Source organism: Oryza brachyantha, chromosome 1, assembly GCF_000231095.2.
Source record: "Oryza brachyantha chromosome 1, ObraRS2, whole genome shotgun sequence".
Lineage (NCBI taxonomy): Eukaryota > Viridiplantae > Streptophyta > Magnoliopsida > Poales > Poaceae > Oryza > Oryza brachyantha.
In genome coordinates, this window is record NC_023163.2 from 26,513,818 (window position 1) to 26,774,989 (window position 261,172).

Genomic DNA, 261,172 nt, shown 5'->3' on the forward strand with positions numbered 1-261,172 from the left:
CAGATAATGTCGGGTTTAGAGAAAAAAAATCGTATGTATTCTTTGAAAACAGAAATGTCATGAATCACCACTTTTGCACCCACGAGGCCGCAACCATTCCATCCCGGCCTTCCTCTTTTCCAGCGGACGGTTTGTCGGCAGTTTGTTCTACGACTACACTAGCATGCTTATCTCGCTCATCATCCATGGCCGCACCTAGCAAGCGGAGAAAGAGAAGGCAGAGGGATCCCATGCCATAGAATTTCCGCTTGATACTTTCTTTTGATAAAGGAACTGTTATATCTTCTCATTGATTTTTGAAGCACGTCTTAAGGGTCTTTTGTAGTTTCATGTTTCATGTACCAATTGAATGTTTAGTCGTGGCATTACTCATTAGAGTTCGTATTCCCTCTAAAAAGGAATTATCATTTTTATTTTTTTTATCCAAGGCATCGTTACGGTACTGGTACTTCTACTGCTAAGTACAGTAGTGTAATTTTAAATCTAGATATGTTTCTTATAAGTAAAATAAATATTTTATATATAAGTTTAATAAGATATATTTACTAATCCATCTATTTTGATATGATATGTGGCACATAAATTTTATAATGTTATAAATTTTAGTTCTAATTTTATTTTTATAAAATTTCTACCACATATACTATTAATATAGTATAAAAAATCAAATCCATTAGATCCAAAGTAAATGACAATGCACAATTGTTGGAGGGTACTTTTAAAAAAATCCAAGTAATTCAAAAATTTATGAAAAATGAACGTGGCAGAGTTAGTTTCCATCTGTTGCTCAATCATCTATACTGACTATTGTCGGCTGCAACCAAGGGATGGACATCAGTAGAATTAAGTAATTTTGATTCCCAGTAATTACACGTTCAGACGGGTAACATCACAGTGGTCAGCGAGATCAGCGAAGGGGTCAGAGAGGCATATCCGCATATCCATGGAAGATATCCACAACGCCGATCATCAGATGACGGAAGGGCCGACGCAACGAGCGACGATATCACGATAATCTCTTCGTCTTTCCTTGAGCGCGGATATGCATGCATTTGACTGGACGAAATGTACGCCGGCCGTGACAAGACAGACAGGTCCGACCTACCGGCCACTGCAGGGTGGGCGGTGGCTTAGGGTGTTTTAGCTCGAGAAATAAAAATTTTTGGACGTAATATCATACGTCTCATCGTATAGTTGGAAGAGGTTTCTAAGCACGAATGAAAAAAAGAATTTCATGACTCATCTTGCGATTTCTCATATAATTATGTAATTAGTTTTTCATTTCATCTATGTTTAATGCTCTATTTAGATGTAAAGATTTGATGTGATGTTTTTGTAAAAAAATTTTACCAACAAGGCCCTACAGTTAACCGTGCGTGCGCTTGCCGAGTCATTGCGTCGCGTGCGCCTTCCAGTCTCCCATGCACGCGAATCGCGGCTATTTGTGACCACTATGCTGTTGGGTACGTAACCCGGCCCGGCCGGCGGGCGTCGTCGGCATTGCTAGCTGGAGTAGCTAGTTCCTGAAAGGAGAAAAAACGAGCGTGCGTGCGACGGCGTCCTGGTCGCTGCATCGGGCCGTATGCGTGCGTACGCACGCCCGGTGGAAATCGGCATCACCTCGCGCCGCGCATCGCTGGAGCGCTGATTGCAAACGCGCCGCCTTCAAGCGGGACGGCTGACCGGTTGGCCAATCCCCTTGATGACGAGCCAACGACGGCGCGCGGGCGGTGTATTTCATTTTCACGGCTAGCGCGTGGTGCGCGCCGCGGCCGATTCAACCCGGTAGGTGTGACCTGAATCCCCGTTACGCAGCCGGGTTTCTGCGGGCAGTTATTCCCTCGCGCGCGCTAGCTGGCTGGCCACCGTTCGTTTCTGGACGGATAGGTGTTTTTTCTTCATTTTATTAGCACGTTTTCAAAATTGTTAACGGATATGCTTCTTGAAAAAGATTTGGTACATTTTTAAAAAGAATTAAATAACTCTATTTTTTAAGGAAAAAAAGGCTCAAGGCCCGGTTTTTAGTAAAGTAAAGAAAAGCATTCATTACCCGGGGGACACTCAATCAGCCAAAACATCACCAAAACTCACACCAACGGATGGGAGCTCTAGCTAAGAGGCAGAGACTGAAACAAGCAGAATCAGAGCCCAACAATAAAATGCTCCAAACTGCTGACTGGGAAAAAAAAAACATATAAACACATCTCTCGCACTTGAGGGTAACAATGCATCTAAAAACAGAGTAAAAAACTACAACCTTGAGGACTTATTGGTTTGGCAGAATTTAATCCGTAGGAATATGAAAAATAGAGGAATATGAATATATGACAACATCAATCTATATGTTTTTTTCTAAGAGATTTGAGTGGATGAAAATTTTTCTATATTTTCTCTCTATAACTTGTATAACTTGTAGAATAGAAAAAAGTTCCTTTGATTTTCCTTTACTTATTCCTATAAACCGAATGTCTCTCAAAAAGTAACCTAATCCTTATAAATACAATCCTTTTGTTTTTCCTTTTGAATAGACCCTCAACAGTGAACCAACACCAGCTCTTGGTTTCATCATCTTGATGTAGTCCAGTAACCTGGTATTCACCATCTCCAGCTGTCCTTCACTTGCTTTTGCACCGCGAAAGAAAAGATATCATCCTAAGATCAGTACTAGAGGAGAAGAGATCAGCTTTTCTCTATTAATTAACCATATCATTCCTCACCAATCAGAGATTCCAACAAATTGCCCCTGTTACCATGAATTCACTCTCAACTGGTTAATGTTTCCTCTCGCTCGTACTAAATTAAACGCCAACTCTAAAATGGAGGGGGCAAAAGACAACCCAGAGCATCTATGTAAAAACACCAAACAAACACCACGAAAGGGCACTGAAGTAGGATATTTCAAGTTGACCACAAAGCTTGCAACACTCTAAACCATCCTAGTTCTAGCCTCGAGGTAGGCAGAAGCTTGAATATTATCTTTGTAGATAAGCCATGAATAGTTAACTTTTTAGGGGTAGTGGCGCTGCCCAGATTAGAATTTTGTACGTAGATTTAGCAGTAAACAGGTTTAAAGTGAGACATATTTTTTAAGTTTATAATAGCTAATATTTAATGAATTAATCTTGTCCTGATGATTTACTTTTCATGTGTTATGAAAAATATGTCCAAACCATTAATTAATTAAAAAGGGTGTATTTGATATACCCCTTCATTCTGTATTTAACAGCGTTGAACTTAAGTATATGTTTAGTTATTTGTCTTATTAAAAATATATATAATTATTAATTTTCATAATAATTTAATTTATTGATAAATACATTTTACGTAATTAGTTTATTATATATTTATAAAAATTTAAATAAGACAAACTATCAAGAATGGAGCAGCTAGGTAGCTGATGCCGTCGACGAGCCAGCCGCTAGCCGATGCCGTCGAGCAGGCGGCGGCCGGACGACGTGTGGTGCGCGTGACACGTCGCGGAGGTGGGTGACCCGGCGAAAACCGACCGGCGCCTGACGCCTCGTACGTAGCCCTACAACGACGCAGCGGCTGCAGCCTACAGGGGGGAAGCACGTGGCCGAGCGACGTTCCCCTGCGATCGATCGCGCCGTGCGTGCGTTTAGGCGTTTAGCACGTTGAGCATTTGGGCTGCTAGCTACTACGGTGTTCGCTTCAACGTCACCGTCCGGTCTACTATATGCATGCATTGCCCGTGCAGCCTGCTGAATAGTCGTACCAGTTTTCATCATGTCCGGCTTCTCAGGAAGATTCAAATTTTCTGACCGACATATAGGTCTTGTTTAGTTTCTAAAATTTTTTTATAAAAATATCACATCAAATCTTTGAATAGCTAAATGAAGCATTAAATATACATGAATACTAAAACTAATTACATAGTTACGGGGAAAATTATAAGATGAATCTTTTGAGTCTAATTAAGACATGATTAGCCATAAGTACTATAGTAACCAACATGTGCTAATGACGGATTAATTAGACTCAAAAGATTCGTCTCGTGGTTTTCAGTCAGAATCTGAAATTTGTTTTTCCATTCGTGTCCGAAAACCCCTTTCGATATCCGATCAAACGTTTGATGTGACTTTTTAACAAAATTTTTTGTCAACTAAACAAGGCCATAATAGTATTGTGATCAAAATGGCAGAGTATTTAGGCCCTGTTTAGTTCCCAAATTTTTTTTCCAAAAACATCACATCGAATCTTTGGACACCTAAATGAAGCATTAAATATACATGAACATTAAAACTAATTACACAGTTATGCGAGAAATTACGAGATAAATCTTTTAAGCCTAATTAAGATGTGATTAGCCATAAGTGCTACGGTAACCAACATGTACTAATGACGGATTAAATAGACTCAAAAGATTCGTCTCACGGTTTTCAGGCGGAATCTGAAATTTATTTGGTAATTAGAGTACGTTTAATACTTCAAATAAATATCCAAAAATTTGATTTGATGTTTTTTAAAAAACTTTTTCCAAACTAAACAAACACTTAGATTATTCAGCACTATCTGAAACATTGAAACTGCACTTACCCACGATGGTTTAGAATCGATTGTCAGCTTTTTCGACTCGTAGGAGGGGTGGCAAATCAAAGGACTCCGCTGTCTGAGATTTGGGCCGTCCGCCGGCGAGTGCCCAGTATCTCTATCTGTCTCGTCATGTACGATGATGGCGCCCAGTGCAACGAACTACTAGCCGCAATCGAAATATGCATATGACGTTCACGTGAAAATGCATGCCCCCCATAGTTGCCGCGCAGTTAATGACTCCTGTGCAGTTACTGTGTAAATCATAGATCTGTCAGATCAGAAAGTAGCTTGTGGTCACCTCCAGGATTTTAATTGGAGAGTCGGAACAATGCAACATCCATCAGCGTGTAACTGGAGTGGATAGAGAAAGCTCAACAAAAAGCAGGAACCACGCAATTAGAATTATATAACTTTGACAAAAATAAACGTGAGTTTGGTTTTCTTATGGTCGCAAATGAGTTCTACTTGCAAACAACTACGTTAGTCTAGCAAGTGAGATTACAAAGTGTATTGCCTATATTTCCCTATCAATGTGTAACTGATCGATGCATACAACTTAACATGGTATCAAAGCCGAAGGTCTCAAGTTCGAATCATGGCTAGCACAAAATCATATGTTGGACAATAGAGGAGAAAAAAGAATACTATGAATTAATCTAAAAACTAAGCTAGATCGATCTGATGACTCAGGCCACTTCTAACAATAGAAATATCATACTATCTTAAGTATTCTAAAAGACAACTTCACAGGCCATCTCTAACAATAGAAATATCATACTATCTTAAGTATTCTAAAAGACAACTTCTATGGTCTAGCTCTTAGCAAATACTCATAATACAAATAACCCTACAATTCATTTGCATTCTCACTTGATATTAAAATACGTGCAAAAGATAGCTTTTATCTTCCTTCTATTAAAAAATATAGTATATTTTATAGATACCTTATAGATATCCATTGGAGATGGCCTCAATAAAGAGAGGACAAACGGTTCCCACCCCGGGGAGATTAGATTGCTCCTACTATAAAAGACCATATAAATCAATACTGACTCTAACTCCCCTGTATTTGTACAGGTGAGCTAGCATGGCCAAAAAATTTCACAATTGGTACCGACGAATCGATGCCGGGGCTCGCATTACGGCCCAGCCCAACACAGCCGCACATGTGGTCGCGAACTCGCGATCTACGTGCGAACACGCGCGACGCCGTGCATGCCGTGGGGCGTTTTAAGTAGCCTGCTAATGCTACTCGAGGTAAGCTGGTAAGGTGAGTAAATAGTTCTTGGCAGACATATACTCGAGGTTAGCTGGACTGCGTAACAATGGCGACGGCCTGAGTTCTCTACTGAGCTCTAAAGAATTTGGTGTTGCCGTGATAAGTAGTACCTCACTGATGAAATTCAGTTGAACGTATGCATTAAGGATGGTGTTCTCTACTGAGAAGTTTTCTTGTAAGCCAAATTTAAATTTTCAGTCTTAAATATGAAGTTGATTTTGAGTTTTTTCACCAAAGTTTATTTTTTTAATCTTGGCTTCTAGATCGCTAAGAATAAGATATAAAAGTTTTATTTACAAATTATTTTTTATTCGTAAATATGTCATTTTGATTTTTTCACGAAAAAAGCAAACAATCACCCATTTTTCTCCGAAAGCTCAAACTTGGTTCAAATGGACGGCGTGATGGATACTCTACAAAGTTTTCACCCATTTTTCTCCGAAAGCTCAAACTTGGTACAAATGGACGGCGTGATGGATACTCCACAAAGTTTTGACAACACGAAACTGGTTAGATGGCTTGTAGCTTGTTGCTACAGATGACAATGGGCCCTGAACCTCAATCACCGACAGGTAAAAACACTGTTAGGGTATAAATGTGAGGTGAAATCAGCACTTATGAGGCTAATATCGAGTAGAAGTTCCCCACGACGGGTGAGGCGGGGGCAGGACGTTCCCCAGCCCTCGTCCCCGTATCCTCGTGTATACCCGTGTACATTGTATAATATATACAAATCCCTTAGCCCAGTAACCTAAATAGAAATATCAACCCACTAGGCCCAATTAGCTCCTTACTGTAGTGAAGTAGCCTTCTCGACCGATATCCACCGACCGATCGACGCCTCTTTCAATCTTTCTGTCTCATATTTCTCATTCTTCTTCTTTCTATCGATTCTCGTGAGCTCGGAGGATGCGAGGCTAGCAGGGCGCTAGGCGCCGCCGGCATGCAAGCCTTGTCGCACCGCCACATCGCATCACGCTAGGGCCACCGCCACATCGCACGAGCTCGTCGCCTTCGCCAGCTGCACCTAGCCACGTCGTCGCCAGCTGCACGCTAGCGTGGCCGTATCGCGCCTGCGCCGCTGCGCCAGTTCTCGAGTGTGGGCACCCGACAGAAAACCCGTACCTGCATGGGGACGGGGGTAGGGAGAAATCCTCCCCTATGTGTGGGAATGGGAATTTTCATTGTTGTGAAGAAAATTCGGGCGAGTACTGGGTGCTCAAACTCGGCAGGTGCAGCCCCATTACCATCCCTACTTGCTGCCTAGTCATCTGGGGTGAGAGATTTGAGAAAAAAAACAAACAAAAAAACATGTTAACACGACTAATTTGTAAAAAAATAAACACCGTGATTACCACGCGGGCAAAATGTTTGTTCAGCACGAAAAAACAAACACTGTATTTCAAGTGGTTCCATCGATCAACTCTTTAGCCTCTTCATTCGTGCTTGCAACCCAGATAAAGCTCTCTCGTCCATGGGTGGAATCAGGGTTCCACTTCCCGTTTCTACCGTCTCTACCACGATAACCGTTAGCGCGGTTACCACACGGTAACCATGGATGCTGTAAAAACCACGATAAATTTGAAAATCAAAAATTTGAATTCAAAACCGTGCGATATTCCCGGAGACTGCACGGTTTTACGCGGTTGCCGTGCGGTTTCACACAGTAACCGCGGCTAGTACTTGCCAAAACAGTGCATGAGAACGGTAGAAACCGTGCATAACCGCGTGATTTCGGCTGCGAAAATCACAGTTACCGCGAGGAAACCGTGGGGAGAAGAAGATTTGGAGACAAGAAAATTTGTGAGATGTCAAATACAAAAAAATATTATAAATTAAAATCTAAAAAAATACAAAAAATAAGAAATATATTTTGTGAGTATATTTGTGACATTTAGAACATATTATAGGGAAAACAAGAAAAAATTGACATGACATTTTCTAAATTCTTGACATTACAACATAAACCGTTATATCACCCTTCACCAAATAATTCACATCAATAACGAGTAACAACAACTTTATTTTAATTATTGTGTCAAATATACCTACTAACTATTATTACGAACAAAACTTACTATTATGTATGTGCTAACATGCACAAATAATTTTCTCCATACATATTTTCCTATATCTATCGTTGTATATTTGTATTTCAACATTATGTACAACATGTATCGAGTACAAATTAAAAATGACTCAACAATAAAATATTATTAATAGTCTTCTTACGAAATATTATTTGCAACAGGCTATTTTTTAATTTTTTTCCCCAAAATTTTCGGTTATGATTTTTAATTACGCCAAAAATATATATTTTTTCATAAATTTCTTTGACAAAACTATACTATATATCAACCTATACAACTGTTGACGTCAAAATGTAAACGTTGACGTGTCACACACGAAGGTCTGGGAGTTAATCTTAGACAGCATCACCAGTGCAGGACTTAAATTTTTAGAATGATGCGCGGGCGTGCCAATCAGTTTGATCCTGCAACTGACAAGATAAACAGTAAAACAAGCTGATCGGCTATCAAGCCGATAGGTAACAAAATATCCAGCCGATTAGATATTGATGCTGCAACGGTTAGCCGATAGGCAGAGCAATCGGCTGTGAAAATCTTAGATAGGCTAGAAATTTGATTGAAATAGACTTGAAATAAACATTAGACCAACGTAATCTGCCAAGTTACTTATTAATCTTAATCGATCGAACAAGTCCCTGTAACCAGGTCGAACTAGACATACAAAGATTGGACTTAACCAAGACAGTATGCAGTCGAGCATGATATGATTATAGGAAACATGAAGATCAATAAGGCTAACAAATAAACCGACGAATTACTTGGAATAAACAATAAATCATGTGTTGCAATCGGCTAAAACCAATTTGCATGTAATTTTCATAAGTCGATGCAACATAAGTAATTGCCGATCTAACTAAATCAAGCCGATTGGTATAGAAATAATGCAGTAAGGCAATCGGCTACTCTATTGGTGTAAATATGATAAGCATGTAGATCGGTAAAAATCATCGATGACAAACAACCAAGATCTATAAAATACCTAGCCTAGATTGCTAAGAATAATGATAAAAAATCGGACCCAGCCGAGACAGTTCAAGATTAAACCTAGCAATGTTAGGATAGATACTAAACAGATCTAGATTGCTATCAAACCAATGAGCCAATGACTGGTAACTTATCAACTGGTACTTCGATAAAACAATTAATAAAATACATCGATCTGATATAAACCATCTGACAAACACAATCTACTAGATCGAACCTAACCGGGACAGTACTAGATTGAATATATCAAATAGCGAATATCAAACCAACATAGATCGCCCAAAGTGATCGACCAGTTTAACTCAAAACACAAAAGTGATCTAAGTTAAAACTGATACGATAACTAGCAATCGCGCAGCTAGATTAGAAGATCAAACCGAACTGAGACAGTTCTAATCTAGCCGAACGATTACCGTGGCCCAACGAAACGATGGACTTACCCCTGTGCTAGAGATCGAGACGATGCAGCCCCACGTCAGGTGTCAAATTCCGCTGAAGTTGAAAACCTCGGACAAGAGAATGGCGATGCACTGAAATTTGTTGATCTAATTGATGTTTAGATGAAAAACAATGACCCCGGGCATATATATTTATACCCTCGGGTTGAGTCTAGGCCGTGTTGGACACAACATTCAACTCCTAATAGATAAAAGGAAATAGCAAACTCCTAGATAGATTTTATCTCTAACACACATGTCTCTATCGGACTCTAACAACCTTAGAGATAAAATAAGAATACTAACTAACTCTAAGTAATAGATAAATTTACGCCGCCAAACCTTGGTCTTCACGATTTCTTCTTGAATTCGGTCTCTTCCGGATAAAATATCCATCGGCAATTGCACATTTCTTTTATCTGAATCCAATACGAAAATTTACCAAATTTTGGTGTTAACAACAACATATATTTTTCCATTAAATTTTTTCAAAAATTTTAAATTCTCTTTAAATTTAAACTCAAAACCATGCATACCACGCCTCCGCGGTAAGGCCAGTTAACTACCGCGGTAACGGAAAACAGAAAGCATGGGTGGAATAATATTTTGTGTTTGTTAGTCAGCATCCAACCGTGTCCTCCCGTGGAGCGCGTTACCATTCATACTCAGTAATGGCCGAGTCTGAACTGCATCGAAATTGGCACCAACAGCTGCAGTATGCTTTCCATCCGTTCCCTAAGGGCATCCAACGTCCCTGCTGGCATAACAATAATGATTCAAACAATCAGACTACAAAACAACAAAGTCCATAGCATTTTAAAATGTGAAATGCCGCTGACCATCAAGTATCACAGAAGGCAGACCTGAAGATTGGTGGTATCTGTCTGTCTGCAGATCAGCAGTTTGTAACCTAGTATCAGTCTCTCCTTGACCTCTGAAAGGGTGTGTCACCACCAGCATAATCTTCATTTGAATCTGTTTTGCTATTTATCGATTTTGTATGAACTGGTGAAGGTGCAAATTTTGGAGAAGGTATTGGTGCAATTGGAGGAGGTGTGAACAATGGAAGGTTAGAGGGAGTATGTCCAGCTGCAGCATTCTTCTCCACCTGCACGAGCAAAAATCGAAAATCGCCAATCAATTAAAAATACCAAAACTAGCTTAAACCCACTCTCCAGGATTAAAATAACAAACCTGAGCTAATCCATCTCTGATATAGGTTCTATAAGCTTCACTTGCATTCTGAAGCTGAGCAAATATATCGACCTGAAAAATATATATATAATGTTCCTCATTCAGGAATTAAAATAGAAAAGGTAGCTCAACTATGAGAAATTTTCCATGCAATCAAACATGAGAATAATTGACTGAATGAAATAACTCAAAACCTCTTAGTTTTAAATTACTTTGCTGGATAATTCAAATGCATGGTATTAGGTCTAAAACTAAACATCAATCACAACTCTTATCACAAGGACACAGAGACAACTCAACACAACTTATAAATCAACGAGTAGGGTTCATGGACAATTTATAAGGAAGCACAATTTGTCAAACCCACAAGTACAGGTCAAAGATTAAGATCAATATAAGCCAAAATGATTGGCTGAGGTTCAGCATCTATAGGAACTATTGAAAGGTGGCCTTTAATTGCTGTACCACGAAGTTTTACAAGTTCATGCAGCACAGTTTTGACCATTCTAAGTGGCTTGTTATCAGCTCCAGCCCTACAAGACATGCAAAGCATCTACATATATCTGAAATCCAAAAAGAAATACATTTAACAGCCAGGTAAAAGCTCCATGAGAACAGCACAAACCTTCTTCGTATCTCTTCCATCCCTAGTTCTTGCAAATATATATGAATGCTTTGAAGAATGCGATCAAGGTCAACTTCATATATTGTACTTTGCAAGACCTGAAAGATACATGTGCTATCAGGGGTAGTATCATGTATATGTGGACATCAATAGCTAGCAATAACTGCATACCTTTGTCAACTTAATTAAACATTTAACAACTAAATCTGAAAACTTCTGATTTTTTACAACAAGGGACTCTGATGGTGTAGGGGATGGCCATCTTGAAGGTTCTAAAGGCCTCAACAAATTAATAAGCACAACAAATGAGGATGTTCTCTCAGCATTATCCTGCTCAAAGTATGACAATTAGAAAAGAACAGGCAGCAAACCACACTGAGGATGAAAATGGAGATACAAACCAAGATTTTAAGCATTAAGACGTTTAGAGCCTTGAGTAGCTGGCTTCCATCATCCATAAGAGGAACTCTTTCATCTAAGAGCCAAAGTAGTAGCTTTGTGATAAGGTTATCTAGGGTACCCTCCTTCACAATAGACTTTGATCTCAAAAGTCTGCAATATATATATAATATTAACAATATTAACAAAACAAAAAGAATTAAGAGAACAGTATGCTATTTAAAACATATTTGCAGGATCTTGACGAAGCCCCAGATAGGCTAAAATTAAAGGTTTTTGGAACCTGCAAAGTTTGCCATCATTAGAGTAATAGTGACAAAAGGTAACCCAAAGAGAAAAAAAACAAAGGCCTACCATTACAGCCAAAGCATGAAACTAGTCTGTCAGCTTCCTTGATGAGATCATCAAGAACAGAGCTTTCAGGATCAACTGCCTGAGTTAGCTCATGGCAGATAACTTTCATTCCTTCGACAGACTGCAGAAGCTCAAATAGATCAGACCTATGGTTGTGTCAAAATAGTGAATCAAGCAGGTTGTCACGGCTAGATACTACAATGTAGCATAGAAAATCAAATATGTCATTAAAAAGAGGAGATGTTGGCGATGTTGGTGTGCTCTACACAACTTCTGTGGTCATATAAGTAGACAAGTGTATTTGGTCAAATATTACATCCCAGAATTGATATCTTCGTTGATTAGACAATAGATGAATTTTGGTCGAAGCCATGGAGAAATACGTACGGAAACTATGATCTATAAAATGGGAAGACGGGCAGTCAGGAAATGTTTTCAAGTCAGTAACAGTGGCAGAAACTGCCCTGATAATCTACACAGGAGACATATTTCTATGCATTAATCAGTAATAACGGCTGATGTGGTAGTACTATGATAAATTCCTTACAAAAATTAACAGTTAGGGCTGAGCATCAATATTCTCACTGATGCAATGAAACCTTTTGCTTGATGTGGACCCATAGGAGCACGTGTTTGTTGGGCTAAGCTAGGTCAACAACACTGCATCCAGGCGATTTCCTCACGTCAGCATCAGCCATCCATTCCCTGACGTTCACAGCATCACCCCATCTATGAGCACTCGCATATGTGTTGCTTAGCAGTGTGTAGTTTCCGCTGTTACTGGGTTCCAACTCATTGAGCTTCTTGGTGACGACCTCTGCAATGGCTACATTACCATGCGTATTGCACGCTCCCAGAAGTATCCTCCAAACAACAGGGTCAGGAGCTATGGGCATCTCAGTGATGAATCTCAGTGCCTTCTCCAACTGACCAGCACGGCCGAGGAGATCAACAATACAACCATAATGCTTCATTTGTGGTTCTAAGTTGTAAACCGGTCTCATGCTTTCGAAGAGGTCGAGCCCTTCCTCAACAAGCTTAGCATTAGCACAAGCAATCAGTACACCAAGGAAAGTAACTTCATTTAGTCTGAAGCCTTCAGCAACCATAGCATGAAACAAATTCAGAGAGTCCACCTCAAAGCCATTGTTTGCTAGCCCTATTATCATTGAGTTCCATGACAAGGTGTCCTTCTCTTTCATTTCTTTGAACACTTGGAATGCTTCCTTGGTACTTCCACATTTCATATACATGTAAATCAGAGAATTCTCCATAACAATGTCAGCTTTGATGATGTTTCTCCTCACATAGTCATGAACCCACTTGCCAAGATCAAGTGCGCCCAAATGTGCGCAAGAAGAAAGTACACTGGCAATCACAATGGCATCTGGTTTCACCTTGGCTCTCTGCATCTGCCTGAAAATCTCCAGAGCATCAGAGAAATGGTCAGCTTGTGAATATCCAGATATCATAGAACTCCATGAAATCAAATCTTTCTTAGGAATTTGATCGAATATTTTTCTTGCTGAAAGTAGATCTCGTCCTTTTGCATATGCTGTGATCATTGCATTCATTGTTACAATGTTTCTATCTTTCATGTCAAAGAATACCTTCTCAGCTGATTGCAGCTGACCACGTCTTCCATAGTAGTCTATCAAAGTATTACCCAAGTAAATATCCACCTCAATGCAGTAATCCTCTATGTACCTAACCATGCAATCTGCCCTGCTATATTTTCCTAAACGAGTGCATGCAGAAACAACCTTTACCATCGTAACCTTATCAGCTTTCACTCCTTCATTATGCATTAACTCAAACAACGCCAAAACATCTTTAAATCTATTGCACTGGCTATATCCACAGATCAATGAATTCCAGGATACTACATCCTTAACTGACATCTCATCAAAAACAGATCTTGCATAGCAAATATTACCACAGGCAGCATACAGATGAATTAACGAATTGGAAACAAAGATATCTTGAAGAAGCCCAAGTTTCATTATATGGTCGTGTATCTGCTCCCCTTCCTTGAGAGCACTAATTCCAGCACAAGCCTTTAGTATGAATGGAAATGTCAGGTTGTCTGGCACCATTCCTCCTCTCTGAGCTTTTTTGTAGAATGCAATGGCATCTGCTGGTGCATTACTTTGAGCAAGCCCCCTAATTATGATATTCCAATAAAAAGTTGTTGGTCCTTCAATCTGATCAAATACTTTGTGAGCAATAACCAAATCTGGCTGTAGAATGGCATAGAATCTGAGAACCTTGGACATTGCATAATGGCAGTTGTACAGCCCAGAAACAATGCAATGGGCATGGAGTTTTTTTATGGCTTCCATCCTTACAATGTTGAAAAACAACTTAATTCTCCCATGAACATTGGGCCCATTAAGGATGAGCAAGGCCTGGACATCATTCAGCACATCTTCCTGCAAGGGATTAGCGAGATGGGTAAAGAAGTTTTTCCTTCGACAAGGATAGTAAAAGAACCATCAATTAATCATCCTTTGAACTAGTCCTTCAATGTGGAACAAATGAACAATTTGAGGGTTATTAACAGTGAATGAACGAGTGAATAAAGAGATAATGGGAACTTATAATATAGGCTAATATCATTAATTGAAACAATTTAGCACTGACAGACAGATAAAGTGTCATTCCAATTTTATTAATTCTCAAGGAAAATAGAAAGGCCAAATAATGCAATGAAGCCAACCTCAAAATGACAGATCTTTTATTGCAGTTGGTATAACACAGGGAGTAATACTAAGGTTGGAATGGGAAAATCTCAATTATATTAATTGAGAGAGCTTCTCTCCTAGATTAAATCCTTATCCAGAATTCTACTGGCTCCCATCAACCAAAGCAAGCCCAGGAACCTTAACTGAATTCCTCTGATCGACTTGTTTCCGTACTGTTTCAGCATCACTAAACCTGCCAAGCTCAGTGAGCATATTGGATAGAACTACAAAATCACCACCAAATTCTCTTTCTAAGGCTAATATCTTCTTCATTGTCCTCTCTCCCATATCCACTTCTCCATACTTACTGCAACAACCCAACAGTGTTCTCCAAACAGTTACATTGATTTCCATAGGCAAATCACCTATTATATGCTCGGCCTCACACAAACATCCAGCTCTACCTAGCATGTCTATGATACACCCAAAATGCTTGATCTCTGGATTTATATTGTATTCATAAACCATACTATTGAAAAATGCTACTCCTTGCTCCACCAGCCCTCCATGGCTACAAGCATTGAGGACACTCAAGAAGGTTATTCTGTTAGGCCTGATTCCAACTCTTCTCATATCTGCAAACAATTCGACTGCCTTAGATGACAACCCGTGCATTGCAAAACCTGAAATTATTGATGTCCACGACACCAAGTTTCTTCTGTCCAGCATTTCATCAAATACCCTTAATGAATTCTGGATAGACCCAATCTTGGCATACAGGTCTATGAGTGAATTGCCAACCCGGACATCCCATACAAGACCCTCCTTCTCACAGTAGCCATGCAGTGCCTCCCCCATAAGAATCTTTCCAATATTAGATAGTGCAGGAACAACTGCTAACACAGTTATCTCACTTGGGTGAATGCCTTCTGCCATCATGTGGCGAAATAGAGCAACGGCCTCGACAAAGCAACAAGCACGTGTATATCCATCTATCATCCCACTCCAAGAAATAACATTCCGACAAGGCATCTGCTCAAAGAGCAGCCTCGCATACTCAACCTCACCCCATGCAGCAAAGCCAGTGATCACCACATTCCAAGAAACCGCGTTCTTCACTGGCATTTCCTCAAACACGATCTGTGCGTCCACCAGGCACCCACACACGACATACACATTAACAACGGCAGTATGCACGTAGGTGTGGAACTCGAAACCCTTCCGAATGACAAGCCCATGGAGTTGTGCGCCAGCCCGTGGCCATCCCAGGCCAGCGCAGGCCTTGAGGGCAAACGTGAAGGCATACGTATCATCAGCCGCATGCCACTGTGCATACCTGAACAATTGCAGGGCCTCCTGCAGGAAAGGGCCATGGGAGTAGGCCTTGAGGAGGGCGTGCCATGGCGTGGGACGCCGGTCAAACACCTGGTGGGCAATGAGCTGTGAATGGATCTGCAGAAGCAGGCGCCTCCTGTCCTGGTGCTCCACGAGGAGCGCTACTAAGAGGCGGGCGTGAGGGACGGCGATCGCATGGACGGCCAGGCTTGTTGTGCGCCTCATGAAGCGAAGAGAGAACCCTGCCATGGAGGCGTAGGCGTGGTACCTACTACTCCTACAGTAGTCCTACCTAGTACCAATGGCGTAACCAGGAAATTTTCGCTGGATAGTCCTGCGACATAATTTGGCAGCACTTACAAATAAATTTTTAATACCGCAATTCCCATATATAGGTATAAATTTAGTTAAAAAACAATACAATTATACAAAATTAGTCGATAATAGAATGGTAAGATAAATATTCAAGTAATTTAGCTTATTAAAATTAAGCAACGATAGGATCCAAAGAGTAGGCTGCAATATTTTTCTGTGCTTTAGGTTTATAGTTTCAGAAGAGCGATGCAATATCCCATCTCTTCTTCATGAATAAACCAGTCCTACAATAGCGATTTATTCACTTTCATTCATTCACGAATCATAAATTGGCAAATATCAATTGCACTAAACTCTACACAAGTACATGTACTTACTGTCTCACGGAAGGGGGCAATGGCCAGGCGCGGACATGGGGAGACGGGCGGGCGCCGCGCTGGGAGACTGACGGGGCGGCGGCCAGGTGCCGGGAGGCGCAGGTAGGCAGCGCCGGGCGGGTAGTGGGCAGGCAGGCGCGGAAGCCGGGAGATGGTCGCCGGTCGGGGCAGAGACGCCGACGATGGATGGAGGGCAGGCGGCGGCGACGGGCTGACGACCGGACGAGGGGACAAACTTCCTTTACTTAACGGGGTTTCCCCCTAGGCGAGTACAGTAGCAGTTTCGGCCATTCGGCCTATTGGACCATTTTCGCTTTTTGGGCCGGCACAGGAGGGGGTGCTTCTCTCGGCCGAATTCGGGGTCTACCCGGACTACCCCTGGCTACGCCAAAGCTAGTACCTAGCCTTCGTCCCAAACACTAACCCCTAGCACAGCACCCCTCCATAACCTACTATCTTCGTTTCAAAAATACTTTATTTCTTTAGTTTACGTGTTTAGCGTTCGACCATTCATCTTATTTGTAAAATCTATTAAAAAACTCAAAAAAATTAGTCACGTGTAAAATATTATTCATGTTTTCTCATCAATAATATTAATTGTAAAAAATTCAAATAAAATAAAAAGTCAAGCATTATCCAAAAACTAAAACATAAACTTATTTATAAACTTATTTAAGACAGGGGAGTAGTATATTGTCCACGCTGCATGTTGAGCTAGCATGACCAAAAAGTTTCACCAGTTGGCACCGACTTATGGCAGCGGCAGCGAGGCGGCCTAGTTATGTGGTCGCAGACTCGCAGCACGGCCCAGCCCAACACAGCAGCAGACGATGCTTGTGTCTAGTACTCCTATCCTAGGAATGATAATTGGACCCACGGATATGGCCCTGATGGGTTTTGTAACTAGTAGGTACAGTTATAGTTAGAGATTTACACCTATGGGTTTATTGGTATGGGTCACGTCAGTTACGTGTTTTTAGATTTAAGTTTAACCTATGAGTGTCTATTGGAGCCCCAAAAAATGAAGTAACACCTTAAAATACTCGGCATAGAGAATGCTTTGTCCAGTATTATAAGACGGGAGAATGAGACAACTGTTGACGCATGATTGGCTATTTGCATCAATATGATTGGATGACTGAACTTTAGAATTCGACGAGCTTAGTTTTACTTGCTTGCTATTATATGTGTTTTTATTTTCTTGTTGCTATATTAATCAGTCAATTGTGTTTATTTGTTTATTACCTACAATTAAATATTGAAAAACATCAATATACTCATAGAGATGTCTTGATAAAGATATTTTTGTTTGATATGGTTTCACCCAGTGGTTACCCATTGGGCTTCGGATACCCAGCGGATATGGGTATGGATTTAGTTTTGCACCTATAGAGGTTTATAGGTATGGGTTTAGCTTATAGTTATGGGTTTTGTGACGGGTGGGTTTTGTATCGGCGACATGCATGCCCCGCAGCGTTTTAACAGCCATGCTACATGCATTGTTCGGTTGTTTAAAAGTAAACAACATATTTGCAAACAAAAAATAATTTATAAATAAAAATTGTGTATATGTATCATTAATGATCTAAAAGTTAAGACCAAAAAATAAATTTTGGTAAAAAAAACCCAAAATCAACTCTAAATTTAAGGTTAAAGGGACTTTTAATTTTTTGCCACTCTTTACCACAACCGCTTAATCTCTCCCACAACTACAGTAAAAGTAGAGTGGCAAATCTATATATAAAAGTGACAAATAGTTAAATTTTCTATATGGGGGCCTGACGAGGTTATACCCTCGTGGCCCCATATTTTCATTTATATTTATTTTTATAAGCTAAAATTTAAATTATCTAACTTAAATATAGAGTGATTTGGAGTTAAAAATTTATCCATAAACTATTTTTAAATCATTAATAAAAACTTTGCTTATGCTTACAATGAGCGAAAAGATGGAGCAGTATATGTAGAGCAGCTTTGATTAATAATCCTGACTCATGACTCTGGAGTAGCCTTTCGTTGAACAAATAAACAGTTGAGATTACTTACAATGCCTAACTTGTAGTTGTTGTTGGATCTCAATCCCAGCTCTAATACCTTTACAAGCACACGCTATCATAATTTCCCGCATGCTATGCTTATAACCAAATTTTAAATTTTCAATATTAAATTTAAAGTTAATTTAGAGTTTTTTATCATAGTTTATTTTTCAACCTTGGTTTTAGATAGCTAAGAGCAACTATATAAAAGTTTATTCATAAATTATTTTTCGTTTACAAATTACGTCGTTTGTTGTTTTACCAACCACCCCTGAGTCATGGTGCTGTATGTCTGGCATTACATACAAGCTCTTTTCATCTTACCGAATTTGGAGTAGCGGCGAACTGGTGTTTTTTTTTACACTAATAACCATGCACGTGCAAAGCAAGTTTTTTGAATTATGTTTTGCGCCATATATGTTAATTCCTGATAAAAAGCAGAAGTAAATTCTAAGCTTTCATATTGGTGAGATAATATATCCATTCTAAAAAAAACGATTGCCTGAATAGATGATTCTTAAGCGTGCACTGAGCTCACAACTTGAATGGCTAAGAATGTTCATGTCCACGTGCTAATTACATGAAGCATATAATTGGCACAACACACTCTATGTTAATTATTCATCTAATAGGCTAAATCTTGAGATAATCCGACTAAATTTTTATCGTGTCTTGCGTCGGGCTAGTTCTCAACCATAAAAGCAAGTTTAAAATAAATAGAAAACTCAATCAATGATATTTCCTTTCCTACAACTCATTTTCGGTGAATAGCTCTTAATATGTCCAGTCTACACTGCAAGTGGCCACGAATAGCTGTAGAAGGGAGAGGGGTCGATTGTTGGGAGCATGGAAAACAAAACCACTAACGTTAAGACATATTTTAGATTATTCTTCAAATTAATGAATTCCTTAAAATACAAACTCTTTAGCTACACTAAAACAATTACAAACTCTTATAAACCAATAGTAAGAACATGACTAACAGTGAAGTATATAAAATATGTACATGACTGACAATAAAGAGAACTAAATTTTTATTTGTCTACTCAAGTTGCCATTTTCCTAATTTATACAGAGAAGTAAAATCAGTGGGTGGAGGCCTGCCAAGCTGGCATCACTGAGTATAATTACGCATCAACAACTATGAATATTTTACTCACTAGATGAAAATATATAGATTGTCAGGGAGCGATCGAAACAGTTATAAATATTGTTGCTACCTTATACAGTCATCATCAGGTTGAGTGATAGATCATAAGAAACCTCATTGCTGCACTTCTCTTCAAAAATATCTATAGAGTTTCCTGCAGATTTATAACATGAATTGTAAGTACCAAACACAAGAAAGGATCTGCAATTAATCAAAAAAGATCTGGACAAATATATAGCTGAATAAAACATATTTATTAGCAAAACAAAAATCTATGCACTTATAGTTTCTCAAACATCATGTATTTTAGTTTAATGCCAGAATCTTAGGATTGTACCAACTGGCCAGTTTTTAACGGGAATAAAAACGTGTAGCTCTTGTGAAATGACCGACAAGGTTCAAATTTAGACGTAGTTCACTATAGCAAGGTAGTAAAGAAAAGCTGATTATCAATATTTGGTTAAGGAAAATTATGCAAGCCATATAAAAAACATAAAGCAGGTATGTTGCAAATCCAGTATACCAAATTTATTATAGCAAGGTAGTAAAGATAAAACTTTAGAAAGATTTTGCTTCCAAACATGAATTAAACCTCTACTTCAGTTTCCCAAGGATAGCTAGGGAAGTTTTCTGAGAAAAACAAACAGGTTAATAGGTTATGATAATTTCCCAAAATGCTAGCCCCCTGCCTTTTTTTTTATTTGTACTGATTTTTATAGCACTCCCATTGGTTTCTACATTGCAAAAGTCATTCTTACTTGCATCTCTTTCAGAAATATGCTATAGCTATTTTTTAAGAGCAGCCAATATTTACATGATGTTCATACCATAATAGTGAGAAGCATCCATAAATCCATCACCAAAATTTACCATTAAGAATTTCACTGGGCAGTCAGTGTGCCTAACAGAGATTAAGAGACCAATCCATTTTTGTATGGTCTTAGCGTAAGGAGAGGGATGTTATCTGAGTTTAATTAGATTGATAAACACGGATATCGTGTCGACAAGTAAAACAAATAGAATATAATTAACACACTGACCTGTATATTAGTCTGATGCTGATTTGAGAGGATTGCCTTGCATCTGCCAAGGATGGTGCCCAGATGAATATGGAGCATGAACATAAGCAAACGGTAGCCATGTCATTGGGGTCCAATAACCAAAAGAACTCAAGCACACATAAAGTACAGGAAATCATAATGCGGTCTCAAGAACTATGTGCATAAAACATGTCCTTTATTTCCTAACATGCAGTTAGACAGTATGCTAATTGCACCCGTGAACTATGGACTAAAATATGTACTTCCGCATTTGTTATAAAATATGTGAACATATAGATAAATTGCCAACAACTAAAGTTCATAGTGTTTATTAAATATAAAAAATAGAAATTCTCAACAGTTTTAAGTCCAACAATACAACAGGGATAAACTGGAGTTGAGATCAAATGTGTGGTTAAGAATTCGTAGAGAGGGCACTGGCACAACTATGAAATAAGGCTACATCATAGAGGAAAAGATAGCTGTAAATTGCAAACATGAGAAGATGCTAGTGCTACTGAAGCATTTCATCAAACACCTCAGCAACATATAGAACATCATACTCACCTGTTGTTGCTGTCATTATCTGGCAGTATTAATGTTGTCCAGCTTCCATGGGAGGGTCAGCATGATTTATTCGGTGCATTCTTTTGCCAGATCGTCTTATACTGTCGTGCACAATTGCTGCATTTTCTAGTAAAATGAATGGAGTAAGAGAGGAGTAGAGGACAGGATCAGTAGTCAAAAGGATTTGAGCTTCCTGAGTAAGCTGTTGTGGTCCAGTTATTTGGGGAACCGAGTCGATGGAAGAGGAGGTAGGATTTGAATGGAGGACGACGATGGATGGACCCATGCTTGCGACGGGAGACGGCAGCAGCCTTGCGCCCTTGCCCTGTGCCCGCACCGCCTCCGACTTGTTGCCCTCCTCGGCTGCTGCAGTCTCCAACTCGCATCGTCGTCCCCGCCGCAGCACCATGGGAGCTCACTGCTCGCCAGGGGAAGGGGGTTAGCACAGGTATCAAGGTATGGCGAACGCCATACCTAGCCATACCGGGTCCTCCGCCGCTGGGAGAAATCAGAGTATTTACATACCGGGTCCTTCGCCGCTGGGAGAAATCGGAGTATTTACAGTGGAGAAGGAGGAGGAGCTATTTGTAGCAAGCAGACCGACTAAATTCCACGGAGCACTCGGAGCATTTAGAGGGGAGGAGCTGCTTGTGGCAATTAAACCGATTAATTCTAGGGAGGCTAACAACGGATACGGTGTGTCCTGTGAAGCATTGCTAGACAGAGACATTGGTGAGCAATTTGAACCGATGGATACAGATCCAATGGCCGTTGGTTGAAGATGAAAATTTTGTGTACATCATGTTGTGTGCCCGTAGGAAAGAACCAACTCATGCTTTTTATATTAATATAGATATATGACAATGACTTATATCAGATACAAACGCTTTTCGTATCCGAATTTGGAGTAGCGGCGATCCGGTGTACCTCACTGATGAAATTCAATTAAACATATGCATTTAGGATGGTATTCTCTACTGAGATTTTTTTTCCCTCCAAATGCTCAATCTTGGTTCAAATGGACGACGCGATGGATACTACGCAAAGTTTTGACAACAATAAACTGGTTAGATGGCTGTTAGCTTGCTGCCCAGTCATCTGGCTTGAGATTTGAGTAAAAAAAATAACCATGTTAACACGACTAATCTGCAAAAAAAAACACCATTATGCAAAACGCATAAACAAACAAGGGGACAGCTGTCATACTTGAGTGTAAACTAGCAGAGACCGAGATTATTCGAGGGCATACAGTATACGCATCGCACATCTTTAATAACATCATGCTAGAGCACAAACGGGGCCACCCCTGAACTCACAATCGCATATAAATGATTAAGATTCCACAAATGATAATTTCAGTTAGTTTAAAATTCTTCTATGGCTGTACAACACATGAAAACTCAACACTCAATGAAAACTTGTCAAAACGCTAATCTGGCCCTTAAGCGGCAAACTACAGGCAAAGCATCTGGCTAGCTTATCTAAAACTGAACCGAAAAACTCTGCAAGAATGGGTTGTCAAACGGGGCTTACAAAGAGTCAGCCCCGCATCATGTTGTACGTCTGACTTGCCTATCTACAAACAGCATGACTATGCTGCAAATTTACAGTAAATTATAATGGTTGGTATACTTCAGAATACAATTACTGTATTTAAAGTGGTTCCATCGATCCACTCTTTAGTCTCTCCATTCGTGCTTGCAGGCCAGATAATGCTCTCTCGTCCATGGGTGGAATAATATTTTGTGTTTGTGGGTCAGCATCCAACCGTGTTCCCCCATGGAGTGTGTTACCATTCATACTCGGCAATGGCCGAGTCTGAACTACATCGAAATTGGCACCAACAGCTGCAGCTTGAATGCTTTTCATCCGTTCCCTAAGGGCATCCAACGTCCCCGCTGGCATAACAATAATGTTTCAAACAATCAGACTACAAAACAAGTCCATACCATTTTAAAATGTGAAATGCACAGACCACCAAGTACCATAGAAGGCAAACCTGAAGATTGGTGGTATCTGTCTGTCTGTAGATCAGCAGTTTGTAACCTACTATCAGTCTCTCCTTGACCTCTGAAAGGGTGTGTGTCACCACCAGCATCATCTTCATTTGAATCTGTTTTGCTATTTATCGATTTTGTATGAACTGGTGAAGGTGCAAATTTTGGAGAAGGTATTGGTGCAATTGGAGGTGGTGTGGACAATGGAAGGCTAGAGGGAGTTCGTCCAGCTGCAGCATTTTTCTCCACCTGAATGAGCAAAAATTGCCAATCAATTAAAAATACCAAAACAGCTAACCCACTCTCCAGGATTAAAATAACAAACCTGAGCTAGCCCATCTCTGATATAGGTTCTAAAAGCTTCACTTGCATTCTGAAGCTGAGCAAATATATCAACCTGAAAAAAAAAATAATGTTCCTGATTCAGGAATTAAAATAGAAAAGGTAGTTCAAACTATGAGAAATTTTCAAGGCAAACAAACATGATAGTAACTGACTGAAATAAACAAACTCAAAACCTCTTAGTTTTAAATTACTTTGCTGGATAATTCAAATGTATGTAACAGGTGTTAGGTCTAAAACTAAACATTGATCACAACTCTTATCACAAGGACACAGAGACAGCCCAACACAACTTAAAATCAACGAGTAGGGTTCAAGATCAATTTATAAGGCATCACAATTTCTCAAACCCACCAGAACCAGGTCAAAGATGAACAATAAGTATGATCATGTAGGCACCTGGCAATTACTCGTATAACATTGGATAGCACTTTGACAAGGAGTAATATACCTTAGGGTACAGTTGGGTTATCCGGTAGAGTTCATAAAGACCAATTGTACATGTTTGTTTGTCACCAATTTTCTTGAATACTGCAGCAAGCTCTTGCTATTCATAGACAAAAGAAAGACAAAAGAGCACATCAACTGATGTAAATATTTACACATAGAAATTAACAAGTGTTGTGCGAAAATAGCAAATTGTTCTACCTTCAACTGTGCATCAGCAGAATGAGTTGATGGATTTGGATTATTGGACGCTGCATCACCCCAATGAGTTTGGCCCATAGTTCCAGATGGTGTCAGCATTCTAGCCGCTGCAAGGGTCTACAACATAATAGTACCAATTAAAGAAGAATGAACATGAATCCAGCTTTGTGGAAAATCAAAATGATGTAAATTTTTACCTGAAGATTAAGATCAATATAAGCCAAAATGATTGGCTGAGGTTCAGCATCTATAGGAACCATTGAAAGGTGGCCTTTAATTGCTGTACCACGAAGTTTTACAAGTTCATGCAGCACAGTTTTGACCATTCTAAGTGGCTTGTCATCAGCTCCAGCCCTACACGACATGCAAAGCATCTACATATATCTCAAATCCAAAAAGAAATAAATTTAACAGCCAGGTAAAAGCTCCATGAGAACAGCACAAACCTTCTTCGTATCTCTTCCATCCCTAGTTCTTGCAAATATATATGAATGCTTTGAAGAATGCGATCAAGGTCAACTTCATATATTGTACTTTGCAAGACCTGAAAGATACATGTGCTATCAGGGGGAGTATCATGTATATGTGGACATCAATAGCTAGCAATAACTGCATACCTTTGTCAACTTAATTAAACATTTAACAACTAAATCTGAAAACTTCTGATTTTTTACAACAAGGGACTCTGATGGTGTAGGGGATGGCCATCTTGAAGGTTCTAAAGGCCTCAACAAATTAATAAGCACAACAAATGAGGATGTTCTCTCAGCATTATCCTGCTCAAAGTATGACAATTAGAAAAGAACAGGCAGCAAACCACACTGAGGATGAAAATGGAGATACAAACCAAGATTTTAAGCATTAAGACGTTTAGAGCCTTGAGTAGCTGGCTTCCATCATCCATAAGAGGAACTCTTTCATCTAAGAGCCAAAGTAGTAGCTCTGTGATAAGGTTATCTAGGGTACCCTCCTTCACAGCATGAGCGAGACGTTTGATCTGGAAAGTCTGCCAAAAAAAATAATAAAAAATAAACAATATTGAACAAACAAAAGGAATTAAGAGAATAGAATACTAACAAACCTGCATGAGAGTATTTAAAACATATTTGCAAGATCTTGACGAAGCCCCAGATAGGCTAAAATTAAAGGTTTTTGGAACCTGCAAAGTTTGCCATCATTAGAGTAGTAGCGATATAAGGTACCTAAAGAGAAATTAAACAAAGGCTTACCATTACGGCCAAACATGAAACTAATCTGTCAGCTTCCTTGATTAGATCATCAAGAACGGAGCTTTCAGGATCAACTGCCTGAGTTAGCTCATGGCAGATAACTTTCATTCCTTCGACAGACTGCAAAAGCTCAAATAGATCAGACCTATGATTGTGCCAAAATAGTGAATCAAGCAGGTTGTCACAGCAAGATACTATAATGTAACATAGAAAAAAATGTCATTAAATAGAGATGTTGGTGATGTTGGTGTGCTCTGCACACAATTTCTGTGGTCATATAGGTAGAGACAAGTGTATGTAATTTGTAGGATTTTTAAAAACTTAATTGGACAAATACATCCATCTATCTATATGGCTTCTTGATATGATTCTATATTTCTAGATTTTAAGAAAATTATTTTGGCATTTTGATGTCAGAATATATGACATAGTTATATGTAGAACAGTGCATGGCAAGAGCATTATATTAGTAACAAAATGCATCAATGCAAAGGGCAAAGAAGAGAACCATGACAAATTGGTAAAAGCATGACCTGCTCAGGCAAACCAAGCGCAACGATATCAAGAGCCTCCCGCCAATCTGCAGGACCAGGTGTTGCTGTTGCCATCTGTCTGGGTACCATGTGAGCATCAGAATACCCAAAGTTTTCCCTGTTAATATACAAGCACACACAAGTAGAGTTAAGCCACAAAACAATGCTGAAAGAAGATGAACTGTTCAAAAGGATAGATTGAGAACCTTGACATTATTGACCCTGCCATTGAACGGGAAACCACTTCCCCACTTTGCTCTGCTAAATCAGACCCATTTTCTCTTACTGAACGCCTCAAAGCTGCTCGAGCATCACCTGGCCTTCCTTCTCTTCGCTTATCCATTTCTCGAGCCTAACACCATACCATCAAACAACACGATCATGCATAATTCAACTATACCAAGTATTTTTGTAATTTTAAACAAAAAAAAGGGAGATACTACAGAGGTCCAGTGGAGTTATAGACAATAACCTTCCATTTAAATCTATCATCAAGCATACTTCGTTGAGCATCTGAAAGTTTACCAACATATCTCCATACATCATCTCCTGCAATACCAAATGAGAGTAATCTAAGGACCTCTTTCAAACAAATACCATAAAAAATTCCCTGTGATGTAAATGATGCTAATATGTGCATTTGTGCAAATATGTATGAATCCATCAAGCATGCTTTCACTATCATCCTACTGAAGCTCACCAAAGTGAAATTAAACCTTCAATATTTCAGTACAAATGGGTACAACACATGCATGGATTTGGAATATCAATTGCATAGTTATCAAAAGGGTACTAAAAATATAATACAAGTGGAAAAAACATACCAAGGTTCTTATAGGCTGTAGCAAGTGTATTAAGAGCAGCTTTCCGGATTTCACCATCCCGTTCTGCTGTTAATGCCGCAACAGATGGCAAATTTTTCAACAAACCACTAACCTGCAACAAGAAAAAGGTGTGATGCACAAGGACAATCTACCAATTATGAAGAGGAAAAAGGGTGATAGAACAATCCACACCTCAGTCCCATGATGGTCCATGAAATATCCAATAATATCAACACACTCTATCCTGGTACGATTATTCTTGGAACGCAGTCCCTCCAAAATGTAGGGAAGGAGCTTTGGAAGAGAGTAGATGTTGACCATTTGTTTTATCAGCTCTCCCATTTTTTCTCTGACTTTTTCAATGTTGTGGCCAGACTGCAATATAACAGTCGTTTAGGCATGAATGGAAAAGTTGAATTATAGCCAACTATTGTGATGAAATATACTACCCCCATCCTTTTATATAAGGGATTATAGGTTGTTTTAGAGAAATTATAGACAGAGAAAAATAGACTAATATCCCTCATAAGGGAGTGGGGGTGGCTAGGGATAAAATAGAGAGGAATTTGTATGTGAGATGATTGATGGGACAAGTAGTAGTGTAGAATTCCTTACATTAAGGGACAAATCTCAAAAGCTTCAACCCTTATATAAAAGGACAGAGGGAGCAACAATTAAATAAGTATGTTCAATCAATCTGGAGAATATACTTCTTCAGCCTATGTATCTGATGTGAAAATTCAAGATTACAATCAATATTTATGCACTGCATGTACCTTCTCCATAAGACATGGAAGGAAAATTGCAGCTTCAGCTTCCGTTAACATGTATGACTGCTCTTTCAAAACATCAAATAGCTCAGGAAGGAAGTCGAGCACCTAAAGGTTGAAATGGCAGAGTATATGAATAAGTAATAGTGCTCAGATAAAAGAAAAATAAGGGAAGAATAACTAGCATAATGATTTACCTTCAACAAACACGTTGTGTTAGACTCACAAAATCGCAAGACAAACCACCTTAATAGTATATCAAGAAGCTCAATCACTTCTTTCACACTGGAAGGCAGTGCCTGCATAGTCAGAGTATCATAAAAGAAAGATTAAAAATGGTAAGAGAATAGGTTTAATAGCAAGCTGCATGGAGACGAAGTTTCAAGATATCATTTATTCATTTTCCAACCTTCTGTAGCAACTCAATACCATCTATCTGCCTCTTAAAATCTGAGTTCCATAGTCGCAAGCTTACATCTTCTCGGAAATGCTTAAATAATTCAATCTGTAGATGAAATTATATTTTAATAAATCAAAAGATCCGTCAAAAAAGTCTCCATAGTAGTAAGGAAGCAAATGCATGACACAACAGATGGTAATGTCAACGGAACACATAAGACATACATTTCTGCACATGCACAACAGATATTATACGAGCTTACAAGAACAGCACATCTGCAATCCTAAGACTTTCCTTCATATTAACCAATTATATATCTAGCCATCAATTCTAGATCTGACAGGTGACAGGAAACTATATAGACAGACAGTTGAATGCAACTGTTACATGTACACATTTTTCACGGCACAAAATAGTGCCAATCAAATAGTATAGAAAAGGCATTTATTAGCACATAAGATTTGAATTACCAGTTGATAGCCATCATAAAAACTGTAGTAATCATGGTAATCCCGGTCAAAATAATAATCATGGGAATACGAAACACCCAAAATAAATATATCTGGGAGAACAATGCAAGAAGCTTAAAACATCTTTCCATGGTACGAACCTTCAATTCATCAATCTGCTCACGGCGTGGCTCTTCAAACTTGAACTTCCTTACTAGAACACGTCTCTCTCGCTCTTCCTAAATAATTAAGGATAATGATAATATTAAACATTAACAATAATTCAAAAATAACCCTTGCCAGGCGAAGAGTTTGATGTCTGCTCACCTTATTTGAGTCCTTAATGTTAAACAACGCCTGTGACTGTATAGAGTCCTGAGTAGAAATCATAGTAACAGAGGACCTAGCTGGAATTCCTCTCTGATAACAAAAAAACTACTGTTGGAAAAAGGCAATCATTTTCAACAATCACACGAGCACAAAAGACACATACTTGAGATGCCGCTTTGCTAACATTAGGCCCACGATCATTTGGACCATGTTTGCTGTTCTTTGAGCCTGCTTTTGATGGCAAGCTCATGTTTGTTGTTACCATCTTGACAGAATCAGAAAACCCTATTATGACACAGTGACATCAAATCAGTACACAAATGTTGATAACATTTGAGAAAAATAAAAACATCTGTGAAGCATGATTATCCAGGCCACCTTCATGTACACTGGACAGTTTCAACCGCTCTGCTACAATGGCCAAAGTAGGTGATGGCAAATCTTTCAAGTTTTTTGCAACCTACCATCAATAATATATCGGTCATAGGAGTGAAGTTTCTTAAAAATTAACAGGTGAATAAAAATAAAGGATAAGATTATAGCATACCACATCTTGGCCACAAATCTTGAGAACTTCATTCATAAAGGATTCGGCAGCTTTACGAACTTCAGAAGATTTGTCCTTTTGGACATAAGGAATGGTCAATGTTAGAATGCATAACAAGTACAGCATGGCTATGATAAGTAAATAACAGATGCTCCTTAAATTATAATTATTTGACTAATACCATCAAAGAAGATGCAGATGGCTTCAACAAAGGCAAAGCTTCAGATGGATCACTCATATTAGAAACATGTTTAGATAACCAATCAAAAAGATCTTTTCGCCCTTCGGAACCAGTTTTCTGATCACCCAAAGTTACTGTGATGTATGGAACCATCTTATCAAGTTGAGCTGCAGCAACCCATGAATCTAGGGCGGTCAATGTGCATTCCCTCATGTGCTTCTTATTGTCACCAAGACATTTTAGGACATCTGCCAAAATACCCTTCATAAAAAAAAAGATAATGGCAATCATTATAGCTGCCAAAGAACAATACAAAGAAGTATAATACCAATCTAGACATTCCAAACCTTGCTTGATTTTTCAACAGCGGGACCCATAGCAGATGCAAGACCACCAATTGTCGATAAGGTCGCCATAACTAAATTTTTGTTGCTATCATAAAGACGGGCTCTTAGGGCTGTGAACAGGTCCACTGCATTTGCACGATGACAAAGTAATATATTAAAGCACAGATAAATATAACACCACAAACACATTTAACAGATAGACCAAAGCATTGAACCTGTTCCTGTTGGCTGAATGCGTTTATGGGCCTCCTCAACAATTTTGTTGACCGCATCTATGGACTCCAGACGTAGCTAACAGTTCACATAAGCACAATATCAAAATAAAATGCTGAGGAACTTACAAAATCAATCCAACAGGTCAAGGCAAAACAAACAACCCTCCTATACCTTCCAGTCTGGACTCCCCAAATTTTTCAACAAAGTTGGCGTTATCTTAGCACTTATGTCTTCCCTCGGCAGACCATCTGATGTGCCAGAAGATGCAGAAGAAACGGCGTCTGCAGCTCTTATTGTTCTCTTTGGAGCAGAAGCAGCTCCCTATTAATTGGACAAAATTGATGTCAAATGGAAACAAATAGAACTCATAAATAGACATATCCAAACAATGCCAGCCAAACAGAACAAACCTCAAATGGATTTTTCTCGTATTCAGCATCCAGAGCACTGAGAAGTGCCGGTTTGACATCACTTAAGAAGCCTTTGATATCTGCAGGAAGGTTTATTTCAGTAACATATAATTAATGCATTTATCAAGCAATATTTTAATTGAGAAATGAGCAAAAAACCTGGTCCAACAAACTTATGCAGCATCCCTATTAGCTTGATGGTTGCATTTCTTGTTGCAGCAGCACTAGATTGCAGACCAATGTCTTTGCAGAAATCAATTGTATCCTGGAACAGGAAGGCTACTAAGAACAATAGTGCAGTAACATTGTATGTATATCCCAACCAGACAAAGCTAAGAGCACCTTTAGCTTTAAATTGGAGATTCCAAAGTCCTCAACAGCTGAAACCATCCAAAGAATACCCTCGCTAAGAACCTTTGGATTCTTGTGCTCTTTCATTATTTTGTACAGCTAAAAAAGTCAAAGTAAACTATAAATTACAACAGCACCTTAATATCACATGATTAAGTGCAATTAAACATTGTTTATTGTAATAAATCAAGATCTTCACAGCTATTGAACTGCTTGGATTTCTCTTACCCTATCAAACACAAAACCCGGACCTACAGCCTCACAAAAGGCAGTCAGACATTTCATTGCATGGCCCCGAGTTTTTATATCAGCAACCCTTTCACTTATGCCTGAGAGAACACAAAAAGCTTGGTTGTCAGGTACACTAAGAAGTCTATAATATGAGCAATAACTGGATGCTCCATTTTAGATAATGCTCCATGTTACAGGCTACCACAGAAACAGCCAAAATAATATGCAGGGACTAATACTTGGTGGCATAAGTTTCACATTATTTTGTATCCTAGTCACTGTTTAGGGAGCCTTCTCATGTTTAAAGAAGAAGCTTAAGCCCTACTCCTAGACTTACTCAGAAGCCTTTCTCGCTTCAAATAGTCTCAAACCAGGAAAAAGGACCTATTGGCTTATATGACTAATACCCAAAACTATAGATGAAAGAATTTTGTTTGCAACTAACAAGGATAGTTGCAAACATATAATATAGTGTATACAACACATAGTGTTGTCGATACAGGGGGGAGCTTACCAAGGAGGCATAGAACCACACATCGCTTTGGAAATCTGTTTACAGTTGAAGCAATATATGTGATGACCTCAATAACTTGCTGTTGGACCTGTTTCAATCATAATATATAAATCACATTATAGTATTATACTGAGGAATGAATTTTTCGCTTGACTTGAAATTATTAATAATTACCTGCACATTCTTTTCACTCCATCCAGGCACAGCACATAATAAACGAACCAGGAGTTCAGCAGATTTGTCAAGTTCTGTAAGACTTTCCACATCCTGCTTTAGCATAGTAATAGCTGCCAAATAATATATAATATTACTGACTGACATACAACCATATACACCTTAATGTTTAAAATAGAACGTCAGAAACTCCTTAATCAACAGACAAGATATTATATATAAAGCAAGGGATAAAATAGTTATAAGATAGCATTAGAACAAGGTTTTCTTGGTTAAGCATACATCCACGGTTTAGATAAAAAAAAATGAGCAAATCGAAATTTTATTCCAGCCCGAGAAAAATAAAGAACGAAACAGGAGGCACAGAATCATTGGTAACCTTCAAGACGTTCCTTCCAGACAGTGCTCTTTAATTGAGAAATTGTCTCTGATTTGACAATAGAATTTAACTTCTCTTCTATTTCCTCCAAACTCATCTCAGCTGGCTGCAAGACATCAAAGAAACAAACAGGTGAGTTTGCACCTATCTTCCTCAGCTAATGAGCAAATAGGAAGAAAATACCCCATAACAACAATTAAACATCAGTAGGACATACTGGAAATATCTTCAGTAAAAATGCCATAGTTTTAGTACAATTATGGTAAAACACAAAAGAATGGACAAATATGCTACAAGTACTGCAGCCTGGGCATTACAGTATTACAAGATCTGTACAAAATTGTTTTGTCACAAACTCACAATGGCAAAGATATACAGAATTCAAGCATGGCCATGCATATCAAGAATGGCTTTGCTTTAAAGAAAGGATTGAACTCTGTTGAGCAAAGTACCTCAACATCTTCAACTACAGGAGCAGCAGAGGCCTTTGACTGTGGACCACCATCTGTCTTCTTTGCCGTGGCAGGTTTTGCTGTTCCAGACTTCTTAGTAACCGCCTTAATAAGAAAAGGAAAAAAAAAATCCTCAAATATCAGCATAGTGATGAAATTCAAGCACTAAATATTCAAACACGGTATAAACATCCAAGAGCAGGAAGAGAAATGCTAACCGCGGCCTGGACAGGCTTTTTCCCACTAAGCATGCTTGCAGCAGATCTTCTCATTGATGAGCTATCCACAACCTGTACAAAACACGGAAAATTATGGTTGGCTTGTCTATTCTTTTATCAAGGTATAGCACCACAAGGTAGCCTGTGGTGTTTGAGTTTTATAAGGTACTAAAGTAGCTCCTCAAAGCATTGTTTTTTTCTGGATTGGGATATAATGTCAACCTGGAAGCATTTTTCTTATCTAAAATGTAAACGAGGCTGGTAATAGCCAGTGGTCATTAAGCTTTATACCATACTGAAGGTGGATTTTGGGTTAAATGACAACCTAGAAGCATCTCCATTTTCTAGCTATAACAATTGAAACCTTGCTATAATGGGTAAATAACATTGTAATTGAGGATATTCCATCAAGCAGCACCTAACCCCAGAATGCGCCAAGCAGACTACATACTATACACTTTAGTTTGATGCAACAGTAAAATAAAAAATAGATAGACAATGTACCTCACGAGCAGATGTGCCAACTCCAGAATTTGAGGCTGGCACTGAAATGGAATAGTTGGTATAGGAATCAGTACAAAACAGAGGCAAATGGATCTCATTTTGAAACATGGGAAAAGAAGAAATTAACAGTCAAACAGCAGTTCAAACCTGTCCCTGAATTTAAAGCAGTATCACTGGCAGAGCCAATCATGTCTGACAGTTTCTTTTTCCTCACGTCATCTAATTTCTCTAAGGATCTTTCCAAGGGTTTCATGCCAACCATCTAAGAAAGCAAAATTTCAATATATATACGATATAAAGATGTCAAGAAAAATATGTTCACGAGAAACAAACCTTAGCTATAGCAGTCAAGGCAGAAAATGAAGCGTCGCGCACTTCCGGCGTGCCATCATTCAAGCACTAAAAAAAGAAAATAAAGAATAGTGAGCATAAACAACAGTAAATACAAAACAAACTCAGGCAGTAAATTACAAAATGACTATTCACCTCCATGAGAATAGGAACATAATCCTTGTGTAATTTCAGCACAGTTGCTTTATTGCTTGTTTCAATGCAAAACGTAACCCAGTTTAACGTTAAGGATCGAACAAGAGGGACCTTGTTTTTTACAGCCACCCGAACATCTGTAATGACACAACAAACACTTTTATTCAGATTTTGGAGCGACTAGAAGATGAGTACAGCATTTTCAAGCTCAAAGGGGACAACAAGTAGGAGCACCCATTCCTTGCATGTGACCATAGAAAATACTTCTACCAAAATAGTAAATACTAACCTTCAATCACGTCAAGAAGTGTGACGCAACCTGACTTATGCATTGCCTGAAGCGTTTGACTAAGAGCTTCCGTCATAGTTGGTTTTTTCTCTTTTAACTTCTCCTGTAAAAAAGAATTAAGAGCATTTGGAAAGGAAAATGTATAAGTTCACTGATTTGCAGAAGCTAATATACTTCTAAATTGATACTCCCTCCAATTTTTTTGTTTGACATTGGTCAACATCGAATATTTGCAACTAAAGGTAGTACAAGGCAGTGAATATTGCACGATTCACTGAATTTCAGAAACTAAAGTCAAATAGAAGAGGATGATATGCAAAATAGGACTAATTTAACAGAGTCAAATAACTATATACAGTCAATAAAAAAATGGTATAAATATTATAAAGATCACTTATCACTCTATTATCCTATACATTTGTTTCCTTGACACTATCTGGGCCGTTATTTTTATGATAAAGCACTGTGTCAACACGAACTGTTTTACTCAGTGTCATCACAGTTTCTCAGTAAAGATACCAGAGTGATGTGGCTAAAAACCTCAACAAAACAGAGATAACTACATATATAGTGTAAAGATATCACAAGCAACCAAGCACTTCGATAGTAGTTTATGGTTACTCAAAAGACTAACAATACTTACAAGTAAAACAGGGAGCAGAATCCGAGAATTTCCAGAAAAATGTGTTCTTAAACCTTTTGCCAGATTTCCTATTGCTTGGGTAGCTTCCACCGAAACAGCCAAATTGACATCAGTGACAAGCTGAAATAGCAGAAACAACAAAAAAAGATAGAAGTGAAACATAATTCACACAAACAAATATATATAAGAGCCTGTCAGCTTTGAACACTTGAGAAAAATTAAAACCAAACTCAACATGACTGCAAATTTGAATGTACAAAATGCATAGACTTGGAGCAAATATTAACCTTCTTGAGTGTTCTACAGATTTCATGAAAATCACCGGGAGCAATTTTTTTTGTTGAAGCAAGTTTGGTCAGCTCCGCAACAGCATCCCTTCTTTCAGACCACTTAGTTGCTTTCTGGTATCAGAGAACAAAATGGCATCTCATTCAAAAGAGTACAGTATTTCAGTGTGATGATTTGATGAACAGTGTGCCAATGCCACATGCAAGTCAGCGCACATACCACACCATCCCAAAATCCTGACTTCTCAAGTGGCGTTAAGATATCTACAGGATCAACAAGATCGTATTCATCGATCTCCATGGGCGCTGGAAATACAATTGTGTCAGTATTCATGTAGGTAATAGAAATGAAAATAACACTGAAAATGTTCACCCAAGCAACAAACCTTCTGTCACTGCCTCTTCAGAACTGTTAGCACCAGTGGTCTCTGGCACAGCTTCCTCCTCAAGTTCCTTTTCTTGTTCAGATCTTATAGATAAATGTTTAAAGCATATCAGTCAAACCAAACATTATATGCTGATACATGCACATAGCATAGCAAAACATCACAATGTTTAATAGCATACACAGGACACAAAATAAACCAGCTACATATTAGGTTGGTGTGTGCAGCAGGTACAGGAAAGATTGTAAATCTATCAAACAAATTCATATGATCAATCCATTGTAAATGTATTTTATTTTAGCAAGACAGGTAGATCGAATTTTTAAGCTTTGGTCACTGAGATTGACAGAAGCATCATGATTGTCCGCACATAATGGCATCATCTCACTGATTTACACTAGTAACTTTGCATTGTATTATGTTAGCATTACCCCTTAATGTAGGGACAATTTCGTTCTTGCCCTTACAAATACATAAGTAGCTATCAGACTTATGCCTAGGAATGGAGTAGCTTTGTAAGCTTCCAATACCCTGTCTAAATTAGGTGACGGCATAGCAGAATATGATACACGCTCCTTGTCCAATGATATGGTTGCAAGGTAAATAAGCATTTGGTACGAGTGTCTAGTTTAAATAAAAAGACAGCGGTCCTATCTGACAAGTAAGATCTTACATTAGATGCTTACATAATATGCCATCATGTAGAAGGCAAATATAGAATTAAAAAATAACAGAAAGATTGGAATATAACCCCCCCCCCACCACCACCACCACCACTGTAAAGAAAATAAAAATGTAAACACAGTACTATACAAGCATTTCCTACAACACTTTATCAATGACTCAATACCCATGTACAATCATAAGTTCATAACATTGTGTGAACCTATAATTCAGAAATTTATTTGGCAAGATTAGGTCACAAATTTAACAAACACATAATTTCAAAATGAAAAGGAGCATCACCTTATCTTGCGAGTTGGCTTAGCAACTCCTGAGACATTTGCTACCTCTGCTTCCAATTCTTTTTTCTACAAACAGAAGTGTGATTATACTATTCATGCATATTATGATCAACGTATGCATGTTGCACTATTGGTATTGTATGAAATAACCTACCATTGTATCTCTCATCTTCTCAAATAAAATGGCCTTTACAGGCTCTTTGCCAATCCACCGACAAAGTTCAAGTGTCAAACCCTTGGATGAAGCCCGAACATTCTGATCTGGATGATCGAACAGCTCAGGAAGCATCTTCAAGATTTTTTTGGGTGGTACTACCTTGGCTCCAAATTCACTAGAAGAAGAAACGTTTTAATGAAGTGCAAAATATATATATATAACAGGATGGCTAAAATAAAAATTAGGGACTTACCTTAGTGCCTGAAACATCACATCAATAGCTGGTACAACTGCTTTAGCCACTTTGTTCTTTACAGCCTTTTCCATTGATTCCTGATAGCACAAAATATGAAACCCATTTCAGCACAATAGCTTTAAATGATAATTAAAAGAGTCAAGAAATGGCAATAGAAAGAGATTAGAAATCTTAAGGTCATCTGGGTAAGAAATTTTAAAAGATAGATTTAAGCAGAGGGTAGTTAGCCTTGTATCAGAATATGATCATGAAAAACAGAATTAATCCTTCTCTTACAAACAATATGATTAGATAAAAAATATAATTAATAAAAAGCATAGAAGATTAAGCAGGATTTGGCAAATAAATGAAGGAGATACTAAATGAAACCTATAGCTTTCAAATGTGCATACTAACAGCAACGGCTCCCATATAAAAGGTAGATTGTCAAGTAAAATGACTACATATTGGTGCTGTTGGGATTGTGAGATTGCATAAATGTACATAACCATTTCCACCCACAATGATTCCGCAATTTGATCAGTAATCAGTATAATTCCAAACTACCACAATGGTCACTACAATGTATGTGGAATCAGTTGAGTGATAAACAGTGTTTTCATAATACTTATATTCAAAGAGTTATGAACTCCCAATTGAATGTTAAGAATGATGAGCAACAGGATATAATTGTTTTCATGGTTCCATGTATTGAATAACTACAGGACAAGCACCAACTTCTGCCACACCACTGAATAAGCAGTAACCATAATCCCCTATTGGCACTAATGTTGATTGTTTTAGTCTTTCAACATTTAATCCTATGTTTGTGTCTTAATATTTAACTGTTCATGCATTGCATTCAGCAAGCCTGCAATTAAATAGAATAATACACCTAGAAAGTGTATATAGTCCAAATTGCGGGAGCCCGGGTGGCACCAAACCATCATTGTTATGTGCTAAATGTCGGTGATTTATCGTGTTTCATAACCAAAGTAATCACTAATTGCAGGTGAACTTACAAGGAAAACTTCTGCTGCCTCCAGCTCCACCCAGAGGAGGAATGCAGCTTGAGCCTTCTCAACAGTCTTAGGCCGGCCAGTGAGGCACTTGGCAACAATTGCGTCACAGACCTCCTTCGCGTACCTGAACAAACCAATTCCACATATCATTGGAAAATACAATCAGAAGTGCAACGGTGAATGACGTAAAGTCATGACCACACGCACCTGGATGCATCAGCATCAGCTGCCCGCTGAAAAGCGAGCAGGGCGTCCAACGCCTTCTCCTGCACCGGCGCGTTCGAATCCGCCACAGTCTTCTTAAACAACGGCCCTAACCACCGCCGAAAAAGACAAAAGGCCCTTCAGATCTAACGCTAGAACATCCCTCTAAAAAAACCGAGACGAAACAGCACGAATCAAGCGCGGCGCGGATCCGAGCGCGCAATGGGGCGGATCGGGAGCCGCTGGGAGCCTATCTCACCGAACTCGCGGAGGCGGGCGTCCTTGGGGTCGGTGATGGAGTCGCAGAGGGCGGCGAGATCGATGTTGGCGTCGTTCCGCACCTTCCAATTCTTATGCTGCAGCCGCTCGTCCCACGGCAGCTTCTTCGCCTCCTTGAGGAGCTTCTCGTCCTCCGTCGACATGGCCGGCCGCCGCAGCCGCCGCCGCCACCACCACCCCCTCCTCCTCCGCCGGGGCCGTCCCCTCCTCCGCCCGACGGAGCGCTACCCACCACCCACCACACGCTAAACCCCACCACTCCCTCCGGATCGACGCGGCGTGCCTAGGGTTTCGAATTGGGGCGGGGGGCGGGGCGTTCCCCTCCTGCGTTTGGATCGGAGAAGAGGAAGAGGAGCAAGAGAGAGAGGGAGAGGGAGAGAGCGGTGAATAAAAGGAGAAAAAATGAATTTCCGGAGGTGGGAAATGGAAGCGAAAATAGAGGGAGCTTGGAGTTGCGTCGGGTCAGGAGCGGGCCGCCATCTTTGCGGGCTCGCTCGCACGCACGCGACAAATTTGAGGTTTTGCTGCTACTTACTAGTTAATAGTTAATGTTGGTTTTAATGTTATGTTATGCTACGATAAAGAGCCACGTTTAACTGGGTGTGCTTCGATATTTGTCATTTTAGTTTATTTATGCAATTTAAATATATTCTTGGTGAAATTAATTGATTTTGTGACCGTTTTGCCCCTGTCTTCTTTTTGATAACATGCGGGCTGCTGGTAATGTTTCAATCTGTAAACTAATTCCACTGGCCACAAAGACAAATTATTACGTTGCTAAGGAGTACTAGGTACTAATTTATACTCCAGCACATTTAAAGAGATAGACAATAAGATTATCTGAAGGCTTCATTAAAATTATGTACCACAATACGTGCAGTTAAGCTGTCTGTGACTGTCATGCTAAAACCTTTTGCTATCTGGTCTAAGTACTTATCTAATGCAGGCATGCATCCACGCTCTCTAAATTCTAATTTTTTTTCATGCTAGCCCACCCAAAATATCAAAGACAGAGGCAAAACGGTCACAAAATCAATTAATTTTACGAGAGTACATCTGAATTGCATAAATAGGCTAAAATGACAAAATATCAAAACACATTCAATTAAACGTGCCTCTTTATCAAAACTCATTTATGAGATGGTTTAGCATCGAAACCATCGTTAAACAGTGGTAAAATATTAAATTTCTCCACGCACAGTCGCTCGCACGGGGGAGGAGCCGGTAGGTTCCCGGTCGGGGTCGGGGGCTACGCGTACGAGATGGTACACCCATACAGTTACCTTTCCGGTGGGGCCATGATGTGGGGCCCGCGCGCCGGTGAGAGGGGTCGTTCGGTGGTTTGGTGTCGCGGGGAGTGGAGTGGGACGGTGTCGGGCCGGTCGGGGGCGTTTCGAAAGATTTTGAATTTCCGGGGAAGACGGGGGGCGGATGTGGAGGCCACGTGTACGGCTGCGATTCTTTGTGTAGTTTTGATGGAGTGTGAGCTGTAAATTGGATTTTCAGGGGTGGTTTTCCGGCACGACCCACTAGAAAGAATTTCGACGTTTAAAAGCCTCCGGAAATTTGTAACGTTTCTCTCTGAAAGAAACGGGCAAGAGTTTGTTTGGAACGCAATTTCACATGATTTTATTGATAAATTATCAAAATTTATCCAAATTGCAACCGAGTGAAACTAGAAAAAAGAATGCTAATAGGCACGTATTTATTAGTCACGAACTCTTTTGTCCCATTTTAAGTCTATAATTCTCTTTTCAATGAGCAAATCGTGCCCGATATGAAATGGGATGAAATGATGTATTCTCATTTTTTATCATTATATACCGACTTGTGTATCTGGAACTGTCTAGGACTTTCTACATGTGGTTTTGAACTTTCAACTCAAATAGTAATATTTTTAATTCAACATTCAACTAAAAATTAAAATACTTTGTATCCAAATCCTTGAACTCCCAACTCGGTTTTTTCCAAAAAAAAAAAAATCAACTCACATATTTAGAATTTTCTGACTTCAAGATAGAACTTTCTACTCAAATATATGAAGGTTTCCTTGATAACCTAAATCTTTTAAATAAAATCATAGAGCTTTCCACTCCAAAATCTCAAACTTTTAATTGAAGGTTGTGATTCGTATACATAATAGATGCACATGAAGCTTGGTGGTGTCAGATTTGAGGAAAGATGAAGGAGTTGGGGGGTCATCACTACTGCTTATGATGAGACGCAAGGCTTACTGTTGAGGAGGAATAAGAAGATAATTGTGCCTATCCAAGAGGATGGAGAAGAAGACCATAACTTGCCCACATCTCGCTGGTGCAAGGGAAATAGGGTCAACAAAGTAGCATGCCAACAAGAAGAAGTCTGAGACTTAGACTCACCATTTCCTCATAGGGTGGAGGAAGAAAAGGCGAGAGTAATAAGAGTGATAATTGGGTGCCGCTTGGTTCTCTACTTTACTTACTTATGAATGTTCACCTATTAGCAATCCTACTATAGAAAAACAATTATATTTATCTTTTTCATCATTTGACTTTAGTCCCTAGTAGCTTTAGGCGTTCTAAAGACCTAAGAGGGAGATTGAATGGGATGGTTTTGCATATGGTTTATGAATGGTCCTATAGATGATGGAGGTTGATGACTATGGATTGGACAACAAAATTTGAATGATTTTAGCTAACAACATAATGAATATGAAAGCCAAGTTTGTGTTAAAAGTAGAGTCATAGGGCGAAATGGTATTATTTAACGTCTTACGTATCATAAAGATAAATAATGATGGAGGACATATTTGATCTGTAATGTTGTAATTCCAGAAGGTTCTGTCCATAAATCTACACCAAAAATCAATAAGGTGTCAAATCAAACAACATGCACATTACTGATATTACCAGATTCTGATATAGGTTGATTTGCCCAATAAACCATACAACTCTCCTCTCTCTTTTTGGGATTGAAAGAAACAACTAGGGTTAGTTCGTTATACTAGATTGGTTGTGTTATTTGCCCTGGATTTTTCTTGGGTTTTTCCCCTGCTTTTACATGCATGTGTCCAGAACTATTATACGGTGTATTTTTTTCAAAAGTTTTCATGTAGAAGTTCATCATCTTACTTTTCTAAATTAGATTTTTAACTCTGTAGTATGTTATTCCATGGTTCATTGTTAAATAGGTATAACAAAAAATAGAAAATCTTTCATCTTCAACTTAAAAGAACATAACCATTATCTCCAAATTCCCTCATCTTTTGCATGCACGCTTCCCCAACGATTAAACGAAGCGTGTTTTCAAACAATTTCTATACAACAGTTCATTACCTTTACAATTGTAAAGTGGATTTTTCAGGATTATAGTAGTTAATTTCATCATTTATACTATTATATAGCTATCAAAAAATTAGATAATCTCTTATCCGCAAAATAATGTAGCCAATGTGTGTCTTATGTGTTCATTGAGATTTTTTTTGTATCAACAATACATCTGTCTAAGGAGCATTGTGTCACGCCCAGAAATTCCTCACACGAATTTCTGAACTTAATTGTGTATTAAATCCCTGTCCAGGACCAGCCAGGGTACACAAAAAGACAATGTGATTACATAACCATCGTTCTTAGAAACAACTGAAAATTACACTTATTCTAGCGGAAATGCAGCGGAAAGAAAAACAAAGGGTAGACTAGCTCCAGCGGGTACGGCTCCAGTCCACAGGCAACACTTCGACGGTGGAACAGCTCACTCCTGAGAGGCACCTCCATCGGACTCTGCTTCTAGCTCTGGGTTGGGAAAGTTAAGCAAGGCTGAGTACAAACCACCGTACTCAACAAGCAACACGGACAAGGGGAGAATAAATGATGCAACGGGATTTACAAGGACAGGCTAGGGATAGTTGCGATAAAGCAGCAGTTTAAATAAATAACAGAGCTTAAAGAATAAAGGTAATTAAGTACAGTAAAGCATAAATAAAATAAGCAGTTGTAAAGTACCACAACACTGTTCAACGTTACACCACGTTGCAACAGGCCCAACCACTACTCAACGTTACACCACGTTGCAGTAGTCCCAAGTGATAACAAGTTTACTTAAGTTATTAAGGTTCACTAATCACAGTGAAGCTGGGAGTTCGCCCGTAACCGTGGGCACGGCTATTCGAATAGTTTATACTCTGATCAGAGGTGTACTACTGTACCCACAAGACACGACTCAATTACACTTGAACGTGCGCCGACATACCACCACGGCATACCGGAAAGGAGACCGTGATCGGACCCGTTACACAACCCTCCCTATTTAATCGCACCACACTTCAGGTTTCACCCCCTCCTTTACACCAAGTCGGGCAGTCCCCTCTTGTGCCTTGGTAGATCCGGAAGCAGGAGAAGCTTTCGTTACACCACGATTGCCCGTCCATACTCCATCAAGCCTACCCTTGCCTGGGTACGTCAAATAGTTCGAAGTCATGCTCCAAATCCCACCTTACCCATTTCGGCATGTGGTTAGCACTTAATTACTTCCAGGGTTTCCCGTGAACCGGTTCTTAATTACCATGGGTGCGACTCTCAAAACCATGCACCCACAGCCCACCATTATCAATATTTTAGTTGACATTAACCCGAACCGGGTAGTGAATCAATATCTGAGCTATTCAGAACTAAGCATGATTAAATGTGATCCCATGAGCTATTTGTTCTAAGCATGGCTAAGCATTAACCTAGGCCTAACTCTAGTCAATTTACCCCTGGTCCAGCAATGAATAAAGTTGGATAAACAACGGCATAACAATAAGGTTTACCCGAAAATAGCATAAAGTAAGTACTTTAATTAAAACAATGCATATTTGAAATAAATAAGCGGGGAATTTGCAATAATGGGTTCAATATGTTCAAGGATGAGTGTCACTTGCCTTGCTCTGGCCCTTGGGGAACTTCGGCGACGATCTCGAAGTAAACCAGCTCTTTCAGCGGGGTCCGAATCTAGGCGACAGAGCACAAAAATAAATAAAACAGGCACAAACTCTACTGAAACAACAAAAGAAACTATTTTTAATGGATTCTTGATAATTTTATGAATTTAATGAAATTTGAATGGACCTAAACGGAGACTAGATGAATTACTTATGAATTTTAGAAGTTTTCTGGGTTTTTTAACTAAACAAAAAAGTCCTAAATCAATTATTGCGCAATTAATGGGGCTGCTGACGTTAGCGAGAAGAGAGGAAGCGGACGGCTGACAGGTGGGGACCACCTGTCGGTGAGAGAGAGGGAGAGGGAGAGACTGACACGCGGGACCCACGGGAGGAGAGAGGAAGGAGGGCGCGGGGGAGAGACTGACGGGTGGGGCCCACTCGTCAGCGAGAGGGGAACAGAGCAGAGCGCGGCTCGGGCGGACGGCGGCGACCGGCGGGAGCGGCGGGCGACGCGGCGGCGGCGCACGGCGACGGCGACGGCGCGACGGCGATGACCGGCGAGCGGCGACGGCGCGACGGCGACGACGGCCGGGGCGGCGACGCACGGGCGCAACCCGGCAGACCAGCGGCGGACGGCGGCTGGCGAGCAGTGACGGCGCGGCACGCGCGGGTGCAAGCGACGGCGGCCAGACGTCGGCGACGCGGAGGCGACGACGACCACGGCGGCCGGCGGGAGGGGCGAGCTTCGGTCTCGTCCGGCGACGGCGCGCGACTCGGCGTCGGTCGGCCGGAAAGGGGGAGAAAGAGGGGAGGAGGGTGCAGGTGCTCACCGGCGGCGGCGAGGGCGCGGGCGGGTCGGCGAGACCGAGGCGGAGGTGGCGACGCGGGCGGGTGCGGGAGATCGGCGGTGGCGGCGGAGATCGATCGGCGGCGGCGAGGCGACCGGGCGCGACAGCGACGGCGCGACGGAGGAATGCGCGGCGCGGGGACGCTCACCGGCGACGACGAGGATGGCGATCGGTCGGCGACAGCGGCGCGGAGGTGATGACGCGGCTGGACAGCGGCGAAGGCGTCCGACGGCGAAGTGGCGCGGCGGCGGCGAGAGGCAGCAGCGCGGCGGCGACACGAGCGACGGCGGAAAGTGAGCGACGGCGCACGGCGGCTCGGGATTTATAGGGTGGCGGCACCGGCTAGGGCGGGCGGAGGTTGGAGACCGAGTCGGCGACGGCGCGGTCTCGGCGGCGGCGGGTGCGGCGGCGGCGGTTGCGGCGACGGCGCGGAGTCCGGCTCGGACGCGGCGTGGCGTGGGCGCGGCGGGCGAAGCAGTCACTGACAGGTGGGCCCCACCTGTCAGTGGCGCGAGAGAGAGGAGGGAGGCGGCGCGGACTCGCGGCGCGGGCGTCGCGGCGAGCTGGGCCGAAGCCGCGGCCCAGGCGGGGGCGCGCGCTGGCGGGCGGAGGGAGGCCGGCTCGGCTGGGCCGACCGAGGAGGAGTGGGCCGGCTCGGCTGGGCCGAGCCGGGAAGGAAAAGAAAAGAAAAAGAAAAGGAAAAAGAGAGAGGGAGGAAAATTGGACTTCGGTCCAATTTGAGAAGGAAGGGAAAAAGGAAAACCCCACTTTTGCCGAGTTTTAAATTAATTTGTTTGGCCAAATTTTATATTTCTGCAATTTAAATTTAAATCCTGTTAGTCGATTTGCGAGCCTCGATTTAATTGAATTAATTCTTTTTAGAGAGATTTTTCCTGAGTTAATTAAGCCAATTGTTATTTACGGATTTCATTTTACGATTTAGGCTTAGGACGAAACTCCGGGTGTGACACATTGCAACCCAACACTTATGTGTGTGTGGTTCTTTGAACGCTCCCAACATGAGCCGTATCACTAAGTCAGGACAAGCTAATTCTGGTTTGGATATACATTCTTCATATGTTTGATATGGTGTACTAGTTCAGCTTAGCTACAAGGAGAAGTTGTTTGGTTTCATGTATTTAGCTTAGTCTAGCACTTTGAAACCAATTGGACGCAACTGCATGAGCCTTTTTCTGCTGCCACCACCCACATCAGAGGGAAACGAAGCCATGACTCGTTTCTACTAAGCCAGATGTTGGACGACCTTTTGCATCACATGGGACACACTCTTGTGACTATCTAGGCAACCAAACACATATACCCTGCATGCATGGAGCATGGGCAATACCTGTGCAACGTACCAAACACACTCTATACTACTCCATCCGTTCCAAAAACACTATTCCCAAACACTATAATATTTAAACTTTGATTGCTTGCAAGTAAATACATTATATTATCAAAGTGTTTTACGTCATAGACATAAGCAATAAACTTCTGTAGTTTAACCATTTAAAAGTTATTATTAACAAAAGTCAAAATAGTCTTTGTCAATAGCGAGATGTGTTTGGAAAGGTTGCATTGCATCTGTTTGTAACAAACACATGAGATGATCTAAAATAGCTAATGGGTGTGTTCGCAACCTCCAATCTAGGCTATTTATCTATTTATCTCTATTTTTTCATGCACATACTTCCCGAGTTGCTAAATGATATATTTTTGAAAAAAATAAAAGTTGTTTAAAAAATCAGACTAATCTATTTTTCAAATTTATAAGAGCTAATACTCAACTAATTATGCAACAATAGCTTTCCTCATTCTACATTCACCAATGAGCCAAACTTCAATTGCAATTGCGAACGCCCACGACATAGTTTGTGCTAATGCATCACACACACTGGCTGTCTGGCTCTCTTCTGAGCTAAAGTTGCACACTCGGTTGCTGCTTGGGTCAGGCCGTGACATAGAAAAGCAAAGTGAATCATATAAAATTTCCAATGCATTTATCCAAGAACCAGCGGCCTGCAGAGATCACGTCATTCAGATTCCTATGTCCCCCAACTAAAATTCAGATTACCGGTGCTTCCTCTCTTTTATCCCAGTGGTCCTGTCAGTTTGCAATGGACAGCAAAAGGTTGTCTTGATTCTAGCTTAGGCCGGCACGCCCGGTTAACTTAAAGGAAAAGACACCATATTGCTGGGTTGAGTACGGTAACAAAGTCCTCGAGCTCCCCCTCGTGGTTACCAACCAGCACCATACGCGAAAAGCCTCTCTACCTCGCTTTGCTCCTCCGGTTGATCTGCCAGGCCGGCGCTCACTGCCTTTTTGTTCTTTAAGACGCACGGTAAAGAAAGCTAACCTTAATGTCAGATCATTTCGGCGTTCACTAAGCACATCTAAGACATGTTTAGAGGCATTTGGAATAGTAAAGGACTAATGACAAAAATTTTAGCATTATATTTTTGCAAGCGGGTGTTCAGAGACATGTAAAAGTTATCATTTTTTTTAAAGTGAGAGGTGGTCCGCGTCCCTATGCACTTTTGGGTGAAATTTGCTAATCCAGACTGTCAAATGCCAAATACAAAGCTGTTATTTTTTTACCCTAGCGTTTAGATCCATTTTGCTAAAAAAATACTTCAAAATAGTAAAATTTTTGCTATTTTGAAGGATCTAAAGAGGGCATGAATGTGAGTTTCTGATGGGTAGCCACTGCGCCATTCTGAATTGTTCCAAGCGATTGTTTGACTTATTTAGGAAAAAAACAGATGATATATTATAAATGAAAACAATTTTTATGAATAAAATTTTTATATATGTATTTTTAACTATTCTACAGCTAAGACTAAAAAATAAACCACGATAAAAAACCTCTAATTTTAAGATTCAAAACTTAAATTTGGCTTATAATCCTAACTAAAGTGAAAGATGAGTCCAGTCGTCTCGTCTTATGCTTGTGGTGCACTGGGCTTTTCAGGATGGCAACTGTTCTTCTGAATTTTCGGTTGCTCTGCGTAGGTGCTTCAGTGTATGTCAGTCGAGATCGACCAACAGTTATCAGGCGTCCCTTTCCTGCTATCTACGTTCGTTAGTATATCGTTGTTGGCATGTTGGTTCTCCGGTTCCGCTGAAAACTATACGGTACCGGACATGGCATCGCCCATTCACAGCCATTCTCACGCTGTCTCGCACGCATTTTGATCGATAGATAAAGAGCATCCTAACGATTTATCTAAATTTAATCATCTATATCTTTGTTTAGATGATCATTCAAAATAGTTTTATCATTCATATCTCTTCGTACTCTACCATATCATCCATATATGACATCCTCCATAATGGAGAGATAATATCTAAATATAAAGTTTTTCTCTCCTGATAGAGATGATATTTAAAAATAAAGATATGATAGATATTCTATTGGAGCTTTATTTTTACCATTTATTCTCTATTTTTAAAATAGAGGATGAGATAAGAATAGCTGTTGGGATGCTGTGATAAGGAGATTAAGTTTGAAAGAAAAAAGCGTCGTTTCTCACGGCCTCGCCGTGGTCACGTTCCGGATCGGACGTACGTACGCTATCTTTTTAATACTGGACGCAATGCTGCCCCCCTTAAAGCTGGCCATTCATGGGCGCTCGTGGCAGGATAGGAAGAGGATTCATGAGGCTAACCTAGACTAGTCTAGAGGCTGTAAAATGTACTATTATGAAAAGTAGTTTAAGTATTAATTATAAATTTTTATATTTACACTAATTTTTTGAATAAGACGAATAATTAAAAATTAGTGAATAGTCCTAATCCCATATTGTTTGGGGCTGAGGGAGTAAAACCTTATATTTGTAAACCGAAAATGATTCGTGAACAAACTTTTATATACATGTTTTAATGATCTAAAAACAAGACTAAAGAATAAACTATAATAAAAAAACTCTAAAGTTAACTTTAAATTTAAGATTGAAATTTTAGATACTACCTTATAAAACATAATAAAACAAAAATATGACATAATAAAACAAAAATATGTTAGTGTTATATTCGCCATGACTGTCACGTGAGACTCAAGCTGTAACAACACGTACTACAAGGAGCACGACTCATGAGTCATGACAGGTTCACAAGGAGCACGAAGAGCAGCAGCAAGCTGCAAGAATTGGCTGTTTTTTCCCCCAGGACGCAGCGCAGAGCAGACGGGGTGATCTGTCGACAGGTGGTTGGTTTGTGGTGCAGCTGCAGTGGTTGGACGCGCGCCACCATGATTTGCCGCTCCTCTCCCCCGTGGCTCCCGTTAAAGCCTCTTGACTTTGCTTCAAGCAGTAGCCAGGAATCAATCACGCACAAAAAAAAAAAAAAGAAAGAAGAGAAAACAAAACTTAAAAAACGGCCATTTGCACCGCTGCTTTTTCTCAGTGCAACGCCGGAGAAGACTCGTGCTGGTCCAGAGTCCAGACGAGGAGTTTGCTCAGCTGCTGTGCTGTGTGATTGTACACCAGATATTAATTGATCACGGCCAATTCTATATATAAATTTGGTTGCAGGCTAGCTTGCAGCTCGGTAGCTGCGTTCTGGTATGCTGTCACGAGCATGCCAGCACGTGTGGGTATGAATAGAATAACGACCGAGAAATATATTCTCCCGGGCCAATGCATATATACGGATGACAACAAGTCCCAGGTCGTCAAAACGCATTCTCGCCATAATGATTGGCAGGTGAGGTGCGACTAATTAGCACGTAAAGAAACAGGTACGCAGGACAGGGAGTGGTTAGTTCATTCAGGTTGTTGGATCATCAAATGGAAGCCTTCTGCTGCTACGAGATTACCTGCAATTTTTCTCTTAGCAAATTCCTCAGTGGTAATTAGTAACCGGGGCCGATTTTCTCTTCTTTGAAAGTGATCATAAGAATAGAGAAAATGGTCATAACAAAAATTGCTTTTAGGAGCCAAAGTTACTCAACGAAGCTGGAGTTAATCGGGTGTTTGGTTTACAAAACATGGCAGTACTGCAAACCGATTTATGGACAACTCTCTGCTGCCGGCAGGCATACGTTGGCTAGCTTGCCCTCTTCAGTCTGAAACAGTACTACTAGTGTACTACGAACGAACGAACGAAGCATAATTGAACTCGCAAACACATGGTTCCAGTATCATCACATTTAATCCGGTACGTATAACTTTGCCGCACATGACAACGGGGTGTGCTGTACCACAGTACCAGAGCACTAGAAGATTGCATTTATAAGTCTCTTTATCATTTACACCCACTGTCTCTACCTTTTTCCACTGTAGATTGCCGTTCGATGGGTGTGGTGCAGTAACAATAGTAAGCAGGTAAACTAGGAAAATGTATTGATCAAGCCATTCTCAATCCAAAATTTACATGGTTTAATTTTATTATATAACATGCTACATAGACAATAACAATGATCTAACATATAATTTGTGATAAAAGAGTAAAGTTGGATTTTATGTGGATGAAACTTAGTGCTAGACCATGTCATGGGTTAAAACATCCATCGAGAGCGATTCATTTCATCTCTACTCATCTAATCAACTTATATTGATCATTTGGATGTGCATTTAATTGATATGTTACCTTATAAACCTATGAAGTAACATTTTGTATTTAGAGAATCTGTTTTGTTCATCCACTCAAATATATATTGATAATTTAATACTATTAAAACCACGCAATGAAACATTACTGGGACGTCCCGGGGCCCGTGCGAGGTGGGCGACCGCACAGGGCCCCAAAAATCATGGCCCTAAGATTTATACAGTATACTAGTATATATAATAATTTTGGTTTTTTAATTAGAAATCAGTCTAAGTTGTCTTGTATAATAAGTATATAATAGTTTAGTTTTTCAAGATTTTATTCCACAAGAAAATAAAGATTCGGTCTAAATTCTAAATTTCTTGAAGCGACCTGAGTGTTTTCCTAATACAACCATGGTATAAACGTCATTAGTTTTTTTTTTGGTATTCGATATTAGGCCTCTATTTAGTACTTAGTGCTCTGAACTGGGCCTCATATCTTTACCTTTACGGGACGCCGCTGCATTACACTAGCAATGACCTTAGAAATCTGACACGCAGGAAAAACAACATGTGTGATTATAGCTGTACTGTTCAGAGCCTTTTTTTTTTACCAGAAGATTAAGTTAACCTTGCACGTGTATGCAGTACTACTCCTAAATACTAATGGCATGTTTGATTTGAAGAAATTTTAACTATGAATAGTTAAATTGGAGAATAAGAACGCTGCTCACATCTCGGGTTTCTTCTAGAGGTGTGAGTGGATATAAATTTTCGTATGCGCTCGTTACAACTTATATGAAAGAAAAGTTTCGCTTGGGTTTACTGTACTTCATTCTTACAGACTAGATGACTTTCATATAAATTGATTCTTAGAAATCCAAACCCTTTATTTTTCTCCCAAATATATTAGGTCGTAAGGATTCGTTCGGCACTTCAACTTTCCAACATATACTTGCTTGTTTTTCTCATCCACACCTTTTGAACCGTTAAACGATACAATTTTTTTAAAAATATATAAGAAGGTTGCTTTAAAAAATTATATCAATACACTTACAAAAATTTAATATCTAATACTTAATTAATTAATTATGTGCTAATCGATGACTCCATTTTATGTGCCGGGAAAGGCTTTCCAACCCCTACCATGGACACACTTTTGATAGCTAAACAGTTTGATTATGACAACACATGGGACTTTTGGTAAGGGGTGGGTAAGTTTACATGACATCGAAAACGTAGTAATAGATTAGTACATAATTAATTATTAAAAAATATAAAATAGATTAATATGATTTATTAAAACAGCTTTTCTATAGAAAATTTTGTAAAAAATACACACATGGGCACGAAAAACGAGAGAATTAAGTCGGCCTTATTACAGTGCACTACTGTGAGTCCGTGAACTAGCGGAGTAATTCGCTATCACGGCAGAGGTTACAGTAGACGTTTGATGGGCCTTCTTCCGACATGGGCTCCTCTGTTTTGTGGGCCTCCAAGGTTCGTTCTTCCTGGGCCAGGTATTGTTCTTGGAACGAATCTTGGGAGCGTTTTGTGGCAAACCGGCAATCCATGCGGCCAGTTCCTAGCCACGAGCCCACGATGACGCCGAATCGAATCAACAATTGGTTCGATAAATTTCTGGGTTTCGTTTTTCAGTTTCTTTTTCTCCCACTCCGTGATTGTTTACAATGAACACTCGAGCTCTTTCCGCGGTAACGACTAACGAGTAGGGGTGTTATTTTCGCTTTTTAAGACAAAAATTAAAAAAATAATTTATGAATAAAACCTTTATATATGTATTCTCAGTGATCTAAAAATCAAGACCGAAAAATACACTATAATAAAAAAACCTAAAATCAAATCTTAAATATTTAAGGTTGAAAATTTAAATTTGGTTTATAAATATAAGAAAAAATCGATTCGATCTTCCGTAGCATTCGAGGAGGCTGATCTTCTTCTACATTTGAGACATTCAATAGCTTGCATGACGCTAATTCGAAACGGTCCTTTTTGTTTTGGGTGCAATATTCTGAATATTCTGAACTAGTCATCCGCCGTCTCTGATTGTCAAATTAGACCGAGAATCGAGTTGGAGGCAGCCAACAAACACGTGCAAGTAGCGTGCTGTACTGCTGTTGCCTACTTTGAAGCCTTATCCAACATGATCTAATTAAGGGAATATTATATACTCTATTCCTTTTTTTAATCTTATGCCGCTAACTTTTTTTTTTTTACGTTTGGTTGTTCATCTTGTTTAAAATTTAGTATAAATATATAAAATTATAGGTCACGTTTAAAATTACTTTAGTAATAAATTAAATCCTAACAAAAATAATTAATAGTTATAATTTTTTCTAAATAAACAGAGGGAGTAATATGCTACTAGTAGCATTTTCCATAAAACTGCAAGTGTAGTATGATTACAAGAAGAGCCTGAAGCTGTGAACCGTTTGTTCACAATCACTTTCTAGGATCAGACGCTCACGACAGCTCATTCGCCTCCATTAGGGCACACCTCCATTAGGGCAAGTATAAAAACGATTATTAATTGACTCTTTCTCTCGCCGGAGACTGTGGTGGGGTTATTTTCGAAAGATATTTGAATTTCCCGGGAACACCGGAGTGGACGTAGGGACACGTGTACGTCTGTAATCCTGTGTGTAACGAGATGAACGGTGATGGGATGATACGAGCCATTCCGTAAACCCATAACAGCTCAAAGAGAATGGAAAAACACAGCTGATCGATTCAAGTCCTCAAGACTTCGAGCCATTGGGCCTTGGCCACTTCGAATCGGCGTCGTTCCTTTTTCCTTTCCAGAGTTATTGTTTGTTTTTATAGGAAAAAACCAACTGTATATTTACAAACGAAAAATATTTTTGTGAATAAATATTCTATATATGTGTTTTTGTCAATCTAGCAGCAAAGAGTTAAAAAATAAATTACGATAGAAAGAACCAATAATAAACTATAAATTTATGGTAAGAAATTTAAATTTTAGCTTATAAAAAAACAGTAGCGAAAAGACGATATTCTTCGTTTATCATTTTCCGTCTCGTCTTGTGAGCTTATTATGATCTTTTGCCTTCTTCCTCTAATCCTCTTTGTTTTCCCTTGCTGCCATGTGATGGGAAGTGAACACTAGCGCTATTTCCACAGTAACGACCTACTTTTCAGTCATGGTACGTTAAGCTGGAGATTTTCAGTCTTAATTTGCAATCACGTAGATTGATCGATCTCTGCTGCATGGCCCAGGACCGAAGGAGGTAACATTCTTTTCAGAGCAATTTTAGCATACCTGAGGTGTGTACAAGTAGATACCATGCTTCGTAAACCTCGATACCCATAGGTGTTAGGTTATTTAAGATATTAAAATTTTAGTATGCAATTTTAATCAAGGCTAAGTAGTAGTAATGTCTCCGTCAGTTTTGGATGAAGATTCTGAATCGGTCTTCCGGCAGCTCCAGTTGTCAAATTAGACCGAGCACGTGCAGCTAGCGTGCTGTTAGCTTATGTTGAATACTTGAAGTCACATCCAACGTGATCGCACATTACAGTATATATTTTTCCAAACAAATTGCGAGCGCAGGATCCTCACCAGAAGAGCCTGAACTGTTTAATTCGTTCGCAATCACTTTGATAACCCCTTTGTCAAAAGCTTTCGAGGCCAGTGATTGGCAAAGAAAGTAATTAAACAAGCAACGCTCTGGGGCCTATGGTTAAAAATTACTTTAGAAAAGTAGGACGATGATTTTTTTTATAAAAACATTTTGGAAAAAGCTCACGGTTTCAGAAGTTTGTGTGCAAAAGACAGAGAAAATCTAGGCAAAGAACACAGCCTCGATAATACTTTCCGCTAAGTATATTAACCAGCTTATCACTCGCCTGCGCTCTGAAGAACATTTCAGGAGTGAAGTTGTCAACTAAACGGCACGTGTGACTTCTTGTTCGCTTTGACCGCTTACTCCCACAGAAAAAGACTACTTTTGTTTTCACACCAGTACATTTCATACATCCACGAGTGGAAGCAGTTTTTTAGTTTACAGATGTATATACACCCGTTACTTGTATGTCATCTAAATAGTCATAAAAAATGAAAAAAATTGACATAGTTTAATATGAGTTATATCACTCCACCACCATACAAGTTTAAATTTAACTTCTACAGGTTGTAGCAAAAATAACAAAAGCAATTATAAATATGCATATACTTTGTTTTAATTTTGTTATTTTTTTTGCTACAACCTGTAGAAGTTGAATTTAAATTTACATGTTTGTGGAGTAATATAACTCATATTAATCTATTTTGTCAAATTTTTTCATATTTTTTATGACTATTTAGATGACATGCAAGTGCTAAAAACTGTTTCCCGACTATGAGTTCGCGACGCATGGGTGCCGTATTGGCACCAAGCCATACAGCGTCAGGTTTAAGTTTTCTATGATTTCTATTAGAACAACGGGCGAAATATACGAATGCTTTTATATCAGCTGGCCAGTGCAAGGAACCAACTTGGCGTCGTTCAATTTTTGGCCTCATGCAGAAGGATCTTGTGTGATGCCACCTCCGTCATTTGCTGCATTCTGCACCAAATGTTAGCCGATGAAGCTCTTAACAATACCAACAAAAGGAAGAAGACGGCCGGCCAGGTACTAACAGAAACTGGCCTTCCTGGCCCCACTTTGCAGCCAATGGAAGAATAAAAGAGCCTTGCCCAATTTGACCATCAGTTGCATAATACTATATAGTATGATGCAAGTCACACCGAACCATCTTGGTGTTTATTTTGGAAGATCCAACTGTAACATAATCCTCTACAAGTTCTTGGCTTCTTGCTGACATAGTCTAAAGCTTTCACTGTCCTTGGAAGCCAAGACAAGATTTTATATTCACATTCTATTGTCTACAATCAAATTTGTAGAGGTTTTTCTGAATCAAATTTCTGGATGATGAAATTGAAACAAGACCAACAGAGGACGCTTTCACAGACAACTTCCTAGGATAGTACGTTGATCCAACTACTGATGCCATATCCCATTAGCGAGGTTGGCAATGGCACTTTGACTTGGCCTGAAAACTGTTGTTCGCAGGCTCAGAGTCACAGCTCGTACGGTCCCACCTACACAAGAGAAAACAGAGATGATAAGAACAGCCTGAACAACAAACCCAATACTCCAGAACAAATATCCAATCCATGCCGCATCACATAAATAAAATAAGTAAAATCACATAATTTATTGGCCAAAAACATATAAACATAATAGCATGCAAAACAAGAGTTGACCGGATCAAAGCTCAGAAGATGTTCCCAGATAAAGCCCCAAAGAACTAGCAAGAAGCAACTGCTTCCACCACCAAAGAGTAACAAGTAAACGGTTTCTTAAATCATTTCATATTTTGATCAGCAACTGAGCTCTTCAGAGGTTTCTTTAAGTCTTAAGGCCTCCCACTACCATGCATACATGCATTTTCTATGTGCATGTTGCTTGGACCTGGTAAGCATTCTCTGGCGATGCCCGATAAGAAATCCCTTGAATCAAGTTATATAAGGTTGTCTTGTTTGATTAGCTATTTTCTTTGCCTGGTTGCCAACCTCAAGGAGGGAGACGCCATTGGCATCTACTCGCTCCTGAAGGAGAACCTTCTTTGTTCATTGCACAGTGCTCTCCCACAAGAACATATCATCAGATTTGGTTGTCTTCTGGTGTAAATTTGATTTGCGTGGAGGCTGACAACCACGTGATATGTTGGTGGAGATGCAGTGGTTGCTCCTTCTGTTCATGCTCTTGGTAGGCCTCCAGCCAAGCTTCAGTCAGACGAACCCTCAAGATGGTAAGCCTTCGATTTTTCTGCTTTTCAATACGTTATAGGAAGAAAGATAACTTTTTCAGGATTTTTCACTCAAGACTGGGTGTTGACCTGAAAACAAGGTATGTTTGATTAGGTCAGACAGAAGTACTGCAAGAGAAGAATCCATTTATAGATCATGAATAACTAGATGCTACAGAACAACGAACTCCTTAAAGACATATATCCTTCTATGCCATAAATATTATGTTCTCCTTGGCAGTTACCACAAATTGTGAATTGTGATCATTTGGTCATTCCATCTAATAATCCAGGAAGATTTTTTGATATCAAATTTATAGTGTAATGTAAAAAGAATACTTTCACACGATGGAAAGGGAAATCGCAAAAGTTTTGTTTCATGCTTGTACTATCGAGAATTTTAAACAGATGACTCCTTTGTTTCCTGGACTGTAATTTTCTTTGAAGTTTTCTATGATGATGGTAAACTAGTGAGTGATATTGACCTAATAGGCCAAGATGACTTAGATCAACCACTGGAGTCATTGATACCTTTTGCTTGACTAACATTGGTTCCATTTATTCTACAGTTTCTGCACTCCAGGCATTGATGAAGAATTGGCAGAATGAACCGCAAAGCTGGATGGGATCGACTGATCCCTGCACCTCCTGGGATGGAATTTCCTGTTCTAATGGGAGGGTGACAGAAATGTGAGTGCCCAACTTTGATTCATCATTTTGTACTTATTTTTGAAACAGGAACTACACTGAATTTTGGTATTTGCAGGAGATTATCAGGCATTAATCTGCAAGGCACATTAAGCGACACAATAGACCAACTTTCTTCTTTGACATATCTGTAAGTCCCTGTTCACTGAGATTTGAACAGACTACCTTAGCCAAAAAGTAAAAAAATGTTTTATGTTCTCAAAAGGACCAGACTGCAACATGCTTATTGCTGCTGATGTAAAATAAACTACATTCAGGGATCTGTCTAACAATCCAAACCTCGGAGGTCCACTTCCTCCAAGCATTGGGAATCTGAAGCAGCTTGCAACTCTGTAAGAATAGCATGTCACTACATGAAAATATTAATTCCATTTTTGTCTGTGGAGAGGACTAAAACAAGAGGGAAAAACACTGATTTATACCTCGGTTTTATCAGGATTTTACTTGGATGTAGTTTCAATGGTAATATTCCACAGCAGATTGGAACATTAAGACAGCTCACATTCCTGTAAGAAATAACTGAACTGTGCACATATATTGAATGGACACCAATCTCTTCATGATGTGATTTACTTTAGTTTTTAAAAATGCTATCATGTAGGGCCCTAAACTCAAATAAGTTCACTGGTGGAATCCCCCCAACACTTGGTCTTCTCTCTAATCTTTTCTGGTTGGACTTGTCGGACAATCAACTGTCAGGGAATATTCCAGTTTCATCAGGTTCAAACCCGGGACTGGATCAACTTGTTAATGCGGAACATTTGTAAGTTCTCAAATGGTGTACCAGCTATAGAGCAAAAGAATCAAGATAGACTGCTGCTTAAATGTGTGATACTCATTGATTCAATCGACAGTCATTTCAGTGAGAACCAGTTGACAGGCCCAATGGACGAAAAACTTTTCAGTGAGAAAATGCGACTTAAACACGTGTAAGCTGCATACTGTTTGTTTGTACTTGGCAGTATCATCTTGCCATTAGTATCATCTCACTGCCTTCAGTAATTATTGTCAGGATATTTGACAACAACAACTTAACTGGACCAATCCCAGGATCTCTCGGGAGAGTCTCATCAATTCAAATTATGTAAGTAACGCAAAAAGTAATAATACAATTTCCCATATATTTTGATCCCCTTTGACAGTTTCATGTTGTTTTCCTGCCTATTGCAACAGCCGACTAGATCATAACCGATTTATTGGTCCAGTTCCAGGAAGTATCGCAAACTTGTCTCTTCTGATGGAACTGTAAGTGATTACCATCAAGGAACACCAACAAAATATTTCTTATTTCTGTAGAAAACATTGCAAATATTTGCTTTTGGTTCCTGTAGGAGCTTAGCAAGCAACCAACTGAACGGGGCAGTGCCAGATCTCACTAGTGCAAATGCTCTCAATTATGTGTAAGGAAGAAAACATATGAACGTTTAAGGTTAATGATTCTTTGAGTATGGAAATATTTTCTTCCTTTTTACAGGGACCTAAGCAACAACAACTTTGCGAGCTCACCAGCACCACGATGGTTTTCAACATTAACATCCCTGACCACCTTGTGAGTTGTCTGATGACCAAAACAAAGTGAACATCAAAAGGACTTTGTAAGCTATACATCACAATTAATGTTTCTACTCCCGTTGACAACTTACAGATTTATGAACAACGATCATCTTACTGGAGCAATCCCAAGCACCCTGTTCAGTTTGCCACAAATGGAGCAAATGTAATTTCATCGTGGATTGTGCTACAACTCTTAATAGCATATCTAGCTACAAGTTTCACCTCAGCAAACTTATGTCTTCTGATTTTATAAATTGGAATGCAGATCATTAGCTAAAAATGCATTCAATGGGATACTTAATATGAGCAGTAATGTCAGCTTGCCACTGAGGGTTGTTAATTTGACAAATAATCAAATCATCGACGCTAAAGTTGACCCAAGCTACACTGGCAGTCTCATGTAAGCATGGTCCCGTACTGTATAAGGGTGTACAAATGAAAGTTTCTAACCAAAATTTTCTTTCATTGTGCAGACTAGCAGGCAATCCTGTATGCTTCGACAATATTAATCTTTGCACACTCAAGCAAAAGCAGCAAGTGCCATACTCAACTAACCTAGGTTCCTGTGTTGCCATTTCATGCTCCACTGACCAGTCAGCAAATCCGGTGACTTCACAGAAATGTGCCTGTGCCAGCCCCTTCCAGGGTTTGATGATCTTCCGAGCACCAGCCTTCTCTGATGTGACAAATCCCAAGTCATTCCAACTTTTGGAATTGACTCTTGCGCAGAACCTTAGCCTAGCTCCAGGATCAGTTGCCATCTCCAATGTTGAGTTCAGTCAAGGGGAACCTCTAACATTCACAGTGAAGGTTTTCCCAGACAGTGGAACAAGTTTCAATCACACACAGGTAATCAGAATCAGTTCTGCTTTGGTCAACCAAACCTACAAAGCTCCAGCTTCTTTTGGACCATATAGCTTCATAGCAAGCACATATTTTGCAAGTACGTGGTTTTCAAGTCTTTAATTTCTTTTGTTTGCTTAATGTTCAAAAATTACATGACTCATTCATTTTAGGCCCCAGTAGTAAAAAGACGTCAATGGGCAAAGGTGCAATAATTGGAATAGCTATTGCTGGTTTTCTCCTTGTTGTGGGCCTTATCCTAGTAGGAATATATGCTCTAAGGCAGAAAAAAATAGCTAAGGAGGCAGCGGAACGAACTACTAATCCTTTTGGTAATGTGTTAATTTATCATTCAGTATCCATCCACTAGCAGCGTTAGGTACAATTGCTAATTTGTGCTAGTGAGTGATTTGGTACCACAGCATCATGGGGACAAGGTGGTAAAGATAATGGAGACGTTCCACAGCTGAAGGGAGCAAGATACTTTGCATTTGAGGAACTGAAGAAGTGCACAAACAATTTCTCAGAAACCCATGAAATAGGGTCAGGAGGATATGGGAAGGTATATTGGTGAATGAATTGCCATGTTAGCATAGTCACATATACACAAAAGGATTTCCAAAAGCATGTAATCTCTTAACTTTTCTGTGAAAAGGTGTACAAAGGAATGCTGGCAAATGGCCAAATGGCTGCAATAAAGCGCGCTCAGCAAGGATCTATGCAAGGTGCAGCTGAATTTAAGAATGAGATAGAACTACTTTCCAGGGTTCATCACAAGAACCTGGTGAGCTTAGTAGGTTTCTGCTATGAACAAGGGGAGCAGATGTTGGTTTATGAGTACATTCCTAATGGGACCCTAAGGGAGAATCTGAAGGGTATAATCCTCAAACTTCATCACCGCTACTAGACCAATTTTAATATATTTACAAAACTAATACATGCTATTACACGATGAAATGAAAGTTCATGCACATGTCTGCTGCAGGTAAAGGAGGAGCACACTTGGATTGGAAGAAACGCCTCAGAATTGCACTTGGCTCTGCTAAAGGTCTAGCATATCTTCATGAACTTGCTGATCCACCAATTATCCATAGAGATATCAAATCAACCAATATCCTTCTCGATGAAAGCCTAAATGCAAAGGTTGCTGATTTTGGTCTTTCAAAGCTAGTATCTGACACACAAAAAGGCCATGTTTCTACCCAAGTGAAGGGAACACTGGTATGTACTTCTGGAACTCTAAATGCATAACTTTTGTCAACAAAAACCATTTCTAGCTGATTACTCTTCTGTGTTGAAATGCTAGGGTTATTTGGATCCTGAATACTATATGACTCAGCAGCTATCCGAGAAGAGTGATGTATATAGCTTTGGAGTTGTCATGCTAGAATTGATAACGTCCAGGCAGCCCATAGAGAAAGGCACATATATTGTCCGTGAGATCAGAACAGCAATGGATCAGTATGACCAAGAGTATTATGGATTGGAGAGCCTAATTGATCCAACAATCCGGGATTCAGCAAAAATGGTTGGTTTTAGGAGATTTGTGCAATTGGCTATGGAATGTGTAGAAGAGTCTGCTGCTGACCGCCCGTCAATGAATGATGTGGTGAAGGAACTTGAGGTTATCATACAAAATGAAGGGGCACAGTTGCTAAACTCAGCGTCTCAATCGGCTGAGAAATTTGGATATGAAAAGGGTAGAGATCTTTATGGAGATCATTTGCCTATGAATGATGACAGCAGCAGTGGTGCTTTAGATTACAACAGTGTACATTCATACTCGGTTGTTGAACCCAAATAGATATGATGTATTGGTTTTGCTTGTCTGTACTCACTGTTTTTGCTGCATGCTCGAAAGGACAACATGTATTCTACAATATCATTTTGTCTGTGTTGATAAAACCCACGTATGAATACTTTGTAAGCATACACTGGCCAATCTCTCTTAAGATGAAGCAGTAGAGAACGATCTCTCTATAGTATCATTCATGCCCTTCTCTTCAATGATAACTCAAAAGAAATATATTTTTCTACCTATTCTCATGCATGCCACTGGTGCCTAAGTTAAGTAGTTACCAGGTGCACCTCATTAATTTTTCTCTAAACAATTCTACATCAACATTGATGCCCTTTTGTCGCATAAAAGTAAAGGTTAATGACAACAATTGGGACAATAAAGGCCTCTGATTGGCCAATGGGAGGTTAATGAATAGCTGTGGAAACCTAAGCTCCTATTGGGGAAACAATACATAATTCTTAGCATTGGCAGGTAACGTGTGGATACAAGATAGGATTAGTGAGGGAAACTTTTATTTGGAAATTTCTTTTAATTGGTGGTGTCATGGTTCATAACATGCTGCCTTGTACATGGAAATACCTTTTTTTAGATTGAAGTACCAGTTGAAAAGATGACTCAGAACCATTACTACTATCCATCACAATGTATGCTAACTCTAGTCCCAACTGAAAATGTATATTGCACTAGATTAAGGAGATGTGATAATTCAAAGCTGCATCCTCAAAAGATAACACTACAGGAACTTTACCTCTAAACAGTTAAAACAAGAATGGGGCAAACCGGCAAAACAAAGAAGCATCTTGCATTGACATTGATATTTCAGTCCACACCAACATATACTGTGACAAAAGGAATATGATTCTATCAACTATACTTAACAAGAAAGATGCATGAAAAGACAACAAGCAACATTGTCCTCACTATAAGCATGCACAGATGAAAATATCTCAAAACGCACGCACAAAAAAAAAAAGAAAGAAAAGAAAGAACCAGTGTTCAAGTACACTGGAAATTTTATTTATTTCATATCAGGTCACCATAGATCCAAGAAAAGGTAGAATCGAGAAGGTTCTCATATAACTACGTTTCCAGACCAAGCTTTAAAGAAAAACTACATTTCCTGAACAGACTGTTTGAAAGGATTAAGAAATAACATTTCTGTGAGAGTCAGTCATCCCTATACAACTTGGTTGTCTCTACTTGCCTTGGCATTTTCCAGCTTTCCAACCGAAGGTGCAGCTTGTTCTGACTAAGTATATGCAAACAAGTGTGGATCGGGTTGACCCATTCCTACTTTCTGAATATACCACAATGTACTTTTATGCATATGCCTTTTTTAACTATCCGTGTTCTGTATTATGCAGCAAGGCTGAAAGTGTAATTTATCTGTAATGGAAAAAAAGGCTCAGGATAGCTCTTGGCAAAGCCAGAGGATTAGAGGACTAGCATACCTTCACGAATTCACTGATCTGCCCATCATCCATAGAGATGTCAAGTGAATACATATCCTTTTTGATGACAACCTTAAAGCAAATGTTGCTGATTTTGGTTGATTTTATGAAGCTAGTCGCAGACACCAAAAAGGAGCATGTTTCTATTCAACTGAGATGAACACTTGTAAGTGCTTCGCTTAATCTTAATTTATCAGCTAATAGTAACCCCTTGACAAGTTCCACTGGCTACTGTTCTGCTAATGATGGCTGAATTTTGTTTCATGATGCAGGATCCTGAGTACTACATGACACAACAGCCCTCAGAGAGGAGTGATGTGTACAGCTCTGGTGTCATCATGCTTGAGATACTAAGCAGCAGGCTTCCCCATAGAGAAGGGCAGATATATTGTCCGGGAATTCAGGATGGCAATAGATCTGAGCAACTATGATTACTATGGCCTCACGATCCAGCTATCGACCACGCAGGTAAATCATCTGCCACAGAGTTTGAGCATGCAGGGGCCACTATTGTGCGCCTTATGAGTCGGCAGTTGCAGCCAGCACAAGAAGCAAGCAGCTGTTCTACCAACATAGTGGAAGACTCTTCCAACCCTTAAATTAAGTAGCCAAAAGTACTTAAAACTTTAGAAGGAATCGCTCAGTCTCTCTCTAAGGCAACCACTTTTCCATACATTTTCTATACTCCCTCCATCCCAAAATAAACCAATCTTTTACCTTTTACCTATAATGTTTGACTCTTCGTCTTATTTAATTTTTTTAGATTAACATTTTTGTTTTCATTAGATGATAAATTATGAATAGTATTTTACGTGTAACTAACATTTTTCCAATTTCTTGAAATTTTTTCAAATAAGACGGATGATCAAACGCCGGAGACGGATGATCAAAAGTTTGCCTTATTTAGGGACGAAGGGAGTATGTATTATGCACTAGTTTCCTTGATCCTTACTCCCGTCATACACGTTGTTCCTCAAGGATTACAATTCCCAAAATCTCCTCAACCATAGGTCCATAGCTGATAGCTCGATTACCTTCTGAATAATCAACAGTGGAACCGGAATTCATCCCCATCCCCATGTTGCAAAAAAAAAAAAATCATTCATGAAAACATAGGGACTGCTCTAAACTCCAAAAAAAAAACACATCACAGAAACCTACAACCATCATATTACTGGAGCGTTTGAGCCCGAAGCTTTTCGAGAACTAGGGCATTGGGTTATACCAGCGAGACGAAGGAGAAAATGCAGCGCACCTGTGAGCGCCGCTCTGGGATGTCGGCGAGGGCGAGGCCCGGCGGAGGCGCAGAGGACCGTGTGCTTCCGCCTCCCACCGGCCGGCGGCCGCCGCTCTCCACTCCCATCTCCGGTCGCATGCGACGGCTCGTGGGCCGTGGGTACGAGACGTCGTCCACGCGAGAGTTCGTAGTGGTGAACTGGTGATTGAGTAAACGGGCCGAACAAAAGGCCCAACTCCAGAGAAAATTTGCACTTCGGCCGGCCCGGGCCAGAACCATTAATGTCTCAAGCCTACACATCCACGCGGGAATTTATTTATTTTTAATTTTATTTATTAAATAATTTACAAATTTAATTTTGTATTTCATAACTTCACATAGCTATCCTCCTGCCGCCCTCTAGGAGGGCCGAATGCTAACGTGTTAAACGGTGTTAAACGGTCACCTGACTAGGAGGGACGGTTGGCAATGGTGGTGTAACATTCTGATATTAGCAAATTAATCCAATCCAAGTTTCCCTAATCCATTGTCTCCAAATTCATAATGTCAGCGTCCAATTACAAACTTCCAAAATTCAGATTCAAATACCAATTCCCAAATCACAAATTCCAGAGTCCAAATTTCAGGTTCGAAATCAAAATTTCAAACTCAAACTCAAACCCATTTCCTTTTTCCTCTCCTTTCTTTTTCTTTTTCTCTTTTCTTTTCTCTCTTTCTTCTCCTTTCCTCTCTATCGGCAGCTCTCTCTGGTTCTTCTCTCTCTCCACACCGAGGCACAGACGCCGGCGCTGCATGGACGCCACCATGTCACAGCTGCTACCGCACGTCGCTGCCGCCGCACAACGCCTTAACTCCCCCACGCCAGCCGCTGCCGTCGCTGCCGCCGCACGTCGCGCCGGCTGCGCCGCGCACGTCGCAATAACTCCACCACCGCGCCACCCCACCGCCACGCGCCGAGCCACCGCCGCGCCACCACCGCGCCACGTCGTCGCCGTGCCGCCACGCGTTGCGCCGCGCGCGCACGCCACCACACGTCGCCACCATGCCGTCGCGCCACTGCAGCACCGTCGACGTGCATGTCGTGTCGCCGTCGCGTCGCCGCTACACCGCCCTCTCCACGCCGCAGCTCGCCCACGTCGCCGTGGACCCGGCCTGCACCTCTCGCCGCCAGGCGCACCTATAAAAGGGGAGAGCGGCAACCTCCCGTCGTTGCGCCCTCACCTCGCCTTGCCTCTCCCTCCGCTCCACTCTGCTGCGCCCCGTCGACCGCCGGGAGCTGGCCGTCACCGAGCCAGCTGCGCCGCCGCTGGTCAGTCTTTTTTTCCCCTCCTCAATTCTCCCGAACACCTCCTCCCCTCTGTATCTCCTTCTCTGTCCTCCTGCCCGTGGGCTGGTAGGCCAGCCGTGGTGGGCTAGCTGGGCTGTTGCTCGCCTCACTGTTCCCTCTATGTGCAACCATAAAGATTAGCAAGTCTGCTTTGCCTCCCTACAAACCGAACTGCAGTAGTACGTTAGCCACTGCTCTGAGTATAGAAAAATCAAGCTAATTACTTTCTTTCTTCTAAAAATATTATTCCTGGAAATTAGCTACTCCTTGAATTAAATTAGGAATTTCCTTCCTTTTAACCCTTGATTTAATTCCAATTAATCTAGCAATTTTACCGTGAAGCTTAGAGCTAAACTAGTTTAAATCTTTCGCCTTCCGGACCAAAACCGTATCCATAATTTCTCGGCCACATTAATTCTGGACTTGCGAGATACTCCGGCTAGCTGACAAATTCCCATTATTCACTTTTGACCACCCCGAGACCTATATTTATGTTATGACTATCGACCCTTCGTTTTATCAGATTTCGTAGCCGCGAACGAATCGGGTGAGGGGCCAGATTCACAGGACTTCGAGCAAGGCAAGTCATCACCCCCATTGAACATGTTGTACCTATATTGCGAAAATGTTTCCTTTACTTAAAATTGCATGCAGAACAAGTAGAGACTCACTTTAGTTAGATATAACTTGTCATATGTTTGATTACTATGAAACCTTTGTCGCTTCATGTTGCAATTATAATCTAGTCAATTGATGACATTGCTTAATCATGCTATTAGCTGCATTTTATTCAATATTACACTTTTGAAATAATTATGATGATGTTGAGACATTACTCAATGGGAGTAATTGCATGATGGCGGGTGGAGACATGAGCACCACCCGACCATGTTGTGAATGAATTGTTGAGATAAAAACTGTTTTCGATCGGGGCGGAATGGTGAGAATATGGGTGGTTCTAGGGAATGGTTAGCCCGCCCTGATCAGTTAAGGATTGAGCCATGCAACTATACATGAAACGAACACCATACAACCATGTTTCTCGAATGGGTATAGACCTAGCCTAGTAAATAGCCGAGCGAAGACGGTGCCCAAGCTGTGGTGGTTCTTATGAGTGTGCAAGTAGGTAGGAAGCCTATTGCATAGAGGATGATCGGGTTGGTCAGTCCCAGTGAGGTGTGATGTGTTGTGTATGTGTTTATTGGTTTACTCCTCCCTTGGGAACGCCAGAACTCCCCTCACTGCTAGTAAAGTATGTCTAAGAGTGCAATGGGGACTAAAGTTCATGGAGCGGGCACTGTCAAAGTAAGGTTATCGAAAGGCTTTGCCACGACCGTCTCATGTGTTGGGACGAAGCTCATGTGTTGGGTAGTCGTGGAGCACGGGGAAAGTGCACAAGCACTGCAGTGTGTTTAAATCTATTCGAATAGCCGCGCTCTCGGATATGAGCACCGGGACATGGCATACACTTGGCTAGACTCATAAAACTCAATAGATGAGTATGGGATGAGAATGAAAATGTTATATGTGTGTCTAGTTGATTCACTCCTTGAGATGCAAGGGGTTGAATTAACTAGAAGATGGCAGGGATGCCATGAGGGAAAACCATCAGTGGATGGCTGACAGAACCTTCATGGCTATTTAATTTTACTCATGGTATAGAAATTGCTGCTAGAAAATAGGTATTGTGAAAACTATTTGTGAAAGTTGCTTTTATGCAAAAAAAACCCTATAAGCCTCCTTGTTATAACCATGCATGTGCATATTTTCGTGGTGACTTGTTAAGTACTCCGTACTTACCCCTGCTTTGCTCACCATCAGTGTTTGAGGAATACTCAGTTGCAGACTCTTACGAGTGTTTCGAGGACCTCCCTGAAGGAGAAGATGCGTAGTGGTGGCTTGCCTTCCAGTTGTCGCCTGTGGTGTATCGTCGCTAAGATGCCACTACTTTTATTGCACTACTTTTATTGCTTCTGTTTAATTTTTGTTCTTTAGCTTCAGACTCTTTATCTGGCCAAGTGCCTGGTTGTAATAAGCCCTGTGAGGCACTGTTGTATGAACTACTGATGCTACAACTCAATATCGTGTGTACCATCTACTCGATCCAGAGAATGGTATAATTAAGTACGAGGTAATCCCGATACCTGAGATCGGGGTTCCACAGGCGGGTCGGCCATTTTGCATCTAGCCTCTTTCCGCCTCTGTAAGGACGGCAAGGGGGTAAATACAAAATGTCTACGGTGCCCAGGGATCTTTCGCATTGAACTGTTTTAAATTTGAAAACCGGGGTTAAAACTGCAAAGTGAAAAAAGAGGATCAAATCTACAGTTGGTTTCTAAAATAGGATGTCTCAGTACTATACTACTTCAAATACAAAATATTAACATTGCTAGTTTGTTAAGCCATAACTAAGACTAAGACAAAATAGTTATTTTGATCCTCAACAAACGAGGAATGACTACAGCGGAAAGAGTAGTGAGTAAAATATAAATTTTTTAAATGAGAGGTGACCGATGCGATAAATATTACTATGGGTGTCAGAAATGCTTACATTTTAATAAAAGATTGAAACACTAGAAATGTTTATATTTTGAAACATATAGAGTAAGCAGAGAGTATAACAAGCAAAGCACGAGAATAAGTGGTCTTTAGTTAAATTTTGTAAAAAAAAAATTATCAACTATACTACATGGTTGAGTCCTGTACTCTGAAAATCATGCCTCTTCCCCTAAAAATTAGTATATTAAAAAAATTAGACTACATGGTTGAGCTCTGTTCTTGAGAAAATCCTACCTCCGACCCTGTTAATAGGTTCTGGTTCAGACAACCGATGCATCATCAGGTATCAGGTATCCAGTAGAACTGTAGAAGAGTAGAGGACAGCAATGCATGCAAGTATAACCAGCTACAGACAAAATGGTCCAGCATGAAGATATCAGGTATCTAATAGAAGATAGTTCGCCTCAGCCTATCGAGTACTTCCTTCATATTTTTATGTATGACACCGTTAACTCTTAGAATCACGTTTGATCATTCGTTTTATTCAAAATTTATATCCAAATATGCATAATTATAATGCATAATTAAAGTTTCTATAATAATAAATCATATTATAACAAAATAATTAATAATTATATAATTTTTTAATAAGACGAATGGTTAAACGTGGAACTAAAAGTCAATAACGTCATATAAAAAAATACGAAGGGAGTATCTAAGAAGGATAAGAACAGCATTGGTTAGCAAAGGAACTTATAAAGAAGGATATAGTGCTTAATTTCTGCATATTTGAGAAGGCTGAGAACATTCAATCCAGCCATCAATCCAGATGAATCAGTAACGTTATACTGTTGGGATGCTAGCCAGGCAAGTTCTTATTTAGCTGAAGAAAACAGAGGTGCACAGAATTGCTTACACACAAATCACTTACTGGCTACTGCATGGTACTGGAAATGCATATATATATAAATATTAAAATATGATCGAATTCAAAAGGTACTCTGAATTGCATATATGCCATTTTCTCATATACTATACTGTGGTATCATTTTCATCTATGGAACACCAGCTTACAAAAGGTTAAGTTCCGAACAGATCGAGGATAGTATTGACAACCAAAAAAATTACATAAAAAAAAGTTGAGGATATACTCATGTACATATATATATTGACACAGAACAATCAATTGGGTTTGAAGGACTTATTAATCGGGGATAAATTAATTAACGATCAGGTAGAATCAACACTCCTACTACAACGACGATCCGAGAGGGCGTCTCGAGCTTTGTATGCATTCTCCATGCATCTCGCCGACCGATCTTTTCCCCTTGCCGTGTTCTCATCCTCGTTCCGGTGATAGAAATCATCAGGTAGCTTTTTTAGTTATTCCTCGAAAGAGAGAGTAAACCGGGGGCAAGAAGAACAAACCGGTGGGGGACGTACGAAAAAAAAGAGGAAACGAAAGAAAAATTCTCGTGCTCTCCCTGTCGCGTGCGTTGTGTGTACAGCAGCGGCTAATAAGCAGCACCATGGATGGATGGATTCTGAGCTGGTTTGGTTGGGTTGGGTTGGGTTGGTTGCTTATTATGCGGGGAGGTAGGACGGCGGCATTGGCATTCCGACGACCTTGCCGCAGCGGAGGCCGTTCTCCGGCATGTTGTACTCGTCCCGGAGCGACCTCGCCGGCGAGATGACGCTCACGTAGAGCTGCTCGCCGAGGTAGAACCTCTCCCACATGTTGGACCTGATGTTCCACATGCCCGCGTTGTCGAACGTGAGCATCACCGCCGTCCACGACCTCGGGTACACCTGGATCGTGTGCCGGCTCACCGTGTCGAGCAGGTTGTACGTCTTCCTGCAGTCCGGCGTCCATGTCCCCGGCCCCATGCTGCTCGCACACAAGCACGTACGTACCCGGTCAGTCGAGTCCTCAGCTTTGGTGTGTGGTTATGGCGACCCCATGCATGCGAGAACGGAGAGCGGAAGTTTACCCGGCGGCGAAGAAGGCGTAGCCGTTGATGTGGAAGGAGTCGATGCTCTTCTCGGGGTTCTCGAAGACGACCTCGATGAAGGTGCGGAACTCGGTCTGGATGACGTTGGGGGCGAGCTTGACGGCGGCGCCGGCGGCCGGCGGCACGTCGCCGATGAGGTTGTACTCGAACACCCCCGCGGTGGCGTTGAAGTACTCGGCGAGCTTGAGCGGCGTCTCGGCGTCGACGTGCGACACGCCGTTGATGGCGAACCGCTCCTTGCCGCCCACCTTGGCCCTGCCGGCGGAGAGCCTGATGGTCCGGGTGATGTTGATCTGGCCGTAGTGGTAGGACCCCTGCGGGTTGGGCCGGGCGGCGCTCGCCGTCAGGTTCCAGCGGAACGACCTCCACTGGTTGATGGACCACGCCCAGCCGCTGGGGCCTTCCGGCAGCTTGGGCGACGCCGGAGTGTTGGAGCCGTTGTAGCGGATGATGGCGGTGATGGAGCTCGTCTCCTTCATGAAGCGGGTGGAGGCGACGAGGAGGTAGTCGCCGGGCTTCTGGTCGGCGGCGACGAGGAAGGAGACGCACTGGGCGACGTGCACGTCGAGCGAGTCGTAGGTGTTCTGCACGGTGTGCGAGCCCTCCATCTCGACGAGCTTGATGATGTGGCTCTGGATGCGCACGTTGAGCGACGTCTTGATCCCGACGTTGCAGACGCGGTAGCGGTACACCTTGCCGGCCTCCATGGTGTACATGGGCGGGTTGGACGCGTCCTTCTCGTTCTTGCCGTTGATGACGAGCCCGGCGGGGCGGCCGATGCTCTTGCCGGCTTCGAGGTTCTTGGCCAGCACGGTGTGGTCCTTGGTGTACCAGTCGCCGACGAGGACGGGGTAGTCGCCGGCCGGCTCGTCGAAGGGCACCGGGATGAGCAGCCGGCTGTGCACGGTGATGATCCCGTAGCCGCCGGCCGCGCGCTGCATGCCGATGCTGGGGAAGTAGAAGAAGCTCCCGATCTGGTCCTTGGGCTGCCAGTGGTACGTGAAGTTGGTGCCCGGCTGAATCGGGCACATCGTGCCCGGCATGCCGTCCTGCCACGAGTTCTTCCTCTGCTGGATCCCATGCCTGCATTGCCACCAAATGAGCTGATCGATGCATGCATCATGCATGTAAAACGAACGAATTAACCGATCAAGATGCATGCATGCAATGCAAGATTGCGTGCGTGCACGTACCAGGTGAAGAGGAGGGGCTGGTCGAGCTGGTTGAAGACGTTGACCACGATGTTGTTGTTGGAGCTGCAGTTGATGGTGGGGCCGGGGAACATGTCGTTGATGAGGATCACCTTCTGGGCCTCGCCCAAGATCGTCTTGGTCCCGTACGTCACCTTCCACTCGAAGAAGTGGTACGGGTCCTCGGCGTGCACGGCGGTGAGGAGCGCCGCCGCCGCCGCCACCAGCAGCACCGCCGCGGCGGAGGCGCGCATGGTTGTCATCGGTCGGAGATCGATCGAGCACGTAACGTACGTACGCCTCGTCCTCTCCCGTACGATGTGACCCCCCCTCTCGCCGGAGCGGGCAGACGTACGGCCGACGCAGCTGTGGCAACGGCGGCCGGCGGTGCGGAGAGGCCGGGTGGGTGTGCCGTGTGTGGTGGGGAGGGGAGGCGGGAGGAGGCGTGGCTTATATGCGTGGAGCGGCCGCGGGAAGGAGCGGTGCGCGCGAGGGCGCGGGACGTGTCCGTGGCGGGTGGACGGGCTACTCCCCAACGGCCGCAACGCCCGCGCGTCCGCTCGCCTCGGCACCGCGCGCCACCGCCGGTCGATCGGCTCGTCCCCCCCTTTCACCTTGACTCGTTCCTCCTCTGCCGCTGCATGGTGCATGCGCCATTCCACCGCGCCGCGCACCGCACCGCACGGTGGCAATGTGCCGATATGCCATCGGCCGCGCTGGGCAGGTCGGTTTACGTGTACTATACTATACGTATACACATACGACATATAAATATATAGAGAAAAAATCTTACAAATGTTTAATTCTAACAAATATTTAATTCTAAGAAATAATTAATTCTAACAAATATTTAATTCTAAGAAATAATTAATTCTAACAAATATTTAATTCTAAAAAATATCATCGACAAGTGTGACTTCTATAAAATACCATCGTACAAACGTATTTAATGGAGAAAGGTCGACATAACCCTAACGGCGATGACATTTATAAGACAAAATCCTTTGGACGATGATATTTCGTAAAACTCGCACGCGTCAATAGTTTTATAGACGCTATTGTATAACTGACCCTATTTTGAAAGTTAACTGCAGATTCAATACTTTTTTTCACTTTGTAGTTTTGACCCTAATTTTTAAATTTGAAGCAACCGGCTGACCCTAGTCCGTTAAGGCGTTAAGTGAGCATAACGGTATTAAATGAGACATACATGAACGTTTTTACCATTGCATATTTGACCCTACTTTGTAAATTTTTATTGCATATTTGGCCTAATTTTATACATATGTCCTTTGTAATAAATAATTTAATTATAATATTTGATTTATGTTTAATATTTGAGATAAATTTATTTGATATTTGACTGAAGTTTGATTAAATTGATAAATTATAGTAAAATTTGAACTAAAATCAGTTCAAATTTGAATTAATTTAAACAAAATTTTGACATGGTTTTGCCTAATTTTTAACAAAAGACCGGTGAGATAATGTGTCCTCGTCATTAGACGTACAAATATATACCGTCATAGATAAGAAATTCTATAGATAACGATAGAATTATAGGGAGATATATAAGTCGTAAAATATTTTTATCATTAATTTTTAGTTTGATCGCACGGATTATAAAACAACCTCTATTAAAAAATAAAGGTGTATACAGTGCATAATTTAAAAATGCATCACACGCTTTTATGATATATAGTGACTTGCCCTTAGCGAGCAAATCTATAGTACGTTGCAATGATTTAGCTAGGTCGATCGAGCCATTAATTCGACGGATGATAGTGTTGAATTAAGCAGCTGCAACGTCGACGTCTTGCTGCTGATCCTGCTGCTTAACACCTTGCGTTGGACGTGCTGCTTGAAGGTGCATGCGTGGCGCGAAGAGCGGCTTGTCGGCGCCGTCCGCGAGCAGCAGCTCCGGCAGGCCGAGGCTGAGGGAGAGGATGGCGAGCAGCTTGGAAGCGAGTTCCCGGACGCGGGCGCCGAAGTCGCTTGTCACGGGAACGTACTCCGGCGGTTTCGACGGCCAGACGGAGTGGTCGGCGAGGTGGTCGGGAAAGTACCCCTGCCGCCGCTTCCCGCCGCAGCCGCACGCCCACTGCCGCTGCACACCGCCGCCGCAGCCTCCCCGCCGCGCCGTGTGCGCTGCCCGCCCGCGGCGGCCGCCGCCGCTCATCACTCTCTTTGCTGTCTGTACTGGGAGAGGGGGAGTCAGAGGGTATTTTTGTCTTTTCGCGTGTTTTCTTTTTCTTTTTATCCTTTGTTGGTTATAGGGCCGACTCAATTTCGAAAACTGGTCAACACAGCCAGTGAAAAAAGAGGATTAAATCTACGGTTAGCTTTTAAAATAAAGTCAGTTATGCAATAGCCATATATATATATATATATATATATATATATATATATATATATATATATATATATATATATATATATATATTATAGCTAAAGGCACCTAGCAGATTGTTAGAAGGTGAATAACCGTTTTACCATTTTTATGTGCAACTTTTATAAGTTATTTATGTGCATTTAGCTCGATAAGTAACCAACTAATCTTAGTCTGACCTAAAATGCACGTTGTAACATAACCTATAAATATGTATCTGTCTGCAAGTCAACTTGCTTCCAGTATCTGATCTACACAGAGGCAGTTAGTCAGAAACAATTGTATTTTACACGTTACACAAGGCACAGTTAAGTAGTTTCCAAACAACATAACTCGTATTAACGTGTCAAGTGGTGTAGCCATTAACATCTTGTTTACATGCCTGTGTGTTAACAATATATAAATTTTTATATGTGCCGTCACATAAATTCGGTGAAAACACATGGGACATAGCCTGAGCAGTCGTCCGACCCCGCCCGCCACTGAACGCGTCAGCTTGCGGGCAGAAAGGGCCAAAGTTTTTTCTTCTGCGTCTCAAACATAATCCAATATTGTGACTGTGCGAAGGTCGCCATCAGACAAATCTCCAAGCAGAAAAGGCACAGTGATCTGGATTCATGAATCTTGTCATCTTGATTCCAAGAAAGCGACGTCCCATTTAGCAGCTGCACCTGCAGCTGGATCATGCCAGTATCTTCATTAGCTAGGGGCGCAAACAAACTACTGCAACTATCTTGAGTTCATGACTAGCCAAACTGATGTCAACTTCCACACTTGGGTCACTTGGCGAGGTGGCCCAGCCGGCCAGTAGAAGTAGAGCCGTGGAGGCGCGGGATGTGCTGGTGCTGGCCCTCGCCTCGCCGGCGGCGGCGCCGGCGCGATTTCAATGTGGCATTCAAGAATTGTGAGTGGCGGAGCGGATCATCCGCCGTGCTCGGGCATCAGGTATTCGACGGCTCTGACTACTTTTAAACCGTTCCTTTTCATCCACATGGAACAAAAAAATTCAGTTCAAAACCCTTTTCATCCAAGTGGACCACATGGAACAAAATCAGTTGAAAACTGCAAGGTTCTTCGTAAGAAACGGTGAGATGGGTACGACGGGATATATTTTCTTGATTTCTTCAGCTTATGCATCTGGACTGGTTTGGCCATCCATTTGTGTTCCATATGGATATGCCGTATGCCTGTGAAACACATGGGTTTTTCCTTCAGGACGGGAGTATCATAGGAGCCAAACAACATTTTTACAGATAAAAATAATTTATAAATAAAACTTTTATATACGTGTTTTTAGCAATCTAAAAGCTAAGATTAAAAAGTAGTTACGATGAAAACCTCTAAAAAATAAGGTTAAAACTTTCAAATTTTGGTTTATAAGTATAAACAGAATAAAAAAGATGGGGCTGACGTACTCCTGTCTTAAAATTTTGGTGTATTGAGTCATGTTCTGGTAGCTGGTGCTCATGGGAGGATCAAATACACCATTTTACAATGCTCTGGTTGCTGAACAATCAACACCATCCTCTAGAAGATAAAACACGACACATAATGAAGCTAATGAATTACTAGCACAGGCACAGTAGATTAGCAGAGGCTAGGCTGCAAAATTACACAGCTCTTGGCAAAGCTTCTGGTCATATGGTCATACATGTAAAGTTTCCTTCCAACTAACGTGTGCTTTGTGCTTCAACATTGTTACAAAAAAAGATTATAGTAGTTACTGAGTCTGACCTACACATTTGCATATGGGAAGACCATAAAAAGGGTCGCAAAAAAAATAGGTCCACCTCACCAATGTAAAAACATCGGATTTGCTAGTACTTTCTTGATCATCACCCCAAAAAAATGGAATAAGAAAAGAAGCAATGGTAGATTAGTGCTTGTGAGATTGCTGTCATTTGTTAACGGACAACTCGTGGAGATGAGCGATGTCAGGATTGGAAGATTGGTTTGTGCCACATATCTTCTCCAGAGGATCTTTACAGCGCCTCTGGAGTTCCAGGTACCTATCCAAGTTGAAGTTTTGCCTCTGGATCAGCTTCCTCTGCCGAGATTCGAACAGCCTCTCCATGAAGTCTCTGTAAGTTGGATCCCTTGATGTGATGAGGAAGTAGGCATACCCTACAACCAGGCCTGTTGTGGTGGTGAAGAACGTGATGGGCTCCATGACATCCCACGAGAACTCCCAGAATGTGAGCCTGAAAAAGAGCCCAACCTGTGTGATCAAGAACCCTAGCCCAGACCAGAGGATTCTCCTGACTTGCTTGTGTGCGAGCTTGTTGATATCTTCCAACTGTGTCTGCAGCTTCTTGAGTTCTTCCTTTCTTGGATCATCCTCAGGTGTCAGTGCAAGTGGCATAGCTTTTCTTACAAGATCCACAATCTATATGAAACAAGAAAAATAATAAGTTTATGCTAAGTTTTTTCCATACATTTTGATAGCAAGTTTAGGCAAAGTTAAATATCATCTAAAGTTTCTTTTTTTTTGAAAGAAGGCCACCGGTTTACCCCGGTGTGGTATATATTAGAAGGGTAGAAATATATACAAGAATATCATCAAAAGTTGCTTGTTGGTTAGAGTAAAATCACGTAAAGACCTTCTGCAAGCATAGGCCGCTAGGCCTGCATTGATGGGTTTGATGCAAAATTGTAAAATGAGCCATACTGTACCACAACATAATGCACGGAATGCCCCACAAAAGAACATTCTTAATTTAAGTAAACCACTTTGTCCACAACAAACAAATGGGGCTTGCTATCAAATGACATATTTTATGCATGATAATTAAAAAGAAAACTGTTAGATAATGGTTAAAACATAGTCAACGCACACCCAGCACTCGGCAGCCGCTCAAACAACAGTAGTCAGTAACAGTGATCCAAAAGATTAGAAAACACTGTAAAGATGCACCAGCCTCTCCACGGCAATGAGCCAGTGACCCATCCTGTGTGACACCGAAAGGGCAAAAGGAAAGAAAGCTATAGAAGAGGATAGGCATTCAATAGATGCTTTATCAGCACACTTAATCGGAAGAATCCCTCTCCACCGAAGAAACGAGGACGGCTTTTTCACTGGTGCGGTCCGCGTGCACGTACCTGCGAGGTGCATCCTGCACGCGGTGAGCCACCAGACGCCACCACTTGGGACCGCGTCCGGAAGCAAGCAACTCGCCTTTTCTTACAAACTTTCACCTGCAACAGCAAGTGTGGATCGCCTAGGTATAAACAGTAAAACCAGAACCCCCACAATAGTAGGTCAGGTTTCCGTCAGCCTGCTGCCTGCCATTGAACGGTACAAAACAAAGTGGATGATGAACTGAACTTTTTTTTTTCTCAAAAAAAAAACCCTGAAATGAACTATCGAAGTGCTTACTTATATTTCCCCTATCAATTGGTTTTTGTTATCGGATCGCACGGTTCAATTTGGATGGATGAATCAACGGGAGAAATCGCACAAATTAGGGTGCCAAAACTTGGGCAGAGATTGCAGGAGATGCAGCATTGGACCACCCACTGGTTAAGTGCATTTGTACTCCCCCCGGGAAATCTACCAAATGTTGCAGATCAACATCAGGAACAGAGAGGGGACAAAGATCTGTACTTTAGCCGTTAACCGCGCAGTGACCTAATCTGTATGGACCACATGCTTCTCCGGCCGAGTTGGGAATGCGCCAAACAAATCTCTAGCTTGCATCGATTTTATTTTTAATCTGATCGGTCAGGAAGGAGCGTGTGCTTTCGGCCGAACACACCAAACTTCGAACCCGGAAGTCGCACGAATCGCCGAGACGAACGGAGCGGCAAACGCAAGCAATCAATCGAAAAGGGCGAAAAGTTTCTAACAATCAGCGAGGTGGACGGGGTGAGCTGACCTTTTCGGGCTGGAGGTAGACCTTGTCGCGGAAGAGCAGCACGACGCCGGCCTCGTCGAGCGCGCCCGCGAGAGCCACGGCCTCGGCGCGCGTCCGGGCGGCGCCGGCCTCCTGGCACGCGCGCAGCAGCTCCGCGTACAGTATCACCTCCCCGTCCCCGAGCTTCCGCTTCAGCGCCTCCACGTTCGCCAGCCGCATCAGCCGCCTCGCCTCCTCCGCCGTCACCTCCGCCTCCCCATCCTTCCCCGCCGCCGCCTCCGCCGCCGCCGGGAGCGACGCGTACCGGCACCGCTGGAGCTCACGCGGCGTCGCCCACCTCCGCGAGGCGGCATGCTTCCCCGCCGCCGCCGCCGCCGGTGACGAGGCGGACGCGGACGACGCCGCGGTGGCGGCGGCGCGGAGGAGGGAGCGGGAGAAGCGCCACATTGACATCGCCCGTTCCGGCCGCTGCCTCCCTCTCTTTCTGTGCCTGAATCGCGCGGGTGGAAGCGGGAGGGGGAGGCCCCGGGGAGATGAGAAGGGAGGACGGGGAGGCGGTCAAAGCGGAGCCGCGGGGGGAGCGGGAAGTATGGCGATTAGCGAGCGAGAAGGAAGGGAAGGGAAGGAGGGGGAGGGGGAGGGGGAGGAGGAAGAAGAGGCGGAGAAGGGCTCGCGTTCGCGTGCGGCTTCCTTGGTTTATTTTTGGAGGCGAGGGGTTTTCTGTACCTCGCTGTCCATTTTTATGGTGGGTAGCTTGCAGGCAACAGGATGATCGGTACTGTACGTACTTCTGGGCAGCTTCCTATACTGTACAGGGGTCCAGTTCTCTACAGTAACGTAACGTAGAAGAGCACTGTTCATATGAGTGGAGAGCATTGTTTATGTGAGCGGAACCATGTTTTAATGCCATAAACAGTGTCTAAATACTGTAGTAATAGTAATTTTAAAACACTGTTTGTTATTATAGCAAATATTGTAGCGCTAAATCTTATCCATCTGTTTCAATCCACCGGTCACAAGATACGACAAATTCATGTTACTGTTGCTCTCTGCAGTAGGATGTTGCTATTGGAGAGGATCTCATTCCACTACACAGCCACACGTGGAAAGAGGCAGGGTTACACCTGCTCTTCTGCTGAGATAATGGTTTGGGGGCTTAAAATTTCGCTAAATCCATTCAAAAGGACGTCATGTTTATCCGTTCTCGTTTGTCTCACCTAGATTTCATTAAAGTTTGATAAAATAGAGGAAAAAATACCAAAATTTGAAATAAGTATGAGATAACTGCATTAGGGTTTGAAAAATGAAGAGTATGTGTGAGGTAGACTAAAAATATAATTTTTTAAACGAAACGAGTAATAAACATATGGTTTTTTACTTAGCCGTTGACACCCTATTTTTTATATTTATGCTTATAAGCCAAATTTAAATTTTTAATCTTAAATTTAAAGTTTTTCATTATAGTTTATTTTTCAACCTTAATTTTAGATCGCTATGAATATATATATAAATGTTTTATTCGCAAATTATTTTCAATTTATAAATATGTCAACAATCAAACCCTAGGAATCTGAAAAGGTTTAGTTTCTTAACCTATGACATTTAGTACTTCATCAGTCCTGAAAATGGTTTATTTTCCAGATTTGTGGCTATATATTCTCAAAATCTGGATGCTAATCTATGTGCTTAGCGGAACTTAACACGACTAATATTCAGAATAGGTGGTAGCTGCTAGCGTCATGGTAAAGTAGTTACTAGTAGTAAATTATTTCCATATGCAAACAGTAATATTAGCAAAATAGTCAAAATGGTGACAGAGTAGGATATTGTTTATATTCATAAAAAAATCAACTCAAAACGTGGCATCCACTATTGAAAAAAAAAATTAGGCAAACGATGTAGTGGTGGGCGTGAATATACTTTTTTTCTGCAAATTTCGTTTCCGCCCGTATTTGTTTATTTCTACGTGTGGGAGCCCGTATTTGTTTCTTAGTTTGCCAACATTACTGTTTGCAAATTGCTAGGATTTGGAGTTTTAGTTTTATACGCCCATATATGCAAGCACACAGGCTCTACGACAGTTTTCAAAAACTTTTTCTCAAAAACATCAAACAGAATCTTTAGGTATGAGCATTAAACATAAATGAAACACAAAACTAATTGCACGGAAATGGTGAGAAGAATCTTTTGAGCCTAATTAGTACATGATTAGTCATGATGCTACAGTAACCTATAGTGCTAATAACGGATTAATTAGGCTTAAAAAATTCGTCTCGCGGTTTCTAGATGAGTTATGAAATTTGTCTTTTAATACATGTTCGAAAACATCTTCTAACATCCGATCAAACGTCTGATATGACACCTAAAAATTTTCTTTTCTCGAATTAAACACCCATCATGTTTCGGAACGGCAGTTGCTCGCGCCATTACAAATTACACAAGCCATAAATGCAAACAGCGGATAATGCAGAATACATATGCAATAATACAAATAGTCAGAACTGTACCGTATTATTTTATTCTCGTGCCGAAACTCAACTCAACGTGACACCCTCTCAGGAAAAGAAAGAAGGATAAATGCCATCATGGTGGCCGTTAATACTTGTCTTCACTCTTCACTTTTATTTCCTTTTTTTCGGCATTATATGTTTCTGTATTTTTGTTTCCAAACTTTTAGCCGTAAGATTTAAAGTTTTTTTAAAAAATAGTTAGATTTCTTCCAGGATTTTTCATGCAGCACTGCTTCCTCTATCCTAAATATGTATATTTTCATATATTATTTTAATCCTAAAATATACTTATGTATTTGTAGCTCCTCTCATCGCCTCGTAAAGTAACTCTCCTAGCTAAAATTTGGTAAACTTATATAAACGTTGCCCTCTAACAACCTCTCTATCTAGAGCAATATGTTTGACCAAACCGACATTCTCATTGGTCAAATTTGGACATACCACTCCGGTTACCAAAAGGTAGGCCCACTGTGGCCCCACCTCTTTCTCTCCTCACCCATATCTCACCACTATCACAGATTATTTGGTCGATGCCTCTACTGGTTAGCTCTACATGACGCATCTGCTCATCAAGGAAGAGCACCACCGCCATTGTCTCCACTGGAATCGAATGCGGACACCACCTCCTGCAAACTTTCACTACCAATATCTCTCCTCCTTATCCACCACCATTGTTGTCATCGTCGCTACCCTCTAGTACCACCTTCTCCAACTGCTACCCCTCAACTACCTCTCGTCTAGCTGGAGCTCCCCTCTAGCGCTACCTCACTAGCCACGATGACATGGACCATCGCCACTGCCACGAGGACCACTGCTACTCCTGTCCGCCCGACGAGAACAACCACCGCTGGACCAACTCTCGGATTACAGTGTAGTAAAGAGGTCACTGAAGTGAAAGATAAATTTGAATCTGCAATTTTTAGCAAGCTAACCAAACAAGTACATTTTGCTCTCTCTGCTGCTAACTTTGTCTTATTTTTACGCGCATGTTTTCTAAACGACTTTGCGGTGTGTGTTTTAAAAAACCTTAAAAATATGATATAGAAAATTATATTAATCATTTTTTTGGTAATATTTGAATAATCATTTCTGTTTTGCAAGAGAGTACGCTATTGCCATCTGGACTTTTCAGGAAAGAGAAGAGCAGTCATTGAGGAATGAGATCCGGAGGCCCAAGGAAAGCTACTCCATTAACAGCAAGAGGAAACCGGAAAAGCGACCTCGAACGCTCCTTCCCGCGGAGTCCACGACCGGTCGACACGTCTTTGACGCTGCGCCCCGCCCCGCCCCGCTCCGCTCGCACGTTCCGCGGCTACGGCGAACGCTCACGCCCAAACACTTGGTCAGTTCTTCTTCCACCGTCCACCACACAGTCCACAGTCCACACCACCGTCAAGCAGGTTTCAGAATTCAGATCCACCACCAACCCCGCAAAAAGGCCCATGGACCCAACCCACACAAATTGCACGTGCAAGTCCATGAAAATTGCTGCAAGTTGCCAACACTTCGATAAAAAAATATATATATATGTATATCTAGGTAAGCAGCTCTAACTCCAAGTGAGGAGTGACAAATGCTGTTTGTTAGGCTTTTTCCAATGGGTATCTAAGTTATCTATAAGGTGTATTATATAATTTTTTAATAGAAGAGAAATGAAAATTATCTCTTGTCTCTCGTATATATTTTAATATCAAGTGAGAATGAATTGTAGAGTCATTTGTACTATAAGCTATTTGCTAAGAGCTAGACCATTAAGTAAGTTCGCCTTTTAGAATGCTTAAAGAAAAAATACTATCTTTATTGTTGGAGGTAGCCTAAGATATTGTACGGTTGGCTGGATGATTAAAAGGAAAAAAAAAGGGAAAGGTTAGAATTATTGTAGTCTTGTAGATACTGCAGGGTACAAGAAAGCAGAAAGCTCTCACAGTCAAGGCAATTAGAACTGAAATGTGTAACGAATAAACAATTCTTTTAATCTACAACGAGGAACAACTTTTAATCTGTTCAAAGCTAGAGGAAAGAAATCCTCATTTCCACCTTACTTCTAACTATTAGTCTGCCTTTCCGTTTTCAATGGGCTTCTTCCTTTTAGACAGGGTCTTCAGCATTCCCTTGAATATCTTCCAGAACCAAAAGAGGTTCATCACTGCCAGCGCCGGTGGCACCGTCAGTATACTGTAGAAACCCAGGGTGAAGATGGTCTTCACCTGGAAATGGGTATGACACAATATACGGGGAGCATTAGAAAATAAAAGGAGAAAAGATCAATATATACCGGTAAAATGTAAAGGGAGATGTAGTAAATAACTGTTTGATTTGATTCTCTGGATAAACTGGTAAAGTCATGCATACCTGATCAAAATGGAAGTACATATGAGTGAAGAAATATATGAACAAGATTACCCGTGCAGCCTGCAAGCCAAAATATGTTTGTAAATCAAATATTCACAATAGCAAAAAGGGCATTGGCAGCTTCATGCCCCTCCAGCACAACTTGACATCTCAATGTGGCTTGTGACAAAGAAAATTCTAGCAAGGATCATTTTCCCATCAAACAAGCACATAAATAAATAAAAAAAATTCAAAAGGAATTTCTCTTCGAGCATCTCAATCTGAGGGAAGGACCCAATCAAAAAGTAATCACACATGACATGAACATAACTAGATTTGTTTTTAATTCACCATATGGACATCTACCAATAATCCATTGCACTCAAGGCTCTAACATTTAGAGGAGGGGTGGTGAACTATATATGAGCAGCGGTTATACCAGCCATCCAAAAAACAAAGCCAATCCATTGTACACGTAAAGATTATGCGTCTTCTGACCAGCAACCTCCAAATACCTGCATGAGACAATTATGAATTCAGAAAGAATGGGTGATATCTTGAGTTCTTGATAAACAGGTTGACATTACCAATTTACCATCTAAGGTTCACAAAGGGAGTGGTGGCTTCAGTAAACAGAACCATAAGTATGTACATGTGTGCTTTGCCACTCAACAAAGCAAGACATATTGCATACATCGAAAGTCCATGATGCAGGAGCTGAAAGAAAATAACTCCTGGTCAGGTAGAAACTGAGACGTACAAGTTTTATAGAGACTGGGACGTACGAGTTTTATAGAGCCAGTGTACGCACGTGCACTCACTCTAACAGTGTAACACTTACATATTCCTTTCCACCTAAAGAGGGGAAATACCACAGAATCATCACCAAATCTGTCAGAAAGTAACCAATCGAGACCTGCACAATACATGAACTTAATATGATAAGTGGTTATTATTTGCATGTCATGCCAGTTGATGCAAAGAAGAACAGTATGGTAACAGATGGAGAACATTTTTTTGATTTTATTTTTTAAATTTTGTTCTCAAATACATGCATAATTAATTCATATGAGAAAAAATAACGTTTCCAAACAGAGCAGGAAATGAACAGCTTACCCCAAACATGGCATCAGATAACCATGACTTTCTATCAATTATTATGTCGCTCTGGAAGACGTCAGATATCACAACCAAGTAAAAAGAAACAACTGCAGCAACCAATGCATGGAATGTAGAGAAACCCCTATCAACAGGCGGCATCATATAGTTAGGCTTAAAAAGGAAGCAGGCAACAACTATGATAATAGATAAAGAACAAAAAATTTAGCGGATAATATCTTACCTATTATTCCATTCTACCTTTTTCATTGCACTTAAGTTATCATAGGCCTTGAAGCAATGAGAGCTAACCTTTTGAGTTATTTCATATACCTATAAGGACAAAATGAGAAGTGTTAGTAGCAAGATACAATGAGTTGTAAAGAATTATCTGGTCCAAAACATTTTCAATTCAGATTCGGTAGTTAGCAGAAATAAGAGGCAAATAGCTAACATTGAGTATATGATATGTAATCTAGTATTACTCTCTAGTTCGCGTAAGACATAGATCATAACAGGTCATACTTTTCTGATTTTCTCACACCTTTCATGTGAAGGAAGGATGGCGTATGCTCTGAAGAGAATAGCACGTCTTATTTCAGCATCCGTACTTTTAAAAATAAATCAGCGCCACCACGTGATCTAGGGAACACGCTCAGAAATTTCTGTAAACGGAATTACGGATAGATATTCCCTTTTTTCCTGATGACATGTAGTTTATATGCTCCGTAGAACAATAAGATATAAGACGTGTTTATTGTAGCATTTGTTCCTCAGTCTTAATACCATTTGGTTGCCGGCAAACAGAATTACGGATACTTATTCCAACTTACATTAAGATCTAAGACGTGTTTATTGTGACATTTTTTACTCAATCTTAATACCATTTGAATGACCTCCTTCAGCCATCCCGGCAAAAAGGTAAAAGGAAAGAAAATCTAAGACTTAGTACATTTCTCAACTTGGTTAAATAAAATCAATATATGCATATATCTAATATCTTGAGCAGATTTTCCTTTTTGTTGATTTATATTTCTCCAACTAACCTCACATTAAGGAAACAATACTCCTTACACAAATCGAGCAGCATAAGTTTCCATAATGTTGATATTAGGCCTATTGAAAAAGAAATTTATTCCTACCAGAACTGAATGTGCCCGCCCCTATGTCCCTCTTTCCTTTTAAGAAAACACTTGTTAGGAAAATTGGCCAGATAACCGAGAAAGCAGATTTAACGTGGAAACCCTTACGGGAAAAAACCACGGGCGCCAACCGACAATAATCACTATGAGGTGATGATTACAATAGCAGGGGAATACACCGGGCCGTCGCACCCTTTCCGTACGGCTTACAAGGGATATATATAAGTAAAAATCAAGGAGTCATAATAGAAAAAGGTTGACAGAATCCTATTAGGAAACTAATCATACTCCTACTCCAAGTAGGAAACGGTTACAAGAAACCTAGTAGGAAACTAGTAATATAATCCAAATACATTACAGATAATAATTCGGATCATATCTCTAACAATCTCCACCTTGAGACGAATTCCCTTGTAGCATAAAAATTGAAAACACCAGAAACCTCATGTAGATAAAATCACCTTACGACAAATAGTCTTTTAGACTATAATAAGCACAAACCAAACTTGAGGACAACGAGAACCTCACTTGTTCAAGCAGTGAGCTATATTTCAAAGTTGCAATGGGAATAAAACTCTAAACCTGTTGGAATAAATTGGTAAAACCCAACAGAGATACGAACCAAAACGAAGTACTTGAATCTCCTGATAAACCTCATGAAAAATTGGTCATGTGCTCATAGCAGTTCCTCTGAATTCACGTGATTAAAACAAGAGCATTGAGTAATACTTCAAAACTCGCCATAGGATCAAATCCTAAAGTTGTTGGTATAAATTGGGGGAACCCAACAGAATAGCGAAACGAAGTATTGAAATCTCTTGATAAATTTGATCAAAGTGATAAATGGGAACAACCAAAATCTCCTCGGTGAATTGTTTTTCTCTTCCAAACACCAGCTTGCACAAGAAAACTCTCATAAGAATCTGCCATATGCTGAAACTGATCTTGTCATGAAACTTCTCAATGTCCAATTTGGTGAAAGACTTTGAGAAAAATTGTAGATCAAAAAATATATGGTAGATCTCAAGAATGAGAGAAAAATTCCTTGATAGACTTGGTGTGTGCGGGTAGAAAAGAAATCAAGGGAATATTGATCTTCACCAGTTGATCCTGATCTTGACCTTGACGTGACACAAGCACATGCAGCCACACCTTGCCACAACCAGGAAAAAATCCAACGATGTTGCTACAGCACGCCTTGCTATGGAGTGCATGTATGCAATGGCCAAGGACAGGAAGTGGCTGGACGAGCCTGAGAACGCCGTCGACGGAAGTCACAGAACAAATGCAATGTTGTTGTGCGTGCGCCGGTTGCAGGGATGGGGAGGACAAACACCGCCGCCGGCCAAAGACACGCAACGACGAACGCCACCGCAAGATAGATCGAATCTCCGGCTCTGATAGCACTTGTTAGGGGAATTGGCCAGATAACCGAGAAAGCAGATTTAACGTGGAAACCCTTGCGCGAAAAAACCATAGGTGGAAACCTTTGCGCGAAAAAACTATGAGGTGATGATTACAATAGTAGAGGAATACACCGGGCCGTCGCACCCTTCCCGTGCGGTTTATAAGAGATATATATAAAGGGAAATCAAGAAATCCTAATAGAAAAAGGTTGACAGAATCCTATTAGGAAACTAATCATACTCCTACTCTAAGTAGGAAACGGTTACAAGAAACCTAGTAGAAAACTAGTAATATAATCGAAATATATTACAGATAATAATTCAGATCATATCTCTAACCACACTTATATGGGTCATTACAAAACCTGACAAATGACGAGAAACAGTGCAGACTACATGATACGTCCAACACGAGAGAACTGGCATGAAACTTAGATGTTTCACTTAAGTTTCTCTAAGGAAAACTATTCGGCAATCAACACTATCTGCTCAGCTCAGCACAGTTGAATGTCACACTTTTGTATTATGGAACAGTTATCACCAAATTGACAAGTATAAGCACCATCAGCCTGAGCTGTGGCCACCACATTAATTTCACCAGCTACTAACCTCTTCCTTTCCTAACGAGATTGACAGTACGATTTGGACATCCCCATACTGACACGGAATACAACACGCACAACTAAATTTCAGAAACAACACAGAGCGAAGGGTGCAGGTGCATGCATGAACAGAGCATCAGACTGCTAGCAAACTAAACTCGAGAGCTTGAAGTGCTGAACCAGGCGAAAATTAAAAAGAGAGAGAGAGAGAGAATGGTCAAGTGGACTTCTTACGACGGTGCACATGACGATGCCGGCAAGAACCGAAGCCGGCCACAGAACCCGCTCCTCGGCCGCCGGATTCCAATCCATCCCTCTTCTGCCCTCCCAGAATCCAACCCAACAGACGGGAAGAAACCGAACTCCAGCAGAGCAACCTGCACTGCGCTCCCCAATAATCCCTGCGACCTGCGTAGGGAAGCAAACCGAGCTCTTACTCTCATCTAATCTCTTTTGAAGCGGGCAGCACACCAAGAATCGGCCGCGTACCTGGATGAGATTGGTGGGATCGGATCGGGGTGACTCGCGCGCGTCGTCGTCGCTTGCTTCTTCGATGCTCAGCTCGTGCTTGGCGCCGGGTCCTCTTCTTCGTCGTCCCGCTTCGTTGCGGGGGGTGGAGGTTTTAAAAGGGGACACGCCTCTCACGAGGGGCGACGATTGATGTGAGTGGCGCGGACCATCGGTCGAGTCAGTTGTTGACGTTGTTGTCCAACGCTTGCGCTGCTTGGAGATTTAGGTGGTGTCTGGAGAGAAATTTATTTTTAGTATTTTGTTCTATACTTGTTATAAATATAAACGTAGATTATTAATAATATATATATATATATATAATCTTTGGACTAATTCACGAGACGAGTATATTGAGTCTAACTAATCCATAATTAGCATATGTGATGTTATAGTAAACATGCTCTAATTATAGATTAATTAGGTTTAAAAAATTTGTCTCGCGGATTACCACTCATTTATGAAATTAGTTGTTTTATTAGTATATGTTTAATACTTTAAACTAGTGTCCAAACATTCGATATGACATAGGGCTAAAAAGTTTAGCTTCATTTAAACAACCCTTATAAACAACCCCTTTAGCCTTCTCTCCGCTCAAAATTAAAATTTTTAATCTTAAATTAAAGTTAATTTAAAATTTTTATTATAAATTAGTTTTTAATCTTGATTTTTAAATTACTAATACTATATATATATATTATTTATAAATTATTTTTTATTTATAGATACGCTTTACTAACCATTTCTCCTCGTCGTGCTGCAGTCGTGCAGGAGCAGGACCTGGATTATGGAAGTCCCTCGTTAGACGGAAATAGGATGTGACGGCGGGTTCTTTTTTTTTTCCTTTTTTTCGCTTTCTTTCGACCGGGAGTGATGGTATGGGCTTAATTCATTTTCCAATCTTGTTGCACGTAATCTGGCCCGAACTAGTGGGCTTGATATGGTGTAGTTTGAGTGTTTTTTCCTTTAAACGTGGTGCTTTCAATGCCCATGTGTGATGCGATCTCGTCTTCTCTTCTCATTCGCTGTCCTAAGTATAAAAAGCACGTGCAACCTCCGTTCCAAAATAAACGAATTTGTTTCTTTTAGAATTTTTGACTTTTCGTCTTATTTGAAATATTTTTATAATTAATATTTTTATTGTTACTACATGATAAAACATGAATAGTATTTTAAGTGTGACTTTATTTTTTAAATTTTTTAATAAATTTTTTAAATAAAACGGATGGTTAAACACTCGATTAAAAAATCTACGAAATCTTTTTTTACGACGGAGTAATAGTGGTGAGTACCATATTGGAAATTGAACATGACAGTGTGATAATCTCAACGGCAATAGCCGATCGCGCCATGCCGTGCTCTCGCAAAACCAGGAAGTCAAACTAGTGAGTAACTGTCACCGCCGGAACTCTCTTGGCCTTGTGCCCATTTTGGCGACGATCCTACCGAGACGTGTTAGAGGCATCAAATAAAACTTTTCTACGCTGTGATAAAAAAAACTTTAAAATAACTCTAAATTAAGATTACAAAGTTAAATATTAATTTATAAGTATGAGCAGAAGTGAAAAGATAAAATTCTCGTAGGAATGCATGATAATGTGAAAAGAAAAATAAACATCATTAGTCAACCTTTTCACATAACTCTAGAAAGAACCTTGCATAATTCAACAGGTTATAACTACCGTTGTGGTGCAGCCGTACAGATCTACAAGATTCACAGAAACTATTCCAAGGAAAATGCGTTTTGACACAGTGCGTTGTAGTACATATAGATCATAGGAATTAATTCACCCATGATTCCTTACTTAAGAAGGGTCCGTATTTGTTCCACAATAATATTCTGTACTACTTAGAACTGGTTTGTTTTATTTAGGGTTATTTTAATCTAAATTATTGAGATATATTTTTATAAGTTACATTATTATAAGCTAAAGTGGATAATAGATGGCGAGACACCAAATCGTTTCTCACCATTGGACCTAGCTGAGTATAATGTGCACTGTTAGATCCAACGATCAGAAACGATTTAGTAGCTTGAGCTACCGGTATCATAAAATACTTTTTATTAGACTGAAACCATTTAAACTACCCAAGAGCAGTGACTTTTTAGCCACCAATACTAAAAAACACCCTTAGAGAAGCTTACCAGAATACTATAATAATTTATCATAATAATCTATTTGTTTGTTTAGATTACATATAATAATGTACATTACAATAATAATCTTAAGTACAGATAAACAAGGCTTGATTTGCTTTGCAATAAAAAAACAGTAGAAGCGAAGAACCCTTCCAACGGCAAAAGAAAAACAAATTACACATACGCGAGCTGAAATAACCAATAAACTATAACATTTTACACTAATTTAGTGCGGATCGGTTTCGACTTTGGCGATATAACCAGATGGATACTCCATTCGGTTTTTAATGTTCAGCCACATTGAGTTTTGAATCTACAATTGATCACTCGTATTATTAAAAGAACACATAATCATTATTATATCGTTATGATTTATTTTATCATATATTAAACTCTAATCATGACAAAAATTTTTGTATATTTAAAAAAAAGTTAAATAAGATGAATAGTCAACATACACCTAAAAATTAACACGGTTAAATACAAGAATCTCTTTATCAGGAATCTACTGATATTTCAATGGTATGGATTTCATTTCGTTCCTTGGGCCGGATACGATATGGGTTTCGGCCTCAATTTCAAGCCCTTTACGAGCGGTCCACGCGGGTCAAACAAACAAACAAACGGCTTGAAAGAAAAAAAGAAAGAAATAAAAAGACTCCAAAGTCCGCGGGCAGCCAACAAATCAACAGCGACGTCGAACCCTTTGACCGTTTCCACCCTCCATTCGGAGTCTTCGGACCATCGAACGAGGGCTCTCTGCCTCGTCGCCGCTGCCATCTCCATTCTCGCCCGCCTGAAACCAACACGAGCAAACGTGAAGCGAGAGAGAGAGAGAGAGAGGGAGCGGGTGAGGGCGCCGGCGCGTGCGTGCGCGCGTGTACTACGTGCCACGCGCCAAGATGGCCTCCACGGTGCCGGCCCTGATCGCCGACGAGCTGCCGACGAACGTGACGGCGCAGATCAGCAACGCGACGCGGCCCAAGGCCACCAGCACGGTGGTGTGCTACTCCCCGATGATGATCACCACCAACGGCATCTGGCAGGGCGTCAACCCGCTCGAGTTCTCCCTCCCGCTCTTCATCCTCCAGGTCGTCGTCATCGTCGTCACCACCCGCGTCCTCGTCCTCCTCCTCAAGCCCTTCCGCCAGCCCCGCGTCATCGCTGAGATCCTCGTGAGTAGCTAGCGTGCCTGCCTCTCTCTCTTTGTCCATCGCGCGCGACGATGGGGGCGCTCATTGACGTGACGTGACGTGTGTTGTGTTGTGTCGTGTCGTTCCCGTGGAAGCGTAGGCTGGCGTGGTGCTCGGGCCGTCGGTGATGGGGCAGGTGCCCGTGTGGGCGACAATGGTGTTCCCGCAGCGCAGCCTGCTGACGCTGGAGACGGTGGCGCACCTCGGCCTTCTCTACTTCCTGTTCCTGGTTGGCCTGGAGATGGACCTGGACGTGATCCGACGGTCGGGGAAGAAGGCTCTGTCCGTCGCCCTGGCCGGCATGGCGCTGCCGTTCTGCATCGGCATCGCCACGTCGTTCATCTTCCGGCACCAGGTGTCCCGGAACGTGCACCAGACCTCCTTCCTGCTCTTCCTCGGCGTCGCGCTCTCCGTCACGGCGTTCCCGGTGCTCGCCCGCATCCTCGCCGAGATCAAGCTGCTCAACACGGAGCTCGGGCGGATCGCCATGTCGGCCGCCATCGTCAACGACATGTGCGCGTGGATCCTGCTCGCGCTCGCCATCGCCATCACCGAGGTGAACAGCACGGCGCTGTCATCCCTGTGGGTGCTCATCTCCGGCGTGCTCTTCGTGCTCTTCTGCTTCTACGTCGTGCGCCCGGGCATGTGGTGGCTCATCCGCCGCATCCCCGAGGGCGAGGGCGTCAGCGACATGCAGGTCTCCCTCATCCTCACCGGCGTCATGCTCGCCGGCGTGTGCACCGACGCCATCGGCATCCACTCGGTCTTCGGCGCCTTCGTCTACGGGCTCGTCATCCCGGGCGGGCCGCTCGGCGTGGCGCTCATCGAGAAGCTCGAGGACTTCGTCACCGGGCTCCTCCTCCCGCTCTTCTTCGCCATCAGTGGCCTTCGCACCAACATCTCCAGGATACGCGACCCCATCACCGTCGGCCTGCTCATCCTCGTGTTCGTCATGGCCAGCTTTGCCAAGATCATGGGCACCATCATCATCGCCGCGCTCTACACCATGCCCTTCCGCGAGGGCATCGCGCTCGGCTTCCTCATGAACACCAGGGGACTCGTCGAGATGATCGTGCTCAACATCGGACGTGACAAGGAGGTAGCACAAGCACACACTGACGCGTTAGCTTTTCACCTCCCCGTAATGGCCGGTGCTAACGCGCTGCGGTGTGGGGTAGTAGGTGCTGGACGACGAGTCGTTCGCGGTGATGGTGCTGGTGTCGGTGGCGATGACGACGCTGGTGACGCCGGTGGTGACCGGGGTGCACCGGCCGTCGCGGCGGCTGGTCGGGTACAAGCGGCGGAACCTGCAGCGCATCAGGCACGACAGCGAGCTCCGCATGCTGATCTGCGTGCACACCACCCGCAACGTGCCGTCCGTGCTCTCGCTGCTGGAGCTCTCGAACCCGACCAAGCGCTCCCCGATCTTCATCTACGCGCTCCACCTCGTCGAGCTCACCGGCCGCGCCTCCAACATGCTCGCCGCCGCCGCCGCGTCCGCCTCGAAGCAGAGCCGCAGCAGCTCATCCTCCACCCTGCCGCCCGTCACGGAGCACATCTTCAACGCCTTCGAGAACTACGAGAGACACACCGGTGAGCATCGCACATTGAAGGAACGGCATTGGCAATGGCATTTGCGTAAGCTGACAGAGAGCACTTTGCTTGTGTGACGCAGGGGGCGTGTCCATCCAGACGCTCGCGGCGGTGTCGCCGTACCAGTCCATGCACGACGACGTGTCCGTGCTGGCTGAGGACAAGCACGTCTCGCTCATCGTCGTCCCCTTCCACAAGCAGCAGACGGTGGACGGCGGCATGGAGCCGATCAACCCGTCCATCCGCGGCTTCAACGAGAGCCTCCTTTCCACCTCGCCGTGCTCCGTCTCCATCCTCGTCGACCGCGGCCTCAGCGCCGCCACGGCGCGCATGGCGGCCGAGCACCACGTGGCGCTCTTCTTCTTCGGCGGGCCCGACGACCGCGAGGCGCTCGCCTACGCGTGGAGGATGGTCGAGCACCCTGGCGTCACCCTCACCGTCGTACGGTTCGTCCCGCCGGAGTACCGGGTGAGGTCCTTCTCCCACTCCAGCTACCGGTCGACCGCCTCCGACGCCGACAGCCGCTCGACCGGCACCTACATGGAAGGCAAGACAGAGCTGCAGATGGACGAGGACTACCTCGGCGAGTTCCGGTCGCGCAACCTCGGCAACGAGGCCATCACGTACTCCGACCAGGTGGTGGCCAACAGCGAGGAGACGGTGGCCACCATCCGGAGCATGGACAACAGCCTCCACGAGCTGTACATCGTCGGGAGGCGCCCCGGCGAGGCCGGGTCACCGATGACGGCGGCGCTGGAGGACTGGATGGAGTGTCCGGAGCTGGGCCCGATCGGCGACATGCTCGTGTCGTCGGACTTCTCGATGGCGGTGTCCGTGCTGGTGATACAACAGTACGTGGTGGCGCCGGCGCCCGCGGCTGCCGTCACCGCGCCCGCCGGGAACACCGATCCGGTGCGCCAGTACGTGAGCAACGCCAACCAGCGGCCGTCTGCGGCGTACCGGACGGCGGCGGGGTCGTCGACGGCCAACAGCAGATTGTCCGGTGGCACCGTAGGCTTCTGAAGTTCTGATGATCCTAGTTAAAGCTGTGTTAATTTGCAGGTGTTATCACTCCACCATGGATACAGATGGCGGGAGTTCAATTTGTTGTCTTACTAATTAGCTTATCAGTTTCAGATTGAACAAATTTCAGAACACACAAAAACAGTCAGATTGTTCAAGGCTGTTTGCCTGTAGATTTATCCGATGGTTGTCGCCTTGTCGAGACTAATGTTTCCTGAAGACACACGACATGTTCGTCAGTTCGTGTGTTTGCATCATAATTTACACGGAAAACACAAGTTCCTGTGGCCCATGTGGGTGGATTTGTACTACGAACTAAAATCCAGGCCCACCCACGTAGATGGCCCAACATTGAGACCCACGTAAATGGGCCAACATTGAGGACCGTCCAAATAAGGTCAAATATTGGCATTGTGGGCAAAACTGTACTGTGTCAGTGTCACTGGATAATTTCCTTCAGCTCGACTATTTAGGGTGTTGAAGTAGTTCCGGTTCTCTCGAAAACCCACCTTATAATGTTTCACTGCTGACTCAAATCACAGCATTTTCCAGTTATGTTTGTAATTGATTCAGATCTATTAGCTGTGACTTCATACTACACTACAGTAGTGTCATTCCGGCATTGGGCCTCCCTCTGTGCAGATGACTTAGTCATATTTCTTTCCCCCGTTCGTCAGGACTTTGAGTTCGTTCAAGGCATTCTCTCCGTCTTCGGTTTTGCTTCGGGCCTCTGCACCAACTTCTCCAAGTACTCGATCACTCCGATCCGTTGCTCGGCCAGTGAGCTTGAGCTGACCCGCTCCTCCTTTCCCTGCAGGATCTTCGAGTTCCCCTGCACCTACCTTGGCATTCCTCTCTCAGTCCGCAAGTTACCGAGGTCAGCCCTGCAGCCGCTGGTCGACAAGGTTACTCGTCGCCTTCCACCCTGGAAAGGTCGGCTTCTCTCCCTTGCCGGACGGACCGTTCTTGTCCAGTCAGTGCTCTCTTCTATCCCGGTCCATGTGGCCATGACAGTCGGCTTGCCCAACTGGGTGGTGAAAGCCATCGACAGAAAGCGGCGCGCCTTTCTTTGGACGGGTTCGGACTCAGTCCATGGTGGCCAATGCAGAGTGTCGTGGTCGAACGTCTATCGTCCTAAGGTGTTTGGGGGATTGGGCATTCCTAACCTGCGTACGGCCGGCTTTGCTCTACGCCTGCGCTGGCTCTGGTTGCAGCACTTAGGGCACCCCTATTGGGCGGGCCTCAAAGCCCCCCCTAAACGTTGTATCTCTGACATGTTCGCCACTTCCACTTGTTTCTCGCTTGGCGATGGGGAGACTGCTCTTTTCTGGTTAGACCGGTGGATTGGTGGCCGTTCGGTCGCCGCTTTGGCCTCGCTTCTGCTTTCCCTAGTCCCCCGTCGAATCCGGACCCAACGTTCAGTCACCGCAGGCCTCGCGAACAACGCTTGGATCTTTGACCTCCGCGGGGCACTTATTGTTCCGGTCATCGGCCAATTTCTCCTTCTCTGGGATACGGTACATCAGATTCGACTTTTGCCGAGGTCTTAGGACCGCCTCTGCTGGCGGTGCACCAGCGACCAACACTATTTGGCGCGCTCGGCCTACCAGACCTTCTTCTTCGGCCAGCAGCTCCTCCCTTACGCTGATCTGCTCTGGCATCCTAAAGGCCCAGCAAAGTGCAAGTTCTTCCTTTGGTTCGCCTTTCAGCGCCGTTGTTGGACAGCAGACCTGCTCCTTAGGCGCGGCTTTGATTCCCACTCCGCCTACCCCTTCTGTGCCCAGGATTCTGAGACAACGAACCACATCCTTATCGACTGTGTGTTCGCGAGACAGATCTGGCTCTTGGTTCTAACAATCGCGGGATGGGCTTCCATCTCTCCATCTAGGGGTGCCTATCTTCAGGACTGGTGGCCTTCGTCGAGAGCCCTCCTTCCGAAGCATCTGAAGGCCAGTTTTGACTCCCTTGTCCTTCTCATCTCCTGGCAGCTCTGATTGGAACGCAATCGCCGGGTTTTCGATCACGAGCTTTCTCCCCTCCAAGATGTGCTCCAAGCCATCCGTTCGGCGGGCTTGCTGTGGTCCTCCGCTGAGGTAGCACCCCTTGGCGCATTGTTAGGAGATTAGCGTCCCGTAACAAGTGTGTTTCACTCTCTTGGGCGTTCTTCTGCGAGATTAGCTTGTAGCGTCTGGGCTCTCTCTCTCCTGCATTGTTTTCCTTGGGGGTCCCTGCTGGAGGCCAATCTGGCCGTATGCGTCGTGTATCAACACTCTTTATCTTCTAATTTATTAACGTGTAATTCTTTTGCGCGTTTGAGAAAAAAATACACTAGAGTAGTGTATCCTCTGTTGTTATTGGGTAGTGATACTAGAGCCACGGTCACTGAAAGATAGATCTCACTTTTATAGGTCTCACATACCAATGTCTATAATTACGCAGTTATAATGATAAAAATTGTGAACCTTATAAATAAATGTTATATCACAACAAGAAGCACGTTTGACTCAGGTTTGATCAGTGACGGATCTAGCAAATGATGCTAGAGGGGCTGAACAAACTGTATAGAGTTTCAGCCTCTTTCTCTTCATCTTTGACATAAAAGTTTAAAAGAAGCTTCCTGGGGGCTCCCATAAACTTAACATTGGTAGTAGGGGTTCAAGCACTCCCATTGAATTCGCCCCCTGGGTTCAATGTTACATTAACCAATGCCCTCTTTTAGTAACAAGGCGAATGATTAACCCTGCATTAAGTTGAACTTAGTAAAATCTAAAAAGAAAAAATAATACTCCCTTCGTTCCTTTATATAAGGCGTAACTGGTTTTATAAACTGTACCAGAATACAGGGCGCATGCACATACAAGCCAACGGTATTGAATTAGTTATGCATCGACTCAAGCCAGCGGTATTAAATTAGTTACACATCGACTCCTAAGCTAATGCATGCAAATATTTTCACGGGTAGGATGCCAGCAAGAGCCGTATGCATGCATGCGTGCGCAGCGGCATGCAAAGTCTTGCGCGGGCGGAGCGAAGCGTCGCTTGCGCTAGTCCGAGAAAACAACTGCGCTTCCTTGGTATCGGCGTCTAAGAGAGTTACGCCCTATATAAAGGAATGGAGGGAGTAAGGAGTAGTAACATTTTAGAAATAAAAAAATAAGTATGGAGGGTACACCATGTATGCATCCAAAAAATTATATGTATGCAACTATGCAAAATTGCAGGTGACATGTACTGATCCCACAATGTGTTGCATGCAAGTCCAGTACCCCAGCCTGACGCTAGCTTGGCTGCTTGACCCTATTTTGTCTTCTCGCCGATCCGATATGAAGTACAATATACTGCCGCCATCATGCTTGCATGATAATTGGCCAAATATGTGCATGCCAAACACGCCTAAGATCTGAGAAAGGAAGCAAAACAGGTCGAGCCAAGCCAACAAAATTATATTGCAACTTTTGCAAGCACTACTGGCCGCCTGTCGTCAGCAGCTCGCTACCACAGACTGGAGGGCCACACGCACACAGTACAGGAGATCCCGTGATCCCATCCGTCTATCCGGCGGCACTAATAACACAAAAACTTTCCCTTTTCTTTATCCTTCTTTTAACGAACGCAAAAGCTTTGCGGATCACCAGCTCCAACGCAGGAGTACTAACGCCTTTTTTGTGTGCTTTACTAAAAAATTTTAAACCTAAAATATATAGTTGATTTAAATTTTGTTTCATCGTGTTTTATTTTTTAGGTTTTACTAGTAGATGGCTATATATATATAATTTTTATTAATAAATTATTTTATTTATAAATATGTCGTTGCATAAAAAAGCCAAAAGGATCACCCTATCATCTCCCACACGGCCACACATGGCCTGTCCCGCGCCCGCGCGCGTGGATCCCACGAAGCGCCATGCGCTTTTCCAACTCCTCGAGCCCATCGATCGGGTGACACACATATCGGTCGATCGATCGATCAACCGGCCGGCCGGCCGCCCGCCGCGCCCTGGGGCCGGGGCCTCCCGCGAACTCGTGGACGCGCACCGCGCCACGCGGCCAATCAACCAGCCCCGGTCAAGTGCCCTCGCATCACGGCAGCCCCAGTACGGCACACCACCGCGTCGTACTACCGCATGCCCTGGCAGATAGATACACGCGCGCAGCCGAAGAGCCGGTCGATCCCCGTTCGTCGCGGTAGGCGGCGCGGCTGGATGCATTTGCAACGCGCGCGATACGGCGCGATGCGATGCTGATCGATCGGTGTGGGTCGGGTACTCGGGTGGGTCTGTGCAGCGGGAGAGCGACGGTGTCGGCCGTGGCCTGTGGGGGTTGGGGGACAGCCTGCCTGGTTCTCAGGGGGTAGTTCACTGGTAATTCGAAAGCGAAATAGAAAGCGCACCGCACTGATCGATCGATCCGACCCACGCACACCTTGATTAATCGGCCGGACCGATCGAGCGCCATTGGGGAACGAGGGAGAGGAGACGACAGGAAGACACCATGATGGGATTTTTGCTTAGTTGTGGGGGTCCCTGCGGTTAGGTTGCGCGCATTAACCCGCCTGTCCCCTGCCGGCCTCCGGCGCGTCCCATGTTTTTCACCGTAGATCGATCGGGGCGCCATCGGAGTGTGATCGATCGGTCTGTCCATGTCCATCCATCCATCTCGCCGTACGGCCGTGTTGTGCTTGGACCATGCATCATTTTGTCTTAACCATGCATGCACGCATGGACCCCTGCCGTGCTGGCCGGGAGGCAGTAACCATCGGTGTCTCCAGGTTTCACAACTGTTGGGGTTACTCTACCGCGGAATACCATCACTATCTAGACTTTGTTCTTTTGCGACACTGCAGTGTAGATTATCTATTGGTTTTTACGCGCACGTTTCTTAAATGATTGAACGACGGACTAGTTTAGATGATCCATCGGTTTCCAAGCACACGATTTCTGAACAGCTAAACGGTGTGTATCTTTAATATACAAAATTATCATCTCATATTTATAAAGTAGATTTTTAATAGTTAATTTCATCAATTACATCGTTAAACATCTAACAAATATCATATATCTTTTCATCCATAGAAAAACACAGTCCTATATTATGCTTAGTCAAAGTATGTTCAACGTGAGAAATTGAGAATATACACGGGTGCTACTAATTGAATACTATTTATATTTTTTTCCTTGTAGATGTTAATAATATCGAAATAAATTAAGGTCTCTTTGATCGAGTAGCTTTCATGATAAAGTATTTCTTTTCTCTTTTTCTTTTTCCCCGATTATGAGCAGGTGATCGAAAGAAGTATGCACGCATTACTAGCAGTTGCCAGCAGAAGCTAGTGGGGTGATGTGTGCACTGAGTCATGCACCTAAAAAGTGTCAGTTTGAAAACTAAAAACACCATTCTAAAATCCAAAGATGAAAAAAGGGTGTGCCGCCACTCATAGAACCTCTCGAGCGAAGGGTCCGCTGGTATCGATAACGGCGAGCGAGGGGCTAATTTCTTACCCGTTTCTTGATTATGTCTGTCTTTTAGCCATCGTCTTTCTCCATGAAAAAAGAGACTAATTATTCATTTATTAGTGGGTAAGTGTGCATGCATTCCTAGGTTACCTAATTTATTCAGGGCAACAACAAAAAATAACGGCATGAATATTGCGTCTCCGAAGCAAAACATTTGTTTCGAAATATGTAGTGCAAGCTTTGATGAGGTTCAGAGGTACCTTTCTTGAGCAATGCAATGCTGGAGTCCACTCATTATTGCAAATGGAATAATAACGTAATTAGTACCCTAACAGATATAATTTTGTTCTACTGCATGCTAGTCGTAGCTTGTTTTTCAAGCTTAATTTGCTTGGCAAAAAAATAAAGCTGCCACCTTAGTTCAAAACCATGATATTTTGCTTAATAAGATTCTTCCAAATACATGGCATCATACTATTATACGGCACTTTAGAAGTTGATTGATTAGGCCGGGAATTATGGACAAAATCATTGTGCCATAGGCACCGGTCTCCACCAGTACTGTTCCCAATCCTAATCGAGCATCTCTCTTATTTTGATTCATCTCATAGCTACCAACGGCCGAGGGCCAGAGGTCTGATTGCTCACCGGTTTTGATGGATGCCTCATCAGCATGTATGTACATGCACTGCTGCGGACTCTGATGCCCCACCTAAAACGGTGTACTTCTGTATGCTTTAGTACTGTACTGGTATGTAATTAGGTGATTAGGACACATGGATATTATTGCATTTCAGTAATTAAGAGCGTAGTAGTTTAAGTTGAAGGATGTAAATACTGTACTTCGTAGTAGATCATATCCAAACGGGTGCAACATAATCTTTTTCATTGGAGATTTGTTCTAGTTCAATAAAAAGTATCTCGAGGTATCGGTACCTTGCGGTACTAAATCGTTTCTGATCGTTGGATTTAACAGTGTATATCCTACTCAGCTAGATCCAATAATAGAAAATAATTTGGTATCTCGAGTTACCGATACCTTAAAATATTTTTTGTTAGACCAGAACAAATCTCCTTTTATTGTTAGGCGTATGTTAACAATGAGACACCCATGAGTATATAAAACTTAATTAATCGTATGTTGGCCCTGTCATTGAAGACATCGGTGATGATTTTGTCTGTATCAACATATGTTGGTCAAGTTTTTTAAATGTATTTATAAAAATACGGTGTGTGCGTGTGTTTATAGGCTGGGTGAGTATGTATATGTGTGCAGTGGTGGATCTAGCAAATTATACCAGATGACTTCAATTAGCTAGATAAAGCTCCGGCTCAATTTCGTTGATCTTTGACATAAAACTGAAGTGGTCTTAGTGAAAAGCTCATATGGTCACAAGAGGATTGCAGAGGCTTAGAGCTCTTACCGTCTCCATGGCAGATCGGTTCGTATGTGTGTATATAAATGATCATTGTAGACCCGTAGTGTGTCGATTAAAAAAAGTGTCCAGTGCACCTTCTGTGGATCAGAGAATTAAAGATTAAAATTTCGGTTATCTTGTTTAAGTTCGACATGACATGTATGTTGACTCAACATATTAACATAATCATCAGATTTGTTGAATGAAATTATTTATCGAGCTAGCTTCCAGTCGAGCCAATCCCTCAACTCCATTTGTTCCGCTGAACATGTCCGTGCTCACGTAAGCTCACCCATGTAATTTATCTGCAGCTATTTTAGCGCTAAATATGCCAAGAATATATAATGATTGGCTACTAAAAATCAAGTACTTCTAAATTTCCCTTATTTTAGTTTTAAGAGACCAAGACAGCCAATCAAGGACGTACAGATGGCTCTGAATTACTAAATTACAGAGTGATACGCAGGAGTGTATACTACTCAGTCTTAAACCAACAGCAGACTTAAGAGCAAATAATGTCGAAAGAAAAACCAACATCAACTCCGAGCCCGTTCTACAGTCCAACAGCTGAAATGATCAACGTCGTCTACAAATATAATCTCGAATGCAAACAAAAAAAATGTAGATGACTGGCTCATCTTCAACCAATCGATTTGTCTTAGCCACCCATCTATTCACCAGTTAATTAATCTCCACAGATAATTAACATGACCATGCATGACTTTTTTTAATCGATCAATCGCACGCGTTCCATATGCTAGTTAACTCCATCGATCACCACCGTGCTCTTATGTCTCATCTTTTCGCTTCCGGTTACACTTATAAATTAAAATTAAAATTTTCAATTTTAAAAATTTAAAAATTTAAAGTTAATTTTAAAGTTTTTCACCGAAGTTTATTTTTTACATTGTTTTCTGGATCGCTATGGATACATGTATATAAACGTTTTATTTATAAGTTGTTTTGGTTTGCAAATACGTACGTCCGAAAAATCCAAAACAATCACTTCTTAGTTTTGCACCAATCGAGCTCCTCCGATCTGCAATAAACTTTAGCCGACCTTAACCGAAGCTCGCCGCTTGGCGTTTCGGCGCGTGGCAAACCCGGGGCCCCAACCGTTCACATATTTCTACGGCGGCAGTACACTACTTGGTTACGTGCGCATGGATGGATAATAATGAGAATGAGAATGATTAGGGTCATAATCGGACCGGTAATGCGTCTACGTTTGATGCGCGCGTCGTCGCATTATCTCCCAAGGAGATAAACCCCAAGAACTAACGCTAATTAAACAGCACGCACTGATCAGTCTAGTTCGTCGATCGGCCGCATATGTAGCACGCACAAAACGTTTTGGCTCGCTATCTGGATATGTATACATGATCGATGGATCAACGGCATATATGCATGTGGCGCTAAATTTAAACCTAACCTCCTTTTTGTGTGCATAGCTGTGGGTACATGGGGCTTAGTTTTTCTCTGCACGGTTCTGTCTTTTTTTTAAAAAAATGTTATTTAAAAATAGATTGATCTATTTTACAGGTTTGAAATAGCTAATACCTAATGAATCATACTCTAATAATTTTTCTCGTTCAATGTGTGTAATTAGCCAAATAGAATTGGCGTCTGCGACTCATTTTTTCTCTTTTGCTTATATTTATAAGTTAATATTTAAATTTTTAATCATAAATTTAGAGTTAATTTTAAGTTTTTTCATCGTAATTTATTTTCCACTCTTGGCTTTTAGATCGCTAAGAGTATATATATATAAATTTTATTCATAAATTAATTTTCATATAAAAATATACCATTTTATTTTTTCCATAAAAAGCTAAACAATCACGTCCTTAGATTAATTAACGTGCATGCACCGTTATTTGCTTAGTCCGTAGTAACGTTGGTTTCTTTGAGTTGAAGCGTGTGTACGTGATGGAATTGATTGGAAGCCAGGCAGAATTATTAAGGGAGGGGATGGTCGTTAAGCAGCATCCCATGTAACCCCCTGCCCCCACGCATGTCAGAGCAACATGCATTTGTTTGCTTGGTTTGATTAATTAAATTAATTAGTTACTCGCCCTCTTGCTTCCCAGGTGTACAGGTGTACATACAGCCTCACTCCTTTTTTTTTTTTTTTTTGCTCATCAGAATTCAGAAGTGTGTGCTGTATATATATCGCCTACCTCCAGCTACCTCGCTTGTCAAATCCTAAACCAAACACCTCCATAGCCTCCTGAGCTTAGCTTAGCAGCTTGGCCTAGCTTGGAGTAGCTAGCTAGCAAGCCTGACTGACTGGTTGATTGATTGGTCTACTCGCGCGCGCATGGCGAAGGTACATCCCAACGTGGCGCCGGCGACGGGCGTGGTCGGCGGCGAGCGGGGGGAGGAGGCGGCGGCGACGACGCTGACGGTGTGGCGGAAGTCGCTGCTGTTCAACTGCAAGGGGTTCACGGTGTTCGACGCCAAGGGCAACCTGGCGTACCGCGTGGACAGCTACGACTCGGAGAGCGGTGACGAGGTGGTCCTCATGGACGCCGCCGGCACCCCGGCGTTCACCGTGCGGCGGAAGAGGCAGCTCAGCCTGCAGGGGGAGCAGTGGCTCGTGTTCGCCGGCGAGGCGGCGGACCGGGCGGCGCGGCGGAGCCCCGTGTACGCCATCAGGCGAAGCGGCCGCGGCAGCAACAAATCGCTGGCGCGCGTCACGCCCTGCGCTGGCGCGGGCGCGGGCGCGTCGGCGGTGGCGTACGAGGTGGAGGGGTCTTACGCGCGGCGGTGCTGCGTGGTGTACGACGGCGAGAGGCAGGCGGTGGCGGAGGTCCGGCCCAAGGAGGCGGTCGGCAGCGACGTGTTCCGGCTGGTGGTGCAGCCCGGCGTTGGCGTGCCGCTCGCCATGGCCGTCGTGGTGGCGCTCGACCAGATGTTCGGGAGGCCGTCTCTCTTGAGGAGCTGGTCCTCGTAGACCTTCCCTCACTTTTAGTTCAATCTAGCTAGTTTCTCTCTGTCTGAAATTTTTTTTGCCCCAATTTTATTGGGGTTATGAATATACAGAGTGTTCTTGATTCCTACAATTGCGTATATAATATGGTCAATTGATCGTTATTCTTTTTTACGTGATATGACATCAAGTCCCAAATCATGCCATCCACTGCCTTCGAGTTTTGGGCTCTTGGCCAAGACTTATGTAAATGAGTTTTACTGGTGTGCATATCTAATTATCTATATTTACACTAGTTTAAATGTCCCTATATTTCTACACCATGCTTTTTTTCCAATATTATAATATGAGCAATTTTACAGTCCAACCAAAAAATAACTCGAGGTAACGGTATCTCACGGTACCAAATCATTTCTCGTCATTAGAAATGATTTAGTACCACGAGGTATCGGTACCTTAAGGTACTTTTTGTTGGACCGGAGTAAATCTCTAATATGAGCAATTTTTCTTATTTGATTTAAATAAGTAATATTAACCTAGTTGATAAAAATCAATAATATTTTATAATATATTTTATAGAAAATTATGGTTATTTTGCTAGTACTTAGGAGGAAAGAAATATCAAGAACAATGGACAGTTTCGTTTTTCCATACGATTTTTGGCTTCTTTGAAATGACACCTTGCCCTGTAATTAGAATGCTACAGTAGCATGTTCGCGATCTATTGAGAGAGAGTTTGCGTCGTCTAGCTAGCACCCTGCTCTGAATGGGAAGATCGAGATGGAATCGCACACTTGCTGAGACAGTTTTGTTGGCATTTGCATGTGGACTGTCAAGATCGTGACTGCTTGTCTGGCTAGCTCGGGACCATGCATTTGCCGTATCGCCATACCGGAGAAACGAACTCGCTTTCGCTCACCTGTCCGTCTAAGAGATTCAGTTATCAGAAACGGGAGAAAAAATGGCAGCTGCTTTGGTGCAATTCCAGGCATCTGGCGAGTCAGCCCACTGGCTTAGCCCAGGTGGCAATGAGCCGGATCCACGCCGAAAGATGGATTAGACAGGTACGAGATATCTGCAGCCTTCCAATCTTGCTCTCTTCGGGTCTTTGCATGTTGGGAAGTCAGTTCGTTGGTGTCATCGGTATTAAAATATCAGGTTTGATATTTGTGAATCGATTGAAAAATTATAATGTATACTCAATCTTTTTTTACTAGATTTGCTCGAAGATCTATGCTTATTATCCACGTGCTAATTTGTTTGGTTTCCTTTGTTGTAATTTGATTTCAATCCAATGTCTCACAAAATTGATCGATGTATTTAGTTTTTTTTCCAAGCGACCGAGTAATAGGTGGCTTATTAAAAGGGTCCCGCGTACTGATCAAATGCTTGAAAATTTTAATTTCATCAATTAAATCCGATCACTGTCGTTGGATAATAATCTAAATACATGCAAGCAAGTCAAAAATCTCATACACGTCCTCCTCTCACAGCCCCCTATGCATTACGAGCGTGTTTGACAAAAGAAAAAAAAATCAAACGTTTAAATGAATAGCAAAAGTGTAATTAAAATATACCGATCTCATTTAATTTTTAAATCGTAACTAAAATATTTAAAAGTAGATTCCGTTGGAGGTCGTCGACGAGGTACCGTAGCTCTGCCCCTTCTCCCTTCGGTGTCTCGACTCATGGTGATCATGTACCTCACCGATGATGTCAAGGTTTTTCCGAGGACTCGCCGTCTGGATGAAGTATAGTTCTTCGTCTTCTTTTGTTGTCGGTCTCACTGTGTAGTAGTAGAAGAATGGAACTAGATGAACTTCGTACAGCGTTTATTTCGAAGGGATCACCAGAAAAATCTTACGAAGGCAGAACGGGCGACTATATGTTTTTCAGGACCTGAAAAGGAGTGGCCCGATGTCGCTATATTTCCTGAAACAAATCCCAGCCATCTAGACAATGAAAAAGTTTACTTGCCCTCCCTCGACCACTAAACCGGATATAATAAGCGAACTAAATCAATCTCAGTGCATAGTTGAAGGAGGTTTAGTGGACTTTTGCACCACTAGACAAAGATCAGCTGCTGGGCTGGCCTAGGACGCACCATTCGGCCCAGGTAGCGATCGAACCGCTGCCGCCCTCGAAAAGTGGGCCGAATCGGCAATCCTGACCTGCTGGCCTGCCGGTCCATGGCGAACACCACCGTTCTCTTCTGGAGCGCGAGAAGCGCACACACGTCGTCGAGATGCCGCCGAGATCTGCGTGAGCGACAGCGTGAGAGCAGCTACCAACCAGAGCCTTTGGGCGTATCGAACGCTGCGACGGGCCCCAGCCCGCAGGACGCCGGCCCCGGAGGAGAGGAGCATTCGCAAGGCAACCTTTTCCATTCAGAAATGCTAAAAAACACTATACCCTTACACAGAAATAGACTTAGACCACATTATATATGACACGGAAAACGTAGTAATATATTAGTATGATTAATTAATTATTAATTATTAAAAAATATAAAATAAATTAATATGATTTTTTAAAATAAATTTTCTATAGAAAATTTTTACAAAAAATACACCGATTAGCAGTTTGGAAAGCATGTTCGCAGAAACGAGAGAGGATAAGTTAAATAAGCGGGGCGGTGAATGTGGCCTTACTTAGATACTCCTTTACTTTTAGATTTACGTTTAATCATCTGTTTTATTAAAAATTTAGTGCAAATATATAAAATTATAAATCATAGTTAAAGTTATCTTAGTAATAAATAAAATCACAACAAATAATCAATAATTATATATTTTTAATAAATAAATAATTAAACGTAGATATATAAGTCAAAAACATCAATTAAAAAAGAAAGAAGTATTAGATACAATATTAGACCTGGTACAGAGATATCATCACTATTCTATTTTAAAACGGTACAGAGTATTTCTCTTTTCCATTGGAAAATCTGGAGAGACCAGGCGAAAAATCCATCGCTCGCCGCCGGGAATATCTCGAGAGAATATCCAAAACCAGCGACGGAATTAGACTGGATGACTGGACGGTCAGGATGGAGCCTCGTCGCTCCCACGTGACGGCTGCCGCCGCCATCTCGACCGTCCAATACCAGCAGCGGCCGTAGTAATATAAAAAAACGGGCGGATCCCGTCACTCGTTTGGATCTCAGCAAATCAGGCGGAGCCACCCGTACTCTTCTTAATTCAATAATTAATTATTAGCGAGGCGGAAGAAAGAAAAAAGCGCCTTTTCAACCCCATCGACGCATCCGGGCCGTCGGATCGACCCACCGTCACCACGTGTCGCCGATCTACCATCCGTCCGCTGGCAGCGCGACCATTTAGGTATTCGTGTGGGCCCCACACGTCGCCGTCGCGCTGCTTATTAATATCGCGCCGCCCGCATCGTCGTCGGCGTCGTGCTCCGCCTCCTCCTCCTCGCGCACTCCGCTCTCGGAAAAGCTTCGTCGTCTCGGTCGGTGGGCAGAAGCGCGAGGGCAAGCGAAGGTAAATGAACCCCCCCCACATCCACGCTCTGATCTGCCTGATCGATGGGCGGTGCGCCGTCGTTTGCGCGCGCGGTTTCCCTGCGCTGGGATCTGTTTTTGTTCGTGTGTCGCCGATCGATCGCTGGATCCGCTCCCGCAGATCTGTGATGCGTGGAATCCGATCAAATTTGCGAGGTTTATAGTGTTGCTTTGCTTAATGCTTGATCGGGCCAGGGCTGCTAATGATTAGTTTGAGTTTAATTATGAACTGCTGGAATTCCGTACTAGGTCTGACTCTGGTTCCGCGAATTTGCTGCACCTAACCTGTGGCTGGGCGTGCGTTGCTGTTGGTGGGATTTGGTAGGTTCACTAGTTGGCGATGGCGAGCTCTGGTTTCTCGTGGACGCTGCCGGACCACCCTAAGCTCCCCAAGGGGAAGACGGTGGCCGTCGTCGTGCTGGACGGATGGGGTGAGGCCAACGCCGACAAGTACAACTGCATCCATGTCGCCCAGACGCCCGTCATGGACTCGCTCAAGAATGTATGGTTTCGAGCCACCTTTATGCTTTGTCTTGAATAGCATAGGTGCAATTTATTTCTGTCTTTATGTTGTTACTGATTGTAAATTACCTCCCTTTTTTCCTGTGGATTAGGCGTCATGGCTGTAATTGTTTGATCATCACATCGTCAATGGGGGCATTTGTGATTAAGTTGTAGATTTAGCCTGTGCATCCATGTTGTGTTGGTTAGCTCTGTGCTATGAGTTTGAAACATTGCATCACTCTAGTTTCTGCATGATGGAATATGTTGCTATTGTTGCCTACTCTTAGCTCTGGAAATGTCAATATTGTACGGTCATCCTACTGCAACCAGTGAGAATTCATGTAATGCTTGTGACCCATTCTTAATTTTGATTGTTGACATGTGTGCACTCATTTTTTACATTTGTAATCCGTATGTGGCAGTTAACCTTCTTTTGTTTGCTAATGTGATGATAACATTCAGATGCTATATTGTATTTGTTTTTTTTATGTGTAATGTTTGTTCTTAACTTTATATCTTGTACATTAAAGGGTGCTCCTGAGAGGTGGAGACTAGTTAAGGCTCATGGAACAGCTGTTGGTCTCCCTAGTGATGATGACATGGGCAACAGTGAAGTGGGTCACAATGCTCTTGGTGCTGGTCGCATATATGCTCAGGGGTATGCTGAGTTTTGATTCATTTGGGAATTATAGCTTGAATCACTCTTGCATGTTTAATTGCAGAATGATCGCCATTGTTTGACCACCATACTAATTGAATTATTTGTTCTTTCAATCTCTAGTGCTAAGCTTGTGGATCTTGCTCTTGCCTCTGGGAAAATTTATGATGGAGAGGGGTTCAATTACATCAAAGAATGTTTTGATAAAGGTACTCTGCACCTTATTGGTTTGTTGAGTGATGGAGGTGTTCACTCCCGTCTTGATCAAGTGCAGGTTTGTTAAACTCTTGCCACTACGTCAGGAATGCATTCTTATATTGCTATATTGTTTATTTAATGCCAAAGTCTAAATTATTGTCTGTTATTGACTCTATTTTCAGTTGCTTCTGAAAGGTGCCAGCGAGAGGGGAGCAAAAAGAATTCGTGTTCACATTCTTACTGATGGACGTGATGTTTTGGATGGCAGCAGTGTTGGTTTTGTAGAGACACTAGAGAATGATCTTTCTCAGCTTCGTGAGAAGGGTATTGATGCACAGATTGCATCTGGTGGTGGAAGGATGTATGTTACCATGGACCGCTATGAGGTAAAATTTTCATTTTGTCAAGAGTTAACTATCAACTTTTGACATGTAATACTAATGACTATGTGACTTGATGTTTTTAAGTTGTTTGATTTTGCTATTCTGAATTTAATAATGTTCCATACCCTGCTTAAGTTGAAGTATTAATAATAAGCAGAATGACTGGGATGTGGTCAAACGTGGGTGGGATGCCCAGGTGCTTGGGGAAGCACCCTACAAATTCAAAAACGCAATTGAAGCCGTGAAAACGCTGAGAGCAGAGACCAAGACCAATGATCAGTATTTGCCCCCATTTGTGATAGTGGATGAGAGTGGCAAATCTGTTGGGCCTGTTGTAGATGGTGATGCAGTTGTGACTTTCAATTTCCGAGCGGATCGCATGGTTATGCTTGCCAAAGCACTAGAGTATGCAGACTTCGACAAATTTGATCGTGTTCGTGTACCAAAAATCCGGTATGCTGGAATGCTTCAGTATGATGGTGAGTTGAAGCTTCCGAGCCGTTACCTTGTTTCCCCACCAGAGATAGAGAGAACATCTGGTGAATACTTGGTAAAGAATGGTGTCCGCACCTTCGCTTGCAGGCAAGTATCTGCTTTTCCATTCTCGTTCTTTTGATATTCAGGGTTCATTCATCACTACTGAAAATATTGACGGGTGATCTTAGTGATGGGTAGTCCATTGGATATTGCCCATATTTTTGTACTGTGTTTTCCATCTTTATTGGTCTCCTAAACAGGGATAGGTCTTTTTTTTTTCCTTGAAAGAGCATGTGATGCACACTCTGGAGGGGAGTGTTATTTGATTTCATATACTTGAATCGAATGTTACGGAGTGTTTACCTGATATTTTGGTACTAACTTCATCAATGATATATTTTCTTTAATTAATATAGGCTTGGGGACAGGAGAGCTCAAATAATTACCTCCAATTGTTATCACCTCATCTATTAGGCCTATTTCGGTCCATAGTTGTTGAGTTTATTGTTGTATTATGTACTTCTAAAACAACACTGCGTCGATGCCTTTGTATATATGCTGTAACTTGTTTTTTTTTCTTTACAGTGAGACAGTGAAGTTTGGCCATGTCACATTTTTCTGGAATGGAAACCGCTCTGGTTACTTTGATGAAACTAAGGAAGAGTATGTTGAAATTCCTAGTGACAGTGGAATCACATTTAACGTTAAACCCAACATGAAGGCACTTGAAATTGCAGAGAAAGCCAGGGATGCCATTCTTAGTGGAAAGTTTGACCAGGTAAATAATTGTTTCCTCAGATGACTGTTTGCCTATATAACATGTTGCTTAAAACATTATTCTTGTAGGTACGTGTCAACCTACCGAATGGTGACATGGTAGGTCACACTGGTGATATCGAAGCAACTGTAGTTGCTTGCAAGGCAGCTGACGAGGCCGTTAAGGTGAGAACAAACAAGAAAAAACTAAGTTATGTAAATGCCGCCGTTTCCTCGCATTCTCATTTAGTGTATCACTCGCCTTCTGGAACAGATTATTTTGGATGCAATTGAACAAGTAGGTGGTATTTATCTTGTCACTGCTGATCATGGAAATGCTGAGGATATGGTGAAAAGAAACAAATCTGGCCAGCCACTTCTCGACAAGAACGGGGCAATCCAGATTCTTACCTCACACACACTTCAGCCGGTATGTGCAAATGTTGTGTGTTTTATGTTATGTGTATTTTAACTGCGATGCATCCCTGTGATGTTGTGTCTCACATATTCTCCCTATAAAACCAAGTTCCTATAAAACCAAGTTGAGTGTGTTTTGTTTATTTTTTGGTTCGCAATCTTCTATGTAAAATTTGTAGGTCCCGGTTGCTATTGGAGGTCCCGGTCTTCACCCTGGTGTGAGATTCCGGTCTGATATTCAGGCCCCTGGGCTAGCCAATGTCGCTGCAACCGTAATGAACTTCCATGGATACGAGGCTCCTGCTGACTACGAAACCACCCTCATTGAAGTTGTGGACAACTAAAATAGTAAAATCGTGGTGGTGAAATTTTGTTCCTATAGTTTTGAGATGATCGAGAGTGATCATATCATTGAATAAATATATGTTGGCCAGTGCGCTGCTCACAAACTCATTTTATTGGGGAAAGTGTACTAGATACTCTGTAACTTGACATTGTTACGCAGGCTGGCCTGACGTTTTTTCTTCAGCTATATGCGAGACGTCAAACATCCATCTCAAAGAGAATCCTAATATTTTGTTATCAAAAACTTGTATTGAATATAAAAGTTACATACTCATCTAACATAAATCTAAAAATGAGTAACCTGTATTAGAAACCATACTTTTACTCCAAATTTAAAATACAATTAAGGTAATTTTAGGTATGAGTAAATATTAGAAAAATATTTGGTAACCTGTTCAAAATATATCTTCTAATCTAATTCTCAAAATTTGGTTTTAGATATAGATATTAATTTTAGATATCTTTTAGAGATGCTCTTACCCAGTATTGAAAGTTTGGACCGTGTGAAATCACGTCATAGTGCGTGCAAATTTGTTTTCGTTCGCCCTTTGCTCCAGATAAGCAGTGTCAACTTTGTTGCATAAGCCGGAGATGAATCATGTGGTGACCTTTCGTTGGCTGTACCATGCATCATTATTTTACCACAGCAGTGTAAGAATGAATAGATGATGCACGCTTAACCGCTTGATCGTCGGACGACAAAAGGACATCTCCGATGTACACTATTTTCCAGACAACAGAGATGATATATATATATATATATATATATATATATATATATATATATATATATATATATATATATAAAAGATGATACACGCTTAACCGCTTAATCATCAGACCACAAAAGGACATCTGCAATGAGAATGAGATATCTATAACTCGGGGGTAAAGATGGCACGCTGATAGTGACAAACCTTCCAAAATGATACACATGGTAAGAAAACATTGCAGCTAACATCCAATCAGCTCAGGTTAACAGATGATGAACTTATCGGTTGTAGCAGCATCTCCCCGAGTATGGCACGGTGGTCAGAATTGTGTTGCCCATAGGAAGCTGGAGTTACTAATTTGACCATACATGGACAAGGCCTTGTCGGTTGCCGGTGTAAATCTCCTCACGCTCTTCATCGTAGTACAGAGCTGTAATATCCCCCAGTGCCTCTGATGGTGTACTCTGGAATCTTGAAACCCTTTGCTTGCTAAGGTTCCCTGCCTTTATTTTGGCCAAGCATTTTCCAGTTAATATCTCACTGATATTTATGGAACAAGCTGCAAACGAAGTGAAAAAATAACGTTATGTAGGGATCAATAGATGCATCAGCCTCGGTTATCTATCACAACACGTTTAAAAGGACATTTTGCATAAAACTAATCAAAACAAATATATAATAAGTGGATCAGTATGTCAACCTGCATTTTGAGGCATCTTATTGACCTTCAAAATTGATTTATATCAGACAAAGGGGATGCAATAACAAATGGCAACAATCAAAACCCAGCCAAATGCAAGAGGCAGTAAATTTATTACTTTGCTACTAAATAAATACATGAGACGTACAGGCCGAAGCATCAGAAAGTTTGATTCTTACCATTTTCTTCTGAAGAAGGATCATTTGGGTCAGCCTTGCAGTAAGAAATAATGAGATCTTGGTTGCTCGTGATGTAAATACTGTTGGTATTGCAATCAGGGTGCCACAACATATGATCCTCAAATGATGTGACCAATTCACCACGGAAATTCCAAACTGATACTGATCTACTACGGAAGGTTAGGAACAGCTGCATCTCATACAGAAAGATAAAAGCAGACGGAGTCACAAATTCACTTCTGCTTACTTCAATTGATTGGAAGTTTCTTACCTGCAGCATTTCACAAAAATTAACTACATAAAAGAAGATGATTTTTTTCCTTTGTTCATTGTCATCCATAATCTATGCAAAAATACTTACATCAAGAATTTGAAGGTTCTCTCCTTCCTGCTTGATGAGAAGTTTTTCATTGAATTGCTCAATGAAATCAACCTTTTTATTGCGATGAAGAAGGTGTTTGAATGACTTCAAGCGTTTACCATCTTCAATAGAAAGAATGTCAAGGGGGATGCAGCCCTTTTTTCTTGAGTATATCAATAGCATTATGCCAGGGCTGTTCGAAGGTATAAACAAAAGGAATATAGTTGGAAGATAGAAAATGAAATTCACTACCACAAATGGCCCATAAGAAAATTTCAATCAATATAAGCATACTTCTCTTGATAAAAAGCAATAAATTTATCATATGTAGGAAGTCACCAAGAATAAACCCATTATAACTTAATCGGTAACAGTGTTTTTATGCCCCCCCCCAAAAAAAAAACTAAACTACATAAATGGTAAATCAATGGTCAAATGATCGAATCAGGCCAAAAGGTTTGTTTTGAAAGCGCTATTTAGCCTTTGCTCTCCTGAGTGCTGACCATTGACCAAATTTATAAGAAGTCAGGGGCATAGCATTTTTTTTAAAAAAAAAACTCTTCCAAAAGAATATACAAAACATAACACCGCAAGTTAGCATGGCTACATGGTGTTTAGATCACATTCTGCTAGTACTGCTACAGAACCCCATAAAGGCAAGAAAACTTTAGCCTGTGGTACAAATGTGAAAATCAATCATGATTAGCAAGAAAGAAAGATTCACTTACCTGATCTTGATTTCTTGAACATTCTTATCGGATATAGTATACAGCAAAGTGTAGTTTTTCAAGTCAAACACCTTATAGGTACTATTTGGAATGAGAAAGCAATCTGTCATAATTCGAATGAGGACAAATTTCTTGCCTTTAAAGAAATTAGAGTTAAGAGTACCTGTCTTGTGCAGAGTAAGTCAGCACCTTCCCATTTACATCATCAAATTCCACAAAACCTGGCCATTTCAATGACTCTGACTCAAAAAGAGGGAAACCAGCATCCGGTTTCCCCCGTCGTATATACCTTAAAAGACAAAGAACAAAAAAACCATATAAACAATTTGACATAGCTGAGTACTACAGTAGCAGCAACACAGAAAGCCAAGCTCACTCTATTCGAGTTGTCCTGCATCTTAAGGCACTGAAGTTTTCAGAACCATAGACTGATACAGTAATTAGTGAGTCGTTGTTCTTGTTATAAAACAAACTGCGAATCACTTCATCTGGTCGTCCATTCAGAAAGCAAATCCGCTGGTTTGACACTACAATGAAAAGCATATCAGAACGGTAATTTGCAATATCAGGATCAGTATGTGACCAATCATTATCAACAGTTGTACCTCTGCTGAATGCAGCACAGACTCCTGACTGTGATAAAGCAAAGATAATGTCACTTGCTCCAACTATCTCAATAATCTCAGACCTTTTCGTCAAGTAAGGTAGCAGCGCACCCATCTCCTTGGGATCGTGAGTATCATATTCTTCCTGATTGCAAATGAAACGAATTTAAAAGTGTGTTATTGATAATATTAAGAGGAACAGGTTGTGCTACTAAGAAGTTAGACACAAAAATTTGGTATGAGGGGCTATTCCATAATATGAGGTGAACTGAGGTTTCAATATTTTCCAGCTGAGTTATGCTATAAAGAGTTATCAGACGTATCTCCCAGTGCATATTAATAAAAGTAAATAAAGATTGAAGAAAGTAACTACATTTCGAAAATACAGAACCGAACACACTTTTCCCCTGGTCCTATCCTCGTCATACTGACAATACATACAACTGTACTAAACGTGGAGTGACAAATGTCACATGTTTGGAGTGTCATGTTTGCAAATCTCCCACTAAACCACACACTCCAGCATCCCTAGTAATTCAACCAAAGTAAAGCCAATGGAGAAACTCTCCACAAACAGCCAAATCCATCACCATCATTAGGAAATAATGATGCCTCCTGAAATTGTTTTTTTTACCAAAGGCTCTCAGGCTCCCAACTCTTCGCTCGATCCCCACAATTCGCATCCAAATATAATATTTTAACAATTCTCTTCTCGCTAAACCCTAACCTACCGACCCATTCCAAGCGGGAGCACCGCGGGCGGTCTCGTCTCTACCCCTCAACCAAACGACCGACGCCATCGATCCACAGCCGCAATGCTGGAGAGCGGAGACAGGGGGAGCCGGGTGGCGGGGTGCTCGAGGCTGACCTGGAGCTGGATGTTGCGGAACCGCTCCCGCGTGGTGCTCGCGGAGAACGCGCGGCAGGGAAGCGCCGAGATCTCCCGCCGCTGCAGCTTCCGCGCGCTGTTCGCCGTCGCCTCGGTCCTCGGCCGCTTCCGCGCGAGCACCCTCCGCACGCAGGACGGGCGAGGGTTCGCGGAGACCCGCCTCCCCTCCATCCCCCCCCCCCCACCCTCGTCCGCCGACGAGCTGCCCCCGCGTCACCACGGTTCAGACGCCGACGGGCATCTCGCCGGAGCTGGCTCCTGGAAATCGATGGGGGTTAGGGTTCGAGGTCGAGGCCTCGAGCTTGGCCTGGCCTCCGCTACTGGCTGCGATCGTACTTCGTGGGTGGGCCACGTCTTAATACCGAAAAAATACAAGGGCCTAAATGAATAAACTGCCTTGGCCGATGGCGCCGGCTCGCCGCTTCCTCTTCGTAATCAGGGCCGCGCGATGTCCATCCGACGGTGGAGGAAGCTCTTTCACGCGGCGCGATAAATTGAACGTAGTGCAAGGTCTTATTCGCAAAATTTATGGCGTGCCTCGATCTGAACCGCACAGCACTGATCCAACGGACATCATTACAACTGCGCATCGGAGCTCCTTACAACTCTCCGGTTTACATACTTACCTCCGTCCAAATTCCGATGGACACATCCAACTCGTAAATTTGAAATAGAATATTACATTTATAATAGATTAAGCTGGCTATAAGACTTCTAATAGGTTTTTATAGCACACTCATAAAGTAGTTAGTTTTTTATCATTAATACATGATTCATTTGTCTCTCTAATGAAATTTCTTAGTTTGCTCGAGCTGGTTATAAGATGACAGCCTGTTTATGCTCTCTCTCCTTCAATCTCTTTTCTATCTTAGTATTTAGCCGGTTTATATCCTACATTATGCTCTTATAGGACAGAAGGAGTAAGCTGATTAGCCTTGTTCGAGGACTTCCAAGGTTGTGTTGGGGTTAGGATTGGGATTCTTCCTTTTGTTGTTGTTCTTCTGAAAGAGGGCCGTGGGGACTTATCTTTGCTATATGCTGAAATTGCTGATCCACTAGGTTTAGACCCTTTTTTGAATCACTCTAATTTTTTTAGTCCACGTCACATCGAATGTTTGATATTAATTAGAAGTATTAAATTAAATGTAGACTATTAATAAAACTCACCCATACTCTAGACTATTTCGCGAGACGAATCTATTGAGCCTCACATTTGCTAATCATGGATTAATTAGGCTTAAAAATTTATCTAATAAAATAGTTTTTATTTATACAATTAGTTTTGTTATCAGTCTATATTTAATACTCCTAATTAACGTCCAAATATCCAATGTGATAAGGGATTAAAAAAATCTCTAGATCCAAACAGCCACTTATAGATTATAAAAACTTTTGAGATCCATAGTCTGTTTACTCCATGTAACATCCACATTTTTACCCAACCTTTTCTTATTTTTTTGGATATTTTTATAGCCTTGTAAGTCGAAACATCACAAGTAACTATGCTTCCTCGGTAGCCATTGAAGTCCTAATGCTTCCTCGGTAGCCATTGAAGTCCTAATTGCGTTTAGAAAACATAAATGGACTTATTGCCATTTGGATATAAATGGGCCAACACGATCCAAACTACTCACATGGATGCCTAACTGATTGCTGGGCTGGAGGACCGTAACTGGGCTTGGAGCCGCTTGCCGGTTTGCACAAGGGATCGTTGTAGAATTTTTTGAATTTTGAATTTTATTTATTAAATATTTTACAAATTTAATTTTGCATTTTAAAAAATCACAAAACTAATCTCTTGCCGCCCTCTAGGAGGATGGAAAGGTGACATGGCAAACGGCCGCTCGGTCGCGAGGGACGGCCGGCAATGGTGACACGGTGAACTTTTCATTTAGGTCCTTTCCGCCCTTACAGAGGGCGGCAAGGGACAAACTGCAAAAGTGTCGCACACGTTCGGAATTTTTCAAATGAATCGGGAATTTTTGGATTGAACCGTGGTTTGATGCATATATGTATAACATATGTAATTAATTAGTCACAAATGCTTTAGTTGCTCAGTGGTTGCTATCCTGCTCTTCTACCTAGGAGACTGGTAGTTGTGATTAAATAAGTACATATATTATCAAACCGCGGTTCAATTGGAAAGAAAATTTCCCGGGCGCACGCGACATTTTTGCAGTTTGCCCCTTCCCACCCTCTGTAAGGGCGGAAAGGACCAAAATGAAAAAGTCGTCGTGCCGCCGTTACCAGCCGTCCCTCGCGGCCGAGCGGCCGTTTGCCACGTCACCTTTCCGCCCTCCTAGAGGACGGGAGGAGGTTAGTTTTGTAATTTTTTAAAATGCAAAATTAAATTTGTAAAATATTTAATAAATAAAATTAAAAATTCAAAAAAAGTCGATCGTGGTATTCTGCAAAAGTTCAGTTAGCTTCATCATTGCTACTATTACAGTTCCCGTGACTTAACCACCCGATTTACGTACGATCCAATTGATCAACGGTTGCAGTGTCACTCATTTAATCCTATTTGCCTAATCAATGGTTAGAATGTTTCAGTCGTATATAGGTAGTACAGTTGGGTCGTACGTATAGTGGGACTGAGAGGGAGAGACAATTCTTAAGTTGTTTGCATCAACAATTGACCATCAGAAGTTCAGAAAACAAAACTATTGCCCATCCGAAGAAAATCTTACTAGTAACTAGTTAACCAACCAAGATGGCAGCAGAATGCATGTTTGCCACTGTTGGCCATCTGGACTAGTCAGCAGTATATATCTTTTTTTTCGGAACAAATTAACACAGCCTAAGTTTACAGCTTTACCTAGCCCGGTTCAGTGTTGACAGTCTTCATCTGGCCCGGTTTTAACTTGTAAAGAGCTTTGGGTACATGTACTGTTTCTGGGGGGATTCGAACATTCGGTAAAAGTTCCACGGCATGCTGTGACCTGTGACTTTGTGAGACAGCGATGGCATTTTAGCACGGACAAACAATGCAGCCACGCAGAGCTTAGTTGTAAGTTATATTATTATGGCATAATGCAGATTTTGTAGTGCAATGAACTATTCTAACGCTCAGAACACTGTGTTGGCGAAGGTGAAATGTTGCGATCAAATCTGTACTTATATTCTCTAAAAGAACGTAACGATGGTAGCGGTTTCTGTTTATACCTACATGCCAAAATTAAAATTTTTAACCTTAATTTTGAAATTGATTTTAGGGTTTTTATATTGTAGTTTATTTTCTAGCATTTGTTTTTATATCAAACATATATAAATTTTTTATTTATAAATTATTTTCGTTTATAAATATGTCGTTTGATTTTTTCGCCGATTCTATTATATCGATTTTTTTTATCGATTGTTCTTATGTGCTTTTCACCGACTACCCCTCCAGTCCTCCACGCGCTTTAATATACAAGATAGTATGCAGATGCAGGTATATGATTCTATCTTATTTGGCTTCTAAAATATAAATTTATTATGCAAAGACATCTACATAGATAAAATTAGGATAAAAACCTCACAATTAATCCGTTTCAAACAATATTAAGACATGTACAATTTATTTTGACTGATAACAAGATATTTAGCTAGTTTCCTACATGATTCTTTAAAATTTCTACTCCTATTTCATCTGATAAGTCGTTTTGACTATGTCAAAATCAAACACTTTTAGTTTGATCAAATCTAATGACAAACAACCAAGTGCATATCATCAAATTAGTTTCATTAAATACATACTTTGAATACATTTTTGTATTTGTCTTGCGTTAAAAATGTTAGCACCTCTCTCTCAAAAAAATCTGTTTGATTTTGATCAAAGCAAAAAAAAAGGTGGAGTATAAAATTACTACTACATTTGTTCTGATATAAGACTTTGTCCAGATTCATATGAATGTCAATAAATTTAAACATATATACAAATGATATATCTTAATTAATAGATGAATTTAGTCATAGCAAAAATGTTTTACATTTGCATTTTGAAACGGGGGAAACAGAGGAACTATGTTAGGAAAAAGCCAAACTTAGAGAATCCCAGCAATCAGCTATCACATCATTCATTCTGAAAATAAAGGATGGAGAATAAAAACTGAGCTCCAACAGAGTATTAATCTAATCTTTTATTTTTGGATGTCATCCATATTAGAAGATAGAAAATCCATATTTAGATGTTTAGCAGCTCATCTAAATTTACTAATTCATATCTTTATTTGGATGATCATCTAAAACAGTTTTATCTTTCATATCTCTTTGTACTCCAGCATATTATCTATATATGACATCCTCCATATCTCTTTAGAGAATGGAGAGAGAACATTTAAATATGACTTTTCTCTCCTAATATAAATGATATCTAAAAATAGAAGATTAGATTAATGTTCAGCTGCAGCTTAACTTTTACTTTGTATTCTCTATTTTCAGAATGAATGAAGGGTTAGTTGGTGTGCTGGGATGCTCTTAATCACCGGGCAACTGGCAATCCTCCATCTCGCCGTAATCAAGACTGAGACAGCGTGAAAGTTCCCAAGCAAGCATTTTCTTAGAAAGGCCATAGAGACTAAATGCCCCTTGGACGTCTCAAGTGGCAGAATAGAAGCTGCCATACCGATGATGTCCCAATTTATGTGTAGTATGTATATATATTTGTCAGAAGAGTGATATATATATATATAGAGAGAAGTTGAGTAATTATAAATTTATCAGTCTAGAATAAAAAGGATATGTTTAATTATGATTGAAATTAAAAACTTGGGCATTAAGTTGGACGCAAAGTGCAGTTTAATTAATCAAAGTTTTTTTTTCACTTTCTGGTGAGCAGGTGAGGTGTGAAAAGTTAGCTGCAGGATTAGGACGCTACCAGGCACGGCATGCGCGTGCATCGGACAGACAGGAGCCGGCGCGGGTTAGCTGCGGGCCTGCGCGTGATTGTTAGTTAGTCAAGGCGAGGAAACTAGACGCAGAACTCGATCGGTAGAGTTAGCTTTGAGCAGGTACAAATAGTAGGCTATAAGCCAGCTACAAGCATATTTTAAAGAGATAAAAGATAAGAGAGAATAGAGATGGACTACTTGTAGCTAATTATACACGGACTTCAAGACAAAATGTGTATATGACATGTGGGACAATGCATTGATGTTTTGTAAGTAACTATTGTATGAATTGACTATTAGATTGACTATAGATGAATTAGAGCCAGTAGTTGGCTATACTATTGAACTTGCTCTAAGAGCAAGTATAATAGCATGCTATAAGCTGGCTATATGCTTATGTGGAGGAGAGAGAGTGTAAGCAGGCTGTTAGCTTATAGCCAGCTTGGGCACAGGAACCAAGAAACTCTGTGAGAGTGACATGTGTGTCCTGCATTAATGATGAAGAGCTAACTAGTATATGTGTAGGGTAAAAGAAAACTATAAGAAACCTTATAGCCAGCTTGTTGGCTATATTATTAGCCTTGCTCTGAGCAAGTATAATAGTAGACTATAAGTTGGCTATAAGTTGATGTGGAGGAAAGAGTTAATGAAAAAAGAGTGGGATTGGCTCTTATGCAAGAGCCAGCCATACACCAACTCTAAAAAAATGCATTAAATGCAAAGAAAGAGAAAGAGATAAGAGAAAAAAAATATAGCAAACCTTATAGCCAATCTATTATATGTGTTGACTATTATATAAGCTTATATATAGTAAGTTGACTTTACTATTAAACTCGCTCTAAGAGCAAGTTCAATACTAGAGCCAACTATTACTCCAATTTATTTGTAGTTAATCTAATAGTCAATTTATATAATAGTTACCTATAAAACATCAATACATGGTCCTACATGTCATACATATATTTTGTCTTGGAGTCCATGTGCAGCTGGCTATAAATTAGTAGTTCATCTCCATTTTTTCATCTAAAATTTTTTTCTATTATCTTTTTAAAATATGCTTATAGCTGGCTTATAGCTTATAGGCCTGCTCTAACCAAACCGGCCCTGACGCCCACCTGTGACTTTGATCTCCCTTTTGATAATCAACATAAGGAGAAGATAACCTTTTTTAATTAGGTCGAGTCGAGGTGCTGCTGATTTGGGTGACTAGCTGTCCGTCTTCGCGAAGCCTGTGAGTACTGTGCCGGACTTTTTGTCGTTCATGTTATGAACTTGGCATGCATTCATGCATGCTGATGGTTTGATGAATGTGCAAGTGTATACGTAGATGAGACTGGTAACAACAGTGCTAAGTAAGACATGGTTTTCATGATCATGCAACAAAAGAAAACGATATTGGTTTTCATTGGTGTAGCATGAATCATGCATGGTGGCAAGGCATAATAAATTTACCTAGTAAAATAAAACAATATCACCCTCGTATTTTTCTTTATGCTTACGATTATAAGCCAAAATTTAAATATTCAGCATTAATTTGGAGTTAATTTTAGGTTTTTTCTTCATACTTTATTATTATCTTTAGTTTTTAGATCGCTAAGAACATGTATATAAAAAGTTTTATTCATAATTTTCTTAGTTACCAAATATGTCATTTCACTTGTTTGTGAAATAAAGATAATTAAGTGTGTGTATCTATATAAATATATATATATATATATATATAAGTATATATCTATATGCGCACATATAGTGACCGGCCCTCGAAGCAGCCGAAGGTGAACCATTCCTTTCCGGGGGGCGTCGTAGCGGCGACGGCGACGGCGACGTCTTGGACGTTTTTGCGTTTGTCCAGCCACCGACCGACCTGTGTCGAGCAGCGGCTGGGGAGCTGATGACTGTTCGCGCTTCCCGTCCAGCAGGGATACTATGCAGCGTTACACGTGTGCTACCTGCTGAATTGATTAACCGGTACCACTTATTATGCCATGACAAGTGTTTCTTCCACAGCGGAGACGAGCAGAGGAGGGACTACAGCACTAACGGTTGGACGAAACGTAGCTTTGGTTAGGGTCCGATCGTTTCACTTAAGTGAAAGAATAAGCTGCCTTATTAGTAAAAGAAATTTGCATGTAAAATTTTTATATATGTATTTATATCAATTTAAAAGTAAATATATTAAAACAAACTATAAAAACAGAAAAATCAACTTTAATATTGAAAACTAAATTTTAAATGTTGGTGTATAAGCATAAGCAGACGGCGGCGTATCCATGATTTTTATTTTTGTTGGTCTAACTTACATATTTTTTAATTGTCATAAATATAAAATAATATATATATATTACAAATATAACATTGGTTTATTTTGTATATGTTAATAAATATTATTTTCTCTTATTTTTATTATTTTATATACATGCACTTAAGCTCAGATTTTTTGGTGGTTCCAACACCACCCTCTATATCCACGTATGCAAACATAAGCAAAAATGATGAGAGTCCAAGTTTCTTACGGTGAAACCAACACATCCGGGTTTAAGATTTATGCAATATAACCATCGGTAATGAAAACGCTGTGGTGACTTTGATAATCTTAAAATATACTGATTCAATTTTCCTAGGTGCCTACATAAGCAGAAAAAAACTGCTTACATGCACATATATAGAAGACAATATCATGGCTTAAGCATGATCAACATAGCTAGCTAGGCGTACGGCGTGTCCATGTTTTGACGTCACGGGATGAAAATTAGGCTATCTGCTTTTCTCGTTATTTGATGATCGATTATCGCGGTATGTAGTCTTATAGCGTGTTTAGCGCCAGAAGAATTCTATGTAAATATAAAAATTTCCTCGACTAATATTCCTAACTCAAAATTTTAACTTAATTTCATTAACTAATTCAATTATTTATATCTCTAAATAATTATCTTCAAGTATAATCCCAGAAAAAAAGAAAAATCTTACGAGAAAAGGACAAGGCCTTAATAATTTTTGCTGTCATTTAATCTCCATCAACCGTCTCGATCGTACTGGGGAATCTGGTTTAATTCCCCCATCGGTTCCCATTTAGGATGGCTCAGTCACATAGAAAGGAAATGTGTGGTGACTGCAGCTGGATTATTGAGACAGAGACGCCTAATGCATCTCATTCAGTGAATTAATTCGGCAGGAAGAGAACTCGATGGGCGTTTCCTGGATGCATGAAAGCGACCGAGGCAAGCTCACAATCCAGAAGGGATTTGGATCCTATGCAACCTACAGTGTGACAGCAAATTTATGTAGTCACACTACAGTTGTTTGATCCCAATCCAATTGTCCAAAAACTTCACGGCACTGTTTATACGAAAAAACAATACATTCAATATTCAATGTAGCAGAGGTGATGTTAGCATCATATTGTAGCCTTTCGTTGAAAAAATAAATGGTTAAGATTACGTGCAGTCCCCTAACATGCGGTCGTCGTTACGACTACACCGGATCTCAGTTCAACCAGAAGCCTCTCCTCAATTCCTCGTTTCCGTCCAGGGGCGCTTCCGAAGCCACGAAGAGAAAGAATGGCAGTACGGTGGCGCGGGAGCATCCAACGAAGCTTCCGTTTCGGTTCTGTGATTTGGATCGAATAACTAAAAGTCTAAAAGGAGAGTCTCGTCTGAAAATGTATTACGATTTAGCTGGAGTGTTTTCCCTTTGCATTTCTTGGGTTTCATGGTAATCCTTTTGCCCCTTTGATCGGGTAAATGCATGTTGTCTACTGGTGTTTTTGATTTATTTTTTTTATTTAACGACGTTGATTTTTGGTTCTATGTTCAATTATAAGTCTTGCATAAAAAATTATATAACTATTTAAAATTATAAGTTATGCTTAAAGTTCACGTTCCATATTATAAGATGTCCTGCTCATCCCTAAATTTATATAAATACTAATAAGTATACAGATATATAAAACATATTAATTGATCCATTAATAAATTTAGATAGAGAAAAAACATTTTATAATATGAAATAGTTATAATATGAAATAGAGAGAGCATTTGACATTATTGACAAATATGAAATTTAAACCCTAGTAGATGTGTATATATTTTTGTCCCTCATGATCAATGGCAGAGCATCTGTAACAGGGACAGAACTATGGTTTGATCACTAACACATGTGGAACTGCAATGGAGTAATGTAAGTATTAGTATTAGCCCTGGATAATTTTAGGGGCTGAGCCCTAGCTTAGGTCTAGCTTCACAATTCCATTAAATTTTATGAAAAATACTAGTCTATGAAAATATTTAAGGTCGTGTTGGATCAGTCCCAGGCTTGAGGATTTTCTATATCCGCTCTTTATAGTTTTTTTTAAGGAAGGAGGAAGTAGCGTTGCCAATTATATTAACCAGAGAAGAAAGAAAGTTTAAACAACATATCCCCGACAGGAGCCAAAGAGGGTTAGGAAATAGTTATGGCTGAATATTCCGTTATTTCTCTCTAGCCAGATAGACCACGTTGTGCAGACAATTAAGCCATCAAGACCTTTTCGTTGTTCCTTTATCCCCAAGATGTGGCAATCCTTCCACCATTGCAGGTAATCTCCCTCTAATTGGGATGACATAGAAGGTTTTGTTGCAGGCGGGAAAAGATTTGGGTGCCAAATCTGCCTAGCGAAGGTGTAGTCTAAGATGAGGTAGGATGAGGTGGTAGGTGGTTTTGTTGTGAACTCCATGGAGGGAACATATAGAGTTATTGGGCCAGTTTCTAAGTTGTAGTTTGTCAAATGTTAAAATATTTACGTTAGCCATTAGCCAATTGAAAATTTTACATTTTCCTTCGGCTTTGCCCTTTTATAGAATAACCATATGTAATACTTAGTTACATATGGCCAGATGTAACTATGCTTTACTGTGGTTGGTGCCTTCATTTGCTTATAAAAGATAATAAATATAGGAATGTAGCAATATATCTAGAAAAGTACAAACATTTAATTGTGCATGGTGGCGAAGCTAGTTGCATGATTTTACTTAACCAACGTGGTGTTTTCAATCGACTATTTTGCAAGTACATTAGCTATAATATTGTATTGATTGTATTACGAGTAATTAGAATAGTGTAATAGATTGAGTAAAATAAAAGTCGTTGATATGTTCTGATTTTCCGTGTACGTGATGTGCTGTGTGAGGTGGAGTGGTAGTTTTTTTGGTTTTCTCAAAGTGAGAGCGCTAAGCGTGAGTGAGATTGAGGAACGAGAGCGTAGGGAGAGAGAACGAACTGGACAATTGTCTAACCTTTTTTATGGAATAAGAAAGAGACATACTTTTATAAATAAAAAATAATTTATAAATAAAATTTTTATATACGTATTCTTAGCGATGTAAAAGTCAATGCTATAAAATAAACTTTGATAAAAAAAACCCATAAATTCTACTCTAAATTAAAGATTAAAAATTTAAATTTTAACTTGTAAATATAAACAGAAGAAAAAAACCGAGACGTATGCTTCTTAGCCTTTCAAGTAGAGAATTTTAGAAAAGTCAAGAACTCGCTGACCTCTCCATATTTTGAAGGGTGTGTTCTATAGCAAGCTCATGGATTTGTATTGCTTGTCAAATTTTTCACCTCCTTTCTACTTCCCTGTCCGGAAATAACCAACTGCTTTGGCCAATTTCAGATAAATTAGTTCTTAAGTAAACTAGCATCCATGTCTCTAATTATTAGTCCTCTCGGTGATAGAAAGATGTGCTAATATTAATCACCAATAAGTATAATAATTGTGCATGCCCTTATTTACTATTTTTTTTATTCTAAGGACTTATTCTATTTAGAGGAGAAACAAATGATTTGGATTCCTTATGATTGATTCATACGAGTATTGTTTAATTTGTAGGGATGAAGTATAAGAAAAAACAAAGGATTTTTTCTTTCTTGCAAGCTGTAGGGAGAAATCAAAGGATCCACTCTAAACTCTTTACAAAATTTCCCTATGAATTAGGGTGTACATGCAATGCTATCACTCAACCTTTTCTATTTCTATTCATTTAAATTCCTCCAAACCGAATAACTTTATCTATTTATTTTAGGATGTTAAAATGGTCACCTTTTCTTGCGACGGAGAGAGTACGTTAGGGTTAACTTCATTCTGTGTTATAAAATGTTAATTGTGTCCTTATATTCATATATATGTTAATAAATCTAAATATATTAATGAATCTAAAATATCAATGATATAAATTTATTAATTATTATTAAATCAAGATAGGTCTAATAAGATACTGAGAAAGTATAGTTTTCCTACCTTTGACCCCTTTATAGCAACATAAAAAAAGCACGACAAATCAGCAAAATCCAGCATAGCAGTATAGTAGCACGCAGCCACGCACACGCACGGGGCGCCCTTCCGCAGTCCCGCCGAGGACTCCAAAACGCGTATAAATCCGGCTGCACACGCGACCCAACCCCATCCGGCTCAACCCGACCCTTCTCGGGCTTTCGGCTCTCCTCTCGGCTCGGCTCGGCTCGGCTGGTCGTCTCCTCTCCCCCTCCCGGAAGCCGGAGCTAGCAAAGCAAGCCAGATCCCCCACCACAACCAACCCCCAAACCGCCTCCACTAATCGCCGCCACGATAGCTTAAGCTTCCTTGATCACACACTCGTTAGTCCTAATCAATCCGCTCCGCTTCTAGCTTAATCTCGGGCGGCTTTGCTGCTCGATCCCTCCGGAAAGGGGAGGCGGCGAGGGGGGCATTGCCTCCGTCCTCTCTCCCACCACCCGCCCGCTGCGCGCGCGGGGGAATCGCCTCTTCCTCGGCCACGCGGCGGTGAGTCCTCCTCCTCCAGCCGACCTCGTTGCGGGTTTGTCGTTTTTTTGGTCGCTATGGTGTGCGTCGCGAGCTCGAAATCGCATTGGGTGCTCTGCGAATCTGTGGATTTTTTATTTTTGGGTTCTGAGTGTGGGGGTGTTTTTGAGTTAAATTTCTCGAGCTTCCGCTGGAAGGTCTGGGGTGGATTTGGCAGCGGAACGGGTGGAGTTGGGTGTGGCGTGACGGATCGAGTGGAGTGGAGTAGCGGATGCTTACGTAGCCGTCGGGAATCTGATGGCCTGCCGGAGCCGTGCGGTTTCTGGTGGTGGTGCCAGCGAACAACGCGCCGCGCGCGGTTGCGCGTCGGCGTCGTCGTTTTTTAGCGGCCAAGCTGCTCGGAATCTAGTTAGGTTTTCTTCTGTGCTAACCCCCTTTTCCCAATTCAATTTGATGGTCTCCTCCCCCACGCATGAAGGTTGGTTAGCACCGAAAGCTTCGCCAATTGTTCCATTCGATTTGGCGCGCTCGCTGAGTTCGTGCGCGCGGTGCGCTCCACTTGGCTACGTCTGCGTGGGGGAGGCGATGTTTGGCGCTCTCTGGACAACCGACTTCGAAAGCAGTCATTGAATTTTCTGCTGTTGCTGCTATATTTGCCTTCTAAGTCACTCATGATGGCAGGAATTGCGTGGGTCCTGGTCGTGGAGGGCAGGGAGTGGAGAAGAGAGGGCTGAGGTCAGGTGAACTACTGAAGTCTGGGGGTGTGAAGCCATGATGAAGAGGTCGCTGATGGAGGCCCTGGCCACGGCGGTGCAGGGAGGCGCCGTGGGGACGTCGATTTTCGATATGGCCAAGTACGCCATGCTGCCCATCGCCAAGGTGTTTACCGTCTGCTTCATGGGGTTCCTCATGGCCTCTAAGTACATCAATATCCTCCAGCCAAATGGCCGCAGGCTTCTCAATGGGGTGAGCTTTGCTCCTTCTCTTGTAATAGAAGCTTAGCTATAATACTTATGAGTGCTGTGGCTATAGAAGCTTAGCTATAATACTTATGAATGTTGTCTAGAGTAGGAAGATGTGGGGTCCTTGCTTGTGGTACTTGCATTCTTGGCATACTGGATTTGGCTTACATTCTGGTTGCTTGGTGCAGCTTGTGTTCTCACTTCTACTTCCTTGCCTTATATTTTCACAACTGGGTAGAGCAATCACAATCGAGAAGATGCTGCAATGGTAAGGATAATTTTTAGTTTCTATGCCTTTCTAAGTTTTCTGCATAGCATTGGTGTTCCGTTGTGTGATCTATTGACCATGACTATGTTTCTCAAATTTCTATTTTCTGTACATGCACCACTTTAACTCACCCTCATGGTTCTTACTGTTACTACATTACTTGATACATCATCGAGTGGTTTACTATTGTAGATCTTTCTGGTTGGGGAAAATTTTAAGTCATGAATTTCCAAACAGAACAAACTAGTTCACAGAATTTTCTGCAAATAGATACTATGTGTAAACAATCAAAGGTGAAGGAAGCATATGCTGGAACATTTAAAATGGCATTGACATCAAATTTTCAGGTCTAGTTTAATTCTAAAACATTCTGAAATATTGCAGTCAATAGAGCTAACTATGTCGATGCATCCCTGTGCACTGAGTTTTTAAAATCTCCAGTTCTCCACATTGTTTGTTACCAGCAAATTCCATCTGGTTGACATTGATTAGACTTGGGTATGAGGACATCCAATCCTTATTTATAAGGCCTCTTTTGTTGCTAAAATAATCATATTGTGCCTGTATTCTGTTTTGTTTTGTTTTTTTTTTAACATTCCTACGCTGGCAATACTTCTGTTTTCAGGTGGTATATTCCAGTAAATATTGTTGTAGGTTCAGTGTCAGGCTCTTTGATTGGCTATGTGGTGGCATGTATCATACGACCACCCTATCCATACTTCAAATTCACTGTCATTCACATTGGAATAGGTAGTTGTTTCTCTTCATTAACTAAAACTGCCTTATCATTTAACATTACTCTATTTTATATTGATCTGGTCCCTTATTGTTGATACAGGGAATATTGGAAACATACCTCTGGTTCTCATTGCAGCATTATGTCGGGATCCAACAAATCCTTTTGGTGACTCTGATAAATGTAATGAAGATGGAAATGCATATATCTCATTTGGTCAATGGGTACATGTCTTTTCTTTCCTGAAGTTGCATACATTCATGTTTACACGTTTGTGTTCAAGATCATTCACTGAGTAAATCCTTTGCATATTGCAGGTTGGTGCTATTATTGTTTACACGTATGTGTTCAAGATGCTTGCTCCACCACCTGGAGAATCCTTTGATAATGCTGAAGAAGAGAAGCTTCCAGTTAAGGCATCTGGAGATAATGTGGTGCCTGAAGTAGGCAAATCTCCAACAATCACTCGCACTAGTACTGTACCTGAAAATGAGCCTTTGCTATCTGCTGAAGGTGATAAAAATGGTGCCACTTCTCTAGGATCAAAGGTAAGAAGTCTTATCAGAATTTTGGTGTGTTTACTTGCTTTTGATATCAGTTTGATTTCCAACATAAACTAAAAATTATGTTCTGTTGATGCAGATAATGAGCCATGTTAGACGTGTTATTAAATTCCTAAAAGACATGCAGCTTCTCCAGCCACCAATTATTGCCTCTGTATGTATCTATGCTATGCTACAATATTATACTTGCAATAAATACAATATTTTCTGTGTCATGTGGCTTGACAACTTTTTTACACTTATGTACAGGTTTTTGCAATTGTCATTGGTGTTGTTCCAGTCTTGAAGAATTTTGTTCTCACAGATGAAGCACCTCTATTCTTCTTCACAGACAGCTGTCTCATTCTTGGGTATTTTACATGTCTAACTTTTAGTTTCCCCTTTACCCCTGCAAAAAGAACTTTTAATTTCCTTTCTTAAATATTACTCTTGACTATAAAATTACAGAAGCATGACGAGTGACCTTGGTTCCTAGTTTCTAACTGTCATACATTTTCAGGGAAGCAATGATCCCATGCATTTTGCTTGCAGTGGGGGGCAATCTTGTTGATGGTAAGCATTTAGTTCTATTGGAACTATTGGGATATTGTATGAGATCTACCATTATATTTGCATCTCCAGATGTTATCCTCACTCATGTCTATGGCATCAGGTCCTGGTGAAGGAAGTAAGAGGCTTGGTGTGCGGACAACTGTTGCTATTATTTTTGCACGACTCGTTCTTGTTCCTCTTGCTGGGGTTGGCATCGTTTTGTTGGTTGATAAACTTGGTTTCATTCCTAAAGATGACAAGATGTTCAAGTTTGTCCTCCTACTGCAGCATTCTATGCCCACATCTGTGTTGTCAGGTACTAAGAAATGAATAAGGAGCGCTACTTATTACTTACTATCATCATGTGCTCATGTTCAAAGATTCCTCTAATACTTTCCTGTGTTGAGATCTAAATGCCATTGGTACTGGAACCATGTGAAAAATGCTAGTGGCAGAATATCATTGAACTATTCTTTTGTTTACAGGTGCCGTTGCAAACCTGAGGGGCTGTGGAAAAGAATCAGCTTCTATCTTGTTCTGGGTGCACATTTTTGCCGTGTTATCCATGGCAGGATGGATTATTTTGTATTTGAACTTGCTTTTCTAGGTATGTCACACCCTTGTATGCGAGTCAATCTGTGGCATGTGTGCTGAAAGTTGAAGCCATACAGATTAACTACTAAAATAGGCCTTTGAATACTTAAAATCACTCTCTGATTTTATTTGCAGATGCTATGCTGCACAGGAACATCCATAAGAACAAACCATCGCCAGAAATACCAAAAAAAAAAACATAGTATTATGACATGTACATTAGCCAGTAAACCATGGTGACAGCCTGAATATACGAGTTGTATCAGTGTTCAGTAGAGATATGATCCGCCTGCCCGCTCGCATAAACACCAATGCTATGTAAATTTTGATAATCGGCCGCTCTGTAAGCATGCAGTGAGGCAGTGAGCTATGAGAAGATGAGGTGGCACCGTTGCTATTGCCGTGCCCAGACCATCAGGTCCTGATGACCTTTAGGACGGTTTAGCATAAGCTTCTTATCAGCATCCTATTTCCTTTGTTAATGTAGCATCCCATGATCTTAATTTAATGAACTACTACTAGTATCATGTTTACTATATTCGTGATGCCCTAGTTGTTTGAGCAAAAACAAGTATTACCTCTGTCCTAAAAGACTTTGACTTTAATAAGGGATTAAGGTTGAATCTGGGTATACGAAGTATTTTTTAGGACGAATACAATAGTAGTTCGATTATATGGACAATCTTTCGTGCTTGAAGTGATGCATCCAGAAGCGTACTACTAATGCCGATGTACAGCAGTACATCACATCGTTTTACTATCTCGCGAGTGTGGGTGAGGATGGTACTTTGTAATTTCGTGTTGTTAGGATTTAAAGGAACTCTTTGGTGCCCAATACCCATCCAGACACTTACCTGAATGATTTCAGCGTTGATAGATTTGGTTGCAAGCTCATGCCAGCGGTTCCATCGATCATGTGGGGCGATGATGTTTTGCCCACCTAGCACTACCATACAGTGAAGCTACTATGCAAATGATCTCTGCTTATAGATCTGGGGATTCACAGATCCCAAGTTCCGAAGGAACCGACAGCTTTTATTCCTTGAATCTTTTGAATCTGGAGACTAATCACAGCTTGGGGGGGGGGGGGGGGGGGGGGAAGGACTTTAGCCCAAGACAGAGCTCTTCGGGTGTAAAAAGTCGGAAGAAACAAGCGAATCCTTCAAATGGAATATACCTGGCAAGGATTCGGATGAAGACCATATAACGTCAATATTCGCTCATCATCGGATATATATAGAACAAAATCATGTGTCGACAAAAATGCAGTGCTACATCATCTTGTCACGTAGTTGTACCGGGATGTTCGAGCAAGGCTCCACGGCGACGACCCACCAGGCTTCCCTTATCGTTTTATAAGCCGAAACAGCACGCCAGCAAAACCGAATAAATTTGAATTTATAAGTTTTTGAATAAAATCGTCATGGTTTTGGGTCAAACCGCATGGTAGAGAGTGATTATCGTATGATAGGAAGTGATTATCGCCGTAATTTTGATAAAAACAATAATTGTGGTTTCTAGGACAATAATCGCGATAGTTTTCGTGGTATCAATAATATTAGTTTTCTGTGAAAACCGCGCTATATGTTGCAATTACGTCATGATTATCGAGATATATCACAATGAAATTTTTTTAGATTTTTCTTTCATTCTTTTTTAAAATTTGAATTCTTGTGATATTTGCCGAACCAATCCACGGTTTATCGTTATCATGCCCTGGTGGTATAACTGATTATTGCGATATTGCAAACCCTACTATGCACACACACACACTCTCATTTCATCTCTACATTAAGAGCACTTCTGACACAACTCCACTCTAACATCATCATCTTTTCACTTTTACTTATGCTCATAAGCAAATATTTAAATTTTCAACTTCAGATATAGAGTCAATTTTGGATTTTTCATCATACTTTATTTTTTGCCTTTGTTTTTAGAATGATAAGAACACATATAAAAATTTTATTCATAAATTATTTTTCATTTGCAAATATGTCTTTTTTTCCATCAAAAAGTGAAACAATACTCACTTAAGATACTTGTCCAATAGAACCAAAAATGCTAAATAATTTTCAAATCTTGAATATAAAAGAGTGGAGCTGCTGGATCACTTTAGAAAAAATAAACAAGAGAGTGAAGGAGTATTTTCCTCATTTCTCAATCCTAGGCACGTTCAAAATCCAGGTCGGGCTTAGAAAAACCTTGGCTCGAGCTCGACATTTTCAGCAAAAACAGGGCCTGGGCCTGGCTCGAACCTTGGACTTTCTCGAGCCAAGACAGATCAAACTTTCTCGGGTTTCTTCGTAAATTTCAGGCTTTAATATCTCAACCCGGTACATAGTCGGGCTCGGACTTTTTTGGGCTGGGCTGGACTTGAATAGGGCCTACTCAATCCTACTCCAAGGGTCGATTTAAAGCCGTACCAAATGGCCCTATTATCCAACGAGATTCCTTGGGGTCTTGAGGCTGAAAAAAATGCTCCTCTTGCAGCCGCCTTCAGTCTCAGTCGCGTCGTTTCGCTAATCATGTTGCTAATAACTTGTCTTTTCCGTTAAAAAAGAATCAAGAATAAATTTGGTAACCGAGTGTCTAAATTCATATACAAAACTTTTTTTTTAATGGAGGGAGTAGCTCTCGGTGGCTAAGGTCTGGATAAGTCTTGCGTAATTAACCTGTCGTTAGACGTTGTAATCTCCTGGCTTGACACACCCGTCAAATCTGCTTTTTAAGCTTAGCTCTGTCATAATTTGATCCCAGACTTCCCACCTGCCTGCCTTTCCTCCCTATTCCATCCGTTGCGAACTTTTATAATTCAAATGTTATATTATGATATAACTATTTATACATTAATTTCCATGATTTCAATCATTTCAATAATTATATAGCCAATTATATATTTAGAAATAAAATATAATTGATTCAAAATTCAAAAAAATTCACTGAAGTGACAAAAGGAGAATATTTTAGGATCTGATTAGTTCATATTAAATAAAATAGAAATGCTTATATCTTCGAGACAGTAATTTTTCCAGAGAAAAAAGAATCTCTTTCTAGTTTCTATAGCTGTAACTGGGCCATAAGGGGATTGCGACGGATGTGTGGCCCGTTAGAATTAGGCCGCAACGGGCCTGTTGAAGAGGCCCATGTTAGTTGGGCTAGATACGTCCGCTCCATGATAGTTGGGCCGGAACTAGGCCTGCTAATGGGTTGGATAGAAATAGATTAAATGAGTTGTATTTTAATTTGGATTGTCTTTGGTTGGGTGCAAATGGATTGTTATTTCAAATGGATTGGGTTGGATTATAGAGACAGATGTGGTTTTGGTTAGGTGATTTTAGGTTTTAAATGGATTTAACCTGTGGAGGGCAAATGGATCTTTTAATTGGATAACTAATGGATAAGAGAATGGACATACGTGAGACCCACCTGCAGAAATTGATCAAAATTTATACAAAATTGCTCTTACACATAATAAATCATCCTACCAAATTTCAATCAAATTTGATAAATTTTTATAGTGTGAACGTGAGTTTTAAAATTTTATGTCTGAGTTTATACGTACCAAATGGATGCATCCATTCTACTAGAGTGGGTTGGATCCATTTTAACTAAATGGTTTGGTGTGGATTGGACTAAAATTAAAGTTAAAGTTAGACTGGTTTGGATTGGATCCTAATAAAAAAGATTAAGGTGGGTTGGTTTGGTAGACTAGCTAATAAAGAGATGGATTAAAGTGGATTTGGATTCCAATCCAAATCTATTAGCAGGCCTAGCCGGAACTGGATCGTCAGTTTGCGACGGACGTGAGGCCCATGTCACTCGTGGCCGTTTTGACTTTTGAACTTGCTTTTGTGCTCGGCATGACCATGCCGAGTTTGTGGTCTTCAGCTCATGATTTTTATTCCATCCGTAACCTTGTTTAAATTTATCCGTGTGTTAATGAATTTAGATAAATATAATATATATATATATATATTGATATATGATGAATCTAGACACATAAAAAAATCTTATAACATAAAATGGAGCGAGTATCGATTCATTTTACCGATTCTGTAGTTTACTGATTCTCAGAACCTAGGAGAAAACTGGTACTGTTGCTTGGCAATTTGGCATCTAAAAGTTGCAAACATGTCAGAAACGGAAGCCCGAATGTTTCAAGATAATCACAGTAAAGAATTAAAATTGTCCACCGTTCTTCCACACAGCAGAGAAGAAAAACATATCTTTCACTTTCTGCTTCTTGCAGAAACTATTACGGTAAGTAACTTATGACATGATTTCTTTGAGGCGCATTAATCTGCCAGATGCAGAGCATGAACGTGGAACCAACCTATAAAAAGTATCCCTCTATAAAACTGTATACGGCACAAAGATGGACACAACTAAACTAAACAGAAAAACACAGAAAACTGGCACGAGAGAACACTTTTCTTCTTGGAAGGGTTGGCACGAGAAAGCCTATTCATTTACACATCTCGAGAAAGCGCATCTTACATTAACGGTATCCCAGGCATTATTAGTAGCAGCAGCAGAGCATAAAATGCTTCTGTCGTCAACGTCATCATCCATCAACTATCCTTTCCCCTCTCCTAGCGCCCAACTTTAGAATTGATTCCATGACCTTGAAGCAACAGAGTGAGCACGAAGCAAGTTCACATTATCATTTCGGAATAACTTTGTAACAAGATAAAGCCGTAAAGGTTACCCATGAGATGACAAATCTCACATCATTTTCCCTGGTCTGCATCACAGTTCTGCTATTTCCTCAACTTTCCTCTTCACAGAAATGACAAAAACATCAGTCGAGTTCTGCATAATCTCTGCTCGTGGTTTGGGCCACAGATCGACCCTGTTGAAGCCACAGTGGTTTTCAGTTGCATGGATTGATCCAAACAGCAAGTACTGCACCAAGATTGATGCATCAGGGAACTCAGATGCGAGTTGGGGAACCAAGTTTTGTATTTCTGTTGATGAACATGATACGAACCTGCAGCGGATGGAACTAACAGTTGAAGTCTACAGGAGAGAGCCCATATTTCTAAGGGAGCATCTCCAGGGAACCGCAGTTATCCAGCTGAAGGAGTACTTCGATAAATTTGCGCAGGGCAATGAGCCTTCTGGAGTAGAGGAGGAGACAACAAGTTTTCAGCTTAGGAGGAAGAAGTCAGACAAACCCCATGGATTCGTTGATATCTCCATTCGTATCTGCAAGGAAGGAAACAATTGTGCCACGTTTTCAGGTTATGTTTCTCTCTTTTATATATATTAAGAAGCTATGGTTTTGCATCTGATATACTTATTTGGATGAAACACTAGAATGTTTATAGGACTCGGTGTTTATGAAAGAGATAAATATAGCAAGTACTGAGAAATCATCCAGTTATCAGACATAATTATCATGCCGACAACAATGGTGCATTCATATTATACAAGTGCATCACTGATAAGGAAATACATGCCTTACAGTCATATGAGTGATAATAGAAATTAGAGTTAATAATTTTTGTGGAGTACTAACTACAAAGAACCATAAATTAGGATATAACAAAGTAACAGTCGTTACAGGATTTATGGGTCTATGATCAATTTTGTTATTACAAAGGTATTTAACCAATAGATCAAGAATGATGAGTGTACGGGGTAAGCTTCAAAAGTATTTATTGTATGACTTTAATAGGACAGGTCTACAGATTTATTCAACCTATGGAATTCATTTGTCACTCTGCAGGATCTCAGGAAGGATTGAAATACCCAGATCAGGTCGGCATCACATTAGCTATAGAAGATGGTCCAGTTTACAACTATCCACCAATGCCTTCCAGCCACTCTAAGGGATACATCCAAGATGCTGATCATTACAGCAACTCCATGCCGATGACCAATGCCACTCGGCCAGGACAATCACCATCAGGAAACTACAGTTACCAACACCCAATGGTTCCACCAATTCTGCCACATCCAACTTCAAACCCCAGCTTCTTTACACAACAGTATCCAACAAGGGGGCAAGTGCCACAGACTTACATAAACCTGCCACCAAGAATGGGAGGTCAAAACAGCACACCGAGCTTAGGAATGGGGCTTGGAGCTGGAGCACTGGCTGCAGGAACTATGATATTTGGTGAAAATCTCTTGTCTGGTCAAAGTTTAAATACTGCTCTCGATGGTGCAAGCCTATCCATATCCAATGACGCACCATTCTAGTTCTGAGCAACTTCATGTCTGTGCAAGCTTGTAATGACTTATGTAACAAATATAAATAGTCATGGGAGTTCTACGGAATATAATGGGGTTGTGCTACTCAGGTGGCTGCAATCCCTCATCCAACTTATCAACGAGTGTAACATTTCATAGATCATGTCAGCCTCAGGATGTCTCCTATCTCCGCTGACAAAAGCATGCATCACTGCTCCACTCCCACTATTATCTCCCCCCACCTCAACCCAGCTGCAGCCTGGTGCAGCCTTCTGTACTCCTCGTCGTTTCATCTCCTCCCTCACCTCCTCCAGTTCCTCAAAGTTTCCCTCCCAACCATATGTATTCGCTAGCAGCACCCACCCACCGCTCTCAGACTCCTCTGTCAACATCAGCATCCTAGCTGCCTCTTGGGCTCTCTCTTTATCACCATGCATCCGGCATGCTGCAAGGTATGTCCTCCATGCACCAACCCCCACAGCCCCTGCATCCTCTACTACCTTTCTAGCTTCATCCAGCCTTCCTGCACGCCCAAGCATGTCAGTCACACATGCATAGTGCTCTAGCTGCGGCTCCAAACAAAATTCATCTTTCATTCTCTTTAGAAAATCCTTCCCTTCCTCGACAAGCCCAGAGTGGCTGCAAGCTGACAATGCCCCCAGCAGCGTTATCTCATCTGGAAGAAGCCGTTCCACCTCTGTCATCTGGCGGAACAACTCTAATGCCTCCTTCCCATGCCCATGCGATGCATATCCATCAATCATAATATTCCATGATGCCACATCCCGCTGTTGCATCTGATCAAATACACGACGAGCCTCATCCAAAGCTCCACTCTTAGCATACATGTCCACCAGTGCATTACAGGCAAACACGTCCAATAAACCGCAGCAATCCAGTCCACTGGTCACAATGTACCCATGCACCTCCCTTCCCACCTGCAATGCTGCAGTCTGAGCACATGCAGGAAGAACAGCCGCAACGGTCACTGCATTTGGCCACACCGCAACACATCTCATCCTCGAAAATAGCTTAATCGTCCCAGCATAGTCAGCTGAGTAGTGCAGCGCTGACAGCATTGAGTTCCAGCTGAACAGGTCCTTGTCCATGTCTGCCATCCCCTCAAACACCCTTGATGCATCATCCACCTTGTGGCACTTCCCGTAAAGATCCACCAAGGCATTGCACACCGACACCTCCTGGGCAAACCCAGACTTCACCACGAGGCCATGAAATGCAGCCCCACGTCCCAAATCCGCTGTGGCGGTGCAGACTGACAGGATACCAGTGACAGTGAAGCTACTGATCTCGACCTCACCCTCCTCCCTCATCATGCGGAAGCACTCAACGGCGTGGTCGAAGCATCCGAGGTTGGCAAACCCATTGACCATCGCGTTCCACACGACGACGTCCCGGTGTGGCAATTCGCCGAACAGGCGGCGCGCGTGGTCCGCGAGGCCGAACCGGAGGCACGCGCGCAACAGCGCACTGGCGCAAAAGAGTTCGTGCGCGAGGCCACATCGGAACGAGAGCGCGTGGAGCGCGAGGATCTGGGACGCCGAGGGCGCGGAGGAGATCAGTGGAGGGAAGGAGAAGGCGTCGGGGCAGTGCGCGAGGCGGAGGTGGCCGAACACCCGGAGCGCGAGCGGGTGGGGCAGGGAGAGCGCGGCGTTGAAGCAGGGGAGCGGAGGAGGGGAGGGCGAGGCGGCCCGCAGGAGGAGCGGCACGACGGCGCGGTGGAGCGCCGGCGGGGCGCGCACGTAGAGCGAGACGAGGGACGTGAGCGCCGCCGGGGAGGCGGCGAGGCGGCCCGAGACGAGGAGGTGCGCGTGGAGCGGCAGGAGGAGCCGCGGACCGCCCGCGCGCGTGCCGGAGAGGATTGCTTGGAGCGGCACTCGCAGCGCCGCCATCCTTTTTCTTCGCGCCGTGGTGTGGTGGCCGCCCCTCCGATCCGAACACGACGGCCGCGGCCCGAGCACCAGAAACCATTTCTGATGGACGCGTCGGTGACGGCGCGTGTGGGCGCCTCATGGCCCAACCAATATAGCCCAATGGCGAGGCCTGCTTGCTTACTCATGGGCCGGTAGGTTTGCGGCGCGGGTGGTGGGATCGATCGACGACGGCGCGTCGGCGCCTGGGTTTGCGGCAAGAGTATCGCCGCTTTTGTTGCTGTGTTTACTTCGAGAGCGAACAGCATCATTCATCAAAGAAAAGGTAAAATAGCACCGGGCGGTATGGGTCGGATCAGCAGATGGCCCCCCACCCCACCCTCTCTGCTCTCTCCTGGAGAGCCCGAGGGAGAGCGCAACGACGCTCGAATTCGCTGGGGGGACAGGCAACAGCAAGGTGCCAATCGCCCCATCCAACGCCTGCGTCCGCGTGAGCGCCGCGAGACGCATGGCGTGTCGTCGGTCCGCGGGGGAGGGTGCCGTGGCGTGGCGTGGCCGCGTGGGCGCTTCGTGGGTTTCATGTGAAGCGTAGCCGCAGCCGGCTGCAAAAGTCCATCACCACAGCGTCCGTGGCTTGCCGGTGTCTACGTAAACGTGTACATGAAAACCGATCGATCCATCAGGGGTATCCTATGCTTTTCGCTTCTGAAAAAATAACTACTCCAACCAGCGTACAAAACGGGCAGGGTAAGGAGAGGGAGACAAGGGAGCATGCGTCGATTTGTATCTGTTCTACAAGATGACAAAGCAGCGATGGAGGCTCACACATGGGCCGGCTGACACATGCTGGTTCGACCATTGGGTCCTGAAGCAAAAACGCCTGTGCCGGGTTTCTCACTGTTTACCTCCTCGCGCAACCACGCACGGCGCGTCATCGGCGGCCAGCCTTCGTTGGGACGTACGGGCGCACGATCGAGATCGGTTTTTTCCATGTGCGCCCCCTCTTGTTTCCAAAGCGATCCTTCCTCCACCACGCTTTCACGGCTTTCATGCTCACTGACATAATATAGGGGTGCGCAATATAGTTACTGTGGTGAGTACGTTAACCGTCTGGGACAACTAAAAATAGCGCCGTGATTTTTGTTTTGTTTTGTGCCAAATGGTTGCTTCTGTTTTGGAAAATAAAAGATCCATAGAACCATGGAGGCTGGAAGTTTTTTTTGGATTTGCGAAATAGAAACGGGAGCAATTTTGATATTTTTGTCTTTTTTTAAACTTATTTTATAAATAGGCCCTTAAAAACTTATTACACGAATATACTTTTTTGACCGCGTCAATGTTATTCATGTCGTCATCACAACTTAGAGGATGACACCAATATCATTGGCACCGTCCTATTCAACGACCGTGCCAATAACGTTGGTGCGATAAAAAATGACTATTCGTCCAATAAGTTTTTTATGTTCTATTTGTAAAATAAGTTTGCAAAAAGGACCAAGATATCATAATTAAATTATAGGAAACTGGAGTCTTATATGGATTTTTAAAGATGTTTGTAAGTATTACAAACGGGGATCACTCGGTTGAAACACTACAATTGTTTAAGGATAGATCAAAATAGTTGAGCAGTTCTTTTTGCTAGAAAGAGAAATCTTCATCGAAGATTAATTAGAGTCGTTACAATTCTTTAGGACAAACTCACGTATGCCTGCAGGAACATGTTCCCGCCAAACCACATAATGTCTCACTAAGCTAATCACGCTAACTCGTGTTGTTTTATTGGCATCCTCTACCGACATAGCGAAACTTTACCTCTAACAGTAAATCCACCTTAATACTGCCTTGACAATAATATGAAGCACTTCAAATGAATGATGTTGTAGGCCTAGAATGTATTTACGACACTTATGCAATCTGACTTTAAAACAATGAGCGTATGAACATGTTCTATAGACAGTACTAGGTTTTCTCTTCACGCCATTGGCTCTAGCTCTTCAATATGGGGTGGGTGATGTTCAAAGCAATAAAATAAGCATTTTTAAGAGGAAAAGGATCACAAAGCGAGGAGGGGGGAGGAGGTAACGACCTTTTATCATAACTAGCCCAAAGTGCTCTTCAATCATCCCATTCCTCTAGATTTACCCCCATTTTTTCCTCTTTTGGGATCTTCCCTTTTTCTTATTTTTTTTCTTCCCTTACCTTGTGGGTTAATAGGTTCTAGGAAAAACCTTCTTGCTTAATACAAAGATATGTAAATATTATACTGGAAAACTAATTTTAATAAAACCTTAAGTACATATTTATGGATGGGATATAAGTTGGTTGTTTCAATCATGCCATTAGTAATTACTATATCATTGCACTATGTATGGAAGAACACAACTATTATTATTAGCTTTAATAATGATATTAGGGTTTATACGGAACATTTATTGGAACATATAATTAAGCAATAATGACATGTGGTGATACCCCAACCGTGTAAAATAGAAAAATCATAAACCCATCTACTACACATGTGAGTTGAACTTGAACATAAATCTTGATTCAATGATCTTATTAGTTAGGTAAATTTATATATAAAGCAATGGATGCAAATTATTACTACATTGCTTCACAACATTACATGATAGCCATTGAAAAGTAATTAGTAACTAATGATAATATAGCAATGCCATTTATTCAAGAAATGATATAGCAATATCAAATACAATGAAATCAAATAATGGAACCCTACTTATTTCGGGAGTGCATGCGTGATATTGAAAACATGTGCACAAATAAAGAGATCCAAAAGTTACGCTCAACATGATATGATGTTGATCCTTAGCTGGCATAAAGTGCCAGTTATCAACTTAGGGTCCATTTAGTTTCCTATTTTTTTTTCCAAAAACATCACATTAATTTTTTAGACATCTAAACTAAGCATTATGCTTAAACATAGATGAAAAACTATTTATACAGTTAGAGGCAAAATCATGAGACAAATTTTTTGAGTCTAATTAGTGCATGATTAGCCATAAGTGTTCTAGTCACTCACATGTGCTAATGACAGATTAATTAAGCTCAAAAATCCGTCTCGTGGTTTCAAAGCAAGCTATCAAATTCATTTTTTATTTGTGTCTAAAAATTACTTTCGACATCTAATCTAACGTCCAACGTAACACCCAAAATTTTTCTTTTCGTGAACTAAACATGCTCTTAATTAAACATTTGCCACCTTAAATAATTATACTGTAATCTATGATGCTATACGTAGGTATGAATTAATAGTAGTAAACTTTTATTTAATTATTGAGCTGTATGCCTTTGAGTTTTGCATATCCACCTATATTTCCAACCTGTCGCACAGATTTGGTCAGGCTGGCGACATAAACCCTACCTCCCAATCCGGAAAAAAAAAAAAATTGCCAACCAGAGCGAGCGGCGGCCGCCAAAAACCTACCTGACCGCGGCTATAAACCCTACCGGGGGTAAAAAGATTGCGAGTCAGCTGAAGAACCTCTGAAAGGATCCATTTTTTGACACCTCGAATGCAAGATTTCGCCAAAATCTTCCAGCAGCGATTGTTACCGCGCGCACCGACGAGGAGATAAAAACGCAATAAAAACGGAAGAAAAGAATAAAAAAGCAAAATCACATCTTGTCGTCCCCCATCCTGTTCTCTCCATTGGTAGCAGCTAATCCGTCCCCAATCCAATCGGCCGCCGCCATGGAGGCGCTGACGAACACGGAGAAATGCTTCTCCCCTGCCAGGGCGATGTCTCCGCTGCCGCTGGTGAGGCCGCCTCCATCGCCGGGCGCTGCCGGGTAAGATGCTACCGAGATTAGATTCTTGAAACTTGCTTGCTTTTTTTTTTGTTTTCTTGGGTTGGTTGTTGGGAATCGTGAAGCAATCTTGTGTTCCCGTGTTCTTGATGTTCCTGGATCGTCATCTGAAATCGCGTGTTATCCTTTTTCTGTATGGGTTGGATGCTTGATTGGATTGGCCGGCGCAGTCAGTACCTGGCAGAGTTGCTGCAGGAACAACAGAAGATTGGTCCCTTTGTGCAGGTGCTCCCAATCTGCGGCAGGCTGTTGAATCAAGGTGAGAGATTTAATTCAGGATTTTAGTACCCAGCTTGCTTAGATTCACAGTTAATCAGTTTTTTTAATGAGCGCCGTCTTTGTGTTAAAAAGATCAATCTTTTCGTTTGTTTGTTGATTATGTCACGGTGGACTGATGTACGGGGGACTTGTGCTCTCAACTTACCATAGTTCATCACCTCATGTGTTTCAGCATTTGATGAAAGTATTTTATGTTATGAAAATGTGTAGCTTTGTAAAAATCTAAGCTTTCTTTTGATGATATATTGTTCTACATGTATTAATAACAATGCTGATCGTTGATTCATGCAGAGATAATGAGAATGTCTGCTATGTTTTCCCACCTTGGAGTAAGGGAACATGAGAGGCTGCCAATTGCAAGTCCAAACCAGATGCATCCATTGCCGCAGGTGCCTAATTTTTGCGGAAATGGTTTCAATCCATGGAATGGGGTGCTCCCTGAGGTATTTATGCTGATTGCTAAATATACTTTTGTGATGTTGAATTATTTTTCTATTTGCTATCTCTGCATTATATGTGATAGCAAGCCTATGCAGAACTAGGAAAGTAAAGAATATACAAGTCGTTGCAATTATAACTTGTGCGCGGAAGGAAGGGAATTTAATTTGAACTTGGTGGTGGTTTTATTAAGATATAGTGATATACTCTGAATTCATATGAAGTTGTTTTAATTGTGTTTGGATATAGAAGTGCACATTGAGTAACAAATTAATCTAACCTGGATGCATACATTTCCAATACCCACAGCAGCTCCATCTGAAGCAACTGTGATAGCGCCTAATTTGACCAGAACAACTAATATTCCATTAAATGCCAATATAGGAAGCTAATGAAATAAACAAGCTGCCGCCACATTCACAGGTCGAACATGACATGCTTTCACTATGATGCATACACAAATTCCTGAAAAATTGTGTTAATGAGCATTGGGAATACAGCATAGGATTTGGTTTTTAAAGTGCGCTGTCATGCTCTTGTTACATCCTTCAATTCTACTATTGTAAGCCCTTCTATCCTTCGAAGGTGGACTTGGTTGATTGAAACAATACGTACATAACAATGATCTCTGAACATTTGGATACTTGGTCTCGACTAGCTTATGGATAGTGCATAGATGAACACAACACAAATAATCTTAGTTTTTACATGCATGTTGAAAGGACTAGAACATTATTTTTCACATGTTCCACAACTCTGGTTCTCATGTTGCTTGATTACTTGGTTCATATTACCTCCAAAGAAGTACATTTACTGAAGTACTCATACACTAGATTTGATTGGCAGAAAAATGGCATTCCTCGTGGAAGTATAGGTTGGCAAGGTGCAGGACATGACCCATCTTACATTGTGAAGAAGATTGTGCGGCTGGAAGTTCCAACAGATGCTTATCCTCATGTATGATGTTTCACACCCATAATGAATAGGGACAATTGCCCATTTAACCCTTGTATGAAGGCTAACTACATGAGGATTGATGTGAAGCATTTATTTACTCTTTCTCTATCCTACTTTTTTCAGTTCAATTTTATTGGCCGTCTTCTTGGGCCGAGGGGAAACTCGCTGAAGAGAGTTGAAGCCTCAACAGGTTGCAGGGTTTTCATCAGAGGAAAGGGCTCCATAAAAGATCCCATCAAGGTAAATAATGAATTCTGGCTTGTTTGCACATAACTATATGGATGTAGTTTTTGTATGTTAAAATGTTATACTGAACAACTGACCATCGTTGATCTTAGACTCTTATCTTGTATCCAATTTTGGGCTTCTGGCAAGCGTATATTGTTGACATGCAACCTTTTTGTTTTCTTCTAGGAGGAACAATTGAAGGGAAGGCCTGGCTATGAACACTTGAGTGATCCAACGCATATCTTGATTGAGGCTGAATTACCTGCTGATGTAATTGACACAAGACTAGCACAAGCTCAAGAAATACTAGAGGACTTGTTGAAACCAGTGGTGTGTATACGACTTTGCGATTGCCTTAACCTACTTCATTTACACTATTCAATCTGCACCTCTCGCGTGAACCAACACATTTGAAGGATGGCGTTACTTTGGAGTTAGCTATTTATGGCTTAGACCAAGTCATAACATTTTATTTCTGGAGCAATTGTGCTAATATTTAATTGTTCTATGGCTACTACCACAGTTAAAGGAATGGAAGAGAAGCAAGCAGTCAAGCACTGTAGATGTTCTTCTTTCTATACGTGTAAATCCTAATTCTTCCATGGTTTCTTATGTAGGAGGAGTCACAAGACATTCTCAAGAGGCAACAACTTAGGGAGCTTGCCATGTTAAACTCTACATATCGAGAGGATAGCCCCCATCAGAATGGCAGTGCCTCTCCCTTCAGCAATGGTAGCACAAAACTTGGGAAGCAATGACTTGAGGGGCTCACCCCAAGCCCCCTTGATCACTCCAAAGGCGCTCTAATCGACTTGTTTTCATGACATAGAAAAATCCTATTTTCTGAGACTCTATGATGTTGGAATTTTGCTATTGCTAGCTGCTGAATTTTGATACCCCCTGATGACATTAGCTCGTGGCTGAGGTGACAAGGTAGTTGAATCTCCATGGCTGTAAAATGAGAATGTTTATTTGCTTCGTTACCACGAACTGCTAGTGCTGATGACTATGTTGACGGTGCACTGAGTTGCTAAGTTTACCCTGAAGTAGAAGAATAGCATAAATTTTCAAGCTATGCCTGTGCAAGTATGCAGCATATTTTCATGCCCTTTGTCACATATATCTCCTGCAGGTCAGATCATATGTCTTCTCCGGCTTGCATTTTCTGCTACCTGCTGTCCTCTTTTACCTGCCTTGCACCTCTATTTTGCGTTGTGGTCTTCCGTTTAGCCTGTGACTTTGTTGAGTTGAAATGAGCAAGATTTGCTGATTAGCGCGGTGCGATCTGGTGCACACCCCGCCCTTTAGAGCAATTCTGTTACAAGTTGTTTTAACATTTGTGTTACATGTTGTTTTAACATTTTGAAAGTCAAACTTATTTGAATCTGATCATATTTGTAGAAAACGAAGCATCATTGAATTTAGAAGAAAAGGTCAAAGCATGAAGGGCTGGGTTCTTTTGGTGATGAAGCACAAAAGTTAAAAAATTATCTGATTTTGTGATAGTTATTTAATGGTATAAATGATAAAATTTACTATTATGAAGCCAAAAAATAAAAATCTACTTTAGAAATGTAAGATGGCGTACTTTTTCATAAAAACTTTTTTTTAAAAAATAACTATTTAGTATTTCAGAAAGTGTGCACTTAAAATCCGAGGAAAAAAAATCTGAGAACGGTAAGGATAAGTTAAAAGTACGAAACTTTTAAGTGTAACATCAAAACTTCCACCCTAAAAGAACTTTTCTCCACGTGCACGTTTCTCCTGGAAAACTCGATGCAAGCCAGCCAGCCAGCCAGCGGTATTTGGCCCACCAAGCGTTGGCCGCGGGCCGCATCGGCAACTGGGCCGCGCTCGCCGTTTCCCACGTGGCCCGCCGTCTGTTCACCCACGCAGCTCAGGCGGCGGCGGCGGCCCACTCGCCAACCAGGTCGCTCGGGAAGACCGCGGGCCGCCGCCTCGCCGGAGCGCCCGTGCGTGCCATCCGGCTGCGTCGTCAAGGGAATTTTTTGAATTAATTTTATTTATTAAATAATTTACAATTTAATTTTGCATTTAAAAACACAAAACTAGCCTCCTGCCGTCGTCTAGGAGAGGAGGGCGGAAAGGTGACGTGCACTCAGTCGCGACGAACAGCCAGAAACGATGAGCAGGAGGTTAGTTTTGTGATTTTTTGAAATGCAAAATTAAATTTGTAAATTATTTAATAAATAAAATTCAAAAATTCCAAGGCAGGCAAGCACTTCTTCTCTCTGTCTTTTTTTTCTTTTCTTCGCCGAGTCTTCGGAGCTCACAGCTGACTCTACTATAGTAGCAGTGCAGCATAATTAGGGATGGGAATGGGCTAAGGCCCGTGGGTTCTTTCACAACCCTATTTAATTCTTAAAATTTTTTTAGCTCAAAACTCTATATAATTTTATTTTTAATCGTTTTGAACCCGGTTCTTAAATTTTATAAGTAAAATAGTTGAGTCCATTACCACCCCTAAATACAATACAGTCTACGTGGCTATACGCCTAGTACAGTAGTATATACGGCTGTCCGGTACTACCATTTTTCTCTTTGTTTGAAAACACTGCACAAGGGACAAAAGCAGGTACGTGGAGAGACGACTCCCGGAGACGGGAGACGGGGGAAAAAGCGGTTATAAAATTCAGAAAAGAAAGCCTGTAACGCGCAGACACGGATGGCGCCAAATTCCGGTGTCTCTCTTTTCCTTGACAGAGATTAGATAAACCATGTGCGTCCGTAAGATAGGTTAACACATGTCCGAATCTTAATAAAATCCAGAGTTAGGGGCACGACACCACACTTACACCATTTTTTACTTGTGTTTATGCTTATATAAGGACGGCTAGCATGCGGTATACCGTACGAACGATATAAATAATGTACGCGCCTCCGCACCGCGCGCACCGCCGCACTTCCTCATAACGCTACAGAGCCATGATAACTTGCTATACGCAACTGTTGTATGAGACTACATGTTATCACATCCTGGTATTTCATATGATGCATGGTAGCACCAATGCAAGTATATTTTATTGGTATCCTAGATAGCTCATTAAACCATTAGGTTCTAAGTGGTATCATACGATGCCTACATGTATCAATAGGCATCAGTAAGTATCAATAAATATCAATTGATCCCATATGAAAATCAGGATGATACTGATTAGTATCAACAGGTGTCAGATGATACTAAAAGATACTTGATGCTATCATCTAGTATCAATAGGGCGTTCATTAGGTTCTAAGTGGTATGGCATGATACTAGAAGGTATGAACATGTATCAGAAAATATCAATAGGTATCGATTGATCCCATAAAAATACTAGAAGACATTCACGCTCAACACAAGCAAAACTAAGCCAATACGCCCATCGACGTAGTGGTCACGGCCGCCAGCGCCCCCATCGGCGCGCACGCGCTCGCTAGCGTGTTCACGGCATGTGTCGTGCCCGGCCAGGTGGGCCACAAGAACCCGCGCATGCTTTCCCCTAGCGTCGAGGCGCTGCATGCCGTCGACGTGCTTGTGTCACGCGCCCAGCATACGGGGCACCATCGGGCGCCATACAATAACAACAACTTCACGACGGTGGCTTGTGGAACGAGTTGCACAACTGACATAGGATGTTCGAGGCGCTGGAGCCGTCAACGGAGAACGAGCCAGCGAAACTTCATGGCGGCGGCGGCAGTAACCTCAACCTGCATGTGCAGGCGGAGACCCACTTTCTGTAAATTTATTTAATTATCCCGTCCGGAACAGAATAACGTTCTTTAGACTTTATGTTTTTATATGGGCCAATTGGACAAAAAAAGTCTATTGATCCTCCTATATATATTCAGGTCAGACACCAGTTATCCACGGGTAAAAATTAAAACCCAGCTACTACCCATTAGGTACTCAGGTCATGGACGGACATGTCCACAGGCAAAAAGTTACACACATATCCAATGCCCATCGGATTGGGTACCCATACCGTGGACAAAATTATCATCCCAAATTAGAATAGTATAGAAGTATAAGCATAGAAAAATATCCACGGATACCTCTACCGTGGGCAAAATTATTATCCCTATTCTTATAATAGTATATAACTATTATAACCATAAGCATAGAAATTTTTCGATCGACCTGAAAAATTTCGCGCGGGTTCGGTGGTTCCACACAGGCACAGGTATAGGACTAGAAGAGGAGACGGCGAGAGAGACGCCGGACGCGGCAGGATTTGTGGTAGAAAAGAGCATGTGCATGCTGTTCTACATGCGTGTTAGTCCAAAAGAGGGAGGCATCGCCATCACATCGGCCTCTCAAAACCTTTCGACTCAGGCCTTCTTTAGTTTCCAAAAACATCACATCGAATTATTAGACACCTAAATAAAACATTAAACATAGATAAATCAAAAAACTAATTGCAAAGTTATGTAAGAAATCTTGAGACGAATCTTTTGATCCTAATTAGCCTATAATTAGTCATAAGTGCTACAATAATCAACATGTGCTAATGATGGATTAATTAGGCTCAAAAGATTCGTCTCGCGGTTTCTAGGCTAGCCGTGAAATTCGTTTTTTCAAAAAACCCTTTCCGACACCCGATCAAACATTTTACGTGACACTTCTCCTAAAAATTTTCTCAATCTAAACAGTATCTTAATGCCGGCCGGGGTCAAATGACACCCCTCTCTCTCTTTGTTGACACGCCTTCGCTTTCCTCTCGGTCTCTCTACTCTCCGCTATCTAGTGGGGGGGGGGGGGGGGGGGGGGGGCTGGCTACACTTGTAGCCAATCAATTGCCTACCCCATTCGGCCACGCACTTTAGAATCTCTCCTCAAGACTCGTCTCCTCTCCTTGTTGCAGCTGCTGCTGGTGCAGACTGAATGTTCTGTTGCTGTCCAAGTCCAAGAGCCAGTCGAGTGCTCATTGTGATTACGTATTTCTAAAATTCAAATTTATCTTATAAAAATATATTTGTGCAGTACTGGTTGTTCCGTCAGATACCCTATTTAAATGTTTTTTAACTTTGCTCTCACATCTTGCAGTACTAATTTATTTTATTGCTACGATATTAGAAATGTATTTATATCGCGATGGAGCAGTGCATGTGCTCTTGAAGTGACGGAGCGGCTGGGAGGAGAAACGGGGGATCGTTGCTGCCCCCTCCAATAATACCGTATCCCACTACGCTGGTTGTGTGTGTGGTTGTCCGGTAGCAGCAGCAGCAGAAGCTAAATTGCCCAACAGCTAATTAACCATGAGTGCCGATCGGTTACGGGCGGGTACGCGTAACCAATCACGCACGCATCTTTGGGTCGTCTTCAGTCCGGCCTCACATCACATGGCCACGCCACAATCATTCTTCGCCCTCGCTTTACGGGCGCGCTGCACTTTCTTTTCACGCACTTCCACTCTACTCCTACTCCACTTCCCGCTCCTTACAATAATATTTTATTTTAGATAAGAGATGAAAGAGAAGAGAGGTGAACAAGATAAAATATATGTATAATATATGAGACCATATATTAATATTTTTATAGGTAACTATGGTATAAATTGATTATTAGATTGACTATAGGTAAATTGAAATTAGCAATTGGCTATACTATTGAACTTGCTCTTATAGTTTGCTGGGTTAATGGATATGGTATACCTCAACATTGGGGTGGAGATACATGTTATATTGTTGTTTTCGTGCGAGTTTAAGTCCAACGTATCCTTCCGTCTCAAAATAGTTTTAATTTTGACTAATTTTATATGTACAAAGTAAAAGTTCTTAAATATCTCTCACTTTAACAAATCTCAAAGTATTTTATGCTTTTCTAGTTCTCATACATTTGTTTCCTATTTTTGTTTAGAGATGAGCTTATTTTAGGATAAAAAGAATGAAAAAATATATTCTCTTTTTCATGCTAGTCCAAAGCCTGTGTACCACGTCTATATGGTTGAAACGGAATACTGTTCTCTGATAGTTTTGAAAAGAAAAAGGTTGGTTAACTTTGTGGCCAGATCGAGCCTCATTAAACCATCCATTTTTTATAATGGATCCAGTTCAGCCTTTGTTCTAAAGAGGAGGTGAACCAAACGTCATGTTTGCAAATAAAAATAATTTACGAATAAAATATTTATATATGTTCTTAGCGATCAAGTAAGGATGAAAAATAAATTATGATTAAAAAAAGCTCAAAATCAACTATAAAATTAAAAATTTAATTTTTTACAAAAATATTAGGCTGAGAGGCTATAACCGATCATTACATAATTTGAGGGTTAAACTATTACGGGTTACAAAAATCATAGCTCGACTAAAGGTAAGAAGACAGCACAACTCTAAACACACAAAAGGGGCTTATATGTTGTATAAATTATTTATAGCCAATGTATTTCTCAAGCAAATAAGCCCATGTAAAGTTCTTATATAAATCATAGCTCAAATGATTAAACCGTCAAATACCGTCAATATGAAATAAAAGAAAAGTAAAACATGCTTTCTCTTCCAAAATAAATAAATTCATCTGTTTATTTTAGATCGGATAGAATATGGATAAGGGAGGTGGACTAAAAATAGTTAGGACTTGGGGATTAAGAGTAGAATGAAGAACTCTCCTTACCAGGGATTATTAAAATAACAAGTGACAGGGAACTGAAATGAATTACGACCAAACCTGGGGTAGCAGTGTCCAATACTGCTGCTACAAAGACTGGCACATTCCTTCTCCTCTGCCCTGTAACAGCAATACCTATAACGCCTGCGTACTCTGATCAGCTTGCTCCTCTCTTCTCCCCCAACCTCTCCACTCGTCTTCTCGTCAGGCGAGGTGGGTTGTTCAAGAAACAACCAGCAATCAGTCCGTCCCACAGTAATCGCGATCGTCTGGGAGCCGCCGCACGAGCTGACAGAGCCGGCGAGCGCCAGCCATCGCTCGCTGAGCCGAGCGTCGTCTTCGAGGCTTCGAGCTTGTGGCGCGCCGTCGCCGTCGCCGCGTAGTCGAGGCCCCGTGCCACCACCGGCCGTCGCCCTCCCCACCTGCCTCGTCCTCGAGCGCCGGCCACGGCCGTCGAGCCCTGCGCGCCCGGGGGTGCTCGTCGTCGCCGTCGAGCCTAAGCGTCGCCTCCTCCTCTTCCTCTTGGAGCCCCAATCGCCGCCGCCTCCTCCTGGTCGTCAACCCCTCCGCACCTCCGTGGGCCTTCGCCTGGTGGAAGGCGTCATCTTTTCCGCATTCTTTCCATCCGGGTTCTGGCCGCTGTTGCTGTCCGGCTGAATATCTCCTCCGTCAGATTTTCTTCCGTTTTTAAATTTTCCTTTTTCGAAAGAGAGATTTCCTTCCATTTTTGCTGCCCCAAAGAACACAACTTTCCTAATTCTCATCTCTCGGCCCCTTCCAAGATACCATCTTTTGGTCTCTAGAGGCCCGGGGGAGCCCAGCCATGGAGTGGGACAAGGCCAAGGTGGCCTCCTCCGCCGCGGCCGGCGAGGCGGTGGACGACAGGGGCGGAGGGGAAGGGCTGGGGTACGTCAAGGTGATGACGGACGAGCAGATGGAGGTGCTCCGGAAGCAGATCTCCATCTACGCCACCATCTGCGAGCAGCTCGTCGAGATGCACCGCGCCCTCACTGCGCAGCAGGACTCCATTGCAGGTCAGTACAAATTTGGGATCACGCACCGTCAGGGTTGCATTTATTCTTTCAGCAGAAAGAGAAAAGGTACTATGTGATGTGTCTGCCGTATAATTTCGTTTTAAGGATGCATCATTGAGTCGAGTTCAGAGATGGTCCCTCAGAAAAGAAATTGTCAGATCTGTAAGTACTATGCTTTTAAGTTAGAGGCAATATGGCTGGGACCTGTTTAACTATTTTTGCGAAAAATCTGAATGATCAGGTTTTATTTCAAGTGTTCTTGGTGGTTTGGTACTTCTGAACCGATCGTGTACATTTCAATTGCTGTTCTGATCAGTATGTCATATTGCCCGTTTATTAAACTGAAAGCCATAGAAAGTGCCAGAACATCTGTGGCGTTGGTGGGAGGTTGAAAGTAGGTTGGGTCCACGTTAAATATTGAAATCCTACATATATTCTTTTGATCGAATGCGCTTATGTTTGATTAATTTGCTCTAGGTCATATTTCATTGAGACAACTGATTAAGTTATTTGTGTTGGCTGTAAAAGTCCTGGTATATTAGTTACCACTCAGCATTCGCACTGTTATTCTTTTATTTCATTTCGTTTATATTTATACTGGTATAAGTATTTGTGTCCAAAGAGAAGTTCAAATGACATAATTGAAATTTAATACAGTAGCAACAGCCAGTGACTTAGAATTGTCATGTGGGTCCAATTACCATTTTGTGGCATGTGCACCTCCGCAATCTTCTGCTATCTGCAGAATCTGAGCTTGACATGCAGGAATCTCATAACATGTTGTTTGTCTTTCACTTGGTCAAACACTAATGCTTCTGATGCAATTTTTTAATCATCTCATCACACTTGTATGCTGTTTATACTTTTCTATGCTGTAATGGCACATTGATTTATATGAACTACTTGCTAGTAGCTTATTTTTGTACTTGAAAATTATGTGTAGTCAGTGTACATTACCCTCCCTTCAGAAAGGATTTCCAAAACATAATTCGTTGATCTAGGCATCTGCCCATTCTGATTTTATTTGGTCAGCACTTCTGTAGTGTACATTTTCCTAAGACAGTTTCTTTACTGTCAACTGAGAGTTGTTTTCTTCTTCAGGAATGAGGCTTGGTAATCTTTACTGTGATCCTCTAATGGTTCCGGGAGGTCACAAGATCACAGCAAGGCAGCGATGGACACCGACCCCGATGCAGTTGCAGATCCTTGAGAACATCTTTGACCAAGGCAATGGAACACCAAGTAAGCAAAAGATAAAAGAGATAACAGCAGAGCTCTCACAGCATGGCCAGATCTCGGAGACAAATGTCTACAACTGGTTCCAGAACAGGCGGGCACGATCGAAACGGAAGCAGGCTGCTTTACCAAATAATAATGCAGAATCTGAAGCTGAAGCAGATGAAGAGTCCCTAACTGACAAGAAGCCCAGATCAGATAGACCACTCCACCAGAACATAGCCATGAGAGATCACAATACTGAAAGGATCTCGGAGGTGCACCACTTTGACACTGAGCATGACCAAATTCGTCGTATGATGTATGCATCCAATGACAGTAGCTCAAGATCGTCAGGCAGCCTGGGCCAGATGTCCTTCTACGACAATGTTATGTCAAATCCAAGTACCTCCATTGCAAACACCCTTGCTTTTCATTAGACGCTGTTAAACTGAAAATACTGAAAAGTTTGGTTCAATTTTGCAGGAATTGATCATTTTCTAGGTAAAGTTGAAAGCCCCGGGAGCTTCCCCCACATGCGATCTGGTGAAAGCTTTGATATGTATTGATGACACGGCAAATCTGGTTACTAGATTGGTTGCATTTGGTGCCACACTGTTGCGTCCTGTAAAAAGTTAAGCCGGTAACTTGCCGTTCATTTTGCTTACTGAAATTGAGAAGTTCGCCACGTTGGTTATCATGGTCTTGTTGACATGTGTCCGGGGAATAGTTCTAGCAGAAACCTGTTCTTTTGCTGAATTAGCCGTAAGAAGCCGATAAATAGCACTATGCATACTTAGGTTATTGTGTGGGTATTGAGGCTGAGTTTGTAATGATCTTCTTTCACTCTGTCCTAAAGGCTGAATCAATCAGACAAATGAGTCGGTTTTTAGTTGCTCTTGAGTCTTGACCATGGTAAAGTTTCTGGTCTGATAGAGTCGCATGGTCGCGTTGTTGTCTACTTGTCTGCCAGGTAGTGGGAGGCAATCGGTTGTGAAGATCACTGAGCTAGCTGGAGATTAGACAGTGCCTGCCTAGATACTGTGGTCATGTTGGCATGGTTTGCCAGATTTTGACTAAGCCAAAAATGTTTGCATTTTGGCAATGTACAATTCTTCATGTCTTGAAATGAGCAATTCTCCCTATGGTGTCCCCGTAGGATTTGCCTTACATCTTGAAACAATTATTACCTAGTTATGGGAATTCTCAGTGCATGTTATCGTTGTCATGGGCCAATGGAATAATGAAACCGGTACTGTATTCATTAGCCTTTGAACTATCCCATTTATTTATGTTCAATAGCCTTCTGAGATGTAATGAGGTCGATATTTTGCATATCATCCTGTCTTATTTTCTATAAACTTATTTTGTGGTTTCTGTTTTTATTTTTTCTTCATTGTAACTTTTTTATGGTTTATTATTATTTTTGCTTTTTGTGATATCCCATTATTATTGATCTTTTAGCGATCAGTTACTTAGCCTTTAGGGCGATAAGTGTATTTCGCGTGTGTTTGGTTTGGGGATGATATTTGATATGTTACACCCATCCTATGTTTTGGATGGGATAGTCCCAGCTATTTGTGTGACAAGGGATATTGTTTTTGTGGGGATTTGATGGTGGCATGTATATGAGGAAGAAAGAGCAAGTGGGATGGATTGGTTCGTCATCTTTTTTAGGTATAAGCAAGTCCTGGATCCCTTCGGAGATGATCTTGTTTTATTTGAGAAATTGCTATGCGTACGACTCAACCATTCGATTTACGTATGACTTAATTGATCAACAGCTGTAGTGTTACTCACTTGATCTCTTTTGTCTAATCAATGTTACAATATTTCAGTCGTACGCAGGTAGTACAATTAGTTCTTATGTATATTCGTTTGTCTTCAAACCAAACACCACCAAAAGTGGACTGGTCTTGTCCCCACCCTGTCCAGTGAACTCAAAACACATGTTTGTACTGTGGTGATATAGTGGACTGGTCCTGTCCCCACCCTGTCCAATGAACTCAAAACACATGTCGAATGAACTCAAAACACATATTTGTACTGTGGTGATATAGTGAGTAGCCTTGTGACTCCATGTTGGAGTTGAGCCTAAGGGTTTAGACGAATTGAATTCAAACTGATAATGGTCACATCATGTCCAATGTCATATTTTAAAAGCGGATTCAAAGTATGTTTGAACGTGGGTGGAGCAGATTGTTTTAAGATGGTGAATATGCTGCGGACTCAGCTCAGAAATGAACTAAAATTATCTGATGTTATATGTATACACGATTAATGCATCACTCAATTAGTAATACAAGAAACAATATAATAGAACATCTAATTTGTGAACAAACATGATTTTCACTCTCAAGAGACAAGGACAACAATTAATTAATCAGTGAATGACCCATAGTTAGAGCAACTCCAAAAGACCATGTAAACTGAGTTGCTTGTGTAAAAATAGAAAAACTTCAGAAAAAGGTAGAGTCGCTATCTGGCTAGCAATAGTATCGTGATCGCTAGGTATGTTTGCTAAGCCAGTCGTGCTCGCCATACCCTTCCTCCCGCGCACCCGACGCATTGTTCGCGCGCTTTTTTCCCCTCCCGCGCAGCTCTCGGCCACATCGTCCCGCGTCCCCGCCCTCCCGTAGCCATGCCCTCACCTGCCCGCCCTCGTCCTGCCGTCGCCCCGCCCTCCCGCCGTTGCACCCGCAGCCGCGCATTCGCTCGCCCGCCCTCGTCCTGTCGCGGACCCGCCCTCCCTCCGTCGTGCCCTACCCGACCTCGCCCTGCCGCGGCCTCGCCCTACTCCTCCTGCCGCGCCCTCACCCGCCGCCATCCAGTACCCTCGCCCTTGTCATCACGCCCTCCTGTCATCGTCCCGCCATGTGGAGGCCACCGCATCCCCGTTCAACGTCGCATGGGGAAAGCAGCTCCTGGAATGAATCCACCGGGACTGGTATTTTTTTCTCAGGTTGCAGCAGCAAGGGTGGATCCGAAGGGTCGTCGCTCAGAGAGAGAGTTGGATCAATCTGGTTTCGAATCGATCTGTCGTCGAGTGATTCCTTCCATAGGCTGCAATGGCCAGATGCCGGAGGATGTGCTCAACGAAACCCAAGTTGGCGACGAGGAGGTCTGCAATGGTGAGATGTTGTTCCAATTGATGTAGTCTGTTTGCTAATTTGATTGTTCCTTTATTTGATGTAATTAATTGGATGGTTAATTATTAATTGCATGGTATTTAGTTCATGCAAAAAATGCAGATGCATATATGCAGTGCATGTAGTATATGGTTTGTCATTCTGTAGCAGTATCTCATTCTAAAGTGTATATACTAGAAGAGTACATGTATAGATGCAATTGTATACGACACCTTGCAATTGTATACGACACCTTCACTCTCGTCCCTTCACTTTATACTTACTGTCCATAACCATTATATTCACAACTAAATTAGTAGTCTAATTTGGTAAACTAAACAGATAAACTCTACATGGATGGTGATTTTATAGCTTCCAATTTCTTATTGTGCAATACAACATTTAATTCTATATGTACATGGAACAAAAAAGAGAAAAGTATACGTAGGTGCATACAACGTACACCCAATCATGTCTTTATATAGACTTGTTGATTGATCTGCATCAAAAGTCTGAAATTGTACACAACATTTATAAACAGCTTGTAATTTTTCTACCTTGTCATACTAGAGCACAACAAAACAGATAATGGCTGATTCTAGTCATTCATTCATAATTGTCATACTAGTGCTAGTCACTTCATAGGTGCTATGGATACAAGGTCTTACACTGATCTCCTAATGAGTGGTTTTCAAGAATCTCAAGATGACACACTTACCAGTGAGGAAACCATCCATCAAGCTCATGCAACAGCCAAGAGTTCTTAGGGTAGAACAAAAAATTTCAGTACCGAGGAGGACATACTTCTTGTATCAGCTCGGCTGAATATGGGCATGGATCCTATTCAAGAAGTTGATCAATCACATGGCACGTTTTCGAGAAGAATACATGAATATTTCCATGCAAACAAGACGTTCGAGTCAACTCGTACAGAAAATTCTCTAATGAATCGTTGGTTCACTATACTACATGATGTGACTTTGTTTTGTGGATGTGTGTCTAGGATTGAGGCTAGGAACCAAAGTGGTTCTAGAGTTGATGACAAGGTACACACAATATTTGAGTGCTAGATCATTTCTTTCAGGTTTTCTTTGCCATGATTATTGTCGTTTGAAATGTGCAGATTGCAAAAGCTTGTGCACTGTTCAAGGCTGAAGACAAGAAGCATAAGAAGTTTACCTTGATGCATTGCTGGAATATCCTGAAGGATAAGCCCAAGTGGATGGAGAAAGGCAAGGAAGTTGGATGTGCCAAAAAAAACAAGCAATAAGAAACAAAAGACAGTGGCAAATTCATGTATTGAATTGGATCCCCCTGCTGCCCCTCCTGCTAGTGGTTCTGATTCTCAACTATCAGGAAGACCTGAAGGAAAGAAGAAGGAGAAACAGAAGCTACGGCAACGTTCGACCGTCGAAGCTGTTGACTATCTAATGGCAAAGAAGAAAGAAGCTGACCATGACAAAGAGTTGAAGAAAGAAGAGAGGTGCAACAAAGTCTTTGCTCTGCAGGAAGAAAGAATCAAATTGGAGAAAGAAAAGTTTGAGTTCCAAAGACAGCAAGAAGAGGATAGAATTCTTGGTTTGAATTTGAGCACAATGAACTACAAACAACAACAATATTATGAAGGGCGTCAGAATGAGATTATTGCAAGACGTTTCAATATCTAGATGTGTCTAGTTTTAGCGTAGTTCCAGTTTGAGTTTAGTTTTAGCGCAGTTCCAGTTTGAGTTCAGGTTCTATTTTGTTCTTGTCACGAAACTATTAGAGTCAAGTGTCATGAAACTATTATGTTCTCATTTATTCAGTTGTCAACTTTTGATGTTGTTTAGGTATGTCAGGCTTACACTGCTTTGGTTGATGGTTTATGCTGCTTCGGTTGATGGAATTTATCAGATATCCCTTTTATATTCTTGTGGAATTTGATAGGACTGTCGATTCCGTAATGAGGAAAGCCCACTGTATGATGTGATGTGTAAAGAAGTCAGGCAAGCTGTTGAAGAGATCAGGACTCAGCTTGAAAATGTACCCTATGGCATACTACTGTACTTACCTTAATTAGTTCTAAGCTGTTCTGATCTAGACTCTAAAATATACTATACTTGATTGCTAAAATCTCGTCATGTTTTGACATATATTGTAAATGACATCATGATTAAATGCATATTAACTTCGATTGCATTTCTCTAGGTTGCGAAAAAATCTGAACCTTCAGGAAAAGCAACAAATGCTGATGCACAACCAACTCAGGTTATTACTGAGCTCCGCAAGAGTTACACCAGCAAGTTGGAAGAGGTAATGTTTAGCAGTTCTTTTTTTTTTCTTGTTCCCCATTAAGCCATCTTTTTTTTATTTAATAAGCTTTATTACTTTTCAATGTGTCTTTCAGTCAGAAAATGTTAGCTCAATTAGCAGCAGAAGAACAGCGTGGTCATGAACTCACAAAAATCGTTAAGGAACTGTTACCTACTAGTAAGAAGAATATGAATTCAGAAAAGCAACCACGATATAAAAGAGTAAGTTTGCTTCACTGCATCTCAACTTGTTCCTATATTATCGAGTGTTAGCGAATTTGAGCGTGATGTATATATATTCCAGAGCAACAATGATAGAGCTAGGCTGTCAACACGTCTTACTGAAGAGGCTGAGCAATACTTTGAAGAATTCCTGTCAAATATTGAAGATACTGATTTTTCTTTTTTTTGATGGAGAAAGAAGTGATACAAGTTCGAGCAGACAAGATGTCGTGGAGGTTTTAAATATGGCTACTCAAGGAATTTAGATAGCCTGTTGGTTTCCTCTCCATTTTTAAAGCCTTCTATTTTTTTTACAGGGCTACTAAAACTCTAAATTTAGCTAGGATTATACCTAGACCATTGGAGTTGCTCTTAAATTGGTAATAGCTACATACTTAAATGGGTAGCAATGTACATTCCTGTTGACATTAATGTATTAGTCACTTATGCAAAACATATACATTAATTAATGAATGAATCTAACTAATGTATCAGTCATCTAATAATAAAAAAATATTTATTAAAAAAATAAATAAAACGAAGAGTCAAACATTATATCGAAAAACTGAAAAATAAACTTATTTTAAGACAAATGGAGCGATACTCAATTAATCACATATTAATTACATTCCTCGTTTTACTCGTGGCTAATTAGCCGGTATGCATCAGCCGAAAAGAACGGTACGCGGAGGCAAAAAAAAAAAAAGAAAAGAAAAGAACAACAGAATGGATGAAAAGTCCTCGAGCAGCGGCGTCGCCAAGGTGGCAGGTGCAACATCACCACCTTTAATTCGTGACAAATCAGTCAGGAGCGGAGGCGGAGGCGGAGCGGCCCTCACGTTGGCGTCGTGGGGCGGCACCCGAGTGACCCCCCGCTGTACCCCGCGCGCTTAATTGCTTCGTCGGGCCAAAAATGCCGCGGCTGCCGCTGAGCTGAGCCACCCCCACGTACGTAGTACACCGTCCATGTCGAGTGCGCCCTCCCCTCCCGGCAGTTCCTGCATGCGCTGCTCGCCACTATTTCTGTGGCGGCCGTGGCCCGGCCTGTGCATCTTTGCATCGCCATCGCCGCCGGGTCTGAACAACGGTAACGCGCCGCCACGCGGGAGTCTGCAGTACGTGCCGGTGCGGCGCGCCACGGCACGCCGGTCTGAACGACGGTCGGATGGGGGCGGATGCACCGCGCGGCGCTCTCGCCGACACGACGCCAAACACGGCGCGCGCGCGCGCGGCGGATTGGAACCAATAATAGACACGTACGGAGCGATTGTATGAATAAAACTAAAATTTTTATATACGTATTACAGTGATATAAGAGCTAAGATCGCTCTATTTTGTGGTCTGAACAGCTCAAAATAGATGAACGACATGTAACTGGCCACTGGAAGAAAATTCTTTGTAATGGTATAGCAAGTTTGTAAACCTTAGAACCAAATGTTTCCAGTGTTTTAGTCATGTGCAGGTAGTATAATTAGGTTTTACGTGCAGCGGGACTGATAATGAATCTATACAAGTGGAAAAACTCCCCCTCAAAACTAGATCCTCTACAATTAACTGACGAGATCCTCTTCAGTTAACTGCAGAGGATCTCAAATCCTCCCCATTGATCTTCTCAAAAAAAAAGCTAAGGTCATAAAATCAACTTCTCTAAATTAACTCTAAATTTAAAATTAAAATTTAAAATTTTATCTTATAAGCATAAATGTAAACGAAAATATGATGGTGATACATTAAAAGCACCAACTTTCTAAAATTAATCCCTAAAACTAAATTTTCAAAAATTAAACAGATTCTAAGTATATTCTTAATATTTATGTATGGCTAAAATCGGTTTGTCATATTCTAAATTTAAGACAAAAATAAGTGTTTCTAATACAAGTTTGCCAGTTTTCATCGATGGCATAATTTTTATGCATAATTTTTTAAAGTTGAACCCAATACACTAAAGTACTAGCCTTCAAATTCTCCTGAAGATGCTATGCGTTAGCGCCCCAGTGCCACTGTAAAGCTTGTGAAGATGTGAAGGTTAGCTGCATTCATCTAGTTAATTACAGCGGCGACTAATAACTCGTGTAAAGACCAAAGAAATCACCTGGAACTGGAAGAAGACCAGTCAGTAGTCAGTCAGGAGTGATCATACTTACTACAGTACTGCACTGCACAGACCTCCGCGTTTTGCTTACACTCTACAGCCAATTTTTTTTTCTTTACACACGACACGGAAAAAAAAAACGAAAAACGTTACGTTAGCCGGCACGCGATGATGCTACCGGGGAGCCACCGTGCCGGACGGGATGCCGCTCTTGGCGTTGCCGCCGCTGCCGGAGGAGATGAAGAGCGCCCCCGTGGTCGACGACGACGACAGCGGCCCGGTCAGGGAGGAGGAGGTGGCTGACTGGTCGGCGTACTCCGGGAGGAGGTCCTCTCCCTCCGGCAGCGCGCCCCGCAGCGCGTCCAGCTCCCTCACGACGTCGGCCATGGACGGCCTCGAGTCGGTCTCGTCTCTGCAGCACTTGACGGCCAGCGCGGCGAGCCTCGCCACGCACTCCGGAGGGCTGGAGATGATCCGCTCGTCGATGACTCTGGCGATGTCGCCCGATTGGTAAGCCGTGTTTACCTGCAACAAGAACAATGTACAATGTATTTTTTTTTTTGCAAGTTTATAGCTCCTTGATGACAATACAACATTGCTCAGATGGACTGAACTTTGCACCAGTATCAGGCTGGAAATCGTTTGTACCTCTCTGACAATGTTCTTGCCATGCTGGATTGGCTTCATCCCAGTCAAGAGCTCTAGAAGCACGACGCCGAGGCTGTACACGTCGCTCTTGTCCGTCAGTTTGTGAGTAAGGAAGTACTCTGGATCAAGATAGCCCTGCAATCCAAAAGGAACAATCGGCAGTTATGATCAGTTAGACATTGTGGGTTATGGGCCGTTTCTGGAGTTTCCTGTTGTCTGACAAAGGAACACAAATGTGGGATCATGGTGAGTTTTCACACTTTTCAGTGTTGATAGGTGTAATGGAACTTACTGGGGTACCCTTAACAACAGTGGAGATATGAGCCGGCATAGTTCCGTCAACATCTGGTACTGGGGCAAGCCTTGAAAGACCAAAGTCAGCCACTTTCGCAACAAATTTGGAGTCCAGTAGGATGTTGCTGGCCTTAACATCACGATGAAATATAGGAGGATCTGCTTCGGTGTGTAGATAGAGGATTCCCTTTGCAGCACCCAGGGCAATATGTACCCTCTGGCTAAAGTTCAGAGGTCTTCTAGACTTGGCTGTGAAAAAAAAGTACAATACAGATAAGGTGGTTGACATCCAACGCAAGTTTAAAAAATGTGTTTTTAAATTAAAAAAAAAGCAAAATATACATCATATAAATTTTAGAAGTTGGTCTGGAGTCATGGTTGATATGTAAAAGCACACAATGGATGTATGGAAAAAAATTCAGATGCATTTAAACGTGTCATTATCACTTACCAGAAAGGTGATCACGCAGAGTACCATTTGGCATGAACTCATACACCAGCATCTGTAAAACATATTATATGAGCAACAATTATTGCAGATCTCTTTTGTATATATGGATAATTTAGCAGATTTGAAGTGACTATGAAATCCTCAATGTTAAGAATGCTCATCACAATATCACAGTTTTTAGAGCATATTCTACATAAGTAACTCGAAAGATTGAGAGACACCTGTTCATCTTCTTCATCACAATAGCCAATCAGAGAAACTAAATTACGATGATGTAGTCTTGATAGCAACTCTATTTCTGTGCAGAACTCCTTTGAACCTTGAAGAGAACCTTCGTGTGCCCGTTTGATTGCAACAGCTGTTCCATCAGCTAGATTTCCTTTATAAACTTTTCCATAACCCCCTTGACCAACTTGAGCTGAATCGTTAAAATCATTTGTTGCTGCGGCCATTTCATCAAATGTGAAGCATCTCACACCATCAACCTTGACAGAATACCTTGAAAGTACTGCAAGATGACATGTCTTTAGATGCTGCAGTTTGAACTTTCTACTAGAAGCGTAAAGTTTACTTGCTACAGCATTACAACATTTCAGATTTTCTTTCATCTAAAATTTGCGTTCTAATTTATTGAAGTGATGTCTTGGAAGGAAGAAAGACATTTTAGTTACCTCTTCCAAGATTGCAAGGTATTAAAAACAGCTTCCTATTAAATGATGCTCCTACACACAATTTCTTCTGAAATTTCTTTTTCAGATTATATTTCTCTTTTCCTAAGGTGGCCACTGCAACCTATGTAGCACATGGAAAAATGTCGAACGAAAGTAACATGAGTCTTACATGACCGCCTAGAAGTAGTTCTGCGTTTTGAACGTCTTCTCATTATAAATATCGTAGAAAACACAGATGCCGCAATAGAAGCAGTGATAGTCCCTACCAAAATACCAGCTAATGCACCCCTCTTTAAACCTGACGACACCACAGTTGGGAAGTCTGCAAAATAAATAAACAAAAGATATACAAATAAAGCTACATTGCACTGGGTTACTAAAATGGGTGGAATATTTTGTCAAGCAATCTGAATTGTGTAGTGGTAAACTATAAACCAAGTTATAGATTATTAATTCCCTGGTGAGCCATTATCCTTTCAGAAACTTCATAATAGTTTTGTTTATTATGGTGTAGTTTTTCACCCATGGAAGAGTGAAGACCCTGAGAAAATTCATATCGCCTATCTTCCATTGAAATATTGTGATAAAGAACCATGATGGCAAATATGTTGGGAATGGAAATGTAGTAACCAAGAATGATTATGTTGCATGAGATCATTATCTACTAACATGTTCACTATGAACACCATAGAACAGAAAAAAAAAATCAGGTTTAGAGTCAAAACTATGTATCCTTTTGTCTTGGCAAAAGAATTACATATATGATGTGACACATTCAACTGATAGTTCATAATGGCATCCTTTGGCAGAAATGTAAATTGTACATACCATCTGCATAGGAACCAAGTGTGAAGTTGAGAAGCTCATACGGACCAAATACATCTGATAGAGTAATCTCCCATGCAGCAAGTTGATGTCTGAGCCTCACAACTTCGGACGTATTGAATAAATTCGTATTATTTGGGAATAATTTCAAATGCATATTCAGCCTTGGACCGATCTCCCATATGTACCGTTCAATGTATAATTGGTAATCAGCCAGGACCAACAGATTGGCTAAGTTTTTCTCAAAGTCTTCTTTATAGGGACGGAAATCTGAGATTCCTGGACTCTTCAGCCGAAATCCAACTCCCAGAGGCACAGCGCAGAAACAAGGTAGGGGTGATGATGGATTGTATTCATAACTTTTATCTGTTGGGCAAGGAGAACAGTTTATGCTAGCTCGTGGTCCCTGTCCAGATGGAGCTTCCGTTATAGATGTGGGTTGGCAAACACCAGCAGCTCGAGCGGGAGTAGAATTTGTGCATACAGGGTTCCCATAAAGTCTGAAAAAATATGATTATGGTAATTGATTATTTGTCAGGTCAGAAAAGATAGATCAATGCCCATCTGTCTGTCTGTCTATCTAAGAATAAGCCACCACATTCGCTCTGAAGACTAGAAATTACCACATTAATCTAAGAAAAAGATTTTAATAGTTAGATCATGGTGGGTCTAAATTATAATGGTATAGAGTAACCAATATAGTTGTATCCAAATAAAATCTAAGAGCTGTATATGAAATCCAACCCAGACCTATAGAAATAGAATACAATAGTTGTACATGAAATCCAAACCTTATAGAAATTGAAGAGTTTTATATGAAATCCAAACCTATATCAATAAAATCTAAGAGTTATATATAAAATCCAAAGCATATATAAATAGAATCTAAGAGTTGTATATGAAATCCAAAGCTTATAAAAATAGAAGCTAAGAGTTATATATGTAATCCAAATATACTTCTACATAGTGGTATCTGTAGAAATAAAATTCCTGAGTTGTATATTAAATCTAACTCTACATGAATTATCTAGCTCTGCGCAAAACTGCGGAGGGCAATCCTCTAGTTCAATTGAAAACACAAGGGAGATTCTTTTGGCAGATAATCTTGAACCTGTATAACCTTAAGATCTGCTAAACCATCTATAAGCAGAGTAAATGCTAGTAATCATCAAAGTGTTCAAATCTTCAGTATGATGATTTCATATTGCAAAAAACTATGCAGCTTGACTGTGCATATGTGTGTGCAAGAAGTACAACTGATAAAGAGACACCTCCATGGTAAAGAGACTTACAGGATAGTGACTGCTTGTGGAGGCTCGAATGCAGCCGGAATAGTGGCAAGAGAATTATCTTGGAAGTCCCTGCATTATTTAAGTAATATACATTACATATGCATATATCTCAAATAGAAAGCAGAAAGTACAGTTGCAGAGTATCATACACAAGGAGGCTTCGATTTCCCCCAAAAGTGATGTTACTCCAAATTGTTGACGGGACAGCACCATCTATGTGATTTCCTTTAATCGATCTGAAAATAATCATATACCTTTAACAAATAAGTAACACAATAGTACTGGTCAACAAACAGCTTAAAGTTCAAGCTAGAACATTGATTTATGATGGCAGGGTAGGTTGGCACTGTAGGGGTTGATTGTTTGGCTTATCCAAGGAAAAAGTCAAACAATATATTTGTAAATAAAAGTAATTTGTGAATAAAAAAATTATATACACGTTTTTAGTGATCTAAAAATCAAGTCTGAAAATAACCTATGATGGAAAAAACCCAAAATCTAGTCCAAATTCAGGGACATTTAACTTCTTGGCACTCTTAAGATTGGCAGATAACAGATTTGTCACTCGCTCTCTATGACATATGGGCCCTCATGTGTCTATGACACGTGGGTCTAGTGGCAAATCTGTTATCACCACTCATAAGAGTGTCAAAAAGTTAATTATTCCCCAAATTCAAGGTTGAAAATTCAAATTTTAGCTTATAAGCATGAGTAAAGGATGGGGCTCGTATTTACCATGGAAGCAATATGTAGTAAGTTAAATATTTACTTACAGAAACTGAAGATTAGGCATCCCTGATAAGCTTGATGGAATAGTTCCATTAAGAGAGTTGTGTGACAAATCACTGTTAAAAACTAGAAGTTAGCTTTTTTGAAAAGGGAAAATACAAGCAAAAAATATCATTGCTCATATAAACGACGATGTACATTGTAGTGACATTCGAAGAAAGTTTATTTGTTGGTATAGATCCTGTCAGTTTGTTCCAGCTAAGATCCCTGAAAGTACTTGACAGAGTTAGTTGGTAAAGGTGTATGCAGAATGACCTCCTGCATTTTCTAATTCATGTAGCCATGCACCCATGACTACACCACACTAATGGTGCTTCCCCCCAATACAAATGAAATAAATATATTTGTTTGTACTTACAAATAGCCAAATTCAGGTATGCGACTCATATCTGGTATGCCTCCTTGCAAATTGCAGTTCCTAAGACTCCTGGAAAAGTGAAAAGTAATATCTGCTGAGCACATATCTTCATCTGAGTGATAGAGATTGGATGTTGTTGTCTTGTATGACTAGCATATTCCCATGCATTGCAATAGGATTTTAATTAAATAAAATTATCATTAACCCATTATTACCATAATTTTCTACATATACCATCTCTTGTTGCATATACTCCCACCATTCCAAAATAAGTGACCACTTTGAGTTCAAAACTTGTCCCAAAATAAGTGACCACTTTGGAGTACTACTTCTCTCACCTAACACCTTTGTTTGAAATTTCTTCCCATTTTACCCACAACTACCCTCCAACTCATAAACATCTCTCATTTGATAACTCTCCTAAAGCGGTCACTTGCTTTGGGACAGAGGGAGTGGGTGGTTGACATGTGGGCCCTCTCGTCTCACATTGTCCTTTTACCTTTCAATAAAAAATAGGGAGTTGGTGGTGTGGTGGTGGCATATTCACCAACCACCCCACTACTACTTTTTAAAGAAGTACACATAACTGGATTTTTGAGATAAGTCTACAAGAACCATGTCTACTGAAAATCAGGTTGTTAGGGTAAGAAGATTCATTTTTACTCATTTTGTTCCTTTTTTGTCTCTTCTAGTAAGGAACTTCTACTCATTGCAGGCCTCAACGTATCAAACTTTGAACTAAGTTTGTTCGTATTAATTATACTAGCATAGCCCGTGCGTTGCAACATGATTTTAATTAAAGAAAAGTGATAACATGTTATTACCATCATTTTCTGCATATATCATCTCTTAATTGATGTATATATTTGGAAGTACTAATATGTGAGCCCTTTGGCCCCGCACCTATACTTTTTTTCTTCCCACATAAAGTAGAGAGTTGGTGGGGTCTCTATGACCTTTACAGAAAGAGCAATTTTATAGTCCTTGAGAAGGTATCAGGAGGTACTAAAATTTTACACTAAAATTTTGGTATCTCCTCTTGCCCAAGTACCAAAAGGTACCAAATTTTACACTAAAATTTTGGTACTTCTCGGTATCTACTCAAGGCCTATAGAATTGCTCTTACAAAAAAAAGGTAGGGAGTTGGTGGTGGCAGATTCACAACTGTCACTACTTTTTAAAAGAGTATAGATATAGATTATGTACCAGCTTGATCTTCTCCATCCAATTTTAAAATAGACTATGTACTTTCTAATAAAACTAGTTGAATGCTCATGCTTTGCTATGGATAAAACAAAATATATTAATATTACCTAAAATAAATAAAAATATTTTTCCATTAAATGTGTTTTGCATCTTTTTTATAGGGAATATTCACCTTATATCTAGCTATCTATTTAGATTTGATTGTTTCTTTAAGTTCAATGGGAAATTTGAAAACTTTATAATGGTGGTAGGTGGGGTGGCAGATTCACTGCCACCACCACTACCTTCTTTTAAAGTAGTATAGATAATAGTGCCCTGCATCTACTAGTGAAAAAAAAAAACAAAAGTACAATATGAAATTGTGAAGGAAAGAAGATTGGACTCACAGCTTTAGAAGTGTTGGTATGTCCTCGTATGCAGCAGGGATGGAACTTCCGCTAAAGTTGTTGTTATCAGCCTGACTTTAAGTAGCACATATAAGAATTGAGTAACTAGCTTAAAAAAATTAAGTGCAAATAAATGCTCTCAAACATAGTGTTCTATCTATTTAGCAATAATGAAATGAAGTTACCTTTATATATTTTTTAGCTAATGGATTATAACATCCTGGCCGCTGCATCAGAAGATGCAGAAAGCCAAAACCTTAAATTTTTTTCTGGCACTTAATATCACATGCCCAACAAATTGCAGTACCACTTAATACTATAAACCAATGATACTCTTATTTAAATGAGCTGATAGACATCTTTCCAAAGAAAACAGGAGGCATACTGATGTGCTGTAGGAAAAATTTAATAAACAACATTAGGGTAGAAAAATACTTACAGTATTCTTAAACTACGAGTCTCTGCTAGTTCTGGAGGAAGAGGTCCAGACAAATTGTTGCTGTCCACAAGGCTGTCAAGTTTGCAGTATAAGACAAAATTAATTGCACAGCTCATGCTGCAACTTCATTGAAAGAAAAAGGTAACAGACACCAGTGAAGTCCCACTTACAGATGGAGCAGTAGAGGCAATTTGGACAGCTCAGATGGGATTTGCCCACTTAATGAGTTATTGTTCATGTGACTGATGGTAAAAGGAGAGTCAAGGTTATAATTAAGCTTAAAATATGGGGCAACATGGGGAGGAAAGAACAGCATTTAAAATATTTATACTTACAGATGTCTCATGTTTGTTAAATTAGCAAATGATTTAGGTATGGGCCCTGATATCTCATTTTCGTCTATCTGTAATCTGTTCAAGTTTTGGAGATAGCCAATCTCATCTGGTAAAGAACCAGATAGGTGATTACCATTCAAAGTTCTGCAAAAGTTGTCGCGACAACAGTTAACATTTTGTTACATGTGAGCCCTTATTATTCTGGATGCAATTCATATAAAGAAATTAACAGAATCTCTGCAAAGTGGACTACAATCTTTATTACATGCATAAAGCTTGGGAAAACGGTAATAAAAGTAAATCCTCAAAATAAAATAGTGCTCCATTATGGATAAAAGTTGTAAGATATACTGCATTTAACTAAGTCAGATTTATTCATGGAAATTTATATTGAAAACTTTACAGTACATGCTTTACCTTTGCAAATTTTACTGAAATTATGCAGTTGGAACAAACTCACTTCAGTCTCAGATATCAATTTAGTTCTATACAAAAAGGGCATCAATTTATGCCAATGCTTTACCTGTGGAAATATGCCACCAATAATAACTGTCTGTACAAGTGGACATCTATCTGATAGTACCATCAATTAGCAAATGATAGGGACATTTAACGGAAAATGTTCCATAGAAAACCCAAAACAAGTATTTCACAACCAAAATGAAATCTATTTAGGTTATAGCTAGTACATTATTGTAAGGGTCCTATATGTCCAAAGCTTAGTAGTATTACCCCAAGGGTCCTATATGTCCGATGCTTAGTAGTATTACCCCATTCACAGCATCTTTGAGTTAAAAAAGGGAAATTGGGCATTTGTTCGTGTGTATATAGAACACTTGCAGACAATAAAGGAACTTTATATCCCAAGCTTATGTGACTTTGCAAGATAAACTGTAAGATGCTGCGGCCTGTGGATAATGTGCACATTGACAAGACAGCACAAAATTTGGATTGCACAAATGAAACTTACATAAGCCTGAGTGTTGAAATATTGCCTATCTCTTTCGGGATGTTACCAGTCAAGTTGTTCCACATGAAATCCCTTGCAAAAGAACAAAAAGAAAGAAGTTAGCTAATTGTTTTTGGAAATGTAACAACATAAAGGCTTCACGAGCCTAAATGCACAATGAGAGTCAAACATGCAATAAATTAGTCCTTTGTCCCAGTTATGATATTTTTGTAAGTTTCTTCATTCTTGTCAATCAGAATTATATTCTTTGTTTATAGTACACTTCACCACATTAAATGTAGAATCCCACGTGACACAATATTTTGTTTAAATTCAGTTAAAAATTTAGGTTATATATCAAGCAAGTACTTACAATGTTTTCAATTGGGATAGAAGACCGATCTCTGGTGCCAAAGTCCCAGAAAGGTTCATCTTAAATAATTGCCTACATCCAAAAAAAAAAGTTATGCAATTTCAAGAAAAAAATTGATATTGACAATCCAATTATCATATTGTACATCATACAGGATGGACATAAGTACAAAATAAATAAATATTTGAATGCAAAATGAACTTTCGTTGCAGAATAACAACCCTGGCTTTGACCAAGACATGAAAATTGCAATGTAGGCCAGTAAAAGTAACTAAGGGGTACGTGTCATTGACGACAGTGAACACAAATTTAGTTTATTTTACCCTGTCAAGGCCGCATTATTCTTTTCTTCTTCTTTTGAGAAAGACACATTAATTAAGAAATAAAAATCAGAGTACAGGTGGTGAGCCCTGCTCGAACAAAAGGAGAGAAAGCCAGAACCCCTCGCTGGAGTTAAGATAACTATTCAAACAACAATTGCACAACCTCCTCACCATTTTCCTCACTAAGGACAGAAAGGCCAAGGTATTTCTTCAAAAGGAAAAATAGAGACCCAAGATGTTACAGCTAACACAGCAAAATGACTACCTTAGAAATTGACTATCCATAAGCTCCAAAGGTCACAATGATTAGAAAAGGAAATACTGAATACGGTTTTTGTGGGGTGACTAAATCTGTACTTTGGCTGTTACTATGGTTTGTGAGTACCAGATTGCTTCATGGTTAAATGCTTCAGCAGAGGGCTCACTGAACAAGTACTTGGGAAAGTACACACCACCACTTACAACTGAACAAAAGTGGGAAAAGAGTAAATAAATAAGGTTAAAGTCTTATCGTACAATTCTGTTACATGAAGATAATTTTTTATTGGTATGTTGTCACAGAAGACTCCTCTCCAACTTGATGTACATGGATCTCCACTATTCCAGTTCTTCAGATTATTCATTGGATCAATCAATCTGCCTTTGATAGCCCTGAGAGCACTTACTGCATGTAAGAGGAAAACTGTTCAATTCACAGCATTTACTATTTAAACTAGGCACCACACATTTCAGCAAAGACAAAAAAAAACTTTAATTGAATAATGATTATTCTTACTGCAATTGCATAGCTATTTTTGAGATATTCTTTGTAAGGACTACTAGGAAGCAACCCCTTCAAATAATTACGCCTGCTCGGCTGCCTGTTACAGAACTGCCTCACAGTGCCGAGCAGGCAATATTATTCTATTTCTCTAACAAAGTATCCCAACAAAAAGCAATTTCCCGGTCATACCATCTTAAATAATAGAATGTTATGCAATTGTCAAGCAAGAGTAAAACCTGCAATTATGAGCTCTAGTTTAAAACCTTCAATATCGTGAACTAATTTATTTTAAAACCTGCAGTGCTATGAACTTCTTTAGTTTAGCGCCTGCAATATCATGAACTTCTTTAATTTAAAACCTGCAATATCATGAACTTCTTCAATTACTGAATGAACATAACTGATTGCTGGTGCGACAACAATGATTGTGTAGCAATTGGTGGCATACACAATTTAGAAATGGACAAATTCACAACAGGTTTAGATGGGAGAAAAGATCTCCAAGATAATTTCAAACATAAAAATACACAAAAAAACTGCTTACACCCATACAGATGGGACATGCATAATTGAAAGCTCAATGACAATCCTTTGCTCCTGAAGTATAGAACTAGTGGCATTCTTCCAGCAGTTCTAACTGCCTGGCTCAAAAATATAACAGAAACTGCCTGGCTCAAAAGTATAACAGAAAGCAAGCAGGTAAGCAAATGCAGTGCACATGACCTACTAGATATTAGTATATTACCTTCGTCAGGGTCAGTGCTCTGTCCCCGTACGACATTCACATGGAAAATGCACAGAACAACCACGATCACCACACGCCGAAAACCTCCGAAATTTGCCATGTCTGTACAAGAAAATCAGGAGCAACTTTCATCCCTGAAATATCTCTGTCATGCAGCACAATTGCTAAAATTCCAATACCACCAAGGTTACCAAGCAAGGAAACCGACCCATAGGAGGTAGCATTCTAACGATCGATTAGTCCAAAATGGAGGAGCTTATCCTTCTTAAACAAGACTAGTATCCAGCACCTAAAGTGTGTGAAAGCGTGTCAACTCCACAAGATCCTTAACACGTCTGACCTAACTGTGTTCAAACCAACAACCCTCGAGAAAACATGACCCGGAGCAGTCAAAATCAACTCTTTTCTTGACTAAAGAAAAACCAGAAAAGTAAACGAGCTTGCAAGTTACTTCACCTCCACAGAAGGTGAAAACAACATATTTAACACTGACAGCATGAACCATCAGAACCAACTACTGAGACTTCTCAACTAAACCTGCAGGCTGTACGGCCCAAGAGCACAGCTGACAAGGCTCAGGGCTTCAGGGCTACTAATACTTGTCAATATTAGGTAATACATTTTTGTGGCGACAAACGCGCGCTTTTCCCCATACCTTCCCCCCTCCACAGAAGCGAGTAGCCGATGAAGGCAAGAAAAAAGGAGAAGAACGAACAAGAAATTAACAAGAAAACTGTAAGCTTTCATTGCAGAATTCAGATAACGCAAAAACCATATCCAGAAGTGAAATTTGAACCGAAGAAAAGAAGAACAAGACAATCGAGCACGCCACCAACCAAGAAAATCCTGAACCGACAGCAAGAACCAAGAACTCCCCCAACCGAAGAAGCTAACCTGCAACCGCAGACCGGCCGCTCTCCAATCCAAACAGCGATTCAGCAGCTCGATCGGGGACGGGAGCACCCAGCCTACGAAGCACCCGGCCGCCCGGAGACCTGGCGCCTGACACAGGACCCTCGGCCACAGCGACAAACCGCGGGAACATATACTACCAGGCCAGCGCCTCGCTCGCTCCTGCTGCTGCTGCAGCCTTTTAGCCCGTGCGGCTGTCGCATTCACCGGCCCACGCGGACGCGGCTCTCCCCCATCCAGTCCAATCCAATCGAATCCGGCGCCCTCCCTTTGCTCCGGGATCGCGTCCCGTCCCCTCCCACCGGCGAGGCGAGCTGAGCCTGAGCTGGGTGCGGTGGGTTGGTGAGGCTTTGAACAGGAGAAGGTGAGGAGGAAGAAAGGGGTTGCGGCCTCGCGGGCGCTTTGCGAATCCGGGGAGTTATTAATGGCGCCTTTCGCTTCATGCGGCGCGCTAAAATAGTTGGATTAGTACGGTGGGTTAAGCTTAAGCCCCCCTTCGCGCCATATTTTATTCGGTCGAAATTGCAGCTAGGCCCCTCCGAGAATGCTCTATTTACGCATTGGGGTCCCTGTGGTCGTGTGAACGGCGCGAGCGAAGGAAGCGAGGAGGAGGAAGGCGGTCGCCGTCAACCGTCGGCGACCGCGTGGTCGACTAGTCGCCGGCGGTCTCCTCCTGGCAAGTGGGGCCCACACGTCAGGTCTGGTTTTGTTTTTTAATTTTTTTTGAGAAAAAGAATTGTAGAGGAGACAGGAGACTAGGAGGAGAGTGACCTCTGGCTTGGTTGCTTAGCCAGTTAACCTGATTATATTGTACGGCGAGATGATAGAATTGATTTGTTTCAATTTTCAAAGGAGATGATGGAATTGATGGTTGGTAGTTCAGTTCTGGCAATACTTTGGATTGTTCTGCGTTTTAGGGCCAGTCGTTGACCTCGATATACACAGTATTTGCTTTTGGTAATTTAGTGGTAATTATCCCCAAAAAAATCGAAAAAAAGAATAGTCATTTAAGATCATGAACAATACTATAACCATGATTGTAAACAGCCGTCACGATCACGTAGCAACCGCACAATAATTGTTCCTGGCATCGCACGTAGGATAGACAAATAGAATCAAACACAAGCATTTAAAGTACAAACATTATGAGATCCATCTGTGGCTGCTAGTTCAGATAAAAACGTCCCAGCTCTGAATTTCTTGAGGATATCACCGTAACCAAGTAGTAATCAAAATAAATTAAGAGGTACAGTAATTAATGTGACAGGAGACTCAGTACTTTTTTTACCTACTTCCCCAAACCAAGTAATACGTCCCGCTATCTCGTTAATTTCTGTGTGCTTACCTAGCCTGCTCAATTTGACACTGTTCAACTGTGGTATTTGACAATGTCCAAGTGAAAATTAAATAAGTAGACTGCTCCTCCAACAACTTGTCGAATAACTGCACTAGGAAAACTGTCCATGTTTCATACTTAGTACCAAACAACTGGGGACTTTGCTGACAAGAATCCAAACCAAGTGGTAATAAGATGATCTATAGAGCATACAATGTCCACGCGGCTCATTAGTTGCCCCAAAAAACAGGGTCAGACTAGCATAGTCAGAGAGAGAGAGACACAAGCTGTAGTTTTCAACTTCTGTTGAATGTGACCAGAGAAAATGACAGATATTGCCGACCACTGTTGGGCTGATATTTTTTTGGGATCCATATAGATTAGAGATGATTATTTAGTACGGGTGCCCTTGATCAGTCCAAGATAATGACACCTGTGCCTATACTCTGCAGGGATGGCAGCATTTTGACAATGTGAAGTTGCATCCTTAAACTGTTCCCCTCCTGTAGTTGAAGAATTCAGGAACTTTGACACGCCAACAGTACTAATTAGTCTCTATTAGACCAGTCTTATTCAATCTACGGAGGCCATGAACAGTGTGACCGTATGATGACATACTGATGAGGTGGCGGTGTTGTTGTGGTGAGGCTCTGAGGCTCCCATGGTTTTCTGAAAACAATACAGGTCAGCTTCAGAATTCAGAGCATCTGGGTTGATGGGTTCTACTAGTTTTTAGTGTTCTTAATTATAAGTTTGGATTGTATTATTATATATAGGCTTGGAACATCTTTCATGAAAACATTACAACCGAAGATCAGTGTTGGTTGGATACGCTGCAACCGGAGAAGAAAACATATCTTCGAAAGAGTAGCTTAGAAGATCTCTACCATGCTTTAGATAAATCGTTCATTTCGTTTTCATGGTGCAGTTGATAACAGCCGTGAAGAATACAACAAGATTGCAAGTCAATTTTTCATTAACACTCAAGATGTGGATGCGTGTGTGTTTCGCAGCTGCTTCTGGATGGCCCGGGTTGGTTAACTCACCTCAACAGCTTGAAATCTTCATGGATACTAATATACTTCTGAAACCCCCATCTGTTCTTGCTGAAGCCAGCTATTTCATTTTCACTTCTGAAACTTTCTTTAGAGGAAAAATTTATCACTTGCTTAAGATCCATCACACGGTATCTTTCGCCGATGTCACAAGGTCATGACTAACCTGCGAAAAAAGCAGTGTACGATAGATAACCATAATATGGAAGTGCTTAATCGCTTTGGATCTGTCAAAGAGCACGCGAGTTTGACTGAAGATTGCAGCTTTGCCCCGACGATCAGTAAAAGCATCTTACTTTACTAGTTTTGTAAGTGGACTTGGGTATCTATCTATCTTTCGCCTAGTCTCCTCCTCTTTTCATGACGATATCCAATGTTCCTGCATACTCCCTCTGTCCTAAAAAAAATCAATTCTTCAGTTTCCGTGTCCAATATTTGACCGTCCGTTTTATTTAAAAAAATTTCAGGAAATTAGAAAAAATTAGTCACACGTAAAGTACTATTTATGATTTATTATTTAATAAAAACAAAAATATCAATCACAAAAAAATTAAATAAGACGAAGAGTTAAAAATTAATTTATTTTGAGACGGAGGGAGTCAAAATTTTTTCAACAAAAATGTGAATTAGGAAGGATTGGTCGACGAAATATGAATCGAAGACTGAATCTTGATATACCTTAGAACAGCACTTCTTATTACCGCTTGATAGTCCTAAGAAAGGTGAAGGTGGGGGATATAAATGAAAATAGGTAATGTTTGATGACCAGCGTACTTGTATAGTATATTGTATAGTATAGTAGTAGGGCTTTGGCTCCCGGGACTTTTTCATAAAATTCCAACAGTTTCTCCCGCGGCTCTGACCAATCCACCCGTCATTGCAAATAACTGCTCCTTACTCTCAACAGAAAAAAAAAATGGCAGTAAAGTACAGACCTGTCCTGCAAAATCGGCAATACAGCCAAACAGGAAACGGTTCCAGAAGATGATATGATTTTACTTCTTTGATACTGACAATAATAAAATAGTATGTGGATGGTGATGACACGATCAGATCAATGTCACCATTAGAAAGTAGCTAGGAAAATGAAGGTAGGGAGCATAGGGAAGATTGTGGCACGCTGACTTTTAAACGTCCACGACACCGGTGGCCGGGTCTGATGCTTGCTGACGCTCTGTTCATCTTTTTGGTGGCATTATCTTATAGAGCAGTTAATTGTAAACCGCTGGTATGTGGCTGAATGGGATCATCCCAGTGCAACAGCAATTCACACTTGGCGTGCCATTTGCCGTGTTGCCATCTGCAAGTTAGTAACTGTAGCTTTCAGTTAAGAGGAATATTAATTTAAACACTTGATGCAAACGGCAAACCGAGTGCTAGTTTACACCGATACAGGATTTTGTACTTCTGATGATCAGACACGGACAGCCGAGGCATCCAGAATTTCAGATATCCACCAAACACAATCTGTACACATTAGGACAAAGTATTTAGACGCGTGTTTGCTCTACTTTGGTATACTAGCTAAATGTCTGTTTTTTTTGTTACAAATAAAATAAGAACATCGTAATACTGCCTAAAATAAATAAAAACACATTGTTCATAAAAATATGCCCCCTACCTTTTTTACCATGGAAAATACAGACCTTAATTTAATTTTATATGCGGCCATCCATTTAGATTTAGCTGCTACGGAATACTAAGAAGTTTAATGGAGTAATATATAAAAACTAAAATAGAAACAGGCAACAAATTCACTGCCAAGTCTTTTAAGAAGAGCATAGATAGTACTGTGGAATAACCACCTGATTTTTTGTCCATCAGTTGCCAAGCCCCTGATTTTGGAACTCTTCCAGGTTGTTCACTGTTTGTAAAACAACCGCCTTTGTATCGCCCTGAGGTTTAATCAAGAACACTAAGCACAACGTAGATTGAATCAAGAACACAAACGTAGGAGAAGTTGAATGAGCCGCATATCGCTCGCCCGGGCGGGGAAAAAAGGAACAATGAGGAACAACATACCAGGATGTATAACAAGGATGCCAGGATGGCATGAGGTTTGACCTCACACAATGGCAGATTGCTGTCTACAGAACCTTTTCGTAGGTCGCTTGCTGTTCGGTTCTTGCGGAGGTCAATGGTGGAGGAGGCGGAGAGATGCAGAGCTAAGCACCTATTGGTGATTATCCAGTAGAGGCCAAAATGTAGGCGAAATTAATCGCGCCGGTTGCCGACGAGGTGCGCCGGCGATGAGGACGGGGTCGGCGCCGGCGGGCCGGTGGCTTCGGGTAGGTCGCAACTCGCAAACGATGTTCGCGGTCACTGCCGTTCGATTGGCATTAGGTGGTTACGATGGGAAACAGCTCACCTGACGTAAAGAGGGATTACCATGGAGGACCTATATGTCAGGCCCTCTAGTTTAGAAGTTTTTTTATCATCTTTAAAAAAATACCTTAAGAAACCACTATAAGTGTGAAAAGTGTGGTACCTCGAGATAAAAAATTTATTAAAATTGTTGATATCTTAAGATACTTTTCAATTATGATAAAAAACACTTGTGTGAGAGGATCTCGCTTTGTTACGAAGGGTTAAATGGCTCCCAAAGTCCAATGTCATTTTATAGTCGTATTATATTACTATAATACAATGCATCATTTGCTTCTTCAATTGTTGTAGCGATCCTACACCGTTGGATCAATGTTTAAGCACTAGACACATTGTACCATTATATTATTGGGCCAGCTATAAAATATTTTTCTTGCGATTTTCAGGTGAGCTATAAAATTCATTTTTTTCATTCGTATCTAAAACCCCTCCTAACATCCGATCAAACGTCTGATGTGATATCTAATTTTTCACGAACTAATAAACATGACCTTTATATACAGAGTACTACTAAGAGCAAGTTCAATAGTATAGTCAACTACTAGCTCCAATTCATCTATAGCCAATTTAATGGCCAATTTATACAATAGTTACCTACAAAATATTAATACATGGTCTCATATGTCATACACACATTTTATCTTGGAGCCCATATGCATCTGACTACAAATTAGTAGCTCAACTCTTCTCTCTCCTCTTTTATCCTTTAAAAATATACTTATAGTTGGCTTATAGTCTACTATTGTACCTGCCACGTCAGCAATCCTGCCTAGCAGTCAGGTCAGGCTACCAGGCTGTTCCAGGTATTGCAGGGCTCCGGAAGACCAGCGTGATCCAGGAACCTTGGCGACAGGCAAGGCATGTACTGAAAGTACTTTGGGTCCAGTGGGCCTTGTAAACTTGTACTATTGGGGCTACGTAACCTGTTGATTGACAGGCCCAGCGCAAGAGAGATTACAGTTGTTTCACCATGAAGTAAATTAAGCGTTAAACGGCTTCGCGCGGTTCTCATGCCCTAATTAAGCTTTTAGCAGTCGTCGATTCTCACAGTAATTTTTGGTTGTTAGAAGCTTCCTAATTAAGCTCTCTATGATCTAGAAAATAAACTAGAAACTTGTTGATGAAAAAACTCAACCTTTTCTTATTTTCACTAGCTATTCTTAGATTTTTAAGCTCCTTGTAGAGTGTCCTAGTTTTTTGAGCCTCATTTTTCATGTTATGTTTATTCTTATAAGTCAAAATTTAAATTTTAGTTTATTTTGCAGCATCTGTTATTAGATAAGCAAGAACATGTGTATAAATTTTTTATCTATAAATTATTTTTTGTTTATAAATGTATCTTACCATGACCACATTCCTAAGCTATGGCCACTGCAATGTTCATGTGGGAAGAACATTGAAAAATGCTATGAAAAATGTCTAAATACAGTAGACATGATGTTTCTCAAGTATTGTTTGTCACTGTATTGATTACTATAGCACCCAATTTGAGCCGTTTGTTTTAACCTAACAGTAAAAACAAATTTTAAATGCACCGTAGCCTGTAGCCACGCAGAGGAAAGCTAGTAATGCCGCTAGCCCGCTCCTCGTCGCCCCGGGAGTAGTAGCAACTAGGGTTGCATTCGAAACTGAAGTCACGAAAACCAATTAGTCTACGAAAAACGATAAACATAATTAGCACATAATTAATTAAGTATTATTTATTAGAATTAAAAAATAGAGTTATTTGTTTTTTAAAATAATTTTTATATAGAAAAATTTTATATAAAATACATTATTTAGTAGTTTGAAAAATATGTTAACAGAAAACGAGAATGTGGTATGGCCTGAAATAAACGCAGCCTAGGGACGCCGACGTACCACCTGGCCCGTGGGCCGTCGGGGCACGGCGACATTACGCAAAGTGACAGTGTGGGCGTGCCGCAACGAGAGCCGATGGCAACGACGAGGACGATGCGGCGACGCTTTCCTCATGTGTGCCATAGCCGATTCGCTGAATGCATCAATGCGTGTAGCCGTGCTGGCCTTCACGAGAGGGCACTGAACCTAGTAAATGAAAGGCTTGATCGCGCGCGCCATTAATAACCATTACAACCGGTCGTTGATCTACCTGCCAAGGGCCTCAATTAACACAAAAACGAACGTACGTGCAGTACAAAATTAAACTGGCGCCCTTCCTGTGTACGTGTGCTTGCGATAGATAAATGTAGGTACGTACCTAGTCGCACAGTCGCATGCATGTACGTCCAGTTTCTCGTTCCTTCGGGCTGTACTATAACGCCTCCCAGTCTCTTGGATCATTTTTTCATGTTTTAAGAAAAGTATCGAATGTCATGTTTATAAACGAAATATAATTATAAATAAAATTATTATATATACGCTTTTAGCGATAAAAAACAAAGACCACAAACTAAATTAGACAAAATAAATTTAAAATTAAAGCTTAAATCTTAAATTGAAATTGAAATTTATTATAAGCAGAAGGGAAAGATTGCGTGCCTGGTTCGATCGAGATGCGCGTGATGTACTGCGACAGTGCGTACAACTCGCCGACGCTCGCGATGCCGACGCGCGGGAGACGACGCCCGAGGCTGGAGGAAGCATCTCGTCTCGCGACGCGGCACCTACCGATCGCCACCGGCCAACTAACGCAGCCGCGTCGGCGCGCGCGCCCTGCCGCAGCTAGCCGATGGCACTGCACCTCAGCACTCAGCACGTACTACGTACGCTCCTGTCCCGGTAACTTCAATCTCGTAGTAACCCGTGAGTACGTACGTATCGCCTTCGCCTGTGTTCGTTTCACTAGGTTCTTTCAAAGAACATCGTTTCATTAGCTCTAACAGTCCCATGCAACTGAACAGTATACATTTTGTTACGTGGGGACCAACGCTTTAGGGCATAACCTAAACAATTATTACTAGTAGTAGCAGTGCGAATCATGTGTTTGACTAATCATCGTGACCGCCGGATAATGACAGATTTGGGGTATGAAAACACCTGAGCTCTGCCCGCCCACTCGGACCAGTGATGATCTACCCCCAACATCCCAAATTTGACCGGGCCTCGAGGCTACGTCACGTGGGCCCCGCGAGCCATCATCTTCGACCAACTGACAAGTGGGACCGAGGACGCCCCCTCCACCACTCGCCGTCGCGATGCGACACATCGAGCCCGACACGTCTCTCCTCTATCGGAGCAACGACGCCGCCGACTTTTTCCAGACTTACCGCCTATTCTAATCTACTCCTCCCCACTCCCATCTCTCACCCCGACGCGCACTTCGCCACCCACTGACAACGGGACCCACACGTACGGTGGACCCAGAATCTCTACCCACTGACAGCCGGACCCACACGTACGGTGGACCCAGATGTGAGCCGTCGCGTGGCGGGCAAGGGACCAGGTAATTTTTACCGCCCTGCGGTTCGAAAGCGAAAGAGGGGAGGGGTCAAAAAAAGAAAAGAAAAGAAAATAGAGGAGAAAAAAAAAATTCACGGCGCGGCGCACACGCATCCGGCTTTCTCTTCTTCCCTCCTCCCTCCCACCCCCCCGCGCGCCCCCGCCTTCCCCCCTCCCTCGCGGTCTCGCGCGCGCGCGAAGTCCACAGGAGGACTCGGCACCGAAGATTCTCGAAGCGTCTCGTCTCGTCGCGTCGGCGTGAGGAAGGAAGCGGAGGGGAGGGACCCCCCCACACGCCGGACCAGGATCCATTCCCGCCGGCGGAGCAGCCCTCGGCCCCTCGTCGCCGGATCCCCTCGCGACTCGCCTTCGACAGAGGTAGCGTGGATAGAAGCTTTAGCAGAGAGAGTGTCATCGAGTTAGGTCGGTTGGGTTGCGTTTTTTTTATCGGTCTCATCCGGTTTTCGGTTGCAGGGCATCGAATCTGGTTGTGCGGGGGGTTTTGGGGGAGTCTGAGGTGTGGGGGGTTTCAGAACTCCAGATGGAGGACTTGCTGGACACGGAGATCGGGAAGCATGACTACGACTGGTAATGGACTAGTTTCTCTTATTTTGGTTGTCTGAATTTTTTCCGTGAGCCGTTGCTCTAAGTTTGCGAGCCATTGTTCTAAGAAATTTGGAGTAGCGGTTGTCAATGCTGCGTCTTGAAATAATTTTAATTTTGGTGGACGTTTTGTTGGTTATACTTGGACGACTTTATACTCTATCGTGCTTGTGGTTAGGTTGAATGATGCTTGCTTATCCAAGAGAAATCATGATTGGGTGTATCTTTGTCCTGCTGACTGCGATTGTTTCTGGTTTTAAGATTGGCCGGGTACTGATACTACTTGGTTTAGTTTAGGGAATTAGTTGCGTTGACAGCAAAGACAAGTAGGTGACTGTATGGTTTGGTCTGAGGGCTCCTTCCTAGCTTGAAGAGCAACGCATTTGGACCTCACGCACTCTATGTTTTTTTGTATTGGAAAGGAAACAAATTCAATTCATCTAAAAAACCGGCAGGTAAACATCAGTGCTAACTTTAGGATGTTTTTTAACTATAACTTTAGTATGTTTTACGCTAGCTCATTTTATAGCAAAATTTCAATAGTTCAAATGAGTACTGTAACTCTTTTATGTAAATTGTTAGAAACTGAAAAATACACCAGCAGCCACCAGAATTTCAATTGACCAAACATTCCAATGCAAGTTTACTTGAAATAACAGCTGTAAATTTTGGTTGACTTTCATCACTTTCCACTATTTGTGGTGATTAGGCTGGTTTGGACACCATTTATGAGCTTGCCACAAAACAGAAGTGCTTTGTGTCACCAATGGATACCCTTCTTTGGTCTTCTATTTATGTGTCATCTGTTCTATGATCGACATATCTAATTTTTGCTGGCCTTATCCTCCGTGACTTACATAACATTGGATATTTCTTCAGGCTTTTGACTCCCCCAGGATCACCCCATGCTCCTATATTGGAAGTTGTAGAGAAAGCTCCATCCTCAATTGTGTCTAAATGCATTACCACTAGATCATCCTCAACCACCAGAGCATCAAGGGTTGGTGCTATTTTCTACTCTTTTTTTTCATGCAAGTTTCAAGATGCTTTTTATACAAGCAGCATGATATTTGTTACAAGTGCATACTAAGTGTTTTTTCCTTGTACATTCAATGCCTCATTGGCATTTGAATTTAGCCATGTGGGTCGGTTTTCTTGCATAAGAGGATAATGGAGTAATATAACTCTGAACTGGAAAGTGGAAAGGAATTTTGATGTTTGAACACCCTACGATGCATTTCCCACCAAAATAAACTAGTTAAAAGAAAATTAAATCTACCAGAGTCATTTTCCAAATCTTCAAATGCACCTTGTCACATCATAATTGGTACTATTTGCTCTTTTATTCACAGTTCAAAGGGTTCTGCAAGAGGTTAATGCAAAGCATAGCAAATTCACACAAAAAAATATTAATAAACTATTTATCCTTGTCCTGTGTCCATTTTGTGCTGCATGATCAAATTGGTAATTCATGGGGGATTAGTGTTCTTTTACCACATACAAATATGATACTGTTGGTTGTGGTAGAAATCATAACTGGAAGAATTTTATCGTACCTTGAAATGGTGTTTCCTGCGGTCACCTATGTGCTTGATGTCAACCCCTTCCTGTAGGCCGCTGAGCCAATTTTTCCCACATTGCATGCCCTGGTGGCTGTTAAGTGCTGTAGCTAGCACCAAGAGCAACACTTCCTTGAATAGTTGTTTAGGCAACAATAGTAGAAGGGTATGTCAATCCTTTAACTTGCCTTTTAATTGACAACTGAGTGCCAACCTTAAGTTGTATGCAAAAGGAGTTATAAGAAGAAGGCTTGATGAACCAGGTAGTCTGCCATTCGTTGGTTATTAGAAGCATCCCAAAGTCAATGATACCTTGACTCTGCACAGTATTGGGTTGTCATCATGTAATTTTGGAGTATTTCACATTATTACATGTTTGCTCATATTCCTATAGTATATAACCTGCAAGTGTACAATCTGTGCTAGCTGGTAATGCATTTTCATCTACAATGAACTATACTTTGTTTCTTGGACCATCTAGTTAGCAATATAATATTGTAATAATAATATGGCACCACTTTTCATCGAAGCATTGGTACATGCTTGGCTGTTTGACTTGTTTCGTCATATCTACTGTTTGCTCAATCAGCCATGTGTTGATGTTTATAATTAACAGAACCGTGCTGCATGTTAATTGCAGCTTTCTGCTCCTGAAACAGAGAATGGGCATTCCACAGTACCAACTAGACCAGCACGGAGTAACTCCGTCTCTCGCCCTTCAATCCAATCTACTCTTATTTCCAGCAACAACAGGTCATCAGTTCTCAATGCAAACAATTCCTCTGTCTGTTCGCGACCTACAACCCCAAGCAAGAGGACTAGCACTCTTTCTTCATCAAAGCCATCCATTCCAGCTTCACGTCAAATACCAACACGGTCCTCTACTCCAACAAAAACCCGTCCGTCTACTCCCGTCATAACTCGGCCATCTACTCCAAATAAAACCCGGCCTTCTACTCCAGTCAAACGGCCTTCTGTGCCCAACTCTATGTCCACCTCAACTATTGCCAAAACCACATCTGCACAGAGCTCAAGGCCATCAACTCCAACCTCCCGGCCTCGTATCATGAATTCATCTTCAAGCACACCTCCTGCAGCAAGTCGTCCTAGCTCATCCTCTGGGAGAACTAATACAATTAGTCGCACCTCCTCTTCTACTAGTACAATTCCTTCAGCCAGCCGTCCTAGCTCTCGTTCATCTACACCTACACGCCAGCCTATCGTACATTCATCGGCTGGCCCCTCACCTTCTATTGGGAGGATATTTGGCAGTAAAAACATAACATCCATTGGGCGACCTGTAACCAGCAATGGTCGAAATTCAGCACCTTCTTCAGCACCGTCATCTCGCCCAAGTTCCCCAAATCCACGTGCGCGAGCTCCAGTCAGGCCATTAGATATTCCGGATTTCCCAAGTGAAACTCCCCCAAACCTAAGGACTAAGCTACCGCAGCGGCCACTTTCTGTTGGTAGAGCACGTCCAGGAGTGGGTTTGGGACCAAAGTCAACTCCAAATGCTGAACAAGTTCACTCAGCTCCTGTAAAGAAGATGGCTGTACCTGCTATTACGCGGAGCAAATTCTCTGATCCACCATCCAGGGTATCTTCTCTTCCAAATGGTCACCAAAGTAAACAATCTGAGGGGTTTGCTGTGGAAGGCCAAGCTGCTAAACCCTTGCGGTCTATCACGGATATAGATAATGGTTTTGGTAGGACACTATCAAGGAAGTCACTTGACATGGCAATCAAGCATATGGTATGTTAATACTCCTTTTACATAAAAATAAATATATTGTGCTGTTTAGAACACAATTACTTTTATTTGATGTATTTTAGTTATTGTAGCATGACTAGCATCTTCAGAAGAAGCTATATAATTGTTGTCTATAAACAGGACATTCGACAAAACCTGGGTGGTATTCGTGGTGCATCTCTATTCCCCCCTAGCATTCGCTCTGCTGGTGCGAAGGGCAGGCCAGCTCGAATGTCTGACCGTCCCCATCTCGGTTTGAATGGTGATCGGCATTTTACTGACAATGGTAGCATGAATGGGCACTTCTCTGTAGATTCGTATGGTTCTCTTTCAAATGACGGTGGTAGCTCAACTGGTTCCCCAGACAGGGAAAGCATTGGAACTAAGGAGACATTGAGAGAACTAGATCTATATACCACTGCACGGTATGAGGCAATGTTGCTAAGGGAGGACACGACGAATACGAACTGGTTGCACAATGCCGATGACAAATCTGACCAGAGCCCAGTGTTTGATCACCGTTTTGAACCGCTCCCAGAACCATTTGGTCCACTGTGATGGTCACTATCTGTAGAAAATCGCGTTCCTTGTTTTGTTTACAACTCGTGATTGCAAGTTGTATGCGGTTATCTGTTTATGTGTGTTTGTCCATTTCCCCCATCTTTTCATAACTCTTCTGAAAGATAAGATTGTGGGGTTCATGTTTTTTACTCCATTAGTGCCTGGAGATTCAATTTTGAATTACCAGTACTGAAATCCAACCCAAGTGGTAGAGCACGATAGTATTCTTTTCCTCTATGGTTATTGAGGGTTACTGTACGAGATTTCAAACATGTTGACCGGCCTGTACCATGTATTGTTCTTTTTATTCGAGGAATACAGTATGTGTTTCACTTGCATGCTTTATTACTGGTTGCTGCCCTGTTTGGAACAACTCTTTCTGTGATTTATCTAATGCAAATGTTAATGCTAAACAAAAGAGGGGGTCGTTTGGCTTTTGTAAGAAAAAAGTAAACAAATAAAAAATAGTGTGTAAATAAAATTTTTATATACATGTTCTTTGTGATATAAAAGTAAAACTTAAAAAATAAACTGTGATGAAAAACTAAAACATAACTTTAAATTTAAGGTTAGAAAATTTAAACTAGCTAAAGTATAAACAGAAGTGATAAATGAGTTATTGGCCTGGTCTGGTCAACTAGTGGTCCCCTACAGGGCATATGAGGGTCTGAGCAGCTGGTTGACCCTATCAGAAACTTTACTGGTGGCTGTAAAATTTTAATGGCAAATGGTGGTTTTAAGTTAGAACAGTTCCCAAAATTTGGAATTCTTTTGTTTGCTCGAGGAAGAGTTCAGCAGGAAGGAGTTCTTCTCATTGGAGTTTACTTCTGTCCTGAGCCAATAACCTTTTGTTAAAAGCTTTAGGCATTCACATGGTTATTGCTTTTTTATATATAGGTCTTTTTCCCTAACGTGGCGTCATCTGTTAGCCTCGAGCATCTGAAATCAGGTTTCAGGTATGCGTTAGTTGGCGAATTTATTCATTCTGCCATTTTTGAAGAGACATAAGCGGCAAAGTTAGATGAACGCATAAATTTCATGTCGTCGTAAGCAGTAGGTAGGCCAATGATCTCAGAATTTTGTTTCGACGAAATAATTTCTGTTGGCACCTGCTAGAGCCTAGAGTTAAAAAACCAAGGGGATAATGTCAATTTAAAAATAAAAAATAATTTACGAATAAATCTATTATATACATGTTCTTAGAAAAAATAATATACGGTGAAAAAACATCAAAATTAGCTTTAAATTTATGATTAAATATTCAAAATCATGGAGCAAGGTTGTCGTGTGACAGTGAAATGCCATTTTTATCCGCAGTAGAGAATTTGGGCCCTTGATAAATTACATCGTCGACTGTAACCACTGGCGTTCAATTAGAGGAATTTATAATCTTCTTACGCTGAGGTTCTCGAGATGGTATACCGAATTGGTGATTACCTTTTGAATCCGTACATCCTATTGTCAGATCGAGGTCTGCAAATTTACAAGTTGAAGTTGCAACTGATCATATTTTAGACCGTAGAATTGTGCTAGTAAACGTAGGCAAGAGGATAGAAAAGATGGATTATTTGATATAACCTGTAGGCTTGGTATAACCACCAACCTATAGGCCACGGGGTGCAAACTTTGCCGTGCTTTGGCTACGATTCTTCTGTGGCAGAACGATAAAAGGTGGTAAAATATTATCTTACTTTTAGACTATTTAACGATATAGATAATGAAATAAATATCATAAAGTTTGGGAAACATGTGCAAATATCGGAAAAAATATGAGAAAAATCTTAAAGGAGAATTCATCGTCGTCTCAAGATGCCATGCGGCACGATGCAACAGTAACATTTTGAGCACTGCACTAGTTATAGATTGTCACACCTCGATCCATTTTGTTTCTTTTTTGAAACTTCCGATCCATGTTGTTACTACTACATTTTACCGATGTTTACCGTATGTAGCCGGTCACTAGACATGATGTGGGGGTAGCTGTACAAATAAACGCTGTCTTGCGTTGGTTCTCATGAATTCACCAACCATCATCAGAGTACTAACGTACTACTATCAACAGAAGTGATAAATCACTTGATTTGTTGTAGCCGTCTAGGATACTCAGGAATTTCCTTTCTTCTTTTTCATAAGAAATGGTTAGTGAATAAAACTTTTATACATGTGTTTTTGACGATAAAAAAAATTCAAAATTAACTATAAATTTAAGGCTAAAAATTTAAAAATTGCTTTATAAAGAGAAACGTAAAAAATAAGGTGCCAGCCTGAATCTCACAGCTGCTGCCCACAAAAGAACTTCTCAATCGCATGCGAGTGAAAAGTCGCTGCGGTTGATGCAGGAACCGCCCGAAAATGTGCTACTGGGTGCAGTTCTCTGCAATGTTGAAAGCCTCAAATTTAGCGGAGTCGGTAGGAGCTCAGCTGCAGGTTCAAAAGGCAGAGCAAATGCATGTGTTATGGTGTTGCATTGATCAAACGCGATTTGTGCACAGGAATAACGTAACGGTGCCCGGTGGAATAGTTGTAAGACGGTACAAGTGTACAATCTGTACGGCCGGCATATATAATGCAGCATGCAGACCGGATGCCAGCACAGCTTACTACTGTCTCCGTCCCATAATAATTTTATTTTTTGTTTTTCCGTGTCTAACGTTTGATCATTCGTCTTATTTGAAACTTTTTTACGATTAATATTTTTATTATTACTAGATGATAAATATGAATAGTACTTTATACGTGATTAATTTTTTAGGTTTTTCACAAATTTTTCAAATAAGACGGATGGTCAACGCTGGATACAGAAAAACGAAAAATAAGATTATTATGGGACAAAGTTAGTGCTAGTAAATACAGGATTGGCTTATTAAACTTGCTGCTGCATCAGTGACAGGGTTTCTCTTATCACGATAATCGTCACATGATAATCTGTATACCATCAGGAACGGTTATGGTTTTGGGTGGTTTTCTCGAAAAAAATGTTCAAATTCAAAAAATTAAATTTTTTTTGATGAAAAATTAAGAAAAAAGGTCACAGATATGCATTTATTGAACTTACTTGTGAAGAAAATTTTCAAAAAAAAAATCAATGGATCATGCATAAATTTAAAAAATACAACTTGAGATGAGTTAATTAGAGAAAAAAAAGTTTTTGGTGTAAATATTGCCGCGAGTGGACCATGTGTCTAGTCAATGCCATCGGACCTAGGAAAAAACCAACATTTTTTCACTAACAAAAACCGAGTAGCAAGGTCCATCGATCGATCAAATGTTTAAAAATTTTAATTTCATTAATCAAATCGGGTCATTTTTATTGGATAATAATTTAAAGACACGTGTAAGTTAAAAATCTTATACACGTTCTTTCCTTAACCCGCATGCATAGACAGAAAATAAAATATCAAACGTTTAATTCACAGACAGAAAAAGAAAATATCAAACGTTTAATTCACAGACAGAAAAACAAAATATCAAATGTTTAATCTAACAGTAATGACAAAAGTACACACCAATAGTACATCCCCTGCCGGCGGCACCACCACCGGGCTCCGCCGCTCCGGGCGATCGATCTCTCGTCGGCGTCGGTCACCCTCAGGGGCAGATCCGTCACCCTCACGAATCCCAAGAAACGGACACCCCCACACTCCTCTCCCTCTCTCTCTCTCTCTCTCTCTCTCTCTTAAATACTGTACACAGTGAAGCACCCAGACCACACTCCCTCTCCCTCTCTCTCTGCGTCTCCCGCATCCACGGCTTCCACGCCCCGACACCCCGCACAGCGACGCGCCAGAGGGCGACAGCTCAGTCAGTCATTCATTGAGATTCGCCAGCCGCCCGCCGCAGCTGCGGGATCGCCAGTCGCCAGGCGGAGGAGCCGGCGCCGCCGTCGGGGGGGCCGAGGCACAATGCCGGCCTGTTCCGGAGCAGATCGGGCTGGGTCTGCTGCTGCTGCTGCTGCTTCTTCTTCCTCGGGCTAATACCCTGGACCGGCGGCCTCTCGACCCCGCGCCGGATTCGGCCGGAAGGCTGGATCTTGAGGGCGAATGGTGGAGGAGCGAGGCGGCCGGCCGTCCGTCGCTGGATTTCTTCCTGCTAGCGAAAGGTCGGGACTCTCTCCGTGTCTCACCACCGCTGTGCGTTCTTGGATGCAAAAGGATGAGTTTTTTTTTTTTTTTGGGGGGGGGGGGGTGTTGGAATTTGGAGGCGAGATTCGAACCTGACTACCTGAGATCGATTTGGCACCATGATTTAGGAACAGAATTGAGGGCGAGGTGGTTGGGTGGCTGTAGATTTGTGCAATGTAGGAGTACTATGTCTATGTTACGCGCTCGTTCGTAGTGTCTCTTCCGTTTCTCCGCAATTTTCTCTTTCAAAATAAAGGGAAAAGCGTTCCTGAAAAAAAAATCCCCCCTTTTAATGTCCGAGGTGTTGGATAGGAGTTAATTAGTGGCATTGGTATTAAATTAAAGGACTTCCTTGGTGTGGTGGGAAATGCTGTCTACAAGGATTAATTATAATTAACTTCCTTTTCAAGACGTGTTCATAGTTCATTTTTTTTTGCTCAGTAAAATCTCTACCTTTGCAGTAAAAATTTGATTTTTCTCCTGCGCTTTGGGAATTGGGAGGCAGTGGCACTGGCATCTCGACTCGTTTCATAGTCCATTGTACGGTGCGGTATGAATTGGTGTACCCCCTAGTGTAGCCGTGTAGGCCATGGCATGATGCACAGGTTAGCTCCATGAATATCCCCGCGCCCACCTTGCCTTCAAAAGTCCAAAGGCCCCGTCTTTCTTCCTTCCTTTCTTTCCTTCTCCTGGTGGTGGTTGTCTCGCATTGTGCATCGCAGCTTTTGCTTTATGTCATGGCCTTCATCAGTATCTGTGCTGCTGGTAAGCATATTGGGTTCTTTCGGAAGGCAACCGCATGAGGCGCAGATGTAATGTTAGGTGAGCTATGACGCGGTGCCATGCGCTGGAGCATTTAAGGAGATCGCCCGGCTGCAAGGGAATCTTGCCATCAGCCATTGGGAGTCTTTGTTGAAACAGTTCTTGGCACTATCTGACAACTGTTTTCTTTATGATGGTTTGTCAGTCCTAAGTCCAGTGTTTAGGCACAGAAGCAAGGGCACTTGTTATGATAATAGGGTGTGTGCTTTTATTAAAACAAGGTGGATGAGTGATATATCTGCCTTGTGATGTGAATTGGGTGGTTGCTTTTGTCATATGCAGACGATCCTAACTGCTCCGGTTTAAAAAATAAACCAGATCAGATTAGCTTGATAGTGCGCTGCTTCGACTAGAGGAAAAGATGTGAACCATGTGTGCTTCCTTTGAGAGGGGAGATAAACATATAGCAGTCAGAGAAATTTGATGTGGCATACAGTTGGCTTGCTCTGGGAACAATTCTCTACGTGTTCTTTTCTTTCATCCCGACAAAGAGGTTGCGCTGGCATCTAGTGCTGATCATGAGAATTGAGCGGTTTCCTGAGGGGATAACGAGTCACAAACTAGAGAGCTCTTAAACTCTGTCCTGAAACTCTAAAGCAATTCTTGTATTGTATAAGTCCTACCTTGTTTATTAGACCTAACACAGTGCTGGCATTTATGTAATTTGGTGTGTTAAACCCAACCCCTCTCAGGTGCATAAGTTGTGCTCTTATATGCAGTTAAATATTTGCTGTTGGCAGCTGGCCTAGGAATTTGTCCTTGAAATCATCTAAGACGTTTCTCAATTTTAAAAACATCAACACCAAAATGCTACCTCTAGACTGTTATTACAAGGAAGCATCTCGCTTGGTCAACTCTAGTAGTGTCAGACCAAAAAGAGCTGCTCATATTCAAGATTGGAGTATATGTATTTCTTTCTTTCAATTTGGCAATTGGTTATGAAAGTATATCTAAGGGCAAAGTTTATGCTTCATGTTTCCTATCCTTTATTCCCTCCTTTTACTTGCACTTTATTATGGTTGATGTTATGTGCCATGTTGATTTACTTTTGTTCCTCTTTTTCTTGTGCTAGAGGAATGAAGAGCTGATGGGAAAGATTGGTTTCTAGTGTTGGACCAATTTGCTTCCACAAATTTCAACCATGCAAGATCATATACTTATAGCTTTTCTGGTTGTTTCTCTCCTCTTTACATGCCTTCCTCATGCCAAGAGTGCTGATCTGAACTCTGATAAGCAAGCTCTTCTGGCATTTGCTGCCTCGCTGCCACATGGCAGGAAGCTCAACTGGAGCTCTTCAGCCCCTGTCTGCACTTCATGGGTTGGGGTGACTTGCACACCAGACAATAGCCGTGTGCAAACACTACGCCTACCAGCAGTAGGGCTCTTTGGTCCGATACCCTCTGACACGCTTGGCAAGCTTGATGCTCTGGAGGTACTGAGCCTTAGGTCCAATCGCATCACAGTTGATCTCCCACCTGAAGTAGGATCCATTCCTTCTCTCCATTCCCTATATCTTCAGCATAATAACTTGTCTGGAATCATACCGACTGCCCTTACTTCCAGTTTAACATTTCTAGATCTGTCATACAACACTTTTGATGGAGAAATCCCATTGAGAGTGCAAAATCTCACTCAGCTTACTGCATTGCTTCTCCAGAATAACTCTCTTTCTGGGCCCATCCCTGACCTCCAACTCCCCAAATTGAGACATTTGAATTTGAGCAACAATAACCTCAGTGGGCCAATACCACCTTCCTTGCAAAGATTCCCAACCAGTTCCTTCTTGGGGAATGCTTTTCTATGTGGGTTTCCATTGGAACCTTGCCCTGGGACTGCACCTTCTCCTTCTCCAACATCACCAACACCAGTCAAGACCAAGAAGAATTTCTGGAAAAGGATCAGAACTGGTGTCATAATTGCAGCAGCGGCTGCAGGAGGGTTATTATTGCTAATCTTGATTGTTTTACTCCTGATATGTATTTTCAAGAGAAAGAAACACACAGAACCTACTACAGCTTCCGCATCAAAAGGAAAAACTATTGCTGGTGGAAGGACAGAAAACACTAAGGAAGACTACAGCAGTGGTATTCAGGAAGCTGAGAGGAATAAATTGGTTTTCTTTCAGGGCTGTTCATACAATTTTGACTTAGAGGATTTGCTGCGAGCTTCAGCTGAAGTCCTTGGAAAAGGAAGTTATGGAACTACCTATAAAGCTGTTCTTGAGGATGGCACCACAGTTGTGGTCAAGAGATTGAAGGAGGTGGTGGTGGGGAAGAAGGATTTCGAACAGCAGATGGAGATAGTTGGCAGGGTTGGCCAGCACCAAAATGTTGTTCCATTGCGTGCTTACTATTACTCCAAGGATGAGAAGCTACTGGTGTATGATTATGTCCCATCTGGTAGCCTTGCTGCTGTTTTGCATGGTATGCTCTTTTCCTCTTATACATTTCAACTGTTTACTTATTTATTTCTGAAGTCATATAGACTATGGCGATCTTTTCTTCTCTGCTGTAATACCAATACATTCTCGCAAAATCATGCCAATTACAAGGAATCAATGAAACATGTTTCTCCTTATCCTATTAATTATCTCATTTTCTGTTCCTAAGAAGTAACACGTAGGTTTGGAAATTGGAAACACATACATCAATAGTGTTCCCTGTAAGGATTTAACAATCTACTTTGATGTTTGATCCATACTGCTGAAATGAAATAACATAGTTGCGGTTGATGATAAATACCTGCAGGGAATAAAGCCGCAGGAAGAGCTCCATTGGACTGGGAAACGAGGGTAAAAATCTCTCTCGGCGTAGCTCGTGGACTTGCTCATCTCCATGCCGAGGGAAGCGGGAAGTTCATCCATGGCAACCTCAAATCATCCAACATCCTTCTGTCACAGAACCTCGACGGCTGTGTCTCTGAATTTGGCCTGGCACAGCTCATGACCATCCCACCAGCACCGGCGCGCCTCGTCGGATATCGCGCACCGGAAGTCCTCGAGACCAAAAAACCAACCCAGAAGTCTGATGTCTACAGCTTCGGTGTGCTGGTCCTTGAAATGCTGACAGGAAAGGCTCCTCTGAGGTCTCCTGGGCGTGAGGACTCCATTGAGCACCTCCCTAGGTGGGTGCAGTCTGTGGTCCGGGAAGAATGGACCGCGGAGGTTTTCGACGTCGACCTGCTAAGGCATCCAAACATCGAGGATGAGATGGTTCAGATGCTCCAGGTCGCAATGGCATGCGTTGCCATTCCCCCTGAACAGCGGCCGAAAATGGACGAGGTGATCAAGAAGATCTTGGAGATCAGGAACTCCTACTCGGGGTCAAGAACGCCACCGGAGGAGAAGCAGAAGGATTAGTCTGAGCAAAGGGTAGCTGCTAGCTAGGCTGCATAGTTACTTGCTTATAGGGAGCTTCAGCAAAGTTGATAGCCGCTTGCTTTAGTGAGATTTTCTGCTGATTTCTGATCCTTTCTTAGCTAATTTTTTTTCTTTTTTGGGGTGTAATTCTCATAGTAGTGATCTGTTGGCCATTACCCAATACCCATTGTTCCATTCCGGTTAAATCAGTAGCTTTTCTGATTTTTCATAGGGCGATATTCTGCTGTAATTTGACATGTCTTTTCCAGTGTGTGATTAATGAATTGAGTTTTCCTCACGATTGCAGCTTGTCAGTGATTTTGATTGCACCGATGGATATTAATCCATGCCTTGACACTTAGAATCACTCAAGGAACCGTAAAACGTATCAAACGTTGTTAACTTCATATCCATCAGTAGGATATGCCAGAGAACTATTTTATCCGTATATAAGGATAAAATTGCACCAACAAACCTCGCTCAAGCCAGCAATTTTCCTCGGCGTAAAGTAGTGCTTCAACGAAGTACACAACAATAACAACAATATTACAGCAAGGAGTACAGTATGATAATAGTTGTTCCACTCATGAAGGCCGCATTCGGCAATAATTTGGTTATTCAGCGTGAAAAACAATTAGTATATAATTAATTAATTATTAATTATAAAAATTAAAAAATAGATTAATATGATTTTAAAAGCAACTTTACTATAGAAAGTTTTCAAAAAACACACCGTTTAGCAGTTCGGGAACGATCCGGATTCTCTGACGTAGTGAACAAAAGCCACAAAAAACACACGGTACCATGTATCTTGCGCTACGGTGCTCTGACTTTGAACACTGCAGCTATAGTGAAGAACAGTAAACATACTGTAGCATTTCACCGGTAATGTAGCGATCGATCCCGTGCGCTCGTTGCAAATCGGACGGCTGAAAATACACCCAAAGTCACGTTACTTTGCATATTTGACTTTTGAACGGGACATTAGAGAATCTCGTTCGGTTCCGAAAGCATGCACGCACAAAACGAGGGAATCCGGGTTAGTAAGAGGAGGAGAAGAACGTGACCTGTAATAGCTTAAACCCACAAATGGATTACGACATCGAATGAAGTTGGTCTTATCTTTTCGCTTATACTTATGCTTATAATCTAAAATTTAAATTCTCAACCTTAAATAGAGGTGATTTTGGGCTTTTCCATCGTAGTTTACTTTCAACCTTGACTTTTAGATTGTTAAGAACACATATATAAAAATTTTATTTACAAATTATTTCTTGTTTTTAAATATGTCGTTTGACTTTGTCCTAGAAAAGCCAAATGATCACCCATGGCTTTTGTTTTATTCCCAAAAGTACACCGAGAAGTCAACTCAAGTACTAGTATAGAAGGTGAACCGTCGAATTTATTTTTCTAAAACTATACAAATGGAAGAACTGCCAACACTAAATAGAGCATATGACTTGGCTTGCTCACGCACATGCAAGCTAGCCATATCACGAATAAGGGTCAATTATATTTCAAATAGATAGAAGAAAAAAACAAATAGATATAGAAAACAAACCAACATGTTAGTGTAACTCGTCAACCACCTAACAAAGAAAAACATCATGGAGCCCAAGGTGAGGCATTGATTCTGAGTTGCCCCAAAGGTGTCAATGACTCCAACTTCACAAAACACTTCACAAAGCATGTGTCATCTTTACAGAGCTTGTCGCCTAGAGACACGACAACTCTGACTATACAACGATCATGTTATCATTGCTAAAGACATCGCTAAACTGAATAAATAACATCAACTTCCCACATTGAGCATCAGCCTAAGTTACCAAGGCTCCACTTCTTGTACATGGTTGAGACAAGCAACCCTAGAAAGACTAATGCTCCATTTCTTGTGCATGGTTGAGAAAAGCAACCCTAGAAAGACCAAGGCTCCACTTATTGTACACGGTTGAGACAAGCAACCCAAGAAAGAGATTGTAAGAGCATCTTCAATAGTAGACCTATACCAGCCCTAAAAATTAAATATTGGTATTATGCACTAAAATTGTTCCTCCAACAGCTTCCCAAAACCAAATCCAATCTTTTAGCATTCCCAAGTACTGGCACTTGTGGAGCCAAATTTTGGCATTATAGCCGGACTCCAAATCCTAAAGAACGCGCCAATTTTTTTGTCTCGCGCAAGAAATCATGTCTTCGCATCGTCTTTCCCTCCATCCTTTCCAGTCGCCCTCCCCCATCCACTGCCACGCTGCCCCTCCATCTATTGCCTCTGCCGTCGCCCCCTCCATCCACCACCACGCTGCCCCCTTCATCCGCCGCCGTCTTCCCCACCATCGGTGTCCTCGCCCCTTCATCCAGTGTCGAGACCCCCTCTATCCAGCGCCATCGCCCCCTCCATTAGTTGCCTCAATCAGCTGCAGGCTAATTTCTTTGGTGATGATCATGCAGCAGAGCACCAACCGCCTCGGGCCTGCTCCTGCCCAATGTGATGCCCTCACAGGAAGATTTTTATATTTATTGTTTAGCCCTAAACTGAAGTTACTGCATAATAATTATGTAATTATGTGTTAAACAGATTGCAGTGAGATTAGTTGATTCGAGAAGGATTGTAAGGTCCGCACAGTTTTTATTTGAATATATGTTCCTAGCCTAGTAAGTTTGCACGTTGGTCTGTCCAATTAAAGAATGTTTTCATGTTAGGGACAAACTCTGAACTCTGGATCACTGTGTTATGTTTTGTTCACACTAAATTTATCCCAGTCAGTCCAATCGTGTTCAAAATATGTTTTAGTGGTGCAGAATATAAGTGAATGCATCAATTAATTGATGATGTGGCAAATTTAAGTGTTTTTAGGAATCTTTTTTTAGGCAACTCTTGGAGAACTGGGAGATTTTAATGCCCAATAATTTTTGGGGTGAGCCCAATACATGAATTTTAGGACTCTAATTTTATACATCTCTTGAAGATGCTCTAACATGTTATCGTTGCTAAGCTTCATCACCCCAAAGTGAAGCAGCCCCAAATCCACCTAGCAAAAACAAAGGAATAATTGATCATATACCACAAACAAAATGAAACCAACATCGCTGGTCACCACATATCCTAGGTTTGCAGAGCTTCAAAGCCGTCGTAGGAATCCACCAAATATCATGACTACATGGATAATGTTCTCTATATCAATACTACCATGAGGCTACGAAGGACGTGATGTAAAACACTACCACCACTAGCTCATCTGAAAGCCAGAGCAAGGTTTTCACCTAGAGATTATTGGAAGAGAGAAAAAAATCATAATGCCTTCAAAAAGAAAAACGACACCTAAGAACGCCGTCACCATCAAACTAGTCTCATGCCTACCAAGGATTTGTCCATTGATTTTCTATCAAGCTCCACACCACCAACCCAAACAACATCCTCGCAAAACGAACCTAGACCACCACCACACAGCTTTGGCAAGCTCACAGTTGGTAGTCCAATTGGATAGTTCAATAAGTTCAACCAGATGGAAGATGGCATGAAGCCATTTGTAGCAAATTGGCGATGGAACCGAGAAACTTGTTCTCAACACGGTATAGACATTTTTTTATTTTTTAAACATTGTAATAAATAATATTATTAATAAACCTTCACCACATGAATCTTTTGGTCACGCCGCCCCGTCTGGCGTGGCAAAACAATACTGTCATGCCAATGGTAGTGACGTGGCAACCCTGGCACACTATCCAGCTTGGCATGGCAGCCTTTTATGTCACCAAGAAGAGTGGCATGGTTAAAAAAAGTTCAGATTGTGAAAATATAAACTTATGAGGTTTAATAATAAAATTATTTATTAAAAAGGTTTTAAAAATAAAGAAAATCATAGACAACTAACAAAACATTACAGGACCAAACATATGGTTAGGACACATCTCATAAACAAAACAAAAGGTGTTTAAGAGCAAATGAAGTATCTACAGGACCTTAACCATATTGTTTTTCAAAACGACTCTAGGCACGGGTATTGGCAAATTGTTTTGTAGCAACATCCAGCATTCAGAAGTATCCTCCTGTACCTCATTGTTCAGGCGTTCGCCTATTTTGGTATTTCCTTGCAGTTTCTATGAAGTTCTCCACTGCAATTCGATTTGAATCCGACCGTTTTTGGATTCTATAAGATGGTATGTTTCATTAATCCGCTTGTTGCTGATCACGTCCCCGAGGCTTATATCAGTGTAGCCTAAAGTTTCCTGAATAAACAAAACATATGCTTAATTAACATTTGCAGTAGTCTTGAATTAATCATGCAGAATTCAAGCAAGTAAGTCTTGAAAATGACAGTAATATTCCCAACCATATGAATATACTGATTAAAGTACATATTCCAAAAGAATCCAATGCAGCAAGTTGACATTTATTCTGAGTAGAGACAGTGCTAGATTAGTACAGTTAATGAGTTAAAGGGCAGAAATTTCATTTACGAGTCTGTACATGAAAAAAACGAAGAAATTTCATGTTCTGCCTTTTCAGAAAAACAAAATGGCAGCAAATCGTACCTTGCGATGTATCAACCCTTTTTTGGGGGGTTTACTTAGGACTTCAACATGTAGTTTGTCGTTTGCAGGGGGTTCCTCACACACAAACTCAATCTCATCCTCCCATCGTGGATCCCTGTTTTTCTTGATCACCTTGAAGAGAGGAGGAATTTTTGGAGATTGAGGGGCATGAAATCATACCATAATAAATTTTCAGTAGTGACAACGAAGTGCATAATTTTTCCAAGATATACCTTCGTTTTCTTCTCGTCTCCTTTGAAAATTATTTTTGCATATGGGTTGGTGTGATGCTTCCCTTCAAGATCTTGAGCTTCATGAACAATAACATAAAGCAGCCCACCACCAGCTGGAGTACCATCAGGAGCTTTCTCTACTGCTTCAGTACCGTGGACACCTTTCTCTATATCATCTCCCTTGAATGGTTTATATGTCATCTCCAGAGTAATTTGACCACGAGACTTCTCATTGTGTATATCATTTGGATCCATGGTCTTAAGCAAGTTATAAGTTGCAACTTTAGTCTCCTCTGGGGGGAGTTCTTTCAACAGAATCTTGTTCATACCCATCTTGTCATGCTTTCCAACCTGGATGTAGAAAAGGAAATAAATATGAAGTATTTGGTAACATAGTACAAAAGAAGAAGAATAGAATAAAGCTATTCCATGCCTGTTCCCAGTCGAAGACTTTAATTTCCAGTTCCTGAGTTTCAGGATCTGTCACAACAAATTTGAAATCTTCGTTCCACTCTGGATTAAGATTACCGCGCTTCACCGTTGTTTTCTTGGATGGCAGCTTGTCATCTGACATTGTAAGTTTCACATATGGGTCTGATTTACCCAACAGATCCTTCTTTTGTAGATTTTGAGCTCTTAAAACTTTCACAAGTAGAATACCAACAGGCCTTTTAGAAGCTCTGAAAAATATATGGAAACTATTAGCACCAGTCATTTAAAGAAACAGTACATAAACCATAACAGAGTCAACGATATAGATGTCACTTTGAGGGATCCATTATAGGCACTTCAAGTGTCTTTGGCCATAAATACATGCTTGCAAGTTGCTTCTTGATGGTCTCCTTCAAATACACAAAACAGGTGATTACAGAGTACTACTTACATGATAAGGGCATTTAGCCTATACCTATGTGACTGTTTAGCAAGTTCAATGAAGATTTCAATGCTACAAACATGTAGTCAGGAATACCTGAACAAAACTGTAAAGAATAGGAATAGCCATTACATCAGCTCCAAGAAGTTTTAGCCCAAAATCAACATGTGGCTGCAAGATCGACATTAAAAATAGTAAAAAAGAAAGAGTGGATCAGCGGGGACTGCTAATGAAATACAAGTACTCTGTTTGCCAAACCTTCTCCATGAGAGAGACAAGGATTTTTGCAAAGCAAGGAATTGTAGTCACCAAAGGCTTTAGAGTAATACGAGGTGAGGCAAAGACTTGCAGATCGACAACCTGAAATAGCTCGTGAACAAACGAAAATTTCACTTGGCTATATTCTACTACCTCCGTTCCTAAATGTTTGACGCCGTTGACTTTTTTATATATGTTTAGCTATATGTCTTATTTAATTTTTTTGTCAAATATGTAAAACTATATATATGCATAAAAGTATATTTAACAATAAATAAAATGATATAAAAATAATTAATAATTATGTAATTTTTTTGAATAAGACGAGTAGTCAAACGTGTATAAAAAAGTCAACGGCGTCAAACATTTAGGAATAGAGGGAGTATATCCTAAATTAAGCAACAATTCTATGTAAGCTCATTATGGAAAATTAAGACCTGTATAGTTGCTTTCAACCCATAAGCCTTTACAATAACAGTAACATTGGGATTTGCTGCCCACTTAATAGATGGTTCCATTATCAACTCCTGCTCTTCTGTAACATATGCTTTCATTCCTGCAGTAACAAAATCATGAGATGTTTTGCATTTTTGCAACATCTTGTAAAACAAGTAAAACTCATATCATAAATATGAAACAGCCAATAGGACATTATTAGTTATACATGGCTATAGTGGTGTATAACAGCCATTAATTATGCATAAGCAAGAACAGGGTGCACAATCCTATCACTACTGACTGCAATGCTCAATAGCTAAACATTGACATAACAGCTTAGCTACAAGCAGCATCAATGTCTTTACAATTTATATCTGCAGGCAGCACTATTAAGCTCCATAATTACTTTAGCAATCTAATCTAATTTAGTGAAAATTGGGAGCTCTCTTGCAGAAAGGGTCCGTGTTGATTGCAAAACAAATACCGTCCAATCTAGCCATCAAGAAATACTGTTGGTCAAATTCCAAGAAGCAAGCTATCATAATGGTCCTTCATGAATTTCCTATCAACATCTAAATAGAGAGTGCTTTGATTACATGCGACTCACAAACAACATGCCATAAGCACAGCTGCTTGCAGAAACGTCATGAAATATGATTTGCTACTATTGAATATTCTAGTTCCAAGAGAGCACTGAAAATAATGTAAAATACGAGAACATTGTGTAGCTCAGCTGGCAGGGAAATGCAGACAACAATATAGGCCTGGGTTCAAATCCACCTAGGTGCTCACCATCTCCTTTCTTAAGAACATGGATACTAAGCTCCACCTTAGTATCACACGTTATTTTAATAATGTAAAATACAGAGTATGCATGTAATAACACAGAGCGCAATACTGCTTACCTTGAAAGGTTGGTGGTAAACTACCCAAATTAAGTGTTTCAAATTCAATAGAATTTATTTTGTACTTTTCTATATTCTCTGCAATAATTGGCTTTGCAAAATCCTGTGCAGTTCTGCAGATGGCCTACAGGTTGAACACAAGGTTAGTTTTTATTGTCAACCAGAATTAATCTACAACATAAGAGTACCTTGTTGAGGTAAGGCCACATCATCTCCAGAAATCTGTTCACCCAATCAATCTAGCAACAAAGAGGACAAAGATAAGGATATCAGAATAACTACAATTACAATTCGAGTGCATGAATTTTCTTCACAAATTAGTTGAAAGCTTAAAAAGTATGGAAGCATACTCTATCACAGTCAGGATTCTTGACCCACAAAGGAATTTCATGAAGGATACCATCCAAAGAATTTGAGTCAAATTCCACCAGTGGGCGAACTTCAACATCCTGAAAGGAAACCAGGATAAAAAATTTAGACTTATGTAATACATAAAGTATATATTACATTTGCTAAAAGTATTCGTGATCATATGTATATCCTCATGAAAGAAACCTTTCTTGGAGATGCAACTAGTCCAAGTGACACCATATGGGAGCACACAAAAAGTGTGTTACCCAGTACATAAGGCATTAAATTTCACTTGTATGCATATATAAAGGTTAAATTAGTATCAAAAATCAGATGAAAAACATCGCAAACCCCACCAAAAAACAGCAGAATACTCACACCACAAAGGCCTTATATCAACAGCGTGTGGTCAGTAATAATTGAATTAGGTTATGCAATTTCTCGATGAGTCGATGACCCAAGTGTTTCTTATTAACAACCACAGACTGTTTTGGTTCAATGATTAGACATCAATTGTCAGAACAGTTATCACCAAACAAGCAAACACAAGCATTCACTACACAGCAACAAAATGAAATTATACACCGTAAGAAATAAAGAGGAAAAATGAAACAAGCATGTCCACCTTCACATCGGTTGGCTGGAAGTAGATGAAGAGGAAGTACCCGATAACAATACCAGCTAAGAATCCAAAACAAAACCCAGAAAAATCAAGCAACATGCTGATCATGCGCCTGTCAGATCTCTATACCAGCTTTCTACTAGAACTCGCATAGCCAAAGCCAAGCACTCCTACATAAGAAGATGAAACAGAAAGGGCATTACTCAGGTAAATTAATCAACCAAGACACGTCACCCCGCTAAACTATGAGGGAACAACCTGAGTAAGCTCCCTTACTAGAACTAGCTAGTACCTCTTTTTTTCTGCAAGTATCCTATTCAGGCCACATGTCCTCAACATCTGCAAAGAGATATTAAACTAATTCTGCCGATCATCACGAAGCAGTTACCTATTTAGGAACCATCCATCAATCAAGACTTCTCCCCACGGCACGAAAGAAATGCTTCAGCCACGTACACACAAAGAAACAAGCAAACAAACATGCTTAAAGTTTTAGATAGTCTGGTGAGAAGGACAGGAAAGCTTACTCAGGTTTGGCAACACGAGAGGATGAAAGAGTTTCTGGAGAGGAGAAAACTTGTAATATTCGAAATGGCCACACGGATTACAGAAGAATTTAGGGTGGTATCACTCAAGTTGCAATGTGCTACTAACTGAGAAGACATAATTACGAGGTGTACTCAGATGGTGGAAGAAAATAACCTCAAAGGTAGCAACTTTACGCGTTGTTTCTTGCTTGGTGGTCTGGTTTGTGTTTTTGAGTTGGTTTTAAGAAGGGATCAAATACGTAGTGGCAAACTGAAGTATATAATGGTATCATTTGCTTGAGAGAAGGACATAAAAATTCTAGCTTGGACACAGAGTGACAGAATATTGTTACAGAGTGACGGAATTCGCTCTTGTTTGATTAAATGTCATCTTTTCGACTTAATTCGGTCCAATCTAATTATCCCAAAACCGATTAAAACAACAAAACTGAACAATAGATGGCATAAAGCCATAAAAAGAGCGCACGCGCAAACTCGCCAAGAGATCAATCAAAACCACTACAAGATCAGGTATTAAACGGGGGATGAAACTGAGCCGATTTACCAGCGTCTCGCATCTGCCGTCGACGGCATGGTGTCTGCAAGATTCATTTATTGCCGATGAGAAACCGGGAATGCGGGGGGTAAGAACGCGCCGGCGTGGAGCTAGCCAGCGATGACGGCGGCTGGCACTCGCAGCGAACTAGGCGAGAGCCGCCGGCCTGGGCAGCGACGCCGACGCGACGAAGTCCAGACGAGAGAGAGGAACAACTCGCGCGGGGTTCACACATGGAGAAGAATTGTGGGGACAGTTTTGAGAGAAAATTGAATATGTACCGTTATGCGCGTAAGAGGGACTTAGGCGCCGTTTCTTTTAGCTTGGGATTATTATAATCTAGATTATTGGGAGAAAGTTGAAAAAAACAGATAACTTATTGAAGCAGCTTATTATAATCTGATAAGCTCGTTTAGGCGAGTTTTTTCTAACTTATTGGCTAAAAAATTACCCACCATTCCACCCTACTATGTCTTTAGACTTATAAACCCAATAATCTATGCTCTAATAATCTAGAAAAGAAACGACTCACAGCTTATTCCACTACAGATTATAACAATCTAGCTTATAATAATCTGACTCAATAATCTAGATTATAATAATCTTAAGCTGAAAGAAACATGTTGTTATGTACATTTCATAATATTTATTCTTAAACATTTCAAATCCATAATATTTATTTTTAAACATTCTAGGTCTATGAACCTGTATTACAAGAAATAAATATATACATACATCAGTAATATCTCAATATATATTGAGTACACATTAAAAAGAAAAAAATTAATATATTGGTCACCTAGTTGGTTGGTTTTAAAGTGATTCCAATTTTTAGATTCAAAATAGTCCAAACACACCTTCTAAAATACTAAAAGTTAGGCCAATGATTGAATTATCGGAAATTTACAACCGTGCTATTATAATTTTTTAAAGTTGAAGAGGTGTCATTAGTATCTTACTGACATGTGAGATACACATGAATTAATGATATGTGAATAAGTATGTTATATATCTGATTTTAAAAAATTATAAGGAAAAATTGTAATTTCCCATCATTATACTCATCTTCGAATGGTAAATAATGAATTTGGCTTTTATGTGCCACTATCCGCCTTTGAATTTTGGGTTAATTAGATTCATGTAGTTTTAAAATATGTTCTTACTATTCGACTAATTATAATAATGTCATTATAATTTTCAAACTATTTACAATATACCATTTTGGAACCAAATTACTCTTTACAGCACATACCAAGAGTCAAGGAACAACAGAGGGACAATATGGTCCAAATATTTAAAATACACCAAAAGAATATAGAGTAACATATTTTAAATATTTTTAAAATTATAATAATATCTTTATAATTAATCAAATAAATTTATAAGTGCATAAATCTAATTTTTCACTGCAGATCATAGCCGGATCATATATATTCGGCCGCGGACAAACACAAAACCGGACACGGAGAGCGGAAAACCAGCCGAGGGGGCATTCCAGTCTCCACCGCCCCGCGACCTCTCGTGTCCGCTGCGAACAAAAAAGGTAGAGCACACGCACCCCCTCCCTTTCCCCTCTCCCCTCTCCTGCTCCTCCTCTCCGCCGCAGCAATCCGCCCCCGATTCGATCAGATCGGCGAGGGTAAGTCCCGCCTCGATCCCCTCCCGGCCTGGATCCGCCCCGGCCTTCGCGTAATTTTTTTCTCTGGTTCCTCTTTGGGCTGTGTGTTTGGTTTGGGGCAGATCCGGCGCGCCCAATTTGGTGGTGGGCGGGTGCGGGTGGGGTGGAGGCTTCGGTTGGTTTTTGGTCGGATTTTGGTGCTTGCCTGTTCGATCCGTTCGATCGGTAGCGTCGATCTGTCATGCGATGTGGTTTTCCGCTTCACGATCGGTGTGCGCGCGCCCTCGTTAGAGCTAATCGGATGTCGATGCGAGATGCTCTCTCGGTGCTTCGTGTGCGCTGGCGGAGAGATTCGTTATTACTCGTTGTTATTGATCTCGGATATGGCTCGATTTTTGGTGTGGTTTAGTCGCGGTAGCGTCGATGTGATTCCTAGCGGATCACGTCGCCTGGTTGGGGTCAATGCGAATTTAGAAATTTAATAACTGTGTTAATATAGGATCAATCGCTTGTATGCTGGTATTCATTTCTAGTGGAGTAGATACATGCGAATTTTCTAGTTTATCTTAGGTTAGCTTTTGGCATTTACTTTGACAAAGGTCAGGACCATGGACTCAAATAACCTTTGTTTATCCTTCTGGTTTACAAGAGAAAGTTCGAATTTGGATGGATATTAGTGTGTCCATAGATTTAAAATTTTATAATGGATTACTTTAACTGTGTTGATAGCGAAGTTACTTTGGATGTGCTGAGCTTAATACTTTTGACTTGCGTTAAACAGAAATCCCTGCTTTGCTTTGTATCTACTTATATTCAACCCATTATGTAAGAATGGATCAAAACATGTTTAAAACTCTAGAATTAATAATATATAATAGAACTCATGAGTTATAAGTATTCTAATACAATTTAAGCAGGAGCTTATCATGGCTTCGAAGCGGATCCTCAAGGAACTTAAGGACCTGCAGAAAGATCCTCCAACATCATGCAGTGCAGGTATGAGCCAGATTTATCAGCAGAACTATGGCTGTTAGACTGAAACTGTACTCTATGGGTGTTCTTGTTTGAAAGTGTTTAGACTAAAACTGTACTCTATGGGTGTTCATGTGTGAAAGCATGATGGAATTCCATGGGCTGTTTATAATGGGTATATCAGTATGTTATTGGAAGTATTGTGAAATCATCCAGTAGTGTGGTAGTCCATAATTAATCTCGATGAATATATTTTGGGTAGTGAATTCTATATTGGATCGCATTCCATGTTGATCAATTGCTCCACTTGAAATTGAACTCAGTGTTCTACATGTAAACAGTTTTATCCAGTATTCTTGCTACAAGAGAATGCATAGTTTTGTCGGTGCTGTCTTGCTGATGCCCTTGTGTCGTTGGCTAGCCAGTTTTGATATTTATAATTGCCAAGAAAAGCATATAGAACAGAGCACACCGATGCATTTACATTTTATTCTGAATCTTATTCAGTTATGGACAATTATTAACCTGTGATTGATCATCTGTTTTTATATAAGCAATGAATTATTATTTTCAGTTTGGTCTTGCCTACCTTTTTTCCCTTTGCTTGTACAAGCTCTGGTGTTGATGACCCATAGACTTCTATAAATTTAGGTCCTGCTGGTGAGGATATGTTCCATTGGCAGGCAACGATTATGGGCCCTCCAGATAGTCCCTATGCTGGTGGAGTTTTCTTGGTGAATATTCATTTCCCCCCGGACTACCCCTTCAAGCCTCCAAAGGTTAGCAGCAAGTCTTATTCTGTGCCAAAATTCTCCAATATTTACCACTTTTATTGAAGATGGATCATGACGCTATAGTTAGTGCCCTCCCCATCTAATGGATGCACCACTACTACGTTTAATACATATTAATCTTTATTTTACTATCCTGTTACTGGTTACTTAACTCAGTATCATAAAATAATCTTTGGCAGTAAAGAATCTGAGCCCAATTGATTAGTTCGCCTTTTGAGTTTACCTAGTGGTGGATTCTATCTTGTATATCTTTCTTTCTGTCATTGTACATTATCTCCTCTCTTTCAGGTATCTTTTAAGACAAAGGTCTTCCATCCAAACATCAATAGCAATGGAAGCATATGCCTTGACATTCTTAAGGAGCAGTGGAGCCCTGCTTTGACTATATCTAAGGTGCTTTGATGAAATTTCATCCTTTTTTCTGTTATAATATATACATGGTAAATAAGTAACTTAAATGCCTGGTAACACATTTATCTTCATCATGAACATTTGCTCTTGTTGCATTGATTTGTCTCTTATACAATCTCAGCTGCCACTCTTTGATCTATGCTTTCTGGAAGTTGGAGCTGTTGTTTTTTGTCCGCCTGGTACTAGATTATGCATTTTGTAAAAATATTTATTTTGTAGGAGTCCTAAATTATTACTGTTGTTTATGCATAGCTTGATAGTACATAGCAATAATGACAATGAATGATCATGTTTGATGTTATTTTGCTACTGGCAACAAATCTAAGCCTCTGTTTGCTCTAAACTTTTGGAATTTATTTAAAAACCATAAAACATGTCAGAGAAATGTGAGGTTCTGCTTAGTGCAGTTATTCATTTCTGTCAAGTATGATACTTGAACACCTTCATTTTGTACAGGCAGCCCCTCAGCCTACTGCTCTAGAGTTTCATTTTGATGCTTATTCAGCGACTGCATGTGGCACACTAACATTTCGGTTGTATGCACTAGGTGTTGCTTTCAATCTGCTCGCTGCTCACTGACCCCAACCCGGACGACCCGCTTGTCCCTGAGATTGCCCACATGTACAAGACCGATCGTCCAAAGTATGAGACGACAGCCCGCAGCTGGACCCAGAAGTACGCCATGGGATGAAACCAGAAGTCCCGATTTCGAACCCACTGCTTAAATGCAGACAGTTGTGGTAATTGTCCCAAGAAACCGTTTATGGGCCATTATTTTCTCCGATTTGTTGCCAGTCCTGTGTGTCGGATCCATCTAGGATCGTGTCCCTCTCGTAGCCCCAAATATCAACGTATCATCACCCGTCGATAATGAGATAACATATGCTTGCCGTGATAATTATGATAAAAGGTGTTGATTTTATTACTCTCTACTGTACGTGCCATGGAAGATCGCGCCTAGCTGCGCCTTTTTCTTACCTGTGGTTCCTCGTACTCCAACAGTGGTAGAGGGATGTAACAGGGTTCGCCTTACTGTTACCGCCGCAAAAACCGCGCTCATGCGGATCCCGCAAGATAACCGCAACGAATTTGAAATCAAAAAATTTGAATTCAAAATCGCATGGTAAACGCGGTTACCATGCGGTTTTAACCGCACCGTATGAGAATGGCGGAAACCGTGGTCTCGCGTGGTTTTTGCAGCCAAAACCGTGGTTACCGTGAGAAAACCGTGGGTAAATATAAAAAATACATTAAAAAATCTTGAAAAATATATGAAAAATAAAAAAATATTTTATGACTATATTTGTGAGTTGTGACATAGGAAAAATAGTAAAATAGAACATGTTTTAGAGAAAACAAGCAATTTTCATATGACCTTTTTTAAATTCTTGATATTGCAACGTACAAACGTACACCGTTAGATATGACTGATATCACCCTTCACCAAATAATTTACAACAATAACAAGTAATAACTTCATTTTGATTCATTTTGATTGCTGCGTCACAACTATAACTACTACCAATTATTATTAACGTACACGTATAATTTTTCTTCGTACATATTTTCCATATATCCATCGTTATGTATTTGTATTTCAACCTTATCTACCCTAGTCTCTAGTGTAAACTAATAATGACTTAACAACAAAATATTCTTAACCATCTTCCTATGAAATATTATTTGTAATAGGCTATTTTTTAATTTGATTTCCCGAAATTGTTGTTTATGATTTTTAATTACGCCGAAAATACATTTTTTTCATGAATTTCTTTGACAAAACTACATTATATATCAATATATAAAACATATATTTTTTTATTAAATTTCCTTAAATTTTTAAAATTCTCCTTAAATTTAAACTCGGTTACCGCGGTTTATCAAAACCGTGCCTCGGCGGAGGACGCGGTTACCGCGGTTTCGAAAACCCTGCATGTAACTCGTCGGAGGAAGCTGTCTGCATGGAACTTGTTGATGCAACCGTTTTGAGAGAAAACCAGTGTGTGACTGGATCAAAGGTAGTAATTTCCGTGTTGCCGCCTCCGCGGTTGCGTACGTTCGTCGTTTCTCCAAGCGTGTTTAGGTCCTGACCGGGACGGCCTGTGAACATATGTGCATCGATCGATATCATCGCTCTGCTCTTAGATGCCAATTCAGCCCTGGTAGCCTTGTCAATTCTTTAGCAGCGTAAAGATTTGGCAAAACAAAAGTTTCGTATATGCAATCTCGGATTATTAATAATTAAAAATAATTTATATGTAGAAACTTTTCTATACATATCCTAAAAACAAATGTTCCAACAAAGTAACAAACTACAATAAAAAAACTCGATATTAACTTAAAATTTAAGTTTTAAAATTTAAATTTTTGTTTATGCTTGTACATGCTTGGGTTGCTAACAAAATTTTTGGGCTAAGCTAGTGCCGAACTTAACTAAGGAAAAGGAAAAATTTGTATATTCCAAAATTTTTGGGCTAAGCTAGCCTATTAATCGTGCTGGCCTATTAGCTCAGCTGGTTAGAGCGTCGTGCTAATAACGCGAAAGTCGCGGTTCGAGACCTGATAGCATCGTATTTTTTTTATTTTGATACGTTGTGTACTCAACCCATTTTAAAATATAAGTATTTCTAATATTTAAATAACAATATAAATAGCTGATTTCTATTATTTCCATGACGTAGCAATATAAATAGCTGATTTCTATTATTTCCATGACGTCAATAATTCTTTAAGCTTGGAAGAAGAATCTAAACCATCTAAAATTTTACCAGCAACAACTTAGTTGACTTAAGAAAGTATATTTTGACCTAACCTTAATATTTACTTAAATAACCTATAGATGATTATATTTTAGAATAAAATGAGTACATTGGAACAAGCAACTACTCCCAAGTGTATTTGGCTCCTTGGGTTCCCAGGATTGGGAAGACTACGTACCAGAAATTAATACACTCTTGTTTTTAACCCATATCATACGTACCAATATAAAACTATATTTTCATACCATAATAATTTTTCTTTACCTTTTAAAATTTTAATACAATTATCCTCTACCTTGCTAAAATCCAATGTAATAATTACTCTAAAATTAAAGTTATTATGGGAATAAATGAGGGGAGCTAAAAAGTAAGTTTCCATGAAACGGATGTAGCAGTTAGGAATAAGGAAATACCCCTCACCTTTCTTTCTTTTTAGTACAAACTAACCATGATTTGCGCAGTCCTAAGTAGTATCTTAAAAAGGGTGTTATTTTACTTGGTATAATTTGAAAAAAGGAGGTGGAAGGGTAGTACTACATGTTGGTTCTTAATCATAATGGAACAATTCAGATATTCTTTTTTATTACCAAGTTGCTAGATTTATGTGGCGCTGTCTTCGTAACTTTTGGTTTCCAACCGCCATGTGATATTGCTAATATGTTGTGTACTACATTCGTCCCATAATAACTTTATTTTTTATTTTTCTGTGTTTAGCATTTGACCATTTATCTTATTAAAAAAATTTATAAAAAATTTAAAAAATTAATCACGCATAAAGTACTATTAATATTTTATCATCTAGTAAGAAATATTAATCACAAAAAAATTTCAAATAAGACAAAGAGTCAAAACATTATATTAAAAACTAAAAAATAATCTTATCTCGGGATGGAGGTAGTAGTTGGTTTAATGGTTTACGACCTAGCTAAAAACTTTATACCTTCGTGGAATCGTCGTATTGCAGCTTTTGTGTTGGCTGTGTGGATTTATCGGAATGTATTTACAAATAAAAAATAATTTATGAATAAAACTTTTATATATGTATTTTTACCAATATAAAAATAAACTGGTAAAAAAAATCCTAAAATCATCTAATTTAAAGGTTAAACATTCAAATTAAAGAAGGGTGAATAACGCTAATTTGAACTCCTTGCAAGTGATTTTCAGGAGAACACGTTGAGCTCGACAACGGTTGTTGTTTCTGGAAGCTAGATTGCTCCACTCCTTCGCTAAACCCAGATGGAGTTGAGAAAAGATTGGAAGCACAACTTTTCTTCTTTTATCGCTTATGTCGTGTTTTATAAGGGTTCGAAGTCTTACTACTCTTTTGTTCTTGGTGGCCCATGAAACCTACGAGGTTTGAGTCTATGCACTCCTTTGACATTGTTGACTCTCCACATCTGCTTCGGAGGTAGAGGCCGGTTTAATCCATTCTCAAAAAAAAAAATGATTTGTGCAGTCCTACTAAGAGCCATACAATAGCATACTATAAACATATTTTAAGATGATAAGAGAATAGATGTAAGAGTAGCGGTCTATAGATTTATAACTAGTTGTAACACGAACTCTAACATATAAGTGTATGACAGGTGAAGCTAGATATTAATTGTGTAGCATATAACTATTATATAATTTAACTATTAAGTTAGCTATAAACAGTTTGTAGCCAGCGGTTAGGTGTACTATTCAACTTGCTGTAAGCATCGTCGTTACTCTCGAACAAAACCATAACCAAAAAAAAAAGAGAGCAACTACACATGCAAAAAAAAAAAAAAAACAGTTGAGCTCGAGCATGAATTGACCTGGAGAGTCAGTTGACACGAGCAGGGAGACCTTCCGCTTCCACATCTGGATCCCCACGCACCGAAATCCGACGACGCGTTGAACTCTTCGCCATGCGCTTCGCCGCTACGACACGAAACAAAGAGAAGAGGGCAGAGAACAGAACACGTCCAAACCCATGGGACCGCGTAGTAGGGCAAACGCAGCGACGCGGTCGTCGTCGTCGTCGTCTCAGGCGCTCGCTCACCGCAGCGCTGGGCTAACCTCGCCGACGGCGACCTGCCGCTGCTTCCCCTGGTCCTCCTCGACGTCAACGGCCCGAGTGATGGCTTTGCTAATTCAGTAATTACTGAATTTAATTTCTGTCAGTTGCACATCTCATCACATGCCAGATTGCCAGTACATTACATACGTTGCTCATACTTCATACAGTATAAATTTACTGTACTGCAGTTTGTGCTGGAGTTTCTCTATTCTCAAATGTAAGATTAATCTGCACAAGCACTGAATACGGATCGGAGGTAGTAGAAACAAGGCTAGTAGGGACAGGTGAAGATTAGAAGCTTCTAGAACAACCTACCATTCTGCCAACCTGAGCCCCAGCGCGTGGAATTCTCATCGTAAGCAGAGAGCAGTAGAATTTGCTGCTGCTACTGCTACCAACCGTGAAGTCTGTGACATCATACCAGGCAGAACTATACAGGCAGAGAAGAACATAAGGAACAGTAAGCCGCTCTGCACACGGGCAGCAGGACCGAGTCTCCTCTCCTCTCCTCTTTGCCTTCAATGATCGTGCAACCACTGCTAATCTATCATTTCTCTCGAGTCAACGACGGTTTGGAAGCAGCAATCCGAGCACCAGCACGACTCGTGATTGCACCGATTTTTATTATAATCTGTCCACAGATGCTTCTTCTTCTTCTTCTCTCAAAGTGGTGTGTATGTATGCTCCGCTCGGCACACGTCTCCGCCCCTACTAAAAATCTTTTCCCCGGCCGGTGATCGTACTGGGCTTGCCTTCTTGCTGTTTCAAGAAAGGAAGAGACTTTTTCTGCTTCTTCTTCTTCTTCCGCGGATCGCCTCGAGCTCGGTTTTGCTTGCCTTTTGCTTCACGCTTCGGAAGAGCTGGGTTTGGGGAATTCGTGGATGAAGAGGTGAAGAGTTTGGGGCGAGCTCTGAAGGTTTTGTGCCTGATCTAGGTGAGTCGATCGGTCGGTTCTTGGTGTAGTTGCCGAGGAGTTCTTGCCCTGTTCTTCAAGTAGAGTAGGAATGTAGGTTAGGGAGGAGATTAGGGGATAATCATCTTGAATTCTAGATGCACATGAGTTTGATAAGCAGAGAGGATTCACCAATCGAGCATAGAGCAAAGAACTGCAGTATGTAGAACGCAGACGAAGCAAGGGGGGTGAGTTCATGGATGACAAAGCTTGAAGCTTCCTCTTGCAGGTCCGAGGACGGGCATGGAGAGCGAGCAGGTGAAGAGGCGGTTCGGGCGGTGCCCCTACTGCCGCGCCATGATCTACCAGGACCCCAAGGCCGTCATCTACTACTGCAGCAAGTGCCGCACGCCCATCCGAGGTACGTACTCACGTTGCACGGTTTCCGGCGCGCAATGGCGTCGCCGCCGTCGGCCATTGCCGGTGAGTTCCCGATCCCGACCTGACGCGGTCTTCGTTCGTTGGCGGATGAGCAGGCAAGAACCCGGAACCGACGGACGAAGCCGAGTACGCGCTCTCGCAGCTCGAGATCCTCTCCGCCGACACCGCGTCGGTGTTCTCCGACGAGCCGGAGATGCTGAGCCGGACGTCCTCGGTCGCATACGGCGGCGGCGAGCAGCCTCCGGTGCGGACCAGTTCGGCTCCCTATGCAGCGTTCGATCGAGGCAGCCGAGAGATGGAGTTCAATTCGGCGAGGACTGGTCCAAGAAGTGGCGTTCTGGATGGCGGCGAGCAATCGGGCGATGAGAGGCGCGGGTCGCCGATGCACAGCCGCGTCAGCGAACTCCGGCCGTCCTCGCGGAGAACCAGGCGGCCGATGAGTGGCGACATGGACGCGTCGAGGGATTATGGATCAAGCTATGGCTCAGATAACGACGTGCCGACATCCGCCGCGAGTTACCGCCGCCGGGCGTCACCGCTGAGCTCCCAAGAACTGGACTCGTCGTCGATGGGTTCGTCGGGATACCAACCGTCCGGTGCCTCGTCGTCGACGATGGGGTTGTCGTCAGGGTACGAAACTTCCGGTGCCGTGAGGTCGCCGCTGACGAACCCGGCGTTCCAGAGGGACCTGCTCCAGGCGCTCGACAACCTCCGGAGGGTCATCGCCGCCGTCGAGCAGCCGTACGGCGTCGAGACGCCCCTGCAGCAAGCCGGGATGCCTCCGAAGAGCGCGTCTTGCAACGACGGCGCCGGCGCCTACACCGCAGTCACGCGCCGCAACTCCCGCCTCATGCGCCGCCTCGAGTCGCAGCTCGTGCAGGCGCTGCCCCGGGAAGCCCTGCGCCGAGACGCGAGCACCTCCTCGTCCTCGTCGGCGTCGAGCAGCCGGCCCGGCAGCGACCGGCACAGGGCGCGGAAGCACCACTGCCGCGCGATACTGGGCGGCACGCCGTTCGTCGTCTGCGACAAGTGCTCCGAGATACTGCAGCTGCCGGCCGCCGTAGCCGTGGACAGAACGGCCAGGCTGGAGTGCGGCGCCTGCGGGCATGTCCTGTCCATCAAGCTGCCGGCGGCCGGTGGCTCGACGGACCGGCCCAAGAAGATATTTTCCGCGCCGCAGCCCGCCATTCGCGGCCGCGAAGACGATGACGCGGAGGAGGATCACGCGCTCGCGAGGAGCAGCTTGAGCGGCGACCAGCGATGGCCGGCCGAGGGGCCGCTCCACCGCATGCTCGGCTACAGCACGGTGAGCTCCGTTTTCCGCAGCCGGCGGCATGGAGAGCACAGCTGAGCATTCATTTGAATTTTTTCCCCTTCATTTGTTTTACAAGATGAGATTGCGATTTACACTGTAAAAATTGTAAACGATTCTTCATTCTTTTGTGGGTGCGTCTTTGATTCATACAATTGAATGGTGTCAACATGCCGATTTTTTGTTTTCGTCGAAAATTGTAAAGGTGTGCTTCATGTCACATATCGGCTATGATTAGTTGAGATAAGATTGATAAATAACAGAAATATAAATTACTTTTAAATTATTGGATCAAAAGGTTAGTGCTTATATTTAAGACAGATCCCTCTTTACTCAGGTAAAAAATTTAAAAATTATAATTTGGGCCATAGTTTAGTACCCCTCTGCTTTTATATTATAAGATGTTTCCATGCTATCTAGATTCATCATTTATGAATCAATGTATATGTTTGTTCAAATTCACTATCATATATATAAATCTACGGATGGTCAAATAATCTTGTAATATTGAAAGAAGGTAATACCCAGGTTACACTTTGAACCCATATCTTTTTTACTTTAAGATGATAAATTTGTCATTGTTATGATTTAGAGCACCTAAACAATTTTTCCAGTATATATCTACGATCTCAAACATACCGACTTAGTACAGCAGCAGAATCACATGTATCTACATGCCATATACTTAACCGAGGGGTGGTTAGATATGGCTTCCCGGCTAGAATAGTTGTTCCGGTGATCTAAACTGCAATCATGATAAATTAACCTATTTCAAAGTGAAAAGATATATTTAAGGGTGGTAGAAGTGAAACTTAGATAATAAAAGATGACCAACATGAAACTTCATTATTTATAGTGTTTATAAATATTCAAAAAAAGGACAAGTGGTTAAAATTTAAAACTGAATAGTGTCATAATGTCAATATAAATAAAATGAAGCAGTATATGTATTATTCTAGCCAATGTACAAAATAAGAAAAGCGACTTGATAAAAACATTATGAAACCGACTCTAAAATTAAGATTGAGGAATTAAATTTACGGTATGGCCTTAATGGGTTGTCATTTGGTGCTAATTGGGCCGGGAAATGTAGCTGAAGTGCGGCCCATTATAGTTGGGCCTGAGTACATGGCACCTATTTTTCTCGGCCCGGAGCGGGATTCTCGCTCACGTCAGGCCCGTATGGCCGCGACCGTTTGGTGTGGCGGCGTCTCCCTATCGAGCGCATGGCCACCGAGCCTTCCACCTCGGCGCCACTCTCCGCCGCCGCGGTCGATGGCGACGCCGACTCCCCCGAGCCATGGAGCGCGCGGGTGCGCACCCTGGCCCGCCTCGGCCAGCACCGGGAGGCACTGGCCCTCCTCCGCCACGGCGATCCCTCGCCGCCGCCACACGCCCTGGCGCTTCCGGCGGCGGTGAAATCCTGCGCCGCGCTGTCTCTCGCCTCCGGCGTTGCGCAGATACACGCGCTCGCCGCCAAGCGCGGCCTGCTTCCGGCCTCCGACGCCTACCTCCTCTCCGCGCTGCTCACCTCGTACGCGCGCCTCCGCCTCCTCCCGCGCGCCCACCAGCTCCTCGACGAATTGCCCCTTGCGTCCGCGGCGCCCACCACGGCTCGCACCGCCTTCAACTCCCTCATCTCGGGATGCGCGCTCCACTCGCTCCCGGCCGTCTGCTTCTCCCTGTTCCGCCGCATGCGCCGCGCCGGCGTCCGCTTCGACGCCGTCACGCTGCTGGCGCTAGCCCCCGCTACTCCTGCGGGCGTCGTGCCGCAGCTCCACGCCCTCGCGGCGCGGGCCGGGTTCGCCGCGAGCACTTCCGTGGCCAACTGCCTGATATCCGCATACGCTCGCGGCGGCGCCGCCCTCGCCCGCCAGGTTTTTGACGAGTTGCCGCGGGCCTCCCGCGACCTCGTGTCGTGGAACGCAGTGCTCTCCGCCCACTCCCAGAACGGCCTGGCCGTGGAAGCCCTCGAGCTCTACCGGCGCATGCGTGGGCCGGACGGCTGCGGGGTGGAACCGGACGCCGTGACGCTCGTCGGCGTCCTATCCTCCTGCGCTCACCTCGGCGCGCGCCGTATCGGCCTCGACGTCGAGCGCGACGTGCGGGAGAGACTCCCCGGCTTCCGCGCCAACGTGCAGCTCTGCAACGCGCTCATCAACTTCCACGCGCGCTGCGGCAGCCTCCCCCAGGCGCGGCAGCTGTTCGACGAAATGCCCAAAAGGAGCATCGTCTCGTGGACGGCGCTGATCGCCGGGTACGGCATGCATGGGCACGGCGACGTCGCCGTCAGCCTCTTCGAAGCGATGGTGTCGGAAGGCATCCAGCCCGACAACGTCGCCATGGTCGGCCTCCTGTCAGCGTGCAGCCACGCGGGGATGCACAGCGAAGGCCGCAAATACTTCTCAGCGATGGAGAGCGCCTACCACCTGCGGCCAACGCTGGAGCACTACACCTGCATGGTGGACCTCCTTGGACGCGCTGGCCACCTCGACGAAGCGCGAGACCTCATCTCGTCGATGCCCATGCTGGCCGACGGCGCGGTCTGGGGCGCGCTCCTCGGGGCCTGCAAGATACACAAGGACGTGGAGATGGGCGAGGAAGCCTTCGAGCGCGTCGTCAACCTCGAGCCGACCAACGTGGGCTACTACGTGCTCATGGCGAACATCTACACCGACACGGGGCAGCTCGACGGCGTCGCCAAGGTGCGGGCGATGATGAGGCAGCGCGGGCTCAGGAAGGAGCCCGGGTGCAGCTACGTCGAGCACAGGGGGAAGGTTCACCTGTTCATGGCCGACGACCACTCGCATCCGCAGGCGAAGAGGATCTACGAGCTCGTGGTCAAGCTGGAGCAAATGGTGAAGGAGAAGACTGGTGGTGATGGTGGTGGTGGTGTCGTCGAGAAGAATGGTGATAAGACGACGGCGTCGGGCACTGCCGTTCGGTTGGTGGGGTTCCATAGCGAGAAGCTGGCGGTGGCGTTTGGGTTGCTGAACGGCGAGGGCGGCGGTGAGGTCGTGGTGATCAAGAACCTGCGGGTGTGCGGAGACTGCCACTCGTTTCTCAAGACGGTCTCTGCTCTGTCAAACAGGGTGTTTCTCGTCAGGGACGCGAGCCGCTTCCATCGGTTCGAGGGTGGAGCCTGCTCCTGCAGAGACTACTGGTGAAGATTCTGGCCTGGTCTCTGAATTCGGCCGGTTGCGATCTGCCAGTGCCACGGAGCGTAATGTTGGATACCGGCCTGTCATGTTTACTTTGTGCTGGATGTATGGCTGCTGATAGCATAATTATCGCTGCATCAGACCGTATTAACTCCGCGCAAGATGAAATACATTTATAGTAGATGATTTTAACAGAACAAGGGCAGGGATTGTCAGAACAAGCAGCAAAACCACTATATTGATAAAATAATTGAAGGTGTTCATTGTCTGTAACTGTGATGTACATATCTCCTGAAGCTATCGTAATACACAATTGTGAAATGATGCACTGGGCAAAATCATGTCCATATAAATGATTGGGCTAGTTTACAAAAACGGGAATTTTCTCGACAGGGAGAAAAAGAAAAAGAAAAATCCATCCTTGTACAACAGTTATATAATGGCGCTTCACATCCCAGTTGAGGACGTCCTTCCTATTCTTTGTGCACCAAGCTTTGGCTGTGCTGGCTTCGTTCCTCGACCCCTACCTGATAAGGGTCTAGCTTTGGTTGATGGTGGGGGTGCTGCGATGGCACCCCATAAATCGTCACTGTTTGCTGCCGCTGACTTCAAAGGCTTCCCAGCTGATTTTGGTGGAGGTGCAGCTATTGAACCCCAGAGGTCATCGTCGTCACTGTGTGACGCTGAAGATTTGATGTCTGCAGACTTCGCAGCATTCTTCGGTGCTGGAGCAGCTATAGGACCCCATAGAGGATCGTCTTCTGGTTTATGTGCCTTTGGTTGATTTAATCTTGACGAATTTGATACTACAGTTGACAAAATTTGAGTAAATGAAAAAAAGTAATGGCTCTATTAAGCTCTTTTAAGCAAATACATGTATATGCTCGTGCAAGTGAACAGATACACTGGCGAAAACAAAACTAACCTGGTTGCTTTGCTTGCACCACAGGACGTTTCTGAGCAGCCTGTATGTTGGAGAGAAGAGATGGTGGAGGCTTCTCATCAAATGGATCTACATCATCCCATCCTTCCTTATCGCTACCATTCTCCTCCTGAGCATTATCATTCTCAATCTCACCCCACCCATCCACTGAGGACCTTGCTGATGCTGGTGCAGTTTGATCAAGAGAGCTAGAAGTGGATGGTGCATATGCTACTGTGGAAGATTGATTATCTGTGAATAGAATTGGCAAATGATAAGAGCTCACATTCAACTGTGACACATCTGCATTTGATCTTTAAGACATCTGCATTTTTTCCATCTTCCCTTTATAGCCCGTTTATATGCTAGAGCCTGGATCCCTCTCTTATACGCAAGTGATGAAAACTGAGCTTAGCACTCATGATTAGAACAATTTGACAAGTCTAATACCTGATGTGACACTGGAGGATGCTGAAACTTGAGAGTTACTAGTATTTGCACTAGAAACTGGACCATGGTCAGAACCTTTTCCCTTCTGAGTAAGAGAACTCATAGCCCACCTGCACATGGATGTATTTCTAATAAATAATTCAATTGCATACAGGACCATATAACATTCAGATAAACCACACAAGCATAAAAGATAACTTCCACACACACAGACAAATTAAGGCTTCCTTTGACAACACAATGGCTAACTAGAAACGATTTTACCTACATATTTTTGTTTGCATATATACTAAATAGAGAACAACCTACGTTGGCAGAGCCAAAGAAACAGGATCCCACAGCACAGCACAGAACATTGACAAATTGGCCCCCAGAACTTAAAGTTCAACAAGAACCATGACCAGTGACAACCATGCACCCTGGGATAAATATAACATATTCTATTTGCTTATAAACGAAGCTCAGAACTTAGGGCAAAACATTATGTAAAACAGTAGTAAAAAAGGAAAGGAATATGAATGTCTATAAAGCATCAGCATGTGTAAGGCAGAAGGATGTAGACAGTGGACATATTCCCTAGAGAGAAGCAACAGAAAATGCTGTACTGTGACCTACAAATGCAAATCTATGATGCAGGAAGTGATATGCGCAGAACACGAGCTTCCTATTTTCTCCATATGGTCATATTAGAGAGGGTACCAAGCCATTTATTATAGGCTGGCCAGATATATGCATGTATTATATGAGGCAGCCAAATATATTAGTGATAGGACGAGAAACTTAGCTATGCTTGTCCCAGTTTTCAAATAGCAATTACAACATTATTGGATGAGAAAACAAGACAACCAACTTGGAGAAATATTTAGTTCTATTGGCATGCAAGATAGAGAACAGCCTACAAATCTATGAAGCTCTAATATCAAGACACTAAGACAATAATATAATAACCGGAACATAGGGCAACTTACCCAAGTAAACCAGCATTTCCAGGCTTTAACTGAATGCCAGTAGCTTCGGCTGCGCTGTTGTCCCCCATAGTAAGCTGTTAATAAGTGTAAGGATGTATTACACCAGCAAACCTTATGCGATGAAGCTATGTCAATAAATTTTAGCCTAACAAGCAACAAGTGTACAGTACCAAAGCCATGAAAAATATTTGAGCACAGATTGGAGTAATTAGACTAGTGTTGCAGATAAGTGTGGGGTAGCTCTATGTGTCAAAGAAGGTTGAGAAGGTTTTTTTCTTTTCTTCAGACTTTTAACATGGCTCTAACAGCCAAATATTGGAAGTCCGTCTGGGGCAGCAAAACTGATAGGGACGGACGAGTGGAGTCTATAACCAGGTAGTGTTGTTTCTAAAACCTGCGATACAATTAGTGGCAAAAATAATATTGATAGTGACAGAAATTTTTTCAGCCAGCTTATTGCACAAACACCACTCAAATAGGCATTGTGTTAGTATGCCATCTAGAGCAAACCAGTAGTGCAACAAATGGTCCAGAACAGTGGAAATATTATAAGCAAATAAACTGTATAACTAGATGTGCATACCTTTTCATGATGTTGTTTTGCTATTTGCAAGAATTGATCAGTGGCCTGGAAAGCCTTGCTTCTCACATCACTACAAAACCATTGGACACCTTTAGTTGAAAGACCAAAATAAGATGCATAAAGGTACAGTTTCCCATGTTGGTTTTAACTGCCTAAGTTGTTAAAACTCATATTTCCATATCAACTTTTTTTTATAATATATGCATATAGGGCATACAAGTGCATCTAATGCACAAAGATGTCTTAGTTGTGGGGATCATATTCTAATGAATCATGCAATGGCAGTTAGGCCAGGAGGTTAATAAGCAAACTTGCTTCTAAGAAAAAGAAATAAAACCAGACTGATCGCTATTAGCATATACAGAAATGGAGCAATAGTGCTACGATTCATGTTGGAAGGGTACCAACCATTTGAATTTTACTTGGATGTAACTAACAGTGATTGGTGATACAGGTCTCTGAGCCTTTAATCCATGAGAAACTAGAGACAGATAAGAGTTAAATGCTGTATGTTACCTATCTGGATCAAATGTGAGGACCACGATGTTAGGCAGAATACGAGTTGCAATCTCTGTCATTTCATAGTATGAACTAGTGACACTCAGCGCCATGATCCCTGCCAAGCCATACTAATAATTAGTAGGATATAGCATTATAATTTTATAGGTAGTAAAAAACCACAGCTTAATGTACCAGCTGCTCGAGCAGGGGGAAAGGTATCACGCAATGCACGGACAGTAAATGCGTTGATTAATACCCGCTTTCTAGTCTGTCAAAATAGCAAAACACTGTTAGGAATGGTTATTTACTTATTTTGACCAAATAGAAAACAAATAGGAATGGAGAAGTCCAGTCCAAGATATAACTGTGTTCCCTTCTTTGGGCCAAAAACCATGCATATCTTATTTTCTACTCCCTCCATCCCAAAATATAGCTATTTCTCAAGTGCTGAGAGTATTCGTAGTGATGAAATGTCCAAAATACCCCATCATCTCCACAACCACTACCCACCTTACCACAAACCAGGAGTCCAGGACAATTAATGAAGGCAATCTAGCCTTTTTTACCGCTTTCCTTAATCTCTAAGAATAACTCAAAAATTGGCTATATTTTGGAACAAAGGTAGTAGTAATTCCATGTAATTATTATTTTAGTCTTGTCTTTCTTTGCTATCATGTTTTTGCATTTCCTTGGCCTTATATTAGCCAGAATCACTAGATTACTAATCTCAAGTAACCATACAGTTTTTAACAAAGTTTATCACTGATAATGGAGACAAATGGTAGACAAAACATATAGATTTTAAAGAATTGAGAAACCTGCTGACCAGAAATCGAGATATACTGTCTACCTATGTTAAAGGCAGCTTTACTTCAGTGAAATTTCACATCATCACAGGTTTAGCATATCTTAGATACACTTCCCAAGGAAAATTAGTAAGAAAGCAATAAAAAGGGCATACCCCATCATTCATGTAGTTTGCAATATTTCCAAGAAGAATAGTAGTGTTCGTCCTGATCGCAGGTTCTTCATCAACCTGAACAGATAACAATGTTTTTACTTAGCTAAATTATGCACCTTCACATGTCATATGAGGCAGTTACGGAATAGAACATCACCTGGAGCTTAGAGAGATACTTCAAGAGAGATCCTGAAATAGTACGCTGAGATAACTACAGTAACATATCAGTGAATTAGTCACATAGTGAAAGAAGTAATAATCTTCCTGACCAAAAAAAAGGCAATGAAATGGCAATCCCAGGATTTTTTTTAAAAGCATGCCACGCAAGTGCAATGTGCAGTTGTGCACACAGCCAGAGAGCGATAGCCAGTTGAAAAACACATGTGCACTATCAAAAATAGGCAATATACCAAGTTTTACCACAATCTTAACCAGTATCCACACAAGAAACACTTACAGTTAGAACAGTAATGGGAGTTGAACCTTGGGTGTCAGACGAATTTAGAATATTTTTAAGAGAAAATCTAAAAAATGTCATTGCCAAACTATTAATTCTAAGAAATGCCAATACAAGCATAGACTTTAGAGTGCAAATGTTGACATACAGATATGGTGGGAGTGTCTTACTTTGGGTGCCAATACAAGCATAGACTTCAAGGTCAGTTCACGAAGAAAAGCAGAAGTATCAGAGAACCCAGTGGCAACGTGGGGGAAAACCTGCAAACACATTAGAGATATTTATCCTGTCAAGCATCAGCATTGTATGAACATGTGCAGATGTCCATAAAGGAACTGATAACATACTTGCTCATCAACGGTTTGAGCTGTCAATGACTCCCCAAATTGATCTATGTGCTGCAAAAGACTAACTCGGATAGCACGGTCATTAGAGGCAAAAAGCTTCACAATTGTAGGCAAAACCTGAAAAGGCCAGTGTTTTAGCTTGTGTTATAACGTTGTAACACACACTTACTGGAATGGTCAAAACTAACAAATATTGGGCAAAAACAAAAGAAATGAAGTCAAACCTTTGCACTAAATTGGTCAGCTGGAAGCCAGGAACCCATCTTTAACAACACAACCAAGGCTGGTGCAGCAGCTGAACCAAACTCAAGAGCAGATGCCAGCACAGGGAGCAACTATTGAAAAAGTAGCCAACAGATAAGCATATACACAACAAATGGGGAATTATGGGTCCTACTGGTGACCTAAACATTACCTTTTTCAGGACTATCTCACGAGGAAGCTGCTCAGCTATGTTCGGGAGTTTACGGAAAAAGCTATCTTTCTCAACACTGTCCTTTAAGTTAAGAACTTCCATGAACTGTATGGTCTCTACTAACTTGTTCTGGAAAAACTCTGAAAATGAAAGAACGGTAATTGTCACCGCAGCTTCTTTAGAGTAATCCAAATAATTGACATTTAATACATTAAGAGAAAAGGTAGAAGACTATGGTCATCAATGCAATAAGTGTCATGAAAAATAAAACAGTAATGCGTGAAATGGTGAGGGAAGATATGTTGAACTTACCACTGTTGTCAATAAGTTTAGAAGGATTCAGTCTACGAGAAGGAGTAGAACTCAAGAGCCTCTGGTAATCTGGAAGTAAAGACTGCAACAAAACAAAAATGAACTAACAACTTAATGACATACACGAATAATGTATAGTTTAGTTACAATAATGTGCTACGCTACAGACTTCAAACGATGGACAAGTGATAGAAAACTGTAAAACCAATAATAAATCAATAGCTAAATATAGACAGATTCAGGAACATGACCATGGAAACTAACCTTTGGGATTGAAGCAGTGTTACGAAGGTCCTCTGTCCTGGTCAGCTTTGCACCAGAAAAGAGCTCATAAATTAAACACCCTGCAATGAGATCAGAGAACATTTTTTTTTGGAGATGTCAAAAAACGATTAATGTTAAAGACTTAAATCCTACTACAAGAAACTTTCAGGTGCTTCTTGAATGTGAAAGAGGTTCACTTCAGTAAAATAGGACTATTCTCTATGTTTTTGTGCTTTTGCTGTTGCATTAAGTTAATACCCCGTTTTTCTAATTACTTACAAAAAGGGGTGCAGGGTTTCCTTACTATTCTAAAACTATATCCTCCAATCAGTCCCGTTTTATTATCATTATTTCATCATTCAGGAAATAATGTTAAAGAGAAAGTTGATTTGCAGCAAACCAAACAAAAGTAAAATGGAAATAACGAAAGGGTTAGAATATCATAGTTTATTGATTGACACTAGACATGACATGTATTTTCTTGGGCGGTCTTGACCTGGTCTATAGTGCAAAACTTTGTGGTATTTACCATAAAATATTCGAAACTACGATACAAGCACACAAAGAGATACCTATTAACAAAAAGTTAAACAGCCTTTGCAATTGAAGTATAATGTCAAGCGCATATCTGACAAGGAACTGTTAAACACTTTCCCTATTATAAAAGCGTGGAAACAGAACAATCAAACAAGCATGTAATGAAGGAAAAGGAGTTAGCTGCTCACCCAGTCCCCAGGAATCAATTGCCCATGGAGGTGATTTCCTAATTGATGACCAATCTGACTTTGTCAGCTCCATTGGCTTGTACTGTGTTCCAACTAGCCATTCGAATTGCTGCAAAGGTATGTAAGTATGTAAAAGAGTATTTCATATATTCTAGAAACAATGGAAACTCAACATGTGATAAACATGACAAGCTTGGTGTAAAAACATTTGTTGTAGTACATTTACCAAACATGTCCGAAAGAGAGTTGTAATAGTTATATAACCATATATAAAGGTTCAGAACTGTGATCAAGAGACCTTACCAACATGGGGCTATTAGAGGCTTCGTTGTTAGCATCAAATTCGGACAGAACATCAAAAGCATGAAGCTTCCAATCTAGAGTTTGAGTAACAACTACGCTGGTCACGCATACATTCCCGTGAACCTGAAATAAATAAAGTGATGTCAATTTGCAAATTACATGACCAAAGAACTTCCAGCATTCATTGTTTTTGAGAGTGTAATTATATGGCTTTGCATGAATAAGAACATGTATTTATACTGACTATTATTCATTAACCGTCATTAACATGGTATGGTAAGTCAAATAAGAGTTACAAGTTCTGAGATCAAATGGCCAAGAGTATAAGCTGTCTGATTGTGCGGTGATATTTGGCTCATCCGCATAAACAGGGATTTGGCATGTAAACAGGAAGACCCTGATGTTACTTTGGTTGCACAATCTAATTTCAAGGGTAACTTATACTACATATAAATTCTGTTTTAAAATTTAAAAACAAGCAAATTATGCCCACCAAAAAAAAATTGTTGTGGTGAGAAGTGGTAGCCACATCAGCAGCTTGCATTATGAGATTGTATTCTGTTTTAGGGGAAAAACTTACAAGCTTGCAGTCGTTGTTGAGAAAGCTCACAGCTTTTGAGATCTGGTGAAGACCCCAAGCAAAGTACTCATCTCTGGTCCAGAATTTATCAGCAATAGTGAGAATAAAGACCATCGGTAAAAAAACAGAGCACTGTGAAATTTATGCTCTCAAGAAACGGCTAGCAATATGGCACAATAGACCAACATAGCACCAAACTGAAAACTCTGACAAGAATTAGTATATTATAATTCTTTACTTCCAATGGTTCTAGACTATTAAGCAAAAACCATATTACTCAGATTAAATTAAGCAGCAACTGTACTCCATATCTGCACAAATATATACTCTCTATGCCCAAAATGTAACCATTTCTAGAGCTTGGCAAGGGTATTAAGAAAGTAGATGGGAATGACTAGAGGAAGGTTGTGATTGGTTGAGAAGAGAATGTAGCTGGAAAAATTAAATAGAAAATGGTTGTGATTGGTAGGTAGGTGGAGAAATATCTTCATTTTGGGACAAATGGTGAGTGGTAGAAATAGCTTCATTTTGGGATGGAGGGAGTATGTCATATTGTTAAACACCAAAGGACAGGGGAATTTCATGATACCTCTGAGTGCCTCCCAGGTTCAATTCCTTAAGCTTTTCTGAAAGTGGTGTAACAGGCTCTGTTACAATATAAATTGTATGCTTCATGGCAGGCCCATCAGGAACTTCTGCTTCAGTACTGTGAAGAAATGATAAAATGTTTGGATGACGAACCTGCAATAAGTGCAGCAAGTCAATAACACCGAACCAACTTAGCAGGTCACATTAAGATTAAACAAGACAAAAAATGGGGAAAAAATCCTCCATTACAGTACAAACTACAAAGTGCTACTTAAGTAAAGATGTCCACAAGAAGCAAGTCATTAAAAAATTAACTAATGCAAAACGCCAAAAAAGTGGACAAGCATGTAGAAGTACCTCATGCCTAGCCTAAAGGCTAATGCTAAGATGGAGTTTCCTGTTTACTCTGTATTGCCAGCTGGTAAGCCCAGAAAAAACCAAATCTATTTTTGCAAGAACCTTTTAGCCTTTTTATAAAGCTGGGTCAAAGGGCCCTTGGTCTAAAAAAATGACAAGATGGAATGATATAATGCAACCATAATTAAATATTCTTTATGCACAGTTTTTCCTCGTTTTAGTTGTGCCCTAAATTGTTTCTAGAACTCAATAGTCTATCAACAAAGACTTCACTCTCATCCATCGAAGTAAGAGACTTACAATACAAGTAGACATCATGAGTCTTTATCTTTAAGATCAAAATTAGTAACTTACCGTTCGTAATCTCTTAACACCATTCCGACCAGCAACCAAGTGCCTGTCTTGAGGATTGCTCCCCGACAGAGAAAAAATTGACACGGCTGACCCATCATCCTGCAAAAAAGACAGGCAAGTAATCAAATTTTATATATTGGACAAATGGACAGTAACAAAAGCCACTATAAGTTGTATACAATACATTTTGACTTACACCATGGCACCCTGAATGGTCACCCATGACTCCCCAAAAAAATGGACTACTGGTTTTTTAATTCATTAACAGACCCCTAAAAACCAGGTATATTAGGCATAATTGGCCTTCTGATGCCTCCCTAGATGAATGAGGATCCATGATCTGATGATCTCCAATCTTCATAAGCATCAGTACGAGGCCCCCAATGTCACATATATCATCAGAATGTGCTAGATCTACAACATTATTTGCAGAACACTCAAGCACATTACAAGCTAACTAGTCAATAGCATCACTACCATGAAGGAAACCTCGCAATCTAGTTCCACATCCATTTAATGGTACTGGCAGCAGTAAGGTCCACGCTATTACCAGAGGGCATGCCGCTGTGCAGTGAGCACTGGCGAACTTCCACTAATCAGACAGAAATCACAATGAAGCTATCCATTTGAAATGCAACGGGAAAATTCCTAGTCCGTTTAACCTGATCAGCTTCAAATCAACTCAACACTGAGGCCACCAATCCTACTTCCTGAGGTATTGCTCAAGCTAATACCAACCTAACACGAGCTAATACCAACACACTGACCAATCATGCCAGATTCCCCGCTAGAACAGGGCGCGTGATCAGCTATTCAGCTCCAACTCAAGCATGCTCGACCCGGATCACTCACTAGCTTAGCACAGAACCGAATCAGCGACACACTCTGCACCTCCCCCGCCTTACGGGGGGATCTATCCAACCGATCCGCCTCCGATCAGGCTACAACAGAAGGGAGGAGGGGGCGGGAGCTTACCTTGGAGGTGCCGCGGTGGTGCGTCCAGGAGCCCCATGCGGAGGCGTAGGGCTCGCCGACGGTGTAAGGGAAGTCCTTGAGGCCCGATCCGGATCCGGCGACCACCTCCTTGAGGAACTTGAACATTTCGCTCCACGGCTCCGGCGTGCTCCCCCCCCCCCCCCCCCCCCTCGATTTATATTTTTTGTTGTTTGTCCCCGCTTTCGGTCGCCTCCCCGCGGCCGCTGGTGGTTCCGCCCCGCCGACGCGGCGCCGAGGTAGATCCGGGCGGGCAGGAGGAGGAGGCGTCGGGTGAGGCGGAAGAGGGGGAGGAGGGGAAACCGGCTTGGTGGCGGGGGGCCGGCCCTACCTGCAAGACGAAGGAGAGAGAGGGAGAAAATAATTTGCGTTTTTTTTTCTTTTTGGCTGATTTTATTTTTACCCCTGGAGTCTCTCTGTCTCTGAACTGATTATTATTGGATAGACAGGCTGGCAGCTGCGGCTCATGCATGCGAGAAGTGATTAGTGGTGTATTGACAGGTCAGGTTGCATAATTTGCACCATCCATGCACGTGTGCGTGTTATGCACTTATGCATCGTATCACAGTATATTCGTAAGTTAGAAGTTTTCCACGAATTACTTGGCTTCTGAGAATATATATAGAATATATAGTTATATGATTTATAAAATGAATCAAGAAGCCAAAAGCCAAAAGTTATGAAATTTAGCTTTTCTAAATTGTTATAAGCTGGCTTTCCACCTGCTCTTAAGTTTTCCAGACAAAACTCTAAAGTGCTGTCAAATTTTAATTTTAGACTTATTTTGTTATAGTTTCTTTTTAAAATATTTATTTTTGGATTACTAAGGAAAAACCTGCAAAAGTTGTACTTATGAATTATCATTTGTCATTTATTTTTAGATGCAAGATTTTTGGAGAAGTTACTGAAGAAAGTAAGAGCGTCGAGGTTCTGAGCTGAATGCATAATCCAAAGTGTTTGAATGCTCATTTATTTTATATTTTTGCCATTAATTGCTCACACTCTATGGCAACCTTACCTTGGTTATGCCTCTCTAAACTACCTTGGTCATCAACTTTAAGTTTTAAGCTAGACAACTTATATATAATTTGAGTTTCTCTAAATATTGTAGGTAGAAAAGAAGTGTGTGCTAATTACCATACCTTGGGAATTATATTTGTTTGAACCGCCGATTAATATTATATTATATTTTTATTATTTTTAATATATAACAATCACATATTGTTATATTATATATATAACCAATATACATAAAGAATAGTTGTAATACGATAAAAGAGGATACGATGTCACAAAGTCCATTGTCTTCGTGTAAAAGGGCAATGACAATGATATTTTAAATGTTCATATCTTCTTCAAGGCATCATGATTCCAGATATTTGTGTCGTTGTCTTCATGATTGAATTGAATAATAAATGTGGTGATGAGATTTAGACATATAATTGATCGACAACTCATGTATTCTATGATGTTATCTTTTTCTTTAATTCAACGCCTATCGCTAATGGTGATGGGAATGAAATCCGATCAACCGTTATTTTCAGAGATTTGTTTTATTGGTTTGAGAAATACAATGACTACGCACATCTATAAGTAGTCAGAACAAATACATATGTCGAAGGTGGTTTTTATTCTAAATAGTTTTCTTGTTTTTAATCAAGCTGATAATTTACAATACGTGGTTATTTTGTCCGCAGTCTCTACAATAAATGATTGTAACCTTTGTGAGCAAAGGAAGCTGTTAATTTATAATTTGTGGTCATTTTGTCTGCAATCTCTACAATTATTGATCGTAACTTTTATGAGCAAAGGGGGAAGAAACACAGAATTCAACTATTAAACAAGTATCTTGAATTATTTTTCTATGTTCTTTTTGTTCTTTTCTTTATTTCCTCTTACATTTGTAAATAACCTTGGTTTTAACATAATCTATATACCGTGGAGGCCTCCTCCACTGTGATTTCTTCAAAAAAAAGTTATTTTCTTTATTTTGAAATCCTAATAATTGGGGATTATGTACGGGATACGTATCCGTATCCAACGCCGTATCTGATACAAATACGCGGCCTGTGGGCCTTATTCGTGCATCGCTGCTAGCAGAAGCATCAAATATGGGCTAATGGGCCCACGGTAATAAGTGAAGCGGATGCGGAAGCCCACCTGAACGTAAGAGCAGCTAGCCCAACAACAAAGATCGCATGACGTGGCGAGCGAACTCCTCCGTCTCCTTGAACACCACGGCGACCCGAGGATGACGAGCGACGTTTTTACTGCTTTGTTTGGAGCTGCGAAATTTTCTTTCCCCCTATGGGAATTGAATTGTTTTTTGTCTGAAATTCTGGTAAAAATTTATGCGTTTTGCCAACAAAATCTTACTAAACGTATTGCGTCATGATACAGAATGTTCTCACTTTGCCTAACAGTACTTTTTAAAGAGGGGTCTTTAATCGGCGAGTGGTTATAGTTTGGCGTTTTGACAGAAAAAAACAAAACAACATATTAGAAATAAAAAATAATTTATGTATAAAATTTTATAGGTGTATTCTTAGTGACTAAATAAAAGACTTAAAAATAAAATACGATAAAAAACTCTAAATTTAAGGTTAAAAATTTTAATTTTAATTTGAAGCATACACAGAAGCGCAAAGATAAATCTATACACAAGCTTCGTCTTTTGCTTTGTATTAAGAAGCATAAACCAAATGGTTTATCGATCATTTAAAAATAATCTGAGGGCACAACTTATAAACGTCTCAAAATCGACTCTAAATTTAAATTTAAATTTTGGTTTAGGGCTGAACTATTTGGTTTGCATTAGCTTATTTTAGGAACGGTATGGCTTCCGTACCTTTCTCTTTAGCTTTCATCTCAAGTATTGTCATAAACAATGATGGTGCGAATGATCTCGTGGAATGATGCGTCACTCAACTGTATTTCGAAATCGAATTATTTAATGAAGGGTATCTTTTTACTTGACCTCTATATCCAACCGGATATATGTAGTCTTTTTTACTTAGAAACTTTGTCTAGATAGAGAACTTAGCCCCTTACATATCTAATCTGAAATTCATTCTTTCATGTTTGTGCTGTGATTAGCGTGTGCTATATAATTAGTTCTAACTGTCGCTTTGTCACTTGTGCCAGATGATTCCTGCTTACTGGGAAGTTTATCGTATTTTGGCTGCAGAATAGCAATGTGGACTTTGTGGGGGATACCATGTTAGTCATCAACGAAATTGGTGTTGCAAAATACACCAATCCCCACTTCCTGCGGCTCCTTTTTTTTTTCTTTCAGAAAAAGCTGTCTGAAGGCACGATCAGGGATGCAGAAATTTTGACTTCTCGTATTTAGCTTCATCACCGTGCTCACATCACCTGAACACATGTAAGGATGCTGTCACCATTTGTTCTACTTTTTTCATGTCTTTAAATATACAAAAACTATGCTCAGGTTGTAATGCTCACATTGATTGACACCACAATGCACAATGGACCTATTTATTGTATACAATGAACACCTGAAACCTGAAACTCACATTTTTTAACTACTTTGCATTTTTTTTTGCCTTGGGAATCATACGTAGCTAAATTGGTGGGAACTGTTTTGTTGTTATGATTTATTTAAGTGAAAGGCTGACGATACAAAACGAGTAATCCTTTACTTTGGCTTGACGGTAGATTTAATCAAAGGGTAGACTGAAGAATAAAGCTACAAAGGATATGTTTCATTAATGGTGCCTTGGCTCACTGTTTTCAAAAGGTCATAGATCTCATATCAAGAAATTTCCACACGGCAGCTGACCAGCCGTACAACATGAATCACATTTCACTTAATATATACAATTTTTCAGTTAATGAGCAGTACGGGTTGGCTCACTGTTTTTAATTGATAACGAGCTCGATTCATGCTCTTCAGTGCACTTATAAAAATAATATCAACACGTATACTTTGCACTTTAGCGAATTTCACCTACCCTTTGGATGTTGGTAACATTATGCCATGTCATGTTAAATACCTACTATGTTAATACCAAATACAGTAATGTCATTTTGTATTCACGTGGTCATATGTATAGATGTTAATTATTTGTGTACCTACCAGGAAAGCAAACACCTAACTATTCGAAAAGCAACAAAAGGAAGAATAAGTTGGCCCACAGTGATCCGTATTCCGTAACAATGACGAGAACCAAGAAACGGAGAATGATAGAAGTTTAAATAAAGTTGGAGTTAAATGCAGTGCATGTCTCTAATCTCTGTATGTTCCATTGCAGCTCAACTAGCCTATCTTGTCCTGATTTTTCTCAAAGCTGAAGGTGAAATTTCTGATCAAATCAATCTGGAGAGGCACTTATATCAGATTCTCAACGATAGTATTTTCATATAAGGCCTTGTTTAGTTCCAAAAAATTTTCCAAAAGCATCACATCGAATTTTTGGACACCTAAATAAGACATTAAACATAGATAAAAAATTAATTACATAGTTATGAAAGAAATCTTGAGACGAATCTTTTGAGCCTAATTAGTCCATGATTAACCATAAATACTACAGTAACCAACATGTGCTAATGACGGATTAATTAGGCTCAAAAGATTCGTCTCGCGGTTTCTAGGCTAGCCGTGAAATTCGTTTTTTCATTCGTGTCCAAAACCCCTTCCGACATCCGGTCAAACATTTGACGTGACATTTCTCCCAAAAGTTTTCTTAATCTAAACACCCCCTAAGTTTGCAGCATACTGATTCGACAAATCTACGGCCTCATTTTTTCACTTCTGCTTATACTTATAAGCCAAAATTTAAATTTTCAACCTTAAAATTAAAGTTGATTTTGATGTTTTTTCATCGTAATTTATTCTTAGACATCGTTAAGAACATGTATATAAAAAAATTATTTATAAATTATTTTTATAGGGTACTACGTGTCCAGAACTTGCTACTGGTATCACTTACAGGTAGGCCTATTATTTCACTGATTGGATTTTAGTCTGTCACCATTAATTGGGACACTTAATTTGACCAGTGTCCACGCATATCACGTTGCATAGGTCAGGTCCGGTGAAGCTAGTTAATTTGCAAGTGCAAATGCCGCGTATGCACGTACGTGTGGGGTACTGGGGTTAAAAAAATTCCCGGAGCAGCAAAGCACACACCTACTCTGCAGAGGAATTTATATGCATGAGCGTACAGATCACAAGCTTCTCTGCAGCAGCACTAGCCAGCCAAGGAGAAGTTCATCAGCGCCACCATTAACGCCCAGCAACCTCGAGGAGGAGGTGTTGCAGGAGATCGATCACCATGGCGAAGAAGAGCGACAGCCTGCAGGTCAGCTCCAGAGGAACACACAAGAGGGTTCTGAAGGATGGCACTGGGGGCTATGCCAATGAGAACACCATGAAGTAAGTTAATTGAGATTTGCTTCAGTTCAACAAAAGTAATAAAAAATATCTCGAGGTATCGATACCTCGCGGTGACAAATCGTTTCTTATCGTTAGATCTAACCGCACACATCCTACTCAGCTAGATCCAATGGTAAGAAACGATTTGATACCTTAAGATACTAGTACCCCGAAGTATTTTTTTGTTGGAACGAAGCAAATCTCAACTTAATTAGTTCGTGCATATGCATGAATGCCAATTGCCATTCATTTTCTTTGTTTATCATGCATGCCTGAACTGAGTTAGTTAGTGAGTTGATGTGCATTTGAACGGAATTATGACTGAGTTGCATGCAATTGATGGAACTAATGAACGTGTTCTGGTTGGTGTTTATTTTTGATCGATTAATTAACGGTAATTTCATTAAACAGGAAGGTTTGCACTGGCACAAGAACTGAGTACACATATGCACCGTATCATGATGGGTACCAGTGGAGGAAATACGGGCAAAAGATGATCCGCGGCAATGTCTTCCCAAGGTGCGTGCACAAATTAAATCACTCAATTAGTCCATGTAGTTCTTTAATCAACATTTGTTTGCTATGGGGAATAATTTTCCTAATTGGCCAAACTGTTGGGTAATACCGTAGATGCCATTGGCGTAATGTCTACATTGTCAGAATTGATGTCCCATGAGAAATTACACTTAAACTCAATAGGGCTAGCTACTCACACCGAGAGCATCCGTTTAAATGGGTTGCCAGAAACTAGAAGAACGATAAGCTTATGCACTCGCAAGGAACTCAAATGGTTTGGCAAATATCAGCTTGTACTGAACCACGTATACTGCGAAAAATGAAAGGTGAAATGCAGTAAAAAGATATTTGTTGGTTCAGTAGAACTAGTCTATGCAGATGACCTAGCTGGGCTGCACTCTGGTTCAGGATCTATGCATCTATCCATCTATATTTGAACGAAGGCATCACGTTCGTTGCTAGAAATTTCACAATAATTAGAGAAAAAATAATAATTTTAACCGTCATATTGTAGCGGGTAGGGGTAGATATTTTATTATTTAGGTTAATTTGGTCTTGGTCTTTAGCTAAATTTTGGTTATTGAAACTCAGAACCGATACGTGTTGAGAAAAAAAATAAGGACCAAATAATTCAGTCTCGGTCTCATCAGGACCGAAATTCAGTAAAAACTTGATATACAAAGAAATCACAGAAAATTTTAACCCAAAAATCATAAAATAATTCATATGGTAAAGACTTTTATTGGGTTGCAAGCATATAAGGAGTAATGACGTGAAAATTAGAGTTTACTCCTGTTAAACTTAGTGGATCTTAGGTTACATTTGGACACATGTTTTTTTTTGTTAATTCGACCTTTTCGGTTAAAATAGGAGACTGACCAAATTGACCAGACAAATTTAAGTCAATCACTGCCTATATAGAACTGAATTGATGATTGGCTTTATCAGTCTCGACCTTTTTGGTCTTTTTCTACCCATCCCTAATAGCAGGCCTAGATTTTAAAGGTGGAGATTTAATAAGAGTCTGTATAAAAGTTCTGGAATGTTACAGTAGGGTTTCACGGAAGAGATGTTCTAGAAACGGACACGTTAGTTCATTACAGCTGTAAGCGGGGTTACTTTCCATGTCAAATTAGGTTTTGACGTCGTATGGCAGCACGCAACAGCATCGATCATCACGATTATACAGATTCAATTTGTAAAGACATGGGTTAGCAGTAGGAATCAATGTGAGACACCAGTAAATTAATAATTGTCGGACATGATTCTTGCACCCTTTTGCCTATGCTGATATGTAATCTTTCTCATATAAATATAATCATCAAACCAACAAAATAAATAACATTCGCACTGCCGACGATAGAACATGCCAATTGGAATCAAATTACCAAATTTCTATAGAAAAACACGACTTATATAAATATAAAATAAATATAAATACCACTGGAGAGTAAAATTAAACCAATCGTTTTCAATAGTTCGAAGCGTAAAATGAGATGATAAATAGTACTTTAGGGCTTTAGGGAGTCATTAGAGAGTAAATTAAAGTAATCTGTTTTCAATGCTTGTAGCGTAAACATTGAATTAAGTTCTTCAAGGGAATAATTCAATCAAGTGAGTAAAAGGTAACAACACAAACAAAGCACTTACAATTCAATTTATTCTCAAATCTTGATCATACTTCAATTATGTAAAAAACAAACGACATATATAAGGTCATAAATAGGAATAATTAGTTCAAATAACATTAGTGCATTAACATATTTAATGATTAGTGATTCAAATCTAACCATGCAACTGTGCGGGCCACCTAGCTAGCTTTACATAATTAATATATGTGAGCTTCTTATCAGCATGAAAGGATGTTTAACTGTTATAAAGTTTGTTGTTAGTAAGTCTTAACTGAACTCATACAAATATACATATACTAATTCAAAACAATATTGAGACACACTGGTTGTAAATAGCGGGTGTTTCCCTTATCGGTTAAGTGCATGCATGGGATTGATCTCGTTGCAAGGTTTCCATTATTAGTTAAGTACATGTGATTAATACAGTTTGAGGACTTTAGGAACTTAATCATTGTGTCTATCCGGAAAGCTGGCTTTCTGGTCGCATGCATATATACATAATTTAATGGGAAGTGTGCTTCAAGCATAAAGGAAATCTTGTTCATGTGTGGTTTATATTAAATTGCGCTGCCCGCCTTCCCAGTAGCTACATACATGTAGCTCGCATCACATTGTTATGTTTACCTTTAGGTTGTCTGGATATCCGAAAATCACATGCCTTAATGGGAGTAACTTCTAAGAAGCATGATAAATAAAATACTCACTCTGTTTTTTTGACGTCATTGATTTTTAGATTTACGTTTGACGGTTTGTCCTATTCAAATTTTTTTATGTAGATATATAAAACTATAAATTATTTTTAAAGTTTCTTTAGTAATAAATCAATTCATAACAAAATAATTAATAAATTATATATATATATATATTTAAATAACACGACTAGTCAGACATAAACTTGAAAGTCACGTCGGATAGAACGAAACGGAGGGAGCAGTAAAAAACAGAACCAAGAACCATGATCATGTTATGCCCTCTTGTGCTCCACTGCGTGTTGTTTAGTAGTAGTCCAGAAGATGCCTATTAGTTTCCTAATTAACATGCACGTACGGACTGAGGATTAGGTATTTAAATGATCCAACTCAGCTTGCCTTTGATAACACCAAGCTTTTGATTGTTTTGTTCGCTATGATAGATTTTCTAATGTACCAGTCTTATGGATCGAATAATGAAGTGGTGCGACGTCCATGTCCCACAATTCCCATAGACACTTTTTAAAATCGAATGTAGTTTCCTGCAAATAAAAGAAGGCATGGGGTTTTTTCAGTGATATATAGATGAAGATTTCATTAACCTTCTTGAAATGTTAATGTATATTTACTTTGGATGTGTTTGTTTCTACTTAGGATTATTGTAATCTAGATTATTGAGTCAGATTATTATAAGCTAGATTATTATAAGTTCGATTATGTAATAGAAGGTAAGACGGGTAATTAAGTGTCCAGTGATAATGGATTTTTAGCCACCCAATAATCTGAAAAAGACGTACATCCTCGGAGGGGCTCATCAAATTACAATAATCTAATAAACTATACAGCAATCTAATCATTTATTTTTAGATTACTTCATATACAATACTACTAAGCTGAAACAAACCATGCCTTAATTGCTTGACAAAATCATATGATGATCTTAATTTGTATCCATCACGACTAAATTTGTAGAAACTCTCGCTCTAAATAAACTATAAGTTGTTACCAAATAATGGTTGAGACCATGTTATCTGAATATTAATTTATTTTCCTTTATAATAGATTCCTACGTAATAATTTACGGGAAGCAGCGTAATTTGTTTGGACCATGTCCCAGTTTCAGCAAGGGGTCAGGAAAACTGATTAAAAAAATCATATTTCAGGAAGATTTGGATTTTATCATGGGGTTAATTCAGATTTTTGCATGAGATTTCAAGTCACATTTTGATTTAGGGATAATATTCAATATAATTTTAACTGAAACCTCTTGAACCGAAAGAAGTTCCACCCAATATATATAAATACCAATTTATAAGTGCCCCGTGCACATACCACAATGATATTATGTTAGTTGATACCATATATATATGTTGCTTTAATAATTTTTTAATATTTTTAGAGCATTGTATATTTGTATCCTCCCATCTCTGCACTGTGTAATGAAGGGAAAACTGTATTTTAGAGGCAGACAAGATAATTAAACTAGGGTTGCATATGTCCCAGCTAGGCTCCCAGACGATTATGATACCATGCATGGGTATATACACTAATTGATGTTAAAACATTTTGATTCATAATATGGTGTACTAGTTAGGACACTCACAATGCTAATGCTAGAAACTACATTGGTTTCTATACTACAGGATATCGTATTCACGAACTATTTTCCACAATATAAGTTTTGTATCTTGTTATCACATGACCCATTTATCTCTCTCACATGCAGTCCTATTTTATGTGAAGACGCTGGGTCTTAATCTAGAACTAAGTTTCTTCATTTTATGTCTCTCTTCAATAAATAATCTGCTATATCAGCAAATTACTTAAATGACATAGCGATAAATACAGATAAAACCTATACTTGGATCCAACATTAACTAGTGATTACTAGTTAACGAGGATAATAGATCTCTTGATGTTGGGTGCATGTGGTGCAGGTATTGATCCCATACCTGGGGATACCCCCAACAATGTGCCATCCCAAGCATGCGTGCATGGGAATACTCCTTTGGGGCTAATAATGCATGTCGGCATGATTAAACAATTCTGAGAGATAGGTGGTTTAAAATGCCTAATGTTGTCATCGTGTCAAGTTTTTGGCTGTCACATGCATATCGACAGCCTTGTTTCTTATCATTATTCCGTCAAAGGCATGCAAAAGTGAGCACTAATTAAAAAACCGTAATATAATTATTTAGAGGCCCGGTACGACGCTCTCTATTAGCAATAAAGATAAATCTAAACCATTGATATAATTTTATTGAATGTTTTAGATCTATTTTTACTGCCATCTCACTTGACGGTAGTAGAAATATAAAAGAGTATAATTGTCAAAAAAAATGGGCACGAAAAGTAAAATTGTTCGCGTGGGCATATATGCCATTGTATATGTCTAAGCAGCGATACAATCTTATTTATAGATAAAATCATCTTACGAAGAATTGATAAAATTCTAAATATCAACATTATCTCTAATCACTGAATTAGTAAAGGCACAGATATACCCTTATAAACCGATGATATATATCTATTCTACCTGTAATATAATACTCTCAGTATAAAGCACCACAGTGTTTCTCGATTAATTAAGCAATCTTATACATTGTTATGCATTGCAGGTGCTACTATAGGTGCACGTACCATCAAGATCATGGCTGCCCCGCGAGCAAGCACGTGGAGCAGCACAACTCGGAGGACCCGCCCTTGTTTCGAGTGATCTACGCCAACGAGCACACATGCGTCGCCGCCGGCGCCTCCGCCTCCGACTACATGGCTTCCTCCATGAAAATCCAGCAGATCGCCGACGCCTCCCTGAGAAGGCCGGAGGTGGACGAAAGGCCGCCTCGCCTTGACGACGAAGCTCGCCGCGGCGGTGGCTATGCCTATGACATGGCGGCGGCGATGAAAGAAGAGAAGGACGCCATCGTGTCCTCGCTGCTCACTGTCATCAGAGGTGGCGGCCACGTTGCAGGATCCGGTACTAGTAACGACGGCACCGCCGCCGCCGCCGCCGCTACCTTGCTGCCGGCGAGCAGCTGCCGTACGGCGGCGCCATTGTCGCCGCCGCCGGTGGCTAGAAGCAACCGTCGTCGGAGCTGCGGCGGCGGCGGCTCTGTGGTTTCGCCGGCGTCCGACGACCTGGAGTTACTGGACTTCACGCTGGAGTCAGTACTGGAGCCCCACTGGGTGGAGCCTCTGGATTTGGCTTGGTTCAAAGAATAATCTATCCATGAATCCATCCACGCACACAGCACACTGGCTAGCTGAATGAGAGTGTGCATTCATTCATCGACACACCAAAAAGGAAATTTGCTTTTTTTTTTGTTTAGCTTTTCATAAAAGAAAGTATATATGCATATTTATATATGATCCACTTTTGCAGAAAACGTACATGATGATCTAGTCTATATATACAGAGCTCTCTTTTGGAGCCAAATTTAATATCTTACATACCATATGCATGATAAAGGGTGATTTGTGCAGTAAGCTCTAAGCATATGCCGCAGCATTTTCCTTTAGTTTGCTCTTATACTTCTTGATTGGTTGTCGTTTAAGACGTCTGATTATCCTGACTTATTCAATGTACCCAGCAGTACTAATAGCGGATCTAGCAAATGTAGGATCGTAAATGGTCTTTCCCATCCCAAAAAGCTAGCTATTGAGGTGAAGGGGCTCCCTCACTTATATCCTAGCTAGATCTTTTGCCCTTCCACAATTACTATAGGACTATTCAACAATCTCTCTCTTCACACACATTGGTGTTCTTTAGCCCTTCACCGCCCCTTCACCGTATACGGGCCCCACTGGCCAATGGTCCATCAGGTATATGGGTCCCGCAGACATCCACGATCTATCAGGCCTTCACACATTGTGTTCATCAAGGCTCTATCAGGTCTTCACACACTGTGTTCATCAAGGTAGAGATGTTAAACTAGCTAGACTCTGATACCAATTGTAGGATCGTAAAGAGTCTTTCCCACCCCAAAAGCTAGCTATTGAGGTGAGAGCCTCCACTTATATCCTAGGTCTTTTGTTCTTCCACATCCAATGTGGTACTATTCAACAATAAACAATATTAGAGAGGTCTAAATCTCCCTTTCTACCGATCTTTGAAATAAAATTCTAGTGAGGACTCCTATAGACCTAACAGGGGCAGTGGGTGCTCAAGCTAACTGCCCCAATGCTAGATTTGGTAGTACTACAGTAGTACTATCTCACCAGAATACTCCCTAGGGTTGAAAATACATGATGCTACTGTAAGCAACTCTACGTGCTATTCGATTGTCCTGAAATAGATCATAGATGACTTCTTATAATATGTACAAGGTACACCAAGCCTTTATATCTTATATTATATATATGTGACACAATACTATGATTTAGTAAAAAATAAGATACATGGTCGGTACTTAAACTTAGACCAAGATAACATCTAAACACATGGACTTGTAAAACACATATTCATGATCTTGGTTTAATGTATCGCTCAAAACGTAAAATGCAAACAACACAGCTCGGACGTTGCGTGACTAGAATCTTATATTTAAGCCTCTTCACCAAGACATACCTCTAAATCAACTCATATCATTCGCAATTTCCCACCATACCGATGGGAAGAGGAGGTAAAGAGATGGTGATCAGTACAGTGGTGATCATCAGCGACCAGAGGTCTCCAGAGAGCCAAGATATACGGTGCAATTGAGAGAGGTTGATCATATGAATCCAATGCGGTGTGAAATGTGTGATTGTTCCTATTAAGAAAGATAATGAACTTCAATTTGTAGGAGCGGTGAAAGTTGATTTGAGGACATGCTATAGAATATTGGCTCAAATACAAGATTTCTTGTCACCGTGGAGGACCACACCAGTATGCGATCTATACCGTTTGTACTTTGAATCTCGGGTAATACATTAGACTAAGACATAAATGTGTGTTTTATAACTTTATGGACTAATACGATAACTTACTTTAGATTATAGGGTATAGTATATGGAGCGAGAGGATTATGTGATGCCCCTATTTGGAGTTTTGGACTAGCTGCCTCGGCTTTTGAGCCGCCATGACCTTGTCCTGCTCACAAAGGCCAGTGATGGATGCAAAGATGGCCGCTAGATCCGCGCCTGGACACTGGGGATTGGGGGTGGTCGATCGATGACCCGTCCTCGATCCATGGCAAGATTTGGAGAAAAGGGCAGCAAATTTTGTTTATGGCTGCTGCCACTTGCCACTGGCGTTTTCTCCAGGGGAACCTGTCCCGGCTCGATCCCCAAACCACGTGCGGTTTTGCCTTAGATTTTAGCCACCCCCATCTGCGAATGCGCTGTCACAGTACTGGGCATTAACTAATTAATCCTCGTCGGCATCGATCAACGCCCTCTGGCTCGATCGCCACTTGCGCTATAAACTACCTTGCCCTTTTCTGCTTGCTGCCCCTGCCCCGAGCCGATAAGCTAATGAGTGGGTTAGTAGCGATCAGATTAGCTTAGCAATTTGGATCAAATAAAGTAGCTAGATGCTCGTACTCGTCAGTCGTCACTGGATGTGACTCCAGCTCCACCCTCTTGCCTCCCCAGCAAGCTAGAGTTGCAACCAACATAGGCTTTATCAGTTCTGAATTTCTGATCGATGAGAGATTCATGGAGTTCCAGAGTTTGACGATGGTAAGAAGATGATTTGTAAACTGAATCGCGAAGACGACCCGGGTATTTTGACTTCATTGATTACATAAAACTACACATATGGTTTTGGTCTCTCAATCGATCGATTTGAATTTTTCTTTGGTGCTCGACCTTCTCTGATCTACGTTCAGGCAGTGTCAACCAAATGACCAGGATCGAGCTGAGTCTTTACATTAGCATGACGTCAGGCGCATATAAATTTAAGGACGACTGATTGCCCTGACAAGATGCTACCAATATGTTAACTCAACTCATCTCCTAATACGGCAGGTCGCAGGTTTCCATTTGTCAACTGATTATTGAGCGTGCATATATTCAATTCACATGTATATGTTAGTATTCCTTGCCTCTCATCTAGGATTATGATATATCGTTCCATATGTAAACAAAATTATCTTCGGGAAATGGTTTTCTAATTAAGACAGCTAGCTAGCTAACAGCCATGACATCAGTAAGTAGTACAGCATCGTGCAACCTCGTGCCCATGTATTAAAATCTGCAGCAGCCGTACTATTTTAATCTAGGTCCACTCTTCAGATTTAAGCAGAAATGCGGATATCTTTGGAACTAATGTTTTCTAATCTGTTCGAGTACACCCGCTGGTGACCGCCCTCTCGATGCAGGCTGATGATCAATATGGCAGGGACACCGGGTCGTCGTTCTAGCTTCGGTGTAGAGAGATCGATACCCCTAAAAAAAAAGAGTAACACACGGCTTTTTTTTCTGCTTATACTTATAGGTTAAAATTTAAATTTTTAATATTAAATTTGAAGTAGATTTTGGATTTTTCCAATAAAGTTTATTTCCAGCGTTGACTTTTATATAGCGAAGAATACACATATAAAAGTTCTGTTCACAAATTATTTTTTGTTTGTAAATATATCGTTTGACTTTTTTTATAAAAAATCAAATAATCTGGACTCTTAAATATGAAACAGAGGGAGAGTAAAAGTTGTAAGAACTCCAAACTCTTCTTTTTAAATATAAGCATCTATAGTTTGGAGGTTGTTTAGAATAATTAAGGCTGAAAATTGAAAAAAATATATGATACTCCTTACTAAATAAGGAATATGAGGATGATAGATTAAGCGCGGTAAAATAGAATAATTTTGATAGGAAAGCTATTGAGAACGAGTAGTATTGTGTATAGTGCTATAAATACTTATATTATAATACAATATTCAAGTTAAAGAATAATTATATTTTAAAACGGAGGAAGTGGAAAAGAAGGGAGGGAGTACTTAATAGTCATGATCTTGTTCGATACTGTACGTCGTATCCACTACTGTAGGAGAAAAGACCAATTTAACTCCACACGTAATGAGTAGCCAACTGTCGGTTGCCCCGGTGTGAAATTAAATATAGAAATCCTTATCATACTATAATATATATATATATATATATATATATTAGCATGTGCCTAGCACTGGACGAAGCAAGAGACGGCATCAAAGTTTTTCTTAATTATGTCACATATAATTATTATTGTAATAAAATTGATAATTATCTCACTGTTATATTATGCCGTTGGCCACAAGGGTTTTTCCCTTCGCACGACGGTCGCCGTACGTGCGCGCGTGTTTGTTAATTGGCGATCGCACGCTGCGCCCCCCCCCCCCCCCCCCCCACCCCCACCTGTTCCGCTCGCCCTTGCCCGATCGCATCGCACGGCCGACCGGGGCCAGCGCGAGCTAGGTCCATTTGCCATGTCGACCGGCGGATCTCAATCCCCGGCAAGAAGGATCAGGTAAGGCGTGATTACTATTTTTTAAACTAACGCTAATTGTGTTTAATTTTCTCTATCTGTTTCACAATATAAGACTTTTTAGCCTTATCTATATTCGTATGAATTTAAACATATATATAAACTATATACATTCATCAATTGATAAATCTAGGGCAGACTAGAAAGTCTTGAAATATAAAACAGGGCAGTGCTTGCATCAAGTATACATGGCATACCCATTAATTGGACGTATGAGGTGGGGCGTAGAATCTCGATTCGGGGTGATTGAATAACATATTTGTAAACGGAATAATTTATTGATAAATATATTTATATACATATTTTTAACGATGTAAAAACCAAAGTTTAAAAATAAAATATGATAAAAACTTTTAAAGTTAATTTTAAATTTAAAGTTAAAAAATAGATATAAGCATATGCATAAAGAGAGGTTAGAAATTTGGAGTGGTTCAAGGAAAATGGTACGAGAGCACCTGAACAAAAACAAAACACAAACAAAAACAGACATGATTCCAAATCTGGTCAAGATACCTTCCATAGATAAAATTACTGGGAACGAAGGCTGAATTTCCAATTTGGTTACTGTCAGAGTCCACCAGCATATGAGCTGGATAGACAAACAGGCTCACACTGTGAACACTAGTAATATAAACATACCAATATGCACTACTGCCCTCCCCGGCAATGCATCAATTAGACCGTGTTAAACAAGATCAAACCCTCCAGATATTGTAGTTAACTATATCATATATATGTACTCGTCTCCTTGGCAAATTCGATCTCCCTGATAAAATAGCCAGTCTTTTCTGAACAATGCTAGCTGCATGCAAGCTAGGCTGCACCGAAACGTGGGAGTGGCTCGGGATTGGCAGCCTCCACACACCGTGCTGGCTCTAACGATGGCGTCAGTATTGTAATCCCAACTTGCAATACATCTAATCCACACTGCCACCCATTGTTTGTGTCCGTTGCAGCAATTTGCCTCTAAAAAACCCTGCACACATCGCACCCGGACGCTTACGTAACATCCAGAGGCTCACCAAATTAAGTACGCGATTTAATTAACAAGAGGACAGCCATAGTAGTACTAGAGAAACCCTCCTCAAATCTAAAGAAATTTAGATGAAGCGAGAGAAATTGTGCATGCACGGATCAAAGCGATTAAGCTAAGCTACAGCATCTGCAACTTGATATACAACTTACCAGGAAACTTAACTAACTAAAAGAGAAAAGAAATCGTCAAGGGCCAGTGTTGAGGCCCATATAATAGGCACATGATTAATTGGTAGCAAGCAGCAGCAGGTAGATTCATCCTCTCGAATCTATTGCATATCTGTAAACATTAAACATATCAAAAGACCCAGCAACGCCTCTTGACTTGACAACGAAACGAAACCATAAACTATTGACCGCGCTTGTACCGCACGCCGTAGAGCATGCTAGCTAATTACTAATTAAGTTATATTATTAGCTGAATTAATTAGCTAGAGGTTTAGTCTCTCTGCAGCCAGCTCCCTTCTTCTTCTTCCCAGAAATTAAAAAGTCTCCGGCCCCTCCGGCGAGAGCAGCTCGAAAGCGACGCAGCTGGGGCTGCCCTTCTCCTTCTCCTCGTCCTCCTCCTCCTCTTCCCCATTTTCCCACTCACCTCCTTTGCCTGCGGCTAGCTAGCTAGCTAACTACCTCGTTCTAGCTGACGAGAGAGAGGGAGAGCTTAACTAGCTGGGAAGAATGGCGTCGCCGCGCCTGAAGAGGGAGCAGTCGTTCGACTTCGAGGAGTCCAGCTCGCAGGAAGCCATGGGATCTGCCGCCTCGGCGTCGTACAGCCCTCCCGGAGGCGTCTTCGGCATCTCGCCGACGCCGGAGTCGTCGCCGCGCGACGGCCGGAAGAGAAGGTACGTACTGATGACTCCAGCTAGCTAGCTAGCACCAAATCTAAGTATACTGACTGCCTCTTGCTGTCTTCATGATCTATAGCTGTTTAATTTGGTGCGTATACTATTACTATATATTTTGTTTCCTCGATCCTTGAGTTGCTTGCTTCATGATTCGTTTCTTCGATTAATTTTTCGTTAATTTCTAGCTACTTCTTGTTTTCTGTCTCTTCATGGGTTAATTCTGGAGGAGATCCTAAAACTGATTGCTGATTTGAGCTGTGCGTCTTTTCCTTTTCTTCCTCTCTCTTGACTCTGCTAAAGAAAAAAGGGACAGATTAATTGTATGGAGTTTGTTAGCTTCTGCCTAGCTTCCTTGTGGTTTAATTTGCCAATATGGGGAATTTTGGACAGATTAAGGAGGAGAAGGAAACATTAACATGGTCATAAACGGGCAATATATATTAGGATCTATATGTTGGGGTTGGTTGGTAGATCATATGTACTATATTGCAAGTTGGAATTCATGGTCTGCTAGGTGGAAAAAAGAATGCCAAAAACTCGTGAGATTGAGAGTGATAGCGCAAGCACATCTGCACTATATATTAAAACAAACAGATTGAAAAAGGCCGATTAAATGGAGGCATAATACCGGCAGGCCATTAATATCGACGTTTCCTTTCATCTATCGATCGATCTTTCCTCCTTTGAGTTTTGTCCTATTAATTTTTGAGTGAGTTAGTTATATTTCATGAGCTGAGTGAAAGCTGAAATGTGGGGGGCATAATGTTTTGCTCGAGTCTGGATGGAGAATCTGCACTACAGTAAAAGGACACAATGGAATTATTAAGAAACTAAACTTATTATAACATCTTAATTAGTACTCATCAAACATCACATATATGCTAATAGCCATTTTGGGCATTCTTCATTATTCACCAAGAAGATGCATATTCTCCTCCTTTCAATGAAGACCATTTCTTTTCGACACTTAGGAACCCGAAGTGATCATCATATGTTTGCCCCATTTTCTTAACATGTCATTGCATCTTGGCCATAGTGGAGGGCTCCATTAATTGCTTGAGAACCCTAGCTTACTACTCCATTCATTTCATAATGTAATACTTTCTAGACTTGCCTAGATTCATATGCATACTAATGAATTTAGACATATATATAAATTGGGTCTGACTCTGTTGCATTTTACTAATTGTAGAATTTAATCCATATCGTTGATCTATTTTTATCGAACGGCTGTGATTAAATTATACTACCAATAATATTAGGTGTAGTAGATATTTTAAGGGATAATATCGTCCTTTTTATGGTAATCTTTATTGCAAAAATACGAAATTATGAAATACTACTAATTAAGTAATTAATAAAGTAAAAAATACATTTTTTTCTACTGGTAGTATAGTACTATCAATAAAATGTATCGCAGAGTTACCCATATAAATTATATACATTCATTAATGATGAATTTAGACAAGACTAAAAAGTCTTACGATATGAAACGGAGGTAGTGGTAGTTCTAAATTGTTTGCCCTGCACATTTTAGGCATGCTTATAACAAGAAAACAAAGACTATACGCATAGAGATAGGTCTCGATCCTTTGTTATTTATCGCATTACTACTTAAATTACCGAATCAACTTGTGTTTCTTTAATTACTCAGCAGTAACAGTCCACAATTAGTATTTTATGACTCGCAAGCATATACACTTTTCTTCTCAAAGGGGTAAAATTAAAGGAAAAGAAAGTGTCAAGCACATGCATGTCGGCAGTCCGTCTTCATGCAGCATCTCTCACTTCTCCTATATATATAGCTCATTAAGTTTAAGATATATATTTCTATGTATATATACATGTGATTCTCATTCTCATACAATCTTATCTAGCCCCCTAATTATATATGCACAGTATTATCCGATCCTGATCTCAACTGTAGTTTTGTTTTCTTAGTACCTTGAGCTACTTTCAAGGATGGTAAAAAACATTTACTATTAATCTGTGAAATCGTTGATGACATTTCTATTGAATTTGGTCTCCTCAATTCTCAATGCAGTGACAAAGCTTCCTTTCTTTCTAAAGATCTAGTTGATTTGATCCTTTCATCAATAATAATATTCTCATTCTGGTAATTAGAGTTCTTTTTTGGCTATATATACATTATTAATTGGGAATACGGACATCCTTCATTACTGTGAGTTAATTAACTACGTACGTCTTCCTAGGGGGAGTGTAGACGGCCAGAGACCACACGTATGAATTGGTGTATATATAAACTTGATGATCAAATTGATGAACTATATGTTTATGTCATCCTAATTATAGCCTATAGGAGGCCAGACATATATGTATTGTGTGTTGTGTGGAACACGATCGACCATTTTGTTAAGGAAAACGTTTAAAACTCTCTCTCTCCACTCAAATTAAATTACAGCGCGAACTAAATACTGATCATGTACCTATTTTGTAAGTGAAAACGAGATATATATTCTGACATTTTTTCCTTTTAAGAATGACAAGGCCATAAGCTAGCTAGTTATGCGATTGAGCTATACGTGGTATATTTCTGACTTTGCTTCATTGATCACAAGATTTTTGCATGCGAGAATCTGAAGTGCGTAGTACGTGCCCAAATTGTTTCATAATATCCGTGCACACAACTAAAGTTTTGGGCTTTCACTATATTGATTCTGCTTATGCTTATAAACCAAAACTTAAATTTTAACATCAAATCGGGAGTTAATTTTGTGATTTTTTTCATTGCAGTTTGTTTACAACCTTTACTTTTGAATAACAATGAAAACATATATAAAAATGTTAAATTAGTTGTTTTTGTTTGCTAATAAGTATTTATATGGACTGATACGTATTATTACAGCAAGATATATTTGTTGACATTTGTCAGGAGAGTGTATGTATACAAACAGTTGTACTTAATATATAGCTGCTAAACTGCAGGTTGGGTTACATATTGTGAGATACAACATGAACACGCAATACGTACCAAGAATGTGATGAATTCTTCAGATAGAAGAGGATGAAAATAGCCATGACAGTATTGGTGAAAACAGATCACAATTTTTTCTTACAGAGAACAAAAATATTATTCGGTACTTTTCACAATTTATACCCCTTTTGAACTTTTTAAACACTTGGAACCCTGGCCATCTTGTAAGGGAGTCGAGTAAACTACCACATATAAATCGCAGCCATCTCTGAAGGTATGTGAAACAAATTCAAGTTCGAATAACAACTTAACTGTTGGTAAAAGGTTGGGAGAAATGCAATTATTAACTGTTCTTGGTTGTGTCCATATATAGGCTCCATTAAGAATAAGACGTCATGATTTAGCAGAAACCATTATATCTTAAAATCTTAAATTTGTGCAGTATACCCTGGCCGGCCTACGTAGGCATGTTTTGAAGTAGAGCAAACAATTAGCACTGCTTGCACCACTAATAAAATTATTTTTGTGTTTCTAGTTCGTCCATTATTCCCAGCATTGTCAATAAAAGGTGGGTACCATTAATATCTACTCTCATTCCAGCTAAGGCATCTCTAGATCCACACTATGGATCACATGAAAAGCTATAGAAGCATTTCTGAATCTGTCTGATGAAAGAATCTTTAATTATATGGTAGATTCTTCATGTCTCATGGGGTATGCGTTCATGGGAGGTGGTAACCCAACTAATAGGTGAAAGTACGTCTAATTACCAACTTATCAAGATTCAGATCCATTTCCCTTAAAATAATTAATTAAGCCAATGACTCAGACATTGACATATATAAGCAATGGAGAGCAACCAGTAGCCCCTTTCTCATGAATGTACGCCGATGGAGGGTCACGTAACTCAACAATTCTGGACAGTGTACTTCAATCAGATTGTAGAGTAACGACCTGTGCGTATACTGGACAGTGTATATATAGAATTATTTTGCACGCAGTGCGACCCTTAGCGTGTATTATACATAAAGTATATATTTTCAAATATAATATAGCATGCTCATTGCAATATCTATCCACGTATATATATACCCACATGCGCGAGTGTGTATATATATGTGTGTGTTACATAATAAGTACTCGTGAATGATATATGTCTTGTGTTCGCCAGCCATGCATGCCTATATATTTTTCTTGTATACTTGTTGTAAGGGCTTGCTATTGTATCCTATATATTATATAAGGTTAATTTTGTTATTTACCGTAACGACATTGCCAAAATCTTCTTCCTATGATCAATTATTAATTTGTCCTCTAAAAAGAGTATATATATTTCTGCAGGAAGGATAGACCTTCATGGGTGAAACATACGTTCACGCCTCATTTTGATGGTCATTTGTGGCGCAAATACGGCCAGAAGAACATCAAGGACTCTGCCTTCCCTAGGTAGCGTGCCCCTCCATTCTATATTATAAAACTTTCTTGATACCTTCAAGTATAAATTTTGTATACTTGCCTAAATTCATTTGATACAAAACCAGATACTTGGTGGTATCAAAATTTAATAAAAAAAAATTGGTACATTCAGGTAAGAACCGTAGAATTACTCAAAAAACAAATTCTTGTAATATTTTACAATTTGCTGTTGTTTCACTGGGAATGCATGGTTTATTCATTATCTAACAAGGACCAATGTTTTTGCCATTAATATGCATTACTAGTTGTTATTCTATGAAAGGAAGTGTAGAGTAAATTAAACCAACAGTTCAAGCATTTCTAGGATTCAAAATGTATACTATAGCATAAGCATTTATGCAATTGTTCATATTATTTCAATCATTTCAATGGTTCCGGAGCCAATCAGATGCTTAGAAAGATAATCTAATTAATTCAAAATACAAAATTGACCACTGAAGTGACTAAAATAAAATCTTTTGATATCTTCTTAGTCTATACTAAACAACATAAAAATGACTATATTTTGGAATGGATGTAGTATGTAGATGTTATTCTAGGATGTTTGTTAGTAGAGATTAAGATTTAGAAAGAAATGCCTATTGTGCCTTTTTATTAAATAATGAATGATTATAAGTAGGATGGTAGTTGAGGGATGTGATGAAGAAATTTTGAATTGAAAACAATTGATGTAACAAGTAACACTCCAAAGTAATAAGCTTTCCGGAACAAATTTCGAATCTAAAACAACAGCTATTTTTAGCACGGGTGGAGTAACATTCAGTCCATTTTCTTATGCATATGGTAGAACGTAGACTACACATTTCGGAGATCGAAATTAAACGTATATAGTACTATATGATTCAAAAATTAAAAGGATCACCATGGATAAGTACATATCGAATTAATGAAAACGCACTGAGATCTTATATATGAATTCGTGTGAATATTGGCACCGCAGGCTATATTACAGGTGTTCTTACCGCGAGGACAAACAGTGCCTCGCCTCCAAGCTGGTGCAGCAGGAGAACGACGACGACCCGCCACTGTACAAGGTCACCTACACGTACGAGCACACGTGCAACACCACGCCCGTCCCGACTCCCGACGTCGTGGCCGAGCAGCCGGCGCCGGCGCCGGGCGACGCATACCTGCTCAGGTTCGGATCCTCCTCCGCCGCCGCCGCCGGCGGCCACGGCGACGCGCAGCAGGTGGACCGAGAACAGCAGCAGCAGCGTGGTGCAGCCAGAAGGCCATTCATGATGCTGAGCTTCGATTCGAGTAGCCACCGTCTGCACCACGAGCAGCCACCTGCGTTCCCTCCCAACCACCAGCTGCCGGCGGCAGCGTCGTCGTCGCCGTCGTTCACAGCCGAGGCGCTGCCGCCACCGGCGCCGCCGCCCACGGCGATGCACGACGTCGACGGAGGCGACCTGTTCTCGACGTGGGACTCTTTCCGGTATGGTTTGGACGATGGACATGGGCACCTTGGCAGCCATGTTTATCTCCCTGATGATTGTAGCGGTGGCGATGATAATTACTGATCGACTGTATCCTACACGTAAGTGCACGAGCAATTTTACCCTCCTGAGAAAGGTATCAGCAGGTATCACTGTTTTCTATGAAAATTTGGTGTCTTTTAGAAACTTACATATACTAATAGGTACTAAATTTTATATAGAAAATACATCATGATAACTTCTTAAGGATTGAAAAAAATATAAGTACTTAGTGCAAATTCAGTACGGCCTTAAGATTAATTGTCGCCAATTCGATGAGGAATTATAAGCAGTAGGGGCATATTCTTTGAGGGAGACGTAATGACGGTTACTTTGCTCACTATCTGATCAGGGAAGAAAGTTCCATGTACGTACGTTTCCCCCCATGTTGAAAATGGAAATGAAGTGTTCATGATTCAATAATTTGTCTACTTACGCCTTTGTTTCTCTATGCTATTTATATCCTGAGTAAATTACGGTACATAAACTTGTGTTATGGATTAAATAGAGGTAACAATTTGTAAATTGCTCATTCTATCATAATATTTTTTTAAAAAATGAAGCAACCAAAGAGCTGATGCTATATTAAGAAGCAACGGTAATTACAAATAGAGCACTAGGCCCTTCGGGAGAAGTACAGGGGAGAGGATAATAGAGGATATCGGATAATAGAGAACTAGTGTGGTGGCCCGCACATACTATGCAGCTAGCATCGTTTATATATGGTCTCTTATCTTGATAACAATTAATTTTTTAATTCAAAATTAATTTTTTTCTAAATTTATTTTTGCATTGAAACTTATTTATTTGTATTCTAAATTGTATTGGTACATAAACTCTTAATTTTTTGCATAATAATTAACTTGCAATTCAAATTTTAGATACTTCTAAATTCTATTTATATGTTGACTATTTCTTTCAATTTTACTTATTTTTAACCAGAATTTTAGATGTTTTTAAATTGTATCTATAGATGGACTCTTCTCTCGATATCAATTATTTTAAAATTTTACTCTGAGATTTAGATTTTTCTAAGTTGTATCTACACATGGACTCCTTTATATTATTTTTCTTGATTTTTAATTATGAAATTGTATTTCTAAGCGCATTCTAGATGTTTTCTAATTGTATTTTAGATGGACACTTCTCTCAATATTAATTATTTAATAATTTTAATCAGACATTTGGGTTTTTCTAAACTATATTTACACAGGGACTCTTTGATATTATTTTCTGTATTTTTAATTTCAAAATTGTATTTCTAATCGGATTCTAGATGTTTCTAAATTGTATTTATAGATTATTTAAAAAAAATAATCCAAAATTGGATTTTTGTAAACTGTATTTATACATGGACTCTTTTATATTATTTTTTATTTTTAATTTTAAAATTGTATATCTAAAAGGTTTATTTTTTTTGATTAGTATGCAATTTTCTAGCCCATGAAAGTTATTTATATTATATAGAGAAATATCTAGAGTTAATCTGAGATTACTTTGGTTGCCTGAGAGTGTGTATATATATATATATATAAAACTAATATGTACATCCTCCTTAGAATAAGTTATTCTATGCCCCCTTTGCTTATAAGACCCAAACTCTCTCCCACACCCTTCCAAAGATCCAAAACCCCTATTCTACCCTGGTCAAACTCATCTCCTGCCGCTTAAATCCGTCCTTTGACCTTTCTACACACCCCACTTTTGTCAACTCCCGTCTAACTGAAACGAAGGCAAAAGTACAGTAATGTATCTTATAAAATGCAGTAACAACGTCAAAATATAGTCATAACGAATCTAGTTTTTTAAATCACATTTTTTAAGTGAAAATAGTTTGGAAAAATAATATAAAACGTATTAGATATTGCTCTCTAAAGATTGAGAATACAATATTTTTTAGCTCTCTCACATGCATTAGTTGTATTGAGCAACATTATACAGTCATGATGTTACTGTACTTCTGTCATGATGTTACTGTATTTTTATTACAACGTTACTGCAATTGTATAACACACATGTTACTGCACGTATATCACGATGTTATTGCACTTCTATCACAACGTTGCTGCAATTATGCGGTAACAATACACATATTTTATAGCAACATAGCGTTATTACTACATAGAAGGCGCATTGTTACTGCACTTATAGATATTTCGTAAGATTTCGAACTTTAAATAACTTTATCTCTCACCTCATATATTATTTTTTAAGAATTTTTGTACCATATTGTTTGAAAAAAAATGTTTTAAAAAAGTAGATCCCTCATGGATATATTTCGACGTTGTTACTGCAAATTAGTCATCGTGTTACTGCATTTCTGTCGTCGTGTTACTGCATAATTCCTGTGAGACGAGAGGTGAGCTTAGATAGATATGAGGGGAAGCCCATAAAGGGGTTGACCCACGAGATTAATCCTTTGACCAGCCTTTAAATGAGGTGGGGTGATTTTTGGGTCTTGAGAGGAGGGTTGGAGATGGAATGAGCCTTGGGAGGCCTTGGAAGAGTGGGGGGTAGAATAGCTTATACTAGAGGGTGCACATATTAGTCTTGCTCTATATATATATATATATATATATATATATATATATATATATATATATATATATATATATATTAGTCTTCCTCTATATTAGTAATGTGATGCTATAATAATGCATGAATACGAATATGATTGATTTTACGTCATTACGTTGGCACACACATATTGTGTGGCTAGCATTGTATCTTTATAGGTCTCTTGTCTTGATAATAATTATTTTAATTATTAATTTAAATTTAAAATTTTTAAAATTATATTTTTACAGAAACCTTATTTAGTTGTATTCTAAACTGTAATTGTACATACATTTTTTTCTGCATAATACTAAATCTTATAAAGTTTGAATTTATATGTTGACCTTTCTCTTAATTTTACTTATTTTTATCGGTTACATGTTTCCTCCAAATTATATTTATGGATGGAATCTTCCCTCAATATCAATTATTTTAAAATTTTTAATCCTAAAATTTGGATATTTTTAATTATATTTACACATGGATTCTTTTTATTTATTTTTGAAATGCATTTGTAATCGGATTCTTTTTTATTATAGATATACTCTTCTCTCGATATCAATTATTTTAAAATTTTTAATCCAAGATTTGAATGGATTTTTTAAGTTATATTGACTTTTTTATTTTTATTTATTTTAATTCCGAAATTATATTTTTAATTGTATTCTTTTTTATTATATATGGAATAAATGTTAATTGGTTGCCTAATAGTATTAGGCGTTGCTCCGGGGGTTACTGCCAAAAAATAAATTAGACATGCTCCCCAGGCTTCGAACCCAGCACTTCATCCACCACGCTAGCAATCCAGTGTATTCCAATTGGTCTTTCTTTTTTGAAAAAGACTATCTGTTTGACGTGTATTTTCTCACCTATTGATTTTTCCCCTTATTTTTCTTTTATTAATCTCATAATTTCTAGCTTGCGAGAGATAACCCTGAGACCTCCTTTTCTATTATCTTTTATATATATATATATATATATATATATATATATATATATATATATATATATATATATATATATATATATAATATATGGTATCCTTAGAGCTTGCGCCTAATTGGTGCCTACGTTGGCCTTAGGCTTTTATTCTCGCTAGGGCTGCGTTCGTTAGGTAGGTAGAGGGGTAAGTTAATTTATCCGGCACGAAAAACATAGCAATAGATTAGTACATGATTAATTAATTATTAATTATTAAAAAAAATATAAAATAGACTAATATAATTTTTAAAACAACTTTCATATAGAAATTTTTTATAAAAAATATACCGTTTAGCCGTTCAGGAAGCATGTGCGCGGAAAACGAGAGGGATAAGATAACTTATTCTGACTAGTGAACGCGGCCTAGGTGTTTTGCTCCGCAAATTGCCTAAGCTTTGAATTTCTCCTTTATTTTGTTGATAATCTGTTGTATAAGATCGTAGTCACGATCAATATTTTGTCATAACCAATTGTCTTGCGAATTAATTTATTAATAGAAATTGGTTTAGAAATATTTAAGGTGTTGGTATAAGTTTGTGTGACTAATATGGATTAGGTTGCGATATCTATACCAGGAAACGGTTGATTTATTTCTGTGTGTGCAGGTGACTTGAGTTCAATCTTGGTCAATGTCGAGGACTAGGACTAGGTTCAGGGAGAAACTGATGTTTAGACGGTTAGGATGTCACGTGATGTTAGACTAGAGTCCAGAAGAGGTGAGGTCCAAATGATCAAGGATATAGGATGACGATGTTAAATACGAGGTGAGACATGGTGAAGGAACACCGTGTGAGGATGAATATGAATATGTAACAGACTTCACATATTGTGCATAAGCCCCAGAAAAATATTAAAGTAAATCGGATCAATATTGGATGAGAAAAAAGAAAAATATCTGTAGTGCTACAGTGATGCGGCATGCATGGATGGCAATACGTACTATTGTGTACGTGTACAGGAGACGGACTCCGTTGCCGGTGGTCTTTTTAGAGAAAGACATAGTTTAATTTGGTATATTAAATAGATTTGGAAATTGAGAAACTGACTCCTACTAAGACAGGTTGTTCTGCTCCTCGTTGAAGATGGACTTTTCAGTATAAATAAGTATTTAGGGGTGTGTCTCTCGTATGCCTTTTGTGAGTTTTAGATGAGAGAAATAGGGTTGAGGCTAGATTTTGATTTAGATCAAAAGTTTTAGGAGAAGTGTTGGGTGCACTTTATAAATATTAGTTGATACGATAAAGTTGAGAGAGTTTCAATCTACATCTTCGAGTTTTGTCAATAGTGTTTATATAGGATTCTGACGGTCTAACCGGTGTTAGGTAGACGGTCAGATTAGAGTGCGAGCGGCGGTCCAACTGGTGCATAGTCGGCAGTCAGACCAATTGATCAACGACTGTCAAATTGATGAGTCTTTAATCTAAGATAAATCTTTTAATTTCATAAAAAATGGAATTGTGATATACCTACTATTCACCCTCTTTGGTAGGTGTGTTAAACTTTGTCTCGATCCTACACATTTTCTAAAAATCAGAAGCTCCCCAATAGCACTCAACTTCCAAGAATTTGTAGTTATAAAATCTAGAAAATAAACCAGAATCTTATCATCAGTTGATTCTCATAATCTTAAGTTCCCTCGAACAAGGATTTAATTGCCTACCTCTATATACTCCCACATACCCATCATTGGATAAAAGAGATTATAGTATTTTTTTCTTTCTTGTTTTTTAAAAGAATATATAATACATTATATTATGGGATGGAGATAGCAACTCTAAAAGTAAACGACCAAATTTGATACTTAAGAACATATAGAATCCTTTTGTATTATAGGACAGAGGTAAGACTCTAAAAGTGAATAAATAAAGTTGACATTTTTGATTTTACGGGCAGAATAAAAACTTGGATATTAAGGAATAACTTAATATCAATTATGAATTAAATATGTAAAAATAAGGTTTCGAACCTAGACTAGGTAGCCACCACCTCATGGAGCTAGCCAAAGACCCCTGGGTGTTTCTCTACGGGTGGAATAAGTCCTCGAATAAAATAGACAACTTTCTTATTCGAGATTTCTACACTATATGATGTTGACTCTTAAGTCTTGAGCTACTGCAACTAAAGTCAATCATGTCCTAAAACAAGGAATCATAATCATAGTGGCAAACTAGGACACTGTTCTGTCTCATAATTGGAGATTGACTTATGTTAAAAGAAAATAATTGGGCTTTGATCAGTTCAGATTGAGGTGCGCAATTAGGAGCATCTCACATATATAAATTTAGACGTTAGATCAATTATATTTAACTTTAGGGCTTAGATCAGTTGAGATTGAGTTGCTAACCGTTTTCTAATGGCTAGTGGAGATTGGGTTTCAGTATCCCTGTTGTTTTTAAATTGAGGCACTGTATACTTGACTGCAGGTCCGAGCTTATATAGACCCCCCCTCAGAAGAGACTTGGATACTCTGTCTGACTAAGAAAAAAAGAATGCAATTCAAGAGCAGATTTCGCTCTCCCTTGACCATCACACGATCGATCGGCAAGTTGATGGAAATTAACTCTTTTGTGGGCATCACTTGACCATGTTTCAATTCTGTAGATTCAGAAATTCAGAGAAGCACATACGGCCGGTCTCCTCTGGACCTACCTTTCTTTTCGTTTTCTAGAGTGTATACATGATGATATCGCAATGTTTCTGTCCAATTTTAATGGCACGGGAGTCACTGTCCGACGTCTCTTCTGGGAGTGAAGTTAGAAAATCAACGGACACGAGCGTTTGACAAAAATCGCATCTCTCTGGCCATAGTTACGACCTGATTTCAATCTCGCGGTAGATTTAAATAAATTGCATGGTACAGTATATAATATTACTAATACCATTTCACATGTCAACCGCTCGGCTGACGACCAGATGCAGAGACAGAAATTTCCTGTTCAATACTATGTACCGTGAGAGAGCACAACTCAGAAGCTAGCCAGTCAGCCCACCTAAGATAATCTAACGATTGATCCATTGGTCAGAAGACCAGAATAAATCAATCATTCACCGTTGACATTAATGATCAACATTAACTAATCAACAGGGTTTGAGCTAGTCAGAACCAAATTTATGCTAAACTGGCGAAAGCATCTCTGAATAAACTGACACTGCATGCAACCTGTCTGCATGTCCGTATAAATACTCGAGCTACCTGCAGCGCTGCCCACACAGCTACCCCAACCTCAACTCCTGCAATACTTGTGCTGCTATAGTAGGAACCTCACCTAGTCACTTTTGTCAAGATTCTAGTTAGAGCTTCGTCGTCTCAAATCTCAGCTCAAAGATGGCATTTGGTCAGGGTACTATAGAGCAGCTGTACCGGGAGCTCGCCGGCGGCCGCCAGCTCAGCGCCAATCTCCAGGCGCTGCTCGAAGGTCCCCTCGACAGCCGCGTCCAGAAGGAGGCTGTAGATGTCAGCAGAGAGCTCGGGCGAGTGTTCATGGTGTCTCTGTACATGCTGAAGCCTGGCAGCAGCAGCAGCATCATACCGGAAGAAGTGGCCAGGACGACGACGCCGGAGACGAGGACCGACGATAGCATCTGCCTGCACACTGCGAGGAAGCTTAAGCGCACTAGGTAATTAACCGATTTACTATTAAGAGTTCTTAACTAATGTTCGAATTATGTTTTGAAATTTGAATGGAGTAACTACTTTGTTGATGCAAATTGATACGGAATACTTCTGTAGGAGTGAAGAGGTTCCTCCAAGAAATGGGAGAGAAGAGGTTAAGAGGACGGAGGTTACACCCTCGCCATACAAGGATGGTTTCCTGTGGAGAAAATACGGGCAAAAGAACATCCAGGACAGCAATTACTTAAGGCGAGTAGTGCAGTTTTTAATTACATGAGTATCAGAATTCTCTGGTTTATCTCAGGAATATTCATGGTATTTCCCCAAGTTTAACTAACCACAAATTAAACCATAATTAATTCCTAGAAATATATGATACTAAGTACTATACCTTCAAGGACTGATTCTGTCCACCTCCAGGTTTGGTAAGCATTAACCGACATACACTGCAAAACAATGTCCAAGTCAATTTCAGTGTTTTTTTTTTCCTCTCAAACGAGAGTTTCAGAGTAATTAACCTAGCTAGCTGTTATAGTCAATGTTGTACAGACTGAGTCAGTTAATTAGCTAGTTGAAGAGATGAAGAGAATATGCTTACTGGAAGTTCAAGATTACATGCACGCATCAATGTCCAGTGACTTGACTTTGCCGTCAACATAGTCAATCTTTACCTTCGTCAATCGTCGTACACGTAGTACACACATACTCGATCAAGACCAGACAAAAAAAATTGTCTTAACTTAATTGCATCACACATGCTAACCTAACGCGCATGCATGCAGGCTGTACTACAAGTGCACGTTCAGCCGCGAGCGGCGGTGCGCGGCGAAGAAGCAGGTGCAGCAGAAGGACGACGGCGAGCCACCCATGTTCCTGGTCACCTACCTCGGCGAGCACACGTGCCAGGCGCAGGCGCAGGCTGTTCCAGGCACACCTACCACCACAGCAGCGAGTTCGCCGCCGCCGACGACGACGACGAGCGGCCGGCGGCAGCAATCGTCCTCCCCGGCGGAAATCCTGGACTCGACGATGAGCGGCGGCGCCAGCCTCTTTAGCCGCCTTCTTCTACCCCATGCCGTCGGCGGGGGCAGCGCCGAAGAGGACGCCGCCATCGTCACGTGCCTCGCGACTGTCATCAGCGGAGGCGGAGGCGCCGGCGCACCACCGCCGCTGACGCCGTCGCCGAGCTGGCCAACGCTGGCCCCGGAGGCGAGCGGGTCGAGCGGCGGCGTCCCGGCGGCGTTCGTGCCGTCGGCGGGGCACTCGCCGAGCGCGGACGGGAGCGTGGCGGACGAGGCGGCGGCTGCGCAAATGATGGACATCGACTACTGCTGCTTCTTCCAGTACGATCCGTCAACGCTCTCCCCCGTCGAGGCGGCAGCCGACCACCGTCTGTTGATCGGCGACGGCGACGTGCCGCGCGCCGCCCGGATCACGGACACGGTGTGGCCGCGGTACACGTGCGACACGAGTGCATGGCATCGTTGAGTACGTCCTTGACGTCGATTAGCTAGAGGCATAATCAATGCTACAAAGAATTGTTAGTGCATGGGACGTCGTCGTACCATGCAAATTAAATGTATAGTGGCTGTGACATCAGATCGATCGATCGATCGACCGACCGGTTGGACGTCAACGTACGTAGGAGGACGAGCAGCAGGTCGTCACAGTATCTATAGCTGTCTGGCTTAATTAGCTGAGGGAATTAATCATTGTGCAAGTCTGGGTGTGGACTCGTCGATCGCGAGTTGCCGAGTTTGTATTACTAGAGCAGTCCCAACTATATATTAATGGTGGTTTCTATCATCAACTTACTATATAAGATCAAACAGTTCTAATGATGTATTAGCGGTGGTTTCTATCATTAGTTCGCCGAACAGTCCTAATAAAACAAACTGACATGTTTACCATAGTATAAGAAATCATCATAGAAACTATTTTTCTCAATGAAGTTATATTCAAGTAATAATTGTTTTATATTTCTCTCTCCCAACTCTATATCTTACACCAATGATGAGCATGACGCATGCTCTCTACAAACTAATGGTTTCTTTCCACTGGTGAATTCATAGTTTCTTGGTATATTGGGTAAAAGAAGACTTCTTTCTCCATGAGAAAATCATTTCTAAGTTTTTTCTCTCTCTTCATTAATTATATTGACATGTCATCATTTTACTTAATGAGGATAGAAACCACCATTATTACATCATTGGGACTGTCCTAAGCAAAATAATGACATGACAATGTAATTAATGAAGAAAGAGAGGAAAAACTTAGAAATAGTTTTCTCATGGAGAAACTAAGCCTTCTTTTCACCCAATACACTAAAAAGACATGAATCCACCATTGGGAAGAAATCACTAGTTTCTAGGGGACATGTGTTATGCTCACCATTTGTAAAGGAATATAAAGTTACGAGTATTACTCAAAGACAACTCCATTGAAAAAAATGGTTTCTATAGATGATTTCTTATACTATAGCAACTGTATCAGTTTCTTGCATTGGGACTGTCTTTAGCACTTGGCTAGCACAGTTGCAGACTGCTAGGCCGATTAGAGCAAGTTCAATAATATAGTCACCTACTAGGTCTAATTCATCTATAGTCAATCTAATAGGTAATTCATAAAATAGTTACCTACAAAATATTAGTACATGGTTCCATATGTCATACACACACTTTGTCTTGAAATCCGTGTGCAGCTGGCTATAAATTAGTAGCTCATATCTCTTCTCTCTTCTCTTTTATCTCTTTAAAATATACTTATAACTGTCTTATAGCCTATTATCCCAGTGTCACTGTGTCAGCAGTCTTCGACGAAAATTACCCCGACTGATTAGTAGCCTAACACGACAAACTCCCAGGTCCTAGCGAGACGGTCCACACTCCACAGCACATGTGATGGCTTCGCGCCCTGGCCTGGCGTGTCTTCTTCGCGAGAGACATCGCGTTTCAATGAATGCAAGACCCGAATCCCAAGCGACACGGAGCAAACGCTGCGGCGCGGCCGGTGGAGGGAGAGACTAGGCACGTACAAACATACTTATTAGCGGACTTTCTCATTTTGTGACACAGAGGAAAGAGAGGGAAGGAGAGAGAAAAATTATTGCCATGCATAGCAACGGTTTAGAGTGGACTCTTAGCATTTATTAAAGGAAAATTTCTTGTACGAGAGTGTATAAAAATGAAACTAGCGTAATAAAAATTATTTTATTCCATTAATAAAGAAACCACATCTGACTTTATCTTTGTACGTATCATTATAAAATAGACTATTTTTGCTGACGTGGCTTGAGATAGTGTCTACAACGGGCTCTACCATTGAATATGGCCTACGTTTCAAAATCTAATCAATTTTAGAGCTGGATATAATGACTTATGAAAGTATGAAAATAATGGAAGAAAGATTATAATTGATTGATTGATTGATAAGAGAATATAGGCGGACAATTAAACATCTAATTAGTGTGATTAGCTGAGACATGGAGATTTACATAGAAATAGGTTATTTTGGGATAAATAATGGGCATTAGAAATATTTTTATTTTGATACCGGGAGATTGATAGAGTATGTGGTGATTGTTTGCGTATATTTATAAAATAAAAATAAATTATGAATAAATTTTTTATATATGTATTCTTAGCGATTTAAAAGATAATGCTAAAATATAAAATACAATTAAAAACTCTAAAATGAACCCCAAATTTAGAGTTAAATACCCTAATCTTTTGGTTTTTGCATGCTTATAAGCCTAATTAGAATTTTTTAACCTTAAAATTAGAGTTAATTTTGAAGTTTTATTCACCAAAGTTTATTTTATAGGTTTATCTTTTACATTGTTATGAACACGCATATAAAAGTCTTAGAGGGCTGCTATTATACAGTATCACGTTCTGTAACGAGGGATTGCTACAAGGTACCAAACATAATACCTCACCAGTATTAGATCTGATACCGCATCGATACCAGTTGATACTAGGGTATCAGCTAATATTGGGGTGGTATCTGCTGATACCCTATTAGTATTGGTTAGCAATATTCATCCATACTAGCATGATACTTAAAATATAAATAATACCTTAAAATATATTATATCTATTAAAAAGAAAAGGTTAAAAAATGAAAAAAAAAGACCCAGGTAATAGATTGAGTAGTTGATAGTACAGGAAAACCGTCTCGTTCCCAACGGCATACGTGGTGCATTATATTCTAGCACTTCCATATAGTTTATACGGTCATAATTGTTGTTGATATCCATTGTTTGCGCATTTACAATATACGTCGTAACATGGTAAGTGGTGACTAAATCGCTGAGTATAATGGAGAGTAACATCGAGGAAGATTTTTTCAGAGTAATTACATAGTCTTTTTTCAGAGCAGTGAGATTAAATCTTTTATCTTAGGAGTAAGGCCATGTTTAGATGGCAAAATTTTTTGGGGAAGAGATCACATTGAACATTTGACCGGATGTCGGAAGGAGTTTTCAGACACGAATGAAAAAACGAATTTTACAGCTCGGCTGAAAACCGCGAGATGAATTTTTTGAGCCTAATTAAGCCGTGATTAGCCCATATTAGTTACTGTAGTACTTATTACTAATAATTGACTAATTAGGCTCAAAAGATTCGTCTTGAGATTTCTCACATAACTGTACAATTTGTTTTTCGATTTATCTATGTTTAATACTTCATTTAAATATTTAAAAATTCGATGTGATGTTTTTGGAAAAAAAAATTTAAGAACTAAACAAGGCCTAGGTAGTACTCGTTGAAAACATTTGGCAGTGCACGTGTGGAGTTTAAAAAATAACGTGATTGTGCTCTCTTATAAAAGTATGCTCTTTTTTATCATGGGCGGACCACATGAGGAAACATGTTACAATCGCACATGAGAGGAAATACATTCATTTAAGAGAAAATTCTTTTTTAAACTTAGGCAATCTCTTATATGCACTTAAAAATGTCTAGTTCCTTATGTGTCCTCAAAATTTTATTTCGAACCCGTGCAACCGTCACGTCTTCGTCAAATACGTGGGTGTCAGCTTGTCGGATTAAAAAAAAGACCGAATTGCCCTCTCCATCCCTAGTAACCAGCTCAACTCTCTCATGTCTCTCGTCTCGTCTTCACTGAAAGGTGAGGGCAACAGATCCGGCCGGCGGTGGCTCTCTCCCCGGCGACCTCTCCCAGCCC

The 261,172-nt window shown here is 41.0% G+C and overlaps 28 protein-coding genes, 2 long non-coding RNA genes and 1 pseudogene across 36 annotated transcripts; 18 read left to right on the top strand and 13 right to left on the bottom strand.

The window, feature by feature from the left end:
• Positions 1–11,468: 11,468 nt before the first annotated feature.
• Positions 11,469–16,875, bottom strand: LOC102721894 (pentatricopeptide repeat-containing protein At2g22410, mitochondrial-like). Of its 3 annotated transcripts, none has more exons than XM_015842216.2 (4): positions 16,628–16,875; positions 11,917–14,348; positions 11,565–11,845; positions 11,469–11,493 (listed from the first exon to the last, which is right to left on the bottom strand). In XM_015842216.2, the coding sequence occupies exon 2, from the start codon at positions 14,256–14,258 to the stop codon at positions 12,558–12,560; it is 1,701 nt and encodes a 566-aa protein (XP_015697702.1). In that variant the 5' UTR covers positions 14,259–14,348; positions 16,628–16,875; the 3' UTR covers positions 11,469–11,493; positions 11,565–11,845; positions 11,917–12,557. The 3 variants fall into 3 exon arrangements, with proteins under 3 accessions (XP_015697702.1, XP_040378819.1, XP_015697701.1); XM_040522885.1 differs by lacking the exon at positions 16,628–16,875 and adding an exon at positions 14,636–16,501 and having other exon boundaries at positions 11,565–11,715; XM_015842215.2 differs by lacking the exon at positions 16,628–16,875 and adding an exon at positions 14,636–16,501.
• Positions 14,763–16,184, bottom strand: LOC121055774 (pentatricopeptide repeat-containing protein At1g09220, mitochondrial). Its single transcript, XM_040528982.1, has one exon. The coding sequence runs from the start codon at positions 16,182–16,184 to the stop codon at positions 14,763–14,765; it is 1,422 nt and encodes a 473-aa protein (XP_040384916.1).
• Positions 16,876–22,706: 5,831 nt separating the features above from the next.
• LOC102722176 (protein MOR1) lies at positions 22,707–38,817 on the bottom strand. Its single transcript, XM_006646366.3, has 52 exons — positions 38,400–38,817; positions 38,144–38,249; positions 37,937–38,060; positions 36,933–37,012; positions 36,677–36,854; positions 36,524–36,588; positions 35,558–35,640; positions 35,392–35,477; positions 35,172–35,285; positions 34,885–35,004; positions 34,242–34,344; positions 33,953–34,089; positions 33,800–33,865; positions 33,614–33,728; positions 33,467–33,507; positions 32,963–33,034; positions 32,745–32,849; positions 32,293–32,398; positions 31,914–32,026; positions 31,740–31,827; positions 31,223–31,323; positions 30,986–31,093; positions 30,803–30,908; positions 30,644–30,723; positions 30,405–30,554; positions 30,233–30,308; positions 30,018–30,142; positions 29,671–29,931; positions 29,490–29,564; positions 29,321–29,402; positions 29,106–29,227; positions 28,940–29,032; positions 28,774–28,851; positions 28,173–28,268; positions 27,961–28,062; positions 27,770–27,871; positions 27,186–27,368; positions 26,994–27,105; positions 26,642–26,718; positions 26,376–26,521; positions 26,170–26,287; positions 25,637–25,756; positions 25,489–25,566; positions 25,255–25,413; positions 25,025–25,183; positions 24,854–24,951; positions 24,605–24,761; positions 24,408–24,524; positions 24,211–24,306; positions 23,743–23,814; positions 23,420–23,666; positions 22,707–23,318 (listed from the first exon to the last, which is right to left on the bottom strand). Exons 1-52 carry the CDS (start codon positions 38,560–38,562, stop codon positions 23,074–23,076), a joined length of 6,006 nt encoding a protein of 2,001 aa, XP_006646429.1. The 5' UTR covers positions 38,563–38,817; the 3' UTR covers positions 22,707–23,073.
• A 15,648-nt stretch (positions 38,818–54,465) lies between these two features.
• Positions 54,466–63,315, bottom strand: LOC107305599. The gene is made up of 2 exons (XR_005811557.1): positions 63,148–63,315; positions 54,466–54,825 (listed from the first exon to the last, which is right to left on the bottom strand). It is a non-coding gene; the product is annotated as an uncharacterized LOC107305599 (long non-coding RNA).
• Positions 55,440–60,628, top strand: LOC102702700 (leucine-rich repeat receptor protein kinase HPCA1-like). Its single transcript, XM_006644838.3, has 19 exons — positions 55,440–55,538; positions 56,105–56,225; positions 56,302–56,373; positions 56,501–56,575; positions 56,680–56,751; positions 56,845–57,006; positions 57,098–57,172; positions 57,256–57,327; positions 57,417–57,488; positions 57,575–57,643; positions 57,718–57,792; positions 57,889–57,960; positions 58,063–58,197; positions 58,271–58,740; positions 58,814–58,972; positions 59,063–59,202; positions 59,296–59,515; positions 59,626–59,861; positions 59,947–60,628. Exons 1-19 carry the CDS (start codon positions 55,451–55,453, stop codon positions 60,442–60,444), a joined length of 2,883 nt encoding a protein of 960 aa, XP_006644901.1. The 5' UTR covers positions 55,440–55,450; the 3' UTR covers positions 60,445–60,628.
• Positions 63,316–67,961: 4,646 nt separating the features above from the next.
• On the bottom strand, positions 67,962–70,568 carry LOC102702982 (L-ascorbate oxidase homolog). The gene is made up of 3 exons (XM_006644839.3): positions 70,161–70,568; positions 68,947–70,050; positions 67,962–68,843 (listed from the first exon to the last, which is right to left on the bottom strand). Exons 1-3 carry the CDS (start codon positions 70,418–70,420, stop codon positions 68,540–68,542), a joined length of 1,668 nt encoding a protein of 555 aa, XP_006644902.1. The 5' UTR covers positions 70,421–70,568; the 3' UTR covers positions 67,962–68,539.
• A 3,527-nt stretch (positions 70,569–74,095) lies between these two features.
• LOC102722454 (calcium uniporter protein 6, mitochondrial-like) lies at positions 74,096–77,100 on the bottom strand. Its single transcript, XM_006646367.3, has 2 exons — positions 76,422–77,100; positions 74,096–74,932 (listed from the first exon to the last, which is right to left on the bottom strand). Exons 1-2 carry the CDS (start codon positions 76,851–76,853, stop codon positions 74,444–74,446), a joined length of 921 nt encoding a protein of 306 aa, XP_006646430.2. The 5' UTR covers positions 76,854–77,100; the 3' UTR covers positions 74,096–74,443.
• Positions 77,101–80,717: 3,617 nt separating this feature from the next.
• Positions 80,718–86,074, bottom strand: LOC102703255 (TLC domain-containing protein 4-like). Its single transcript, XM_006644840.2, has 9 exons — positions 85,979–86,074; positions 85,724–85,897; positions 82,584–82,672; positions 82,358–82,484; positions 82,083–82,157; positions 81,837–81,958; positions 81,681–81,756; positions 81,263–81,322; positions 80,718–81,117 (listed from the first exon to the last, which is right to left on the bottom strand). Exons 2-9 carry the CDS (start codon positions 85,799–85,801, stop codon positions 80,962–80,964), a joined length of 783 nt encoding a protein of 260 aa, XP_006644903.1. The 5' UTR covers positions 85,802–85,897; positions 85,979–86,074; the 3' UTR covers positions 80,718–80,961.
• A 2,857-nt stretch (positions 86,075–88,931) lies between these two features.
• On the top strand, positions 88,932–92,229 carry LOC102722733 (cation/H(+) antiporter 15-like). Its single transcript, XM_040528379.1, has 4 exons — positions 88,932–89,311; positions 89,430–90,428; positions 90,511–90,922; positions 91,005–92,229. The coding sequence occupies exons 1-4, from the start codon at positions 89,039–89,041 to the stop codon at positions 91,943–91,945; spliced, it is 2,625 nt and encodes an 874-aa protein (XP_040384313.1). The 5' UTR covers positions 88,932–89,038; the 3' UTR covers positions 91,946–92,229.
• An 8,736-nt stretch (positions 92,230–100,965) lies between these two features.
• LOC102723011 (protein LURP-one-related 8-like) lies at positions 100,966–102,058 on the top strand. Its single transcript, XM_040519800.1, has one exon. It carries the CDS (start codon positions 101,137–101,139, stop codon positions 101,770–101,772), a length of 636 nt encoding a protein of 211 aa, XP_040375734.1. The 5' UTR covers positions 100,966–101,136; the 3' UTR covers positions 101,773–102,058.
• Positions 102,059–105,147: 3,089 nt separating this feature from the next.
• Positions 105,148–109,225, top strand: LOC102703531 (2,3-bisphosphoglycerate-independent phosphoglycerate mutase). The gene is made up of 10 exons (XM_006644841.3): positions 105,148–105,251; positions 105,597–105,773; positions 106,306–106,433; positions 106,557–106,707; positions 106,814–107,017; positions 107,172–107,596; positions 108,077–108,269; positions 108,338–108,433; positions 108,522–108,677; positions 108,844–109,225. Exons 2-10 carry the CDS (start codon positions 105,612–105,614, stop codon positions 109,006–109,008), a joined length of 1,680 nt encoding a protein of 559 aa, XP_006644904.1. The 5' UTR covers positions 105,148–105,251; positions 105,597–105,611; the 3' UTR covers positions 109,009–109,225.
• A 640-nt stretch (positions 109,226–109,865) lies between these two features.
• Positions 109,866–113,481, bottom strand: LOC102699464. Of its 2 annotated transcripts, XM_015832713.2 has the most exons (8): positions 113,164–113,481; positions 112,296–112,440; positions 112,067–112,217; positions 111,854–111,979; positions 111,691–111,771; positions 110,963–111,155; positions 110,602–110,872; positions 109,866–110,281 (listed from the first exon to the last, which is right to left on the bottom strand). In XM_015832713.2, the coding sequence occupies exons 1-8, from the start codon at positions 113,353–113,355 to the stop codon at positions 110,076–110,078; spliced, it is 1,365 nt and encodes a 454-aa protein (XP_015688199.2). In that variant the 5' UTR covers positions 113,356–113,481; the 3' UTR covers positions 109,866–110,075. The 2 variants fall into 2 exon arrangements, with proteins under 2 accessions (XP_015688199.2, XP_040384789.1); XM_040528855.1 differs by lacking the exon at positions 111,691–111,771.
• An 11,104-nt stretch (positions 113,482–124,585) lies between these two features.
• LOC102703817 (protein PIN-LIKES 6-like) lies at positions 124,586–129,023 on the top strand. The gene is made up of 12 exons (XM_006644842.3): positions 124,586–124,854; positions 125,515–125,799; positions 125,984–126,063; positions 126,689–126,813; positions 126,902–127,023; positions 127,117–127,347; positions 127,442–127,516; positions 127,612–127,712; positions 127,862–127,914; positions 128,015–128,209; positions 128,379–128,500; positions 128,623–129,023. The coding sequence occupies exons 2-11, from the start codon at positions 125,605–125,607 to the stop codon at positions 128,498–128,500; spliced, it is 1,299 nt and encodes a 432-aa protein (XP_006644905.1). The 5' UTR covers positions 124,586–124,854; positions 125,515–125,604; the 3' UTR covers positions 128,623–129,023.
• Positions 129,024–133,246: 4,223 nt separating this feature from the next.
• Positions 133,247–134,796, top strand: LOC102704098. The gene is made up of 2 exons (XM_006644843.3): positions 133,247–133,733; positions 134,222–134,796. The coding sequence occupies exons 1-2, from the start codon at positions 133,280–133,282 to the stop codon at positions 134,695–134,697; spliced, it is 930 nt and encodes a 309-aa protein (XP_006644906.1). The 5' UTR covers positions 133,247–133,279; the 3' UTR covers positions 134,698–134,796.
• LOC102699744 (pentatricopeptide repeat-containing protein At3g14730) lies at positions 134,737–136,631 on the bottom strand. The gene has a single exon (XM_006646371.3). It carries the CDS (start codon positions 136,596–136,598, stop codon positions 134,757–134,759), a length of 1,842 nt encoding a protein of 613 aa, XP_006646434.1. The 5' UTR covers positions 136,599–136,631; the 3' UTR covers positions 134,737–134,756.
• A 3,328-nt stretch (positions 136,632–139,959) lies between these two features.
• Positions 139,960–143,599, top strand: LOC102704373 (KH domain-containing protein SPIN1-like). Its single transcript, XM_006644844.3, has 7 exons — positions 139,960–140,387; positions 140,576–140,664; positions 140,976–141,127; positions 141,969–142,079; positions 142,203–142,319; positions 142,494–142,637; positions 142,925–143,599. Exons 1-7 carry the CDS (start codon positions 140,290–140,292, stop codon positions 143,063–143,065), a joined length of 852 nt encoding a protein of 283 aa, XP_006644907.1. The 5' UTR covers positions 139,960–140,289; the 3' UTR covers positions 143,066–143,599.
• A 5,432-nt stretch (positions 143,600–149,031) lies between these two features.
• On the top strand, positions 149,032–152,479 carry LOC102704655 (WUSCHEL-related homeobox 8). Its single transcript, XM_006644845.3, has 3 exons — positions 149,032–149,945; positions 151,047–151,565; positions 151,647–152,479. The coding sequence occupies exons 1-3, from the start codon at positions 149,735–149,737 to the stop codon at positions 151,727–151,729; spliced, it is 813 nt and encodes a 270-aa protein (XP_006644908.1). The 5' UTR covers positions 149,032–149,734; the 3' UTR covers positions 151,730–152,479.
• A 2,459-nt stretch (positions 152,480–154,938) lies between these two features.
• On the top strand, positions 154,939–156,182 carry LOC121055779 (annotated as a pseudogene).
• A 2,631-nt stretch (positions 156,183–158,813) lies between these two features.
• LOC102704926 (probable LRR receptor-like serine/threonine-protein kinase At1g06840) lies at positions 158,814–171,077 on the bottom strand. 2 transcript variants are annotated; one of them, XM_006644846.3, is made up of 21 exons: positions 170,635–171,077; positions 169,741–169,842; positions 168,749–168,896; positions 167,910–167,981; positions 167,558–167,629; positions 166,588–166,731; positions 166,423–166,494; positions 166,253–166,324; positions 165,814–165,888; positions 164,222–164,290; positions 164,002–164,070; positions 163,848–163,919; positions 163,224–163,310; positions 163,075–163,143; positions 161,786–162,282; positions 161,127–161,279; positions 160,508–160,794; positions 160,287–160,338; positions 159,834–160,084; positions 159,542–159,676; positions 158,814–159,418 (listed from the first exon to the last, which is right to left on the bottom strand). In XM_006644846.3, the coding sequence occupies exons 1-21, from the start codon at positions 170,783–170,785 to the stop codon at positions 159,068–159,070; spliced, it is 3,000 nt and encodes a 999-aa protein (XP_006644909.2). In that variant the 5' UTR covers positions 170,786–171,077; the 3' UTR covers positions 158,814–159,067. The 2 variants fall into 2 exon arrangements, with proteins under 2 accessions (XP_006644909.2, XP_015699312.1); XM_015843826.1 differs by lacking the exon at positions 170,635–171,077 and adding an exon at positions 169,949–169,967.
• A 2,864-nt stretch (positions 171,078–173,941) lies between these two features.
• On the bottom strand, positions 173,942–175,366 carry LOC107305024. 2 transcript variants are annotated; one of them, XR_001551153.1, is made up of 4 exons: positions 175,066–175,366; positions 174,849–174,938; positions 174,429–174,510; positions 173,942–174,343 (listed from the first exon to the last, which is right to left on the bottom strand). It is a non-coding gene; the product is annotated as an uncharacterized LOC107305024 (long non-coding RNA). The 2 variants fall into 2 exon arrangements; XR_001551152.1 differs by having other exon boundaries at positions 173,942–174,510.
• Positions 175,367–178,992: 3,626 nt separating this feature from the next.
• LOC102705203 (mucin-5AC-like) lies at positions 178,993–183,641 on the top strand. The gene is made up of 5 exons (XM_006644847.3): positions 178,993–179,205; positions 179,302–179,415; positions 180,310–180,430; positions 181,630–182,745; positions 182,884–183,641. The coding sequence occupies exons 2-5, from the start codon at positions 179,369–179,371 to the stop codon at positions 183,298–183,300; spliced, it is 1,701 nt and encodes a 566-aa protein (XP_006644910.1). The 5' UTR covers positions 178,993–179,205; positions 179,302–179,368; the 3' UTR covers positions 183,301–183,641.
• Positions 183,642–187,015: 3,374 nt separating this feature from the next.
• LOC102705479 (probable inactive receptor kinase At5g58300) lies at positions 187,016–191,902 on the top strand. Its single transcript, XM_006644848.3, has 3 exons — positions 187,016–187,402; positions 189,319–190,669; positions 190,994–191,902. Exons 2-3 carry the CDS (start codon positions 189,388–189,390, stop codon positions 191,602–191,604), a joined length of 1,893 nt encoding a protein of 630 aa, XP_006644911.1. The 5' UTR covers positions 187,016–187,402; positions 189,319–189,387; the 3' UTR covers positions 191,605–191,902.
• A 3,587-nt stretch (positions 191,903–195,489) lies between these two features.
• Positions 195,490–199,436, bottom strand: LOC102705764 (synaptotagmin-2-like). Its single transcript, XM_040529065.1, has 12 exons — positions 199,401–199,436; positions 199,196–199,294; positions 199,034–199,084; positions 198,846–198,969; positions 197,940–198,058; positions 197,503–197,604; positions 197,341–197,415; positions 197,136–197,212; positions 196,804–197,050; positions 196,371–196,721; positions 196,138–196,269; positions 195,490–195,831 (listed from the first exon to the last, which is right to left on the bottom strand). The coding sequence occupies exons 1-12, from the start codon at positions 199,434–199,436 to the stop codon at positions 195,703–195,705; spliced, it is 1,542 nt and encodes a 513-aa protein (XP_040384999.1). The 3' UTR covers positions 195,490–195,702.
• Positions 199,437–202,342: 2,906 nt separating this feature from the next.
• LOC102706050 (ubiquitin-conjugating enzyme E2-17 kDa-like) lies at positions 202,343–205,621 on the top strand. Of its 2 annotated transcripts, none has more exons than XM_006644850.3 (5): positions 202,343–202,444; positions 203,437–203,515; positions 204,143–204,270; positions 204,574–204,678; positions 205,244–205,621. In XM_006644850.3, exons 2-5 carry the CDS (start codon positions 203,446–203,448, stop codon positions 205,385–205,387), a joined length of 447 nt encoding a protein of 148 aa, XP_006644913.1. In that variant the 5' UTR covers positions 202,343–202,444; positions 203,437–203,445; the 3' UTR covers positions 205,388–205,621. The 2 variants fall into 2 exon arrangements, with proteins under 2 accessions (XP_006644913.1, XP_006644914.1); XM_006644851.2 differs by lacking the exon at positions 202,343–202,444 and adding an exon at positions 202,451–202,540.
• A 4,717-nt stretch (positions 205,622–210,338) lies between these two features.
• On the top strand, positions 210,339–212,404 carry LOC102700298. Its single transcript, XM_006646372.2, has 3 exons — positions 210,339–210,436; positions 210,684–210,815; positions 210,931–212,404. The coding sequence occupies exons 2-3, from the start codon at positions 210,698–210,700 to the stop codon at positions 212,184–212,186; spliced, it is 1,374 nt and encodes a 457-aa protein (XP_006646435.1). The 5' UTR covers positions 210,339–210,436; positions 210,684–210,697; the 3' UTR covers positions 212,187–212,404.
• A 969-nt stretch (positions 212,405–213,373) lies between these two features.
• LOC102700585 (putative pentatricopeptide repeat-containing protein At3g11460, mitochondrial) lies at positions 213,374–215,418 on the top strand. The gene has a single exon (XM_006646373.3). The coding sequence runs from the start codon at positions 213,374–213,376 to the stop codon at positions 215,312–215,314; it is 1,941 nt and encodes a 646-aa protein (XP_006646436.2). The 3' UTR covers positions 215,315–215,418.
• Positions 215,419–215,522: 104 nt separating this feature from the next.
• On the bottom strand, positions 215,523–225,773 carry LOC102706515 (probable inactive serine/threonine-protein kinase scy1). The gene is made up of 21 exons (XM_006644852.3): positions 225,371–225,773; positions 224,396–224,494; positions 223,686–223,837; positions 223,097–223,169; positions 222,517–222,639; positions 222,214–222,322; positions 221,489–221,568; positions 221,225–221,306; positions 220,913–221,052; positions 220,722–220,832; positions 220,498–220,614; positions 220,321–220,410; positions 219,851–219,904; positions 219,694–219,768; positions 218,925–219,000; positions 218,748–218,847; positions 218,232–218,301; positions 217,649–217,722; positions 216,681–216,790; positions 216,234–216,482; positions 215,523–216,114 (listed from the first exon to the last, which is right to left on the bottom strand). The coding sequence occupies exons 1-21, from the start codon at positions 225,494–225,496 to the stop codon at positions 215,756–215,758; spliced, it is 2,469 nt and encodes an 822-aa protein (XP_006644915.1). The 5' UTR covers positions 225,497–225,773; the 3' UTR covers positions 215,523–215,755.
• Positions 225,774–230,685: 4,912 nt separating this feature from the next.
• On the top strand, positions 230,686–236,844 carry LOC102700859 (probable WRKY transcription factor 63). Its single transcript, XM_006646374.1, has 3 exons — positions 230,686–230,786; positions 231,198–231,305; positions 236,241–236,844. Exons 1-3 carry the CDS (start codon positions 230,686–230,688, stop codon positions 236,842–236,844), a joined length of 813 nt encoding a protein of 270 aa, XP_006646437.1.
• A 5,932-nt stretch (positions 236,845–242,776) lies between these two features.
• LOC102706797 (probable WRKY transcription factor 35) lies at positions 242,777–248,877 on the top strand. Its single transcript, XM_040520653.1, has 3 exons — positions 242,777–242,940; positions 247,220–247,324; positions 248,295–248,877. Exons 1-3 carry the CDS (start codon positions 242,777–242,779, stop codon positions 248,875–248,877), a joined length of 852 nt encoding a protein of 283 aa, XP_040376587.1.
• Positions 248,878–255,694: 6,817 nt separating this feature from the next.
• Positions 255,695–256,259, top strand: LOC102701136 (probable WRKY transcription factor 38). The gene is made up of 2 exons (XM_006646375.2): positions 255,695–255,987; positions 256,100–256,259. The coding sequence occupies exons 1-2, from the start codon at positions 255,695–255,697 to the stop codon at positions 256,257–256,259; spliced, it is 453 nt and encodes a 150-aa protein (XP_006646438.2).
• Positions 256,260–256,762: 503 nt separating this feature from the next.
• LOC121055824 (podocalyxin-like) lies at positions 256,763–257,470 on the top strand (the record flags this gene model as incomplete). The annotated part of the gene is made up of 1 exon (XM_040529182.1): positions 256,763–257,470. A coding segment is annotated over one exon (708 nt), but the record flags the coding sequence as incomplete, so codon positions are not given.
• Between the last annotated feature and the right edge of the window lie 3,702 nt (positions 257,471–261,172).

What these genes read in the sequence shown, in the direction of transcription:
- LOC102699744 (XM_006646371.3), bottom strand. Translation starts at nt 136,598, where the DNA reads ATGGCGGCGCTGCGAGTGCCGCTCCAAGCAATCCTCTCCGGCACGCGC.
- LOC102706797 (XM_040520653.1), top strand. Translation starts at nt 242,777, where the DNA reads ATGGCGTCGCCGCGCCTGAAGAGGGAGCAGTCGTTCGACTTCGAGGAG. An exon ending in CGCGACGGCCGGAAGAGAAG is followed by an intron (nt 242,941 to 247,219) that starts GTACGTACTGAT and finishes ATATTTCTGCAG; the next exon opens with GAAGGATAGACCTTCATGGG. An exon ending in AAGGACTCTGCCTTCCCTAG is followed by an intron (nt 247,325 to 248,294) that starts GTAGCGTGCCCC and finishes TTGGCACCGCAG; the next exon opens with GCTATATTACAGGTGTTCTT.
- LOC102703255 (XM_006644840.2), bottom strand. Translation starts at nt 85,801, where the DNA reads ATGGATTGGAATCCGGCGGCCGAGGAGCGGGTTCTGTGGCCGGCTTCG. An exon ending in TATCTGATGCCATGTTTGGG is followed by an intron (nt 82,158 to 82,357) that starts GTAAGCTGTTCA and finishes TGTATTGTGCAG; the next exon opens with GTCTCGATTGGTTACTTTCT. An exon ending in TGTACTTCCATTTTGATCAG is followed by an intron (nt 81,118 to 81,262) that starts GTATGCATGACT and finishes ACCCATTTCCAG; the next exon opens with GTGAAGACCATCTTCACCCT.
- LOC102704373 (XM_006644844.3), top strand. Translation starts at nt 140,290, where the DNA reads ATGGAGGCGCTGACGAACACGGAGAAATGCTTCTCCCCTGCCAGGGCG. An exon ending in GGAATGGGGTGCTCCCTGAG is followed by an intron (nt 141,128 to 141,968) that starts GTATTTATGCTG and finishes TTTGATTGGCAG; the next exon opens with AAAAATGGCATTCCTCGTGG. An exon ending in CCATAAAAGATCCCATCAAG is followed by an intron (nt 142,320 to 142,493) that starts GTAAATAATGAA and finishes GTTTTCTTCTAG; the next exon opens with GAGGAACAATTGAAGGGAAG.
- LOC102706515 (XM_006644852.3), bottom strand. Translation starts at nt 225,496, where the DNA reads ATGTTCAAGTTCCTCAAGGAGGTGGTCGCCGGATCCGGATCGGGCCTC. An exon ending in TGCTTGTATTGGCACCCAAA is followed by an intron (nt 219,905 to 220,320) that starts GTAAGACACTCC and finishes ATGTTACTGTAG; the next exon opens with TTATCTCAGCGTACTATTTC. An exon ending in TCCCCCTGCTCGAGCAGCTG is followed by an intron (nt 218,848 to 218,924) that starts GTACATTAAGCT and finishes ATGGCTTGGCAG; the next exon opens with GGATCATGGCGCTGAGTGTC.
- LOC102703817 (XM_006644842.3), top strand. Translation starts at nt 125,605, where the DNA reads ATGATGAAGAGGTCGCTGATGGAGGCCCTGGCCACGGCGGTGCAGGGA. An exon ending in ATATCTCATTTGGTCAATGG is followed by an intron (nt 127,024 to 127,116) that starts GTACATGTCTTT and finishes TGCATATTGCAG; the next exon opens with GTTGGTGCTATTATTGTTTA. An exon ending in GCCCACATCTGTGTTGTCAG is followed by an intron (nt 128,210 to 128,378) that starts GTACTAAGAAAT and finishes TTTTGTTTACAG; the next exon opens with GTGCCGTTGCAAACCTGAGG.
- LOC102704926 (XM_006644846.3), bottom strand. Translation starts at nt 170,785, where the DNA reads ATGTTCCCGCGGTTTGTCGCTGTGGCCGAGGGTCCTGTGTCAGGCGCC. An exon ending in CGGCCGGTCTGCGGTTGCAG is followed by an intron (nt 169,843 to 170,634) that starts GTTAGCTTCTTC and finishes TTTCTTGTACAG; the next exon opens with ACATGGCAAATTTCGGAGGT. An exon ending in ACTTGGTTCCTATGCAGATG is followed by an intron (nt 161,280 to 161,785) that starts GTATGTACAATT and finishes TTTATTTTGCAG; the next exon opens with ACTTCCCAACTGTGGTGTCG.
- LOC102703531 (XM_006644841.3), top strand. Translation starts at nt 105,612, where the DNA reads ATGGCGAGCTCTGGTTTCTCGTGGACGCTGCCGGACCACCCTAAGCTC. An exon ending in CAGCTGACGAGGCCGTTAAG is followed by an intron (nt 108,434 to 108,521) that starts GTGAGAACAAAC and finishes CTTCTGGAACAG; the next exon opens with ATTATTTTGGATGCAATTGA. An exon ending in CCTCACACACACTTCAGCCG is followed by an intron (nt 108,678 to 108,843) that starts GTATGTGCAAAT and finishes TAAAATTTGTAG; the next exon opens with GTCCCGGTTGCTATTGGAGG.
- LOC102701136 (XM_006646375.2), top strand. Translation starts at nt 255,695, where the DNA reads ATGGCATTTGGTCAGGGTACTATAGAGCAGCTGTACCGGGAGCTCGCC. An exon ending in AGGAAGCTTAAGCGCACTAG is followed by an intron (nt 255,988 to 256,099) that starts GTAATTAACCGA and finishes ATACTTCTGTAG; the next exon opens with GAGTGAAGAGGTTCCTCCAA.
- LOC102705764 (XM_040529065.1), bottom strand. Translation starts at nt 199,436, where the DNA reads ATGGTGTCACTTGGACTAGTTGCATCTCCAAGAAAG. An exon ending in TGTGGCCTTACCTCAACAAG is followed by an intron (nt 198,970 to 199,033) that starts GTACTCTTATGT and finishes TTCAACCTGTAG; the next exon opens with GCCATCTGCAGAACTGCACA. An exon ending in CCTATAATGGATCCCTCAAA is followed by an intron (nt 197,051 to 197,135) that starts GTGACATCTATA and finishes TATATTTTTCAG; the next exon opens with AGCTTCTAAAAGGCCTGTTG.
- LOC102700585 (XM_006646373.3), top strand. Translation starts at nt 213,374, where the DNA reads ATGGCCACCGAGCCTTCCACCTCGGCGCCACTCTCCGCCGCCGCGGTC.
- LOC102722176 (XM_006646366.3), bottom strand. Translation starts at nt 38,562, where the DNA reads ATGTCGACGGAGGACGAGAAGCTCCTCAAGGAGGCGAAGAAGCTGCCG. An exon ending in ATGGAAGAGATACGAAGAAG is followed by an intron (nt 24,762 to 24,853) that starts GTTTGTGCTGTT and finishes CATGTCGTGTAG; the next exon opens with GGCTGGAGCTGATGACAAGC. An exon ending in TCAGAGATGGGCTAGCTCAG is followed by an intron (nt 23,667 to 23,742) that starts GTTTGTTATTTT and finishes TTGCTCATTCAG; the next exon opens with GTGGAGAAAAATGCTGCAGC.
- LOC102700859 (XM_006646374.1), top strand. Translation starts at nt 230,686, where the DNA reads ATGGCGAAGAAGAGCGACAGCCTGCAGGTCAGCTCCAGAGGAACACAC. An exon ending in GCCAATGAGAACACCATGAA is followed by an intron (nt 230,787 to 231,197) that starts GTAAGTTAATTG and finishes TTCATTAAACAG; the next exon opens with GAAGGTTTGCACTGGCACAA. An exon ending in CGCGGCAATGTCTTCCCAAG is followed by an intron (nt 231,306 to 236,240) that starts GTGCGTGCACAA and finishes TATGCATTGCAG; the next exon opens with GTGCTACTATAGGTGCACGT.
- LOC102705479 (XM_006644848.3), top strand. Translation starts at nt 189,388, where the DNA reads ATGCAAGATCATATACTTATAGCTTTTCTGGTTGTTTCTCTCCTCTTT. An exon ending in CCTTGCTGCTGTTTTGCATG is followed by an intron (nt 190,670 to 190,993) that starts GTATGCTCTTTT and finishes AAATACCTGCAG; the next exon opens with GGAATAAAGCCGCAGGAAGA.
- LOC121055774 (XM_040528982.1), bottom strand. Translation starts at nt 16,184, where the DNA reads ATGGCAGGGTTCTCTCTTCGCTTCATGAGGCGCACAACAAGCCTGGCC.
- LOC102705203 (XM_006644847.3), top strand. Translation starts at nt 179,369, where the DNA reads ATGGAGGACTTGCTGGACACGGAGATCGGGAAGCATGACTACGACTG. An exon ending in CAACCACCAGAGCATCAAGG is followed by an intron (nt 180,431 to 181,629) that starts GTTGGTGCTATT and finishes TGTTAATTGCAG; the next exon opens with CTTTCTGCTCCTGAAACAGA. An exon ending in ACATGGCAATCAAGCATATG is followed by an intron (nt 182,746 to 182,883) that starts GTATGTTAATAC and finishes GTCTATAAACAG; the next exon opens with GACATTCGACAAAACCTGGG.
- LOC102700298 (XM_006646372.2), top strand. Translation starts at nt 210,698, where the DNA reads ATGGAGAGCGAGCAGGTGAAGAGGCGGTTCGGGCGGTGCCCCTACTGC. An exon ending in GTGCCGCACGCCCATCCGAG is followed by an intron (nt 210,816 to 210,930) that starts GTACGTACTCAC and finishes GCGGATGAGCAG; the next exon opens with GCAAGAACCCGGAACCGACG.
- LOC102699464 (XM_015832713.2), bottom strand. Translation starts at nt 113,355, where the DNA reads ATGGAGGGGAGGCGGGTCTCCGCGAACCCTCGCCCGTCCTGCGTGCGG. An exon ending in TGCAGGACAACTCGAATAGA is followed by an intron (nt 111,980 to 112,066) that starts GTGAGCTTGGCT and finishes TTGTCTTTTAAG; the next exon opens with GTATATACGACGGGGGAAAC. An exon ending in TCCTTCTTCAGAAGAAAATG is followed by an intron (nt 110,282 to 110,601) that starts GTAAGAATCAAA and finishes CTTCGTTTGCAG; the next exon opens with CTTGTTCCATAAATATCAGT.
- LOC102702982 (XM_006644839.3), bottom strand. Translation starts at nt 70,420, where the DNA reads ATGACAACCATGCGCGCCTCCGCCGCGGCGGTGCTGCTGGTGGCGGCG. An exon ending in CAGCCCCTCCTCTTCACCTG is followed by an intron (nt 70,051 to 70,160) that starts GTACGTGCACGC and finishes GTGGCAATGCAG; the next exon opens with GCATGGGATCCAGCAGAGGA. An exon ending in TACGCCTTCTTCGCCGCCGG is followed by an intron (nt 68,844 to 68,946) that starts GTAAACTTCCGC and finishes GTGTGCGAGCAG; the next exon opens with CATGGGGCCGGGGACATGGA.
- LOC102704655 (XM_006644845.3), top strand. Translation starts at nt 149,735, where the DNA reads ATGGAGTGGGACAAGGCCAAGGTGGCCTCCTCCGCCGCGGCCGGCGAG. An exon ending in GCAGCAGGACTCCATTGCAG is followed by an intron (nt 149,946 to 151,046) that starts GTCAGTACAAAT and finishes TTTCTTCTTCAG; the next exon opens with GAATGAGGCTTGGTAATCTT. An exon ending in CAATGTTATGTCAAATCCAA is followed by an intron (nt 151,566 to 151,646) that starts GTACCTCCATTG and finishes TCAATTTTGCAG; the next exon opens with GAATTGATCATTTTCTAGGT.
- LOC102722454 (XM_006646367.3), bottom strand. Translation starts at nt 76,853, where the DNA reads ATGTCAATGTGGCGCTTCTCCCGCTCCCTCCTCCGCGCCGCCGCCACC. An exon ending in TCTACCTCCAGCCCGAAAAG is followed by an intron (nt 74,933 to 76,421) that starts GTCAGCTCACCC and finishes TGTTTCATATAG; the next exon opens with ATTGTGGATCTTGTAAGAAA.
- LOC102706050 (XM_006644850.3), top strand. Translation starts at nt 203,446, where the DNA reads ATGGCTTCGAAGCGGATCCTCAAGGAACTTAAGGACCTGCAGAAAGAT. An exon ending in TCCAACATCATGCAGTGCAG is followed by an intron (nt 203,516 to 204,142) that starts GTATGAGCCAGA and finishes CTATAAATTTAG; the next exon opens with GTCCTGCTGGTGAGGATATG. An exon ending in ACCCCTTCAAGCCTCCAAAG is followed by an intron (nt 204,271 to 204,573) that starts GTTAGCAGCAAG and finishes CCTCTCTTTCAG; the next exon opens with GTATCTTTTAAGACAAAGGT.
- LOC102722733 (XM_040528379.1), top strand. Translation starts at nt 89,039, where the DNA reads ATGGCCTCCACGGTGCCGGCCCTGATCGCCGACGAGCTGCCGACGAAC. An exon ending in GCGTCATCGCTGAGATCCTC is followed by an intron (nt 89,312 to 89,429) that starts GTGAGTAGCTAG and finishes GTGGAAGCGTAG; the next exon opens with GCTGGCGTGGTGCTCGGGCC. An exon ending in GAACTACGAGAGACACACCG is followed by an intron (nt 90,923 to 91,004) that starts GTGAGCATCGCA and finishes TGTGTGACGCAG; the next exon opens with GGGGCGTGTCCATCCAGACG.
- LOC102721894 (XM_015842216.2), bottom strand. Translation starts at nt 14,258, where the DNA reads ATGGAAGCCATAAAAAAACTCCATGCCCATTGCATTGTTTCTGGGCTG.
- LOC102704098 (XM_006644843.3), top strand. Translation starts at nt 133,280, where the DNA reads ATGACAAAAACATCAGTCGAGTTCTGCATAATCTCTGCTCGTGGTTTG. An exon ending in CAATTGTGCCACGTTTTCAG is followed by an intron (nt 133,734 to 134,221) that starts GTTATGTTTCTC and finishes GTCACTCTGCAG; the next exon opens with GATCTCAGGAAGGATTGAAA.
- LOC102723011 (XM_040519800.1), top strand. Translation starts at nt 101,137, where the DNA reads ATGGCGAAGGTACATCCCAACGTGGCGCCGGCGACGGGCGTGGTCGGC.
- LOC102702700 (XM_006644838.3), top strand. Translation starts at nt 55,451, where the DNA reads ATGTTGGTGGAGATGCAGTGGTTGCTCCTTCTGTTCATGCTCTTGGTA. An exon ending in TTGTCTCTTCTGATGGAACT is followed by an intron (nt 57,489 to 57,574) that starts GTAAGTGATTAC and finishes TGGTTCCTGTAG; the next exon opens with GAGCTTAGCAAGCAACCAAC. An exon ending in AGCTACACTGGCAGTCTCAT is followed by an intron (nt 58,198 to 58,270) that starts GTAAGCATGGTC and finishes TTCATTGTGCAG; the next exon opens with ACTAGCAGGCAATCCTGTAT.